The sequence below is a fragment of the Tauraco erythrolophus genome, chromosome 1 (genome assembly GCF_009769465.1).
Source record: "Tauraco erythrolophus isolate bTauEry1 chromosome 1, bTauEry1.pri, whole genome shotgun sequence".
Taxonomy (NCBI): domain Eukaryota; kingdom Metazoa; phylum Chordata; class Aves; order Musophagiformes; family Musophagidae; genus Tauraco; species Tauraco erythrolophus.
Genome location: NC_141465.1, coordinates 37,501,386 through 37,789,743, shown reverse-complemented (window position 1 = coordinate 37,789,743; position 288,358 = coordinate 37,501,386).

Below are 288,358 nucleotides of genomic sequence, written 5' to 3'. Positions count from 1 at the left end.
CATAACAGTATCTCCTGGCCTTGAAGGTTGACTGTTTCATAAAACTTCTGGGTGGAGGGATCATAACAGAATGTAACAGGGGATTTCAGAGATGCTTACAAAATCCTACCTCAGCATTCACTGAATGTGTCTGGAACAAGTACGATGCTGTCCCACGCATTCGGATTTGGCTCAAGAATGTTAAACTGAGCATAAAGCTAAATGACAACATAGCGGAGAATAGGAGGGATGGGTGGTGATGTGGCATGAGTATTTGAGATCTTTACAAGCGATTGTGAACAGAAGATAAACCACACACTTCTCAATCACAGTATGCCACACTCAGAGAGAAGGCAAATGTCACTGCAGAATAACGTGTCATTTGACAGCAGAAAATAACCCTCTTGTAATACTTTCAAAGGTTACTTCAAACATTGCAGTCAGAATGTTATCAGGACCTCCGGTTTCAATATTTGTGTTAAGCCACATTGTTCGAAAAACATTTTTAGGGTGGTTTGAGCAGGTTTTTGAAGATCCTTATAGGATATAGTCACCTGTGGTAGGAGTGGAATAGGAATGGTGATTGAAGAGATCTTTTCCCATTCCATACCTCTAAAATATAATAACTGGATAAAAAGAAGGATTGTTATGCAAGGGGACAGCGAGCAGAAACAAAGATGTGTCAAAATCCAAGCTTTTACAGCAGTTGCAGCTGATCTGTGTTCCTACGTTTTCTCCATGTCTGTATGAATTTGAGTTGCAACTTGTACACTGAGCAGCACTGTGATTTCACAGTGTCCCCTGGTTGAAAGGAGCTCAGAAGGAGGGACCTGTGAGCAGTGCAATGTCGTCGCCCCGTTGTGCCTATTGGCTACCCACGGAACACCACACAGATCCTTCTCTTTATCCCAAGATGACTGTAACATGCTTGCACTGAACTATCATAGAATCACAGAATAGCTTGGGTTGGAAGGGATCCTGTTTCAGAGGGATTGCTAGTGGTCCCTCGTCGTGACACTGACTAGTACTACTGCTGCCAGGCCTTTAATCAATAAAAAAGTGAAACCCCATGCTTTAAGATATAACAACATCTTAAATGAAGTCTCAGAATACCATACTAAATATTTTCTACTGCTGCTGGAGTTATGAAATTTCTGCTTTGTAGGAAATTGGAAAGTCTTTTCGTTTGAAATGTAAACAGTTTCAAATGGCAAAATTCCTTTCGGTTTCCTGCCAGCTCAACAGGGCAAGAGCGCTGGCTCAGAGAAAGGGGAAGGCATGTCACCTTGAGAGGTAAGACTGACCTTATGCTGCTCTTTCTCTCTCACTGGCATTTTCTAAGTTAGAACTGAGGATTTTTGCAAATGAAGAAGAGAAGGTCTTCACTGCAATGTCCCAGTTCCCCAGTTTTGCATTCATAAGTCCATGTGCTGCCCAGTCACTGCATGCAGTATTTCCCTCATCCCAGCAGAGAGACATCATTCGGGATCCTGCCAGTTTGTTTCCAGGACGATGCTGGTTTGACACTGATACTCAGAGACAAATATTTATTTGGGGCAATCCTGTTTATTTATCCTGCCTTGTTTTTCTTCCTGGACCAGTGGGAACAAACAACAAGTTCATTTCCTTGTTGGGAAATGATGGTTGGACTTTTCAGTAAGTTCTCTGTCCAAAAGAAGTTTTGGGTTCTGGTTTCTACCCAGAGCCACACTCTTTTTTGCTATATGATTGCTTTCTCCTTACTTTCACTTTCTGACTGATTTTTTACTAGAGCTGCAGGTGAGCAGCACTCCAATGTCTTGATCTGCAACTTATCTCTAAGGAAATTCCCAGGGGCACATCTCAACACATGCGGCTTGGGGATGGTTTTGATCGTGTCTGCCATGGTTAAATCGGAGAGATGCTGGGGAGTGCAAGGAAAGAAAATTGTTTCTTTATTGAATGTAGTGTGCTTAGTCCACCATCAGTTTCTACCATGTGATTTATAGCAGTTATTACCAGCCTCTCTTGGTGCATTATGTTTACATATTGCCTAACTTTTGTCTAACTTCTATGTACTTTTCAGTTACAAAGACTATTGGTCAAAATGGTCAAACTAATACCATAAAACATCAGATGCTTTATACTAGAAAGTTGTGATGCTCTTCAGTTTAGTCAGAGGCTCACATGTCTGCACAGGCAAAGGAAAAGGCTAAAGATTTTTTAATGTAAAGCCTGTATTATTCAAGAACTGCAGAGAAAATGTCCAGCAAAATAAAAGTTGCTATGTAAACAGAGTTGGGAGGGGAAAAAAAAGCCATCTTGAAAAAAGTGTGATGTTTACATGGCACATTTTAGAAAAGTCCTGTGCCATTTCCAGGTAGTTTTATTTCTAACAAGACACCTGCTTGTTAAACCGTATGGCTGCAAGATGCTTGCAAGGTAGAAAGATCACAGATTATGGCTTTGGCTACCATTCAGCATGTGAAATCAAGGAGAGGAGGAATTCAACAAGTATGAGAGTGTTGTCAAAGCTATCACCAAGCAGTGGTTGCACTAGTGTTGGGAGAACCAGTCTCACTGCTGCAGCTACGGCACTCGGTTTTGCTCCGTGTGTAGTCCCTGCAGTGGTCCCTCAATGAAAGCAGAAGTGACTGTTTGTGCTTGGCCTGTCTAGAGCCCATCAGCACAGCGGCGGTGGGAACAGCCACTGGAAGAAGTGGTATGCCTGTGGGTGAGTAGAGTATTACAAGCACCCAAAGGATTTTTGATTTAAGGGCTGCAGTGCCTCGGTGCTTTTGGGAGTGGGTTTGGCTGTAGACAGAGAGAAAAAGTAGCAAAAGAAGAGCTGAGAGAGGGCAAAACGGAATTTTTCAAAAACACTTTTACTCCACCTTTGCTAAAAATTCAAACAAATACCCACCAGCTGAAAAAGTATATAGAATAATTGGACTTCAGATACTGTGCCAACAAAACACACATGGGCCGTGGTGATAAAAGGTTTTCTCCCAGTGGAACAGATCACTTATCAGGCTATGATTCAAAGTAAGGAAACATTTCAGCAGAAGTGAACTTTAGCTTCACAATAGCTGCAATAAGGGAACGCTGACTTTCAACTGCCTTATTTGGAGGAGAACTATCCAGACCTACCCACAGCCTTTACTTATCTGCTATTGTGTAATTTTTAATGTCATATTTGCTTATACGTGCCCCATAATGAATATTTTCCACTAGAGACATGTACAGCTACTATTTTGCAGCCTCACATGTTTCCTTCAAAATTTCTTTCTCCCTCTTTTCTCGGCCACTTTGTCTCTCACCTTCTTTTCATATCTTGGCCACTTCCTCTCTTTCATTCATTTTCATACTATTTCTTCCCTTTCTTTTGTCTTTTTCTTTCCTTTCTCATCTTTCATATTCTGAGTCTGACACAAAGCCCACAGACTGTCATTTTCTCTTTCAGTCCCTATTTCCTCCTCGGTAATGTTTTCATCAAGCACTTGAGAACAGAGAGAAAAATTTGGAAAAGCTTTTTCATTTATCCTGAGATATTTATTCTTCTTTATGTCTTTTTTCCGCCAGAGACTAGCAGCTTGCCCAGGAGAGGTTATTAGAGCCACATCCGTGCTGTGGTTTGGGGTGCCGGGGACTGGACCAAGACATGAGTTTGCGATGTAGAGTAGTGGTCAACAATGGCACCTACATCTTTCATTATCCTAATATGAAAATGAAGTTGAGATTCCCCTAAGAATCACAGTTCAGCTGATCTGAAAAGAGTTACAAAAAAGGGAAGCTTGTAACAGCGACATAACAGGGAGGGAAAGAGAAATGTGGAGAATTTCTGTATCAAATTCCCGTGCCACCAATGATGGTGGATCCAGGCTGTGACCCAGGACTCAGTGCCCCGACCATCCCTGGTGCAGGGGCATCTGAGCTACTGGTGAGCCCAAGGGTTGGGCAGGCTGGACAGGGACAGCCACGCTGCCCAAGCACGAGCCAAGCTTGCCTTGAAGGCACCTCACTGCGGGTGCCGGCTGACCTGCCCCATCACTTGTTCTTCTTTCCATCTCACTGTGAGTTTGAGGCATTTATTCACAGTGTATTATTCCAAGAACCGTTTCTAGCAGCTGTTTCTGCCTGTTGCTGATAACACATTTTTTTTCCTCCAGCACGGATAGTCTTAAAATAATGGATATTTAAGTCTCGTGAAAGTGAAAAAAATGAAAGGAAAACCAAAAGAGCCCCCCAAGCCTAGCAGGTGATATCACTCTGGCATAGTTTAGAGTCTTTCCTCACTTTTAGTCTGGTTTTCTTTGTTTGTTTGTTTGATTGTTTTTACAAATACCAAAGAAATTAAGGGAATCTCCAAATTCCACCTGAGGAGGACATACTTTTGATGTTCAGCACATGTTTGGAAGACATCCACGACTTAACAGGAGGTAAAGTGATCCCAAATGCACCATCCTGCTCGTACATTAAAGAGACTAGGGAAAACTACCCAGCCTAATCCAAGACTGTTGCAGTTTTCTTCTTTCCTCCTCTTAGCAAAGAAAAGGGTTAATAAGGTACCTGGCTGCTCCTCCTTGTTGGAGGAAGCAAGTAGTGCCACGTATGACCTTTTGTTACTTTGAGATGCTACCTTGTAAGCTGGTAGCTTTAAGAAACGCAAGGCAGAAAAATTTAATCTCCTGGAATATGATGTAAAGTCATTTAATTATTTTTAAGACATTCTTTAAGAATGACTGGATTGCTGCTTAAGGTGGGGCACGTGCGTGTGAATAAAAGTTTGCACTTAACCAAAAAAGGCCTCCCGGGTGTCCCGTAGCCGTGAAGCAGGCTGTTTCCTGGGCTGGCCTGTAAACTCTGGGCACTTGGAGATCCTGGATGCTATCCAGCCAGGCTGCCAATTTTCAGACTAGCACGGGTAATTCTCAGGCTCACCCACTCCTCCTACCCACGAGCTGAAGTTTCTATTCCCCTGACAGCACTGTGCTTTTCTTTGGCTGTGCTCCCACCAAGCACCCACAGCACAACTCCAGCCCTCCCATTGCAAAAGATACAGACTCCTGAGTATTAGGGATGGGTAAGACCTGGATTTTTTCAGTCTACAGGGAAAGCAATGGGTTTGAAATATTTCTTCTTTCTCAGAATGGAACAAAGGCACTCCATTTTTCTCTAAAATTTCCTATGAGACCAAATTAACCTTCAAAAAAACACCCGTAAAAAAACCTTTTTGAACTGCTCTCAATGTTTCATTTTGATAAAAATGCAATGTCTCATTCTTACTCCACTGCGAAAATATTTTTTTTCATGCACTATAAAGTAAGAGTCAAACCCAGGTAAACTATCTTTTCAAACTGAAAAACTGCAACATTTGCTTCCAGAAAGATCAGGTGAGGCCCTCTTGGAAGACTTTCTCTAAAAACTTGTTTTTCAAAATGAGTTCTCTTTGAATTTGCCCCACTTAGATAAAATTCTTTGTTTTTAACAAACTAACTTTTTTTCTGGTGGGAAGCAAGGTACCATGGAAGATTTCCACGTGGCTCTGTAGTGGGCTGGCCTGTGGAGATACTATGGGTGATTTACCAATCAGCAGTAGCAAAAAGAAGTGTTTGGACCAAAACTTGAACAAAGGTCTCCCTTGGCCTTCTCCTCTCCCAGTGATGTACCTGCTTCTGCTCCTTGTCTCCTCATACAAGCCTGCCCTACCACTCCCCTAACCTGTAATATAGGCACAACTGGAGATCAGGGAATAAGGGTTTCAACCGTTGAAAGAAGCTGGAAAGCTATTCTAATCAAGTATGTAGGCCTCCATGGGAATGCAGTAAGATCTAATTCTGCTCTACAGTGGCTATGAGATTCAGTGCTCTTCTCTCTTGTTATTACATTTCGCTCTGGAAGTGGTATTGTCTCCAAGGACTGGATCCAAAGATTGTTGAAGCCAACTGAGAAAATCCCTCAGGCTGAATTTTCCTGTAATTTTGAAAATCCTGACATTTATCATTTTTTTTAATTGTGAAGGCGGAAAAACTACTAGCTTATTTATCCTCTTTTCTTTACCAATGCCATTTGTGGTAGTGCTGGGTTTTGAACTGAGCTCTAAACCTAAATTACAGCAGCAGAGCTGTAAAAAAGCTGTTCTAATTCTGGGAATGCAAACATTCTGTTGTCTCTCAAAGACTCAGCTAGAATAAAATGCCTAACCTGCACATCTTTTAAAACCAACTCCTCTGCTTTTCTTATCACCACCTTCTCCTAAGTCCTCTAAGAACCTCTAGTCCTAAGAGAAGGCTTCATCGCTTTCCTCCTTATACGAAACCTGACCTAAAAGAGAAACAAAGCAGGGTTGCAGGAACAGAGATGTTTCTCCTCCTGTGCTGGATGGAAGAGTACATAGTGCTGCTTTGTTAGTGAGAGAAAGGTTTTCCATCCGTCCTCAGCCAAAGGACTGTGTTCACATTTCAGCTGACCAGACAGGGCTATACGACTCTCAAAGAGTTTCTGTGGCAATGGATGAAAATATTTGTATCTGGATTTGTCTTCTGCTGTATTTGTCAACACCAGTAAAGGTCAATGTTTTTCCCTGGTCAGGGAAAGATGTTGTCTAGCTTTACAGCAGCATGAAAGCCGAAAGAAGAAAAAAAGCAAGTTTTGGCAAGTGGTAGATCCTTCCTTCAGGATCCAGAAACCATTAACCTATTAAAATGAAATAGTTTCTTTTTCTGTCCCCAGGACACTTCAGTCATTCCCATAAGTGCAGATCTTTCCAAGCAACTCAGAGAAAGAAGTGCCTTCTTGTCAAAAGAACGTGTTAGCAAAGCTCCCCAAAAACGTCCCTCCTCATCTCTTCAAGCAGACACTGCAGAGGGAAAGCAATAGCCTGATCAAGGCATAATATATAGAAATAAAAGGGATGAACTACAATAATTCTCTTTTCCTCTTGCTAGCCCTAGAATTTAATTTCTGGCTTTCAGACTCTGCTAAAGTCTAAACATAGCAACATGCATTGAAAGAGAGCCTTTCTAAATTTTAGGGAATCTCTAATCTTGCATTTAAAGTCTAAAGGAAATATAATGCCTATTCTGCCTATCTTCAAAATAAATCAACAACCAAGCATGACTCCCATCCTAGTGTTGTTGGAATGAGAAGCTAAATTCATAAAATGTTACACTATGGAAATTTGGAGTAAGAGTGCATTAAATCTGAGTCTTGCCCAGTACATGGATATTTTCCTGTCAGATCCCTGCCTTCGCAACCTTTTTTTTACAGTATTTTATTCAAATGTAGCTCCCCTACATCTTTTGACTAGAAAATGAATACATGCAAGACCCAGATTGCTTGATTCTGGCAGCATGAAGCAGCAGACATTTAAAAATGCATTTGTCATTTCAAGGAAGCCATTCCAGGTTGCTTTTTCAGAGTGTGATTGAAAGTAATTTTGAAAATGTAGAACACTAAAATAAGAGGAAGATGGATACATGACTATCTGAAGGCTCTAAGATTTGTTCAAGGAGATCAAGATACTTGACAGTATTTAAGTGTCATTTCTACTAAGAGTAGTTTCAAATAAAAATTCTTGGTTTTCCTCAACTTAGTGGAGAAAAAAGATGTCAAATGGCACATTTTAGGGTTAACAAAGCAATGGCTATTACTCATGCCCACTATTGCATATAAGTGAATACAGAAATAACTCGGCAATAGTTTGAATTGGCATTGGATTTTTAAATCTGGTGGTTCTGATTTTAATTTAACATATCCTGTGGTGCAGTGTGTGAAATATGTACTTAACCCAGATTGTTGTGAGATGAAAGCAGACTCGTGTTTATTTTACATTATTTGCTGTAGTTTGGTGAAAGCCAACATTCCTGGGCTGTGAATGCAGCGAGGATGAATCATTTGAACTAGGTGAGGGGTTAGCAGCTGGAAGAAAATGAAAGTTAAATAACTACATTAAATTTCAGCAAAATGGGTTAAAAATGTAACACTAGAGAAACCGATATCTTCGTTCTGAGACAAGGAATTATTGCACTTATTTCTATGGGTTATCTGCCATTACTTTTAAAGCCAGCAATGATTAGAGGTAACTAACATCAGACATTTCCTACTTTCAGAACGGAGGTGCTGAAGCACAGTTGAATATAAATTACTACCAGGAGCTGTAGCAAATGCCTGAAGTGACAGTGTAGCACCAGGGAATCAATCCTAATGATTTACTATTCATATCACCATAGTTTGTAGGAATCTTAATCAAGGACCAGGACATCACCAGATTGAGTATTGAATGGTTAAGGAAAAAAGATGGGCCCTGTGTTAGTGAGCTTAGCACCAAAGCAGAGGCAATGGGAAATGACAAAGTGGACGAAGAGAAGGAAAAGCAGAAGGAAGTAATGGAACGGCAGCGCTCGGCAGATCAGAAGCGAGCTCAGCACAGGGGCAGTCCACGTTAAAGATTTTCTGAGAGCATCCCAGAGACTTTTAATGATGATTTTGACAGAAGACAAGGGAGCGACTGCGCGGGTGTTTGTGATGTGCCCGTCTCACGCCTGAGGGGTGGTGGGAGTAAACGGGCAAAGGTGCTTGTCTGAAAATCTATCGAGTAGGCAAGCAAGGCTCGTATTAGGAGCTAGCTGAGGGCAGAAATTGTATCTGGTTAGTGAGTGATGCACTGGGGGACCCTGGGAGCAGAGGGAAGGGGCTTCTGCAGCACGTAGCAGAGAAGTGGAAGGCAGGTAGAGGCAGCAGCAGCAGAGCCAAAGCCACTCATGAGGAAAGGATGCTCGTAGCAGTGTTCAAACTGGGTACAATTGGATGAGACAGTGTTTGTTGAGGCCAGAAAGAAAAAGAGGTGGGAGTAGCTGAGATTTGAAATGCCAGAAGCCTTCACAGGATTTTGGTTGAAAGGAGACAAAAGGCCACAGCGTAAAGATGGTATCCAGAAAAAAATAAAATCGCTGAGGATGTGAGAAGAAGTCTGAGCCAAAGATGTCTCCTAGGGGTGCCTGTGGGACAGGCAGCATGCTCCTGAGGCCCTGTGTTACATCCCAGGGCTGTCAGCTGAGCAGCTCTGTTGCCAACACACTGGGCTTCAGCTGCGGGGGGGAGGCATCTTTTGGGTGGCATCAGAGGAACAGGCCTCCACTGGGATAGATGGAAAAGGGAAGCAGATCTGTACATCAACAGGGACGGGGCAAGGGAATTCGAATTTTTTGCTTGTAGGTGAGGTTGCACAGAGACAGCATGAAGATACGAGAGAAGCAGGAGAGATAAGCAGATGCAGAAGTCTCTGGAAAGTGGGATGGGTGAAGAGGAGCACCTGCAGAAGGAAGACTCAAGCAAGGAGGAAAAGTCAGTGGGCCACCAAGTGAGGATGATGGCTTCATGTGTGCCTGGCCAGTGAAAGACCCAGGTGCTTTCCCTAGGGCTGTGCACCACTTCTTGCAATTTCACAACCTGGTCTGCAAAGATCTCTTGTTGGTCCCTGACTTTCTTCCTCTGTCTTTAGCTGCTCTGCTCTCCTCGCTCAGGTGTGAACACCAAGGAGACTGAGGTCAGGCTGGGACATCTTGTGTCATCTTCCAGCATGTGGAAGATTAGCATCGCTGAAGCCCAGGTGCTGAGGTGCTGAAATCTGCCCAAGTCAGGAAATCAGTCAGGCAGATGCACTGTGGAGTACAAAGAGCTGGAACAGAGGAGACAGAATAGCAACAGAGGGTTTCCTAGGGCTAGCTAACATGTGAACTGCACAGACATAGGGTTCATCATCACCAAACTGCCCTATTTTGATTTTCAGAGACAGCATGGTTAGTTTTTCATCATCCTGTTGGTCTGGTCCAGATGGCAGAGACTCAGAGCAAAGCAGTTATTCACTATAAGATTGATGGGAAAAGGACAGTCCTTCTCTAAAAACAGTGAAGTTTTATTCAATGGAGACTGTATCATGTGTAAGAGCACTAAGGGCCGGACTCATGTAAGATGAAGACGGACCTATGATTTTGGGCTTTCTTACGTCTGCATTTAGCGTACAGCTTCCATAGCTGTAAATAATGCAATTTTTTGTTTACCATAGGTTTTTGTCCTTCAAAAAGCATGGGAATACCTTGTCTGGACAATGCCCTTGATAAGCCAAGTGTTTCCTGGTCACTCTTTGCATTACTTCTCTCAGTCTTCAGGCTGAGAGACAGCGAGATACGGCTGCTGAAATTCCTTAGACTCCTTTGGATATGCAAGCTTAAATTCAATGCACCAATATTCAATGTACCAACCCGAGTTTTGGCCTGACCCGTTTGAGCCGCAGAGGTTGTGGATGCAGGTACTGCTCCCGAAACCTTTGCCTCCGTGCTGCCTGGCTGCCTCCCCGCTGACACTGCTGGAGGCCATAACTCACGCCTTAAACTGCATTAGGACCTGCCGATGGACGGGCTTGGCTGGGAGAGACCAGCACGGCTGCGGCGGATGGGCTGCCGACCCCCAGCAGCTGCAGAGGGGCTCAGCCTGGGGCGGGGCGGGGGGTGGAATCAGGAGTTTCCTATTTCCAGCAGAGGCGTGCGGGGCCCGGGGCCGCCGGCCTTGGGGTGCACCCTCTGTGGGGATCCGGATGCTCGTCGGGGGAGCGAGGGGCAGCCGGGAGCCGTCGGCGCTCAGGGCTGCACCGCGGAGCGGCGGCCGCCCGGGGGAGCGCAGGCACCACCGCCGCCGCCGCCGCCGCCGCCGTCCGCACCGCAGCGCAGCGCGCCGCGCCTCGTCCGCACCGCCGCCGCGGTGGCCCCGCGGAAGGAAGCGTCCCGCTTCGCGGCCAGGAGTTTACAAGAGCTGGCAGCAAGCTGGAGCGTGTGCTTTCGAAGCCCATTCAGAATGAAACGTTTCCCCGTTTCCCCCCTGCGCGTTACATAAATTTAAACTTTTCCATTATCGAAGCTCTCAAATATTCTGAGAGAGGTTACAAAATGTGTTTACTTACAAATTTGGAAGTAGCGACAAGACGCAATGCAGTGAATTTGTCATCTGCTCATGACTAGCAGATGGTCCTCCTTCTTTGCAAGCAAACCGTGTGAGTCACATCTTGCCTGGTTCGTAGAATCGAACCGAGAAGCTCCCTGGCACCAGGGTGGACAGTGTCGCCCATCACTACTCGTGCCGCCTGCCCACACGGCGGATGGGCTCTCTTGCACTGGGCGGACATCGCTGTGCCTTTTGCAAAGGTTCCTTATTCCTCCTTCTTCCACGTTAGATTAATTTGAGCGCTGCTCCTATCTACAGAGACCGCTTCACGTGGCTCTTGCAGTGCGCAGGGATCTTTAAATGAGGACACATTGCATTAACATTTTACAGACGATCTGAAAGAGATAACTGTGAGATAAGCTCAAGCAGACTCGTTTTTTAGCACTGGATGAAGCCAAAGTGGGAGATGCGAAAAAGCATTTTGGGACCCTTTTGCTGCTGCAGACAGCACTGTGAAAATCCAGTTCCCTGCACCAAGGCACAGCATGTCAAAGGTGGCTCTGAGCTGTGCTGTTAGTAACAAAAGAAAATATAAAAGTAAAATCGTGCAACTCCGCATCAGTTCGGGGGTCTGTTTGCAGCTTGCAGGATCGGAGTTGCTTGTCCTGGTAAATAGATGAGAGTCAATTTTATTGCAGGTATGTTAGAGAGATGTTTTACAAGGGTGAAGTCATCTAACACCTTCTCCTATTTTCCCTCCCTGGTTCTTGAAACAATTATTTGATCAGCTATATTCATGTTGATTTCTCTTGTTAGTGTTTTCCTCAATCATGACACATTCCTTGTTTTGTCTTATCATGTGAATCTGCATAGATGATTGGTTTTCCTCTGTAGCTTTTTTTTTTTTTTGTGGATTCTTCACTACAGAACAAGAGGGAGCAAGTTTAAGTAACACAAAATGAGATGCTAGGACTGATGGGGAAAATTCAGGGAAGATATCAACCTGAAAATGTTTTGAAATGCTTTTTTGCAAAGTGGCTAGGTTTCAAGTTGACAGGCTCTTTTAAAATGAATTCATTTCCAAAGCTGTCACTTATTTATATGGCATAATACTTGTTGCTCTTTGCTGGATGCAAGAGTTCCACTCACTCATACCAGCGACGTGTAAGTTATGTTCTTCTGCTGAATGCTCACATGTTTGCACAATGTGAGACACTTGAGCTCAACTCTCTTTAGGTAGCAGAGTGCATGTGAATGATGTAAGGAAACAATTCTTTAAGGAAACAGTTGTGCAAGGAAACAGTTTCCTTCTGAAATGTTTTGTTGTGTGGCTTTCATACAAGAGTACTCCAGATCAAGGCACTTTTTCTTTTCATAGGTATGATCAGACAAAAATCTTCTTGTTTCTGAAAGAAATGCTAAAATCCATGGAAGACCATGAGGAAACTCTCATTTACTTAATAATAAATCATAGCCTGGCACCAGTAGCTGTGATTTGGAGAGCCAGGAGCTGGAACCAATCTGTGAACAGCATTACTACCTGCTGGCTTCCCACCATGCTTTAGACTCCTGCTACAGCAGAAAGAAGGTGCTTGGATGAATGCTAAGATCTCTTTCTCTGCTTCAGAAGAGGAGAGCTTGGAGGCGTGGGGGTGTGTCTCTGAAGTCCACAGAACCACAGACTCTCCCTGGGTTACTGTCCTACTCCAGCAAAGTCCCCCCGTACCTTTCAACTGGCTACAGAGGAAAGCGCTGGCAACTCCAGCTCATGGTTTTGCAGTCTCTAATACTACTTTGTACTAGAAAATGAGGGTTTATGGGGATCAGAGGAGTCCTAGAAATGAAGTCGGGGCTTTTTGGAAGCCCTTATTTGGGCTTTCTATCTCTGGCAGGTGGGACTTGCTGGTCCAGGCAGAGCGCAGCTGTAGCCCATCACTGCCATTTTTCCTGAAGTCTTCCTTTTGTGCTTCAGAGGTCAGATGCTGGCCGGGGAAATCCCATCCATGCAGGGAGACAGAGCTTGGGCTGATTGCTCTACCGGAGCTCCTCATCAGTGGCTGTGAGGGTGCTGGTGCTGAATCACCATTCAGTATGTGGGTATGAGAAAGGAAAGAAAAACTGAGGGCAGCGAGTTTTACTCGAAACATGGGGGGTTTGCTTGAAGAGGTGGAACATCTTCAGGTTTGGGAAGGGTGACATTCGTGGAAGCCTGTGGAGACTCCAGTGAGCTAACTACCAAGAGGAGAGTCCTCTAAAGTGCCGAGAATAGGCTTGTCCTCTTGGTTCCTGACAAGAGCCTCCTTTCTCCTTCTCGTTGCTGCCAGTAAATTCAGGATTAGGAAGCTGACAGCCGCCTACACACTCTGGAAGAGTACAGTGACCACATGCAAAATTTATAGCCTACAATATTGCCGTAGGTGGGGATATAAAATACTTTTGTGGGGTTTTTAGGCTTGGGATTCCCCATGGATACTGGCAGAGACATACATATCCTGATACATTATCCCCCTGCAGCCAGGCGCGCTGACAAGGCGGGCTGGCAGGCCACCACGCTCCATGCCACTGCAGAGTCCCAGGAATGGATGATGGCGTGATCTAAGTCCCAGGTGCTCTGGCAGGGTGCAGGTTACCTACGAATGGCACATTTGAGCCTGGCTTTTGGTCCAGTCAGATCAATTTGCCTCGGGTCAGTGCTGCGCTTCTTTTGCTCTGTCAAAATCCCAGTGCCCTGGCTGGTTACCCTTTCGAACAATCTTGTTCACCATTCAGGACCCTTCTCTTAGAGCCTCAGCAGCTTACTCTGTAGATGGTCCTGCAGAAAAAGGCTCAGCCCTGAGCTAAGCTTTCTCCACAGAGCCCTGTTTGCCTGATGAACCCTACACAATGCCTGTGAGACCAAGAGGAGCAAGATGTCAACAGTGAGAGACTGGGATCATCTTGTGGCTGCAGTTGTACCTCTGCCCCTGCTCCAGCATCCTCACTTGCCCACAAAACCTGGGAGTCTGGGTGAGAGCCCTGCCAACCCATATGTAGGTGCCACCAGGGACTCCACTCATGAGCATGGACAAGAGTTGAAAGTAATCACTGTTTTCCTCCTGTGATTCCACGCACTGACACAACTCCATGCTTTGCAGCTTTTGAGACCTCTACCCTGTGCACAGATCCCGTGGGCCATGCAGCCCCTCTCCTCCCTGCTCCACATGCTGTGCTGAAAAGTGAAGGACTTGAAGGAACTAAAAGTGCAAGAATTCAACAGGAGTGAAATGGCAGGGATCTGTAAAGAGGGTCCAGATGGGGAGCAGGACATGGGCTTGCTAAAACACGGGCACCACAGCCACCTGCCAGTTGCTGTCAGTGTTAGCCTGGTGGCTTGTGCCCTGCTAACAGCATACACTGCTTTCCACTGGTCACTGTTGCTTCACCAGGTTTGGTGATCCCATGCTCATGGAGGGGAAGGGGGTAAGAAGGGACCCTGGAATGGTCAGTGGGAGGCCCAAGAAAGCTAGCATGAAGTCTGCAGGGGGGAAATTAATTCAATGGAAGTTGTGGATAAGAAGAAGTGGTATAGTGAGCTCACGCAGGCTTGGCATTTTTTGGTTTCTACAGTGTCTGAGATCCAGGCCAGGGTTTCTCACTGTTTTTGAGTTCCCCTTTGAGTCTACTGGGATGAATAAAAAATATGATTAATTCCTGAAAAAGAACTGTGGCGTCTCCATTGGAGATATTATGGGTAAATGGGAAGCTCTGAGATATCTAGTCTGCAACTCACAATGATACTTTAAGTAAGATATCAGCAACCACTGGAAAACCCATCAGCTCAACTTTGGATATTTAGGAAAGGGCAGAAACTCAGCTTCAAAACCAATGCAGCTACCTTTCTTCTAAGCTATTTAGTTTAAAGCTAGCACAATGAGAGCCATACAAGCAGCTCACTGAAACCAGATAAGCCTATGGATGAAATATTAAAGAACAAATTTCTGTTGGACAACTATAATGAAAAAGACAGATATCCTGATTCTACTAATGTGTGACCGTAGTCAGTCTACATAGCTTCCCCATGCCCCAGATTACAGCATAAAAATATAAGTGGCAGTCATCTATTTCAAAAAGATCTTGCCAAGATCAGTTATTTCATGTCTAATGAGTGCTTCGTATATCTCAGGTGAAGAAAATAAAAGGGCGAATCTTATCAGAAACAGAATTGTATTTCTTGATTTCCAGACCTGTCTTAGCCTCAAGCAAGGGAGAAGTTTGTATAGCGTAGTTAACATGATTAACCATGAGCAAAGCCACATGTTTCCTAGACTGGAAGAACTGCTAACCCTCCAAATTTTGCCCGGTCATGTCACTGAAAGCGATACCATACACCTGAAGAAGATTGCTACACCCAAATGTTTATTTTTCCGATGATACTAGTTGACCTACTTTTGCCTACAAAGGGAGGTACAAGCTGTTCCTACCCAAATGTCCTGAGACCATCTCAGATGCATGAGCTCTCCTTCTTTCAAACCTGTTTGAAGTGAAGCTATATTCTGAGTCCAGCCTGGCATATAGCTGAGTTCAACTCCTCACACTCCCCTTTCCAGCAGTGTTTACGTGCCTGGCTGAGACTAAAGAAAGACAACCTCTCCCAACAAATAATCCAGGCATTTGACTTTCTCTGGGAAGAAGACGTGATAAGAACATGGATGTCATCCAGGGCACATAAGGGAGAGCAACTGGTCCTGCTGCATGACAGCCTAGCCGCTGAGAAGTCCTGCGGGAAGGAGTGTGAGTGTGTGGGACCAGCACTAAAGATGAATTCAGCACCCACCACTGCGCTCCAACTGCTAAACAGCTACCTGCAGCTGAATCTAGCTCTTCTCAGCATCCGAAAAAGAGAACTGAAGTTTTGCTGAAGAAAACCAAGCCTCCGTTCCCGAGAGATATGAGATATGCTTTTGTTGTTCATTTGTATATTTGCCTTGCTGCTGGTGTCATCTGAAGCTGCATGGGAGGAATGTAGCTGGAGGCTTTTTCCAAATTTATTTGGGGTAGACAGGCTCTGAAATAAACCTGACACTTCGGAGGAGTTGGGGGGATGAAGGCTGTGCTTGAGCCTTAAAGCCATGAACGTGCTTCCCAGCTGCTTGGGCTCAGGCTGTGCAACCCAAAAAACATACCCTGGGCTCCCCAGATTGTCTCATAGAGCAGCATCGTGTAGTTAACTCCCAGACACAGTGATACAGATCGATGGGGCTTGTAACTTGTTCCTTAATTTTCTGACTACTGGTGTTTTCTAACACGAAATCCAAACTGTGACAAGGCAAGCAGGCGAAGAAAGGCCTTGCGAAAGAAAAGCGAAATGGGAGCTGATTAAAGTGTCTACAATTAGCTAATGGCTGTGAACATTTATGAAATCTCCCAGCAGTGGTGGTGAAGTGCTGATTCTGGAGAAGTGGCCGCCCTCTTCCTTCATGTCTTTAATCCTTGCAGTCCCAGCTGCTGTGGCTCGAGTGTTGGAGAACTCCACCCTCTTTCTGGCCTCTGATCAAAATCAATATTTCAGAGAGAAACGCAGAAGAGCAAAGAAGTTAAACAAAAGTTCAGACAAGCATAACAAATACTGGAAAGATGAGATTCTCCAAGCAGAGTGCTCTAGAAAGCACTCACGTTAATCTGGGCAAGGCTCTCATCATTTGCTGTGTGCAGAAAGAGCTATTCTTGGACTCCTAAGGAGGTAGGGATTTATTTCCTCAGCTGCATGGAGTCGTGCTATGAGATATCATTAAGTAAGAATAATTAGGATTTGAACTTTCAACACACTAGATTTGTGTGTTTCCCTGTGTTTCCAATCCTTTCCAAAAAGACCTTTCCTAAGTGGTAGTCAGGACTTCTGTATCATTTAACTATATAATCCTTACAAGTAATCTCTTTATGTCTATGCGAAAAGTGACTGTGTTGCCTTCCATCTGAGCATCTCTAGTCGAGCTTGGCAATTAATACAGTGGTGCGATAACAGAATAAAACATCAAAGTGCATTTTAATTTGAGTGAGCAGTTCAGCAGTGACCCACCATTGTGAATTGAATTCACCTGGCAATACCTTGACTCCAGTTAAGACAAATCACAGGAAAAACGATCGTAAAAGCCAAGGTCACTTCAGGGTATTTGGTCTCATGGTTGCAATAGCAATATGAGGAGCTTGCACTAACATACCAAACTGATTTTTTTAGAGTGTGGGAAGCAAGTGTGCAAAAGGTTTGATGATTAACTTTCTGGCACCGGTTGCTTTCCTGTGACACTGCAATCATTACCTCAGGCAAAATCAAATTTCTCCGTGACGTTTTGTTGCTTCATCAGCAGAAAAAACTGTTCAGCTACGACTTCAGCCAAGCCTAATCCTTCCCTTCTGTGCATATGGAAGGTCCCCAGGAGGCACACGGAGGGTCTATGGTGGCATTGTGTAAGAGACCAGAATGAAAGTGGAGGAGCACAAAGAGATCCCTAGTGCCCAGCTAAGGTGGTTGGGACAGAGAAGAGCCCAGGGATGGCCCATTTTATTGAAGCATTTGAGATCTACTGAGATGTTTAGTTTTTCAGGGCAACAAATCAATTTTTGAGGGGGTTTCAGAGCCTCAGTCTTGATCTCTTGTAAAACTGAGTGTTATTCAGATCTGGACCACAGCCTATCACTGCTAATTCTGATACAGAATTTGACTTCCCCACCAGAAGAAAGGGTTTAAACTCAATGCTTTTCCTTAAAGGCAACACAGATGATTTATTGAGTGATCCAGTGTCAGAGATTCAAGGAAATTTAAATTGATAAAATGAAAAGTGAGTGCCAGGACTTAAAAAGACTGACTGACTCCTAGTAGGTAAAGCCAAGTTAGAACATGGGCATTGCCACAGTGACAGTGGGAACAAACTTGATTGAGATCCTACAGCTTCTAGCTATTCCCACCCACTTTTTTACCCAATAATGTCTGGGCTAACACTCGTTTAGGGCTATAGTTGATACTACTGCTACAAAACCTATTACGCTGTTGACAGAACAATTGTCATACACTTCACATCGAGGTTTCCTAATCAGGAAGACATAATCATTAGTGGGAATGATTTATACAAAGCTGCTTACTGATGATCTAGGAGAGCACAGAACTTCTTTCCTGAAGAGCAATGTCAAACAGATTATGCCAGAAAGGAGAAACAACCTCACTGTTGTGAGATAACTATTGGTTAAAAAACTTGGTTGCTTTACTATCGTTCTTGGGGAAGGCAGCTCCTGCTAATGTAGTTCCCTTAAATTCTAATTCCCCACCGTAGTTTGGGGTTTTGCTGCCGACTGTAATGGGACAGGAGTTTACATTGGACTGCTAATGAGCTGAACGTTTGCACATGCTTGAGCATAACTCACGATGGGGCTAGGATGTGCTCTGTTCCTGGCGTGCTGTGCTTCTCTGCTAAGTTCTCTTGCTGGCCATGCTCACAAGCCTCACCAGACACAGCAGAAGCTTTTTGTCTTTTTGTCTTTTTTGAGATCATGGGTTGCCCTGCTAATGTTCTCCATGGCACCTGGCAGGATGAGCCTACCTCTCCTGGGTGCAAACAGCAGAGATTAACATCATGCTTGGGAGCAAGAAGGGAGAACAGAGGGTATCTCCCTGAAAAGGTGCAAAGACTTGGCATGGTCCAGGGAGTGGGGAGTAAAAGAAAGGAGACCTATAGGAAGATAAACATGATAGAGTGTGACAGGCAAGGTCGTGGGGAGCAGTCCTGGAGGTCCAGGAAGCCACAGAAATGGGAAGCTCCAGGAAGAAAAGGGAGGGACAAATAGTCACTTTAAGCAGATGAAGGTGCTGAAGCAGACTGCCACAACACTACTCCAGCTATGCATCTTGGAGTGTGTTACATAAACTTAACTACACATTTTCCCCAAAAGCACTGTCCATGCAATGATTGCAAAGGTTCATGATAATTAACTGCAGCTATTATAAAAATAATACGATTCTGTAATACATCTGTGTTTCTTAAATTCAGGCCATTCCAAATTCTTGCTGTTTCATCAGTCACATACTCAGAAACACTTTCAATACACTAAGGAGAATGATAAAAACTATAAATCAGGTGTTTAAATCTCCACAACCATGCTAGCTAGAAAGAAATTCAACATCCCAGGCAGAGTGCCAGATTTTGTTATCATGAAAAAAAGGTTCTTCTGCATGTGCTAATGGATTAGATGTTCCTGATGTTCTAGGCAAGCACACTGTAGGTTTTACAGTGATGATAAAATGCAAATTTCGCCCATAAGTCTTCCTGTTGACATGGAGGATAACAACATACACATATGTGTGTGCATTTAAAAGCATTGGTTTGAAAATGCTGGGGAAGAGAGTGTAGAACAATATGACTTCTCCAGATTCTTTTTTTTTTGGAGATAAATATACTGAACTGTATTAAAAATATACCTAGTTGTTAACTTACTGAAAAGTGCAGTGTTTAATATGCAGTATGGATATGTAGCCCATAGCTCATCAAGGTATAGTGAACATATCAACATATTGAATGTTAGATAAAGAAATAAATTTTGCAGGATCAGAAAAAGAGGAATGACACAAAGGAAATAAAGAATGAAAGTCCAGTAACAGGAAAGGCGGAGCATCTGTAATAGTTACGATTGATTTTCCATTGCCCTACATCTTTGGTAGCAATTACATCAGAGGTCATGTGGAGGCAGCTATAAAATGCTGTTAAAAGAAAAGGCTACATGGAATAGGCACTTTATGCTGACTGTGGCTGAACCTGCTTCTGCTTTGAGTCGCTCGTGGTGGATTAAGCTCTGGAGATGCAGTTGAATAAAGTTGCAATGTGCAACCAAGAGCATTCAAAGCAAACTAACTTTTGTAAGCCAATATTCCAAAAGTATCCCAGCCCTAGGACACATGAAGTCCAGAAGTTCCCTGACATTAAATAATCTGCACCTGGATCATCTTTCACAGGACACAACACCGGTTTTGCAGCAGGGGTTTCATCATTGCTGACAAGTGCTTTTTGAAAACCTCAGTCCTGAATATCCTGAAAGGTGATGTGCAAACAAGATCAAACACCTTCCAGCAGAGTTGGTTGTCTGCCCTCACTCACAGCTTTACCAGCAGCTAACCAGAGGGTTTAAAAAGATGTTGTAAACTTGTGTCAGAGAAACTGGATGAGTACAAGAATTCTCAGAGAGCTCTGCCTATTTGCCTGCAACCAGAGTTAAGCCTCACATGGCAAACTCCACCTGTATGTGAATGGTTGAAACTCTATTGCCTCCATGAAATGGTGACCACTTGCTTCAGATTGAGATCTGTAACACTTCTAGTGAGAGGGTCCTTGCCATGATGCATGGTCCTTGCCATGATCCCCCCTTGTCTGGGGGGAAATCCGAAACAGAAGTGTTTCTCATAGATAGATGCTTCACTTTATGCAAAATGTGTTGTGACACATTCTCTCTTCAACATGTAGCAAAGTGTACTTCGCAGCGATTGAAGAAATTCAGTTAAATCTAGCCTGTACTTGTGTTCTGGTTCGTTATTTATAGCAAGTGTGGGAGTGTGTTGGCCTCTTCTGACAGCGTATCATGGCCATCTTAAATTCTGAAAGCACATTTTGGTTGCCACAGTAAATGTTTAAGAAGTTTAATCTTCAATTTGAGAGTGCTTTGGAGACCAGTCTGTTCATGACACATTAGCAAAATTAGACCAGGAAATGTGTGTGGAACGAACCTCCGTGATTTTGAAAGGAGCGAGGTTGTTGGGAGTCCGCAACCCCCTGTGCATGCTGCGAAGGCATGGTCTCCATGGTCCATGGTGATGAAGCACGGATGTGTTTGCCCGTGGCATTTGAAGGAAAAAACGTTTACTGAAACAGCTTAAGTGATCTAGGAAACCAGATCTCAAGCTGTTGTGGAGAGCACTTTGAACAGTATAAACTGGAGTTTCAACAGTGAGCATAGTCAGAGGCAAAAGAGTTAATTTAGTTTCAATAAGAAGACACGGCAAGAATTTTTTTCTCACTAATTAAATATGAAACTGACTAACTGTATGCAAGTGTAATTTTCTTATCTTATTAGCCATGTTCATTTCTGAAGTGAATAACTACCAGCACTAGTACAGTATATGGGCAGAATAATAGTCGTACTGATTTTTACTTTAATCTCTGAATACAATTAGCATAATTTAAACCATTATAAGCTACAGCAGATAGAAATCACATTATAGAGACTGTAGGTGGAGAAGTGGGTGGTCACATGCAGAGGGAAATCTGGAAAAGCACTTAAAATACAACCGAATAATAAGCATGCAGGGGAATGTAAAGCTACATGGAATTGAAAGGCACATTATTTCTAGTGAGGGGGGTGGGAAGTGGATAATCAAGAACAAGGTGGAAAGACTTCTGCTCCTGCAGGGCCTGATCCCACGAAATACTGTACACCCTGTTATGTATGCATCATGTTCGCTCCAGTCCTGTCTGTATGGAGGGGATTTTCAGGCAGGTGTCCCTCACCCTTCAGGCAATGCAGATCGCAGGAGCTGTTTAGGGTGGCAAGTGGCCAGCCAAGGGAATTGATTAAGTGAAGAGGCAGAGAATGTGGAGATGAGAATTACACGTAGGCAAAAGGAATGATGGCCTTACTCATGAGCGTTTTTAGTTATTTGTCTTTGGGAAATAACTCTGAGTCTTCTTTTTTAAGGCATTTTGTGAGGTGAGTGGTTTTGGTACAGGTAGTAGAGGGCAGGACCACCTCCCTTTCCCTTGCTAGCAGGTCATAGGTGCAATACTTAATACAACTATTTTATGGGGCATAAATCTCAAATTTGAGGACAGAAAGAGCAATGAATATGTTCAGATCACATCTTGTCTGACCAGGTGAAGAGCTGAAGAAGCAAAGACGTGATGGAGGAAGGAAAGAGGCAGGTCAGAGGAGGAACCAGAGAGAGGGAGCTGGGACCACAGATGTGAAGTGTATATTTGAGTGGGTTGTGTGTGAGAGGGGGAATGGAAAAAGGAAAAAGAAGAGCCAAAGGATGGGCTGGCTGAGGAGGATGGGGCTGCAAATCCTAAATTGTAGGCTAGGGCTGATCAAATAGGCAAAGGCAACAAGTGTGGGAAGAAAGTGCCAGAAATGAGGAGAAGAAACAGGGACAAGTCAGTGCAGAGAAGGCAAAGCCCGAAGGGAGTGGGAAGAAGCTGTTCCTGTCACAGCCTGAACCCGAGCCTGGGACACTCACAACGTCCTACCATCTCCTGTCAGCAAATACTGGTAAAAGCCACCGGCAAGCCATTAAATATCACCTGCCGCTGCAGCTGCTCCATGAAAAAGAAGAAGAGATTACAATTAAAAATCCGGGAAAAGAACGCCCTGAGATCTTTTTCCTTTTGAAGACATACTTGCCATCTTCATTTACATCCTGCACTAGTTTCTACAGTGTTTTCTGAGCACGTAACAAAATTAAGCTCAGGAATCTCACCTGTTTAACCAGTAATAATCTGAAGTTGGCCATAATTAAATTTCTTTCTGTGGCTCCTTTTTAATAGTTGAAAGGAATTCTATAGAATTTGATCTTTAGCACAGACCTGTCTGAAATGTTACCAAAGGCAACAACTGAAAAGCTGCACTAAGCTGGTATAGCATATATTAATCATTAGGTAAATCTAGTTTACGTCCTGACAATTTAGCCAGAGCATGATGTTTGACATTAACTAGAAATGTTCTTCATCATGTCATAACCGTGAGCATACTGTGGCCAGACTTCACTGCTGAAGACCACAACATGACTTTAACATATTTTCCACATCAAATTTATTGGTTTCCTATCATAAAGACACTTCTGACATACAGAACATGGACCTCACTCCTAAATGGGTCTTCGGTTATTACAGTGCTCTCTGCTCTTTAAAACGTCTTCCTGCAAAAAAATGATCTCCAAACTAAATTCTCTGCTACAAAATAGACTGCTGTCACAAAATGGCACTTGCAAAAGCAGCCTTCCAGCTGTGTGAATGTCAGGCTGGAAGTCCAGAGACTTGGATGGTGGCCCCAGGTTGCCTAGAGAGCTCCTACAGAGCTTTCAAATAGAGATGAAAATATCTTGCTTTTTGGATCAGCCCCACTTGCATTTTTATGATGAATTAAGCAAAGCTAGACTGAGATATGGAGTGTACTCTGCATGTGGGGGTGTGGAGACTGGCCAGAAGATCTTTAGAATCATGATTCAAATCAATGTATATCACCTCCAGAAATATGTGCTCTGTGCAGTGTTTGTAGATGAACAGTACATATAAAGTAAAGATAACACGCATGCTGTGCAGTTGTACTTTCGGCAAAGATACCAGATGATGAGATTCCATGAGAATATTTTCAAGATCTGATTTTTCTTTATTCAATTAACAATGAATGTTAATTCATGAATTCACAGATTCAATGCATTTAATGCACCAAGAAAAAGAGTTGCAATTGCACCAAAGCACTCTGTTGCAAAAATTTCAGCAAAGCCAGTTCAGTAATTAATGAGTAGACATTTTTCCATTTTCCTGTAAGTTTTGTGCTTCATAGAATTTTTAATGAGAATAACCTGTTTAATGCACATGGCTATAAAAGGAGTAGTGACATCTGTCTGAAAAAGAGACAGACAAATACAGAATGTTTATTTTTCTGAAGGTGAAAATTAAGGCAGTTAGTAAACCATGTTAATGTATGTTTAACACTCTCTAGTTCCCCTATTGGATTCAGAAAAAAAGTTATGAAAGAATATGAAATGATAACGAGGATACCCCTCACCCAGCCCAAACTCTTAAGAAATAGCATCAGTCCTGCAGCATCACATTTATCTCTCAGTGCCAGGGCTCTATACTTAACAAGCTTTCCCCGGCTCCCACACCCAGATGAATTCATTGGAATGCAGAAGGAAAGTAAGAGCTCATCTGACTCATTAGCAGGCTGACACGCAATTACCATCAATTAAAAATGCCTTCTAGAGCCACCGTGTGAATTTGGGTGTGCTGAAATAAATGAAACCATCAGGATCTCTGTAAGCAGGACTTAATCTTAGCATTGCGCTCAGGAAGAATACAGGCTTCATTAATCCGCAAAAATGAGTTGTTGATGTGCTGACTAAGATGGGAAGGGATCCTTAGAGAAGTCATGCCAAAGAAGTTTTGCTTCTTCCACTTCACTGTCTGTGACTGGCAAGCAATACAACCAAAGAAAAGCGTATCTATATAGGGAATGTATTGAAAAAAAAATGCCTGTTGTAACACAATACTTGTTGATGCCAAATGATTTTCCTTCTTTCTTTTCACCAGCCACTAGAAAGCAAAAAAGTTAAGAGGTCCAAGTGTGATGAAAAATGATTTACAGATGGTTCCAGTTTCACTATATCCCGATTGAGATCGGTTGTAAACGCTTTCCTTTCTTGTTCTGAAATCCTTCTCAGAATCTCTTCCATTTAAGCTTAACTTGTTAGATTTAGAATAAGGTATTCAAAAGACTCTGAGCAGCTTTTGAGTCAACGCAACAGAATCAACGTGCCTCTGTCAGAAATATTCTTTGAAAAATTTTACCTCTACATGAACTTTTCACATTCATCTAATGTTTTAACATACACTTTTGAACATTTAAGTACTGTTGATTAAGCTTTTTATTACAACTTTCAAAAAAATCAATAGATCAATTAAATGTACATGTATGCATAATTACACAAGCATTTTAAAAGCATATACAATAAAACAAGCAAGTGCCTAAGCTATACTTGTGTTCACTCATCAGAAGCAGCAGCCAATCCTACCTTTGTCTGTAATTACTGTATTGCTTCTTAAAAAAGAAACAACTAAACTTCAACTGTGGGCACTATAGAGCAGGAACTGTCATTTCTGTTACTATTTATATTCTGGTGGAGCCAAGAGGATCCTTATGTTCAGGCCTTTATAAGCTTATAATGAAAGAGAATTAGTCCCTCAGGTGGAAAGGACCTCAACCTCCACCAAAGCCTCTAGGAGCTGCCACCACACAAATAGTAAATAGCCCTAGAGTGCAGACATTGATCTTGGTATCTTGGTATAAAGTTTGACAGATACTTTTAGTTTTCACATGAGTGTATTTTAGGACAAATAAAAGTCCAAATAAATCCTTTTGGCTTTATGTGGGTTTTTTTATAAATGCAAAGTGGCTCAAAAACTTAGATCTGAGTTTTGCATGTTGGGGCTACTTCTCGTCGGAACATTGTGTAGAAATTGTAATGGAGAGCAAGAAAAAAATCTGCATATATATTCATTTTTTCAAACATTGTAATTTTTTTTTTTTTTATCTGCAGTAAGCAGTTATTCCATGGGGGCAAGCGTTGTCAGGATCCTCAAAAATCCCTAATGCTTAATGCGTTTTGCTGGTATTTTAGACATATGTGCATACTCAGTGTACTGAGGCCAAACAATCATGGTGAAGACCTCAAGGAAAATATTTGAAGTTAGCATCATATAGAAGCAAATATATTCTTATATGACCAAGGAAGCAATGCTTACAGTTGAAGAACACGTCAGGTCCCATGTAACTCAATTTTACCTGTACATATTCACCTTTTTCAGTTTATAGGGTTTTGTTCAATGAGTTATCAACAAATAAACAAATACTGATTTTGCTTTTACACAAAAATCCCTTCAGATTACAGGAGCAATCCAACTGAAAAGCAGAAGTCAGAAACCTTGTTTCACTTACATAAATTAAATGCAGACTCAGATTTTTTCCTAGTGTTTCCCTTTTTTATTGTTTCTCAAGGAAAGGGGTGCTATGCTAGGAAATGTGTCAGTGAAGTCTAGAGGTGGTTTTATTAACAGTATGGATGCTGCTTTTTTGGAGATATATCTAGAAGATTTACTGCCTGGTATCTCCCCTGAAGTTGTATGAATCACAGAAGAAGGTGGAGCTGAGGAGTGGAACAGGAGCTATTTATCAAGAATATTTGAGAACAGCTATCAGGCTGAAAGAAATAGAAGACAAAAGATCCATTTATTTAATTATCTTTGATCATTTGCAGGCTTTGTTTGAGTGTGTTTATATCTATACTTGCAAAACGAGAGAGTGCGCAAACTTGGTGCCAGGCAGAAAGGCTCTCTCCTCCCAGATCAATTTGATTGAATTCATACGAGGGAAAAAATAAGTGTTTGAAGCCAAAAGCAGTGTTGATGTTCCAGTGGAAACTGAAGTCTGTCCTGCTACATCCGTAAACTGAATGTGTCTTGGGTCATAACACCAACAAATGAGATATTTGCAGCCACTATAGAACAGACTTTTGGAGCATTGTGAGAAAGAGTAATTTCTATGAGGGCATCCAGTACCACCTGGAAGAACTAAATAGCAAATAATATCATTGCCATCAGTGCTTCAACAGGGAGTTTCAGAAGGCAGAAACCTCTAGAAACTTGGTTATTTCCTAGTAAACTCTGCAGGCTTCTGAGTAGCTTTTGTACAAAGCTCTTGGTTTAAATTATGTTAATCTTCTTCACAGGGCAGTGATAAGCAACTTTCTGATTACGAGAACAAAATAAGAAAATAATGGGACAAAGTCTCTGCGGACATAAATCAGTGCAATACCCTTGAAGCCAACACACAACAGACAATTTCGTTTGCTATGCAGCATGTTCTAAAACAAGGAAAGAATGTTAAAATTGTTTCTGTGCCGAGATTAAATCCTGCAAATTTGCCATGGAAACCATTTCTTTCTTCTTTTTTTTTTTTTTTCCTCCCCTCCTTTTTACAGCTGAGTTACAGTGATTCTTTCAGAGACAGGAGGTGCGAGCATTGCGTTTTGGGGTGGGGGTTTCAGGGAGGTGGGTTAAAGAGGGAAATGGGGAGCTGTGGCGGGGCAGAGGGAGGAATACATTCATTCTCAAAAATGAGTTCATGTCCCTGAGCTCCTGACGTTGAGAGCTAGCGAAGGGCAGATGCTTCTAACAGTTGGAGAATTGAAGTACGGAGGAGGCAGTCATTCTCCAGAAGCCAAGAAGCCACCCGCAAAGCAGGGAGGCCCGGGATGACCCACTTCAGTGTGGGTGCCGGTGGGAGGAGGAGGAGTGGGGCTGGCAGGGGATGGAGCTCCCCTGGCCGCGTGAGCTGACTCACCAGCCCGGTTTGGTCACACCGTTGCAACAGCGGCACAGAAAGGAATGCCGTGATGGCAGCCTTAAGCATAAATAAGGCTGATGTTGCATGATGGAGAGGGAGGGCTGGGACCAGGAGCACCCCAGGGTGCCCAGTGCTCCTATCACCCAGCCCCAGTGGCACCAGGCCAGAGGCATCACGGAGGAACAGCCGTCCCACAAGGACCCACTCACCTACCCGGCTTGGCCAGGCCACCAGAGTGGCTTGGACAGCCAGTGGGTTCTTCACAGGCATGGGTAGGGTCTGCCCACGCTTTCGTTTTGGAGGAAAAAACTGACTTTTGCAGCACATCTGGGTTATTCTTTCAAGAGCAAGCGTTTTTTTCCCTGTGTTTAAATTCACATGTTGCAGAGTATTTCAAGGCTAACACAAAGGTTATCTCAAACTTTTAACTTTAAAAGGCTAAGAGAAGAGCACAGGGAGGAAGCTAAAGGCAAGGTACACAGGGTGGACTTGGTTCCTCATTGCTTCACCCCATATGCAATTTTGCTTACGTTTCATCCGCAAATCAGGGTTCCATTTTGCATTGGATGCAAAATTTGAACTGATCCCTCCCTGTTTTAATTCAGTCAGGTATTGTAAATTTTATCTGACTGAGAAGATTGCCAGAATCAAACCAAGTCTGCCCCATACCAGCCCACCGAAGTGACCTTTGGGTCCATCTCTCTCTCTTCTCCATTTCTTGGTGAATTCAGTTTTTTATCTATTTCTCTCAGCTGGACTTTCCATGTCCTTTTCTACTGATGAAGCATTTCATCATCCTTCTGTTGGCATAATGTCATTTCTGTTTGCTTGTACTAAACATGAGGAATTTTTTATGGTGCCTCATCAAACACATTGGATTTTTAGAATGATTTGTTCCTTCCTACTTCTTTTACTCACTCATACAGTACACTTGTTCATGACAGAAATGAGACATTTCAAGGATGATTAGATGCTGTAGCAGCCTAGCACAAAATTACATCCTTCTGCCTTGCTGTGTTTTTAATATGGTACCTCACCAACTTCCACAGTCCTCAGCTGTTCACCCTTTTTTCCTGAGGATGTCCACAAAATAGAAATTTACAGCAAGTTCATACTCACAACCTCAGCAAAACTTCAGAGACTGAACAGTCTAATCAGGGTCTACAAGGTTTACAAAATTCAGGTTTTGCATGTTAGTAAGCCTGCATTTGTTTTTCACGTTATTTATTTGTAACCCTTTGGTGTCCTGCAGCCTGAGTCATAGGTCTGGATCTTGCTATGGATAGCCTCTGTACCCAGGCTTATTTATACCCCAGAGATCTAGTTTCATCTAGTTTCAGAGCACAAAATTTCTGTGTAGGAATGTGCGTCGCTCTCCACTGAGTAATATAGGTGCTTCTAGACCACATGCTGGGCACTGCACAGAGCCTTGATGCAAAAGATTTCAATTTTGCCAGTTTTCTTCATATATTTACTGTCTCAAAGCATTTATGCTCTTATGGCAAGCTGCATTTAACTGCTTTTTGTGTACTGCTTTGCATTTCTCATTCTTGCACAAGTGACTGTAAAATTCATAAACGAACGTGTTATTTTTCTGTAGTGAAATCCCAAACAAACAAAAGTCTCTACACAAACCTTCCAAAAAATCAGCTCTGAAGTTTCGGGCAGTTTTCCCACTTGCAAATGGACTGTCAGTATTCTTCCAACGAAGCTTTCGGGTTCATCAAAGTGTTTGTTCCAGTCCTTCATCGCTCTGATTGCTACTCATGTGCTTTGCGCTAGTGTTAAATTCTGTATATCTACTTGTGTGAGTTCTGCACAGCGTTGAAATGACTGCTGATTCAGAAGGTAATGGGGATTTTTTTTTTCCAGGTCAGTAAATATAAGCTTAGGATTCAGCATGTAGACTGGTGATGTTGAAAGACCAGCTTTATACTTTCAGCCCTGAATAGGAAAGTCAGACTGTTATCTAAAAGGGGCAGAAAACAGAGGACTGGGAGGTAAAGCAGTGGTCAGGCATACCTTCAGTAAACTTTTGAAGAACTCAATTGCTTTTGGAGTCTCATAATTGACATTTAGGAGGCTCAAGATTTCTGGTTTGTCAAGATTTTTATCATGTTGAAGTTTGGAACAAAAAATACTTCTGTTTCCCATAAAAAAGATGCATTCAAATAGTTTTCTTATCCTGACACTTTAAAAAAAAAAGAATTCGTGCACCCAGGCAGCTGCTGACTGTCAAGCCTTATAGGAAGATGCAATATATTTTCGTAGCTCAGCTGATAAAGGTGAATGCATACATATAGGTACACATATAAGTATATATGCACGCACATATATATAGCTATGTATTGCAGAAATACAAGCTTTCCTTCACATCTATGAATGGTTTAGGATTTGGCTTCATGGTCATAGATAGGGAGTTTGGAACATTTATTGTATTCATGCTGCCCTGGAGCCGCAGACCCAGGACCATGGGATCCCTGCTCACACCCACAGGAGGGAAAGAGCATGGAGATGTAAAGTCTGGTAGCCCACGTTCCAGAACTATTCAAAAGGCAGATCCTGCTCTCCGGGCAGTTTAAAGCTTGTCAAGCCCAAATACTCATGTGCAACACTTGGAAACCACTAAGTTAGTTGAACCCATCAAGAATTTTGTATCTTGGAAAGATTTCCAGTGAGTCCTCATGACAAGCTTGCAGCCTTGTCTCTCCACAGCACTTACCGTGACCACAAAACATCTCCCAGATATTTTGCACTCCCAGAACCAGGGTGAAGTATGAAAAGGCTCTTAAATTTCCTTGCACACGTAGAGGTGAGGCATGGTGATACTGCACTCTTCCAACTATGTGAGAAGCCTGGGGCAAACCAGAAGTACATGCACATCTCTAAAGGCCTAGACTGCAGCCCTAACAACAGGAGCATATTTCTCCTGCATAAGTAATGGGATCTTTTTGGAATAAATCTTCACGACAAACACAAACTTGTGAGAAACTGCCTGATTTCTGTGCTGCCGAGGCTTTCTGTGCGCTAGCACCAGATGCCAAAAAAGAAATCAGAAGAAAGAGTGAACCCAACCCTGCTTCTCAATGGCGAAAAAAGAGAGTGAGTCCGTTCCTGCCGTCATCCTGTGTGCAGGGGCAGCTGCCTCCCCAGGAACAGGAGTGAGGGAAAGGCTGTGCTGCTGCATGCAGGACACCCTCATGTTCTGTCTCACTCTCTAAATCTTCACAGAAACCATGAGAGCCCACTTACCGTTAACAAGCAGAGAAAAAGGATAACCCAAACCACTTTGGTTAATGTGGAAAGTAAAAGTGCCCGTGACTCCTTCTTCATTTCCATTTTGTTGTGAAGGACACCAGGAAAGACACAAACTACGGTAAGGAAGCTGAAGATCTCCAGGCTGATATATGTCCAGGGACATCAAGGGCAACAAGAAAAAGTTCTATAGATATGTCAGTGATAAAAAGAGATCTAGGGGAAATGTGGGCACTCTCCAGAAGGAAACAGGGGACCTGGCTACCCGGGACATGGAGAAGGCTGAGGATCTCAATGACTTCTTTGCCTAAGTCTTCACTGGCAGGAGCTCCAGCTGCACAGCCTGTCACAGAAGGCAAAGGCAGGGACTGGGAGAATGAAGAACCACCCACTGTAGGAGAATATCAGGTTCAAGACCATCTAAAGAACCCGAAGGTGGACAAGTCCATGGGACCTGATGAGGTGCATCTGCAGGTCCTGAGGGAACTGGCAGATGAAGTTGCTAAGCTGCTATCCATCATATTTCAGAAGTCATGGCAGTCTGGTGAAGTTCCCACCGACTGGAAAAAGGGAAACATAGCCCCCATCTTTAAAAAGGGGAAAAAAGAAGACCCAGGGAAATACAGGCCGGTCAGTCTCACCTCTCTGCCTGGCAAGATCATGGAGCAGATCCTCCTGGTGACTACACTAAGGCACATGGAAAATAAGGAGGTGATTGGTGACAGCCAACATGGCTTCACTAACAGCAAATCCTGCCTGACTAATTTGGTGGTGAGGTTACAGCATTAATGTAACCTATGATGAGGTTACATCAACCCATGATGGGGTTACAGCATTAATGGATAGGGGAAGAGCAACTGACATCGTCTACCTGGACTTATCCAAAGCATTTGATAGTGTCCCACACAACATCTTGTCTCTAAACTGGAAAGACATGGTTTTGATGGATGGACCACTTGGTGGACAAGGAATTGGTTGGATGGTCACACTCAAAGAGTTGTGGTCAATGGCTCGATGTCCAAATGGAGACCAGTGACGAGTGGTGTTCCTCAGGGGTCAGTACTGGGGCCAGTGCTATTTAACATCTTTGTTGGTGACATGGACAGTGGGATCGAGTGCACCCTCAGCAAGTTTGCTTATAACACCAAGTTGTTTGGTGTTGTGGACATGCTGGAAGGAAGGGATGCCATCCAGAGGGACCTTGACAGGCTGGAGAGGTGGGCCTGTGAGAACCTAATGAAGTTCAACAAGGCCAAGTGCAAGGTCCTGCACATGGGTCGGGGCAATCCCAAGCACAAGTACAGGCTGGGTGGAGAATGGATCGAGAGCAGCCCTGAGGAAAAGGACTTGGGAGTGCTGGTGGATGAGAAGCTCAACATGAGCCGGCAATGTGCTCTGGCAGCCCAGAAAGCCAACCGTATCCTGGGCTGCATCCAAAAAAGCATGGCCAGCAGGTCAACGGAGGTGATTCTGCCCCTCTACTCTGCTCTCATGAGACCTCACCTGGAATACTGCTTTCAACTCTGGAGTCGCTAACACAACAAGGACATGGAGTTGCTGGAGCGGGTCCAGAGGAGGGCCGCATAGATGATCTGAGGGCTGGAACACCTCTCCTATGAAGACAGGCTGAGAGAGTTGGGGCTGTTCAGCCTGGAGAAGAGAAGACTCTGCGGTGATCTTATTGCAGCCTTCCAGTACTTGAAGGGGGCATACAGGAAAGCTGGAGACGGACTTTTTACAAGGGTGTGTAGTGATAGGACGAGGGGCAATGGCTTTAAACTGAAAGAGGGCAGATTTAGATTAGATGTAAGGAAGAAATTTTTCACATTGAGGGTGGTGAGGCACTGGAACAGGTTGCCCAGAGAAGTTGTGGATGCCCCATCCCTGGAAGTCTTCAAGGCCAGGTTGTACGGGTCTTTGGGCAACCTGGTGTAGTGGAGGGTTTCTCTGCCCATGGCAGGAGGGTTGGAACTAGATGATCTTTGAGGTCCCTTCCAACCCAAACTATTCTATGATTCTATATTTTTTTAGGCAGCTCTTGCTGCTGCTCTTCTGAGTGGCCATTTCTAAACTGTTAGATGCCTAATCTGGCTCTTCCTTTTGTTGGCAGCGTGTGTGCCCGCGTACTTAGGCACAGCATGCTGTAACCCGTAAGGAACGGCACTGAGTCAGGAACAGGTGGACGAGATCGAGCAGAGTATGAACAGGGGAAGACATATAACAGCCTGGTGTCCTCTCCGATGATAACCACCATGTTATCATTAAACCACTCTGCATTGCGTTTGGAGGAGGAACAGCTACGGGGTTTTCAGACTTGGACAGCTTTGCTTTAATCATATGCGAGGATTGGCAGAGAAAAACGCACAAGGGCTCGCATCAGGCACAGGAGCCAGAGTGGAGGTGGGAACTGACCATGCTGCTGGGCTCCTGCCTGGGCGACAGGGCCAGAGCGGGACAGCAAAGCCTTGGGGAAGTAAGGACAGTAAGTTGGATGGGGAGGGTAAAGAGTAGACAAGAACATGGAAGGGTGAAGGAAAACAATACATTTCTCTTACTGGCTACCTTCTAAACTGGAGGAAGGGCAGCTTGCAAGCACTGAATGTGAAGAAGAGTAGTCCAGGCAGGAGGGGATCAGAAAATCCGTAATATCCAGTGTTACTGGAGAAAGGCTCTTGCTTCTTGGAAATTTCACACAATAAAAATACGATACTATTTCCATATAGATACAAAAGGAAAGTTTTTTTGTACCTCTGTCTGTCCTTATTATGATTGGTAATTGGCCACAATTTAAAATCAAAAAGCAGAGAAGAAAAAAAAGTGAGGTTTAGGTGTGCTTGAGAACACTTATTTTGAAACAGTTTGCTTAAAATCTTGTAAGAGTGTTTGTAAATTAGGTTTTCGTATTTCCAGGAGTGATCTTTTTCATATATTTTAACCAGACATTCTAATAAAACCTATGTGGACAGTATTGGTGCATGATACAGTATTTCTCGCCTACGATTAGTGGGATTTGAAACCGATAGCTTCAGGGCTCAAAGATGAGCACCTGCCACTTCAAACAAAGGAATAGCTCATGGAATTAGCTGCTGCAGAAAACATTCATGTTGGCCACTTCCTCGAGCATGATAAAGATCGATACAGTGCTAAGTAGGTTACAGCAGGGTAGCAGATATTTCCCTGATCGCTGTGTCTTGTGCAGTACCTGGCACAAGGCTGGCATCCATGCAAAACAAGATGCTTAAGATAATCATTAATGAATTATTAGTCATAATTTTTTATTATTATAGTCATTTATATGAATTAATACAGCCTCAGGGAGCATATGTGCTATAAGGAACTTTTCTGTGCTCCTCATCTAATAGGAACAGACTTTCCTGCAATAGGTAAAGATGTTTGATTACCTGAACTGCAGACTTCACTCTCTATTATGGCACAGACATGGCATCCATAATTAATTTCAGGACTGATATGAAGATATGAAACTTGTTAATGCCCCTTCCCTTGTGTAACCTTTTTCTTTAATTGTAGTCTAAAATCAGATTGGTAACTGCGGACTTTTTTTTTCTTTTTTTGTGCCTGATATGTGTAAGGGAAATCCTTTCCATTAATCTTTCTTTCCTGTATGATGGAAGTCTTGCAGCTCCGGGCTAACACAGCATCAAGTCCTCAACTTCCATGCACTAACATCATACCCATGAGCAGGTAGTGCTTTTGCTTAGCCTTGTGTACTGAAAGTGTATGATTTCCTGTAGGTTTTGAAACATTCTTAAGTTCTCATCAAGTCCTGTTTCATGCAGTATTCGTTTGGCATAGGGAATGCAGAATTGCCCCAACTTGCACGAGAGGCTGGGAACTGCTCCCACACAGCTGAGATAGGGGGAGGACCTCGTCAAAGTACAAGTAGCTTTTGATTTGAACCAATTTCAGATTACATTCAGACATTTTTTTCTATTTAAAGTATAAAGGAGAGAGCAGATCAAAGAACACGAGACACAGATCTGAAAATGGACATCCATTCACTCTAGGGAAAAAAAGGCTTACATTTCCCTTACATGCCCCTTCTTTCAGCCTATGTGGAACACCTTCTGATCCAGAAATTTCTGCTTTTTAAGAATGTTCATAATTCAGGTTTTTAAACACTGAAAATCACCTAAGATTGTTGGCAGTTTGCATGCCTTAAAGTTAGCTTTTTTTTCTGAAGGTTAGAAGGTACAAATAAAAAAAGGGGAAGTGTTACTGAGCATAAAGGGAAGGAGAAAGAAAAAAAGAAACAAATATAGTACTAATTTTGTAAAAGAAAAGTATGGAAAAATCCACGCTTATGTTGCAGAATTTGATTTTTTTCCCCAGAAGTAAGATTTTGAATTTCACTTTAAATTACTGAATTGTTTTTAATTTGAGTATCAAAAACATTTTGGGAAAATGATTCCATAATGAAATGTTATGATATGACAATGTATATGATAAAGTACATTATGATAAATTATTGTGCATTTACTGAGCATCTGACATTTTCCTTCTTTTAAAAATAATTATGTTTATACTTTCTCAGTTGCACAGAGATAATAAACATGCTAATTAAACACTCCTTTTTTCAAAGACTTACACAAATATTTTTTAATCTTCATACTGAATAGCCTGCATGATAGAATTATGATTTACATCAAAAGAAAAGCTGACCCTTAAAGATGTGTTGGCATCTTATGTAATCTGTTAAAATGTATCAAAAGTTGTTTAGACTGGAATAAAGCCTCTTGAAATATTATATATATCTTGGAAGAGATAAATGATTTAGCTAAACCAGAGAACTACATAAATTATCTTTCCATTTTATCATGTAGAGATGTTAAGTTCAATGCTTTCTTATCAATGTAGGAAACACTTATTTCTCCCTGTCAGTCATACAGTCATATCTTACTGCCTTGAAGGAGATAGAAATAAAGCTGTAATTCCAACAAGTTTATTAATGTATTTGCAGTCCTTTAAAAAGATGAAAGAATAATTATGTCTTTTTATTGGTAGGTTAAAGACTATTTTACATTTTGAAATCTTCTCAGTCAGCATTTCATTGTCCTATTTGCATGGATTTCACACGGTTTTACAAGCTATTAAGGAATCAAGGAATATATCTGAAGTCATAATTTCTTGAGGTTACATTCTAAAATATTTAAAATCATGTGGTAAGAACTGAACTTCTGTTTTATAAAGGTTCTGACAAAAATACTGTAGTATCAGAATTTTCAGCTAAAATTCTAAAAACAACTTTAACACTTGCAGCATTTTTGTTACGTGCTACAAAGAACAGCACACCTGAAAATTGTTCTGCAGTTGTAGTTCAGATGTATTTTCCTTACAGGTTACCAATTCATTCTGTTTCAGAACTATATTAAACTCCAATTCTGCAAACACTTAAACCAGTACTGCAAATAATTTCAGACTCGGGGTTTAAAATACTTCTGAACAAGAATTAATGGTTGTGTCTGATCTGCAAGCATAAATGTGAGGATGCAAAATCCAGGCTCAAAGATTTCAGTCTTTCATGATTGCAAATTGAATTCAGGTTCTATAGAGCTGACTGAAATTAGGGTTTCAGGTAGCTATTTTGATTCAAGTGTTATTAAAAAATGTTTTAGGAGAAATATGAAGGGTATGTCAATTCCATATTTTCGTTTTTTTAACAAGGCTATACTTAAGAAAACATACTGCAAAGGAGCAGGCAAAAACACTTTTTACAAATCCATCTTCTAATGGAAATTCTTCTAGAAATCCTGTTTAAGCATCTGTTCTCCATGGGACTTGTTGCATGGTCTTTTTCTGTGGTTTTGATTTTTTAAAAAATACAGTTCGTTACGCAACTTTTAAGGAAGAAGATTCTTTTATTCCCCAGATCTCCTTCAGATTTCGGGGTTGGGAGTTTTTGGATTTAATTTTTAGTTGTTTTTTTTTTAAAAAAAAGCTTCTGCCTGTTCTGAGGCCTTGGATCTTATGAGCATTTTTCACAGACAGAGAAAGCATACGAAAGCAGATCTGAAGTATTTCCTAACTTGTTCTTGAACCCTCAGCGAAGCTCTACTACTTTCAACAACAATACTAAAAATCCCATGCTCTTTACAGCACTTTCAGTCCAGGTCTCAGACCTCTTGCTCAAGCCAGTGGCACAAGCCGGGGCTGGTGCAGCTTGGCCAGGGCTGGGAACAGGGCTGGAGAGCCGGCCTGCCTTAGACTTTGTTGCTCCAGGGATATTTAATGTTTGCATTCTCAGCTTGGTGCAAATACAGTATTAATCTACACTTCTGCTTCGCCTCGGAATATGACTAGAATGACTTTCTTTTTCTTTTTTTTTCTTTTTTCTTTTTAATTGGAAAACGTCTAAAAGTTATTCCTGACCTTTTTATCTTGCTGGCAATGCCACTGCCTTTCTATTAATAACAGGCTTTGGGGAGCATTTCGTCTGCACTAGCCACAGAACTGCTATTTCTTACTCAGTTTGGTATCTGCAATTACAGTACTTTTCTGAAGTGCAAAAGGCATCTATAAAAATCAAACCCATTTCCCTGCCTAACATGAGATGCAGTACGGCAGCTCATCGCTGCTTCCAGCTTACATTACGTTTTCCATCTTTTTGTTGAAACTCTGTCTGCGGTGATTGTCGGCAAACATTTGCTATCAGTGAAGGTGAAGGACCCTTACTGAAGTGGTAGGAATAATGTACTTCAGCAAAGAGCATGTTAAGTTTGTTTTGCTTCGATGTGTATTGATGCTTTGGTTAAGACCTTCAGCTCCTAACAATGTCCCACATTGCCAAGACGTCCGTACAGAGGGCCATCGTCCTTGAAGGCAGTGCTAGCAAGAAGATGGAGAAGGGAAACACTGGTTTTCATTACCTAGGAAGCCTTAATTTCTTCCTTTTGGAGGGACAGTACCAGTGAGGATGCTTTCATGTATCTGCACTTCATGTGGTCTACAAGGCTTCTGAGAGGTCACTTGAAATCCCTGATTCTCCGATTAGCAGGGTGACCTAAAAAGGAAGAAGTTGGTGTTGATGCACCAGGGAGGACCAGAACATCTGTAATTTCAGGTGACTTCCTGGGATGGCTGGTGATATTGTCACTGTTCTCTCTTAATTCAGGCTGCTGCTGGTTACGACAGGCCAAATTTCTCAGCAGGCCCAGCAGTGAGTGACCTTGCAAGTGGAGTTTCAGGCTGTCAATAAATTACAAACTCATTTCATTCTTTTGCCTATACTCTCTGTCTTTCCAGAGGGTTTCCTTTTCCCATGCTAAGCCATCCATGGGAGACCTGTCTATTTATCCACACGCAAAACTTAGACCATGTCGTGCCAGTACAGGGTTATTTTGTACATGCAGGTCCACAGTGGTTTCCATGGGAGCACTGAGGTCCTGACCAGCCCTCTGGGGACAGACCACTGTGCCTCGTCTTCTTCTCCCGTTCACACAGTCCCCTGACAAGGAGCAGGGATGCATTAGTAGGTCCCCAATCATCTCTGGTCCTTCCTGGCCCAAAACTTGACCCAGGGGACACCAGCCACCCCAAGGTCCACAACCAGCCTCACAGTAATCCCCTCTGGCCAAGCCACGCAGCTGATGGACCTTTTCTCCCACCCCAAAGCTATTCCCAGCTCTAGCACCGCTGTAGCACCCCTTCCCCTCCCATTTGGGAGAGGCTGGCGTCTCCCAAGGGACCCAAGTGAGGTGGCAAGAATCAGACAGGCTGTCCAACCTGCCCAGTGCCGGTAGACAGCCCAAATCCCTTGTGAGGGAAGGGTTACAAACGCAGTCGCTGCAATAAGTGGTGAATTGACTGTGAATCTGCAGTCACAGCTCAGCGGCTGTTTTCCTCGGAGCACTCTGCCTGGTGATAATCTGCACAGATAGTTTGTTGTTTGTTGTTTGTTTGTTTGCTTGTTTTCCACCGGCCTCTTGTTTTCTTCCATAAATTCTACATCGCCTCTTGTGTTTTACCTTTCCTGGCAAAACTGTTTCTCCTCATGACACGTAACTCTCCCCCAGGGCCAGTTATGTAAGGTGTTGCTGCTCAGTGTTTGTACAGCCCTACATCTCCATCCCCTGTAGAGAGCACATTGTGTATCCTACTGGCAGCAAACAAAAGCAGCTTCCTATACAAAACACACAGGTTCTGCTTCTGTGCTTGCATGTTTAGGCAAACACCCTCCTGCGTTTAGGGACGCAAAGGAAGAACGCTATCAGTACCTACTTTCCCGGTGACGCGTGGCTCTGAAAGGCAACAAAAAAAAAAAAAAAGGAAAAAAAATCCTCCTGATACGGAGAAAACAGTCTGCTTCGCCAGTCTGCGTTGCATATACATCTTTCACACTTCACGCAGTCATACCGTTTTAAATGCAAACAGCTCTTCCAGCTTGCAGCATCACAGTTGTTCCAAAGACAAACACGTTTGGTTTTGTCTTTTTTTTTTTGTCTTTGTATTCTTACTGGGTGGCAGTGGAGGGGCTACCCCTTTCTCAGGAGGCTCCTTAGGTTTCAGCTAGTGAGATGGAGCAACACTTTCTTCAAAAGGGAAAAAATCGGACAAAAATCTTGCCTTCCAAAAACCCCGAGTTCTAGCTGGTATGAGTGTTCAGTGCTCCTGCTGTGGGTAAGGTGTAGGTGTTCTTGCAGGGAAAAAAAAATTATGAATACCTACTTTCCTTATTATCTCTTCCTCTCTGTGCCTGGATGATTTGTGTCTTCCCCTTTCCTGCCTCCAACCTTCCTCTACACACGAGCTATATTTTATGTAGCTGCACTGTAGTTTGTTCATTACAGGTGATGGACTAAGCTCCAGCAATTCAGAACTGCAGCTATCCAAACTCTGGGAATTGGGGTGGGCTGGTTTGGAGGGGGTTAACCTGCAAGCTGCAGTGTGCTCAAGGCTGGAGGACGACCAGCTCAGCAACCCACAAGGTCACTCTGCTTTGGGGCAACTTAGCTGCAACCTCCTGGGTAAGGGCATCCCCATGAGGTCTTGGGCTGCCCAAGCACAGAGTACATCATCTTCTGGCTACATCAGATTGACCTGGTAAAGGCTGGGTTTCCAGCTACTTCCTTCAATTTTCCAGGGCCAGCACAAGAAATAAAGGGGTTTCTGAATACAGGTGCAACAGATGGCGGAGATGTGAGGCTTTCTGGGTGACGTGGCTGTACGCGCTCTGTGTCAAGGTCAAGGGAGGGTCTGCCTCCAAGTTTGGGATGGTGGTTTACCCTGGGGGAGGGGAAGAAGAAATGGTCCCAGCTGGTTGAACAGAGGTTTGTTTGCTCGCAAATGGGGGATTTCTAAGTGAGCAGAAGCTCGGTTGTGCAGAGGTGAAGGAGTTTGGGAAAGCTCTGAGCATGGGGGGAAGGCCAGAGTTGGCAAGGATGAGTGTAAAGGAAATAATTAATCCTTAACAAACATGTGAGTGGGAGGCATAAGGGAATGGCTGAGGAGGGATGGAGCAATACCAGAGAGGGAGAGGTTGGGAGTGAATGAAACAGCAAGAGTTGCACAGAGTAAGAAGCAAACCAAAACCAAACCAACCAAACAAAACAAAACAAAACTTTCCCTTGCCATTGCTGCAGATTGCTCCATTTTTTTCCTGCCCTGTCAAACTAAAACACTCCCTGTAACAGCCTCCGGCTCCTCGCCTACCTTCCAGTTTCTATCCTGCAGCAATGTTTCCCAAACTGCAAGGTGCACCCCCTCCCGAGGAGGAAGGGGGAGCTGAGCACACAGAGAGAACAAGCCATCTAAGAAGCCTGTGAGTGCGCAACTGACTTCTGCAACCTCATTCAGGCTCCCTGTCCCTGAAATCAAGCCCCTCACAGGAAAAATTCTCCTCATTTTTATTCCCTAGCTCAAACTGAATGCATAACAAACCATATATATGGTTTTAATACAGGCAGTTAGGGACCCTTATGGCCAGCCCAGTCACTACACCTACTAACAGCTTGTGCTGTGTCGAGGACCATCTGACGCCGAGCTGTGAGTGCCTTTGAGCCGCACAGCCATGCCGGTGTTGTGGCTCCTTGAGCACAGATCTGTCAGCGGAGCACTGTCCCTTCCCATCTGTGGTCCCCGGCTGCTGGACACCCTCTCCTGAAGGTGACGTTGACTCTCCCAGCCATCCCCAAAGTTGGGGTTTTTTGCATGTCTAAATCACAATCCCCTCTCCAGCCTGTGTTACAAGATTAGTCTTTAGATCAGTAACCTTTTCTCCTTCATTTTTGTACCTTTATGTTACAGACGTGTTACAAATGTTTTATGTGTTTCATTGTGGTGGGACTATGGGTTTGCTAAACTTCTGCTATCCTCCTCTGCCTGAGAAAACTGGAAACTGTTAAATACATCAAAGGTATCAGACCCAGTTACTGCCAGGAGCAAGATCTGTGCCCTTTTTCACTAGCACTCATCGCTTACAGACACGGAGTGAAGTATGGTTTGCATTTCTCCCAGTCATCTCCCATATTTGTATAATGTCAGATCTGATAGAGCTTTTGGTCGCTCTGTTTTTCCACTTCTTGTTTTCCTCTTGTTTAATTTCTATGTAATTCTGGTACTGTGAGACCTTCAGTGGATTTCATGGCACCACAGAACTTCATTCTCTCCGTTCAGTGCTTTCTTCCAGCTGCCTCTGCTCGAAAGATAATGGATTTCCTCAGTCCCTCCGCACGTTGTCCACCTCCAGCACTACAGCCACGTGAAGGGATGGCACATCTTACCGTGGATGTCTCTCACTCTGGCCCCCATGGCCGGTGCCCCAGGACCAACAGTGACCTGCAGATCCGCAGCCTGAGGAAGGGGGTGGCTGCTGCTGTTTTGCAGAGCGCTCCAGGGTGAGTTGTGCTGCTTCATACAACCCAAATCTGCCTGGGGGAGGGACAAAACCCACAACTTTGCAGAAGTACTATTGGGAACAAACCCAGAATGGGAAATCGACTAGCTCTGTTTCATTGCTGATTTTTTTTTTTTTTTAAATACACATAAATTTTCCACAGAACCGTGTGTGATCTCCCACCTGCTAATTACAGATTTCTTACGTGGGTGGGATGCAGATTTCAGTTATATCAGCGTTAATCTGGAGCAACTGCATTGATGAGCTTACAGCAAAGGTTGATTTGTGTTTTTTTTTTTCCCATGTGTCTTAAATGTCATTTTAAACGGACAATTTCTTGGTGAATTTAGGACTTTTTCAATAATTTTGAGAGAATGCTGCCTTTTCATCTCCTCTTCCACTCAAATTCTAGTGGCTTCACTAGTGGTTTGTAATAATCTGTCTGTGAATTAATTCTCTAAAAGGCGATTTTGTCCTTTTTTTTTTTCCCAGGAGGGACACAGAGGTGAAGTTTTGGTCTAGAATGGCACTTGTAGCTGATCCTATGACCACTCACATTCAAACTCTGTGACTGAGTGGGAGATGAGACTCCTCCATGGTCATGGAAAGCTTGGATGTAGAACAGACCTCTAGATCCACCTCTAGATCCACCTCTAACAAGGCTTATTTATTCTGGTGGCCTAAAACACTGCCTCTGACAAAGAATACAGAAGTAGGACTTCGCAGCACAAGCTCCCTCACCTGCTCATCATTAGCACCAGTCACCACCGGCTGGACACCTCCCAGTTACACTCAGGTATCTGAGACATCTTCCTTCCACCATCTTTGCTTTTGGCCCACTTCTGCGCATCTCTGAGCATGAGTAAAAGCATCTTCAGAGACCTGGAGTAGTGGTGGCGGATGCGTGGAAGCTGGGTATCAGTTTTCCTTTCCCAGACACTGGCAACTTAGGTAGAGATCACAGCAGATCAAAAAAGAACTTTTCTCTCCTGTCACCATCCTAAATAGGCAGCAAGAAAAATACATGCTGCTTTCTCACCTCTGGCGTTGCTTAGTTTCTTGAAGTTTCTAACAGTTACTAGTTTCCTCTGCCAGTAGTGGTGGATGGGAGGCTGTGGACCCAGTGATGGACTGTGGGAGCATTTCACGGATGTTCTGGGAGAATCATAGAATCATAGAATGGTTAGGGTTAGAAGGGAGCTCAAAGATCACCTAGTTCCCCTAAGTTATGGTCCCATTTTTCAACTTTTCTTTTTTTCCCCCTTTCTGGAATGCACTAAAGAACAGCCAATGGAAGAAAAAGCCAAAACTGAAGGCATACATTTTCTTGCAGTCTTGAGTGTATCTTAGACAATTTGTGTGACTGTAGGAAGCTCCATGGGCTACAGATTCCCAGTTTTTAAAATGGGCATTATAATACTTAACCAGGCCAAAACACTGTCAGGAGCTTTGGTGGAAAGTGCTTTAAGGCATGCGCGATGGACAGCTGTTATATTTGCCTCAGGAAGAGGCCATATGTTGTCCTCTCTGCCTCCACACTGTGCAGCTCTGGCCTCAGGAAAAAATTGCAAGTGAAGATCTTGTTTCTGATTTTGATTGACCCAGGATTATTCCTGGTATTTTGAATGACCTTATGTGAAGTTCCAGTTCAAGTGACTTTATGAGCAAGGGATACTCTGAGATTGAGGCTTCAGAAGCATCAATAACACAAAAATAAAGTGGAAGAAAATAAATATAAAACAAAATGCCAGTGGAAATCCTTCTCTTCTCATCCGCCTGCAGAGATGTTATTGCTGTACTGCCACTTGTGCATAAGAAGTGAGGGCTGAGGATGCTCAGTGCTGGTACATGGTGTAGGTGGGCTGCCTAAAGCTGGAGGAGCAGTAGTGTTTGGGGCTGGCTGGGGCAAGGAGGGCAAGCAGGCACTGCTCTGGGCGACATGCCCAGCTTCCCGTGGGGAGGGAAAGAGAGGAAGGTTAAACTCCCATCCCACTATCCTGGATATTTGTGCTGGCCAGACAGTATAGTTTCCTTATAGGTGCTCTACTAAACTGTATTGAATGTCTATTTTACTTGTCAGCTGCAGAAATACAAATTCCAATTTCTGGGCTAAATTGTGGGCAGTACAGCTAACCTCAGGCATCCCAATATGCTGAGATAAACTCAGAATCACACACATAAAAAAAAATCCTATTGATTTCTGATTTTTTAAAGTAGAACTAGGCCACATTTTCTTTCTTTCTTTCTTTGTGTAAAAGCTAAATACTCAACTGTTTCAAAAGGGAGGTGTGGGGAAAGATACTCTCCAATCTTCAGGGCTGGGGCTATGAGACCGCCCCAGCGGTTGTAAGGTTCATGTTAAACCTGAGAGGTGGCAGGAACATCTCTTTGATGTGACATCCAGATGGAGGGAAAAGCAGTTGCCAGGGTGGCACTGAAAATAGAGCTTGGCTGACTCCGTTCCCATTGCAACAGAAGTCCTCGGGGATAGCTTCAATGGGAGAGGAATGGTGCATACAGAGGGAATTCGCATGCTGCTGTTGCAAACGTGCATTGGTGGCATCACGCATGGGAGAGCCCAAGCATGTAGGAGAATAATTTTTGGGGTTTTGATCCTAAATACAGAAGCCTGAATTTTGGCTTTGGGAAGTAAATGAGAGAGACCTTTCACCCAGCGCCCACTTGCATCCCATGCAAGCGGTCTCTGAGCAACTGAAATATTTGGGTTCAAAAATAAAAATGCATTTCAAACTTCAAATCTGCAGAAATATTTGGTTAATCATATGTAACCTTAAGCAATTTAGTTAGCTTAAATATATCTCATAAAGATTTTTTTGGAGTCTTTCTCTCAGGCAGTCATATTACCAAGACTTTTTACATTTTGAATTAAATTAAAATGAAGGCGTTCACCTTGTTATTTCCTGGGTTTAAAGTTTTTGTTGTGTTTTTTTTTAACTTGAAAAAACTTGAGGTATCTTTTCCTTTTAAAAGTTATTTCTCCACTCCTTGGCTTTTAACTCAGTATTTGTTGAAATTCCTTAGAAAAGGGGCTGCCTTGCCTCCAAGGTAATTTACACTGAAAAGAATATTAAAGAATTACAGATGACTGTTGGTAACATACCTGTATAACATTAAAATCAGGTTAATTGCTTACATTTCACTGGAAGTTATGGATTGCTGCAGAGCTTAGTACTTCAGCAGATACTGGTACAGCAGGGGGGTTTTATTGATAAGTTAAATAGCAGTAGAAGTTGTCTGTGTTCAGAAGGGACCTCTTTGAGGGAGGACAGAATATTTCTCAAAGCTTCATATTTTCCCAAAGGGATTTTTCTAGCAGAACATGCCTGCTGTTCAAAGGAAATATTCCCTGTATGAGCGAATGAATGAAAAAGTTAGCTTTACAATAGACACCCTATTAAACTTTAAGGGGGCTGAAGTGAAGGAGCCCAGCTCCATGTGTTTTCGGAAAGCTAATAAAAACCAGAAAATTATCTGCAGTGCTCTGCAAGGCAGCATGCGTATGGGAGGCTGTTGCAAAACCTGCAGAAGGAAGCAGGACAGAGGCACTGAAAGAACATAACGAGGGAGTGATACAGCAAAAATCTACGGTAGCGAATCTTTGCAGATTTAATTGACAAATTTAAATGCCAGTTTGTAATACTGTCTCTCTCCCTCTCTCCCACTCATTTTCTTTTCGAGTTTCAAGCGAGATTTCAAGTGATGAGCAGGAGTTTACCCCCTCCCAGTAGCGAACTAGGGGATGTGGGTACTATGTACATGCATGGAGAAGACATTGCTGCTATCGACAGCTCTTTGTGCAAGTCCTAAAGCGGTGCGGGGGGAACTCGGGCACGGGCGGCAGCCGCCTGCTCACAGCCCATGGCTGGTGCAGCCTCCTGGTCTCTGGCCCTGGAAGAAGCTAACAGAGGGTGTGGAGGAGAATTTGCTTCTCGAGTCCCCTTTCCATTTGTCCCACAAAACCAGCCATCTCCAGCCTTGTAGTGGGTGCTCAGTGAAAGCAAAGGGAGGGTGCTTTCAGCTGGAGCTTGGGGGTGCTATTTTGATGCATCCTCTTAGCCCCCATGGCTGCTCACATGTGCGTGCGTGTGTGGAGAAGGGTGTCTTTCTCGGCTTGATCTGTTAGCACTGCAGATATTCCTATAATGAAGACTCATGCTAATTACACAAGACATGTTGACTGGTTTATTGTACGGTAATTGCTGCTCTTGTAGGACATCCACCCACTCAACTGCGAGCAGAGGCTCCAGGCTTTTCTCAAAACATCTGAGTTTATAGGAAGTTTTAGAATCTGACTTTTACAATATTTGCTAGTGCAGACTAAGAGGGAGCATTTCAGACAGATTTCCCTGCCCTGCCCCAGATTCAGCCAGATTTTTTTTAGAAACTACAGAAAACAGTAAAGGAACTCATGAATACAAAATTGAACACTGCAATGAGAAAGAGGGGCCAGCTCTCCTAACGACACTTTATTTAACCAGCGACAATGTGTGGAGAAAACCAGAGGAAATAGGTCAGCTAAAAAACCTGGTACTACAAATGCCTGCTGTAATTTCCCCCACTGAAATGGATGTCCTTCTGAGAGGGCTGGTTCAGGAACCATCCCCTGAAGTCCTGCAGCTAATTTGTGAGCCATGGATGAAAAGCCTGGAGCGCTGGGACTCAAGACAGTTTATGTGACAGGTCCATGGTAAGATGGATTCACACAACAGAGTTAAACGAGGAAACACCTGAGCTGGCTCAGCAATTAGTGGGGTCAGTACCCTACCTGTTTCAGTACATGCAAGCTAGTTAACCCTTCCCTAATGCCACAATTTCACAATTCCCTTAAACCAGGAATTAGCCAGGGCTCCTCTCAGGAGAAGTGATGCTTTCCAGTCCCAGCTGTGAGTTTTTTGCCCAATATTGTCTCCTTCTCCTCCTCAAGCACAGGTGTTGAGCTGGAGCAGGGCACTGTGCAGGCTTAAAATGAAGTGTCTGTGTGAGTTAGTTTTGACTTTGTCACTTCTCCAAACTGCTTTGGTGCAAAGGTTTGTGCCAGCTCAATCAAAAGAAGAGCGTGGGGGGAGGAAGAGGAACTAGGGGACGGTGGGACTGCTTCATTAGAAGCAGTGCTAGTCTATGCAGTCTGAAAGCATTGGTGAAATCGTGACCTGAGGAAGGGCCTTTTACCTCTGTCCCAGGGCGATACAAGGACAGTGATGTACAGACATGGCTGTGCGCCTTCCAGAATCTCATCCTGGCATGTTCATGCAGAGGTATAGTAAATCTCTCTCAGAGGAAGACTTGTGGACCAGATTGCTTCAGGCTCAGTTACTGCCTCAAAATTATTAGTTACTCTTGTACCTGAGAAGGCAAAGCTGAATTATAAGCTTGCACCCATGATTCTATTTATACAAATGCATAAAGTATGGTTAACAATGTACATGTTCTTATACAGGGTACAGATTGCATTAAAGGAAGATTTTGCTCTGAGTTCACATAATACTTTCCAAGTACAGAGAGCATCTGCATCATCACAGAGTATAGCCAAGGACAAGATGGCACACCAATTATTTAATATCTGAGCCAATAAAAACTGCATCAGACCATCTCCAAGAAATACTTGTGTTGTTAAAATGGAGAGGACAAACAATGGTCTGGTAAAAGAAAGACCTAAACCTCCTTGATTAAAGATAAAGGAAGTCTTCCGGACAAAAGAAAAAATTGAATAAATCTCCAAAGAGGGATCTCAATTGCACAGGGAAAATAGAGTTCACAAGATCTAAACTTCCTGTAGTGGAGACAGGATGAAAGCCTGACAATCGTGTAAGAGGTCTTCAGCTATAAAGACGAGGAAAGAAAACCCCCAAAACTAATGGCAGACACAAAATCATATGTGTGCGTTTCCAGTGGCTTTGCATGGTGGGTCTGTCAGAGCTTTGATACTTTCCTTTATCATTTTACAAATATTTCATCGGCATTGTATCGCTCCCACATGTCCAAAGATAGTGAGGTTTGCCTCTCTTTGAGCAGAGTTCTTTCAGACGAAGAAGCGTCTTCTTGTGACCACTTGTCTGGCATATAGCAAAAGAAGTGGGCAGGATCTTGGGATTCACAGTGAGATTGAATGGAGCAGCCTGGCTTGGTGCATAGCTGAGGATCTTGTTTGTGGTATCCATCCATCCATGCCCAGTGGTCATGCCCTGAACAGCTGTATGCCTGGGCCTGTGGAAGAGGCACTGGCTGAGCCACCGAACCACAGCACGAGAGATTCCCTTCCTCTGAGGTATCACCAAAACAAGTTTAGCAACTGAGGAATTATGAAAAGACAAACTCACAATCTCTCTTGAAAAGTGCACCTGGCCCAAGTCACTCCACACTATGGAAGGCCAAGCTCAAGGATCTACTATTTATTTATTTCAGTCAATTATCTTCAGTACATCATAGACTAAAGTGTGCAGCCTCAGCAACAGATGCTTAGATACCATGGTGATGGGTGCTATAGAAAACCTTGCATAGCTATGGAAACCACAGTTGCATTTATCCATCGGAACTGAGTATCTGGCAGCCCATGTCTATCCTTCATGTTCTGGAAAATTTTGAAAAAAATACTTGTACACGGCATTATATTTCACAGCTTTCTTTTTACTTGGCAACGCACACTTATCTCTATTTGATAATAATAATGGTACATGTATTTTTAGACTAACATTATGTGATGGTAATTCTACTGTTATCCAATGTAATACAAGCTGAGAAAAAAGCCTTTACAGAGAAGAATTGAGGAAATCAAATCAGATTTAACCTGGTGGCAGACAGACAGGGTTTATCTCTGAGTTTAAATAAACACTTTTTTCATTAAAAAATAAAGAAAACAGCAGAAAGTACATGCCTAGATTATTCAGTCTTCAGTTTTCATGTTCAAAGAGTCTTCCTAATTGTTTGATTTTGCTATGCAATGTGTGAGAACAGAACATGTACTGTATCTTTCACATCTTTGTAACCCAGAGGAACGAGACCGAGACTAAGAGCAAGGCATTTCAGAGCCCCCCTCATGGGTCTGACAATGGCTATATCGTCAGGGACAAGTAACATTCCTTCTCTGTTCTCCTTTCTCATCTCCAGAATTAAGGCAATAACACAAAGCTGTAGATATCTGCATTAGAAGAAAAAAAAGTCAAACGGGGGCGATAAAGTTGCTTTTTACTAGCAGTAATTGGCTGCATTCAAAGCAATAGGTAGAAGTGAAATAAGCTGTGTTAGCATCATAGTAACTTTTGCTTTTACCTGTCCTATTTTTACACAGGCAAGCAGCTCAGCCTGCATTCTCAGGCAGCCGCTATGGCTGAGCTGGCAGCAGCATATTGTTGACTTGGTCACTCATGCTGGGCAAATGTGCTCCAGAATCCGGCAGTCCACAAGTTAGACAAGAGCTTCACAGACCATGGGTAAAATCCTGGCTCTGAGTGAAAACTGTGGCAAACTTTCTGTAGATATAGACATATTCCTTACTGCCCTACGGTCTTTCCGAGTTAGCACAGGATTACCAGGAAATACTTCTTCTACTCTTGTTCCTGCACTATCAGCTCTCAAGCTTGCCGGAGAAGCAAAAGTATATGAAGTGGAGACCTTGGATACTGCAGAGAAACTTGCAGAAATGTTGGCTCTTTGTATGGGTGCTGCAGACACACAGTGAGAAGGACTTCTACGTGAAATGTCTTTGTTAGTTAATTATCTGGAAATTCTCTGGAAATTAACTCCGATCTTAAATTCAGTAAAGATATTTTTAAAAATCTGCAATAGATAACAGGAATCGCAAAGGTTTGTAACGCCATGAGTGACAGACAAATGAAAGCAGATTACGCTTAGTTTTCTTTCAAGAAGATCAAAGTCATAGGGTCTCCTTGGTAAAACATGTTAACCTTTATTTACACCATGTTCCTTTGGTGCCTCCTACAGCTTTTTTTCCAAATTCAAATCTTCTTACTCCCTCCCCAAAGGCTGTTGATCTCTAATTTTATTTAAGAGGCAGTTTCAACACCCCTCTCCACAGATTATTGACAGCCCTGTTCCCAAAATGACAATGCCTCTTCAGTTAACCAGGTGCCCTCTGACGGACTGGGCTGGACAACTAGCAAATCATTCATGCAGTAAGGACTAAAGCTTCTCCTTTCCTCATCTCATCTACTTCTGATGAATCAGCAAATCTCAGCGTGAAGCTGTTCAGTACTTAAACTTCATTACTTATCAACATGAAAATGGACAGCAGCTTCTGCTACAGATGTGCAACAGAGATTTCCAGATACAGCTTGTTACTGGGCCCTGGCTGAGACCAAATATAGCAATAAGGGATTTGAGGTCACTAGACCTCAACCCCTAGTGTCAAGGGGTGCTGTGACAATGTGAATGGCAGAAGAGGAGTGAGAATTTGAGTTAATTGTATATTTCTCTAAAAGTGACCGTAGGCCAGATCAGTTCCTGAGGGTAAGGAGTAATGTATTCTTTTTGATAAATCCCATCTGAAGGTACTGCTTCCAAATGCAGGCCCTAATAACGATTTAACTCAGAACCTACTATGGCTTTTGGCAGATGCAGGGAAAAAAAAAAAAAAGTAAAATTGTACAGCTACCTATTCATCTTTGTTGGGGAAAATCCTCAGCTATAGGCTCCAGCAGTGGAGATCATGTGTCTTTCACAGCTTGAAATCCTGGCAAAAAGGAACTTGAGGAATTTCAGCTATTCCACATGACACCAGGCTTGCCTTGTTACTTCCTTCTGAGAAATCTGCCCTCTGAAAGGAAAATCTGAAGCAGCGCGGCATTTGTACAGAGGTGACTTTTTGCATCCGAGAGCTGCTCCCTATTTACGGGACGATGCCAGCTTTCCCAGCCATCGCTCCAGTCAAACAGGACAGTGCGCAGCATTGTAGCAAAAAGAGCATTACCTTGCATGGTTGTTTTCCCTGGGAAAGCAGCATGACCGGGATACGCGCTACTTTCCTTCTCCCTACAGACATATCTGCCTCCACAGAAGTGGCCGTTCTGGTCCAAATCCAAGAGGTTTGGCCTGCAATGTAAACAGAAAACGTCTCACAGCTTGAAGCACTTCACTTGGCTGCTCCCCCTGCTCACCCTCCCTCCCACCGCAGACTTGACGGGGATCGAGTGCAGCCAGAGGTGAGGGAGGTCCCTGGCGTGATGCCAGTGGCCGTTTTCTCCCAAAAGGTTCAGAAATTCACCTGCCTTGATTTGCTAGTACAAAGTAGCAGAAGAGGAAGGAACCGGCAGGGAAAACCAAGCTGGACACAGGAGCAGTGACCAGGGGAGAGGAAAGAGTTGAGGCAAAGAAGGGGGAAGAGATCTGTCAGAAATCAGGGAGGAACGAAGCACAGCATCCCCCTCTGCCTGCCCAACAGACCTCACCGCACAAAGGGGCTGGAGACAACCCTCTCTGGAATGACTTCCCCCAGGAAATGTATCTTTAAGCAATTTAAAACAGAACCGTTTTCAGCCAGCTTCACCTGATGCCAGAAACATCCGTTCAGGAAGCTACTCACTGCCCGGATCCTCTGCCTGGCTCAGCGCTCACCGTGGGATGGAGCCAACTTTTTTTGAAGGCTCGTGTCTGTCTCCCCACTACATTGCCAGGTGCTGTCTCAAAGCCACTGAACCAGACAAATCCACGCTTGTTCCCCGCTCCTTGACATTTCTCCCGCGGGGCCGGCGGAGGCAGAGGAGAAAGGGATCGGCGAGCAGGGACATTGCTGCAGCCATAGGACGACTGGACCTCTGAAGCACCTCACCTTTCCCATCAGTCACTGAGCGCTTGTGCTGTCCTCCCTCTTACTGGTTTTCAAAATAGAGAAGTGGAATATTACTTTGGCTGAAAAAATGGCCTTTCCTCTTTTTCCTGAAGGTTTTCTTCATCTTTATGGAAAGATTTTCTATTGCCTGTTCAACCTTCAGGGTGGATGGATACACCTATTTTGTCAAGGTGCAAACTAGAGTACCAACAGCAGTTGGAACTTTATTGCACTCTTTACCCACCACTGAACAAGCAGCCTTAGATGTGGCTGCTGCCAGGTCTGAGCTGCTCTCTGTGTGTAGGAAGGTGCCTGGGTAAATACAATGCAGCATAAAAATGAGCTCTTGAGAAGGAAAGAGATACTTGACTCCACAGCAGGACTGGTTCAAGGATTCTGATGCTGGAAAAGCTGTGTCCTCTGTCCCTTCCCTCTTCTCCCCTCCAAAGACCCAGAAGCTTTTTCCAGCCTTCTGATTTTCAAATGGAAGACACATGTCCAAAACCATGTGTCCAGGTGTAACGTGAGTGAAGCTTCCTATGGAGATGTTTTCAGTGGACATTTAAGGCAGATGAACACCTTAGCTTTCAGTGTCTAGGCTCCCTCTGTAGCCAGAGGAGGCTCCTCTGGAGGGTGAAGGGAAGTATGACCCAGCCTGGGTGCTCTGGTGGTCAGAGACACTTTCCCCAGACTGCTGAGGACATGCGGGACTAGACATGGAGTTATTCTGTCGTTCTCATCAGCACAGGGCAGAAAGCTTTTTCTCCTCTTTCTTCCCACCAGTTCCTCTGTTATATATAAGCCAAATGAATTCTTGTATGACACAACAGTTTGAAATAATTTTGAAAACACCATTCTTACTGCTTTTAATGATGCTCCTTCAGACACAGGAGGTTCTTTGTGTTTCCAGAAATGTCATCTACCTTAGTCCTGTTACGTTCACCTGTTGTTATCTAGAATACTGAATTAAGGGATTTTGTTCCATTTATTTGGTAATAGGAACAAAAAGCTCCATCCTGTCAATGCTTTGTGAAAGCAGGGTCCATAATTAGGACTAGATTTCAGCAATAACTAGGCCCTGCTTTGCTCTAGGTTTCAGAGCCTCTGTGATCTAGTTACCTTTCCAAGGATGATATCAACCTGTAGAAGCAATCTCAAGGAAAATTGCTTTATTCATCAAGACATAGTTACATACTTATCTCCAAAGGCATACACAGTGGTCTGCGGCATTCCTCACGTGCATGAAATGAAGAACCTACTTCAGTTCTTCGCCAAACCAATGTCAGGGTAGAGCTGCCACTCTTATTTCATAGATTTCATAGATTTCATAGATTTCTAGGTTGGAAAAGACCTTAGAGATCATCGAGTCCAACCGCCCCTAATCCCCATTAAACCATATCCCTAAGTAGTTCATCCACCCTATTCTTAAACACATCCAGGGATGGGGACTCGACCATCTCCCTGGGCAGCCTATTCCAGTGGCTGACAACCCTTTCAGAGAAGAAATACTTTCTAAATGCCATCAAAGTGAACATTGCCTGATCATCTCAAGTAATGATCATTTGAAACAGCCTTTCAGTCTGCTGAAAGGAAGAAAAAAATTCAGTAGAAAAAATATTCCCTCTTTTAGAAAGGTCAAACACATGAAAAATACACTTTTGAAGGAATGACAGATTACCCCTAAAGCCTCTCAATGGCAATTTTCCTGCCCCTGCACTGTTTAGAGTTTTAATTGCCTCTTTGGGGAGGTGCTAGAAGCTGCCTGAAAGTGCAGTCACAATTCCACAGTTTGGCACGCGTGACTCCTCCGAATATGGGAGCAATTAGCAAAAAGCGATACGGTGAATGGTAGCGTAAGCACCGGATTCTGGACAGCGTTCAGGCGAGAAGTCTAAACCAGAAGAGAGTGGAGCAGACGGAAATCCAAACAAGCTTTCACAGAAGTAAAACGTATCGGCTATACTTAGATAATGAGAGCCTAACATTAGAAGATTGAATTCAGATTCACCGTCGCACTCCTAAACCTCGCTGACTGAACGGGTTGTGGCAGACAGCGCAAGTTCACAACAGCAGTTTATGAGAAAAAAGTATCCAAAATGCTTCGTAGAAGAAGCTTTAAAGACTTCTGGGAGAATTAAGTGAGCTCGGATTGGACAAGGAGTACATCAGTTCTTAGTGGAGAAGAAAAAAATCTGAAGTCTAGGCATTAGTTATTTATTTAAGACTGTAAAGATCTGGGTCTACCCATAGGATCTAATTTCCTAGATAATTTTTGGTTATATTGTGCATACAGCATTGTTTTTGGCAACCTGCAGGATGCCACAAAACGTTCACAGCAGGTTTAAGGCATCAGCCAGTGAGCAGTTTCTGCCTTAGGGACAGCAAGTCCCTAAGTCACTAAATCCTTCCCATTTCAAACAACTGCAAGTTGCATTTGTCCTAAATCATGTCTCCCCAGTCCAGCTATGTTTGCCTTAATAACTGGAAACAAACTATTTGTAACCAGGACAGTACTGTCTCCTGACATCCTTACACTTCAAATAGCTTTTTGCCCTGTCACTGACGTCCCCGCTCCCTCTGACGCCTGAACGCGGTGTCCAGCCATGTCCCCTGTCTGGGGTGGCTGTTGTGCCCTGGCAGAGGCTGGGCTGGCCCACTGCTGAGGCAGGCGAGTGTATGACAGCGGAGAAAGGACAGGAAGAGGAATGGAAATTGGGAAGATACAGAAAAGGGAAGAGGGGCTGATACAACAGAGTAGAAGGTAAACATCGCGGCTAGAAAAGCAAGATGAGGCGCAAGCAGCTGATCGATGAATTAGCAAGGGGTAATTAATTAGTGAGCAAATCCAGAGGGCAATGAAATTAAATAGTTAATTATGCAATGGAGCAAACAAACAGCAAATTAATTAAATGTATGTGGATCTACCAGATGCTCTGATTATTTAAGGCCAAACATGGTTAGTAAAACTATTCTCTGGTATTTCAATTATTCATAGTATCTCTGGCCATGGAGGTTACAGCCTGTTTAAATGCAAGATCCAACCACGTGCATCTAAAAAGCATTTTATCTTGATAGTGCAAGTGAGATGAGCAGGGCACTGATGGAAGGTGGTAGGGACCACAGCAGTTCTGAATGAAATGCCTTAAAAGAAAATGCTATAACAAGATAATATTTAATATGTTGCTTTCTTTTTCTTTTCTCTTTTTTTTTTTTTGTTTTTTTTTTTTGAATAATTGGTTTGAATTGTCACAGCTGAGAATGGAAGTTGGAAATGTTAGGCTCTTGCTGCCCCTGACAATGGAAGCTCTACCGTGTCTGGAGCAAGGTAATTCAAATAAATACAATTGCTTATTCTTTGGTTAATTTTAAATTTCTGGAAGAAGCCAGGATTTTTAAAAATGAATGATTAACAGAGCTCCAATAATTTCTAATTCTTAAAACAATTCCTCTTCTGCTTACCTGTAGATTAAAATCTTGATAAATCCACTGTACCTTCTCTACCATCTGAAATGATTTTGGGTTACTTTGTAACTCCACTTTTCAAGTGTGGATATGTCCTCCCACAGTCTAATCTGCTTGCATTGCCTGCCTTTTTTTTTTTTTTTTTCCCCAGTTGGAGCTTCCTATTTATTTTTGCAATTTTTGTTCTGTAAATATTTTCCAGTTTACTCTCTGTTAAGTAGATTTTGATCTCAGGTGTGATGGCATTAAATTGAAATAATTCCTTTTCTCTCATTAAATGTTCCTGATGAACACAACCGGCCCATGTGATCATTCTTGGGAATATTTATCTATGGTATGAAAATTTTAGTTGCACAAATAGCTGCAGCACACACTCTGAATACTTGGAGGACTCAGCCAGGTGCTCCTCACTGCATTTAACTGCAGTTTTCTGAGTTAGGAGGTTGTGGGCAGCAGTTGTCTGTATTTGGAAATGAATAGGAAATGTAGCATTGCACGAATCATTCATTTATTCTCGTCACCTGCACATAAATGTCTCCCTCACCTAATACTTCACAGCTCTACAGGACACATTTATTGTCTTAAATGGGAGAACTACAGCAGGATAAGGGTTTAAATAAACCACAGGTGCAAAAAATTCCAACTGACAACTTCAAACTAAACACCATGAAACATAAAAAGACACTTGTCAGAGCTGGAAGGAGCAGTTTGATTAAGTCATTGCTTCAGCTCAGACACGTTGGGCCTAATTCTCCTCTCCCACCAGATGACTCACGTAAAGCGTGGGCAATTGCACTGCTGTAAGACTAGTGTGGTGGCACTTGGACTCTGGAGCTCTAATTACGCCTGTCTGACACCACAGAGCTAAAATGTGCAGCTGAACAGATTTATAATGCTACGCTCGTCTGAGGTGAATGACTGCTCCTACTCATGGTCTGGGATCACTAAACTAAGGCGGAGAGACTTTTAGTAGCCAACATTGCCGCAGTGTTGAGGGCAACAAAACCTGCCTGAACTGCTGGTGAAGCAGACAAGGAGAGATGGATCTTTTTTTAACTGTGTTTTTCTTGGTGCCATTTGCCAGGGAGGAGCCAGCATGACATGTATGTGAAGTACTGCAGTCGAAAGCTCTGCTGCCATCAAATTTCATGGCCCCAGCCTCTGCTCTCTGCCACCTTTGGAGTGCGTCCCCACCTAGAATCCCCTCCTGGCGATAGTCACTCACTGCTTGCAGCAGGGCAGGGTGAGGTAGTTTGCAGAGCAAACATCTCCTGCCCGCATCTCCCTCTCCTATTTTGGCTCTCTTAGGAAAGAGAAGGTACGGCAGCTGCACTAGGCATGCCAAGCATGTGCCTCCAGTGAATAGGCTGGAGAGCTGCATCCTCCTCAGAGACATCTTTTGAAGACCATGGCAGAAGAGGACAACCAGCACACCAGCACTTTCCAGCTCCAGCCCCAGTGCACAGTGGTGGCCAGCTGGAGAAGGCATTGCTGCCTACATGAACAGCATGCCCAGGAAATGTAAGAAAAGAGGGTTTTTTAAAGTGTGAAATGCACCAGTGCAATACTATTAACTTATCTGAAAAATGTCAGCATGAATAGTTAGCATTACATTACTTTAAGCACTACTGAGAAAAGTGTCAGCCATCGAGCCGATCTATGTTAGTGAAAGCCACACAATCCATTCTGTTCTTATGTTGATATTATCGCAGTTACAAGAGACAATTTGCAAATGCCTGGCTGTTTCATAAAAGCCAATGTACTTGGATTCACAGCAGGTACTAATTTTGCGTGCATCTGCTGAGCTGTGCATGGCATCAACCTGTTTTTAATTACACCTGCATGTCAGGCTCAAAATGCGTCTGTGAACAGGAAAGATGAAAGGTAGGCAGAACAAGATGTCATGTCTTTCCCATCACCTTTCACTGGCTGGCTGCCCACAGAAGTAAGAGGAAATTCCCTTCTTCCATAGTGAAAATGTAAAGATTTACTAAGCTTTGCACTGCCAACAACAAGATGTAATCACCACTTCCTTAAGGAAACATGCATGTGTTAACAGGGGTGAGAAGGGGAGTTCCAAATAGCTTTCCACACCTTCCCTACCACTGATGTGTAAAGGGCCACGAGTTAGCCCTTGCTTTGTTAGATTCTGCTTGCATTGAAGTGTGTAAGGTGGTTGATTTAATAGCCCAACTTCACTGTAAAATAAAATATGTGAAAGCAGGGGTGGCAAGGGTTTTCTGATGCCTGGAATAACAAAGAAAAAGTTAAACAACATTTCTCTCTTCTACTATTTCACCCAAGTACGGCCAAAACAAAAAAAAAGAAAAGTTTATATAGCGTAATACAAACATAATAATTGAAACCACAATTAGGGATGGCCAAGACACTCGAAACATTGGGCAGAGTGATTCAAAAGCTGCTAGACAGTAAGAAGAAATATTTTTCCTGAAGTACTTCCCTCTGAATGAAAAGTACTGAGCCATTTGTGATTGTACCTTCAAGCCATTCCTTTAATTTATTCCCGTCATTAGGAAATTGTTTCTTTTTCTAACTGCATTAAAAATTGTGCACTGCAAAAACTGTGGCGTGTGCCAAGAATGTGTTCACATAGTCAGTGTATAAAACACAAAAATGGGAAGAACAATTGCTTTTGTTATTCTGGAATCCACTAAGATTCCACGTGCTACCTCAGCCACTTCCCGTGGAAAGACAGCACTCACAAATCAGTAATGATATATACAATTTTGAAAGACAAAGAAGTAATTCATTAACCCCATCTATTTTAGTAAAAGCGAAAGTTGTTGAAACGCTTTGATCCTATTGCTTGTTCCTACTATATTTCTTGGGTCTTTCAGTAGAACCTGCACGAATTAACCAAGCAATAATCAAGTGATAAAAAGCACCCATGAAATCAGCCTTTCTGGCATCCCGGGGCTTGAATTTGCGTGCAAGTAACCTCAAGGCCCAAACTTTGGTAACCTGGTCTGTGCTCTGCATAGCCCAGGTTGATGCAGGAGAGCATCCCTGCCTTGCTCCCAGGGTGGTCACCCCTCTGGCAGCCCCAGGGCCAGGAACTGGTGTCTGCCAGATGTAGGGGAAGAGAGGGGATTGGGGCCAATGCATCTCACTGCTTAATATTGGTGTCCAAGTTTTAATGAGTTTAGTCAGGGACCTTGGAGACCGTAGTCCTGCATTCCTGCTTTCCAGAGTCAGGCACTGATCCAGTAGAAGCTGTGGTTGTAGCTGCCCTGGCACCATCTTTGCTCTCCTGGAGTGTGATATGAAAAAAAATTACCCTTTGCAGTAGAGGGAAGAGCCTTTCAGTATAGTTCAACCTTGAAGTGAGAGAAAACAAAATAAACGAGAAACGAAGTTGAGATCCAAAGACTCCTGAATGCCTCTGCCCCAAGGTTTCCCTCCTTTGTAGTCCCATGATCCAAATATTCCCTGGATTTTTTGCATGCCTTTCCAATTTATGCCACCAGCTGTAATTCCAGTTTCACGGCAACCAGGCAAAATCTCACCACTTTCAGCAGCGCTCTGCCAGGTTCTACTCTTTATGAGCCCTAAGGTTTACAGAGGTGATACCTTCACCTCTGTCTGTTGTTGCTGAGCAGATGTATTTGCTTCTGAAGGTTAAGAGCCTGTTACTGTTTTATAGTTTTATCCTATTTACTTATTTCATTTGTTAGTGGATGTGAGTCTCACACAACACTTTTTTTTTCTTTAGTTAAACCGTGATTTTCATACAGCACTTTCATTGTCACCCAAATACATTTTTGTGCACTTTTGCTCAAGCTGCAGGAACCCAGACAAACAAGTGTTAATTCCCCATGATGTTTTCCAGCTGACAGGCCTAATTGATTTGATTTCCACTGTTTTCACAAGTGACCCCCCTCAACCCGTCATCACTACTTCTTTTTGATACCTGAGCTTTACTTTCTACTCTCACATTCCACTTCAACAAGTAATAAAGAGCTTATTAGGACGGAAGAAACTCATTATTTGTTTTCTAAACTGTGCTCCATGTGCAGCAGATTCTGTGGGTTATAGCCCTGTATTATTAATCAATACAAAACATTTGCTTCTATTATGTTACCAGCATCTTTTATCATCAGATTGAAGTTAGGAACCTGTTTCTTTGTGTTCTGCTACCCACGCTCCTGCTAGACTAGACAGAGATAAAAGACAGCTGAGTAATATTTTCCTGAGATCCCTGATGATGCACACAGATGGCCTGTAACAAATGAAATATGCAAGGTGATGGCTGAAGTTCTCCTCACTCAGAGTTCGACTTTTATGGCTGAGACAGTGTTTCAGTCCTTATGCCACAGCTTCATGGTAGAGAGAGATATTTATTTTCTTATCTGTAACAGGATCTGTGAGTCTTTGCCTACCACGGCCATTAAGGGTTGCAATTGGAGGTAGCCTAGTACTCTCACTATACTTCTTCCTTCCTTCATTAAAAAACTGTTGAGAAAAAAAAATATATGAAAAAGAGCAAGAAGGCCATGTGGGGCTTGAGAATTTTAAAAAGCAACACTGGAGAAGTTTGTTATCTGCATGAAATGAATTACAAGACTGAAGAATCCCATTAAGGGTTTTAGCATATGTAAAAACAAGCAAACAAACAAAATCCAACACACTTTAAGTCAAGTGAAAGATTACATGTTGGTAGCACAGGAAAAAAAAAAGCCATTTGGAATACAGTAAACACAGATCTGTTTACAGTGCCCGAAAGAAACAAATATATTTGTTCTGGCCTGTTACTGCATCTTCTCTGAGACATCCTTATCAGATCACAGTCCAGCTGGTGACTGTGTCCATCAAATTCACTTTTGCTAATGTATTAAATAATCTGATCATAATGCTTGACTGTGGATCATAGTCTGGTGAGCTGGAATTCATCCAATTTGAAATGAACATAGGTTTAAACACGTAACTCCTAGCCTTCCTAACCCTCAGTCTCTTAGCCTAGTGGCAAATCATCTTAAAACAATCCGAATATCTTCTGCAAGAAGGTAGAGTCAAAAAAATATTTAGCTCTGTTAAACTGCAGAACAGTTCTGGTAAAGCAGAAGTTCTTTAACTGTTTACGTGATCTGGACTCCAGCAAGCTGAGAGCAGCTCACCACCATGCAACGTCCGTGTCCTCAGGAAACTGCAGGTGCAGAGAGAGAAAGATAAAAAAAAACCACTCAAAACCGAGTTGCTGCCTGGGAACTGTCATCCTCTCGTGAAAGTGGTTTCATGTGTCGCTCCACTGGGGAACGGGTGGCCACGGACAGTACGTGGCCCTGCAGAAGACTGCTCTGCTATGGAGATGCCCTAGTCCTAAGACATGCAGGGCACCTTCTCCAGATCTTAGGACTGAAGAGGACAGTGGACAGCCCCAGCCAAAAGAGGTGCCAGATAGTCAGGAGGAATGAGACTGAGAGCCCCACAGCCCTAAGACAAGTTGGGTCCTGGATCCAGCCCTGTTGGTTGCAGTGCCAGTATGAACAAAGAACTGGTACCCTGTTAGGAGTGGTGGGATGAAGAGGAGGTGAGAAGATACCCCTTTCAGAAGATATTGTGGGACCCAAGTAGGACCGTCAGTTACGACATGCAGATGCTGAACAGAGCAGATTTGGTGGCTCAGGGCGACTGCTGAACGTCATATGAACCTCGCACAGTGCACGTCACATCTTCAGAATCTGATGGGAAGGAATCTCTCTTAAAGTTTCCAGATTTGTCTTTTCTGGGCTGTACTAAAGTATTTACATAGGTATACATCAATTTCGCAGCTTCAGCCAGTTACACAGTGATAGTTTTTAAATAAATCAATACATTATGTATGCATATAAAATATATTGTATTTCTATATATAAACCTAAACCATTTCCTGTCTATATGGAAAGTATGGGTATTGTCTGCAGTGTGAAAAAAGAAATAAAAAGGATATGTTCCACTTTTTCCTTTTATTGTCCAGAACATATCCTCATATCAAATGGTTTCTGATTGAAAACAGCCTCTTAATGCATTACAAGTAAAAATAACCCATTATTGTGTAATATATGATATACCCTTTCCTCTTTAAGGCAAAGCAGTGCTTGCAAATATGTCTAGACAGCGTGATGGAAAAGCACAAATTGGCCTTTAACTATTGCCACCCACTTATCAGACAAACCTGGAATAAAATTTAAGATATTCCAGTCTCATTCTTTGCACGACATCTATAAGGGGGAGTGTCTCTCTGAGACACAAAGGCTTCACTGCTTATTGCAAAGCCAAAAGATCAGAAACTTTGCTAATAAGAGCATGACTAACATACCTTCTTGTCCTGATGGGAATTGCCAAGTGACTAAAGTATGCCAGTGTTTCCTCTAAGTAGTGGTATGTCCTTTGTATGGACAGTGTTAAAAAGTCTTCTTTCCATGCTGCAGATGAATTAGTCACCTGCTGATGCTCCAGACATGATAAAAATTCAGAATCTATCCACCACATTTTGGAGGAATGCTTTTAAGTCCTGACTTCGTCTTTCTACCCTGTATCTGACCGTTTTTAAAAAAAGGATTTTTAGCTCCCTCTGTTTGTCTCTGGTAATAAAGTTGACCTTGACAAGGTTCTCTTTGTAAAAAGATCATTTTCCTCCTCTGGCACACCTCCTTGCTACCTTGTCATGGCAGGAAATCAACTTTGTTTGTACTTGTGCTGAGGAGTCTCAGGATGCAAAGTACATCTTGGATAACAGCATTTGGTTTTTGTCATTCTTCTGTTCTTCTGCTCACCTTTAGACTATAATGACAGGGTAAAAATGGTAATTGGAAGAAAGAGCAGCAGAAGGACAAGAGAAATCAGTTGTTCAACCAAGACTTTTTATCTGATGCCATTTATTTCCCACTGCAAAACACTTTGTATTTACTATTCAGAAAAAGTCAGTCTTCCCTGTGATGAAAAGAGAAATGGTGGATCAACAAAGAAGTGGGTGATTTTTGTAAAAAGGGTGTGCTAGATTGTGTTTATACAGTGTGCAAGCACTTGCATGTTTTCGTCTGTGTGTGTATGGGGTGTCGGTGTGTAGGAAAAGTGATTGACCCTGGTCCTAAAGGAGTTGCAGAAGCCTTGTCACATTTTCGTGCATGCATGCTCAGGCATTGTGGTGGTGAAGACCACACGTGGGTTGGGATGTACAAGCCCTAGTCAGGAATGAGATATTGGAATGACATACTGCCACCTGCTTTAGACTCTTTGCTTTAGTGTTTTGGCTTCTTCTAGTCCCTAGGTAGACTGATGGACAGGTAGCGACGTTAAACTATGTTTTATCTAAACACCTACCAACGAAGGAGTCAAACAGTTGGGAAGCTGGATTTGTTTGGGTCAAAGGAGAATCTAATAACTTTGCAGTCATCTGCAGCCTATGAGTCAGCACAGACTAAACTCCTGTTCACCACTGAAGGAAAGTCTTTCCTATACACATATATGTGCAACCACAGCCACACACATGTATGCATACATATACACGGCTGAGAGGTAACCCAAGCAGGAACTTTTTTCCTTTTGTTTTGCTTTGCAAAGCCATTGTCAAGTTTCTTTGAGTGGAGGAACAAGGGAAATGGCACATACAAAACTATCTCTCCCCATACAACCAAATCGCTGACAGACTTTGCAAACATTACAGTAGTTTTGACACAGATGCCCCTGTAAATTGAGCCAAGAAGCTGTTCGCTATGCACCAGAAATGCACTCGTGTTTGAGCTCTGAATTCACCCATTTGTGAAAGTGAGCTTGCAGCTGTGGCTCTGCTGCTGGGACAGGCAGAAAATCAACCCGGGCAATAGTGTACAAGACAATCATCAGGACGAGGCACTTTCCAGTTGAGTTTTGAAGCTACATGCTGTCTGCCAATGTGCTTTGGATTTGCTCTGCTATTTTTAAAGCTATGAGAAATGCCCAAGCCTCTGCCCAGCCCTCACCCTTATGTTTGGTGCATTTATCGTGGTTGGCCTCCTGTCTGAGGCAGGAGATCAGTCAGTAAGTTAACCAGGGGTCCAGATGCTTCTCTTGCAAATGCTCATGCCAGAGCCAGGCTTCCACGCATTTCAGCTGCCAAATTCCCTCCACACAAATGTCCACGGTTTCTGGCTCTCGCACTGAGGTAGTTAGAGGAAAAGCCTGAAGAAGAACGTTTTCTACTCTACAATTAACAGGGAGAAGCAGTGCCAAGGGAGTAATACTGCTGACATACGCTGGCATGCTTTGCAATACAAGTTATTGCTTTCCAACCAGAGAAAGTTCTTGTTTGACAATGAGGATTTGCATGCATGATGGGACAGGCAGTACACTTGGCAAGCTCTGCCCTGAGGAAGGGTATTTGGTTAGGCTGCTTTCTGCTGACAGGTAACACTGAGATATAGATGCCATACACATGTATCATATTGCAAGATAAATTTTGCTATCCCTATCCCCCCTTCCTAACAAAGACACTTATCTTACAATAACTGCTTACGATGTAGACCGCGGTTGCTACCAATCTAGCAATTTATTTTCCTTCAGGCTTCTGAAATTCTTTCCCTTGAAAAGCTAGGGCTGTATTTCAGGCTCTGTATGATATCAGAAAATTTCACATTCTAGGAATGATTTTTTTCTAAATGGGGCATAGACTCAGCTGCGAGGCTCTCACTGATGCCTCTGCCAGGCGGAGGATACCTGCCCTTTGCTGAAAGTCCAGCTCTGCAGATACTGAAGGGGCTTTTCTTCAGACACAGTGCTTGAAGGCTAGGGCTCCTTTTGGTGAGCATAGACTATATTACTCACTGAAAAAAACAAATCTAAACAGATGTACCTTCCTCCATTGTGATTTCCAGCCACGTTTAATTATCATGCTTCAAATGACTTGTCCCCTGAATCCCCTGACATGAAGGTATCTGTGACTGCAGGATCTATGAACACCATCAGAACGGGCCTTCATTTCTTTGGATCAAACCTAAAGGTGACCAGAGCACACACATGCATATGGCCTTCTGGGACAAGAAAGCATGAAACTCCAAATCCACTGTCTCATTAGCACTTTCCAGGACGTCAGTGCTCTTAACATTCTGAACCATGGAGGGTTTTTCTTCCAGTTTTAGACTACTCACTGAGATCTCTATTGCAACCGTGGACCTAGTGCCCAAAAAAGGTGATATGTGTAGTGGACCCTTACAGATCCAGTTGTCATCTGAGGCCTGATTTTGTTTCACAGGTCTCTTTCAAATCCCTCTGGGGTATCTAGTTTGTTAGCTCTGAACTGTGCCAGGGCTGCATTTCAAATTACAGCTAATGGATATACAAATAATTAAAAAAGAAAAAAGTTATTCAATCCAACAAGTATTCTTTTATCATATAAGTGCTAACAGCAAACGTGACAATTGTAATCACAAAAGGGATCGCTTCCAAAAGTTTTGAACAGCTAAAAATGTCACATAGAGGAGAAGGAGGTAGAATTTAGGACAAAAGATGGAAGTCAACCTTAAGTATAACAATAAGTGTCTACATTTACTGTCATAAATATCTTCTCGTCAAAACTATGTGCTAAAACCCCCAAGTGCACACAGCAAATACTGCACTACTTCAACTGGTCTATTTAGGGCCCGTTTCATTCAGTTTGCCTATTGGTAAGACCTGGTGGCAGGATTCACTTTTTGCTCATATCTCTATATCCTGTGGCAGCACTTCTCACAAACACCAGTAAAGGCCAGGACATTTCATCCAAGATTTTATCTTTTGTTTAGTGGCATTTTGGCTTCAGTTTCACTACCCTGCTGACAAAGACATTTGAGGATTCTCATTGATTCAGAAATCTGGGCAATAAGACTCATCTTTACAGTTCACCAAAAAGAAAATGTTTCAAAATGTAGAACTCCTTGTACAGCTTTTAAACTTTATAGGCTGAACACTGAGTGCTGTAAAGTGATTTTTTTTCAGTAATGGAAACTCTGTTTTATAGAAAACAGTAACCATTAATTCTGCTTGCTAAGAGCAAATGAACAAAATCAGACCTGCTCTCTGAAAAAGGAGGATTTGGTCATCATAATAAAAGCACGAGTTTTTCGCACCCTCTGTTTTCACAAGGTCTACTCTTTCCTAACTCATGGGTTTTACTATACGGTCATATGTTAACAGAGGAATGATTTTGTGCATTTTAATGCAGTTGGAATGAAAAGTGGTACATGCAGGAACAGGAAACAATGAGGGACAATTTGGAAAACAGTTTTTTCTCTTCTTCACTTTAGTGCTTGCGTACTACTCGGAAAGATCTCCGGAGGTTATCTGTGGTAGCATCATCTACGTCCTTGTCCTTCCTAGCTGCAGTTTTCCTACTCTTAAAGGCATCCAGTGCTGGAGACTCAAAAATTTCTCCAGGCAATTCGTTACAAAGGCTTCCTAATCTTACTATCACAAAGGTCGGGTTTCTTTCCCTTGGTGTCTAGTAATAATATTCCCTATTCCAGTTTACTCCTTTCCTTACCTCTCCAGCTCACCCCAAGCTAACATAGAAGAATTCACCTGCTGAAACCCTTTAGTTATTTAAAGGCATTCTCACTATCCTCTCCATCTCCTTTTCTTTACACTAAGCAAATACAGTTTGTCCAGCGTTCCCCTCACAGGTAATGTTTGCTGTAGCTGTAGCAACAGCTACAATGCTCTGGACCCTCCCCAGATTATCTGCATCTTTCTTATGTGCTGTGACTGAACTGAAGATAATGGGGCCAGATTCATGGAGAGTCAAAATATCAGTGTCACCTAGAGTCTTCTGGCTCTTGAATTACTTTTCTAGCACTGCTACTGGGCACACCACAGCCTCCAAACTGTATGACCTGCATGTAGCATCTGCATGACCCCAGACATGCTTCAGCAGTCTCCAGCACATACATAGCATCTCTTCCAAGGGAACTATAGTCCTCTTGCCTCCACTTCTTACAACTACGGTGTTTCAGTGAGAACCTGGCCCTGAACTAATCTTGCTTTCATCTCAGCTAGACAATTCAGCTTCCTCTTTTTGCTCTTCACAGCCACACAGGACAAGACGATGTGCCGCAGAACTCCTTGAGCTCTTCTTGTCTGCAGAGCAAAATCCTTCGCATGAGGGAACTGCATGTGGGAAAGATTGAGAATTCAGCCAGTTTTCCTTCCATAAATTATCTAACCTCTCTCACAGTGTCTTTCAGCTTCTTGAGAGCTTATTACCCTCCATCTTGCTATACTGCATGCTAATCCTGTGGCTTTCTTGAGAATCTTATCTGTACTGAACATCTATGGAGCAGCTACTTGGTCATCTGTTCCTTTCTTTCTTTTCTAGCAGCTTTTTAACAGACTTGAGCCTCATCACCTAAGAGAACAGCTTCAAAATTGCATGGGGGTTATCAGGCATGTGTAGGCACTAGAGGAAAGGAAAACAGTTTTGCACTCTCCCCTAATGACTGCTTTTCACAGGTATCTGACCCACGATCCATGTTCACTCTCTCTCTGGGTGTAAAGTCTGGCTCCAGGAGCTGGATATGAAGGGTTAAAAGGGGGTTTGTGGCGTCTGGATGGACGCGGCTACAGAAAGCTCATGGTCCAGGACTTCAGGTGAAGGTGGGCTAGGTACACATACAACTTCTTAGGGGGCAAGGTATAGAAAAAGGCAAATATCTGCCTTTGGACCATCTAGGAACAGTTGCACTTGTGTGGACCTGGAGTGAAGGCAGGGCAAGCAGGGTCTCAGGCTGCTCATTCACAAGGTGCCCTGGAATGCTTCCACCTCCACACAGGGTTAGCATTTTTGTAGCTGTACCTGCTGCTGACCATTGAATGGCCTGGATTCAGCCTCTGTCAGACAATCAGGCTAATCCTCAGCATGGACATGGCCTAAAAGCATCTCTTATTGGTTCAAACATCCTTTAATTTTGCTCAGTCTTGAAGGTTAAAGTAGCAAGATGGCCAGAGAGCAGCCCATGGGTGTGCTGACCACACAAGTAGACATATGCAAATAGGCTAGAGAGCCATTAGCAGCACAGAGCTGGCATGAGATGGGTTGCCGAAGTACTTACCCAACACGCTGGCAGGATTTTTCAGCCCTTGCTGATGTTACTGATGCTCATGCAGACGAGTTTAATGCTAGCTTAGAAATTTCTTCCTGAGCAGTACTCACACCCATGAAGCATGGACGTCTTTTGGGAGGGAGTAAGATACTTTGAGAGGTTCCTCCCTCTTTTTCCCTTGGACTGTGCTAGCAGCCTTCCAGATCATCCTAGCCCTCCCCCAGACAACAGTCCACATTCCTGCCACGCAAACCCACCGGTAGTCCCCCACCAAGCCCCAACTCTGCCGTAGGAAGGGAAGTCAAAGCCAATATTTTCCTCCCAGGATAACAGGGAAAAAAAGAGCACTTTACCTTATTTTTAAATTGCTCAAAATAAGGGCTAAATAAGCTTGAAAGAGACTGTCTGCTGCATGTGTGTCCATCTGGAAGTGGGCAGCCGGCAGGGGAGGTCTGATGGACACAAGTGCGCACCTCCCTTCCTCGTCTGACCTGGCGAGTCACTCCAGGGGATCACCCTGTACCACACTCCCCCGCGGGATGGCATTCTCCCGCGGAGTGATCACATCACCCGGGCCCCTTGTGTAATTCTGGTTCCCAGCAATTGTTTTCTGGTGACCTTTTATTGTTAACAATTAGCACTGGAGCTGGAGCACAACTGGTGTAAGCATATTTTACATCCTCCTCAAGCAAACAAAAAAGCTGGGTGGGCACGGGCTTGTTTCCTGGTTCACACCCATGACTCCTTTGTGTCTCAGATCTCCTCCCACCGTGTGTCATAGTCAGCAAACCCACTCCCTTACCTTTTGGCTCCCAGACAGAGTGACGTCTTTGAGGGATGCGTAGGCATGCTCCATGTATCCCATTCGCCTCTCACATCCTATAGGAACTCTGCCTCTCCCTCATACTCAGTCTTTCCTTATCCATGAGGCCAGAAAAGTAAATCCCTGTGCAGCAGAGTGCAAAGAGCAAGTATGAAGGATGGTTTCTATTTGTTTAAATGTACAGGACATAAACATTGCCCTCCAGCACTGTGCTTTGGATGCTTGTAGATACTTCCGTACAGTAAATGTACGGTTTCCTCAGCTGGTTCCCTCTGCTCGACCCTGGTGATACACACATGCCCCTGGAGACACAAACAAATCAACAGTCTGTAATCATCACGTATAACAACTCAGATTTTCTTCTTCTCCTCCACTTTAGCAAACTACACCTAGGGAGAAAAAACATTGTTGGCCCCCTGCTCCAAAACAAACAGTGCCTCAGACCTGTGGTAGACCGAGTGTCCACTGAGTTCCTGAACTGAGGACCCTTCCCAGATGTACAGCACTTTGCCAGTAAGTTCTTTGTCTTTCCTGGGGGGCAGAAAGGAAGGTGGGGAGGCCAAAGAGCCAGGGAAAACTCTCCAGTCTAATCTTGTCTCCTGCAAAACGGCATGTGTGTGTGAGGGGGTGTGTGCGAGGGGTGGAGCGGGGCTGGGACACTACATTCATCAAATCGTGATCCTTTTAGGGTACAATAGGCGATTAAAAACAACAACTTGAATTCATCCCGCAGCCTGTTGGCAGCTAACGCGTAACTTGTTCTTTCTGTGGATAGCTTTACTTAGCACGTCGGTGCCATGACTAATGAAGCCATCTCTCCGCTAGTGCGCTAATTCCAGACCTTTTGGGAAGGAGCCCGGCTGCAGCTCCCTGCAGGGCCCTCCCCTCGCAGGTTCCTTATGGCCACCCCACAGGTCCATCCCACTGCCTGCACTGTACTCAGGAGAAGTGTGAGGAAAATATTTCTCCCTTAAATCTGCTTCAGGAGGGCTCTGCTTCGCAATGGCGCTTAAGGACAGGTTTTTCTGGGGCACTTCTAATTTTATCTGAAACATTTGAAAGCCACTTCCTTGGCAATCTTCTTGCCTCCTCCTCGGTGGCATGTAATCTGATCTTGTCATACCCACTGGCTGTGGGGAGAGGCACACGTTTCACCGGTAAAGTCATAGTTAAACTAAACATTAAACTGTCCAAGAACTGACTTCCTCGACAGCTCTGATTCAGGCTCCCAAAAATGCTCTGCACGGTGAATCATGCTTCCTTCTGGAAATGACAGAACTTCCTCATCATGGTGTTCTAACTTGCCCTCTCCTCGTCTCCGGTGCTATCAGGAAAGGATTGAATTGCATGCCACATTTTTTCCGTGGTCAGCAGGGAGATGCATCCTTTTTGAAGAGGAAGAATTTCTGAGTCAAAGCATGACAAACTGAAAATTAGTACCAGCCACAGAAACAAACGACAAACAACAACATAAAGCCCCACAGGGGTGGCCAGTGGGTGTATATTGGCTATTTGCCTTTCTGGCAACTTGAGTTGCCTAACTGTTGCAAAGTGAACTTGCTTTTCACCACTGAAAGTAGCAACAAAGTCGAAAATGCTAGTATTATCTCTGTGTGCCTGCTTTGATGGGTCTTGTCTGCTCACAAATCAGATAAGGTGGTGCCGTGCACCAAAGGTCCCAGGGTCCAGCCCAGCTTTGAAGGACGATCGCATTTGCCATCCGTACAGCGAGGGTGTGAGGAGGGGGAGGAAAAAGGGCAGTGCTTCTGGAGGCTCGTTCCAACCAGTCTAACACAGCAGACTGGTTCACAGCCACTGCGACGACAGCAATTTGCAGGGACAGTTTGCCGCACAGAACTTTAAAATCAAAACAACAACCCCCTTCCTGTCCCCCCACCCCCCGCAAAGCCCTATGATTTACTGAACAACATGTAGCTGGGATAAATACTTTACCATATGGTAAATGATGATTTGCACTTTAAATCAAATTTCAAGCAGCTCTTTTTGTTTCTTCGTAGACAAATTTTTAACTCCCTCAGAGCCAGCGTAGGTGAAAGCCCCAGATGCACAGACTGTTTAGTCATTACCAGTTGCCAGGCTGTGGGCATTCCTGGGATGAAATCCTGTTCCAACCCAAATCAGTAGCAAAATCTCATAGGAATAGATTTTCAACCTCATTTAGCCATAATATGGGGGTCCTGGTAGACAGCAGGATAACCATGAGCCAGCCATGTGCCCTTGTGGCCAAGAAGGCCAAAGGCATCCTGGGGTGTATTAGAAGGGGTGTGGTTAGTAGGTCGAGAGAGGTTCTCTTCCCCTCTACTCTGCCCTGGTGAGGCCGCATCTGGAATATTGTGTCCAGTTCTGGGCCCCTCAGTTCAAGAAGGACAAGGAACTGCTTGAGAGAGTCCAGCGCAGGGCCACAAAGATGATTAAGGGTGTGGAGCATCTGCCTTATGAGGAAAGGCTGAGGGAGCTGGGTCTCTTTAGCTTGGAGAAGAGGAGACTGAGGGGGGACCTCATTAATAGTTATAAATATGGAAAGGGTGACTGTCATGAGGATGGAGCCAGTCTCTTCTCACTGGCATCCAATGATAGGACAAGGGGAAATGGATATAAGCTGGAACATAGGAGGTTCCGCTTAAACATGAGGAAGAACTTCTGCACAGTAAGGGTAACAGAACACTGGAACAGGCTGCCCAGAGAGGTTGTGGAGTCTCCTTCTCTGGAGATGTTCAAAACCTGCCTGGACACGTTCTTGTGTGATTTAATCTAGGTGGTCCTGCTCCGGCAGGGGGATTGGACTAGATGATCCTTTGAGGTCCCTTCCAATCCCTAACATTCTGTGATTCTGTGATAATATAATGGGAGGGGTTGGACATCAAAAACTGGAGAGTGTTTGAATGGAAATATAGGGGCAATTACTATGACTTCCTTAGAGCAAACTTACCTTCCCTACCTAGCCATATTCCGTAGTCAGTAAAGCAGTACGTACTTGGCAGGGGAGAGGAATAAATAATACTAAAATCTGTAACTTTTCATGTATTTTATCTAGATGAAATGCACTTTTTCAAGACTGATTTAGGAACACTCATCACTGTTGAGGCTGAAGTTTGTATTACTGCTCTTTACGTTGTCTCTGAGAAATGATGATATTTCCATATTGACATTTTGTTTTTTCAACATCATAGTTCACACTTGCTGCCCATTAGCAGATGAAGAGCCTTGGAGGTGAGCACGAAGAAAAGCAGCAAAATAAATGTTTAGTCCATCTGAGCCTGTTTTGGGTTCCTTGCTGCACAAAGCAGGCTTAAGGCACACCTAAGGTGGAAGTCAGGGAACACAGAAGTAGAAGAAAACTCCTGAACCATTGAGTCCAGCCACAGGCAGTGCAAATCCATAAATTGGTCAAGTTCTATCCTGAAAAGGAGTAAGATGATTTGCTTCTTTTCGAAAGACTATCCCAAATCTTACTCTTCCAAGTTACCTTGTTCTGATTTCCTCCACAAGCCCCTCTGTGGCCAGGACAATCTTTGTGGTGTCTGTTGTAATTCAAAAACCGTTAGTAACATCAATCCACTACATAAAATTCATGCTTCTGGGCAGCAGCTGATTCAATCACAGCAGTAATAAGTATTCCTAATGATACTAACAGTCAGTCCTTAAAATGCATATATGGGCCATGCAAAATCCCTATGCGTGAGTAGCCTACATGATACAAGTTACCTGCTTACTCATGACGCTGAAACCATGAATGTTTTGCAGACTGATATGGAGCTGTAAGGCACGCAGATAGATATTGAATTCCAAGGACTGACAATGCTCAGCAGTTTTGCAATAAGACAGGACCTTGCCAATTTGCTGACTCATTTCCTTTGGTCCCTCAGATGTAAAAACGAGAGGTCTAATCCCACTGCCATTGTACAGGGTATGCTTCATCAATGGTGTCCAAACCAAAGTAATCTGAATCTAATGGGAAAATTCACACATCAAAAGTGTGTACACTCATGGAAACGTAATTGAAACAACACTCAGAAAGAACATTTGGCTTTTTAATTTTGTTGGTTTGAAAACTGTAGTCTTAATGCAGAAAGGCTTATTTTAAACCACAAAGAGAGGGCTATGGGAATTAGAAATTATCTGTTTTCAGCAGCAATGTCAGTTGAATTTTTTATTCATCTGTCTTTCAGATGAGGGTTTGAGCCCGATTTTTGTACAGCTCTTGGCAAAACTCCCCTTGACTGCAGTGGAAGAGGCTAATTGTTCATCTTTGGAAGATACTTCAGATGTCTTCTGTCACACGATAAGCACATGCAAAAAGAACTTGTTCAAGTCAGATGGGCTGCAACACAAGACCAAGGGCTCATTCCCAGGAGAGGGAAGACTCAATTTACAGGAGAGTGCAAGGCTTGCAGGGACAGAAGAGGCAGAGCAGAGTGAAAGGGGCACTCTAAACTGGGGAAAATGCAACAGACCAGTAGCAGCTCTTGCTGCTGTGGTTGCAACCTGAGATGAGGACCTGCAGGCAGCAGTGGTGGCCAGAAGGAGCTTTGGACTTTGGAAAGTGCTGGCTGGAGTGGGGAGTGGAGGACATACTCCTCGCACCAAAATGTGTCCTTATAGCTCTGATGGGTCATATAAAAATGCTCTGTGTTTGGTTAATGCTTGGTTGGTTATATAACATACTGTACTTATCAATGGTGACATTCATTAATGTAACTGCATACAGTGATTATGGATTTAAAGGGCCTGTTCACTCCCACCTCCCTTAACATCTGTGAATACCACAGCAAGTAGAAAAATACCATAAAAATTCACAGAAAGATTTTTCTCGAAGTGCTGCCCTGGAAAAGAAATAATTCAGCTACTCTGTGAACTGCTAAAGGAGCAGCAAGCTATCTTCAGAAAAAACATCAGAATCAAAATCGCAAAACTTTTCTATCACTTCTAGCGAACAAGCTGGTCGCTCTTTTCTCCTACACATCCACATGTGCGCAAACACATAACCGTGGTTATGAGCTCTTTTTTCCCCTGGAAACAACTCCTCCCCATACACACCCCCTTCTCCTCCTGCCCTCTCCACATGCGTGCATTCAGGGTCGTTGCTCTTCTGCTCACAGACAGACTGACTCTGCCCTTGCACACGCAGATGCAAAATGAGGTGCAAACCCGGGGCCAGTGGGGCTGTTCAGTGCCCAGCCAGCTGGTGACACCCAAGGAGCCCCAGGGAAGAAGGTCCCATCAAACCACGGCTCCTCCTAGCTATCAGTGTGCTGCTGACTCCTTGGCTGTGGACTGATCCGCTGCAGTCCTGTGAGACTTCACCAGCTACACAGGGCTGGAGCAGGTCAGCACGTGGCTAAGATGTCTTCAGAGGGTTGCAACATGTACTCCTGGTGACTCACTAGGAGTTCACCAAATGAACTAGATCTCAAGCACTAAGCAACTCTGCCAATCGTGCGCAAATGGAAGAAAAGGGATGGAGAAAGTTTTATTGTTGCTCTTTTTTCATAGTGATTAATGCTTAGTTCAAAAAAGGGCTCCGGGATAAAAAGTAGGGAACTAAGATGATTAGAGAAATTGAATTAGAAAAAGATAAAGGCAGCTGGATGGGAGCTGGAGCAACACAAGACACTGTGTTCTTCTCACTGTAGAAAGATAGTTGTGAGAAAATGAGAGAAGAGAGTGACAAGTGGGTGGTGACAGTCTTCACTGCAAGAGTAAGGATGTCCAAACAGCAGTGCAGAGAGACACGAAGAGAATGGAGTTGTGCAGAGAGGTACAGTAAGAACGGATGTACAGTTTTGGAAGAACTAGGCAGCATAAGAGGGACCACCAGCACCCACCATGTTATTCATTATGCTACTGGAGAGGAAAGCAGGGACCTAAGCCAGGAGCCATGTCTCAGAACCTTTGGTGTTCCCCTTGGCCGTACATCAATTGTCTTATCCTGTTCTATGACATGAGAAGAGTAGCTGGGCCAGGGATTGGCAGAGCAGGGTATGATCTGCTTTTCTTCCACATTGGCCTTTCACTAATCCATCCCACTGTTCACTGTGGGGAGACAGAGGGAGAAGGTAACATTGGGCAGGCCTGGTCAAGCCTGCTCTCCGTAAGGAATGCCTCTGAAGCAAGGAGGTTGATTGCTGCTGGCCTTCAGTGAGCTGTCCACAGTCATTTGTACTGACATGATGCTGGTGGAAACCACAGAGGCCCAAGGTGCTGACGAGGGTGTTCCCCACATTAAACAGAGCTAAAGCTCAGCTAGACTGAAGGCTTTGGTGAACCTGTGGTCCTTCGCTGAGGTAAAGTTGCCAGGTTTTACAGGTTAGAATCCAGGAAAAATAAGTCGAGCATAGCACAGTAGCACTTCCAATAGTGCATGCTAACAACTGCTTTACTGGAAAAGTGAGCAGTTGTTGTAAAAGAACCAGAAAGTTTCAGGCTACATGGGTTTTCACATAGGATGCAGGATATGCTCATACTGTATAGGATGTTCAGCAATTCTAATAATACATCAAATATGTGCCCAGAGACATTCACGTTTTGGGCAAGAATCCTTTCAAAATATTTCCTCAGGCAACCAGTAGCTCAGGAGTGAAGAGTTTATCTTGGTTAATTCTGACTGTTTTAAATGGAAAAAGTAGTGAGAATCAGACCCTTAGCTGTTGTAAACTGGCACTGCTCCACCAAGCTAAACAAACTTTGGAGTTCATACACTGGCTAGAGACTATCTGGCCCTATTCTTCAACTACTTAATCCCACAGATTTTCACTGCATTGGCAAGAACCAGTTTGGTTTGAATGAAGAAAGACTAGATGTTTTTCGGCTCGATCTTGTTGTCAAGTTGCTAGCACCAATGCTTGAGTCCAAGCACTACTTGTGATCCTCTGTACGAGCATTTGATATCTGAGTGCCAGAATAGATTTCTCAAGCAGGTAGCTGAACATGACGTAGAAATGTTAATTTTTGTGTCTAAAGAAGCCGGTCACAAATACCTATTAAATAAGTGAACCACTTCTGGGCAACAGCTGGCGGGGAGTGATGTCTTTTGTTTGGCACTAAGTATCTTATGTATGTGTATTTTTTTTCTGCACAGTTTTCAAATCCATTAATAAAGTGGAAACTATATAAGATCTCTGGTGCCAAATGTGTTGCTTAGACTGTGTTTCCTCTAGTTGCCAAGGAAAGGAAAAGTGGGATAAAGAGCTGCTAGTAAAACAATTTCCAAGATTGCCTGTTTTTCTTGCTTGTAAAAAGATTCACTTCAATTTAATGTTAGTTACTAATGAATGCTTGGCGTAGGGCACTAGTGCCTTGATTTATGCTTCCTTGTGATGTACTTTTGGCAATTGTCCAGACTGTTTTTTCTTAGTGCTTCATTGATTAGTGCAAGGATGCAAATTGGTAAACCTTAGTTTCGAGAAGTCAGAAATGTTGGCTTTAGTGTATCTAGTTTGTGTATGTAAATTTGTATTCCTGAAATGTATCATTCTTTTGAAAGGCAGCCTTGCTAAGTTTATATTTATGAATGTTAATTACCATGGAGGCAAAGCTCGCGACTTTATAGCCTGATGTGAATTCGATGCTTAAACCAGGAATTAAACCATTTAATTATTTTGAAGCATTTAAAGAAACCTTCCAAAATTTACAGCATTTACTCTTTCTGTACAGAATGACTTTTCTGGAAATTAACATAGCAAAGAATTAGTGTGATTTTTTAAAAAACAATTAAAGACATGCTTTAAGAATTTTTTTCCACCTTTGACAGTCTATGAGATCCTGACTTGTATAATTCAGCTTAGAATTATCAAGCAGCTATAACTCTCCAAAAATTCATTCTTTTTTTTACCTGAACGTTCCTCTTCCAAAATAGTTGAATAATACTATATTCCAGAGATTGCCATAAATAACTTTCCTCTTTGCAAATAGCTGTTGCTGCTATTATTACCAATGCCAGGACAGTGTAGGAAAAGATACCCTCTGTCACAATGATCCCTACTCCCCGTCCAGTGGGAATGAAACCAAGACTGCCCTGGGATGACACTGCCATTAGGGTGAAAAGACAAAACCAGTATGTTCTTCAGGAGTTATGTGAAATGAAGAAGTTGTAGACATTCTATGTACAGACATATATGTATGTATGTGCAGCCGAGGGGCTGGCTGGCTAGGGGTATGCCTGCTGGCATGGAAAGGAATTCTGAAACTAATGTTACCAAAAAAACGACAGCACAACCAGGGCAACACTAAAGTTACAGGACAATGTTGCATGACCACTTCCTTGGCAATCAGGACCGGGCACAGAGCAGTCTGTGTTTGTGGATGCAGAAGTAGGGCATGTACTCTTAGATGTCTTGACTCCTCACAGTTTTGTTTTTGTTTTCAGTTTTTATGCTAACTGTAGCACATATAGAATGATTTTAACATACAACATAAGAATTTTTATTTGTCTGAATTATAATACACCATATGTGAATGCATCTGTTCTTTGCTGTGTTACATTTATTATTTGTACTATGGTGGGGCCTCAAGTTTCCACCTCAGATCAGGGTTCCAACTTGCTAGGCAATGCGCAAACACGTAATGGGAAACACTCCCTGCCTTGAGAAAAAGTACTCTAAATTGACAAAACCAACTCGGGGTGGGAAAGGAAAATGGAGCCAGGGTGCCGTTCCATGGTAGCTTAACCTCATCTAAACTGAAGTCGCCACGGTCCTACACCTCCAATCCAGAGCACCGGTTGCCTATTTGGTAGTTTAAACTGGCTTACAGCTTGAGTAACTGCATCCTGGCAAGGAGAAGAGTAGGATCTGTTCGATCTGAAACTGATCATCTGTTTTAGATAAGGTTAGCTTAGCAGAATTAGCTCCCTGAAGCCACTCACAGTACAGCAATACGAGCCCCAATGCTGGCATGAGGGAAGGACCATGGCGGAGCAGTGGAAGAGCAACAGCCCTGCCTTAGGTTGGTGTAAGCTGCCGTGGAAGCTCACATGTGGGGAGGCTCCATCTGTCCCACCTCTACAAGCTCAGTGCTGAGTAGGAGAAAGTAGTGTGCAGCATCACAGCTCCGTGACACCACATCACTCTCTGCACCCTTGATCTGGAGTGCTGCAAACCTCACGTGCACACACACACACACACGCACATACATATGTGCCCCTGTGATGGTACACAGGCCAAAGAGTGACAAAGGATAGTCAGCATTTCTGGATCTCCAGAGCAGAGGCACTCAAAGCTCCTGGGGCTAGGCTGAGTTCACCAGGCCACGGTCAGTAGATACCATTTATGAGCACTTCGATGTTAAGTGCTATGTTACTTTACAAAAGGTGTGCATTACATACATCCATACCACAAAACCCGACCAGAATGGTTTCCATCCTCAGATCTATGTGTGCTTTCTGCTCCTTTCATTTTCAATTTGCGCTCTTGTTTTTAAAAGTCCACTGGGGCTTGCTCTATCTCAGCATTTGGTTTCTTTTTTTGTCCTCCTACTGCAATCTGTTACCTCTTGTTATCTAGCATTATTCCTTTCTTTATTCCTTTATGCAGTCTCGCATGGTGGCTGCTGCCACTAGGAACAGCCTGCCTGCCTCCGAGGGCATATCCTTTTTTTATTTTTAATTCTCTTTTTAAAACACATGCTTTTCCTGTATTTATGATGCAAAATTGTTCTGTCCTTCTCTGCTATGGGCCATGAAGAATGCTTGCTTTAAGTTACCCTACATGCTGTGCTGTTGCATTCTTCTTGTCTGTAATTTATGCCACATACTGTGTGCTCCCTTGTATTATACAACATAAAGTTGCCAGATGGGTGAGTGCAACGCATGCTTTAAAATGAAGGCTTTAAGGCAACTGCTTAATCCGGAGCTACAGAACAAGCCAACACCAAAAAGGAAAGAGCATTTGAAAATATACCCAAACGGGTCAGTAATGATTAGGTGGGGCTAACACTCTCAGTAACACTTGCTAATTAGCATATCATACAATTAGCATTTCCTTGAGATTTATTTTTTTCTGTTTCTTGTGGTGTATGATGGCAGAAGATGGAGCCAACAACAAGGCATCAGTGGGAAAGAAGGATATTTGGTCCTAAACAAGGAGCAGTCACTTTTCTGAACAAATTGGTGCCCAGCACTTGGAGATGTGTTTGGCTGTAGTTAGCAGGTCAGTTTGGCACTGCACTTTGCCAGGCTGTGGGGGAATCTGTAGAAGACATTTAGCATGTGGCGGCTTTGTTGTTCTTGACCTTCTACTTTTCTTTCCTGGAAAAGGCCATGTCATATGTCCCTAGGGTTTATTTTATGCTGCGTGGGTCAAATAACTGAGGAGCCCTTACTCTCAGGTAGCACTACTCTACGCATCGCATGCTTCTGGAGGCACATGTTGTCGTAGCAGCTGCATAGCCCTCATCTGCCATCCCCTGTCCCATTAATGGGAGGGCTACATCCAGCTGCTGATCTGCAAAATTTGCTCTGCTATTGCTGCCCTAGACCACGCTACGCAAGTCTTGGCCACATTACTGCAGTGCATGCAGTCTGGCTTGGGCCTGAAGAAAGCTGGTGTGGCCATAGAGGATTCCTGCACTAACCAGTCGTGTCATCCACCTTGGGTGCTTATGCAGTACTTCATGGGGGAAGCAAGGATATCCTGGGTGAAATCTCGGCTCTGTAGAAGTTGACAGAAACTCTGCAAGCGTTGGTTGTGAAACAAGGCTTTCTCCCTACTAATGTGCTCAGGGAGGCCGTGGTTGCTGACACCAGCAAGAAGCAAGGTGGCTTGCTCAACCAGTGCTCCAGTAGGAGGAAAGGCTGAGAGTAACCATGCATTTCAGGTGGGCTATTGGAAACCAGGCTGGGATTGCTAAACAGATGGTGTCACACTAAGCTTCAGCACCACCACTCCCTGCTATGAGAGTTTTCAAAGAAAAATGTGAGGATGGGGAGAAAAATATGTTAGAGTGTGACAAAATCCTACTGCGCTATGGAAAGGCCAGTGAGAGGAAGGGAGATGTGGAAAGAATCTATATACATAATAAAATGGAGGGATAGCACATCTATGCTAGCTAGCACTGGTAGCAGCAGTGAAGATGTACTAGTATGGGCTTTTAATACACTGTTCACAATAAAAATGCCAGTTCTCATCATTATACTCTGGTGGCAGGCTGTGCTGAAGACTGCATGGCCACATTTTGATGCCCTTGCTTGGGTTAGCTAGCTCAAGCTAAGATGGCCATGCTAGCGCATAGTGCAGTGACACCTTAGCAGGCAAGGTGTGGGATGGAGCGAGAATGAGAAATTGCCAAGATTCACACAGACAAGAATTCAGCTGTGAGCTCACAGCTGGAAAGTGAAGATGCAGGACCATGATTTCTCTTCTGCCTTATCTGTCCCCTTTGATACCGAGGCTGAAGCGGATAAATGGACCTATTGCACCACCCATAGCTAGGCTGTTTTTCAAATGGTCCCTGCTGTCCCACCTGGTGTAGCTTTAATTGCTTTAACTATGAAATTGGCACCAGAAAGACGAGGAATGAAAAACAATCATATTGCTCATATTAAGAGAACAAGTCTAGAGGAACGGGGTAAGGTTGGTGCCATAAACACCTTTTGTGCTGTCCTACACTGAGTGGCATATACACTGTATCTTCGAAGGACACAGAGGTGCTTGGAGATATTTCAAGACCGTTTCATTACTATTTACATTCAGATGTTTTAATTCTAAGTCATAGACCAGAGCTTGTTAACATAGATATTTGGCCTTTCAAGTTTCCTTCTAATTTTTTTTTAAAATGTCCTCACCACTCTGAGTGATGATGGATTATGCTTTTGCTGCAGATTATTCTAAAAAAAAAAGATCTTGTCTCTGATACAATGAATTTCCTATTGACACTAAATTGGCAATGTAATGGAACTGGTAAATACGTTTCACACTTAGTTTAACATGCCTTTAAACAACCAGGTTAGAGGACTGAGAGTAAGAACATTTAAAATAGCTGTTCATATTTTTTCTTTACCTTCTATAAGGCTTGACTTTTTAATAATCAACCCATTTCTCTCATGCATTCTCATGTACTTGAGTAAGTTGGACACAATCCAGGCATTGATTGACTGTGCTTTGCAGCACTTGCAAAGTTTCGTTTTCTTCTAGAGAAAAAAGAAACTCAAGAAAGAGAAACTTAGTGCGATAGTGCCTGAAAAAAGTATTACACCACGGAGCCTGAAAATAACTAATATGTGCCTGTTTGTCATGGGTATATTTCCCCTTTCTATATGACATTAGATGGGATGTCTCTGTGCAGCCAGTACAGTAGCTCTTCTCTAAAGATATAGATGCATGTGTATACACACATATTTAACTTCTATTCAGGGCTTAGTCTCCATCAGTACCTAACTTTCAGTTGCAACTCAATTCTGCTACTTGGGAATGAGAGTCCACTGGACTGATTTATTGGCGAACCTCTGATGCTAGTCACACAGTACAGTGTTTCACGAGTAAGAAATCAGAGCAGTGTTTGCCAAATCCCAAATTTAAAATCTTATTTTCTGAACTTCTCTAAACACCTTTCTTTACTGTCATTCACAGTCAAAAGTTCTGCACTGCGTCAGACGCTCCTAAATTGCTCGTTCCCAGGGGAAAGCACGTTGGATGATGCCAGACACTCAAGGAACAGAGAGGACAGCACCTTCTCTTTGGAACTCTTAGCTCCCTTCACGGGGCCTGCTCTGACATCATGCAATGTTTTGCTTCACTGTTGTAGTGGTCTGAGAACAATGTGTCTCCTTCAAGATTTTCATTCTTTTGGTTTGCGTGTTTGCAGTGTCACTTGAGAAGGATTGAGGCTGATATGTTAATTTTCATACCACTAAGATATCGTTTTAAGAGAGAAATTTGTCCTCTGGAGAGAGAAGGAAGGACACATACTGGCTTATTCAAGATTAAAAACTTCTGTTTGCATGACTAAGACTTAGTCACATACCTGGGACAGGGTTCTGTATTGGCCTTAAAATTGATGTGAAGGGAACATCCTTAGTTTTGGCAGGGGTGGGAGTTCAGTGCATTTTTCAGGGATGAAACTCAGAAGAACAGAGAAGGTCAGTTCAACCTTGTGGTTGTGGTTACGAATGAGCAAGGAAGTTTAAATTACACTGGAGGACAGCTCCTTTAGTCACAGGAGCCCGTAGTGCACTCTGGATCCTTTATAAATAAATACGAGCACTTTGTGTTTTCACAGCAATAAGCAAACTGCTAAGATGCAATGACTTGGTTGATCTTATTTAGCTTTGCTGATGGTAAAGTTCCTTATTGGTTGCTCAGGATTACAGCAATGGAGCAGTCTATAAACAGGATAACCATGCATTTTTCACCAGTGTAATACAGTAGTTTTTCAGTAGAGCTCTCTCCTGCTTCCTCATCATTTTAAATGATAAGCATCAAGCAAAAGAGAAAGAACTAATTACATTTGTGTTTAATCAATCCAACAGCTCATTCCAAACCTGATGGATTGTTTCACATGTCTGGCTGAATTCAGCAAGAGAATTGGTTTCCTTCATAAGCAACTCATACATCACGCACAGGATTGCTTGGACGTTGATCCCTGCAATTATTCCTGAGAACTTTTCTGTTTCAAACGTGTGAACACTGATGGCTGAGGTGTCTTGCTGCACTGCTCCTGGTTCACCCTGGGATCAGCTGCACTTTTGGTTATTCCTGCTCCTTTCAAAACCCGTCTCTTGTACCACAGTCGACACTGCAGTTCTGTCTCATGAAGCACCTGTTCGCAGAAATCTCCAGATGTGGTTCAGAGCTCCTCCCTGCCACTCGTGTGCCCCGGCGTTCTGCTGGCTGATGCTGGTTGGCTGTACATGCTTGCTCAGTGACATTGGGTTCATCCAAACCTCCCCAGGTTCTTCTGTCAACTTTTTCTAAATTGTTCCAGGAGCGGCAGCCTTTGACTGACTCACTGAAGCCCTATTAACTGAATAATAGGACATTTCCCATTGCTTTACCTGGCATCTGCTTTCATTAAGCAATACTAAAGTTTTCATTAGTAATATAATCGGAAGTAAATAAAAGCCTGAAGTCAGTAATGCTCCTACCGATTTATGTCACTAGTTGTAACAAAGATCTGATTCAGACCTTTAATCTTTATTAGCCTGGTGATTAAATACAAAATGACTTTCTGGAAGTGAGAGCAGATGCCCAAGATATGTTTACCAAAACTTAGGTAGAAAATGCACTTGCACTTCAAATGACACCTCGTATTAGGTGGCATTTACAAAAACATGTAACTGCACAATATTGAAATGATGGGGCAACCTTTTAATAAATCAGGTGCAAAAAAGGCCTTTTGTGAAGCGAAGCTGCACTTCAGGCATATTCTTACTATTACTTAAACCTGGAGTCAACCGAAAGGGAAAACTCTCATTGCCAACTGTGACAGACTGCAGCACTGCTCTAACAGGAAGGCTATTTTAGTTCTGAATTGGGAACTGGATTACTTATTCAAACAGTAGTTTTCAAAACTGCAAAACTATGTTCTTGTTCCCTTTGCAGCAAGTTCCTCACTGTATCCTTTTCACTGCACAATTTCAAAAGATTGTGCCTTTGCTATGTACACACACAGCACCTTGGTTTCTGAAATTGGTTTCCCCCAATTTCTGGCTGGTTTGAACAACTATGACTTGTTTCCTGTACACCTATTTCAATAACACCCCAGCAGCTGAAAGCAGGCAGCTTGGACCAGGCTTCACACCAGGCTTCACATCAGCCTTCAGCAGAGCTGCGGCGAGAAGGACAGTATTTCTGAGCTACAGATGGATACGCTTGTGGTGGATGTTACAGTTTAGGTTCATGCTACTGCACTTACAGACACCTGCAGTGATTTGCATGTGCTTTGGGTTTTGTTCCCAGGTGTGCTGAAGTCACTGGGAGTTGTGCTACCAACTTCCTAATAAGTGATGTGTCTTCAATTGCCAGTACAGATATCCCTCTTTTTGTGGAGAATGACAGCATTCCGTTGCTGAAGAAAATCATTTTACTAAAGGTAATACAAAAAAATATATTGCAATATCACGTAAGATAATCAATAGACAAATAATTTAGATGATGCTTTGAAAGGCAAATGTTAAGTGCACTTTTCCCATTTGAGTTGCAGTCGCTGGAGCAGAAAGTCTCCAGAGGTATCTTGGTGTGAAAGTAGGGAGACTGAATCTTTAAACCTCTCAAATGGGAAGGGCAGCCAGCCAGTTCTTCCTAACTGCTGGAGAGCTGTAGGTGCTTTCTCTCTGTAGGGAGGATGTATTTCCCACATCAGAAGAAATATGATCGCGTCCTTGAAGAGCAATAGAAAAATTCCACCCCATGTTTCACAACCCACTTCAGTGACGGCTACTGCCACGAGAATTTCAGTATCACTCAGACAATCAGTGCTGAACCTGGACAGTCTTGGTATCATGAAAACAGTTTTTTGAAGGGTCCACAGACACTGATCCAGAGCCCTCACCAGCCTCTCACTGCCCTGCCTTATGAACGAAATCCTTGGGGGAAAGTTCTGCTGCACTTAAGTGAAACTTGACTTGCATATTACTTGTTCAGACAAGCTATGAGTACATATGACTCATCATTTCCCTACTTTGTTTTGCCTGTTAAGCAGCCATCAGCATTTACATCACAATTGATCATAAAAGAGCAAAAACGATGTAGCAGTTCCAGCCTCACCCCTTGTGAGTTACTACAGGAAATTTGCAGTCCTCCCCCAAACTCTCCACCTTAATGTCCCCACTTGAATGTTCAGTGGAGAAAATATTCTCAGAGCTCTACATTTCTCTACATTTCTTGCCTGTGACATTTCTTGCCTGTGACTTTTTCTCTGTTTAGTGGTATCTTTTGGCTTCCCAGTACTTACTCTCACAGTCTTGGGGTTACAATGAACGTGATGATGGGCAGACTAGCACTAAGAGATTATAAAACTTGAAACAACCCAAAGAGAAACCTGAATGTACAGGCACAAGGCTGTTTCTTGCTCCTTCAGGTTGATCCAAAAGCTCCAACTGCAGCATCACTCTGTGCACAGGTAGCACTGTCGTACAAAGATGGCACAGTGAAATGCCACATCACATTAGCTCTAATTGCAGCAGTTTACCTAGGTCAGCTATGTAACCCTGAGTGCATTTCACCTTGGTTTTGTCCTGTCTGCTAGAACCATCCTGAGCAGTGAACAGCAGCCACAGCGCGAGGCCACAATAAGGCTGAGGTATGAGAGCCTGACGTAGCTTTGGAGTGGGGCTGGACCTGGCCCTGCAAAATGCTCTACCTGCCTTGGTGAGTACAGGCTGCCAATGGTCTCCTCTCTTTTGGGGAAAAAAGTTTCACTGGCAAACACAATTTGAAACGGCAGGAGGTAGAGTACGAGGGACTGACTTGGAGCCACAGCCACAAGAAGCCCGGTATGCATTTCACATTGTATAGCACAAATGGTCTTGACTGTAGCCCTTCAACATTGCAGGGATCTTTGCAAAAATCTTGTCTCATTTCTTTGCCTTCCCATGCTTCTCAATACATTTTTAAATACGTTGTTATAGTTTGAAGAGTTTTTTTTTGTTTCATGTCACTGAAGGAAAAAAGGCTTGTTTGTGCTTTGCAGTCCCAACAGCTCAAAGAATGGTTTTCTTTGAAAGTTTCACTTGAGAGAAGATCTTAATGTTAAGAGGACTACAGGTCCTGGGATTTTAAGGCACGTACTACACAGAACTCAAGTGCTAGCTATCCTGGGCAGATGTTCCTGAGCTTCATCCTGTCACATAGTACACGTGCCTTAGTGATAGCTGGGTGGATAAATATGTGTACACCCTCACCCACACAATTGGAGCCCTGCACTTGATTTTTCTGAAAGCACACAATTTGTCAAGGAACCTAGGAGAAGCAGACAGAAAATGCCAGCATCTTGCTATAAACAGCAGCTGGGGAGGGAAAGAGAAAATCCAGTCATGAATGAGAAATCCCAGTAGCAGCTTAACTTTCTGTCTGACGAGAGTAAGTTCCTTAAGAATATCCCAGTATGGGGAAGGCAAAAGAGAAAGATTTAGAAGGGGCAGAAAGCGTCAGACCTAAAAGTAGAGAAATAGATGTCATGGAAACTGGAAATGTCTGGAAAGCATGTGATTTATTAATGATGCCAATTAGAGTCAGATCTGAAACAGGGTTTAGTTGGACTACAAGTCCCTGACGTGTTATGGATTGTGTTGTAGTCCATGCCTATGTTAAAACTGCGACTTAGTAAGCCTCGCTTGGTGGTTACCTATTTTTGGAGGCACCTGTCTCCATAGGCTCTTACAGTTCCAGGTCTGTCCATGCTCACCTCCTTCCTTCCTTCCACTCCAGCCATGATCCAGCGTCTCTCTATCCCGGAGCAGCAGGTGGGTGGGTATCCCCCCAGAGTGCACTCACTACATCTCTCTCTGGGGCAGCAGCAAAGCGTTAGGGCACTTCTGAACAAAACCGAGGTGCAAATAAGAGCCTGCCCTTGACTTAAGTGACTATGAGCTGTAGAATACTATAACGCTACCAGTGACAATGCATTTCTGCAGATGTGCTACTCTAATTTTTCCTAATGAAACTAATCATGTTAATTAAATACGTAGAAAAAGCAATTCACTCATTTTCCATCTCAAATTATGACTGGCTGTACCATATATCTTTTGGATAAAAGCCACAAAAGAAAAAAATGTTTATGTGTGGGCAATGCTTTAATGTTCCATCCCTGGTTTGCTTCCTTCTTCTCTCTCTGAACAGCCAAAATTTAGCACTTGCTTTTTCTTTAAATAATCCTTCTTGCTGTTGGGACGACTCCCTTTTAAGGCCAGTTTTTTGCTCAGAGGGAATGTTGACTGCACTTATAAACACCCACTTCCTAGGGTTTATAATAGTAACAGCAACATAACCTGAAATGTAGTTTCAGCAACGTGCAGGAAACACATTCAGACTAAGGCTGGCCTACCAGCTCTTTCAGAAATGCTTCGGAGGTGTTGGCAATGCCACCGTGGTTTTATTTTCTGTCCTCACCAAGTCACATCTTTGAAAATCTGCTTTCTTCCTCCTTTCCTCTTTGAAAGCAGAAGCCTGTGCTTCTCCAGCTCCAAAACGCACAGTGAGTGGATTTGGATGGGGCAGTAAACATCGAGGCAGGAAAAATGACACTCTCTTTATAACTTGGGAATTTTAGGTGGGTGCAAGCTGTGATCATGAAGAGAGTTTCCAAGAACTACAGTGAAGACCAGATTTCACCGTATGCATTATTCTGCTCAGAATATCCACTTTAACTCCAGGGAAGGTTGAAAAAAAGCCTAATGACTTTTCAGCTGTTAGAGTGCCATCCCTAGCGTAACTTACTGTGATCTGGCTAATTAGCTTGGTATTTTGGAAAAAGATCTGGCATAATAGGGTAAAAATAATTTCCACTTCAAAAGTATGCACTGTAGTTAAAAAAGTCCAAAAAGATTAGACATAGAAACTGCAACCTCCAGAAGTACCACGGGCTTCCAAATATACCCTGCGCTAACATGTCATCAGCACCGAGCCAGGAAACAGTACAGGTGTCTGATCTTTGCTGGCCTCACTGGTGCCCACAGATACATCAACCTTTCCAGTTATGCAGGTTTGAAATTGTTAGCTCATATTGAAGCAATTGCCTATGTGTTTGTGTCACCTCTCAGTATTTCACACCGTGACCCCCCCTTCGCCTGGAGCGGGATGTGTAACTTCAGCGCAGTACCGACTGAGCAGATCCCGAGGGCCTGACGCTGAACTTGTTCACGCGGTCATAAATTAGGAGCAACTCCACGGTGACACCGAAACACACAAGCCTGGACTCGGGTTCTTCATACATATTGCACGGTTTCTAAGGGGATGGCCAGAAGGATAAATGTAAAATGATCCACCCCCACCCTCCTGGAAAAAAAAAAAAAAAGGGGGGGAGGGGGGAAATCAAAACAAAACCCCAACACATGGAAACACACCAAAAATGTGTAGGGATGGATGGGAGGGGGAATCCTTACTGAAAACAAAACAATCTTGTGCCAAATGAGTTGTCATGGCTTTACTATAACATTCCCACAAAGAGGAACAGAATTTTCTTTATTGTGAAATCTTCGTTGTGAGCCTTGCTGCTCCTGGGAAAAGTCATATGTCAGAATGCAACAGTGTTTCCAAATATGACTAGTCTGAGCAGATAAACAATGAATGTCAACACAGCATTCAAGGAAGTCTCTATCTATGATTAAATCGCTTTCTGAGGGAGCTTATGTTCTTGTTCTGGTAGTACTACACATCATGAATACCCATATAGGTGCTTGCCTTTGTACGGCAGACCCCATTAACCTCCAGGAAGAGTTCCCAGGGTCCCGTTTATGGGCAGCCAAAGCATCATCTGTGTCTGAGAACATCCTGCAGTGTTATCTGCTGAATTCAAAACTTATTACATTTTCTTGAGACTCCACAGTGTATAAGAAACTCACAAAATTAAAGTTCTAGTTCACTTAGGTTTTTTAAATGACTAAAAACCTCATGAATTTTCAGGTTCAGTCTCTTGTACCTCCCAAATTCTGGAGGGGGCAGGTCATAGTCGCACTTTGGTTGTTCTGGGTCAGGGAGCAGCAAAGTTCAGAGGACAGCAAGGAAGCAGAAGGAGAGAAAGATTCCAGCCCTGTGCCCTCTCATTCCAAACACTGGGATCAAGCTCATCTCGTCTTTCAACAGAGGTGAAAACAAAACATACTGTTAGGAGGAGGTCCTTGAGAAACAAAACACTATTGCAACAATCCTGCTCTTAAGGTTGCTGCATCCAATAGCTCTTTAACGCAACATGCCTAGCAGCCTCAAGGAGCAGGTTTCCTATCTTAAGCCACTCTCTATTTCTGTCACATATGCTGTGACCACCAAATCATAGTTGTGCTTTTACTCTTTGGATGTATGAACTTCCATATCTTTATAGCAGAGAAATGTTACTTTATGAAAGGAATGCATCCTGCTGCTGCCAAGCAGTCTAACAGCTACGGGACAGGGCAATCTGCAGGTAATGAATTTGGGTCTCCTATTTCCTTGGGTTGTAGACTCATTTATATAGGCTGTGGCATTAAAGGTAAAAACTCTCTCTTCTGATCAGCCTTTCAAAACTCATATCTTAGCCTCTGCCTTCCAATTTCTCTTAAATATAGACAAAAAACTCACTTTCAGTTCTCTGCAAGTTTTGTAGATGTGCCTGCCTTCCCTCAGGTCTGAGAAGCCACTCAAGAGACACAGCATTTGAGGCTTCCATTCAAACCTGATCTTCACCTGGGGAGAGAGAAGAGGGGAAAGGCTGGACCTTAATTTCCCTGTGCCTCAACACTCCATCTGCAAAACAGGGACATTACAGGGCAGATGAAGATTCCCCACACTTAGAACATGTATTCTGGACAGCAACTTTCTTTTGTGGCCCTGCAACACAGCAGAAGCTTGGATCCAAGAGAGCACATTAAATTACACTGTCCTCGTTGTTAGGGGAGAACTGAAGGGAGTTTGGCCACTAGAAGGGTTTTGTTTTTCCTAACACTATTAAATACAAAGAAACCCAGAAGCTTGGCAGCCTATTCCACCATGTAAATCTATGTCTTTCTAAATTACCAGAAAGTTCACTTGAGGTGAAAATCCTCTGTGAAAATTTGGCTTCTGAAGTATCTTCTAACTACTAACCCATATCCTTTTTTTTTCATCATTACTCAATGTAGGTGAAGAAAAAAAAAAGGGTAGTGCTAGCCTTTGAGAGCAGGATAAAACTTTCAGAGGACTGCTAACAAGACCAGTGGGATATACAGTGTGCAATGAACATCCTTTATTGCTCAGGAAGCTCCGATGACTGCTGTCACATACAGCGACCATCCCAAGACTTCAGTTATATTTCTCTTATTGCATCAGGTAAGCCACAGGCATTTAACCAAGCATGATTAGACGCCTATGCTCGTTTAGTTTAACAATTTAACGTGCTTTAGCCTAAAAGCTGATAGCTCCATTTAGTGAGCGAGCAAGCTCTGTACAAGAGCACCCAAAACGCTTGATGCGGCACACTGGCATAAGCTGTACCGATAGCAGAGAGCAGCTAAACATCCATCAGCAGCAGAGTTGCATCCCTCGGGAAGCTGACAGACCCAGGACTAACCGTGTGGCAGAACAGATCGAGAATATATTCTCTTCTGCAAAGCATGCAGATAGGCCATTCAACAACTTACTTTCACATCATTAGCTAGCTAATCTACCAGTAAACGGAGGGAGACATTACGAAGGGTTGCCACAATTCCTAGTCCTACAGCTCATGAGTTAGTTCTGTAGTAACCACGACAAACAAGGCCACCATGCTTTGCAGCAACTGCCTAGGCTATAGAAGTGGACAAAAGGCAGTGGCAGGCTTGTTTACTTTTACATTCATTCATTTTTTTTTGCGTATTAGAAAAGTTGCAGCTACAAAGCTGAGGTATCCTTAGCCATGCTGCTAGTGTTTTAATGTCATTTATGGGGATGTTTTGGAAAGACTGCAATTATCCAGAGTTTTCTCAGTGCTCCATGTAAGTCTACAAGACAGATTCGTGTGTGCATATGGCCCAAATGAACTTCACAAAATAGAGAAGAAGGCACGCTCAAGGAAATTAACAGCAGCTCCTGGTCTCAGCATACATGATACCCTGTTCAGCTGCTGGTATTCTTCTAAAAACAGGCACAGCTCACCTGCCCACATTATACAAACAACTAGGGAACAAGCACAGGTGAACAAAGGAAGAAAAATACCCAAAGTGTCTGGTATAGCACATCTGTCTAGCAAAACAGTACACTGAATTTCTAGAGGTGGGGGAAGGAAAGGTACAGGTCTTTCCTTCTGTTAGATAAAACAGATCAAAAGAAAAGCAAAATTTTTCATAGTCTTCACCAACCCTTCCTCTCACGTCTTTCCAATGCTTGTCCCTCACCAAAATCCTCAGCACCTATCTGTTCAGGTATTGGTTGGCCAGCCTTGAGACACAGGAGAACTATCTACCTAACCACTCCGCCCAGCTCCCTTCAGAACTCCACATTTTAAACAAAACTAAGCTTTAAAGAGATGATATCTCCATGATGAACAAATAGATATTATAAGTGCGCCCCTGTAATTTACTTCTCTTTCCAGAATTAACACGTGTTTCAGAAGATACTGTTTTCTTGTAGCTAAAAAGAATCAGAGATTCACCATATTAGTGATTCTGCAAGTGTCTTTAGATGGAAGAATTAACACCTACTGCAGGCAACATGATTGACTTGAATCACAGCATCACTACCTTTCAGGAGCTTGACAGACACTAATTTTGGAAAGGTGTTTTGCATGGAAGACTGGCATTCAGAGCACATGGAAGATCGACTATGTGCGGGTGTTACTTAGCAACCTACAGAACAAAACTTTAAGAGTAGCTAGAAAAATCTCAACTTAAAAGGATAAAGTTTGTTAATGTGTAGGAGCAGCAACTGTTCTTCAAAGCCTTCCAGCTAGAACCAACATATACATGGACAGCAACTATCGTATTAGCCAAGCAATGGTGTGTCACTTGCTTAATTTTAAGAGCAATCCTATAATCTCCTGAAACAATTCAGCATCTTCTTTGAGCTACTGCTAGAAGCTGTAAGCCACACAGCAAGAGAAAAATGTTAAGATTAAACTGGATCTCAAGCCTTTTTTAGAATTTTGGTTAAGCGCTTTTATGAGTAGCTGGCTAGCCACAAACAGGATAGATTCAGAAGTTGTAGAGCTTGTAGAGCTCTCCAATGCCAAGGACCACTTAAGCTCAACGCCTCTTTAGTGTAGCTTTGTTTTGCATACACCCACAACCAAGGTCTAGTTTTCCACTTTATTGTAAAAAACAGCATGTCCCAGTACAAACAACCCTGTGGCAGACAGGCACTACCAATGCTGTAGCACCATGTGTAAGCACTTCTATGCTACAGGACTTGTGTTTGGACCTTACGCAAAAGGCTCAGAGACACACAATAGAGACATCCCAGGGCTGTCCATCTTGCCTGTAACACCACTTCAGAAGATAAATTTTCACTGTTACCTCAGAGGTGTATTTATGGAGTAAAAGTGCACAAGCACACCAGCATCAAAGTCAGACACCAGAGTATACTATTAAGAGGGTACTTCTGATGAAGAGTCCCAGGTGTGTTTATGCCTTCAGAAAACCTCTTGATCATACTGAGGGAAAGAAAAAGGTGCCTGTTGGAAGGTTTCCAAAGACTGCTCCAAAACCCTCAGAGTGCCTTCCTTCTGCCTTGACCTTCCGCAGGTAGCTTCTCAGGGAAGTCCTTTGTGTTGAGCAGAGCTGGGAAGACAGCCACAGCCCCATAAACCTCCATCAATGCAAAGGCCTCAGAAATCAGTTGTGCACAAGACAGAATGCGCTCAGTTACTCAGGACAGGAAGCAACCCTCCAAACTACAGAGGGTTTCCTTAGGAATGGCTAGTCACACTTTTGAGCACTTAAAGCAACCCCTTTGCTATTCTGTTCTAAAGCAGGGGTTTGTTTTTTGTTGCCCCTTCACCTCAGGTTTTAAATTTGTTACAGCAGTTTAAGAAACTTAATGACTACAGGTGGTTCCAGTTTTGGTGTTTTTTTTTTTTTTTAAAGAAACTTACAGAACATATTTGTCACTAGCATGTACCCATATGGCAGCACATGCTTAAATGCATCAAGGTCAGACTAGGTGTGTTCTTTCATTTCTTTGAATCTTGATTTGCACAGAAAGAATAACCATAACCAAGAAAATACAGCTCAGTTCACAGAGATGTACTTCACAAAATAGAGAAATAGTAGGCAGTGAGGCTTTCTTAGTAGTTATCTGAAGCCAGAAAGTAAAAATATTGTTCTTCCTGGTATTAAGATTTAAATTGATATTCAAGTCAGTTCTAAAGAAGAGGTAGAGGACTAGAAGAAGTATCAGTGTGGGAAGGCGTTACATGAACTGAGACAACAGAAAATACAAGATTATGGAAGTGCTATGATATTCTTCAATCTTAGTCCAAACAGATCCAACTACCACTGTTGTCTTAGCTCCCACTATGTGCTTAGTGAATTGTGAAGAAGAATCAAGCCCGAGTGCCAAACTCCAAGCTCTGCCTTTTGGAGAAGAAATACAGCTGCGTAATTTAGTAGTTGTCTTCTCACCATTTACCACCTTGACCTGGCTTCAGAGATGCTGTGATGAGAGGGGCAGCTCTGGCCAGGCAAGAGGCTTGGTCTCACTTTCCCTTCTGAGAAACAGCATGAACCCTAGTCAGTCCTCACACTTGTGAGCATCACAGTGTAGACGCATGAAAAACATGGCCAAGGTTACTGTTGGGGTGAAAGCTCAAAGGAAATGGAAACTGAGGACTCCTCTAAAGTTGGACACATGAAAAACAGTCTGTCACAGGATCCAGTTGCTTCTGTTGAAGCTGAAGGAGGACTCAGGCTGCTGGTAGCAGCAGTTTAGTCAGGAGTAGTAATGGTATCCAGGAAGGAATAGGCATTTATTTATGTCAGTTTCAATGAATCCATACAGAAGAAATACAGAACTAACACATAAATATCACAGTAGGAAGAATAAACATTTTTACATGCTTCCATTAGCTACACTAGACACTGAAAATAAAGCAAGAACCTCAGAATAAGGCAGAGGAGGGTGTATGGGTTTTTAATTTAAGGTGTCTGTATACAAAAGCAAGTAGCATGACAGAAAAATAAGAGGAACCAGAAGTACCTGCCCACAAAGGGGATTTCAACATCGTAAGTTTAACTGAAACACAGCAGAGAAGTGAAACTGAATAGGAGAGGGGCTTGATGCTAACCATTAGGTTGATCTGCTTTTGAATTGCTTTATGGTGCTCGCCGTATAAACAGTTGGGGTAGACATACCTTATTCTGACATGAATCCTTAAAAGCTGAGCTGAACAACCATAAACATATGAACAAAGCAATACTACAAAAACTGCTGATATCTTAATACTGTTGAAGCTAAATGACCCACAGAAATATTGCAGAGAGTAATACATTGCCATTTTTAGGACTATGGTGCATATGCTGATCAAGACTCTACATGGAACGAAACCTATATATACAGCAAAGGACCAACAGTCATTCAACCTAAACAAGCAGTTTTTGAAGCTATATAGACAATCCACTCTTATTTCAATGGGGAGTGATTATTTATGTCAAATATAGTGCAAATAATGTCTGTAAATTTTTACTTAGTGTAGAAATGCACAAGTGAATGCGTATTTCTTGAGCAGTCAGGCTGATGCAAGTATTGAAGGGCTGTCTACACTAGACATCAAGCAACTTTATATTCCCCAAGTACTAAAAGACTTGGTGCAAATCTGGTTTGACACAGTAAACAGGAAAAGACACACAGTTCTTTGCACTAGAAGTTTTATTTGTTTTAACAAAAGGAGAGTTTTTAAAAGCAGCACTCACTTAGGAACCCTTCTGCCTCCTGAAGTATTGCCCTTCAAGAGGAAGAGTTCTGGATGCCTGCTGATCTAGAACCACCCACATACAGTCCAATAGACAGACAAGCTTAGCCAAATCATACGTTCCTTAGCTATTTTTCACAGCCATCACAATTCTCCTGATTTCCACAGTGAAAGTGCTAAAGGCACAGAGTTTGCCCATGAAGGGTTAACAGTACAGACATGCTGTACAAGCTTCCCCATTTACTACTGTGACTGTAGTCCAGGTCTGAAAGGACAACAGTCCCCTGCTATTCCAGGCCTAATCTTCTCAAATTGAAACTGCTGGGTTTGTCCCTGCATGGCTGGATACAGTGCACAAATTAAGCCAACTAGTTTTGGTGCTGCTCAATAAACAAGAGATCTAGCTGGTATCAGCACTCAAGACATTATCTTATTCCTCCCCAATTATTTCTAGGCACTTTCTGTGTATAAGCCACGCTATGTACAGCATGTTTTTTTTTAAAAAATGTCAGACCTATAAATAACTCCCTGCTACTCCCTTCTCCAAAAAGAATTCCTTAACTGTATAGCACACACATATAGAGCTCTAAATCTGAAGTAAAAAAAGTGTGAAGCATCATTACCAAGTGTCCTGGTTTCAGCTGGGACAGTGTTAGCTCTTTTTAACAGCTAGAAGAGCTCTGTGTTTTGGTTTTAGTCTGAGACTTGCTCTGAGAAGAATGCTGATAGCACACTGAGGTCTCAAGGACTTTTCAGCTTCCCATGTTGTTGCCAGTGTGCAGGAGCAAAACAGGATAGTGGGGAGCATAGCCAGGACAGAGGGTCCACAACTCCCCTTAGGATTTGTACTTAGACTTAGGACTGAGGGCCGAACTGGCCAATTAGTATTCCATATCATGCAGCATCATGCCCAGGATAAAAGTGAGGGTCAGCCAGAAAGAAGGGCCTTTGCTCTTCTGGGGCTTTCACTCTCGGACTCTCAGAGTGCTCTCTCTGTCTCGGGACTTATCTGTTTTGGGATTGTTAATTCAGGACAAGATGGGCCTCAGTCAAGGGGTGGTGAGCAATTACACTGTACATCACTCATTCGTATATATTTATCATTGTACATATATGTATATATTCATATATTAATAGTAGTAGTATTAAATTGTTCTTATCTCAACCCACAGGTGTCTCTTCCTTTTCTCCTTTAATTCCCTTCCTCATCCCTGGGGGGGTGGGGGAGGGTGAGTGAGCAGCCTAAACCACAACACCAAGGCAAACTAATGGTTACACAGGCAGCAGGCATTAACTTCTGCCTGACAGCTACTCATGCTCAGGTGTATGAACACTTCAATCCCTTGAACTTATTTTTTTAACTAGTTTCAGATCTATCCTGGCTCTGAGCTCTAGTTGACATCAGCTGGATCCCTTGTGTGAGAACAGAGGGGGAGGCAGCAATTAATCATCAATTGCATTGTCTTCCTCAGAGACACAAAGGAGATAACTTGACCAAAAAAGTGTAGATAACCCTCCACTTTGTATTTCCAGGCAGCTGGAAACCCAGCAGACAATGTAGCTGTTGCTTAACAAACACAGAAATCTACATTGTATGCCAGGTTCATGCCCCAAACCTGGACAGTCTTCCCATACAACTGAAAAAACAGCAGTGCACATCACAGTTCATGGTATGTTTCCTCTCCTAATGTGTAGTAGTCATGTGATTAGCCAAGGTACCTTTTTCAATACCTATCTTTTGTGAGAGAGGTTAAAGATTCTTCTTTGGAAAAGAGTGAAGTCCAACTATCTTCTTAGCTGAAATCTGCAAAAATTCTCATCAGTTTTGACTACTACAAGCCCCAAGACTAGGCTATATAAAAGACTGGTGCTTTCCAATACATAACATCCAGGTATTTAGTCGTATTCCCACTGTGAAGTAGATCCAACAGATATCCAATCCTTTATTTGGGGCCACACCTCAGAAGTTAACTTGTTAGTGCTGTAAACTTGCTCTGCACCCAGGAGAGAAGATAAAAATCCAACAAGAAGTCCAGATAGACGATATGAGATGTCATCAGAGACCCAGTAGCCAGATGTAGCTGCTGATTATAAAGACAGAATCTACACTGACTACTGAGCGATTGATGGGCAACTACAGTTTCTGAGTTGACAGATCCACAGCATCAATCCGACATGACCTGCAAAACCAATCAGAAAAGAGACATCAGCATATGAAGCAGCTCTGTAGATAAGCCTTCTTAAAGAAGAAATTTTCTACAGTTAGCATTACACAGATTTCTTGTGGACCACAAACAAAAGAGTGTTGCCAACAGTCACCTCAGGTATGCAGTCATTAGCTTTTATAATTAACAAGCACACAGGTGTTTCTATATCTTTATTCTGAAATAACCTGTTTCATCCCCTTCTATTAGTAAAGACCTGTTCACAAAAGCAGATAAAAGTGTGAAGTAGACTCATAACAAAACCAAAGGCACCTGAAGTTTCTCCTTAATCCTCAAACAATATTGTACAAGAAGCTGTGAATTATTCAAAGATAGGCTGTTCTTATGCTGTCATAAAGGGCATTCAGGTAAGTAAACTTAAAGGTACAGAGGTGATCCTGAAATGGGGAAAGCTAACCCACATTGCAGTGAGAAGTACAATTCTTACATAATTTAGCAGAGAGGAGGAGGGGAGCTGCTTAGAGTTAACTTCTATTAGAAATCAGTGCAGCATTTTGAGTCTTTGCATAATAACTCTCGTTTTACAGTGATTTGAAATCCTTTCATCTCTGGTGTCAAATGAAGGAATACCAGCTCCTCTCTACAAGCTCAGGAACTGCTGAAGCATAGTGCAGCACATCTGAGAAAAATCCCAGTGGATACATGCCTAGCTTGGCCTTCTGATGGTGACTGAAATATGCTCTAGGTAGCTCCTTGAAGTCTTTGAGTAAGGATTAAGATTTTACATTCCAAGAAATAAGTCATTATCTATAAAGACAAACAAAAACAGCCATGAAGTTAGAACTGCTCTTAAAGTATTTCAACTATTTGTTTAAATAAAACATTTATTTGGGAACTGGTGAGACTTTCAACTTTAGTGACAGTATTTTAACACTGTCACTGGCCTGACAAGTGGGTTTTTTTAAACCACAGATCTGTAACTGACTGCAAGAGCAATACTATCTGTTTTTAATAATTTTGTTTTTTAGAGCAGTTTTACCACTAATGTTTGACTAGATTATAACAATAATAGCAGTGACTAAAGACTTGTCTATTGGAAAGGAAATAACTGGAACACCTTGCTATCAAATACTTCTGGAAAAGAGTGGTTGCTGTTACACCTCCATTGTAAGAGAAGCATAAGAAGTACACGAATGCCCTGCTGAACTTTTCCACAATACAGTTTCACAAACAGCATTTATTAAGCGTGAATCAACACTATTTAATCCCTATACAGTACCTACACTAACCTCCGGAGCTTGCACAACTGACAGAAGTTACCAGGAATAAGTACGTAAGGTTGAAGAACGAGAGCGGCAGCACTGAAGCTGGGGAGATGAATACTGACATTTCTGTGCTGGAAAAATCACCCCAGCAACTTGAACAATTCGTTTACTACAACCTGTCTGCTTCTCCCTCTTTTTGTAGGCAACACTTTTACACTTCCCTGGCTTCATCCCTCCTCAATACAAACCGATATAACCCTCTACTGTATTGCCACCATGCTCCAGTCTAGTGCTAGCCATCCCCAGCCTTGGAGCAAGCCACGCTCCCAGCTTCCCTCTCAGTCAGGGCACAGCAGCATGCCGGAGCCATGGTCCATCCTACCCTACCCTATACAGCCACAGACCTTTTCCACCACAGGTAGAAGCAGCAGGTGTGTGCACATGCCCCCACTAGAGGAACAGGTTTGACCCCCCCCCAGAAGACACAAGGTTAGTCACTTCAAGTCCAGAGCTCTTGCAGGAAAGGAAAGGGAGGTGGTTTGTGAACACCTCAGAGGTGCAGGAGCTCTCTGCATGTCAGTAACATGAAATCTCAAGCTGTACCATAAGCCAGCCATGGATTCTCTGATCCAGTTAAGCAGTACTTGGATTTGATATTCATGCAGATAGGAGTTTTACTGCTTCACAAAAGCAAGAAATACCGAGTTACCAATAAAAACCCCACCATCTGTCATCTACAAAACCAACAAGTGAAGCTTCTGACTCTGGTGAACTGTACTAATATGAAGGTTTATTGCCAAAAATGCAAGAGGCAACTGAGCTCATCATCAGATCAAGTAAAAATTAGAAAAAACCTGCTGGATGTGCATTGTGCATCGAATAAAGGCAGGTGACTAGAACATTCATGAATTGTCTCCTAACAGACTTCTACCTTTACTTGCTGAATCAAGATACATTTAATACAATTGCATGATCTTTACATAGATCGATCAAGGCAAGAAAGGTAACTGATACATACATCACTGTACTTCTTCCAGTTAGAATAAAGCAAATAACTTTTTAAATCAAAGGCCTAGCTGCTGAATCGACAGGAAAGAGAACAAACAGGTCCTCGTCAACCAGCTTTGCTGTGGGCAAGAGTCACAGCATCAGCTAGTACATTGTAAGGATAGGGAATGCACTGACAAGCATTAAAATCAGCAATGAAAAGAGGGAAAAGCTATTCACTACAAATACCTAGGAAGGTGAGGAAGGAAGAAGGGAAATACCAGTTACTTGGATTTGAACAATAGTTCTTCCCATGAAGCTACTGATTTTGGTAAAACCTTTTGCTCTGGACAGCACTGCCACAGTTGTCAAGTGAGCTGAACACAAATAGATGCCATGTTACTACTTTGCTTAGAATCCATATTGTGATATTTATAGGTGGGACAAGGGGATGCCTTCAATAAAAAGGTCATTACTTGAATGTTGGCTTCAATAACTTCCCAAACAGAAAGCAAGCCAGCATCTCTGCAAGTACAGAACTGAGCGTTTCAGAAATTTAATAAAGCCATCACTGGAGACAGCCAAACGCTTATATTTCAGTGCACTGGCACTGCAATTGAAATATTTCTCCATGCTTAATGCACAATACAATGGAATTTCAGTATTTACCAAGCATGCCAAGAACTTCTAATTACCTAATATGAACTTAGGCAAAGAGCCATTATGTCTTAAGTTCTGAATTCAGTAAGACAGATCAGTGCATTGTTTCAACCGAGTAGGCATTCACTTTATAAAGGAAATGCGTAACCGTGGAGTCCAACTATGCATTGCAGTATGCACTACTTAATGAAACAGGAAAGTTAACCAGGGCAGTAACTTTTCTTTTTTCAAAAGCCCACAGTAATGATACAGAAGGTAAAACCAACATTAAATACAGGTGTCTAATTAAAACACGTTCTTACGCACATGAATTCCTCTGCAGTTACATAATTATGCCAGAGCCAGGATATCTCTGCAGCAAAGCGTGTTTTCAGTGATCCCAGCTCTTGCATACCTCAGACCCTGTGACTGTAGTGGTCAAACCCATTCAGACCAGCTGATGGTCACTTGACTTTCCGCACTATTTATACATTGCTCCATTAAGTGAAGCTTCTGATTGGGCTGAATAGATTTATAAAAATCCTGCCCAAGACATTTTTTGAATTGCTTTGCCAGAGAACACTAGTATGAACAAGCCTAGGGAGGTATAGAGTTGGCACAGCCTTCTACATCAACTTCCTAAAGGCAAAACCACTTGCATTCTCAGAGGCCAACTAACTAGCTTGTTTTAAAAACTTAATTGCTGATAAATGCAAACACAGTTACCTTTAACCAGGACCTATTTTTGAGTTGACTTCATAGACAGTCTTCGAAAGATTTCATACTAACCAGTAAGAAACTGGCTTAGTTGTAAAAACTCAAAAAGGATGCTGTAAATAATTATTTATTCTAATATGCAAAAAAAACCCCTACAGATCAACTCAAAATAAGTTATATAGGCATAAAAAATAGGTTTGATATGGAGTTCAGCAACTGTTTACTGAAATTAATGGACTAATGAATACCTAAGCCTACAACTTTGAAGAGTGGCACAAAGCTTCTAGAGAAGAGTGAAAGCATGAGCTAAGGTTCCTAAGCTAGAGGCTTCTGTATGCTGAGAAGTAAGGAATTCCCTTTCTATAATGCATGCATCAGGACCACACTGTTCTGCAAGCACGTAGCATTCAGTTGTCAGCTATTGTTAGTAACTGCTCATACCCCAGTGTGTTGTAACTGTCCACTGCATGGTAAAACTGAATTAACTTATTCACCAAATCAATTTTATGAGCAGTAAGGTAATTTTATATAAAGACAGCAAACAGTGCCAGTGAAGTTTCTGTTTAGGTTCACGGTGTTAAACAAACACCTTACCTTGCCAGAAGATTCCAGCTCACTTCTTTACAAGACATATGGAAGGTGGCTTTCAGTATGCTAACGGTATTACAGAAACACCTACAGCTCGATCTGCATGTGTGGACACAAAACCAGTGTTTCTAAGTGTAAGGCAGGGTTACAGTAGAGAAGATTCCCTTTCCACCTCTCTTCTGCTTTAGTAAAGTGAAAAAACACACCCACAGCCTCAGGTTCCTCTCTTTAACCCAGACCTATGCAGAGCATGAGGTCACAGACTGCCAGCAGCCCCTGTGCCTGTGCCATAAGTTTGCCGAATTTGCGGAGCGCAGGTATTATGGGCATACGTCAAGGTATAGTACACACATTGAAGAGGCCCACCCAGCCATTTAAGGGGCAAATAGCTGGTGCTCACAGCACATTGGTGCTCTAGTTGGTGCTTTACTACACACATTATTGAAATAGAGATGGTAAGCAAGATTCAGTAAGCGTCAAAGAATTATTTTATCAGATCTTTAGCTAGCTTAGTTTTCTTTTTCTAAAGAGCATGCAGGCACCTTGCAACAGCACACCCCTAGTAAGCCAAATATTAACAATTTTGCTAGAAATCCAACTGAAACTTGAGTAGAAACTCAATGGGTTAAGCACAGTACTGTATTTTGAACTGCAGATATGATTCAGCTGAGATTAAGACTAAATGCTACTAAATTCTGATGCTTGCTGAAGTCACTCAACAAGCCTCTCAATACCCCTACAGCACAATCTTTGATGACTGGGCTCTGAAAGCCCTACTACGTCCTTACTATGCAATTCGATTCAAGCTACCATGCAGCTCAACCTTGCATAGTACCCAGTCTGTGTGGAAAATAGGGGCCCTCATCTTTAGCAAGACTGTCATTTATTCATGCTGGATACCTATGTGCAGAGAATATCAGGGAAAGAAAATATGAATGCGAAATGGCAACCCAGTGAGTAAGTGAAAGCACACCAGGGATGAGACAAGTTTGATCCAGAAGTCAGATAACAAGCCGAGTGGCAACAATTCCTAAGACTAATTCCCAGCACTGACAGTGTGATCCTTCTGCATACTCCTCAAGGACCTACTTTAAAGATAATTACTCTTCCAAGTGCAGTTAGTACTTACTTCAGAGGAGAACAGCATTCACATTACTTGAACTTTGCAATATAAGGCACTTGATTATTCAATTACGGAGATGATGCTACAAAGCCACCTGGTCCTGTATCACACCTTAATTCGCAATAGGAGGGTAGTGAATATAAATTAGTTTACTGTCCTGCTCCCCACCCTCTCCTCCTAATTGCCTTCCTGTGAAGTAAACTCAACTGGGGGAGGTAAATATCCCCCACACACACCCCCCTCACTTTCAACCAAGCGCAATATGAAGTTTACTACATTTATGCTGTAAACTTAAACTGTTTCTGATCACCTTACTATTCTATAAGGAAAATAAACTCTGCCCTCCAAGCAGACCTGGGAAAGCTAGGGAAAGAAGATACAATGACTACCTAGATACAAGTTTCAAACAAATCACTAGCAAGCCTGTAGGATGGGGAACCTGGACTACAAGTATGGTTTGGGCATTGTTTTGCCTTATGATTCAGAGGGACTTGCTCGCTCCCTCCGAGACATGCAGTAAGATGACAAGTCACCTTCCTTCCCTGGTAGATACTAGAGCCATCCCAACAAAAGGGCAGCAAATCCACCCAAGGTGTCACACCTGTTATCTTATACAGCAGCAAGCTTCACTCTGGAAACACAAGGGACAAGTTACACGTTAGGAAGGTCTGAGTGTTACATTAGCCACATATAAATTAAGAAAACCCAGAGTCTACAACTTCAACAAAAGCATACATCTGAAGTAGTGTTAAGGTGGACATCTGAAAAAATATCACTAGGGAACATTAAAGCCCTCAAGCCTGGAAATCCAAACTTAACTCCCAGATTAAAGTACAGCTGTAGTTAAGGTCTTCAGAAAACTTTAAATTAAACTAGAATTCGTATTCTAGATAAGTGTTCTTAGAATGATTATTTAGAAGATAAGTGCCTCACAAGAACAAAAAAATATGGATTACAATTCTTTAAGTATTTAGAAATCTTTGCAGGAGAAATCTGAAAGCCAAGGACACATTTTTATCTTGCCTGAAGATTATCACATGACAACAGCATGCAACTATGTCACAGAGACAAACCCATATGTTTATCCCACAGCTCACATGACTTTGCTTCCTTTAGACCATAAATGGTGAAGAGAAATATGCCCAGCAGAACAGCAACAGGTACAACATACTAAGAAGCTTCCCAAATTAGACATCTATTCCACAGAACCAGGGCTAATCTTTACCGATACTACATCTGCATGAAGTAATACACACCAGCAAGTCACACAGGTTACAAACACCAATTCACACAGCTCTAGATAGGCAATATTCTATATTTAACTAAAGAGAAAGCAGAAATAGTGATGTGCAAGAGACATTGGCATCAGTGATGATAAATACTTTTAAAGGTACTAAATTTCTTACTCTAAATTGGTACTGCCAGGCATATTGTGGAAGAAGTCACACAGATCTAGTTTTACCAGTTAACCAGTAGAGGAGATTTAAAATACAGAGAGGACAGGGGGTCCACAGGGAAATGAGAAGATTGTGTCTTACTGAAACGACCATTTAAATGAAGATCCCCTGCACCCTCCTCATAGAGAGATATACAGACACATAGACTTGCACTGGAGTGATGAGATTAGGTAAACATGGACAAACGAGTGCATTGACAGGGGAGAAAGATGGCTTTCAGTACTACTTTTTCTTCAAGCATTTAAGCAGAAAGATCTTTTTGAATCTGGGACTGTACTACATGGGCCATCAGCTGATTTGTTTAATAAGGTTATTAACATTTGAGCAACACGTGCAAGTAAAAGCTAGGCCACCCTCTCACGTTTGTCATCATACAGATAATTAAGAGGTAGGCAAATGAAGTGGCTGCATCAATCAGTGCAAAAGCACTCTGTGTACCAATCACTAATCATTAAGTTTTAAGAAAATGTCACAAAACCCAAGGTAAAAGGCACAGAAGTCCAGGGTAAGTCTCAAGGACGCAAGAGATGCTGACAATCCTACTACTGCTGATAAATTAAAGCTACTTGTAACATACAAAGATGACTTTGATGTAGTCTAGAAACCTAACACTAGAAGAGGGAGATAAATAGGATACTGAAGAAAAACAATAAAGCCACAAAGTTAATAGGTCAAAAAGTATGTGACCACATTGTAGTAAAAGCATTTAACTTTTACTTTATCTCTTTCTCAAAAAGAGAAACATGGAACCTGGAAGAAAAGAGTGAACTTTTGGAAATACTTTGTGCAAGTGATATGAGTACCATGAAATAGAATAGAGGAGGCACCAGCTGGAGAAGCATCTCCTGCCACCATAGATACAATCTCCAGGCTGTTTTACCCACTCAGAATCTTGCCAGTGTTACCTTCTAGTTTCTCTAGATCATGAACTGCTTTTAGACCACCTCCAAGAAAAAGACAAAAGTTAGTCAAGAACCATTGTTGTGCAAAACATAACTGGAAATAACCAAAAAGTAGCTCACTGAAGTATCCAATTCATTGGTATGAGATATCTCAAGAATCTCAGGAATATTCAGAGATTCACAACAGACAAATGGGAAGCAATATTGTCCTTTGCTAAGGTGATCTTGGAATGAAGGTGGCAAATTTATTCAGGGCAAGCAGAGACTATGGTGACAGGAATTCACAATACTGAGAAAAGAATAAGTACTAGCATATCAGTGGGTCTGAAAAAGGACCCTTGAAGGGAAATTCTGACTAGTACAAAATATCAGTAATATTTAATCTTATATGGATTGCTAATAGGTTCAGATTATGACAGAACAGTAGAGTACACCAATCACAAGGTGGTCTCAGTTTTGAGCTGTATATTAAGCAATACTTGCTACCAAGACTTTGAGATTAACACTTCACTACTACAGTGTGTAGCAGTGGACAGTGATTAAACTCATTCTGCAATTTGAGAAGCTCTTCTTGGAAGGTCAGGAACACTGCATTACAACAGCAGATCTTAGGGGGAGCTTCTCTTGAAGACTCCCAATCTGATCCAAACAAGCACTACTTCAAGGGTACATGGACTGCCCATGATATACATAGAAAGGATTTCAGTCTCCAAGTGGACAAGTCAACCAAAAAGCCATTCTTCCTGGTTCCTAATACATGCTTAAAAAAAACCCTCAAAACAGACTGTGACCACACAGGCTATGTTAAAGAAACATAGGCTATACCTGATTTATTCCATCCAGCTTGATTTACCACAACGCTCGCTCATTAGTCATTGTTAAATTCAGCTGCTTGATAGGACATCTTCTCTTAAATGCAAGTATTATCTATTCCTACTTCTAAGACTAACCACTGCAGAGCATAAGCAAGTCCTTGGTATGCCTCTGGAAAATTTTGAGTTCTGTGGGATTATTTGCTTTTCTATTCCAAGTATTTCTAAGGTATTCAACTAGCTGCATTATCCACAGTACATTAGAGTAAACAACAAAGCTTTTTTTGAGTCAGGTCTACTCCAATTCAGTAACTGTCTACCCAAAAGGTTTTTTTATTACCAAAGATACAGCCTGAATAAATGATGGCAGAGTATACTCTAAAGGTAGAGTTTTAAAGACTAAGCATCCAAGCACGACAATGAGGGCGACCAACCAAACCAAAAACCTATTGTACATCTGAACACTATAAACATTTCAAAAGCACAAAACTCAAAATCAGCTTCAGATTAAATATGAATTAGCAAGCAGAGGATACAGACTAACCATTTCACATGTGTATTTGCATCAGCATTGTGAAGGAAGACTGCACTTCAGAACAAAGATGGCTTAATGAGTGAGGTGGTCTCCATCTCTCTACAGCTCCAAGACATACTGACATAAGTATGTCAGTACACATTTTATTTGTTTAAAAAAGAAATCAGTTGCAATCTCTAAGCACAGAAGACAAGCAGCAGAGTAAAATAACTTATCTAAAAGCAAGGTTACCTGAAGAAGGAAAGTTACATTCACTAAAAAATAAACTGCACAAGTCAGGAATGTGTCAGATCCATTACTGCAATTAAATTTAATCTTTGAAGCAAAACCATTATAAAACTAGAGTCCTATTACAGGTCGAGATGACATTAAGAAAACTTAAACATGGCCATACTAAATTCACATCTCACACTGTATGCTTTCATTCTTATTGTCAGATAAAGGGAAGCAAACAGAAAGATGTCTTTGTAGTCTAATAGCAGTTTAAGATTCTAACTATTATTAAAGCATATTTTAAAAACACCAGGTACATTTGTCCCAATAAACCATTTAGTAAAGCCTAGATACACCTTATATTTTGTAATGCACAGCAGTAACACAGGAACTGCTATCAAATAGTCAGTCTCATCAACCCTCACTCTTCTGAAGGTGAGGGGGAAAGCTCAAAACAGAAACACATGAACACTTCTGATAGGCAGCAAGGGCAATTCTTGAGTTTCCATTCTATGTCTGCTAATGGCATGATCAACTCCAGACTAAGTCTTCTTTTTATCTCTCTGCCTGTAAGAGATTCACAGCTACTGCTGTGATCATGTCAAGTAAGGCACAAAACAACTCCTTTTTCCTGTCAAAAGCTGTTAAGGAAGGCTGAACGCATTACTAATAAAGCAAAGTCACTCATTTACAACCTTTAGAGTCATGGATAACATAGCTTTTCCACTCTAGTTGTTTTCTATCTATACAGCACACTTCGCACTGTATATTATACACAGGTTTCCATTAAGAGACCTGGGAGTTACGTTTTCCAACACACATTCAAAACATTTTCATCATCTGCATAGCAGCATTTTCTTCTAAATGAAGTGTATGCTGCCATTTGGGGACTTGCTTTACCGTCCCATTGCAGTAGCCTTCTAAAGGCTCCCAGGGGAAACATTTCCCTTTTGTTGGCAGAATGCCTCATGCAGCACCACTGGGTAACCGATAGGGAAATCCAGCGAGCTATACGAATATAAACATCAGCACAAGATAACAGTTAGATGGCAGAGTTGCACATATCAATAACTAAGGGAAGCATATTAAAACAGTCATTTCAGAGATAACACCATTCCAAGCCTAGATCCTGGTATACTTGTAGCTCGTATAATGTATGCATAATCACAAGTACAATCATATGTACAAAAAAATCCACTGTGGATTAGGCTACGGTGAAGTTGTTTAAAAATAAGCCATTGTAAATAGGCAAAGATTCAGAGTCAAAGATAAACATTTTCAGTGAAAGTAATCCATCTGACATCTCAAAAAAAAAACCCACAGACCTTCTTTTAATAATTGATGCCTTCAAGACAACTTAGCCAAAGCTATACATTAAATCCTAGGAGGTGTAGTACAAGTGTTTTGTGTCACATCTTACCATAACAATTGGGAAATAACACTACAGGTTCTAGTGGGTTTAACTGCTTTCAGTATTACTTAAGTGTGCTGAACAATTAAATGTGGCCTAAAATTTGTCAGAAGCTGTTTTTAACTACCTGTCTAGCTGACATACCACTAGTGCAGAAGTGAATCACTTGTACATATATGCATCATTGGAAATTCTCCTGAAAAGTAACTGAGCACTTAATCTCAAGAGCAAGTGCAAACTGTGAGGGAAGACAGACCCCAGTAAACAAGTATTCCCATCCAGCACCACTCAAGTTCTGTTAGTGGCAGGACAGAGGAGTTCAAAGTTCACTTTCACAGTTGATGTGGGTTTCCTTTAAGATGCCTGGAAAATGACTATGTTGACCACATCCACATTCTGAAATACTTTTTTGAGAACTCCTAACGAAGCTTCAGCCAAAGGAACAGGAACTGACTCATTTGTACAGTACCCATCCACTGCACAGTCACTCTCAGATGTGTGCCCAAGATGCACGCGGCAGGGATAAAGCAGTCAAAACTCACATTGTATTTGAGCAACTTCAGTTAGGGATCTTGTATCCACATCCCAGTGCTCTGCTGAAGGTGTGCTCTCAACACATCTTTATTATTACAGGCTGCCACTCACTGTTGGTGTCAGCTCTACTATTCCTGTTTCTGAACACGAATTTATGCACAGAACTGAAGACTGGAAGCTGAGCTCAAGACCATGAGCTCTCCACAGTGCATTCTACTATTTGCAACTCAAACTGGCCACGAACAAAGAGATAAAGATAAATGAGCTAGCATGCCATTACAATCTGTGTGTAGCGCGCAAAAAGCCCGAGTGTCTCATTTCAAATGGACTTGACTGTACACACTACGCGTGAATCAACTCATTCCTAGTTATGTTTTACTGAAAGATAAAACAGTTCTGAAGGTGAAGCTTGAAGGATCCAACAAATCATTCCAATATTTCCAATTCACTTGGCAATCTTCAGTGCATGAGAAAATATGCAGTGCAGGAGGCTCTCTACAGAAGGACATGTATACTAACAAGTATCACCTTGTGGCTGTTAGCTATGTATAGACTTGCAGAAAACAGGCATCCTATTTAAAAGTCAGCTTTCTACAAAATAGGTGTGCCACTAAGCCATTGTTTAAACCCACTGAAACTGCACTGAATCATTTCCCTGAATAGCATCACAATGAAGTGGGTGTGTTGTTTTTAAATCAAGGTGTCTGCTAAGCAAGTTTTTAACAATTTTTGATTATCAGCACATCCCAAAAGCATAAAACATATCTCCTAAATTCCCTAAAAATTGCACTTACAAGGACAAGATGCCAAAGAAGCAACTCTGCACCAAACAAATTAGGGAAATACCGAGCTACACTGCTCAGGATATCCATTAGCAGGTCATACTTAACTCGACTTCTGAACGCAACTCATTAAAAAAACGTTAGCTTGACATCCCAGGAATAGTTTCCCCAATTATTTTAGCTCTCCAGGCTGTCATGAAGAAGCAGCTTCATCTACAAGTGTTTTGGCTCCCCCGCCCCCCCAAAGGAATATTTGACTAAGCTTCCCTGCCCATATCTAGGCACTTTTTAATTGATGTGTACTTATGTGGTATGGAATTGCATACTGCTCCTCCACCACAGAATTACATGCTCTTAACCTCAGCCAAGAAGCTAGAAAGTTCCAGTAGGCCAATTTATCAGGCTGCAAAAGTGTATCAAAAGCACAGAAACTAAACCAGTCAATCTCTGAAGTTACACATTATTGAGGGGCATTCTGGCTACAACATGCATCTCTTTGTGCAGAAACTCCTGGGGAAGATAAAGCACTCAGCTTGTCAATACAGCTTTTTTCCTCCCCTCTCTATCAGATCAGATAATGTAGCAGATGTGTTCTGTGCCTAACAGGAGGAGCAAGACACACCATAGTACTTCACAGTTGAGAGGCAATCAGAGCTTTCTTATTCAAATATAATGCTACCTTCTGTACTCATTTTCTACTATATGATCCATTTATCTTTTTCAGATGAATTTTTGCTATATAACAGTGCTACTAAAATACATTCCCAAGCAAGAGACATCTAGGTAGGGCAACAGTCTTAAGAGGTGTTTTTTCTGGTGTAAGAAACGTGGTAAATTTGATTTTATTACATAAAGGTCTCTCCTACAGTAACTTTGCTGCTATTAACGTAACTACTAGAAAACAAGACATCACCTTTCACATTCAAAAGGGAGCTATTCCTCCCCATCACTTTGCCTACCGAAAACGGCTGAACAAAAGCAGCAAGGCAGTTGCAACTTTGAGCATCATCCCGGCATCCGTGTCCTTTCACTAAGATTACACATGGATTTCAGACAGAATCCCAGAGGTTCATTCTTCCCACAGCCATAAACCAGTTGTGAGAAAGCACTTTGGTTTTCTGAACATGACATGAGATTTTTACCTTCTCCAGCTTCTGTATTACAGAAGGTCTTAATGAGACCTGTTTGATATTCCTCAACTAACAGTTTCTAAGCAGTTCCAGAGGGGTAAGTGATCATCCAGCTAAAGCAGAGCTACTATTAAGAGTCTCGCTCACATTCCACCTGTTTGACCAAGGATAGCATTTTTACATTCTATATGTGAAGGTGAGGAGCTTGGGTATCATCAGCCATTTCAACCTCTCAGACATCCGAGCACCACGAAACAGAGCTAGACTCCTGGAGCTGACAACAGTGGAGGAGACAAGACAACTAGGAGCATTAAAGTGAGCAACTCCTTTTAAAGGAAGGGACAAAAAAAAAATCACAGACAACTTCCACCAAAAGATTGCCTATGCTAGGCAACAGACTGGAAACAAGCCAGTCACTTGACTTCCAGTTCTTCACCCCAGCCACAGGGCACATCCTCTTGTCTACTTACACTAACAGTTACTCCAGAGCGTTAACAATGCTGTACTGCAGCATGGTTTAGCTGGCACCTACTAACCAAAGGTCAAAAACCTTTTAAGGATGCTGAGAAACTAGAATAAAAATTCCCTTAAGCAAGGATCAGAGTAGTTCCCCAATAAAGCAGTTTAATGTTTTCATAGCCCGTACCACAGCTTCTTCTCTTCAAGAAGAGTTTAACACCTCACTCTCCTCACACCCTACTCAGGCTCTCCCTATCACAACTGCAAATACTATTATGCAACTTACATGAGCACTACGTTTCCTATAGTTTCCGGAAGAAAGAATAAACATTGGATTTCATTCTCATTCCACAGCTGCTTGTGGGGAGGGAGGCCTCCCGGTCCACTCCTTCCTCCCCTGAGGAATTTCAGCAGACAGGCAGAGCTCTCCCAGCCAGGGCTCCATTCAGCTCAGCTGCAGCAGCCCAAGTCACAGCATGCCTACTTCAGTGGCCACCCACCAAACCCCACAGGGCACTTCACCCACGTGTCATTTCGTATGACAACATACCTGCCCATTTAGGGAGCTGGCATCCTGAAGGCTGGTCTTGCTATTGTTAGAGGTAAGTTGGAAATGCCAATTATTGATAATAATTTTTTCATTCACTAGGGAGCAGACTTCATTTTTGAAGCTCATTAGTAACCACAGTGCAAATTGATTACTACTAGCACACGTACTCAAAGCACAAACAGTGTTCAGCAGAACACTATTACTCATTTACTTACTGAGAAGTCAGTGCTTTATCAAGCACCTAAATAACCTCAAGCTTTTGAAGACACATATTCAATTGATTTAGAAAGAATTATGCATCGATAAGTGATTCATGGTACTACAAATGCAGCCATTAATGATAAATATTATTGTATTATACCTCTCATGAATTAATTCAGAAGCTCAACTAATGCTATAGGTCTAAAGAGTTAAATATCTGTTGATGCTACATGAGGCTCTCCCCCATGCAAAGGTTGTCATCTTACTAACTAGTGAATTTGGTTAGAACTTTTCCAACTTGCAAGACTTGCCTGGAAGTTTAATCTTCCCATAAAGGTATTAACTCAAAAAAAGACTAAATTCTCAATTCTTTAAGTTTCTTTAGATGTCTCCTGAAACAATTAGGATGGTCAAGTATCCCATCTCATCAAATTCCCAAGTTTTCCACCCTTTTTTCTTTGCCAACTTGAAAGCACAAAGGGCAAGTTTGTGTACTAGCAGGTGGATACTACCAAATATGTCCTGTGTTTATACAAAACCAGGAATGTTATCATATGTTCATATTCACATGATCATCTCCAATTCAAAGCATTCAAATCCCATTCTGTAAAGCACATCCCCAAATGCCAAACCTTCCTTATCACAATGTCATACCTTGTAGCTAAGCCTGAAATTTAAAGTGAGATCGTGTACAAACATTATAAAAGCGTAGGTCTGTTCTTTTAAATATTTGCAACAATGTTATTCAGGGCTTTGTTTAACATCTGGTTCCCCCCACCCCAATACAAATTAAAAAGACAAAGGAAAACAGGCCCCTCAAAACCACAGCCACTCCAAGTATTTTCAGTGAAGATACAGACCACATTTGCTAATAGAAACAATTTCATGTTCATTGCCCAACCACACACTTGTTAGGCAAGGGCACCAAAAGATTAGTAAAATACAAATATTTAATTATTCACAAGTCATCCAGACCTGTGACATTTTCCTTAAGGTGTGAACAGCTGGCTGCAAAATTTAGACCAGATGTTGCTCTTAAAATGAGCAGATTTATAAACACAGTTTCACCATGACCAAGACAGCTACAAAACTGCACAGCGCTATGCATCTAAATATAGTGGATATTTCTGATGGTGAAAAGTGAAACATATGGTTCAAGATGATTATGAAGCAGTTAAGTCTCATCTCATAATAACTACAGAGCAAAACTTTTCAATAGCACAAGTCAATGGGCAAGAAGGAACCCGAAAGTCTGCAGAAAGATACTCACAGATGCATTGGCATAGTTATTGCCAAAGATGTAGTTTAGAATCACCATTTAGAAGGCAAACATAATTTTTTTTCAAGCTGTTGACTTTAACTTATTATGTAGAGAACAACTCCAGTCCACAGGTTCACTGAGAGAGTTGCATCACTGTCTGGTACTAAAAGCAATCATATATTGTTGAAACAAATAAGCATTCACACATTCAGAACTGAGTGGTTTTTTTTTTCCCCTTCCTCATCTACAAAGATCTTTAGAGACATCAAGAAATTATCTACATGAATGCAGGCACTAATAAGAGTTTGGCATGACTGGATGTCATGCAAAAATATTTTAAGCTATGCACATATGACACTAGGGTGAAAGCATGGTTTCTGAGAGTAATTAGTACAATAATAGCAAAAATCTGCAACAGAACTACTCCGGCTAGACAACTTTTTATTTCTTGAGTGAATGTTAGAACAGATCAGCCATAATGTGCTCTAACAGAAATAAAGCATGTTTTAGGAGTAGGTAAGAATCTGAACATGGGTATACAAAAAGTAGGCAAGTATTTCCACTTGAGAAAAATACTGCCTGTTCAGTGTTTCTAGGCAATAATTCCGCCAGATCATCAGTTTCCCTCGTTCAATGCCCCATCTTATAATACATAGTATGAGCTGTGCCAATACAGTATACTTTTTAAAAGAACAGCTACAGCTTCTTCCCTAAACTTAAATGCGTGTTATCCAGCTGTTGTACACTATAGTCAAAGATGAAAATTTTGACCTTTAAAAAGAAATTAGGCTCTCTACAAACAGTATTTCTAGGAGACTACAGACAGTGCTCTTCCATGAACCATACCCAGCCCCACCCTTCCCAAGCTCTATTTAGGCAACAAGATGATCCAATCCTTTGAGACAGTGAGGGGAATATAACAGCACACAAGTATATCAGCTTGAAAAGGAGGTATAAACTGTTCTTCTTGGGCAAATAGCTGCAGTTCAAAATTATCACTAGGAGTAGTCAGGTTCAGCAGTAATCTTTATTGCTTAGAAGGTAAGCTTTCCTGCATGGAATTGCACAACATGCCCCTGTCATATATCTTCAAGAACAGGTCAGAAATACAGCCACCAGGATTTGCTTAAAAACAGGTAGCCTGACCCTTTGGGGGCAGGATGATGGTCCAGAGAACCTCTCATGTGCCACACAGTTCTTTCATTTTCACGCCTTCTATTTGTAGGTCATCACTCCTGTCATCAGCTTCAAAGCCATGCAGCAACTCTGTACAGTTTCTTCGAGTCAGTTCATTCTTAAGCTTTGCTTCATCCATCTGAGCCATAAAAGCAGATTTTCTGTCCTGTGACTGTTGAACTTCTAAGATACTGCTATTTGTACCAGTAAATCACTTGATTTAAGTCTTTACTGCTCATCAGCCTTTATGAGCAACACAAGATATTCACAGAAAAGAGTTGATGTTTTGGCATTAGGAACTGAAGCCACTGTAGTTACATTTATCATGTTTGCAGGAGATAGATGTATTTAGACACACACTCTCCTTCAATATACCCATCTAGTAGCTTAGGTTTAACTTTTTTTGGTGCTGAGAATTTTCAGTAAGATATTTAAAGCAATATTAACAGTCTATTGCAAGTTCATATATGTGCCACATCTCTTGCACGCGTCTTTTGAAAGGTGTTTTCTCTTTCTCAGAAAACCCAAGGAAACAAGTAACATCAGTTCAACTTTTCAGCTCTTGCTGTGAAAAGTAATTTGTAAGAACAAATCAAATCAGACATAACAGCCTGATCACCCCCCGGGAAAACTACTTCAGTCATATTACACTGCATTTCTAACAGGTATAGGTGCAGAAGAACTCTCTGCAGTACTAAAGTTACACATGGGTGAACAAAACATTTCTGCATTTATATAGAATGGCTTCCATGTAAAGAATCCAGTTTTCAAACCTCAGCATAGGAAAAGCAAAGGTGAAAAAATATCTTGCTGCTCAAAGAACTGCAGGCAAGACAAGTAAACTAAGGGCAACCCCTTCCCTTTACTACATAATAAGTGTAACACATCTTCAGAGACTGGAAACAAGTATCCTTGCCTATTAAAAACCTTCCCTAAATTAAAGCTATCTAGAGGTGTAACAGTTAACCAAAAAACAATTCAAGGTGCTGGGGGAAGTAAGGTTCTAAGATGAGGTGAACCATACTACTATCAAAAGCTTAAAAGGAAAAAAATATCTACTTAAACATCGAAATGACCTCCGTAATCTAACCAGTTCAAGATGCTATGGGGTGGGGGAGCACACACCATGCATTGGAAGCTTCCATAGGTCATTGTAGCTATTATAACAATTTCTGATCTCCCTCACTCAAAAAACTGATTTGAGTAGAAAAAGCTATCTGTATCTAGGAGGTGGGTGCATGTGCATGTATATACACACATATACATGTGTGTGAAACAGGAGAGAAATGTGTCACGCATTCATCACCTTGTCTAAGAATATCAAAATTAATAAGAAGTCCAGAATTTGCTGTTGTCTGACAATTCAGAGTAACACTGTTCAGCACTGTTGTATCACACAGGCAAGCATCTCCACATGCAAGTGCTGTCTTGCCATCCACACAATCAAAATATTTTACAGAATCCATCCCCACTGAAGTGCTACAAAACAACTGAATAAACCAGGGACAGAAGTGAGCCAGCCACATAACCCTTTCAGCTTCTAAGACGCCAGCTGACGCAGACTACGACTGTCACCATAAAAAAAAAGCTGGTTTTATGCATTTCTCATGTCTGCCCTTCTCTACATCAGTTATCAAGCACCATCACTTGCAATAATTAATAAAAACAGTCAGTATGATACATCACAAAACTTCCTTAGGTCAGTTTTAATTTCAGAATTTTCCCCCTCCCAGCATTTTGTAGTTCCAAGTGTTTTCTTTTTAGAACAAATATTTTCATTACATATGCTTACAAAAAATCAGACAGTAAAAACATACTAACAGAATGAGCATAAAATGTGGTTTTGCGTGAGATCATATACTACGAAACGTAAGGGTTTTTTTTAATGAACAAACTGGAACAGCCAACAGTATGACACAAACCAAAATACAAGTAACAGACATGATCTAAACAGAATGAGACTGGAACATGTTTATTTAATTCCCGAAATCTCCGTTTCTGCTTAAATCAGTCAGCCTTCACCTCATACAATATCTCAAAACAGGTGAGTGAAACCCAGTGGGAGGTGGCTGATCATTTTATTAATAGACAACAAATTGACGACAGTTACATTTTTTCAAGCTTTGACTATTTAAGCAGAGTCGTATGTGCTTTTTATTTTCAGGAGAGTTGGGGGAAGGGAGCGGGGGGACCTCTGGCAAGAATGCTAACCTTATGAATTCTTCCTCTGGAATTTTAATTGGTAAATCTATAAGTAAAAACGTACCCAGCTGCAGAGAGCTGCTCCCCAGCCCCACCACAATCCCAGAACCTTCAAGCCATTTGCTCAAACCTGAAAACATGGCATTTTGTTCAGCTGGTGCCCAGTCACACCTGAACGAAAAAGGAGACTCCGACAGCACAAGTCGGGTTACACTCTCCCCGATTTGCAAAGGCATAGTGCCTCATGCCTCTAGAAGACATGCTTATCTCGAAATCTATTCTTTTTATTGCTTCTCTTATTAGACATTTCCTACTCGTTTTTGTAATAAATTTAGCTACATAACAACCTTGAGCTCTATTTTTATATACAGCATTGTTCAAAGAGCTTCCGAAAATTGTATTAAGAAAGAGAGAAAGGCCTTTGAACAATTAAGACAAGCTTCGTAACAGAAACATAGTCTCAACACTAGCTAGTTTCTTCCTTTCCTTTTTGAAAAAAATCTTCATACAGGGAATTAAGACAGACGAAAGTAAGAGATTTAAAAATGAGAAAACCAGTATTTTATGCATCAGAACCAACCAAGATGAGCATACTTTGGATAACACCTTTTAACCTGTAACCAAAGCACTTTCTAAATGCCTCTTGAAGAAGTTACAGCTCAAAAAGAAAGTAAAAATAAAGCTCACAAAGTTAACAGCAGTTCTGAAATGTAAGTTACAATTTCCACGATATATCCACTCTTTGATCAATATGCAAGATCTATAACATATATACAGGCACTACTGTTTCCCATCTGACTTGCAGGCAGTTTTCACAGTCACAACTAATATGCCATATTTACAAACAATTGAAAGAAACATTTTCATCTGCAGTCACACAGTAACTTGGTTTCTTTAGAGCTTCTAGTATCACACTATATTCAAGAGTCCAGTAAAAACTAACATTCTGAATATCACTATACTTCTACCTTGAAGAGAGTAAGGTCTCTGAACTATATTACTCCCCCCCCAAAAACACTTAAGAGGAAATTAAGTAACAGGCACGTGGGAAGTTATATCTCGTTTTAACACGCAGAAAGCGAGCGATTTTGCCACGAATGTGCCTAGCTAGCGACTTCAAGTCACTTCAGTTTCCACATCGAAAAACAATAGCTAAGCAAACCTTGCCCAGCCTGCCGCCCCTGCCTTCCCCCCCTCGGCGCAAGCCCCGACCTCTGCGCACCGGGGACGTTTCGCTCCTCGCGATTCACACCTGAACACCACGATCCACGCTCGCACCTTCCCGGGAAGAAGAAAGAAGCTCACCGCGACAAGAAAGTCGCAACCACACGCGCTGGAGTTACTTCCATCCAGACGGGGTTCCGAGAAACTTCCCCCTCCCCGGAAAGAGAAGAAAAGCGGGGGGAAGAGCTGGGAGATCCCCGGCACTCACCCCACCCCCTCCCCCAGGTGCCCTCGCTTCCCACCCGGCGCTCACCAGGAGCGCACGGCCGCGGTACAGAGCCCAGTCACGCCGCCCCGGCCACCCGAGCGCGGGCCAGACGATCCCCCCTGAACGGGAGAAGCCGCTTCTCACTCACCCGTGCCGTGCCGGGCCGAGCCGGGCGGCGCTTCCTGATGACAGGCGGCTCCAGAGCGCCCCGAGCCCCGCCGGGCCAGCCCCACCGAGGGGCGGCCGCACTACCGCGGCGGCGACAAGGGAGGGCGGGCGGGGCGGACGCTAGCACCGCCGAGCAGAGCCCCACGGAGCCCACAACCCGCCGCAGAACCGGCAGTAGGAGCGGGACGGCAGGGCCGAGCCGGGAGCGAAGCAGCGCGGCGCGCCCGCCGCCGCCGCACGCCGCTCTTATAGCGGACCCGCCAATTAAGGGCGGCCAATGGGCGGGCGGCAGCCACGTGACGGGGCAGTTCCAATTACCGCGGAGAATTTTCTGAATTAGCGGGGTTACACAAAGGACACTCATTGAGGGGAAGGAAAAAAGGGCAGCGAGCGGGAGCGGGAACGCCCAGCCGGAGCCTGCTGGTGATTTAAAGCAGGAAACTCCCTCGCCTCACACAGACACGGCCGCATTCAGCACCGGCCAGCAGCTCCGCGGGAGGAATGTCTGGCGCACATTACGCTAATCCTCGCCCCCGAGGTTGGGTTTACACAGCCATCGCGGCCATCGCCTCGCTCTCTTCCCGCTGCCAAGGCGCTGGACGGTGGGAAGAAGGAGGAGGAGATGGGGGGGGAGGGAGGGGGGAGCAGCGAAAACCAGCAGCTCCCGCCTCACGGCAGAAAGAAGCCCCTGTTTGTTAAATATATGTTTCTAACGCGTGAGCTGGAAATGGTTTGCGAAGCAAAGGCTGGTGGTGACCGGTGTGCCAGCACCGCTCCCTAAAAACTTTTGCGAGCGGCGAGTCGCGCGTGTTAAAAAAAAAAAAAAAAAAAAAAAAAAAGGAATTATTATTGAAAGGGTTTGAACAATTAGCAATTACCGGCTCTCCGTGCCAGAAAAGACTGCCGCAAGAAGAACGCGCCCATGCCAACTAATGCTTTACGTTTTTATTTTGAGGAATCGCTGTGAGAAGAGACGAATAGTATACAAGAAACAGCCCCTCACTTAAAAGCGACACTGAAAGGCTCACCTGGCCGCAAACCCTCAAGGAACACAGGCCAACACCTCCGAGCGTCTTCAGTGCTTGCCACCCAGCCGCTCTTCGTCTCCATTTTCCTACCCTAAAGAAACACGTGCGGCCACGAACATCGCACGGGAGCAGCAAACGCCGGCCGAGGCACAAGCGGAACGCCGGCGAGGCTGCCGGCCGCTGACAAGCCTTGCCAATCCCAATTTATGGGCAGGAAACGTATGCCAGGACAAACCAGTCGAGATGACTCAAATCGCCTCTCCCCCACCCTCCTGCTCCACAGAACAACAGCCCTCTTTAGCAACGGGGAGTAGGACCTCTTGGAGGAATGACTCAAAGCTGCTCTCGGGGGTAGGGGAAAAATAGCTAACAGAATAGAAAACACCCAATTCCACCCCCCCCCCCCCCCCCGCCCCTCCTTTTCACGTTACATTAATTAAACGCACAACAACTGTCTTGAGATATTAAGCACAATAAAGACAAAGAAATCTAATTTTACCGCGAGTTAAGTTTACTGAGGTCAAACCCAAGGGAAAACTAATCTAACCACATTTTCAAATTGTTTGGAATATTCCACAGCCCAATGAAACCATAAAACGACAAAAACATCCTATCCTAGCATGAGGAAAACAAAAAAATGTTATGTTTAATTAAAGGCAGATGACCTAATAACAATTTCACACTCACAATGTGTGCATATAAAACTCAGTATCGTTTTTTCATCTATAGCACTTTTTTTTTAAGAAAGTTATCATATGTTTTAACCTTTAGGTGGTATTTTTTTTATCTTTGCTTAAAGTGATTTGATTAGAATAAAGATATTAGAATACTTCAAAATTTTAGTCTTTATTCTGTCACGAGCGCTAAGCTGGCAAGTGCTTTTAAGTAATGGATAGTCAGATTAGTTTACGGAGTTACATCTTCTTGACGGACAGCAAATAAATCTCTCTCAAAATAGCCATGGGTGTTCTATTAACATAAAAAATGGGAGATGAACTGCCCACTCTTACTGGAAGTTTAATGATAGATAACAGAATTGAAGAAGAGACCAAGGACGACAAGTGTAACTGAAGAAATTAGGGACTGGAAAGCAAACCAGCCAACAGAAACCAACACTTTGATGATTTTTTTGAATGTGAGCATATCTCCATCTTGAAAAGAAAAACCTGCAGCTTCTCCTCAGCGCCGGCAATTGGAAGGTTGTTCCAGAAGTCGCTTCTGATGGCTTGGAACTTTTTTTTCAAAATTTCCATCCTAAACCTATTCAGGGCCAGCTGTTGGCACAACATCAAATGATCAGCATTGTCCCCTCTTTGCTAAAACGGTTCTTTTCCTTTTCCCATGCTATATTACAAATGTCGTCCGTCTGCCATTCTGCAGCTCGTTGCTAGACAGGAGTTGTATCTGCCTTCGACCCCGGTGAGATATTTGAGCCTAATGATTTTATCACGCTTCATCTCAGAGTTCTTCCCGAATCATTTATTATGAGGTTCTTCATGAAAATATTGTAGATTAAAACAATCAAATTATTTTACCGTTCTTTTTGAATGGAAACCGTGACTCAGATGAGCCAAGCACAAAATATTCCACCAAAGTATTCTATGTATAGCATTTGTGTGAATTCGTGTGGCTGAAGCCAGCCAAATAACATAAGTACTCCATAATGGAAAAGCTGATTAACCATTACAAATACCTCAGAAGTACATTTTAAGGTAAATCCTCATAATATCCCTGTGAAATGGTAGACTTTAGTCTCCTTCAGAAAATGAGAAAACAGAGGCCAGGAATACTTAAAATTACTTGATCAACATCACAGAAGTTTCCATCAGGAACTGAGTTGCACCTAAGGAGCTCTCAGCTCCCTGTCCTACACCGCATCTCCTGGAGCATGCTGTGCATCTCTTTTCAACCTAGTGTTGAGCTGGATGATCTGCAGTCACCTTCTACATGGCTAAAACATAATGTTCCAAAATTATAGCAGCTGGTGAAATGTGCTTGCATTGTTGACTTCATTGTTGAGAAAGATTTTTTGGGTAAAGTCAGTACGTTTTATGGTGACAACATTTTAGCTTTCATTAGAGGGATTCGGGTCAGATGCTGAGACTTTTGTCCTGCTCCAGAAAAGGAACGCAGAAAGGTGCATCACTGAATTGCTGGCAGTGATGGCCTGATTTCAACAACTTGGCTACGCAAGCATGACTGACATTCAGCTGTATTCTGTCTGTTGTACTTTTTGGGAGAGAGGTACTTCATTTTAACACAGAAACTCAATCAGACCAGGAAGGGGGAGAATGAGGAATGTGAGAGGGCAGGCACTGTTCTCTTCTTCCTACTCCGTGCACCCTCGCAGACAAAAGCACCCACCTATTCTACGTTTTTCTCTGTTGACTATTTCCTCAGTAGACCTGTTTTCCTTTATTGTTCCAGCAGAGCCTGCTTCCTGCCATACTCAGCAATTCTCCTCTCCCAATAGGGAAGTTTCCTTATTTTTCCCTTTTCACTTTCTCACCTTTGTGTCTTGGTCCAAACATGAGGTGTGAATTGCCTGATTCCTTTCAAGATGCTTGTCATTGGCATCAGACCCAGAGGCCATCCAGTTGATGGCACAGTCAAGAGAGCCTGATCTAGCCGAGGTTTCTGAGCCCCAGCAAGGGAGTGAGCTCCACAGTAAACTGACAACACCCGAATAGCTAATTGCACTGAAGGCCCTCCTCTGCCTGAGGGAAGAGCCCAGCCCACAGGGAAGCACCCAGCATCACTGGGACATGTGAACCAGGTACGTAGGCACAGATCATGGATGTGTGTGTATATCCATAGTTACCTATACAGAAGCAGAGGATGTTAGGGAGAGGAGGAAGAAATTAATTTTCTCTTTTTTCCCTTATAAATCTCCTTTTCTTTCCTTGGGATGTCTCATACCCTTATTGAAAAAGTAAAGCCTGAAAGCAGAGAGCTAATGAAATATGCATCATTTAACTAGCAAGTTAGTAAGTTCATCTTTTCTGGATAAACAAGTGATTTTTTTTTTTTTTAATTTCCTTTGATATACCCTTAAGCTACAACCTATTTGTCTCTTTTAGTAAGAGTGCAAGGGCTGCATTAGTGCGCTTGGTTAAAAATACACTTTCCCACCAACTTATGCAAGTTTTGGTACCTACTGTGACTGATTCATAGCATCACTGTGCATGAAGTTCTCTTTGCTCAGTGTCATATACATAAACACACGTGACAGCCTTCAGAGGCTCTGAGCTGCTTCTAATTTCCACTGGGATTGTTGGACTGCATCACCTCTACATACCAGATCTCTGTAAACATCTCTTATTCATGTATAAAACGTCTCCTTTGAATGCTTCTAGTGTCTGATCACAGAGCTGGTGCTGTGTTCTGCCTTCAGCTCTTAGGAACCATGGCTCATCAGATACAATGGTGAGCAGAACCGTAACATTCATACTTCCAGTGGTAGGTGAAGACAGAAGATTGCCATCACCCATACAGAGAGGTATCTGACACAAGCTGTAGGAAACGGGATACTGCTACACATTTGTTTAATGAAAGCAGCGCAGCTTTTATCTCTTCTTGAGAAAAAGCTTGTTAAGGTCTAAAAATGAACTCATTAAGACTAACTAAGAAAAAAAAACCCAAAATAACATTAAAGTAAGCTCTCCTGGTACTCCATTTCAACAAGAATCCCTATACACGATTTCCTCAAAAATATTTTTTTTTCCAAAAGACAGACTCACAAATACAAGAACTTGAGCAACTTTAGCATCGTTTGCTGTAGCTTTGCTAAACTGCTAAAAGCAAGCACGTCTCAAGACCAATGCAGTATCGTTGTCTGCTGAAGTAACATGAAAAACAGAGTACTGCTGCTGTCTCCATACCACTTGTGAAAAGGAAGTCTTATTACACTCGTATCAACATAAGTAATACAGCAGCTTGAAGAAAGATTTCATTTGCTCTGTTTTTAAAGAGCTATTCAAGTTTTTCAGACTACAGTGACATAAATATACAGTGGGTGAGAGTGGGGGTGGTTTGGGTGGGAGAAGGGGAGGATGGAGGAGGACAAGGTTTTATGCCAAGAACTGAATCATAACCATGTGAGTAATTTTGCGTGTTTTTTTTTTCTTAAGGGTATGAATCAAATTAAATTTGTTTTGCTGTGGGTGAAGGAAGAGAGAATATAATAGCATGAATCAGAGCTATCATCGAATATGTGGCACAGACTAAAAATTAATTACAATTACTGCCTTCTTCTAAAAAGTTTCTGCCATAAGATGCAGCAATTTTGTTAATCAATATAATCCATTTAAAAAATTCTCAGGAATTAAAACCTTTCAATTACGTTCCTCTTCCTTGTAATTTTTTCCTATTGTAACAGGAAAAGATTAGCATCTTTACACAAAATCTTGGCTAATCTGTTAGATGCCTTTTTGATCCAGTGGCAATAATGAAAAGTAGATATTAGACCACATGTAATCCCATCAGTCAGGGCTGGCTTGCGGATGAAAATCCATGGAGTACATGCTTCACCACGTTAGCAAAGATGCTTTATTAGGTATTCTAATAAAGACAACTTATTTAATGAAGAATGCAAACAGAAAACCCCTCAATATCCCTTTGTCTTTTTCTGTAAGAGTGAGATAAAAGTCACGGAAAAGTGTGTGTCAGACACTGGGTTTTTTGCACTTTGGAATAGCCAGTTAAGTGGCAATACTGGGAAAACCATAAGGAGCTCAGAACACTAAGCCTCTTTCTAAAGAGGCCAACATAGATACTTGGAAACAAAACCATGCATTATTAACTATTAGCTAGATAGATAACTAAGGACATACATTTTTTTGTACTAGGTAAGAAACCACCAATTTTGATAACTAAGAAGGTAGAGAGTCTTTGCTTCCAAGTTCCTAGTATGGAGAAAACAGTATTTAATTCATTGTCTAAAAAACACAATAAAACTAAAGCAAGACATCATTTGGAATCAATTCCTCCCCCTAAATAACTCCAGACCTTTCCCATAGTAATTCTCTTGCACGTGCCCAGCAAAAATCTCTGTAGAAAGGACTGGTATACAGCGTGCTTGGGAAGTCAGCTGAACCACGAGCCTTAAAGACGCAATTCCCAGACAGAGAGAAAACTTGTGCAGAGACCTCCGCAGCTGCTGTGACTTTCCAATGGCATATGTGAGGTGGAAGATCTCTTGGGTAACCTGAGCCAAGGTCCAAGAGGAATAACGTGCGTGCATGTATTTTACGATCCCCATTCAAACTGGCCTGTGAACAGGAAGCTGACACCTGCTCTAGAGCAAGGTCTTACTCTCATCCTGCTCTTACATCAGCCGAAGGTCACAAGCTCTGGCAGAAGCAGTGGCCGGGGCTCCTGCCTGCTGCCAGCTGACGCCACCCCATTGACGTTCATGCCAACGTCATGGGGCATGAACAAGCAAGCCAGCTTCATTCCTGTCGATGTCTCCCAGTGGTCTTCAAGAACAGCCTATCTACCACTTAAAAAACAAAACTAAATGGGCACTTTAGACACCTGGCAGACAGACAGTCTGCCCACAGGTGATCAAAATGTTTCATGGCCAACGGCACGTGAGAATTTTCTCGACCCTCCTACTGGAAGGCCACTTTTGACTGTGGCAAACACTACATTTGCCGGCCAGCCAGCCTCCTTTCTACCTTGCAGAAGTCGTCGCTCCCTATTTTCAATATCACTCAGCACCTGGTTTCATCCAAGCCTCAGTCAGTTGCCAGGTAGTAGGAAAGCCAGCCAACTTATCAGTGCTTGGTGAGAGACATATTCAAACGCGTCTCACGCGGATCATCACAGCCTTAAAAGCGTCTCACAGTCTTACCTCACACACAGGACATATGCAAGAGGGAACAAAATAACTCAGAAGACCACTTTTCAATAAAACACCCAGGACTCAAGACTTATTAGACAACAGCATCCACTGGAATCACTCTGTAAAACACAGCAACGGAAAATCTCCAACAAACTTTCAAAGCCCCTCAAAACATAGCGGTAGAAACTCTCCTGCAAAGAGATCAGTGCTACTCTGTAGCCACCAGTATTTTGAGATGGCTTACAGGTGTGGTGGTATAATAAGAACGTAAGAAAAATTCTCTTTATTCACAATCTTAAGGAAGCTCAATTCTCCCCCACTTTTGCCAAGACAAAAATCACTGGTATTCCCTAATTATAGCTTTTAATTGCAATGAAGAATAAGTTCCAAGTAGCAACAAAATGCAAGCTGTCAGAAGTTTGCCGGAGAAGACACTGAATCTCTTAGTCAAGGATAAACCAGTAACTTTACCACTATCTGCACTTCACCAGTGGTCATCGTTCTTTATAACACAACAGTATAGATTACCACAGGTGGGTTTCTTTTACATTTCTGGTTAAAGTATTTCTCAGCTACCATGCATAAACTAAACTCCTCAAATGCTCCCGCTCCTTATTTTGGCATACAACAGCAGAGCCTAGCAGGACTGCTAACCTTCCTCCAGAAGATATATGCCACTTGATAAAGTTAATTCCCAGCTTTCCATAGCAAATAGCTGCCATTTCTTGCAGGTGTTAGACAGATAGCTTCAGAAAGGAAAAGAACACTTTTCTTTAGCAAAAATCACTCCATATCAATATAGCTCAGAGCAGTAACATTCCCAGCCACTAAGCAGAAAGCTCTCACACGCCGGTCCCAGATACTAATAATGTTTTGAATATTATTATTAAATATAATATAATATAATATAATATAATATAATATAATATAATATAATATAATATAATATAATATAATATAATATAATATAATTTTGTATATTTTAGCTATGAGGCTTTAAACTAGTTGCTAGAAAGTATCTTTGCTACCTGCTCAATTGTCTCAGTGTCAAATTCAAAAGGGAGCCTGCTATCTAGCCACTTTGGCTACAAAAACAGATTAAGGGTAGAGAGTAATTTTTATCCAAGTACAGAAAAAAATTATTTATGTGCGTGGCAAAATCATTAGGGATTTATCTAAACACCACAGATTTTGGTAGAAAACCTCCTGTAAACTTGATGGCTTTAAATGAATACATACATTACTAATACTTATTTACTTCAATGGCTTAAGAAATGTTTCTGAAAGTAATTATTGAAAACTGAAATTCTGCTTTTCTTTCGGAAGTCACACATTCTGTACATTTCTAGAATTGTTGAAACAGTTCAAGAAAAACTGATGGGAAATTCCATTTGAAAATTCCAACACTTGCAAATACGATCTGAAGCATAGGACAAGAGCATGATCAAAAACAAAGCGCAAACAGTTCCCCATGATTATATATTTTGTTTCTCCAGTCCTATGAAGGAAAACTATAGGAAGGTTGGGGAGAGTGTGTGAACAACTGTGAGGAAATTCAAGTTGCAGTCAAGAACACAATACACCACAAAACTCATAATAAAATACAGAGCTTTATCCCTTCAAAACTCATAGGCAGGGTACAGCTTTGGGTATACACTATTGCTTGCCCTCCCCAGCAAGTTTTTTTTCCTGCCCTGTTAAATTTAAAAGGGAGTCCAAGACTATGATTTTTTGGTGATTTAGGAATGGATGCACATGTGTGTATTTAAATTAGCCCCTGATTCCTGAAACCTGTTATTGGAAAATTGTTTTAAGGCATGTTCCAGGAGAGGTCTTGAAATGGAAGAGCAGCAATTCTGATCTTGCATCTTATACACAGCTAACACGAGGTGTTTGGTTTGCCTGGATAAGTGAAGCCACTGCAGGCTAATTCACACACATACAATGGTTTCTGTAACCCAGAATTACATCCAGAGGAGGGTCACAACACTAATAAACACAAAATTAATTTCATATCTCCTAAATTACAAAGCAAGTCTTATCAGTGTTAGATTGTAAGCTTCTTGGGGCTGAGACAGCCTTGTCTGTCTCTCTCGCAGAGCATTAATCTTGTTGTGGGTGCTGACGGCTAATAAGATGCATGTAAACCTATTCTGATGTGGTTTTTTGCCACTTCAGACTAGGGAAGAGTCATACACACAGGGTACTCTTACCTCTCTACCTAACGATACGCTAATGTGCCTCATTGAAAAAACAAGTCTTGATAGGAACAGAAAGATTTGTTTGTGTTTATGCCACCCAGACAGAGTCTGTGGCTATACATTGTAAATAGCTGGCAAAACCTAAACCGCAAGAATGCAGCAGCACTGTGAGTAATAAAGATAATGTTTGTATTTTGTTTATGAAGAGCCCTAACCAACACACTAAAATAAGTGTACTGAAACCAAACAATACTCAGATCTTTAGAAAAACTTCAGAGGATCCAAATAATGAAATGTAATGACTTTGTTTTTTAACAATCTAAACATCACTTAACATTTACAAGCAGTAATTCCATATAAGTTCTCTAAGCCGAAAAATGGGATGTAGCCAGTTGTCCTTGTCTATTCCAAATATTAAAGTTCAAACAAATCAAGCTCTATTACTGAGGGAAAAAGAAAAAAAAACCCTTACAAAACTCCCTTGCCCCAAAGGTTGAGAAATGTTATATTGCTCAGCCAACATGGAATTCCTCCATATCTCGAGTCATGTGAAATGTATAGGTATCTCATAGTTACTTCATTGTGACTCTAACAAAACACCAGTACTTTTGCATGAAGTGCAAGGGTAAGAAATGTATTTTATACTTCTCAAAAACTAGAATTCAAAAGATTTTCACACTGAAAAAAAAAAAAAAGCGCAACACAAAAGGGAGAGCTGCTTCTTCCTAAAAGATAAATTTCCAATTTGGCGCAATATTGGATGCTAGATCAAAATGTTATTATTGACAAACACATTGTTTTTATTTAGGAAAATTTAAATAAATTTTATTTCCAGATTTACACAGTGCTCTTACTTGCCAAAAGCTGGTGAGAAAGAGCTTCATGTCACATCCAAAATAATAGCAGCTTTCCCATCCTTGTCTTCATCCATCCTTCTACTTACTGCAGCAGGTCACTCTGGAGCCCCTTTGAGAATGGGGGCATATTCAAGTCTTGGGGACCAGCACTCTTGCCACTTGTATGGGGCTCAGCTCACAGGGACTTCAGAAGGGGATCCCCTTCCTCTATGCAGAATTCGCAGGGTTAGGAGGCAAGGTTATAGCTCCCGCAAAGTAATTCATCAGTTCACCCATCTAACAGTGTATTTTGGACCACTGAAGCAAATTGCACTGAAGAGTCAGGGCAGGGCAGCAGAGTTTTTTTCACTATGACCAGTGCACTAACAACAGCCACGTCCTGCTAAGCAGGGCTGCATTTTTCACTACCTTTTTAACAGGCTCCCAGCAACTTTGTCACGGCTGAATTACTTGGCCAAACAAAATCAGAGACACTTTGAGAGTGTCTCAGCTGGAAGACAGGTGGAAAGTCAAGGATTCAACCAGTTCCTCCCCACAGGGCACACCAGGGGCAGTCTGGACAGTTGCACATCACAGACTGTTGCTGAAAAATGTTGTTCGAAACTGCCAACACATACCTTACAAGGCAGTGAAACAGAGCCTGGTCTATAATACTGCTCTCTTCAATCCCTATGTGTCATGTAAGTGTTCAAAAGAGCCACCATAATGATCTCTTCAAAAAGTTGCCCAACAAAATGTGAGCAGCTTGGCTCGGAGAACTCCCAACCAGACTTCACCTAGAAGAAGAAGTACAGCCTTAATCCAAGCCACAGCCAGCCTCCTTCAGCACAGAGCTGAGATGCTTAGTTTCCCAATCCATGGTCCTTAGCTTCCACAAGCAGCCCAGTCTCCTCTGCAGATGCTGCCAACCAAGAATCAAAACCAGGGTTGCCAGGTGACCCAGACCTGCCTAGCAATCAGGTGCTTAATCAGGGACAATACCAGCCTACTGCTATCTGCCCAAACAACCAGCTTGGGGTACATCTCACCATTTTATGCCTTGACCACTATGACACAGGACTATGGCTAAAAATCTGCTCTGGTAGAACCTCTTCACTAGCAAAAAATGACCACGAATGACATCTTGAAGAGCTACTCTGCATGTTTGTGGAAAAGCTCAACAGAAATCTTTGCTCCCAAACAAAAAACACTCCAGCAATACTAAATCTCCTGCTCTAAGCCAGCTATCTTGTCCTAAGGAAAATCTTCTGGAGATCTGGCTGGGTTGGCTAGGTCCTTGCTTACTGGTTTTCTCAGGGAGAGCCTTGGCAAATACAGCACTGGAAGATAACATCCCTTGTCTGATTATCACCCACATACAGAGGGACAATTGTGAAACGCTCCTATGGAAATCCTATCGACCTGTAGCTGGAGAGGAAGGACCAGCATGGGATGTGTGAGTGTGTAAGAGAGAGCACAAACAGCAGAGCAGCAAATAAAGATAAAAAAAGAAAGATCCTGAAGGAATTAACAGGCTTGCAAGGATGACTTCCCTGCTTCCATACCCCTGACTTTTCCTTTCTCTTATGCGCTCACCCCCGTTTTAAAGGGAACCATGCCACAACCATTACTGCAATTAAATCGACAAACCTAAATAATTTCTTAAGCCACTGGGAACTCCGTACAATCTCTGAAGAGTTTATCTGGCTGGTACCCCCAGAAGCACCACCTTGGTAACTTCTCATCCAAGGTCTTTAAGCTCCTCGTTTCCTCAAATGACTGAAGGTCTCATTCGCAGACCTTCAGGAGAAAACCTGTGTGGTGACTAAACGCTCCAAAAGCAGATGAAGAGCAACCAGCGTATCTTCTTTCCTTCATGTTAAGGACATCATCCGTTCTGTTATTGAATGCCCTTTGTCCCTAATGCCCAAATCACTCTCTTCCACAGGGGAAATCCTTCAGTTAAATCCCTCCCAAAGCCAGCTCCAGATGTCACTGTGCATGCAGTATCAGCATTGGTGGCTCATCCATGCCGGTGGCCACGAAGGGTGGCTACAGATTCAAAACCTGCACATAAAGAAAGGTTGCATGTTTAAATAGACCAAGAGTTCTGCTTCTACCTTTCTGCCTCGCAGCAGTCCTCCTGTGATACAGATGCAGTGAAGTTTGGCAAGAGTATACCCTACGCCCAGGAATCTCTTGATTTCCTGCACACTCTGACTGTCCAGCAATTAAGTCCAGGACAGCTGACCACTTACACGCCTCCACAAATAAACGTTCTTGGAAGTGGATTAGATTAAAAATACACTATAACAAACTCATTTTAAAACATGCCTGTTCAGTCAGGTCTGAAAGACAAGTGGTGCTGGTACATTAAAGTATTCCTGTTCATGCAGTAGCTGAAAAATATCTGATATATTGCTATTTTGCAATATTGTGTCTAGAGTCAATGCTGATTACTCTTACCTCTCAGACACTGAATGGACTGCACGATACTGTTCTCAGAGAAATACTATTTCATTTTTAGATTTATCTTTTTTTAGTCTCATTCAAAGTATGAACGATTAGGTTATTTTCTTTTCTTAATAAATGACGTAAAACCTCTGGACATATGGTAGCGTTCATATACTTCCAGGCAAGTGGTGAGAACTTTCAAATGTTACTTCCCCTCCTCCTCCACTAGATGAAACAAATACTGGAGCCCATTTAAATCTTAGCAACAAATGTGTTTAAGAGAGACTAATTTCAGTTAAAGTTTCCAAATGTTAGATGTACGTGTTAAACTATATTAAAAAATAAAGAGCAGATGAATTCTCACTATCATCATTGGTTGATAAAGTGCCTATGTTTTTCCAATAAGGACTAAACAATTTTATGAGACAATGCTCGTGCTTAAATTAGCAAGGAATAAACAAATGTCAGCTCATACTTATAGGGACATATGACAAGTATCATTCATACTAACTCAACAGCTACAAGATTAGAGGATTGCTGCTGCCTTGTTCAGATTTGAAAGTATCAATCTACAACTACTTCACTTTTGTTTTTCTAGTTTAAGATCCATAGGAGGGCTCAATTTTTGAATAAGGTAATGGTTACAAAATGGCTGAAGACTAAGGGTAAGATTTTTTCAGAAGCAGAAAGCCGACAAATCTCAAAAATGAGAGTATAGTAGTATCACATATATCGAGGCACTTAATTAGGAGGAGAAGCCATCTCTTAAGACTTTGCCTGTTGTTTTCCTTGGAAAAATAAAGCTGCATTCCCCGAGCAGCTTTTTGCATTTACCAGATTCTTTCCTATTTTTGAGAAACGCATGTGTCCTCCCCAAAAGTACATAGCAGAGTCTTACTGGAATGGTTGAAGTATCCTCTCTGATTAACCGTTATACTATCATCCATTATTACTCAAGGCTGGTCATAATGTGCAATAACATTTATATAAAGTTGGAATCTATTCAGCCTGTCCACCCAGTAGCTAGCTAACTGGACATTGTTACTTGAAGAATAAGCCTAATAAAAAGGGAAAGCAAAATAACCTGAGTACTGTAACCCCTGTATTTTCCTCAAACCCAGCAGTACTAATACTGAACAGACAAGTATTTAATCCAGAACAGCTTCTAAGCTTTTTACAGGAAAAAAAAAAAAAAACCAAAACCAAAACAAACCACCACGAAGAATAGGCAATTAATATTATTTTGCACTTCTATAACTGAGAGGAGACCTTTAAATGGGCAAAGGTTTTCTACTAGTTAGAGGCAAATTCTTGTTATTCCTTTACATTAAAAAAAATGCTATGTGCTTCAGGGGGAAACAGGCACCAGTAACAACAAGCTGTTCACTTTTAAGCCAAATGCTTGCAAAAAGACTGAACACAGCACGAGCTGCAGCGAGACAGAAGAAGAACTTAGAAAACCAAAAGGGATGGAAGCGCATCTTTCTCCACCGTGGCCGACATCGAAGAGAACAATTCTTACCCCGAGATGTCACTTACAAGGCTCTGCTTCCAGAAAGCACTTTTACATAAATTTCCACGGAGTTAATGGGAAATCAAAAGCATCTGACCAAAGAAACGCTCCGCTTCTGCATGGGAGCTGGGGGGGAAGATTTCGCCCAGAATTACTGCTATTTTTACAGTGGGGCGAGCTGACTCCGGCAGCGCTGGGCACGAAGGCGGGACGAGCGCCGTGGGCTGAGTCTTTAAAAGGTGTCCGAGGAGAAGCGGATGACCCGCTCTAATCTCCACCCACCGCCTTCTCCCGGCCGCCGCCCGCGCACCCCACGCCCCCGGCGGCCCCAAACCCGACCCATCGGCCGACCCGCCGCCTTCGGCGACGGAAGCCGGGGCTGCGCTTCGGGGCTGCCCTTCGGCCGCAGCCCAGCCCTGGCCGGGCTCTCCCCGGCCCCCCGCCCCGCCCGGTCAGCGCTTCCCGGCCTGGCCGCGGCCCCGCTGCCGGTGCGAGGCGCGGCCCCCGCGCCGGGGCGGCCCCGCTGCCAGGGGGCTGGCGGGGGCAGCGTGGAAGTTCCCTTCCCGTGGGCTTGGCAGGCGGCGAGGGCCCGCGTTAAAGCCTTTCGCAGAACAGACCAAAACCAAATAAACCCCAGAAGAGACAGCAGCCACCGCCCCCAGCCAGTGAATTCCCATGTTAACGTGCTGGGCTAAACTCTTCTTTTCAGCCGGGTGGGTTTTTTTTTTTTTTTTTTTTGGGGGGGGAGGTGGAATTCCCCCTCCATTCTCGGGAAACATTTACATCAGTATCAACAAAGCGTTTTTTGGAGACTGATGAGAAGTTCTGAAAAGAGCTTTGTCTTGAATTCAGGAGAACGTGCAGCTTCGGCATGTAACCTACATCTCCTATCAGGCCACGGTTTGCACGGCAGCTACCCACAGCACAGAGTGTTTGGGGGAAAAAGCTTTTAACTCCATGGCTCGTTTTTCTTCAAGAGGAAGAGGAATTCAGTGAGAAGGTGCACAGGCTGGGCTGTGGGGAAGACTCTTTCAATCCCATCTTCAGAGTTCTCAGAACAGCACTCAGTAAAGAATTCATCCCATAGGACACGTTTTAAATCTAGTGAACTGCTGAAATTAATTTCTTCAGTATTCTTTGGAAAAATACACAGTCCTGTACACTTTACATACAGGGCAGTGAAACACAGGCACAGGTGTGCCCTGAGGAGTTGTGGGTGCCTCATCCCTGGAGGTGTTCAAGGTCAGGTTGGATGAGGCTTTGAGCAACCTGCTGTAGTGGAAGGTGTCCCTGCCCATGGCAGAGGGGTTGGAACTAGATGATCTTTGAGGTCCTTTCCAACCCAAACCATTCTGTGATTCTATGATTTTTCACACGAAGCGTAGAATGAGAGATCCCATGTAGCCATTGCTCAAACCAAGTGTACAGTTTGAGCACGCATGGATTCAAATACAATTAAATGTGTAATTGCCTATTTGCAAGATTTATTACAGCTCTTCAGATCTGGCCTCTCCTCATAAGCAAACTTCCTGCAGATTTAGAAAGAACAGGACTGTATACCCTGCTCCGAAGAGCAGCAATTCCTACCCAGTAGCTCCTAAGCAGTGGGCAGTCTTATTTGGAAAAGAGCAATGAATCTGTGTCATGGATAAAATGTAGAGGTTGGAGGATTAAAGCTTTTTTATCATGCAGTGCATGGTCAGATATTTAATAATTACATAAACAAGGAGAAAACATTTGGAAAAGTGAGTCTTGAGCTTCTATTACTATGACAGAAGAGAAGATGTGCAATACAATCAGGCCTCCATATTTTTAAGGAAAAAAAAATCTTAGGAAAACAACATCTTGAGCAGTGGCACTGCACAGTACAAACTGTATTAACTTGTCATAATATGTTGCTTCTGTTGGTATGAATTTTGATTGAATAACAAACCAAGTATGAGCTTCAGAATATACAGTAATACTAAAGAGCTTGGAATACAGCCCTCGGAAAAGCACTCCTAATGTGGATTTTCTGATTACTCTTGGTAAGACGTAAACGATTGCCAATCTCACTTGTAGGTCTCCATTTTGGGCCTTACCCATATTCTCCTCTTAAAAATGACAAATCATAACAGTATTTTAAAAGAGGCACCCACACAAATAAACTCCTCAGAAAAGGATTCACTGTAAAGCTAGCTGTGATCTGAACAAATGGGAAAAAAGAAAAAAACAAAAGACTTATCCAGATCCATTTTGCTTCATTTAAATTGCAGCATTTGTTTCTTCATTTCAGTCTTATTTTGCTCTCCATGAGCAAGTACTGAGCCCTGATTTTGCTGAAGAATTTTGCACATCATTAGCATCCGCTCACTAACTCTTTTCGTACTTCCTCGTCTTTAGTAATTTTATAATATGGGACATCTATGATGCTTGCTATGGCACCTTCTGTGTTCAGGCTCAGAAAATCCTTCTCACCAGCTTCCACAGAGTGCAATCTGCTATGGCTGGTCGAAGTGGTCCATGCAGTGGCAGGGGGGAAAGTGAGAAGGTGCCAGTGGCAAGTCCCATGCAAGCAGTTCCCTACATCCAGCTCTTGCATTTTATAGAGCAGCTACGTTAATCTTAGGATGCTCCAAAAGTACAGAGGTATTTTAATATCAAATAAGAGTTCCTTGCTTATTCCTTTCCCATGTTGGACTTACCGGATATTCAGTCCATGTAACTGAGGTTTAGAGCATGTGCTGCAATGATATCTTTCAATTGAAATATAAGCATGTTGCATATTCATCAGAAACAGTGATTAAGTGTCAGAGCTCATGGCTGTTTCAGAAGCTGGTTACTTCTATCGATGCATATAGTCATAAGAGAATTTTTTTTTCCTCTCAGTTGCTAAGAGGGGAAGCAAAATTGATTTGGGAAACAGCTAATACTAACATGAAACACTTGATTTAGGAAGCTTTAGGTATTTCTAACGTTTTATTATAGTCCAGCAGATGCTGGGAACTTTACAAACAGCATTTCCTGGTTATCCAGCCATACTAAAAATGATTCTGCTGGTTTGCTTTTGCAAACTTTGGTTTGCTAACAGTTACGTCACATTTCAGTAAATATAGAGATTTCTTAAGGGTTTTCTCTCATTGTTTTGGAAAAACATCCGTTTTCATTGAGGTGGATTTTTTTTTTTTTAGCAAGACTTTGCACACAATTAACGGCCACTTGCAGTATATTATATCATGTCACCTGCACTAATAGAGCAAACGCACATAAAATACCAGGGAAAAGCAAGAAACTAGAGAAGGAAGTGCTCAAGGCCAGGTTGGATGAGGCTTTGGGCAACCTGGTGTAGTGGAAGGTGTCCTTGCCCATGACAGGGGGTTTGGAACTAGATGATCTTTGAGGTCCCTTCCTACCCAAACCATTCCATGATTCTATAATGTTGAACTCTCTAGAGCTGCCTCTAACAGCCTCTTTTTTGCATTTTCTGGTGGGGAAGCGGTGGGGGGGGGGGGGGGGGGGGGGGGGCAAAAAAGACACGAAGCCCAGCACACGACCCTCTCGGTGTAAAGCCACCACCGTGGGGAAGCTGCCGGCTGGGGGGGGAGGGGGGTGCCGAGGCCGAGCCCGTGGGGCCGGGGGTGGGGGGGGGCGGTGCAGTACTGCCGGCCCTCCGCCGGGTGGCGACCCCCCCCCGGCCCCGCCGCCAGCCCCGGGGCAGGGCGAGTGCGGCGGGAGGCTCCGGGCCATTGGGGAAAGCCGGTCACTGCGCTACTCGGTTTGCTGTTAATAACGCCGGCTTAAAGCAGCAAGCCTTCGGACTATTGTAAAATTAAACCAGCGCAATAAACTATCAAATAATACGTCTAAGAGGATCTTAAAGACACGAGAAGGATTTTGCCCGGCCATAGTAAAATTTGACGAGGTTATTTGAGTTTTAGCATGCAACTGAAGTCTTAAGAGATTCATGTGAGTAATACCAAAAGGGTCTAAGCTGCTTAGTTCCTCAGAAGTGGAAAATCCTATTCCAGATTTCTGATGCCTGCGCTCGTAAGTCTGCTCGTAACTAGAAAAGAAGAGTTTTGGTTTTAAACAACACTGTCCAACTGAAATAGAAGTGGGCTATAACACTTAAGTAATGACTGTTTTGGTGTCAGTTTAAGCCCTGAAATACATGTGTAGAGATCTTACTAAAATGAGTAACAGCAGGGTCTGCCCTTTATCTAGTAATAAAAAACAGAACAAAACAATCTGTGGTCTTCACTCTCCGAAGTTAATAAAAACAAACTATGAGAAAATGTAGAGTAAAACACTTCATTACAATAAATATTTCATTAAAATAATGCGATTCAGCTCTTCTTTCTTGAGATTTTTCTTGACATTCTTGAACTGATCGTATTTATGAAAGTAAACATCTCTGTCTTTAAAGGTGTTAAGAGCTCATGTTCTTGCAAGTTTACTCAGTACAGCTGTTGCACTCTTAATTCTTCTTCCACTACTCTAAGGAAAATTAAATACTGCAGATGTTATCCTTTATAACACCATATACACAGAATCAGTTCCTCATTTGCAGGCAAGTTATTTATTTTTTCCCACTTAGCTGCAAAGCAATCATGATCATTAGGCAATGCCAGGGTTAAATAAACACGACCTAAAGTGATCACAAGTCAGAAGGTATTTGAAAGAGATATTCTCACATCAATAAGTGGAAATCTAGGAACTGCTCGTGAAATATTTCAAACCAACCTCTCTCTTTAGATGCAAACATATTAAAAACACAAACAAAAAGGCAGAAATATACCTGAAATTAAAATATTTCCTATCTTTGAGACATATTTGAACTAGACAGGCTACCTGGCCAGGACTTCAAAGATACTAGTGCTCATAGATAGTCAATAAATCAAAGAAACTCCATAGATTAAAAACAACACCACCACTAGATGAAAAAAAAAAAAAAAAAAAAGGAAAAGAAATCAGTACTCTCTGAAATAGTTTTATATTTACCCCTTCCAGTTTTACACGTCCGATCTCCCCTCACGCCTCAGCAGCACCCATATGTGAGAAAACGAACTGTCTAGTTTATGCACGAGCACCGACAGCATTTCTGCAGCGTGCAGCCCGGACAAGCCCACCTGCCAGGAATTCCCCTAAGGACAACTGCATGAAACTTCAGAAGATTTGCCTCCATTCATAAAAGATCACTTTGGTTAAGATGAAGCCAATGTGGAACGGCTTACAGGAACCTGGGGTACTTTCAGACTTGATACCTAATTTCTCCAGAGCCTCAAGTCTATGCAATTGCCAATTCTCAGATAGAAGAGCAAGTGCCTCGTTGTTGGCCCTCATGACTTTATTATTTATTATAGACTTCCCAGCCTATGCCATTCTATGATTCTATGATTCTATGACAAGCAGACCAGTCTCTTCAGAGCAATCGCTGCTAACAGTCATTATTGCCTGACACTGTTTTACTTCACTAATCTTTCCTCACCTCATGAAACCTCTCTTCCTCCCATCCCATAAAAAGGAAAAAATATGTTTTGAGATCCTTTAGTAGAGAATTATTGCCAAAGACTATTTGAAACCTAAGAATGCTCTCTGTGCCATGATCTAGTACAAAAGCCAACTTCACAGCTCTTATCCCTTTCTGTAAATACACTGTTACCACTATCAACCTCTTTCATGCTTCCTATGCTTCTTGCAATTACCCTTCCAATCTGTCACTCAAAGCTTCCTCAGGCTTGCATGTGATAAAGGTCCACTGAAATCAACAGAAACAGTCCTCCACCTATCCCATTACCTTTATCCCACTACCCCTATCCCAGGGTCTCCTTCCCTCAGATTAAATCTAAGTTCATCTGAGGATCTCAGCATCAGCTGTTGTTAGAAGAAAATACCAGCATCCCACTGCCAGCTTGTCACAAGCAGAGATGTTCTTAAGAACGAGAAAAGGGAAACATCATTAAATGAAAAGTAATACATCTTTAACCCTCTTGCGGACAGCACCAGCATCTTATGAGACTCTGCATATGCTGATAGGGAAAAGCATGTCTCAAATAGCTTTTCTTTAAATATTAAAAAATAGTAGACAGAAATAAGGGTACCAGTAAAATACGGAAATTTTTATGACAGCTTTTCAAAATAAAATCTTCCTCAACCCTAGACCACGAGGAGTTTTTCAGAGCTACAGGTGGGAGCTGGGAACACTTGCCTGTCTTTTTTGTCTTAAAAACTCTTGAACACATCTTTCAGTATGAGTCATTCAAAATTTCAGAGAGTATCTGAGATCTTTTAGTAGAGAAATAATGGTAAGGAAGAACACATTACATAGTTACGTCTAAAAAGAAGGCAGCCAGGCATACAACCATCTGGAAACCACTTTTATCTGTCACACTCACTAAGTATTTTTATTTGTAATTTTTCACTTACAGTAAGAGTACTTATTACTGGTTTCATTTTGTTTTCTAAGACATTATACAAAAGGAATTAGGAGTCGGAGCCCTTTGAAGCACCCTCAGCACGTGAGAAGACTCTTTCACCAGGTTCTTAGATACAAACAATCAAAGAAAAGATGCATGAAACCGAGAGCGCTCAAACAATCCTCCCCCCACTCATCTGTTTAGCCTCTGCTACGTATGTTTTGGGTTCTGGTCAGCAGAGTTGTAACTGCTTCAGCTTTTGCACATTGTTGTGTTTTAAAGACATGTTTAACTACCAAAACATACAAAAGCCTCCACCCAAGGCTGAACAGAGTTTTTATCCTGAACTGTTGTACTGGTCCTTTAACTTTTTATGACTCATACTTTAAGTATTTGGGAATTCCCCTCTAAATATGAATTTGACACACTCGCATTATGGAAAGTTATTTTATTCAAAAAGTAACAGAATGCAACATTCATGCAATACCCGGGACTATATATAGCAACACACAATTGGTCTTTTTTTTCCAATAAAGCTTCTAATTAAAGACAGATTTATAAATAAATAAATAAATAAATAAATGAAATGCGAGAACAAGACTGATAGCAAAAGTAGCAGCATTGAAAGAGACAATCATAGTGTTACAGATCCAAGCAAGGCAGGAGTATTTTTTTTCAAACAATGTTAGGGCTGTTTACCTCCCCCTCTACCCCCGGACCCCCCAGTTGCATGTAAGAGTATACCACTTCTCTCTTACCTGTGTGCTGAAGTCCCTTCTTGGTGGGCTGACTAGCCATCAGCAATCACCTGACTAAAGCCTGGAAAAAGAAATAATAAAATAAAATAAAATCAGCTGACCACCCTTGCTCGCTGGCTTCCAGCTTAAATACTCCTTTCCACAGCATTTTGTCATGTGAGGCAGGACAGAACCAGCTGTCATTGCTTCAGAAAAAGGGAAACGGGCCCCTCCGTTTCCACCTCCTTCCTTCCTCCTCTCTCACTCTTTCCTATCTGTCCCTGCCTCCAACCTCCTCCCTTTCTCATTCTTCCACTTTGCTCATTCACCGCCCGCCTGGCCGGGGTCTCCCAGGGGAAGCCACATTCCACAACGTACAAGTATTTCCCCCTGCATCTCGAGGTTTCTCAACAAGCTGCCTACACACTCCTACCGAGAGGGTTAAAAAAAAAAGAGAAAAAAAAATAAAAAAAGAGGAGGGGGAAAAAAAAACCGGAGAGAAACAGAGAAAAGGCACCACATTCCACAACCCTCAGTCAGCCCTGGCAGACTACGAGGCATTTTCAGTCACACAGCACAAAATGCATTAGTCAGAGCTGAAAGACCACACACTTTGTACCACTACCATGCTCACGGAGAATGGTCTGAGCAGAGCTACAGGAAAAAGGAAAGGAGGGGTTCCTATCGGTGCTGCCATTTTACATGGGGCAGCCACCTAAATACGTGAAAAATTCACAGGAAAAGGCCCAAAGTTGACGTTCCCAGAAGAAACAACGTGAACGTGGGCAGCGCGGAGAGCTCTCCGCTCATGGAGCGCGACCTTTGCCGACAGGACTCCCCCTCCAGCAGAATGTGTCATTCCAAAGACTGCAAGACATTATCTAAATCAGAACTTCTATCTCCCCGATGGTTTGTTCGTAGGAAATACAAGCCTAGAAAAAGTGAAAGTAATACTGCATGATTCAGATTCCCCGAAACCACATATACTTTCAATTCAAACTTTTCTCTTCTTCGATGCTCCTTGTAGTTCTGCAACTATATCCATCTATGGAGTTTTCTCTTCCCTACTTAGGCAGTTTCAACCCGCCGTGTATGCACAGAATCTGATCAGCAAGGAATGAGAAAAGAGTTCAGTGCAAAAAACCCTCCGTCCTAATCCAAATGACCTAATCGCTCATCTATCTGCTCACCGCTTCCGTCCCCCACATGCATTTGTCTATCACTTGAAGGCATTTTAGGAGCACGTATATGGCTGAGGAGAAAACACCCCTTTTTAAATCACATCAGAGAGAGATCAGAGAGAGAGAGAGAGAGAGAAAAAGCACACACTGTACCAGAGCACATGCTTCTGTCCACTGAAACCAGTACCGTGGAGTCCCCAGCCCCGAATTCCCCGCTCTGCACAGGGACCGTCCCTAATGCACCCTGCTAGGCTCAGGGGCTTAAGTCAGCGTCAGAAAGGGTAGGGAGGCGGAGGGGAAGCAGGGGGAGAACCCTTGACTGTCTGCACTGGAATTTCTCTTTAGGAAAGTCCACGCTTTAATGAAAGACTGATACTAGATACCACAAAGAAACTTTTATTTCTGTACGCGCATGACTCAGATACGTTTTCTGTGTGGGTTATGTGGTTATGTTATGTTTCATCTTAAAAAACTGTTTCAAAGAGACCTTTAAACATTAGTTTTAAGAAAAGCTTGATGTGTTTATCTACAATGAGTGTTTTTGTACTGTCTTTTATTACACGATGCTGTACAGAGCCGAGACACTAATGTGTTTTCATTATAGATACAATTTGCATCTAATACTAAACACAATAATCTGTAAAAATATTTATTTTAAATGATCTCCCTAAATAGTTCCCAGAAAAGTAAACAAACTGAACCCTTCAGCAAAACAGACCCTCCTAGTTATAAAATATTGTTATTCTTCCCCTTTTCTCATTTTCTTGATTGTGAAAATAGGTTTACTCACTATGTTATTGACTTAGATGCATTAGTTTATAAAACAAACGGTAGCTGCTGCGGTGGGGTATTTCAGCAGAGGAAGGCTGTCCAGAACTGCCTGAGAAACTGAACACTGTTGCCATTATAACAAAAGCATTAAAATGAATAATTCATGAGCAGAGGGAGTACCCTACCATTAAAAGGCACCGACTATTTCATGAATTGTCCAAAAGCTACCCCTTTTACTGCCCAGTTCCTCTAACTACTTAATTATTCTTCATTTTCCTAAAACGGCATAGAGCAGTAATTAGCAGAAACACACGGACCAGTTTTAGGAGATTTTCCTGAGGAGTAAGAAATGAAAGCTGAAAAGTGAGCCAGAGAAAAAAAAAAAAAGGCATTTATGTTTGATGATGGATATATTAAGGAAACAGGAATTCAAACTTCAAGAGGCTTTTCCAAATCGCGCTTTCAGATCTTGAAAAGCTAGAACATAGCAATCTGTCCTTTGCCTTTATCCGGTACCTTCCTTTTCAGGATCCCAAAGCATCACGACGACGCTCAAGAATTAAAAGGCCTCATTAGCGAGTACTTGCAGAACTTTTCTCCTGTTTATAGGTGCAGAACATAAGGTCTCAAGAAGACTAAGTGATTTTCTACAGGTCATACAGGAAGGCTTGGAGACCGAGGCAAGAACAGAGCTTTATCCTCTGGTTACCAGTCTTGTGCCTAACAAAAAGACTAACTTCCTTGCTTTATACGAGCAAGCATCACAAGGTTCAACAGTCCTGCAAGTTTTAACCTAATAAAGTGAACTGTGGGGTACAGGTATTTTCTGCAGGGATAGGGAAACACTGACCCAACTTTACACCCGAATAATTTACAAACTTAGGTTTTGAATAACATTTTAAAAGGAATTCAGGTTAGAATAGCGAAGTACATCTGTTCATGTTTCACTGCTGCAGGAAAAGCACTGTGCCTGGAAAGAGATTTTTTTATAACATACATTTTCAAACTTTTCGAGACATTAAAATTTGATACACTAACATCAATAAAGTTGTCAGATTTCATTTGAAGCAACATCTAGTTCTTAAAAGAGCAAAATTCAAGAAATTCTCTCTCTAAGTCATTTTGCCAAAGGGATCGCATTCTATAATGGCTGTCCTAAATATCTTTATAGACACAAGTTCCTTTTAGGTGATCTGCTGTCTTGCACTATTGGGATGAACTCAAATGCAATTCTTATTCCAAGGCTCTTGCTGCAACAAGTTACTGATTATGTGGTAGCAAACCTATTAATACTGAGATACAAAACCATGTCCCCAAGGTAGAACATTAGCGGTGAAATCATAACATTAGTGTAATTTTGCAAGACCAGACACTGTCACAGGTCAACTTACTGATGGTCCTGAGTTTTTTATTTTTAAATCAGTCAGCTTGTTTGCAGAGCCTCGGTAGCCACTTTTCTGATTGTGACTTTCAAACTTCTAATTCTCAAAAGGACATTTTTTGATTACAGTAGCATCTATCCAAGAAAGATGCTCTCCTGATCTGGTATTAGATGAAAGACTTCTGTTCTGCCAAAATTTGCCCTTCAGTCAACTCAGAGCTGCTCCCACAGCAAATCCTTACAGGAATAAGGAAATGCTCTTTAGCAACTAGAACAATCTGTACAGTTAAACATATTTTTAGTTTACAGTCCCCAAGGAACTGTGAGGAGAACTGAACTATAAAACAAATATAAAAAACCCCACACTTGGCTGTTAGATATAATTAATATAGCCCAGCTCACAGCAAGCAGGTCTACTGTAACTAATAGACTGTTTCAGCACAAATGACCATTAATGGTTTGATAACTTGTAGCAGGAAGAGAGAAGGAAAAACACAAAATACTTATGAAAACTCTTCCAAAGATGGCATGAGAGTTCTTTTTTTTAGAAAAAAAATGCACCCAAAAAAAACATTGAGAGAAAGAAAAATGTTATGAATATTTGGAAGTTTATCTTCTTCAAAATAGCTGTCTTGAATCAACATACTCTGTTGGTGTAAATCAGCATAAATACATCCACTAAACTAGCAACCTCCACCAGGACATCCAGACTACCGAGTCACTATCTAAACAGGGGTGTTGTGGAGAAAAAGTAGTATCAAATAATTTCGGAAAAAAAAACAATGTCAGAAGAGAAAGATTACCACTACTTCTGCCTGAAAGTAGGTAAAAATATAAAGAGAGTAAAAAGTCTTAATGGCCATGAACAGGATTCATTCAAATTTCCAAGCATAGGGAACTTAATCAGCGTGTTGCTATTTAGACAAGCAAGGAAAGCTGGATGGGAAGAAAGGGAAGTAGCATTGTATCGAAGGAGACTTTGGTACAGTATTAATGATCAGATTGCTACATTGTTCAGTATACATGACTGTCTCGAAAGTACATTATGGCCCTAAGCAAGAATGAATGGAATTATATATGAAGGTACATCAAAGTAATGGTAAGGTAACAATCAAGTGCAAAAGAAAAAATCAAAGACGACAGACGGAAAAGAACTGTCCAGCTATCCAAGAATAATTCATCTGATCACAGTATGCCAAAGGTCTGGTCAGACAACGTATAGAAATTTATATCTAGGAGCTAAGATACGTTTAGAGAGTTTTGGTATTTGTTTTGCCTTCAATCATAGCTGTTTTCTAAGAGTCTATAATTTGAGTAGACTTACGTTCTACAGAGCAGTGGTGTTCTGCCATACTAGCTGTTGTTTACTTGTATCAGCAAGCATCAGAGTCATGTAGACTGTGCAATGCAGCACAAGCATGGGAACTATTCACAGACCTTCCAGTACTGCAGAGGAACAGTAAAACAATTAACTATGGCTTTTAAAAGAAATAATAACTTTCAGACATTAATATAAATTAATGTTATAAATTAAAAGCAACTTTCAGAAGACATTTTGAGGACTAGACAAACATAGGGAGACACAACAGAAGTGAAGGAGAGCAGAATGGTTATTTCCACCTTCTTTGTTGTTAAAGAAATACAGCAGAAGAGGCATCTCACCACAATTACAAGATCACAGAATGGATGAGGTTGGACAGGACATCTGGAGGCCATCTTATCCAACCCCCTGGATGAGGTTGGACAGGACGTCTGGAGGCCATCTTATCCAACCCCCGTGCTCAAGCAGGACCACCTAGTGCGCACTGCCTAGGATCGGGTCCAGACAGCTTTTGAATATCTCCAAGGACAGAGACAGTCTTTTGGCCACCTGCGCCAGTGCTCAGTCAGTCTTACAGTGAAAAAGTGATTCCTCATGTTCAGACAGAGCCTCCTGTGCTTCAGTTTGTGCCCATTGCCTCTTGTTCTGTCACTGGGCATCACTGAAGAGAGCCTGGCTCTGTCCTTTTTGCACCTTCTCTTGAGGTATTTATATACACTGATGAGATCCCACCTGAGCCTTCTCTTCTCCAGACTGAACAGTCTCAGCTCTCTCACCCTTTCCTCACAGAAGATACTCCAGTCTCTTCATCATCTTTGTGGCCCTTCATTGCACTCTCTTCAGTAGATTCTTCTCTCTCTTGTACGGGGGAGCACAGACCTGGACCCAGTGCCCCAGGTGTGGCCTCGCCAGTGCTGAGTAGAGGAAAAGGATCACCTTCTTCAACCTGCTGGCAGTACTCCTAATGCAGCCCAGGATACCGTTAGCCTTTTTCAAGGCAAGGACACATTGCTGGCTCATATTCAACTTGGTGTCCACCAGGACCCCTGGGCCTTTTCTACCAAGCTACTTTCCAGCTGGACAGCCCTCAGCATATAATAGTGCATGGGGTTGTTCCTCCCTCAGTGCAGGACTTGGAACTTGACCATGTAGCCTTTCAGATGTACAGATCTTTCAAGAGGTTATGAAAAGTTGCATACAAGGTGCACACTGCTTTCATCAACACCATTATTTCTACTGTCAACTACAGTCCGGACTTTATGAAGAGGTTTTACTTTCCTTCAAGGAAAGTAAAAGGAAAAAGACAAGGAATCCCTCAGGCTCATTAGTCTCTCCTTCTCTCTCTCAAATACCAGAGTTATTCGCTGGAGCAGAAAAGGTAAGATTTTAGTGACAGGTCAGTTTTGATACCTTGATGTGTTCTGCCTTACTTCCACAGTTTTTCGGCATTGTGGGAGAGTGGGCTTAGAACAGAAAACTTAGAAGGAAAAAAAAAATATGTAAAACATTTACATAATTAGAAGTAGTAAAGTTGTTCGGATATTTGCTTGTAGGATGTTCTCATGGTGCTTTTAAACACAATGGAACCAGCAAGAGCACTCTCTTTGAGTTTGACTGATGAACTAGTAGCGTCCCACTGCAGTCTCTATGGAGTCAAACTGTCATAAAAAATTAAGGAGTGTAGAAAATGTGTTCTTTTGGGCCTTATTATCAGATTATCTACTGCCAAATGGATTAGCTAGTTACAAAACAAGCAACTTCACTGTTACAAAAATAATAACAACTAATTCTCTTCAGATTTTGTGGGTGTGATTCAGTTCCTCCAGTCTAGGTCTCCAGTGCTGTTCCTCCCCTGGCCTCCTGCAGCCAGTCCTCCAAATTCCAAAGGGCTCAAGGTCTGCACCAGACCTGCACACCCCATGCAAAGGCCTGGGATGTGCTGCAGCACATTGAAGAGCAGTAGTCAATGATGTGTAGGCAACCGAAACCCACCCTAAGCACCCAAATGATAATGTGACTCTTGTTCATGCACATGGTTGAACAAGTTGGGTGAGACGTGTGTGTAAAGTGACACTCAGTCCTCTGTGCTGTTAATCAACAACAAAACAGCCCAGAGAAGACAGAAGTCGAGAGCGATAGGGGAGAAGAATTAGTTCACTCAAGATTTGTGCTCCAATTTGCAACCAGCTTCCTCCTTACTGGAGTAATCCTTCCCTTCACAAAAGACAACAAAATTTCTTTATTCACACAAGTGTAGATTGTCTGTCCCAAAGCAAGAGCAATTATGTTCAGAAATAAACTAGAAACTACTCATAATTCAACAAGGAATGGGGGCAAATCTCAGCCATTTTACAACTACATAAAAAGGGAAGTAAACTAGGAGACCTCATGTCTTTTCTTATAGCACAAAGTTCCCAAAGAATCCTTCAGACACTGGCAGCACAAGTAAATCAGCAGAAACATAATAGTGTCCTGCACCTGTGCCTCATATCACCAATGAAATTTTGTAGAATCTGTCACACAAAAATAATTACAGAGCCAGTACTTGGATTTTCCTCACATCTTTTCCAGTGTCCTCCATATTTTCAATTCCTGTTTTATACTCTGAAATATTTACAGACCTATGACTTTTTCAATTTAAAAATAGAGGGAAAGAGATCTTCAAATACTTTTTTCTTTACCATCAATACACAAATGAAAAATACAATACAAAACCAATGAAAAGCAGCTCCAGATCAACATGTCTAAGGAAAAGAGGAACTCGATCACTTAGCTCAGAGAGGCACAGGGATATTGGAGCTTTAAACTGACTCCTGGGGACTAGCAGCAGTGCAAGTATATTGGCATGTACTCTGCTTCCTCAGAAAAGCCAATCAAGGGACATAGTACCAATGATTACTCTCATTTCTTCTGCAGTGCTATCACGGCATGCTGTAGTTTCAGGCTTTTGGTGTTGTCATCTTCTGTTTGATATACAATACTAATTTTATGATTGTGGCATGAATGGATATCCTTAAAGCCTCTTTTTGGGGCTTAATGAATGAATAATTTCCTTCTGCGGTACGTAAGCACGCGGACAGAAGGACAAGATTATCTCTCTCATACCTGAACTGTTCCTAGGCAAGTGAATATTTGTTCCATGTATGCAAAAAAATAAGAAGAATATTTGTCTTGTATTTGTGTGTAGGAACATCTGCTCAGTATTTTTCAACATTCTAGCATTGTGTTATGAAATCTCAAGCAATGATTATATTCAAAATGAAAAGTCCTGCAGTGATTCCCAGTAGAATAGAAGGTGAAGGATTTCAGGGGCTTCCTATCTATTGTTGTTGTTCAGTGTTATTTCACCAGGATTATTCAAGACATCAAAAACTTAAGACCATAAACACAGACTGATGATTAGTAATCTAGCACCCTAGTCTCTGGACTTGCTAAACCAAGCTGTCTTAGAGCTAGTCAATGCTATAATTAATAAGCAGTGATGTTCTGCACAAGAACTACAATTGCTTTTACTGGTACCATAGCAAAAAATTAAAGCATGTTACAAAATATAAAAAAGTTGTCTTTAAAAAAAAAAAAAAAGAAATGAGAGTTGACGTTCTCTGGTCTTTGAGAAACTGCCATTAATGTCTTCTCTCTAAAAAGTTTCAACAGCTTATTTCAAAAACTTACTCTCTACAAATGTGAGGTATGAATTAAAATCCAAATATCTTGTTCACAGTTTCCAGGGCTAGAAGCCTAACATTTTCAATAGCATGTCACTACTTAAATAGAGTCCTTTTTTAACTTGAGAATCACAGGAAAACAAAAGAAAGGGGGGGACCTAGGCAAACAGAATGAAAGCCAGCTTACAAGCAAGGGTGTAGAGGAAGAACAGGATAGAGAGAAGGAAGAGGAGTTTTCAGTCCTATCAAATGTAAAGTTTGCTTATGTTAGTCTTCCATTGTACCTAACAATAGGATTGAAACTCATTGTTTTTACAGATATTACCTCAATTACTTTCTAAATCTGTGTTTCAGATTGTTAGCCAGATGGAGGTACACATGGACTGGCCTGGTGACCAGGTTTAAGAATTCTTTTTAATAAGTTATATCAGGTAAACTTTATCACTGAATTAGTATTCCTAGTTACTTAATGTTTTTATGGAATCATTAACAAAGTAAAAAGGCATACAGGTCTGTAAAGTACTAGTACTTCTAAAACATGTATGATGCACAAAAAGCTATCTTAAACAGTGGGAAGCTGAGCACTCAAAAGGCAGATGAGGCCAGACTGAAGGACATTCGTGCAACCTTAAGTCCACCTTCCTTTATGCGTGCACACACCATGATAACAGTCTTCAGTTATTGATCGAAACCTGAGGTTATTTTTCTTGTACAGGTCCATCCCATTCAGTGAACAAGATCATTAGCTGTTTCTTCAATGAGGAAAACAATATTATCGATTTAGTCTGCCATTCACTGCATGGCCATAGGCTTTCCTGCTGTATCCTATTCAACTCCAGCTTTGAGAGAGCGAGCACAAACTTCCCCACAGGCTTATCACCACTATATGTACATCGTGAAAATGACTTCCATAACATTTATAAGCACCATCTCCCTATGAAAACAGGAACAAGAATTATCTTCATTTCACACTTGGGGAATTGAGGTGTAAAGAGAGTAAGGCTTAAAGTATCACTAACGGTGGTTGTCCAATTTAAGCTATAGCAAAGAAAATGAGAAATGGTGCCAGGTGACTTTAACAGGCTGAGCTGTAAACTGCAATGGTTCAGCAGCTACTTCAAAACCACCTCAACCATCCCCACAGCAAGGCTTTCTGATGGCCCTTGGTTAGGAGGCAATCATCTCTGAGTAAGATGTCTCCAGACAAGAGTCAGAGACCTTCAAAATGAAGCTACCACTGACCTCACTGAAGGAAAAGACTGCTCAGCACTGCCAACAATCAAGCACAGCCAGATGGTCTGAAAATGGCATAAATGAGCAGGGAAACCAGCTTTTCAACAGCGGTGAACAACTCGATGGAGCATGTCTCTCAGACCTCTGTAACAGGGGCAAGAACAGCGTCCCAGGGCAGCACTTTGTTGCCCATCCCTTAAGTAATTATTTCTTTGTAAACTTTTCACATTCACCACACATCTTTCAGGGTCTGTAGCTATCAAATTTGATGCATCCCCATGCAAATCCATCTGACGTAGTGAGTGGAGGAGAAAGTCCCTCCAAAAAATAAAGGTAAAACAAATACTTTCATACGAAAGTAGCCTGATCACAACATCAAACAGTTGGATCCACACTACAGACCTCTATCATTTGTACTAATGGAGAGAGTAACCAAAGCAGTAAGATGCCCTCTTCTATATTAGACATTACTTTGACAGTGGGTCAGCTACAAATGGTATCTGACAAATAAGAAGAGACGGTAGGCCATGCTCAGAAATCTCTAGCTCTTCACAGCAGAAAGCAGTGTACTTGAGTTTTACACAAATTTTGACCCATTTCCTCAGCCTTGATGTCTTCTGCTTTTACACCCTTTGTTTTTTCCTTACAAAAATTGTTCTTCATTCACTCTTAACCTTTCAAGCACTGGCCCTCATCACTATTATGCTCTTCCACTGTCTCTGGTTCCTCATTTCATCCCAGCCTTGAGTCCATCAGGTTTCCAAAATCCCAGTTCCCATATCCGTCTCAGGACTTCTTGCTTAAATTCCCTATTTTCCTGTCCAGGTGGACACCTTTGCCCTCCCCAGTTGATCTCAGTTCCCTTGCGTCTCCCTCATCTCAGGTTTTTGTCCTAGACTTCTCTTCTCAGGACCCTTGTCTCAGTGTTCTTACACAGATGAACTCCAGCCCCAGTAGACTCAGTCCTCATGAGGACCGTTCTTTCCCCAATTTGTACTTCACAGTCCATCTTATGGGCATAAAATGCATAAAACTCATGATTCCTCTGGCAAAGCTATAAGATTATCTTAAACAGGTTCTTGATTTCCATTGAAATAGCCAGGGTCTGCCCTACTAGGTACAGCAGGTTATTTCCATGTTTAGGTATACTTGTCAAGAGCGAAGTAAAACAGCAGTGCTTTACCTCCAAGTTTCAAATGCCTATCTCATAGTACAGGCAAAAGAGCAATCAAACTGTGGAAACAATCACAAGTAGCTGAACATATTTCACTTGACAATTTAAATCCTGTCCCTTCTTACCTTCAACAAAATGTGCCCAAGGCAGAGATGTGACATGGACAATTTATGTGGTGTGGTAGAATCATGCTCTAAAGCAGAGCAGGCTCCTGTGAGCAGAGGTTTTGTCCGTCTCTGCCTCTTTCCGTCTGTTACTCCCCATCATGATCAATTCTGCTCCATGCCCTCCAGCACAGACAAAGAATGAAGTTGGCACGTTAGCCACGGTCAAGCTTAGACCTTCAGTACAGTTACACAGCTCAAGAGCTTCGGCTTGTATGTCCGTCCAGTTCCACCAACCAGACTCAAGTGAACTGCAGCAATGGCCCTCAAAGTGCAGTTGAACAACGCAGCAATCAGAGGCATGGCTATTAAGAGAGTGACAGATAAGTGTAGTACAGTAGCCATGAGAAAAAAAATTAGACACTTCTTAAAAGTTTCTTTTTTCTTGGTCCTAGAGCACAGATCTGTCCTGTCCCTCCCATCGGACTGCTCGGTCCCCCACCGCAATCTTTCCCAGCAGACCGTTTCTCAATGGCTGGTGGGGCAGAGTGAGCTGGGCATGGTCCAGCCATCGCCATCTGGACGCTTTGTGCCATACCTCTCGATAAACATGGTGGGGGAGAGGAACTTCTCAAATATCAAAATGGAAACTCTGAGCTGTACAGTGGTCTTCTACTGTCTGATTTGCAGGATCAAACCAACAGAGGTGTTTACAACTAAATCCTAGAGAATATCTATAAGTGAACAAGGATGTTACCTAGATGAATGCTACAGCTCAGATTTACAGCACCACTTAAAGCAGGCTTTTACTATTTATTACAATTTTTATTGTATTTGTAATTGTAATCATTTGTATATTGTAATCATTTTGTATTATGTGTATTTTTGCAAAATGCAGTTATTTTATAGTTTTTAATGTACTGAAAAGCTGACTTAAAAGTTTACATGAATTAAATAATTTGGGTACAATTACACTTTCATTCTTTTTAAAAGAACTCTTAATCCACTTGACAAAAAAAAATAATCTTTTTGTTTTTAAAAAAACAAAGAGACGGAGCCAAAATATGCAAGATATTGTGCTAGCATTCCCTTTTTAAAAAATAAAAGCTAAGTATATTTTTCTAAGCAAAGCTTTCACAAATTATTCCTACTTTAATTAAATCCCTCTTTGCTGGAAACTAACAAAATGTCATTAAGAGCACAAGACAGTTATTATATTTCAGTCTTTTTGCTTTTGTATAACAATATTACCTAAGTTTCAGCGATTCTTGCTGTGTTATCCACCTCTCCTTTAAAGAAAATACTCTGTAACCATAGCAATACTTTCCCACCCTGGTATTATTTCCCGCTGGCTTGTTCTAGGCTTTTGCACATAGCAACCACAGCAACCCTTGGTCCAAACTGTCAACTTCTTCTTGGAAACTCTTAGCAGAATTAACCTATTTGTAAACTACCAAGTATGCAGCTTTACTTTTTCAAAACAAGATTAATACATGTATTCTGAATAATATCATACTGTGTATGATATTCTAATTTCACAAACACTGGATGTTGATATTCTAGATGGCATCTTCTAACTTTATCATTTTCTACAGAGCAATGCATCAATCTCTCCTTAGATAAAAAGCGATAAGCAGCTTTGTAGCATCTCGCTATTATTCACTGAACTCACAAAAATACATTAGGTTCACACTTCAAACCTACCCCGTTTTTAACTGAAGTCATGTAGAAGAACACCAGTTATACCTCCTATGCATGACCAGCTGGACTTCAGGTTTACAAACACAGCACTGATTCTGCAAGGCCTGAGACATGTTCTTATTTTTGACATCGAAACTCTCACATAGCTCCTAGAAGTCAAAGTACACACTGAAGGATTTAATGACTACGCTAGAGAGGCTGATCTTAGCCATGTGCATAACTTGTTAACACTACGCACGTAAGCAGCCGTACTAACGTGACTTACATGTGTAGTTATTTGTAGAAGGACGTGCATCAGGAGTACAGCGAGTCCAGGTCAAACGGCCCCAGATTCCTTATATTATTTCACTACTCTTCATCATGTAATGCCACTAAATTTCTCAAGTCCGAGTTGACTATCCATGCTCTTCTTGCTTGCTACTTTACTGTAGAATCTATAACTGAAGAGAATTCTTTTTTTTTGCCAAAAAAGTAAAAGCATGTGACAGAACAAGATCCTAAGAAAACACTTTAAACTAACAGGTTGATTTTGTTGAACATCTTTTTAATAGTATTTTAACTTGTTGCATAACAACCACGATGAAAGCACTAACATACTTTCAGATTTATCTGAATTTTGCTAATTGAATTAGTTTTCATAAGCTGAATGGTAATGTCAGTGAATCATGGTGAAGCAGCACGAAGTACATTTAGAGACAACAGTATTTAATATGATCTTGTATTCCTGTGCATCCTCTCACCACACATTCTCATCCCACTAGAGTCAATAGGGCTTTTGCCATTGCCTTCTGTGTCAAAATTTTATCCCCACTCTTTATTTGTTCACGTGAATCACCCAGGGATATTCGCTTAGTATGCTCTCCGTAGGGGTAGTTCCACAAGAGGAATTAGATACACAGGACAACTACACTTAGAAATCACCTACTGAGAGAGACATTACCACTGAAGAAAAAACATTTTGTCTAAGTCATAATGACAGAAATAACCAGAGGAAGTTGGATAGATATTGTGTATATATATGTGTGTGTGTGCATATATGTATTCACACACTCTCCAAATATTTTTGTATATATACACACACCCATATATACATATATGTACACACACAAAAAACATACAGGATATATATCAAACAAATATTCAAATGGCCTAATATATATGCAAGAGCCAGCAAAAAATAAAAATAAAAAAGAAAGGTTACTCACTAAGCCAATATGAGCTACCTAGGGTTTTTCTGAGTCTGAAATGCTACAAAAGAAAACAATAGTGAAAACCAATTTTTTATAGAATGATTATTCCAGGAAAGAAAGGTAAGACTACAGACTACTCTTCCATACCTACTGTTTTAAATGTTGTGGGGTTAAAGCATATTCCAGTTTATGGACACATCACCTATCCATACACATGCAATTCCTCTACAACTACGAGCCAGCTGTGGCTACACACTAGAGGAATATACCCTAGCCAGATGGGCCAATATAGAAATATAGGATCACATATTTGATGGGAAAAGAAAATACATATATATAATTGTTGCCTGTTTGTTTTTTAAAACAGGAGTTGGGTCATTCTGTGTACAGAAAATAAAACGAGTCTAGATTTGGAAAAGGAAGGGAAATAAAGTGATATAATTACTTTTACTTGTCTACGAAAAAAAAAAAAAAGGAAGTTATACTTTGTTATTTTGGTACTTTGCCTAGCAGAGACATGTATTTATGAGTAATCTTCATAAAATTTACTTAGGCTTCCTTTTTGAGTAAAAAGGTGAAAAATTGAAATTAGCATTTCCTATGATTTAGCTATGATCGCTAAAAGATTAGCAGGAATACAGAAAAGAAACGGTAATTTTGTCCCTAGAGAGCCTCAAAATTAAGACTGTTATAACTAGCTGAGTAGAAAAGTGCCCTATCACTGTACAGTAAAATACTACTTTGTTCTTTATCAGTTGTTATGCTCAATTTGTGGGAGGATTTCCAGACAGAATCCTTCAACTGAAAATCACAAGGTATAAGTGAGAAAGAAGACAACTCCATTTTCTTTTTCCATAAACAAAGAAGGTAATAGATTTATTAAATTCTAATTCAAACCATGTTTTTTTAATATGTTGATCATGTGCATCACAAAACCCAAACATTACCTGCTTTATTCAGTTCTAAGAAGATACAGTGGGAAACACCATTCTATCCTATCAAGGATTTTCTGAACGTATCAACCTAATTGGTCTAGTAACAACAGATGCAATTACATTTTCTTCTAAAATAATCAAATTAATCTTCCTTGCTATAAAAGCTATTTTGTTTTGAATGTACACATTTTGGTTAAGTTTTCTCATATCCTAAAGACGCTTTTTTCTAGAAGTCACCATCCTCATTTAGAAAAGTGCAGCATTTTCTTGACTCTTCATTTGATTTACAGAGAGACTTAAAAGGAATGGAGCCACTGAGATTAACTTTAAATTTCAAAATTATATCTCAATTCACAAGGCTAAAGAAAATATATTTTTTTAATATATTATTATTTCCTATACACTTATGAAGGATTTACAATATTTTGAAATAATAACATTTGGCTAAGCCGCTCTTGCCCCAGCCACAAGAAATAACTTTGAAAACTTTTGCAAGAATTAAAAAAAAAAATCAAAACACCACCACATGAAGTCAATACTTTTCCACTGGAAAGTCAGGTGAAAACAATGTATCTTTTCATTTTGTTTCTGTTGATGATAGTTCAGGTTGACATGAGGTTAGCAAGACTTGAAAAATTTTGTTAATATTTTAGGTACATCTTGTGCCTCTTCTAAAGACAGGTCCTTAATTACACTTTTCACTCTTTGTGTGAAGTTTTCCTTTCTTGTTCTTCACTCATGTGTTTTAAAGACCTTTAATATTTACCCCTTCTTTTAAGGGGATAACTGGCCAGAGGTCTATCTTTTGGAAGTTGTGAAGTCTTATCTTTAATGTTTTTGTGGTTTTTAACACTAGCAAATAGTCTCTTACTTTTAATTGTAAAGGCTTCGATACAGAGACCTTTCAGACAATTTAAATGCTTCCTCATAAATTTAACACTAGTCTACTTAAAGGATGTTTTTTCCTTTCCAGTTTTCTGAAGTCTTGGAACATTCTTTCAGAAAATCTACTGTAACTGGATCTTGTACAGAGAGCAAATGATCCAATAACCACTGGAAAAAATAAAAAAGTGCTAAAGGAATCAAAACAAGAGTGAACTCTGTGACAGATAGCAGGTATTTGGGGAAATCAGTGAATATTCTTTGCTTATAAATCCATTACTTCCAAAAAAATTCTTTTGTATCCCGTTTTTACTGGGAATGTGAACCAAACAGACAAATAAACCAGCTTTGAAACTTGCGACCCCAAATCTCAGCAGAAGAAAGATACAGCCCTGTTTGGGACATACACATTAACCATTGTGGATGCAGGGTTCCTATGAGAATGTATTATCATACAGTATCCAAGTTTATCAATCCTGGCCTCGATTCAAATATGCAGTTAGATGCCTTACTAAGTGCTTCGCTAAACTGAGCCTTTAATGCTATTTCAACCAACTTAATATAGAAAAGAGCTATAGATTACCTGACACATCTATTGTCCTTTTGGTTTCAATCCCTTCTACTTAAGCACATCGCTCTCTGGGGAATACAAAAATTGGGGGGATGATGGCATGGAGGAGAAATCCCAGTAAGTTGCATTTGACCCTGAAATTGCATATTCAAACACTGGACCATTCCAGACCTCAGGCTGTCTGGTTCTTCCAGCCTCACATAATCTATTCAATAGTTAAGTCTCACTCCCTGTTACTCTTAGTAGTTGCTGTGCCTTTTATTGAATTCCTTATAGCAAATAATCTAAAACTGGTTTTGAATGACCACATGGCTCCTGCAGTTGATTTGGAAACCCATAAAACAAGACACACACCAGTATTTGAGCAGTTGGTCACAAAATGACAGCTTCAGGCAGGAGCTCTGTGGTACAGGCAGCAGTGCCAGAATTCAGCGTGCTCTCATACCATCTGATGTCTTAGCTGTGAGACCCTCCTCTGTCCTTGTCCAATGCCCTATGTCATTCACACTTTCCCGCTCTTGTGACAAGAAAAATAAATTTAGAGATGAGATGTTCCCAAAGTACAGCACATGCACCATTAGTGGGACACCGGCTACTTCAAAATGATAAATGAAGGCTGCCTGCACAGCCCGGCAGCTCCTTTGAAGCACATGGGAAGCTTGTATGAAGCCAAGAACTGCTGGCTCACTGCAAGTATGTAAAAAAGGTAAACCCTCTACACCTCCAGAGATTTTCTAAGGATGGGCACTAAACATATGTAAGGCCTAGAGGTGGTTGTTGCCATGAGTGCTGTTGCCCAGAAGAGAGAGATGCAAATCAAGGCAGCTGGCAGGAACTCCTGAGAGGACAAGGTTGCCTAAAGAGTGTCTGCTACAGCTTTGCGCAAGCAAATCACCTCAGGAACACCTGTGATCATCTCATCCACTACATATTCCCGATTCATCCCATAAAGACCATCATTTCATCACAGGTGTGTTTCTTCTGGAAAAAAAAAAAACAACAAGCAATACTTACCATTTATTAGAAGACTTTGCACCAACACACTTATCCAAGGAAGCAGAATTGAACTAACATGTGCAACCTTGATTTCAGCATTTCCCAGTTCTAGCTGCCTGGCTTTGCTTCCTCAACATGTCTTTTAAAGTTCATTCTGTACATGTAGAGTTTTCTTCAACTTTAGAGGTAAAAAAATAATCAAACCAGGCAGTCAATTTCCTTTTTTTGGCAACCTATTGGCAATTGCACACCCGAGAGACATTAACACTCAGCTTTGTTGCTTGAGTCAATCAAGAAACCAAACGACAGCATGGGAGTGTCATGATTTGCAATGCCCCAGACTAGGAGAGAAAGAGGAACCCAGGAATCTTGTGTTCCAGGTAGCATGCTGGAAACTAGTAGCATCTAGCAGCTAATGACCTCTCCCTGGCTGTCCCTCACCTACTGCTATCTTGTCCTCATTACCAGATTGTCTTAACGTTTCCCTTTCTTGTGTTAACAGCAAGCTTGGCCTTATTTCTTGACTGTTTTGCTGCTTCTACTCAACACGTGAATTGGAACTGCAGCCAACCCTCACGCATCCATCTTCCTTTGCTGCATGGTGCTTCGGAGCCTGCCAGGGGCTTACCTGGGCATTCCATCCTCCAGTTGAAATCAATGGGACACACTGGTGGCATTTAAGATTGGATGTGCTAATACACAGTAGTATTCAAAATACACTCACATACCTACTCTTTCTTCAACCTCATGTTTTATACCTTTAAAGAGGCTTATCTCTCTTTATTTTTGCCCTATTTTCTGCCCCTCTCTGGCAATCAGAAGACACTTTCACAATCTAGTAACTTTATATTCCCCAATATACAGATTGGGTTTTTCTGAGGCAGAACAAAAGAAATAACTTCTTCCAAGTGGTGCACAGTACAGTTCTGGAGTGAGGGCAATTAGGTCTACAGCTGACAAAAGAAAACGACTTCACGTCCCAACTGAAGAGAGCAAATGGAACAAAATGTAATACAAGAATAACACAGCTGAAAACAAAACAAAGACATGCCATTTTTCATAACAATGCAGATGTCAAGATATTGAAAATATTTTTAGCATGTACTAGCGAACACAGAAAAGAAAAAAAAAAACCTATTGGGAATAGCAGTCCAGATCTACATTGTTCCCCTATTTTTCATGTTGTATACAATAGTATGATTCCCCTTTTCTATGAATTTAAACACTTAGCTCTGAAACAAACTCTTTTTTTTTTTTCCAGAAAAATATCAACATGTTCACTATTTTTAAATACAGAAGTATACAGGATTTTACCTGAAGCAATCCATTCAACTCTCTTCAACTGGTTTTCTGCTTTCAGAGGCCTGAATAGTCTGTAGAGGGACCTCACCTCTGTCACAATGTTTGAGCTTTCACACTTCCACACTATTTTTAGCTTCAATTTCTAGTATGCTGCGCACTTAAAGCTCGAAAACTCAAAGTAACATACCATAATTCATAGAATCATAGAATTGTCTGGTTGAAGGAGACCTTCAAGATCATCGAGTCCAACCATTCACCCTGCACTGTCAGGGTCCCTAAACCATGTTGCTCAACACCAAATCCACACGGTTTTTAAACACTTCCAGGGATGGGGACTCCACCACCTCCCTGGGCAGCCTGTTCCAATACTTCACAACCCTCTCTGTAAAGAAATTCTTCCTGATATCTAACCTAAATTTCCCCTGGTGTAACTTGAGGCCATTCCTAACATAACATTCTAACACAACATAATTCTAGCATATCTTTTATTTTGAAGTTGATTTATCACTGTAGGAGCTGATCAGGCATGCTCACTCCAGAGTTCATTATCATCTTTTTCCCACTGCCATCTCCTCTGGAAATTGAGTTTATGTATAGCTGGGCAATCTACGCATCCTTCAGTTATAGACAAAGGCAACTGCTCCTTTTCTTTTGCATGTGGCCCGGTCTTCTGCATACACATCGATAAACAATACAGTAAAAGGGGAAGACCCACTACACCACAACAGTATGTTGCAGCCCCAAGGAGTACCAGATTGTAAGACCTTGTGCCTTGTTTAGTATCACTCTGGGCCATCTCACTTGAATGCACCTTGCACGATGGACCCCTGCTGTGCATTTGTCTTTGTCCCTTCCCAGCTCCCAATGACAAGATCAGTTTCTTGCTTTGCAACTCTGCTCCCTTTCCCCAAAGGGGCAAAAAAAAGCACAAATGCAGCATGTAGGGGGTTTCTGAATTCCCCTACCCATCCAATAAAAATGGTTTGCTAGGGTAAGCAACTTGACATCCCAGGGGGGCAGATAAGGGAGTATTCCCACTATAACTCGATTCTCCAGTTTCCAGCACTTCCTCAAGAACTGGTGTTCATGGCCACCTGACAAACTGGACTAGTGAGGAGCACAGATAATGTCCCCAGCATCTCAAAACTCCACTTCACACTCAAAGAGATGTAATGGTATGGCAGTGCCAAACACCACGATGCTATACCTCCTGCCCTAGCCCTGCGTACATCTTGTGAGACGTGAACAGCATCACCTTTCATTCACACATGGGGCTTTGAACATCTTAGCAGCACAAATTCACATGGGCACAACAGAGTCTGCGAAAATCCTGGATGCTCCCTCAAAGCATCAGAATTCCTGAACATACATTACACAACAAAGTCTGTATCCTCATCTACCCTCTGGGATGGGAAGACAATGGCAATAATTCCTTAGATAATTCACACCGCTTATAAGCAGCCTCAGTTATCCCCAGCAACAGCTCACACACAGCTTCATAGAATGGTTTGAGTTGGAAGGGACCTTAAAGATCATCTAGTTCCAACTCCCTGACATGGGCAGGAACAACCTCCACTACATCAGGTTGCTCAAAGCCTCATCCAACCTGGCTTTCAACACTTCCAGGGATGGGGCATCCACAACTTCTCTGGGCAACCTGTTCCAGTACCTCACCACCATCTGCCTTAGATCTAATTGAAATATACCCTCTTTCAGTTCAAAGCCATTATCCCTTGTCCTATCACTACATACCCTTGTAAAAAGTCCCTCTCCAGCTTTACTGTAGACTCCCTTTAGGTACTGGAAGCCTTCTCTTCTCCAGGCTGCACAACTCCAACTCTCTCAGCCTGTCTTCATAGGAGAGGTGCTCCAGTCCTCTGATCATCTTCGTGGCCCTCCTCTGGACCGACTCCAACAGCTCCATGTCCTTCTTCTATTGGAGGCCCCAGAGCTGAATGCAGTACTGCAGGTGGGGTCTCACGAGAGCAGAGTAGAGGGACAGAATCACCTCCCTCGACCTGCTGGCCACGCTTCTTTGGATGCAGCCCAGGATACGGTTGGCTTTCTGGGCTGCCAGCACACATTGCTGGCTCATGTTGAGCTTCTCATCAACCAGCACCCCCAAGTCCTTCTCCTCAGGGCTGCTCTCAACCCAATCTCAATCCATACATAGGGAAAGGAATCCCACAAACGGAATTTTGCTGGTGATGACAACCCTTATGCAGGCATAGTGTTTCCTGAGGAGTAATATGTAGAGTGACAGCAGAGGGGCTGCAGGGAAAACAGTGGCAGTAACAGGCTGCTATCTCCAAATGCACAGTCTGCATTGACGAAGCCTTTGGGAAAGAGGATTACATGACCAGTCCTGTTAAGCCACATATAGACTTCAGCAGCTCAGTAGCCCTAGTCTAGTTTGTATTGGATAAGAATACGGAATGCATTTTTGTATTAAAAAAGTCTTTAGGCTGAAGCTCCACAGTCCTTTTACTGGGAGAACAACATGTTACAGGGAACCGCCACACACCAGAAATACTTTGTGGCTCCCAAAGCCGATCATTATTGCAACATGAAAGGGGCTGGAAAAAAGAGTTTTAAGGGGACAGAAAGTGAAGGCATGGAGGAAGCTGAACAGCTCTGTGATGATCCCAATTTGTCAGTTGTCCAAAACAGATCAACAGTTCCAACTTTATTCATGCAAAAGCCAATGTTTCATATTGCATTGTAAGGGAAGAAATGCTGTTTGCATCTCCTCCCAAATTTGTCAGGCAGCTCTGCTAGAACTTCTAGGATACTGAACAGCTAAGAGTCTCTGGTACCTATTTATCTACCATTGCCATCATCCACGACACAGAGTCAGGGGGACATACCAGACTACTTATATGAAAGAAGGAGCGTTGGAAGGCCTAGTTTAGTTTGCCTGTGTTTAGCTACAAACTAACAGACATTGGTTTCAGAAAGATCTGCCAAGATCAACCAGGAGGCGAAGGACCTGCAGAAGAGATGAACGCTTATTTTAATTTAAGATGACATTACATTTCCAAAGTCATTTCAATAAACTAGAACTTTAGAAGAGAGTTATTTGACTTGTAAGGAGCTCTGATCAGGTTTTGAAAGGCTCCAGAAAGTGATTCTATAAATACAGAGCATAAGCTTGGTTTAGTACAAGGCGCTGGACACCATGGAGTTACTTTGTAAGACAGCATTCCAAAACATAGCTTACATATCAGATATGAAAAGAAGGCATGAAATGTCAAACAGGCATTTTAACTCTCCCCTTCCCACAGTCAGGAGACTGACGACTGCAAGCCATCAGGCAAAAGGGGGCCTGGATGCCAAGCACTGCAATTCTCATCCCTTCACGTTCTCTAGGTAAACCTGCTTTTGCAGTCAACCAGCTAGGCTAGTACCCATACCCTCTAACAAAGGCACCCCAGATACGTGATTGCAGGTGGTCAAGATCATAGAAGAAAGTGACAGTAGCCTGTATGGGTGTGCTCTAGCTTAAGGGAAGGGGTGGTGGGAGGAGTGGTGGAAATGTAACTTAACAGAAAGTCAGAAACAGATTGCAAAGGGGCAAGCTGGGAACAGGGGAGTTCCCAAGAGCTCCTAGAGTTCGTAGAAAAAGAAAAAGAAAAATTTTCTAGTTTTTTCTTGTGTAAGAGGAAAGTACAAGTTGACTTAATTACAAAGTGTAATGTCAAATATGAGTTAAGCATACATGCAGACGAGTCATTTTTAAATAATTACAAAACACATGGAGTTAGACAAGACGCAGTTTAGGACTGCTCTCCCACTCTTAAGGCTCACATAATAGAATCAGGTCTAAAGGAGTGCTAAAAGACTCAGATACCCTATATAAGCAGACTTATCTCAAAGCAAGCCTGATATTTCCCCAAATTTCCAGCTGCACACACAAATAACACACAATGAAGGCAAATTGTAAAGCAAATGGAAGATCATACTCCTCTAAGAACACAGAAATTCGGTGCATGTTTGACATCTGGGACCGTAACCTGGATGGCAGCTGCTTTCATGAAGGCGTTAGATTACTGAAGAAATCATTTCACATGTGCTTTGCAGGCAGTGTTATGGCAAAAAAAGGATTAGGGCAATCCCTAGACATCCAACAGAAATGAGCTTGCCGATCTTGCTTTTTCTGTGTATGGCAAGATCAATACTAGAATACACAGACATCGGAACTGTATGCAGAAGGTGCTAAAAAAAAGTGGAGAAGAAACAGAAGAAGCCCCAAGTGATTTAAGGGATAAAAATGAAGTGTCTTCAAGTGAGACTTAAGGATTTAAGTCTGTATAAATTACCAGTGAGGATAATTTGTTTGAACAGAGCACCAGGCCAAGTGATGGATTCTCTGTCATCCCCTTAAGTTTTTGGAAGATATTGAACACAGCAGAATCATTACTGAGCATATTGCTGTGTCCTTTGGCGTGCAGGAGGTTTTAAAAGATAGCATAAGGATCTTTCTGGCCTTGAAAACAAGATTCTGAGGGCTGTGCTAAAGCTGAAGACTGAAATCTTAAGAAAATATTTAACATTTTAAACAAATAACGTATTTCAGATTTAAAGAAAACAATTTTTAAAGACTGAGCATTGAGAATGGGAAAGCACAAGCATTTCCAAATGCCAGGTTAGCATGACAGAAACTTTAAGAAAATAATTTAATTTTGATAAACTATTTTGTGCTCATTCTGTAATTGGGGAAAATTCATGTGAATGTCAGTCTCGCCTCCTACCAATTATGATCAAAATATTGCCTTTTACTTCCCATCAATGACACATGAGCACTGGCATTTTTATTTCAAAATTTGTATGTGAGGACAAAGTGAACATATTAGCAAAAGGTTGTGGTTAGCTAGGTAAACTCCCCGTGGTAAATTTAGTTATTTCCTGATCTCACAACTTAGTAAGACAGGAAAGTCTTCTACCAGTCTCTACCTTCTCAACACACAGCAACTCATTTCAAACCAAGAAGAGAGACAAAAAGCTCCCCTTTTGCAATAAAGTAATTAATCACTGTCTGTTAACATTCTTTCCTGCTTTTGTGTCACTTTTTCAAGGAATTCCCCACGTTCTTCTTCCAAACATAGACTTTAGGTATGGTATTAAGCAAATTATTAACAAATACACAATTTAATTCTATGCTTCACAAGGCCATAGTTCTCCACACATCTTCGCATAGTTCTGCCACCCTCAATCCCTTCCCAATATTTGCAGAACAATTAATATAGAAAATGAAAACATTAAAAAGAAAACGAATACACATGTAGAAGTGTGGGGGGAAAAAAAATCTGTAAAAGAATAGCAAGGTCAAGAAGTGTAAATATTAAACTCATTCACATTACAAACTGAGAAATGCAATTAAGTTAATCAACCTATCATTCAGGCTTCCACAATAAATTTCTACAGGAATTATATGAGGTACAAATAACATAAGTATTACAAATGTGAGTTTGGAATTTAGCTTTAGAATACACAAGTATACACACTTGAGATAAACTTTGTGAATGAGATTCGATAGACTTATTACTGATATGATGGGAAAGAGAAAATAATGAATTGAGAGACCAAAAAAGTACACAGCAAAGGCTTCATCTGTTGTCTAGTGTCTGTCTTATTCTACAAAAAGCTATTTTAGAGCAGAGACACTATTTTCTTCTAGAAGTCTCAAATCTATGCATTGTGAAGCATCATGTATATACTTAGCAGCAAAAAATAATTATTGTTTTAATAATAGCCTGGAAGCAGACCTTATGCAACCACACATAAAGGATAAGGAGGAAGGCCTCTGAGGTCTCAAAGATAGCCTTGTCTCCGTAGAGGTTTCAACTTTTTCCAGAACAAGAACAAAGAAGGGGACATACTACAAGAACTAAATTTCTTGAGTTAAAGTAAATCCATTAGTGGCAAGTTTGTAACTTAATATTTAAGCACCACATAATATTTTAGCCATATACCAGCTTCAAAAGTCTGTTCAATTCAGATAAGACACAAATACAGTTTTCTACGTGGCAAAACCGGACAGATTTTTTAGAACTATGATAAAAAGTAATTCCAATATTATGAACCCAATGACACCAGCCACCGAGTATTTGCAGCCCAATTATATGCAAGGCACCCTGAGAAAATCCCAGCTAAAATGCTAGTTTGGATTCTTCAATTTCCAACAGCTATTAAAACCAGAAACACAACTCAAGCACTGAAACACTTGCAGGGTATATTTTGTATCAAGTGTACACAGCTTAAGCCAACATAAACACCCAGGCCCTGTAACCTAACATAAAAGGTGTAATTCTCAATCATTCATCTTATTTCTCCTCTTTCAATACATCCAGCTACCACGGGCAGGGAGATAGAGCTCTTCACCAGTGGCCATCAAATACAGCCTCGCTCCAGCTACAGGGGTCAGGAAGGAGCCTCTGCCCTTTGCTCACGGAGCTGCAGAAACAGCAGAAGGGATACGTCAGCTGGCACCATCTGCAAAAATGGTGGCTTTCTCTGGAGGGCTATTCAGGAAAAAAGCCTAACTTGGAAACTCAGAATTGCCCTAGAAACCCCAATCACTTTCCATTAGCCAAGGAGGGAACACAGTCAGTATTCCCACTAGGCTAAAGATAGCCTTTGTGAATGTCCGACCAAAGTCATCAAAGATAATGCCCTTCAACTAATACTCTGGCAGAAAATAACACTGCCTAAAAGAGAGGAAAAAAGATCTAGCCTGACAAAGTGGGAGCATAAAACGGACTTATTAGAGGGGGACAAAAAGGATGATAATAGTAAACATTTCAGTAAAACCAGCTTGTGAGAGATTAACATTCAGTGCGAAAAAAAAATACAGTAAAGTGACTGCCTTGAAAGAGAAGGAAAGCGCTAGATTTTTAAGGCGTCATACAGGCCAAATGTCTTTATCAGTAAACTTGGTGGAAAACTTGAGTGACTCTAAATGATAACTGTGTAACCAGCTTCTTAAAATAAGAGAAGACAAGCTTTCTCAGAGTAATACAGGCTGGTGATGGAAAAGGTAAAAGAACATTTGAGACAACTGTTGTCTCTAGTTTGAGACAACAACAAAAACATCTATAAACTTTAATAACAAGACAGTAGCACTTCCTTCATCAATAACCAAGAAAACAGGCAACTGTCACTCAAGAAAAGTCCTGTGCTGTTAAGAAATATTTGGTCTAGGAGATGAAACTTTTTATCAGTTCTGATACATCTCCGTATAAAATAACAGATTTGAGGGTTGAAGATCCATAGCATTTTCTGAATACAATAATCCCCAGTTCAAATGTGTAGAATTAGATGGACATATTTTGACAAAGCATGACCACTAAGGAATAATAGGAAAAAAAGTCATGGAGCATGCAGCAATCAAAATTCAGATCAAAAACAGGAATCGTGTAACAAGACTCATTTGACAACATGACTGTTAAATGAGCCTCTCTAATAATATATGTTTAGGTATTCAGTCATTATGTCTCTTACCTGGGCTACCTTTTCCCTTTCCTTTTTATTCCCTAGGCCTTTTGATAAATTTTTGTCACAATCTCTGATTTCATTAAATGTAAGAACGGACATGATGGACATGAAATCTAGACACATATTCCTCTTTGCCACCACACTACTTAAACCTCTACTGCTAGTGTCAAAATTCTTGCCCAAGTACCACTGCCCACGAAGTTACTTAATGTCTGTGCTTTTGATAACTGCTACATGTTTTTCTTTCTAAAACTTCGGGTTTTTTTTACACCATACTACCCCCAAAATTCTCACAGCTAAGTTTGATTTAATTCTAACTCCCTAAAAATTTTCCAGTTTGCCAGCTTTGTATCATTCATAGGTTTGATCAGCTCTTCACTATGTTCCAAGACACTACTTTATGAGAAGTAAAACATAAGGAAATTTCTGTGGGACAAAGCCTTCGTCTAACTTGAATCATTAAATGAAATCAAAGTAATTATTGAACCAGTCACAGTTTATGAACAGCTCAGCAAAGTATTTAAGCAAGTAGTTCATCTGGCTTCAAATTTTTATGAGCTTTCTAAGTTTTGCTGAATCAAAGGGCTTAAAGCAGACTTCTTGGAAGGACTGCTATTTTCTGAAGGTTTCAAAATTCATTACAAGCACTACTACCACTCTGCCTCATGTCCCAGCCCCACAAATGCAAAGCAATGCTTTTTTTAGGTTGAAATTTGCCAGGTTCTGTCTATGTAAAAAAAAAAAAAAAAAAAAAAAAAAAGTTCAAATTAAAAAAAAAACCAAACGTGTTTCACTGAAAGACTTTGTGAAAGATTCACAAGATCTTTTGGCAACAAATTCTTGCAATTATTTTTTGGCTCTGTAGGACAACACTGGGCCTCAAACTTGGAAGTTACTATTTTTAATAGAAGATTCTCTCAATAATAGAACTGCGTATTTCATCCAAAAGAAACTGGTCCTGATTTAACAATTTTAAGAGCACTGGGGGGGAAAAAATATGAAATATATATACAGAGAGTAAATGTCACAAAACGCTTTACAGAAATCACCAAGACTTCAAGCCCTGAAAGGTCTTATTTACATATCTATCTACATCCACCTTGGTCATAATGTCTCATTTAACTTCATGTGAAAACTCAATGGCTCTGTGCTGGAATGGGTCAACTTTTGCATGTCGGTGACTAAATGTATAGCTAAAAAGTGACATTCTATGATTGGCAGAATTGTGAAATACATCTCAGATTTTACCAGATTCTTTCCCTTTAATTGTCCAGTATTTCAAAAGATTTTCTTGAATGCACAAGATTACATCTAACCAGTACTTCTTCCTTTTGTAACATTTACATGTAGACCAGGTTCGAATTGAAAGGAGGTTACAGTTTTGTTCTAAGTCTTTCCAGTCTCAGTTGCCATCTACAAGTTGTAATATGTAGTGACAAAGTAAATTAAAAAAAGGAAAACAAACAAACAAAAAAAACAACCACAAACATGATGACTGATGCAGTAGTGGAGGCAGCAACAGACAAGGATTTACACAGATCATTTGGATAATGTTCAGCAGATCTCAAGTTTAACTAGACATAGCACAGAGATGTGAATACTGGTTGTCTTTGGGAGTTAAAAGTTAAGAAACATAAGGCTGATGAATAAGGACAAGGAAATATATTGCCTCAGAACAGCTACTGTCTCGGGATGCTGCAGCTCCTTGAATCCTACCTTGCCAGTACCGATCCAAACACTAGATGAAATAGAAGGTTCCAATACAAGCCATGCACCACTGCTCCTAGCTGATAGCAGACTGGTCCCCAAAGCAGCAGTCAGAGCCCTGCAGTAGATAGATGGGCTCCTTCTCTAGGCAGTGGGAAAGCTAGGTCTCCAAAGGACAATCCAGAGTGCGTGGCCAAAGCTGGAAACAACCCAAGCCTAACCAAGAGTAGACACTGATCTTAAATCCTACCAAGCCTTGTCCTTGCACTGTAGGCGAGGGCCTTACTTCCACCTGCCATCCAGAATCATCTCCCAAGGTCAGGTACCTCTGCTCATTCTCTCGGCAGAAGAGCGGGATTCTTTCCAAATGTTCTGAAGGGAAAGACAGGTGGGTAGCTCAGGTACTTCCCTGACAGGACAGCCTTGTGACTACAGCACAGTCGCAGTCCTGTCCCGCATCTCTAACGATGCCAACCTAACCCTCAGGCCAGCGGCTCTGTGGGGTGAGCAGCCTCACTTTTCACTCGCAGCAGAAGCTGTACAGCAAAGAAATGGACCGCAGAAAGTGAGAGTGGAGCCACGACTGACCTTTCAGTGAGTGCACTAACACGGAGAAATTGAATGCTCTTGAGTTCTTTGGTCTTTGGCTTTTTCCAACAAACCTGTTTCTAGGAACGTTTTACATTAAATCGGGCATACAACAGAGTTATTGGCTACTCATGCTACAGTTTTAGAGCTCCGCAACCATTCAACAGAACTCCCCTGTTCAAAAGCGTCTTCGCCGTACTCGACAGGAGCTTACACCTTTTCAGGTTCCTAACTCAACATGCAAATGCCCACATCAGCAAGCAATTGAGATAACATGGCTTTAGAAGTTGCCAGTACTGGCTTGGTCTCTATAATTGATCGTATGCCTGTTTACCTGGTGAGGTAAAACATATTAAACTGAATAACCCTCACAAGGCATTTGCCATCAGAAAACTGATGCAGCACACTACCACTTAGGGTAGCCCAGTTTGTTCTGACTGAACAAGCACAATACAAACTTCTTTAAGCTTCATAAAATGACCAGTTTGAGTCAATGGAGACAGCACTGTTGTCTATGTCTTTAATAGGGTGTTAGATGTTCATTCCAATTAGAAATTACTTGTGCATGGAGTAAAGGAACAAGGGAGACGATGTTTACAAGTTTCAGAAAACACCGAGATAGGTCAAAAGTTAAAAAAAAAAAAAACACCAAACTATACACTTGTGTAATCGGATAATGATTAAAGGTAAAACCACACACAAGCAAAGAAAAAGTAGAGAAACGAAAACAGAAAAGAAGGTGTATCTAAAAGGAGGAAAAATCAATCAGCAACAATTGTAGTCTCTGAATTAGAGGGCTTGCAATTTCTGTGCATTCTCAGGAGCCAGCGGGATGCAAATCTGTAGGAGGTGATGTCAGAAGTACATCTGTCCTGGCCGCTGGGCTCAGCAGAGACCTGATAAGCAGTTTTTTGTTTTGCTTTGGCTTCCATTTTATCAAAGGTTTCGTAAGAATTTACAACTTATTTTTGAGCAACACAGACTCCATATAACTGAAATCTGAGTCAAGGACAGCATACGGCTTTCATTTTGACTTCAGAATTATTATTATTATTTTTATTATAGAGTGCACAACCACCTCAATTATCAGGAAAATTAAGAACCATGCAGATAAAAACTAACAAGTACAATCAACTATCCATAAGGCGTTAGAGAATAACTACAGAGCCAACCACCCTCCCCAAAACAAAAAAAAAGAAATACACAAAGCCTAGATGATATTCAAAAGGAAAAAAAGAAAAAAAAAGGAACATATGCAGAAGTTTCATAATACTGAAATACACAACCTGTCTTCTCAGAGGATTTTGAATTAGAAAAGTATGACTGAAATAGTTTCCAAAGAACTGATTTCATTCATTTAAAAAAAAATGTACAGCTGTGTCCACTTCCTGAGATAACACTGGAATAATATTCCTTGAGATGTGTGCCATGGCTGGTGCATTCTCTTATCTATTTAAGACCAAGTATTATGGTTTAAAGTCTGGTTTTAAATAGGTGTGGAAGTCTAACCTTCTGAGTGCATTACTAGTGAAGTTGTGTTCCATGGTGTCTGGTACCAAATATACTTTTAGAGTGCTGACTAAAATCTCCTTTAATGTCAGACTGCCAGGGGTTCAGCAGTTGCCTAACTACATTATTTATGAAATAAAGAGGACATCAGCATTTTTCTTACACTTTTTTTTTTTCCTTCCCCCTTTGGTATCATATTCCGTTATAGGAAATCAAAATGAAAAAAATAACTCTTAAAAGCATGTCTTGCTACTGTTGAACAAATATGAAACCCTCTGAAGAGCATTCAAGGAGATCATCAAAATAACTGAGCTAACAAGAGGAGGACTGATCCTTTTCCATTCTTGAAAAAGAAAAGTGTGTGGGGGTGTTTGGTGGAGTACATAATCAACTCCTATGCCATATGATCTCTTTTTGTACGATTTATCTTATTTGAGAAAAATGTTTGATTTTACTTTTGTTTTTCTTAAACAGAAAAGTATTTTAGTCTCATTTACAATACAGCTCTTAGCTTTTTCAGGCAGCATAGAAAACTTTGTGGGACAATCCAAACTTTAAGAAGTATGACATATCACTTCTTCATGAAACCTTTAAAATTGGGTTAGCCAGTGTTGCCTTGCAATATATTTTTATCTTAAGTACTACGGGGAAAAAAAAAATTGACCTACTAAAACCTCTAGAAAAATCAGGTCTGACACTAACATATAGAATGGGCATATCAAAGGCCAACTTTGACTTAGAGAGGCCAGTCATCTTGTCACCTTTGTCAGTCTGAAGCCAGTGTAGACAGAAAAAGCCTCATCTAGAGGGCAATTCAGAGCAGAAACCGGCTTGGTGTGCTCCCACTGGAGAAGCCGGTTTATTGTCACCGACCACAGGAACCCAGAAGACTAATTTTCCTGGGTTAGAGTTAACCTTTGCACATACTCCAATGTCCATTCCTGTAGCTCTTTGCAGAGTGTAGCACTGTGTTGCACTGATTCTGTACCTCACAGCTGTTTGCATTAACATAGCTTATCGGCCTTATCACTGGGAGACTTTTTTTTATTTCATTTGTTTCTGGATTGGATGACTACATAATTCTTTTTCCATAACTTCTACATCCTTTTAATGTTTAAATGCCATTTTCATGTCTAATGGTCAAGTCATACTTTACTCTTCATAACCTATTTTCTCCCAGTCCTTATACAGTCCAAGTCTAATACAGCTTAGTCCTTGTATGTTTGGATAAGGAAGAACCTAGGTGTAATCTCACCATATTTATAGGAAGAGAGATTTCATCTTCGATGTTCATGACTCAAAACCTATATTTTCACTTTATTATATAGGCAAGCAATTCATTATGTGACTAAGCCTGTTCCCCACTTTTCCAGTTATTTTTGCAATTTAGGTTCTTAATTCAGTCCCTCAGAAGATAAACTGCAAAAAATAACAAATGCCCGACTTACTTTGAGCAAGCACAGAATTAAAGCTGAATACTGACACTCCAGAACAAAGAATCTCAACTCCCTTGTATAGGCACTAAATTTCATATATCAATGTGGTATAACAAGGACTGATAGAGTCTTCAAAGAAAACTGATTTTTTTTTTTCCCTTCAGGAAGTTATTAGGCTTAAGAAAAAAATTTGTCCTTCTCAACATGTTTTCATCACCCAATAATTCTGTTATGCATCTGGAGTGGCATATGGTCAGCATTTTCTTTAGGGGACTGCAATTTGTCTTCATTTTACATACTAATAGCCATATTCAGCTGGACTAAAGATACATCTATCTCCTATATTGTGTCTTTAGCAAAGGTTGAGAGCAGAGGTCTGGGTAAGAGCACTAGGACAGAGAAAGCTTGCAGGGATGCATCTTCAGGATCCTTCCCAGCCTTCAAGAACTGGGCTTTGTGTTCTTTTAAGCAAGAGGTGATGCTTTTGCACTGAAAGCCCGAACCAGATAAACTTTTAGTACGCACGGTGTCTCACAGTTAAACTATGCACTAGGAAGAAAATATACAACTTCTTACTTGCTCTGGATCTGTCACTGGATTAATTTTATTTGATCAGCTCTGGGTCTTGTACTACAAGAAACAGTTAATGAGCATTCCCGTCCATTTGTTTCCATTACACTGCTATATAGATTTTTATTGTTTCATCTTTAGCTCTTTCTTGCCAGGCTGAAGATTCTTAATCTTTTTAATTGCTCTTTATCATCACTGCCACCCATTTCTAGTTCTATTATCTCTGCTTTTTTTGCCCTCACCCTTCCTTTAAATACAGGGATCAGAACTGCACCCAGAGGTCAAGACAAAGGCACAGGCGGTTTATAGACCAGCATAGCAGACTTCTGTTCTGTTGGCCATTCTTCTCAAATAATTTATTTTTTTTTTATGGGCCAGTCCTGAACATTAAACCAATGCTTGGATTTACCATAGTAAGCTCTCTACAACATCGCTTTCTTTAGTGCTAATACTTTACAGTCTCTATAATAGCCGGGTTGTTCTCCCCTGCACGCATTGCCTCATAATATCAGCAGCAAGCTTCATTTCCAGTTACTAAGCATCACAAGATCCCTCTTTGGCTCTTCATAATTAGCTTTAATTTTTGCTGCCCTCATTAACTTCAAATCACTCTACACTCACTCTTCCACATCACCAATGCATACGCTAACTGGTGTTAAACATATGATAGATCCATACACAACACTATCAGTGACCTCCGTCCCCTCTATGAAAACAGGTCATTTATTCCTACCCCACCTTTTAACCAACTATCAGTCTAGAAGAAAACTTTCCTCTTATGTCAGAGCAGTTTCATTTTGCTCAGCAACTTTGGTGATTCGTTCTCAAGAGGGTTTCTGAAACCCAAACGCACTGCATCAGCTAGATCACACTTATTCACAATCTCAACAGTGTCCTCAAAGAACTCTACCGGACCTGTGAGGCTGCTCTGACTCTTTTCTAGTATATCACATTTGTCTATTAATTCACTAGTTTTCTTCTTCACCGTATTTACCAGCAATTGGCTGGTATGAATGACAGTCATACTCATCCTGTTCTTTTCTATGGGCTTTCTAAAAGCCTTTTTAAAAACTGGCATCACCTTTGGCACTCTCAACTTCACTGCTACCACAGCAGTATTGTGCTGTTAAACATCATCATTATCAGTTCAGCAACTTTATACTGAGATCTTCTAGAGGTCTTGAGCACATCCAGAGTGACTATTTGCTGTAACTCATTTTTTACCATTATCTTTCTTCCAAAAAAATATTGTCCCCGTAACACTTTAATTTGGAACAGGTGCCTCAATAGGACCTCATGCTTCTCTCCCACAGAGAAGAGATTTGGTTTGGGAATCTAAGCTACTGCACAGTGAACATGAGTATCTCATACTCTTTCAGCGACAGTGCAATCTTCTTTGAGCTCTTTTAGATCTTAGTTATATCTGTTGGCCCAATGGCCTTCTTGTTTCTGCTGGTTTTGAAAGAGTACTTCTGACAAGCTTCTCTGCCTTTTACAAATCACATATCAGGCTTTAACTTGTTTACTGTATATTTTATGTTTAATTTGCCTGATTTTAATGTGGGGTTTTGACATAAGTTTTTGAAGGATATCTTTTTTGTTCCTTACAGCCTGCTCAACACGCTAATTGTTTTTTAAATCTTCTTAAAGAGTCAGAGAAACAGCTGTTAGGGCACATGCATTTGTTCTGAGACTCTCCACACTGGCTGCAACCATTTACTCATTTGACAGTTCCTCTTACAGGCTTTCCACAGAAACCCTAATGAGTGTCCCTGCTACTACCTATCTTCTCTATGGGAGACCAATACTGTCAATAACTTTAGAACTAAGCATTCAGTCCCTTCATCTTATCATCCAGTTCTCTAGCATTTGCATAGAAACATTTCTATTTTGGTCTGACTGCCTATTCTGTGCTCCTGTCTAAACTGGACCTAAGTTATCCAGGCAGTTCTTCATTGTTTTCAATATGACCTTCATCAGCTTGCATCCTACATACAGCAACATTAAGGACTTCAGCCAAAGAGGATGGTCATCTAGACCTGTGTGCCCTTTCTGCTTGTCCTCATGCAGAGTATTGAGATTATAGTACAGAGGTCCTTATTTTTAACCTTCTATCTAGCAACTCAGATGTTGCTTCCGCACTATTTTGCTGGCATTTCTACATCACCAGCGCTTCTCCACTAGTTTCTCCGTGCTAAAGATAGTCGAGACTCCTTTTGTTGTAAGCCACTTTGGCTTGTTGTTGGAAGGTTACTATATGCTCCCTTCTAGCATCATAAACGTCCAAGTGGAGACCAGTGACAAGTGGCGTTCCTCAGGGGTCAGTATTGGGCAGGCGCTGTTTAACATCTTTGTCAGTGACATGGACAGTGGGATTCAGTGCACCCTCAGCAAGTTTGCTGACGACACCAAGTGGTGTGTCGATACTCTGGAGGGCAGGGATGTCATCCAGAGGCACCTTGACAGGTTTGAGAGGTGGGCCTGTGAGAACCTCATGAAGTTCAGCAAGGCCAAGTGCAAGGTCCTGCACATGGGTTGGGACAATCTCAAACACAAATAGAGGCTAGGCGGAGATTGGATTGAGAGCAGCCCTGAGGAGAAGGACTTGGGGGAGTTGGCCAATGAGAAGCTCAACATAAGCCAGCAATGTGCACTTGCAGCCCAGAAAGCCAACTGTATCCTGGGCTGCATCCAAGGAAGCATGGCCAGCAGGTCCAGGGAGGTGATTTTTTGTCTTCTACTCTGCTCTCATGAGACCCCACCTGCAGTACTGCATTCAGCTCTGGGGTCCCCAACAGAAGGAGGACATGGAACTGTTGAAACAAGTCCAGAGGAGGGCCACAATGATTACTGGAGGGCTGGAGCACTTCTCCTACGAAGACAGGCTGAAAGAGTTGGGGTTGTTCAGCCTGGAGAAGAGAAGGCTTTGGGGCAACATTCTAGGCATCCTTCCAGTACCTAAAGGGGGCCTCTAAGAAAACTGGAGAGGGACTTTTACAAGGACAAGTGATAGGACAAGCAGTAATGGCTTTAAACTGAAGAGGGCAGATTTCAATTAGAACTAAGCCAGAAATTCTTCCCTCTGAGGATGGTGAGGCACTGGAACAGGTTTGCCCAGAGAAGTTGTGGATGCCCCATCCCTGGAGGTGCTGAAGGCAAGTTGGATCAGGCTTTGAGCAACCTGATCTGGGGGAAGGCGTCCCTGCCCACAGCAGGGGAGAAGAAACTAGATGGTCTTCAAGGTCTCTTTCAACTCAAACCATTCTATAATGTCTTCCTACACTAGGACTCACTTCTCATAGAAGCCCAGTGGCAGCCTGCTCAAGATAGCAGTGGGACTACCTGACTGGAGGTTTACTTTAACTTTTTGCTAATTAAGGATACTTTCCTTACACATATGCTTAGCATGTTGTGACTTTCACAAGAGACCACTTCAGTTTAGTAATCTACAATGGGCATCTGGCAGTCATAACTACCCTTTGGTTTAACCACTGTATTAACACTGTTGAGATTAAGAAATGCTGCTCTCTTCTAACTGGAGATCTGGTAGCAACCTCTAGCCTGAGAAGCCAAAGCATGAAGCTAAATGGCCTCAGACATACTGCTTGTATTTTAGGCTTAGTCTCAGTGTATTCCATCCCAGTAATACATTCCATCCATGTATTTGTGCTTCTCCCTCCAGAGACTTAGATTCAGACCATCCTCATCCCCTGATAGATGATCATTAGTTTGCTAAAAATATGCCTTTGATTCTGTACTGGATGATGCCTACTAATCTATGAGCTTAGTATGTTTCTCCAGGTTCCCACAAACCATTTCCAAGACAATCAGTACAACAACTTAAGCAGTGAGAAAGTTTAATTTTTCTTGTTTAAACCCTGGTATCATTAACAGACATTTCCAATAACTGCCAGGCAATCATGCTTTATAATCTAACAGATTACAGCACCATCTTTATGACAGTGTGAAATGACTGATTGTGGCAAGCCCTCAAACATAGTTTCTTAAGGCAACAAGAACACATAACCAGGCACAACTTTCAGTTCAAATCAGAAGCTAAGACAGTTTTCTAACATGCAGCATCTGTTGCACTGTTAATAGGAGCTGTACTTACAAACACATCCTGCATCAAATCAAATAACATTCTATATAACTAAGACTTGCTGATTCAAAATGCGACCCTACACATCTAGATTCCAAATTTAGACTTCTTAGTATTAATTCTACCTTCAGTTACAGCAAGTCTGCTATATTCTATTAGTTAGAGCACACACAACTTTCAACACAGAAGTCTTGAGGGTGTCCCACTGTCACTGCTGTATTTATAGGCAAGATGATTAAACTTTTGTATTTTATTGTAAAGAATAAATTGTACTATACAGTAAAGAGAAATTCAATACTGACTAACTGATTCATAAAACAGGCCTGATTTTTCATTTGATAGAAAATGGTTCTCCTTTCCTTTCCACCATCAAATCTAATTTAAAGCAAACCAGTGCAGTGCAAATACTAAGTATCTAATGTAAGGGCAGGGAAATTCATCACAAATTGCTGAATGTTATGAATCATCTCATGAACACATAACGCTATACACTGCAAAAGGCACTTTAATAAGTAATTTCATTCATTTATGTCAATACTTCATAATTAGCAGAGAAGTGTCTGTAAATTGAACTCTTGAGCATCAACGCGCTTAGCGACCGGTTTTCTTTTATTTAATATTTTGAATACTTGATGTAATGGAAGACCTCATTAAAATTTGTGCCAATGACAAATGACATTTCATTTTCTGTTCTAAATGTGTTACAACAAGCTAATGAACTCAACAATGTTCAACAAAGCCGTAAGCATATGCTGACCTGTACTACATACAGTTCAATTGACTTTATCAAGGCTGTTAATGTAAGTTTTTAAGTACACTTAACTATTTTGCTCAATAAGAGATACTAATAAAAAAACTACAGGGCTATATAGAAATTAGTGCTGATGCTTTTTTCCTCCTCAACTACACCTGAGTGGGTTTCCACTCAGAAGTAACAGGTGACAAGCAATAACATGACAGCCAGGCAAAGATGGTTAGAAGAGCTCTCTCCTGCAGAACAGCCTGAAGACTGAGATTTATTCACTTTAAAAAAAAAAAAAAATTGAAGTTAAGAACTGTGATAGCTCTTCAGGGTACTCTATCCAAGGCACACTGTATTTTGAAAGCATTATGATGGCACCCAGAAACCCCACTCAGAGATCAGGGTCTTACTGTTCACCACAGAGATACAGCTCTGTACAGGGAGCTTACAGCTTCAGGGCTTGGGTCCCCACAAAGCTATACCTGAAGTAGTTTCCTGGATGTTTTTTTTGACAGTGGGGTAGAAAAAAATAATTTTGATTGGATTCCAGAATCTCAAGCTGTCAAGCTACCATAATTTAACAGTTTGTTGGTGACAGGTGGTTAGTTACACCTAATGGGATGTACACTCTTAGCCCATTCTAACAGTGAAATACATCATTCTGTCTGCAACCGATTTTGCAACTGGAGATAGCCAAAACTGTGCCCAAGGCCAGTTACTGCAGGGTAGCTGACACAAGGTGACTTGGTCATCTGTGGACATTTGTGGTATAACCATGTTCTCTCAAAAGTAATTTAAAGGTTTACACAAAAAGCTTTCTTAAGACTAGAATAAGAACAGCGAAATGCAAAAGTATAAATATGTTTAATATAAACACAGTGATGGTTGCACTTTGGCATTTCTTACCAGGATAACTTCCTACTCATCAGTTCTAAGAAATCCTCCAGCTCTGAGTTTGTGCCATCCTCCATGGCTTCCCAGGAATCCTGGAATGCAGATCCATGGACTAATTTCTACAGGCTGTGCACACCAATGTAAACATACAAGAAAAGCTTTGCCTCGCTCTAACATTGCTAATTAATGAGTAAAATTAATTACTAAGGTAATCTAGTATTTCCCTTTGCTTTGAAATATGAGTGCTAATCATGAGCTCTTATTATGCACCGCTTATTTTTCCTTTTTTTAAATAGAAAACTGTTGTAAATTAAAAAAAAAAATCTTACAAGACTTAACTCTTCACAACACATACGCATCACCATTGACAGTTATTTGAAATTACATCTCTCCAGTTCTCCTCATGCTTTCAATTCTTCAGTGCTCATAAAAATAGTACTGATAAGACATAGACTCACAGAATGGTTGGGTTGGAAGGGACCTCAAAGATCATCTAGTTTCAACCCCACTGCCATGGGAAGGGAAACCTTCCATTACACCACGTTGCCCAAAGCCTCATCCAACCTGGCCTTGAACACTTCCAGGGATGGGGCATCCACAACCTCTCCTCTCCACCCTGTTCCTCAGAGTGAAGAATTTCTTCCTTATATCTAATCTGAATCTCCCCTCTTTCATTTTAAACCCATTACCCCTTGTCCTATCACTATATACCCTTGTAAAAAGTCCCTCTCCAGCTTTCCTGTAGGCCCCCTTCAAGTACTGGAAGGCTGCAATAAGATCACCGCAGAGCCTTCTGTTTTCCAGGCTGAACAACCCCAACTCTCTCAGCCTGTCTTCATAGCAGAGGTGCTCCAGCCCTCGGATCATCTTCATGGCCCTCCTCTGGACTCGCTCCAGCAGCTCCATGTCCTTCTTGTGTTGGGGACTCCAGAGCTGAATACAGTATTCCAGGTGGGGTCTCACAAGAGCAGAGTAGAGGGGCAGAATTCCCTCCCTCTACCTGCTAGCCATGCTTTTTTGGATGCAGCCCAGGATACAGTTGGCTTTCTGGGCTGCCAGCACACATTGCCGGCTTATGTTGAGATTCTCATCCACCAGAACTCCCAAGTCTTTTTCCTCAGGGCTGCTCTCAATCCATTCTCTGCCCAGCCTGTACTTGTGCTTGGGATTGCCCCGACCCACATGCAGGACCTTGCACTTGGCCTTGTTGAACTTCATGAGGTTCTCACAGGCCCACCTCTCCAGCCTGTCAAGGTCCCTCTGGATGGCATCCCTTCCCTCCAGCGTGTCCACAACACCACACAACTCGGTGTCATCTGCAAACTTGCTGAGGGTGCACTCAATCACACTGTCCATGTCACGACCAAGATGTTAAATAGCACTGGCCCCAGTACTGACCCCTGAGGAACACCACTCATGACTGGCCTCCACTTGGACATTGAGCTGTTGACCACAATTCTCTGAGTGAGACCATCCAGCCAATTCCTTATTTCCTAAGTGGTCCATCCGTCAAATCCATGTCTCTCCAGTTTAGAGACAAGGATGTTGTGTGGGACAGTATCAAATGCTTTGGATAAGTCCAGGTAGACGATATCTGTTTCCCCTATCCATCAATGCTGGAACCTCATCATAGAAGGCCACCAAATTAGTCAGACAGGATTTGTCCTTAGTGAAGCTATGTTGGCTGTCACCAATCACCTCCTTATTTTCCATGTGCCTTAGCATAGTCACCAGGAGGATCTGCTCCATGATCTGTGGATCTAGTCACTGGGAACTTCACCAGACTGTCACGACTCCTCAAATATGATGGATAGTGGCTTAGCAACTCCATCCGCCAGTTTCCTCAGACTCGTGGATGCACTTCGTCAGGTCCCATGGACTTGTCCACCTTCAGTTCTTTAGATGGTCTCGAACCTGATCTTCTCCTACAGTCGGTGTTCTTCATTCTCCCAGTCCCTGCCTTTGCCTTCTGTGACTTGGCAGTGCAGCTGGAGCTCTTGCCAGTGAATACTGAGGCAAAGAAGTTACTGAGTACCTCAGCCTTCTCCATACCCCAGGTACCAGGTCCCCCGTTTCCTTCCGGAGAGGCCTACGTTTTCCCTAGATCTGCTTTTATCACTGACATATCTATAGAAGTTTTTCTTTTGCCCTTGATGTCCCTGGCCAGATTTAACTCTGTCAGGTTTAGCTTTCCTAACTTGGATCTGTGGTTGCTCGGACAATTTCTCTGTATTCCTCCCAGGCTACCTGTCCTTGTTTCCACCCTCCATAGACTTCCTTTTTGTGTTCAAGTTGGTCCAGGAGCTCCTTGTTCATCCATGCAGGCCTCCTGGTGTTCCTACCTGACTTCCACTTTGTTGGTATGCACTGCTCCTGAGATTGGAGGCGATCCTTGAATATTGACCAGCTTTCTTGGGCCCCTCTTCCCTCCAGGGCTTCATCCCATTGTACTCTACCAAGGAGATCCCTGAAGAGGCCGAAGTCTGCTCTCCTGAAATCCAGGGTAGTAACCTTGCTGATCACCCTCCTTGGCTCCCTAAGAATCTTGAACTCCACCATTTCATGGACACTGCAGCCAAGGCTGTCCTTGAGCATCATGTTCCCCACCAGCCCCTCTTTGTTGGTGAGAACAAGGTCCAGCAAAGCACCTCTCCTCCAAAGCACATTCAGACATGTAAATACTTCTACTGTATCTAAAGCTTCTCCATTTCAAGTACATTCAGACAGATAACTGCTGCTAAGTTTATCAATGTGAAATCTATTTATTTAAAGGAAAAAAAAAAAATCTTTATGCAACTTAGTGCTCCGATTCTTTATAGTTAAACCAGAAAAAAGTGGGAAAAATCTCACCTCTCCTTGCATACTGCCTTAAAGTATTTTTGCTTTTTGGTAATCAAATATAGATTATTTTTTTTCCATGACATTTGATTAGGGTCTTACTATGAATACATTAAGCGATAATTGGTCCAAAAATACCTATTGAGCCAGGAACATCAGAATACAGTAAATACTGGGAGCACCATAGGCATTGTATGAATCACTTCACATACCTGTGGTTTTCCAGGTTCCTGTGCTTAGTCATGAGTACTCTTCATTTTCTCGTACACAGAATATAATTTCTGCCAATTTTTGTTCTTGGCTTCTACACTGCCACCTGTAGTCATACAAGAGAAATTAGCCATATTTTATGCTGCAAATCCTATGTATTTCAGCTCACTTGTCTTTCTATACAACCATTCTAACTCTTTGTAAAGGTGTGTTGAGATACTCAAACTGAGTTATTTGTAATTTTCTCTTTAATAAATTTCAGGAAGGAAGAAGAACCCCAATTCCAAATCAATTTAACCTGAGAGAACACTAAAAACCCTCAAAGACAGATACAGGCTTTACAGATTTTTCTGTTTTCCTTGTTGCTTAGTGGACATATCACAACCTTGACAGAACAAGGTGACTTCTGAAGTGGGAATACAAAAAACATCGGCACTTAATTGCTTGGTAAATACAAAAACTGAACTGTTTTTCCGTCTGAAAAATGAGCATAGTTTTACAGAAAAATAATTTCCATGCTCAGCTTAGTTACCTTATATAGGCTGTAAAAAAATGCATACAGAAAAAAAAAACCCAAACACAAAATTAGTATTTGTAACAACATCTCGTAGAACTAAAAGTGATCTTGAACTTTTTATGCCACAAAAGCCACTCGATTTCTTCCAGGCTTACTGCACTTTGAGCAATATGCCACAGATTCTGCCGAATTAACTGTTTCCATCAAAATAAGACCTAAACACACAGTACCCAGAGCCCTCACATTAATCCTTTCCTGAAAATACGAAATAAAAAAAATTCAAGCCTTCCTGGAAAAAAAGCAAAGCTTTCTGGTGTTCAGAACAGGGTTTTCGCAGAATAACGAAGTTTCAGAGTATAAGCTCTGGGGGAACGCTGGTTTTCGCATGTGCACGCAACTCCTCCTTCTTCCAGTTAAGAATTGCTCATATCGTCCCTGGAAGCAGCCGCCCGAATGCTCCCCACTAGGTCTCTATCTGGAAAATCGCTCTCGAGTCATTAACGGACAGAAACTAACTCATTTCAGCACGCCACGGCGAGCGCACGGATGACTACGGCCGCCCGGGTACCCGCGCCCCTGCGCTACCCTACGTCAACAGTAATCGCAGTCTCGACCGCAAATCTCAAACTGGAATAGAAACCGAAATTAATGCGGTTTTCCAAGAACAAGTTGCTCTTGGGGGAAAAAAAAAAAAAAAAAAAAAAAAAAAATGAAATCCCAAGCGGCGGTGAGGCTGCCTGCGTCCCGAAGCACACGGCCAGGTAACCCTGTCGCCCTGCCACGCCGCCGCCGGCCACCCCCGGACGGGAAGGCACCCACGGCCGCGGGGATCCCCCGGGGATCCCACCACCCTCCCGGCCCGGCCCAGCCCAGCTGCGGCCGCTCAGGTGCGCGCCAGGCGCCGCCCGACTAGCGGCATCCACGGGCACCCGCCGCCGCCCCCCACAGCCGCCACCGCCCCCCACGGTCCTACGCGCCCGCAGCCCCGACCTCGCCGCGGCGCCCCCACACCCCGCCACCTCGCAGCCCTACAGCCAGCCGCCCCCAGCGCCGAAGCCCCTCACCGCGACGCCCCCCTCACCCCAACGGCACACGCACGGAGCCGCGGGCGAGCTGCCTCCCGCCGGGACGGTGCCGGAGGCAGGAAGTCACCGCTAAACCCGAGGGCCGAGGCTCCGGCGCCGCCGCCGCTGCGGGGACCGGGCGCTGCCCACCCACCTGCGCTCGCCGGGCTCCTCGCGCCGCCGGCCGGTGCCGCAGGATGAGGCGGCGGCTCCTCCTCACCAGCACGGCTCCCTCCTTCCCTCCCCCCCTCTCTCCCGCCGCCGCGCAGCCAGGGGGAGCCGCGCGTCCCGGGTGCCGCCGCGCTGCCCGCCGGGATTCCTGCGGGAGGGCGGGCAGGCGAGGAGAGGCGGCTCGTCGCTCAGGCACAGCCTCTCCCGCTCCTTCTCCGGCTCCCTCCCTCCCAGGCACGTTTCTGCCGATGCCGCCGCAAGGCGCCCCGGCGGCCCCGCAGCGTGCGCCTCCCGGCCCCTTCCCTTTTTATCGCGGGGCCGGGGCTCCCGCTGCCGCCACTGCTGCTGCCGCGCGGGAGGCAGCGCCGCTCGACAGCCGCGCGGCTGCCTACCCACGGCCGGCCCGCCTCCGCCCCCGCCGCCGCGCTCGCACCGCCCGCCCGCCCCCGCCAGCCCACCTGTCCGCGCCCCGCCGCGGCCCACGCAGCCGCCCGCCCACGCGCCGCCCACGCGCCCCGCACCCGTCCCCGTCCCCTCACCGCAGCGGCCCCGGGGGTGGCCGGGGGGAAGGGGGGCTGTGAGCGGCGCGGCGAGGCCTCCGGCAGCGCGGGGCTCTGCGGCTCCCGCCGAAATCGGCGGCGGGCGCGGGCTCCGCAAGCCCGCGGGGGCCGCCCCGAGCCGCGGGGCGAGGAAGGGAGGCGGCAGGCGCCCGCTCCGCTTCGGGGCGAGAGCGGCAGCGCAGCCCCCGCGGTGGCCGGCGTGGGCTGCGCTGCGAAACCGGGGCCGTCTCCCACCCGCGTTCTTTCTAGCCCCCGAGCGCCGGAGGTGCTCCGGCGGGGAGGCGTCTGTAAGGCACCTGAGGGGCTCCCGGTGCCGCCTTTGCGCTGACTCCGAAATAAACGCGTCGTCTTGGCCCGTTACAAATAATCTACGTGTTCGGGAATATGCTGGAAGCCCGGTTCTTGATGGCTCTCTGACAGCTGATGGTGAGAGGTGACCCAGCTGGGGGTGGTCGGCTCTTCAAAATTCGTTTCGCAACGCTTCCAGATTTTGCAAAAGCAGCAGGTAAACAGGTAATAAAAGTAAACGTGAGGAAAATGTTCGTCTCGTAACTAAAACACCAGCGAAACTTCAGGTTGCACAAGCTGTCCCAGCTCCCGCACTAATGGAAGAACAGCCCAGCCCTCATCAATAGTTCTCTTGTTCTCTGACTTTTACCTGATGTATTTGCGTTTTGGAAACAAACGATGTACTTAAATTACTGGGTTTGTATCTTTTGTCGTTCAAGCGCGTTTCACTGTGATGTTGACGTTAAAAGAATATGCCAGCACGATCCAGTAGCCCAAGCAAGTGAAGAGAGAGTTGGGAGGAGTTGAGTGCGTTGATGCAGTCACACTGACTGATACTGTTTTCAAACTTGTGTAATAAAATCTGTTACATTTATTCTTTTCACAGCAATCGATCCTCCTTTGGCTAAGACAATCTTCACCTTTCCCAAACATTTTATTCTATCTTTTGGGACCCAGTCTTTTTCAAGGTAAGCCAGAAATCCGTGCAGTCATGTTCCAAACTATGATATCACGCTGTGGTCTAGTGATATTAAGAAGTAAGCTACGAAAATAAAATCTCTCGCCTTTGTGTAGTCTTCTGCAGAATTAATGCTATTTTCAGTTCCTCTTCTTACATCTCATAAGCGAGACACCAGACTACCTGAATATTTAATGAGTAGTAAACCAGAAGTCTGTATGTAGTAAAAGTAGCCAGAATAACACATTTTTTAATAGCAACGTAGACAGGTACTTATCTGAAAGAAGTTTAAACAATTTAATTTCACAAAATTAATAAACATTAATTATATATAAGCACATCTGCAAGTTATTCATAATGTAAAAAGATCAAAATTAAACAAAGCTACCAAAAAAGCACAAATAAACCTGTAGAAATGAGGACAAAAATTGGTACAGGCATTTAGAAAAAACATTTTGACTCTACTTCAACCGAGAAAATAGTTCTGGTCTTTCACTCAAAAACCTAACAACCTCCTGGCACGCTAGTGCAACAGTTCAGAAGACAACACAAACATCAAAAATTTGGGTGCCATAACTCTGATTATAAAGGCAGTTGTTCAACGTACAGAACAGCTTTTACATCTAATAAGTAATAAAGAATATTTTATCTCTAGATCGAGTATTTTATTTCTAGATTTAATATTTTAGAATTGAATGTTTATCCTCTTTAAGCTTATAATGCATGAGACATACTAAAAAATATGATGGGCGTTCCACTTTTGCCTCTTCAACTAAATTTTGATTAAACGTAACCAGCAGTTTCCAAGACTTACTGACCAGTAAATATCACTCTGTAATTCCATAGTTCCCTACAGTAGGTCCGCCAGTGACTTCAAGGGCTGGCTTGTCCAGCTGTGTCTCTTCAAACAGTGCATCGGCAATAGAGACCAGACCGACGTGCCCCCGGTCTAGAAGACTTCAGTTATTTTCCACTACATCCTCCATAACCACATCATTTTGTCTGCAGGTGTCTCTCCTGTAACTGTTACTAATGTTCTAGCAGAAAGTTCTTGGTTTTTTCACTGAAGCATGTCCACTGCATAGGCTGTTCCCCTTACAAAAAAAGTCATCATTCCTGTCAGGTCTTACACAAAGCTGCTCTTAAATCTAACTCGTCACAGGAGAAACGCTGTCTTTATTCTGATTTTCCAACCAAGAAAACAAGCATTTGGTCACTTTACAATGAATATTGATCAAATGCTATTGTATTTGCCTTGAGTTTGTGAGATGCAGAAAATTAGATCAGTCAGGCACAGACTCTCTTTCTTTCCCCCCCGTCTCCTCTTTCCCACCCACCTCCCAAACAGCTCTGCCTTTTTTTCTTCAACAGTTGAGGTTTGGAAGAATAAATTCCATCGTTACAATCATTCAGAGACAGACTGAAAGCCAGTGAAATATAGTTCTCCCAAATCTGACAGGAAAACTTATAGGATGGAAACACCCAGAAGATAAAACCTGCTTCTTTTATAATATGCTCCAAAAAGCATTACTTGTCACTTTTCCCTTGCTCCCAGAATATATACAGCAACTGCTGGGTTGCTGTAGTACTGAAAATTTCCAGTTTTCCAGATGATGAGCTGTGACTCAGTACTCCTACTGATATACCCAATGCACCATCCATTTACTTTATGTGGTGGTAAATCATCTCTCACTTTCCTTCCACTTACTAAACGCCATCTTGTATTTGCGGGTCTAACCTACCACACCATGTTCTACCTCATCCCTCTGAGACCAGATCCAGTAAAAGCTTTTCTGCTCTAGCATTTTTCTAGACCAGCTGCTTATTTCACTTGCTACCCAAGTGCACTTAAACCTCTGAGAGCATGGGCTGTGTGGGTCATCACCTTGAATCCTGCTTTCTCCACTGTCCAACCTGGACCATACTCCTGTTTATTGGCTAAACAAGCCTGAACAGTTGGCACAGAACTCTTTCGCTTTGTGTCTAGGTAGTTTCTAGAAACCACTTCTGGGAAAAGTATGTTTTTTCCTCTACATGCAAAATCCCTTTAAAGAGTCAGTGAGGTGACGAAGCAAATTTTGATCCATTTATAATCAAAAGAATGACTTCAGTCTATGCTACGGAAACCAGAATTTGGCATAATAAAAGCCAACAGCTGGTTGAGGAAGCATAACAGTGTGGGCTCTTTGATGTTCGCAGATGAACACGCACAATGAAAGACAAAGTTAAGATAGCACATGATGATTCCGAGTAGTAGTAAGGAGTTAAAACACTTTCATAAGTACATTTACCAAGAAAATATTTTCTTATAGGAAAGCCATTTATTGCCCATCGTAGCTGAAAAAAAGTCATCAAAAACATTTCTCAGTAGCATAGTATTCTTGCATGTTAAATCTGTGTTAAACAGCCCTTATGAACTATGCATTGTAAAATGTATCGCAAGCATCTGGAAAGTTATCCTAACTTCAGGCACTCCCCTTGCTCCTATTTGCTATGTATGGTGAAAATCAACACAGTGCAGTGAGAGCACTTTAATAACTTGAACCGCTGTGAAAGCTCTGCAACATTCCTGAATGGACATCAGAGACAAAAGAAAAATGGGCAGAGCTATGGCAGTCAAGAGTAAAAATGCTGTTCTAGTTAGAACTACTAATTTAGTATTAACATCTTCTTAGAGACATTCATTTGACAGTAAGTGCTGAAACTCACCCTAGAGAACTGCAGAGTTGGAGAAGAGATTAAGTTCCCTGACACAGGATTCAGGAGAGCAAAGGAATGAGCCAGCAGTGGGAAGGAACGGTTCATGGTGGTGGCGAGAGAAGCATGGCCAGACCTCTGCAAAGGTAAGAGGATGTTATAATCCTGCATACTACATCTAAGCAAATGACACTACAAAGGCTCTGTCTCTAGCCAGGGCTAGAAAACCCAGAAGGCAGCAGCTGATCAGCTCCCCTAGAACAAGTTCTCCCTCCAACAATCTGCTTTATCTGAAATCACTGAGAATGAATAACAGCTGCCTATAAAAACAACCAATATCCTCACGTTTATTCTTTCCTCCCAGGTTAAATTATCATCCTTCTATTAATAGGACCCTCAAAAGCCTTTTTCTCCTTTTTGGCAAAAAATACCTGAGAGTTATGTTCAGTCATAAAATATTTTAAAAAACTGGACAATATTTTAAGAAATTAGGCATTAGTGAAATTGGCTGTTTCAATTTGATGTTGTTACAATTTTTCCAAACTCATTGTTTCAGAAACACAAACTCTCCAATTATCAGTTCAAGAAAAAGAGAGATTTTCCTTCATACTTGTTTCTTCATTACTGACTGTTTCTGGACTCTTCGCAATGAATATGGTCACGCTAGCAACCATCCATTTCCAGCAAAGTAAGGCTGGAGTGTCAGTTCCATGGAAACACAATCATTTAGTAAAACTCTTCTATTTCATCTGCTGTCCGTTAAAGCGTTTCCTTCGCAGTTTGTGTAGCAGGTTCATAATCAGTGTAGCTTGTAAATTAAACACGTATAGTAGAATCAATATTATTTCTTAGAATGGTCCTCACCATAGGTCTGCTCAAGCCCTTACATGCTCTTCTTCAGTAGATTCGGTAGATCTCAAGTAACTTTTTTTCACAGGAAAATACACGGGTTTTGCTGGAACCATCTCTAAGAGGAAGCCAAAAAGCAACACGTTTGCATGTAGCTTCCAACACAGTTTTCAAAAACGTATTTTCATCTAAAATAGAAGAGCTCAGTTCTAGCAAACTGGGAAATTATTAGAGTTTTTCATCTGTTTTGCAACTGAGAGTAGCTAACTATGGATTTACAAATTGGACAGTCAGGTGCACGTAACTCCCTTGGAAATATATCCATTTTTGTCCACGTGAACAGTTGAAGTCATATTTATCTCTGCAGTTATTAACCTGTTCTCTAATGCAACCATTTCCCTGGACCGGACCTAGTTAGAGACACCATTGCTTATTAAAAGCTGTGGCAATAAAATTGACATGTATTTCTAAAAACCACTGTGCAGATCAATATAACTTCTAATTGGTTAACCAAATAGCTGCCACACTAATGAGTCGCTGCAATTCTCTGTAAACATCTCTTCTGCCTGGTTACACTCCTTTAGCAACTCCATAGCCAGATGGAAGAGGAGTTAAAGGGCCCCTCTTTCTACTCTCTGCAGTCACTACAACTCAGAACACTGCAATTCATGGACGGCTTGTCTTCCAGTGGTTTGGATCTCTTTACAAGCCTTTAGAATATTTCCTTAAAAATTACTGCTAATGACTCTGCCTCTAACTCTCCATGCAATATAGACATTTATAAAGTGAGTATTTTATAATGGCAATGAACAGGATAATCACATGATTAACTGCCTAAGGAAGAATTGTAGAACATCTTGGAGGGAAAGCACTAGAGAAATCCCAAATTTTATACAAGCAAGTGCCAACTTAATTATGGGTCCTTTGGATATAAATAAACCCACAGCTCTTTCCGTGATAATGCTCTGAACTCTCAGGTTGTGAAACTGAGTTAACTTCAGTGCAGTGATATCACTTGTTGTATGAGCACCAAACACTTATCACCATTCAATAGACATCTTCCAAGATACGAGTATCTGATGCTCTTAAATGATAAGAATAAATATCAAACACTGAGCCAAGACAATCTAATAGAACTCTTACAACTGGGGTGGCATCTCAAATGATAAAATACAGCCTCCTCACTGGCAATTGTTTTGGGTAGTGAAATAGTTTTGTCATATATATGATGTTTTGCCAAAAAGAAAAGGCACTGATAGAGGTTGTTACAGTTTCATACTGGATAATTTGCCACTGCTTGAGCAACACAGTATATATCTGAATTGTCTTTTCCTCTCTGTCTATTCAGTCTCATTTGCTGGGTTTTAGATTTTATTTTAGCCCGTTAAGAGGAAAGCATCAGCCACAGAGTTCAGATTGTGACTTGGGTCACTGTTGCTCACCAGCCTGAGCTGCAGTACCAAGGACGCTGTTGCATCTTCCGCAGCCAGGAGGAAATGGCCTGCCTCTTGTAGGCAGGGTCAGTACCTTGAGTTGATTAGTAATTAGTAGTTCATTATCTTCAACTCAATCCAGCTAGGTAATAATGACTGGTTGCCATAATTCCCCCTTTTTGTTTTACAATTTTTGTTTTCACGAAGGCTTTATGGGTGAGCAGAGACCCAGCCCATCATCCAACTCCAGCACGCTTCCCTCCCGCAAATACCACGTCGGGGCTTGCGGCTTTACCTTCTTCTCCGAAGGACTCTCGCTCGGGCTCCCGGCTCCGCTCTTTGGCTCAGGCTCTCGGCTCCGGCGAGGGAGTCGGGGCTTCCCAGGGTCTCATGGATGTATCAAGTCGGAGTCACCAGTTGTTGATCACCAGCCTGGGCTGCGGTACCAAGACACTGTTGCATCTTCCGCAGCCAGGAGGAAATGGCCTGCCTCTTGTAGGCAGGGTTTGTACCTTGAGTTGATTAGTAATTAGTAGTTCATTATCTTCAACTCAATCCAGCTGGGTAACAATGACTGGTTGCCATAGGTCACAACTTCCCCAGAGTCTGCTGAATGCCTGTATTGGTGCTTTTGGTTTAGGACCCTCTTTAGACTTCCTCTTTCCTATTCACAGTCAGACCTGGACAGAGAGAGAGAGGTGGTATCTCATATTTTGCTTCTGCTCAGGTTGAGTCGGGGTTGCATTCCATTTCCTTGCCTCCTTGTGAGGGCTGCATCCATGATGAAAATCAGCAGAGCTATGGAAAAACATGTCCTAATGCTACCTAAACAGAAGTTGGGCTTCAGATTTAGGAGTGGCCTTTTCCTAATCATGGATTTATTTTTTTACTTCTCCATGCTGAAGGATTGTATCTTAAATATGTTAATATAGAGGATATTCCTCATGTGAAGTAATTTCATCACTAGGGCTCATGCAAGGTTGAAATGTTTTTGCCACCTACATTTAATCATGGACTCATATGCCCCAATTACTTCGTAAGTGTACAAAAATATCAAGATGAATAAAATTCCCTACACGTGGTTCAACATCTTTTTCCAACACTTCCACATGCTGAGTTTTCATTTGTTGTTAGCAGTGACTGATTTTTAAACAAGCTACAGTAGGAGATGGAACATTTTATTGCCAATTATAAGATGAATGCATGACTCCTGAAAACAGGTTGGCCAAGTTACAAGGCACTAGCTGGTAACCACTTTGTCAAATAAGAAAATCAATCCACACACACAAAAATAATAAAGAAAAACCCAAAACAGAACAACAAACAAGCAAACAAAACAAAACCCACAAACCAACAAACAGACAAAAAACAACCAGGAAGAGCAACTTGCAATTGCTCTTGGAAATTGCAAGTCTTAAAAGTAAAATCTTCAGGCTCTGTTCCTCTCCTGAGATTAATTTTCATAAAGGTTAAATCAATACCATCAAGGGCAAAAAATGAAAGCTGGACAAAGAATGTCATCACCATTTCTGTTCCTTAGAGTTGCTACGAATCATCTATTTATGTTTCAACCACTGTAGGAAAAGTAAGATTGTGAAAGTCATAGGAATGTCTGGTAATCTGTTCTATCCCCTCAACACCACAGAGTGCCATTCCCCAATGGCCCTGAGATACTACTGCAATGAACTTCATTAATAACAACTAATAATGCGCAACGATGATGTGTCAAGCTACATATGTAGGAACATAATGTCATATGTCAGAATAGAGGATCACAACTGTTCTCCTTGGTTTTAAAATCAGTGGGATAGCTTAGGATCTGATTCCATGAGTCTGTCACCATGTAGATGACTAGAATATGTTGGAAATAAGGCATTTACTCATCAGGATTTCCTGAGGAGCCCAGAGAAAGAAACTTTTCTGTAGTCAAGCCTCTCAATTTTCCCAGAGTCGCACCATGGTTGAGGTTGGAAGAGATGTCTAGAGGTCATCTCGTCCAACTTCCTACTCAAGTGGGACCACCTAGCCTATTGCCCAGTACCATCTCAAGACAGCTTTTGAATATCTCCAAGGATGGAGACTCTACAACCTCTCTGGGCAACCTGTGCCAGTGCTCCATCACCCTCACAATGAAAACATGTTTCCTGGTGTTCTGATGGAGCTTCTCGTGTTTCGCTTTGTGCCCGTTGCCTCTGGCCCTGTCACTGGACGTCACCAAAAAGAGCCTGGGTCTGTTCTGTTCCCTTCAGCTATTTATATACATTTATGAGATCCCCTGAACCTTCTTGTCTGCAGGCTGAGCAGTCCTAGCTCTGTCAATGTTTGGTCATAGAGGAGATACTCCAGTCCCTTGAACATCTTCGTGGCCCTTTGATGGACTCTCTTCAGTATGTCTGTGTTTCTCATGTACTGAGGCCCAGAACTGGACCCAGCACTCCAGGTGTGGCCTCACCAGTGATGAGTAGAGGGGGAAGGATCACCTTCTTCAACCTGCTGGTTCTTGGTGAATGGTGATTTTGTATCAACATTTTCTGTTCCAAGTGTTAACATTAATTTGGAGGGGTCTTCTCTGTTACTCTTCTAGAATGCAGGTAGAGACACATCAGACCTGACTTTGCAGAACCTCTGGAAGAAAGAGAGGCACATTTCTGCCAGCTCCGTCACAGCCGTCCAAGTGCCGCTGACTGCAGAAGATGACGGTCTGCCTCACTCCCTGCGCATGATTGTACTAGAGTTCTCAAGCAATCCTTGCAGAGTTCATTTGGGGAATTCATATTTTGCTTCCAAAATGGTTTGGGTTTGTTTCTTTTTCAATTTTGCGATTCTTTTTTTATTTATCAAGAAAGCCAAGGGAATCAGCGTTATTGCCTAAACGTCTCCTTCCTATGGTATCTTTCTTTAAAATTACTTGGACAGGAGGGCAAATATTTATATATACTTAATATATAAGAAGATTATAAAAGGCACTAACAACTTCAGCGCAGGGAATTTCAGGGAAATTAATGACTAGCCAAGGTTAATGGCCCTCGGCTTCACATTGGCCCATCAACTCTCCCAGTCAGTCATTAATTCCCAGGAAATGCCTTGTGCCTTGATTGTTATTGCTTTAATATATTAAATTCAAGTTAAAGACTTGACTTAATGTTTAGCCACTTTAAAGTAAAACACAAGGAAGTGTTCCCTGGACATATTAACTGTCAAATATCTTTTTATTTACCTTATTTTCTATAGGTATTTAAATAAAGGAATTGAATACTCTTTTATCAATTTGCTTTGGTTTTACCACTCATAGTAGTACTCAAAAAATACTCCATATACCTTCGTCATGTATTTAATTTTCACTAAAATGTCTTATGTGAGTTCAAATGACCAAATTTCAAAATACAAACATGACTGTATTTAATGATAAGATGAAGAAATCAAAAATTGATCAGAATTAATTGTGTTGTATTAATTAGTATCATACTAGTTTTATTATCACAGAAAAAAAGACACTATGATTACTTACAAGCTCCAGCAGAAAGTGAAAAAATCAATGACTGTTTTGGCCCCAAACCAACTGAAAGGTGGAAATCTGATGATGTGGATTGTTCTTGTGAAATTTCTGCCATCGCGACCTTCCTCACAGAAAAAAATTCTCTGGACAGGATTTGTTTTTCTGCCGTTTTGATAAACCTGAGTTGGATTTCATAAAAACACCAAATCCAACAAAAAAAACCCAACCTACCTGAATTTAGAGTGAACTCTGGTCTAAAAGCATGGTTACCAGCAACGCTGAAAATGCCCTAGTTTTTTTTCTTGAGTCATTTTATGTTACTTAATTGCTTTTCAGATGTGCTTGACCACATTTTTAAACACAGCCAGTTCACTTTCCTTCAACACGTGAAGAGAAAAGATGAAGAAAAACCTTACTTGCTTCAGTGTTACACTCAAACTGTTGGTGTTCTATTTCATTCAATGGCCAAATAACGTACTCTTTCCACTGAGGAAAATAGTTGCACATGGGCTGAAAAATGTGTTTCTGAAACTTACTTTAACATTTCAGAGACAAACCTAGTTTCTGGTACCACTTCATTAAAGCCAACAGAGCTATGATGGGAATAAATCTGACTTAACTGTGATGTGACTGTATACTAAAGTGAGGTTTGATCCGATGTGTACAAAAAACATCAGAATCACTACGAGATTTCTGCATTAAGTTTTCAGGGGTCTGGGAAATGTCACACAGCCAGTCATGCATTGTTCAAGACAGTATATTCTCAAAAGTCCTTGGGATTTGAGATGATGCTAAATCAGGCCGAAACATGAGACAAAACTGCTTACAAAGGGATTCAGACAACTTAGTCTATATTTTGACCAATACTCTCCTGATGATGACTTTGTATAAGTCACCTGAACTATCTCTGCATCAGTTTTGCCAGACTGTAAAATGAGAAAAATGCTCATAAGGTATAGATAGGGAGGAAAAAAAAAATGCTATTGTCACTTTGAATTTGATACTCCACGCTGGCAGTCCTGCCGATGCAATGCTTGTAGTGCAATTCTGCGCTACAGTCAGTTCCCCCTCTCCAGGATCAGGGACTGGGAGCAGTTGTGCACTGGGGTGGTGCAGGTGTTGGAAGCACAGTGCAGAGACACTCTGTTCATCCATAGTTGGCTTTGAGTTGGAGCCAAGGAGGCTAGCTAGAACCCAAGTGGTTTGTGCGGAGCTGCTGACCATCTCTTCACTCAGCTATAGATGACATTGATTACTCACCTCACATAAGAGGTAGCTGGCTGCAGGGATAAGGTAAAATCTCCCAAATGGCCCAGTCCTGCACTGTTAAAACGTACACAAAGTAGTCAGCCTATGCTCATCCCACCCCTGAAGGAGGGGAACTATGAAACAAAGCAGAGAGAAAGAAGAAGAGAAAAGTAGCAGGCATCCTGAACGAAGACGGTTTGCAGAGCACTGAGCCCCCCCGCACAGGTCTGCCTGGAGGCTCGGGCAGATGTCAGTGCATTGGCCCACCATCAGGATCTCATGTAGATGGCACCTTAACAGCTGGGAAGAACATTTGGGCTGTATGTGAGCCAAGTGGTAGTTCAGATATAATGCATAAATGTGAGGTACCTTATAAAAACCTGCAATTTTGCATCTGCTTTCCTGACTAAATAATCTCATACAGGACAAAACTAATCTAAATTCTCCATTCTTGAAACCAGTGTTTCTTGCCTTTTCCTGATGAAAACTTTGAGATGTATTGGGTAATTTGTCTTGACATCTACATTACTGATGTCAGTTGTGCCTCTTTACAAAGCTGCCAACTCTGCTTTGGATGTGCCACCTTCCACTTTCTCAGTTGGCTGTTCTTCCCCCACCTTCAGTACCATACTTATCACCATGTCTTTGCTTGGCTGGGGGACATGATCATGGACATTCATCAACCGTGGCACCAGAGTAGGGGAGAGGTGATGGCTTTGGGCCACATTGTGAGCCACAGGCTGTCCTGCAGGACCCAGGTAAGCATCTCTCAGGAGACAGGCGTTCCTGGTTCCATCTGTCGCATCCTCGCTCTGCTCAGCAGGTGCCCCAGGTCCTGTGTCAGAGCCAGCAGCTGGCCCTCGCACAGCGCTCTGAAGCAAGGATGGGGGCCTGGTGTTGCAGGTGCTCAACAAGACATGGAAGCAAAGAAGGTTTGGGACTAGAGGGTCCAGGAGAGGCACAGAGGACAAAGTTTATAGTGGAAGTGGGAAGAAGTTAACAACTGGGACGTGGGTCCAGTTTGAAGAAAAGCAGTGAATGCAACCGGTCATCACAGCTCTGAGCACCTGAAATTTTTGGAGTTGGTTCGCAGCAGGAAAAAGTGGGACTGTGCTGGGAACTAAACCATTGTCTCCGTCCTATTTCAGATGTGCCTTTTGCAGTGATGGAAGTAAACTTCCAGACATTAGCTGTACAGGAGCCTAGCATGGGGAGTTATGCTCAGCTCTTCAGACAGCCTGAAGCGAGGGCTCTCTGCGTGGTTGTAAGCTGATCCCATTCATCCCAGTAGGGTGTTCAAGCTGAAGGCTAATGGTGATAATTGAAATGCCAACATTAGCTATTTAATTGCACAGTGAATAGTGATCATTCATCTCTATAGCTTTTTTTACATTTCTAAAAAAAGTGTTTTATCTACTGTGGTAGGTAGATGCAGAGTCAACTAATTGCTAGAACTGCTACAGATCTTCACCTCAAAACTGTGTCGAATCAAGGTATTGCTTAGTTTGTATTAAAAAAATTCTTAGTTTTTCTATAGATACCACAAATGCAAACATTTTATACCTGCTAAAATTGCTTGCTCTCCTCCTAGCCAGCTGCAAAAGTATTCACATTTAATATTTTTCAACAATTGGTTATTATTTATGAAAAGATTATATAAAACATTTTAAGAATTTATCCTATAATAATTTACTCTGTGATCATTTCTACAATATCTTGAACTTTTCCTCAGTGCAAATAATGGTGTCAAACCAGAAATTGAAAAACAGAGGGCACTCTGAGGTAGGTTGCGTTCGATCTAATAAAAGCTAATAACAATAATAAACAAACAAAACAAACAGCACAGCTACTCTCTGAAGGCACTGGGTTGCATAGGGAGCCATAAAAAAAAGCCATATGTGAGAGCCTGTCTCGTAATTCTCTAGTTTCTGTTAACATCAGCCATGGCCAACGTGTTGCAGGGTTTTTCAAACAATACTACTGTGCCTCATTAAAACAGTCCTGGCTGATCCGGAATGAGGAGATTATTTCTCAGGAGCCACAGAGCACCATGGCCATCTGATCTTCCTTCTTAGAGAGAGCAAACCCCAGGCCAGAGGGGTGAAACAAGAGCAGGGCTAGCAGTGAGCTGAAGGGCCATGCACCAGCAGCATGTCCCTGCCATCGCCTGGGGGTCTGTTTCAGCACAGTGAGATGCTGCATCTTACCTCCTGTTTTGAAGCCAGGCTGCTCTTATGCCTCCTGGAGTCTCATCTTCAGCATCTCACCGGGGACTGCGACCTTGTATCCCATCAATGCTGACAGACGTGATGGGAGCTGACGGGCTGCAGGTGGGACTGGCTCTCCTCCTTCCTTTTAACTCAGGAAGGAGATCGCTGCCATGTGAATCATGCTTGCAACCGTTTTATTAATACAATTTAAAAACAACACCACCACAACCCACTCACCCCCACTCCATTCAGTAACATGCCATCAGACACCTTTCGCACCCTCCCTCTCATTTCATCCATTCTAAGTTTTTCCAAAAGATCAAAAGTTGCCAACTCTGCTGGCACAGTCACATTTTCCTCTTGTCAGCTAGGTACTATTTACTTTGTAGACATACAGGATTATGTCTGCTCTTCTTTTCTTGTTTCAAATGAAACTTTGCTAAATACAGCCTGAAATTACACATAACTTTCTGTGAATCTATAGTAAGCAGTTCAAAAGAGCGTTCTGGCAGTAAATTATTTTTAGCCAATTATGTTCTCTATCTCTGTCTCGCTCATCACTGCCACCACTCTTCAAGTAAGCTGTTTGTTAACATTTTAGAAGCAGCTCACAGAGGCCTGGATGTGGTTTAATGTGCTCTTTGCCTTCTAAGGACTCTACCTGCAAGTTTTGTTTGCATGCACCTCTCGTTAGACTAGGTCACGCAACACCAGGGTGCTGCGCAACTTCCCCAGTAGCCTAATATACATTGTTATATAGTTTTGAATAATGGGTTTTAGCCTGTGTCCTGCAGCCCATTACTGGGTGCCCACCTTTTTTAAATATTAACAATTAACCAACATCCAGGCAAGGACTTTCTGAGGAGGCCAGCATGGCACGGTTGAAATTTACTCTAACAGATTATCTTGAATGGAGAGTTTGTCTTCTAGGATCTATGAAATGAAAAAAAAATTATAATGTATGCTCTTTCTAGGTGTCTAATACCCTCTTAGTTTATCTGGCCTCCTGAGTTGCTCCTCTGTACCACAACTCTGCCTGATACTTCCTCACGCTGTGCTGCATTTTGGCAAAATCCAAGTCTGACAGTGAAGCTCAGTCCACGGTGACTACTCATGGGAGACCACTTCCCTGGTGAAATTCAGTTCCATCCACAATCTCTTTTCATATGTTCGTATTTACGTAAAGGCAGCCTTCATGCTCCGAACTCCCTTTGATCTTCTATGTTGTCTCTCCACACAGGATAGCTCCTTTTCATTCAAATCCTCCCAGATTCACTTCCATTGTGCATTGTAGATGCAATCCCTTGACATAATGAACTCTCTCACAGCCGTAGAAATTATGGTTGACTTGTCAGTTCTGTTTAAAATGTCAGGATTAACTGTTACCCAGCTGGTCATCTGAGCAGGAAGAACTACCTAAGGGGCTCATTTGCTGCTGCCTGGTGCATGGGAGACATCAGAGATTTCTGCTGGGCAGCCAGGCAGCACCATAGCTTGGAAGGCCGAGAAAGAAAAACTCTGGTCACTTCCTTTCCTGATTAAATGCCACCTCTGCCCTACAAATATAAATGAGAAAATGTGAATTTGAGGCTAATTACAATTTTTCATTAATAAGTCGAGCCCACGTTTTGTACAGGAAAAAAAAAGTTAGCGCTTTAGTGCTAGAAATAATTTGTTAACCAAAAAGTGGCTGAGACTTTCCAGCTTCAGGATCTGTGTCTTTTCAAAACAAATATTTCAGTTTCACAATACTTGCAACACAACCTGATCAATGCTAGCACGCAGCTTCACGTGTGGGTCATTGGTACTGAAACTGCTCTCGCTGGAATTTTTGATCCAGTTCTAATCAAAGTCCCTAAAATACATAGAGAGGCAGCATTTTGAAACCAAACATTTTTGAAACTCGGGAAGCACTGATTGCTGGTTTGGATCCATACTCAGTCTAGAAAGAAAATACTAGCTTGAAATGGATTGACTAATGCTGTTAAAGATATTATGGGATTTCAGTACAAATAAATTCTATGAATCTTATAAAGTTTCACCCACTGCCAGTCTTACTGTAGCATTTCCCCTCCTAGAAAAGAGATCATGGTTTCCTCTCCTAGAAAAGAGATCATGGCTTTCAGAAATTTGTCTCAATCAATTTGCTTGCCAGTTAAGCATTTTCCCCAGTTTAAGGTTAGTTATCATTTAAAAATAAATTTACAGAAATTAAGTCCTATAAAATGTTTGCAATCAATTTTAATAATCAGCCATAGCTATTATAACATGTTAGATTGATCGTATCTGCAGATGATATTGATTTATCATTTGTTGGTCACGATTCACAACATGGGTAAAATCCCAAGAAATTACAATCCAACATTGAGAGTATAAAATTGTATTATTACAACTGAACTGAAGAGGAGTGCTGGCGTTTGACTGCCTGAATTTATTCCTGGGAAAAGTATCAGCCAGAAATCATAGTTGGAAGACCCAGAAGGCATTGCTTGTGGTCATTTTAGCTAACACAAGGACATAGCAAGAGATCAGCCTGATATAAATGCAGGAGAGCGTTAAGGAGAGAAGCCTCCTTCACTTCCCAGAGAAAACATTATTTATGATCCACTGGGAAGAGCTACGCTGTGTTCCACTGAATAAACCGTCCCATGAGGAACGATGAGCTCAGACACCTATGCAATTTACTAGAGCCAGTCTTTATATTTTGTAGGGCCAGGAGGGCTTTTGCTGATGCATTGTCTCTATCCAGGAATAGAAATATTAGACTAAAAAATAAACTAAAGGCTGAAATGGAAGTTCATACAGTCCATTATTGTTTCTAGAACGTAAGTATAGTTCCTTTCTCTATGCATCCCTAAATAGATTTCTGTTCCATCTAATCAGCCTGAGAAGTGAAACAGAGTTTCTTGCTAGAATACCTATTTTCATATATGTATTAATCTATAGGTAATTCCATTTAATCTTTCCCTGTTTGTAAGACTTTACAGACTGGATACAAATTGTAACTTTAAAGTGTGTGCTCCTTTTAATGCCACACCAGCATCTCGTTCTACTCACTATGAACTGAGGCGCTTCACGATGATGCTGAGGGAGCAGCGATTTCCATCGTTGTACGCGGTATTGGAAGAGCACAGCGTGTCCTGTGGTTTAGGGTACTTAAGTGTTTGTCTCCAAAAGATCTTTTCCAAATGTTTATTCCTTTTAAAACTTTTGACTTTAAAATCCAGCTTTCCAAGCTTTCTCTTGGGTGTCTTTTGTTTTGTTTTGTTTTGTTTTTAATGAGAGCAAAAGTTGTCAAATACGTTCTCTTAATCTCAGGTGTGGGAAAGCTCTGGTAAATCTTGCCAGTAAGGTACGTATAAATTATCATTGATCTTAATTTCCTACCTCTCTGGAATGCCAGGAAATCAGTGAAATAGCCACTGATTTTTGTTTCATCATTTCCTTTCCTGGTTCATTCTGTGATCTTCTGGGCCAAGAGCAGGTCCCTGACACTAAAAAATGCAAAACTCCTGCAGTTCTGTACCCAGGTATTAATTTGGGTTCCTAACTTCTCTTCTTGAGAAAGAGGTTAAACTCCGTTTCATTGCAGCCAGTTGCAAAACACCTGCCAACCTCAACAGGCCAGAATTTCACTCAGAAATTTCACGTCATGCTACCTGTGAAGCTTCTGTCCCAGGATACTTAGCATTTCCCATGCTGGATCTATGAGTGCTGCGCTGCTAGTGCTCTGCGGGATCCCAGTGGGAGGACTCCCAAGGTAAGGGCAGGGCATGCCCTTGAGTCATTTTAGTTTTCTAACCACTATATTGATGTAAGTCAGGGAGGTTGCTACAGCAATACCGCTTGCGACTTCTTTCTTCTCTTTTTTTAATAAGCTAGACCTCAGTATGGATTTTTTTTTTTTTTGCTTAAAAATGTATCTTCTATCTAGTTTTCCAAGTATAAAAAAGGTACAAATACTTGCATATTCCCCAAGATTTAATCTGCTGTGTCATATGATTAAGTCTTTTACTATTCTTTAAGGAAAAAAAAAGGAGAGGGACTTGTGTTGGTTTTGTGGGGTTTTTTACTATAAGAAAATGGAATTAAAATATAGCTATATTAAATAATACACTACTGGTGTGAATATATATTTGTTTGTGTGTATGCCTACATATATGTGTATATATATATAAAAATGCATACACATGTGATTTGAGTTTGCATGGCCAAGCATTAAATCACAGGCTACCTCTCTTGAGATAAAGCTATTTTTTGACCTTTTTTAGCCCAGGATGATACAGCTCTCACACGGTTGTTGAACTGAAGGAATGTAGCAGCAGTGTCAAGTCTGTGTCATGCATACATCATGGGACTTTGAGTGTCGTTCAGTCCACAAGAATAGCTCACTATATGCTCTGCACTGAAGAAAAAATAAAATCTAAATGTGACTGTACTGAAGCAGTGATTTTAGAAATCTTTGTGTATCCAAAACTTGCTTCTTTTGATGTCAGTCCAGCCAAGTATAGTCTCATGGTCATATGCCTCTCACAGCTAACTTCCTCTCTGAAAGAGTCATGAAACTCAGCAGAAAACAAGACATTCTGTGCTTCAAGAACTCGTTCAAAATTTAGGCTACACATTGTCAAAGCCGCATTTTAAATAAAGAATTTTTGAATTCTGAGAAAGCATCAGCTCCTGCGCGCCTTCGCTCATGCTTTCTCTAGGGACAGCAAGGTCCTTTCCAGGAGCATCGCTGAAGTCCGGAGAGATCTGGGCAGTGGTGCGGGGGCAGCACCCAGGTGCAGACGTGCTGAGGCACTCCAGCCACTATCCTCTTTTTGCTCTCCCTCTGTCCACCAAGACTGCAAGCGAAATGTTATTTACAAACAACAGAATTAGCTGTACCGTGCGATTAGTTAAACACTCTTTTAAAAACATGTGGGCTGGCCCCCTCTCCACCACAAGCGTTATAAATAACTTGCTTCCTGGCTGTCGTGTTGACAAACTGAACTCCTTCCACCACCTCCGCCACCCCCACCTTCTCCCTTCACAAACATGTGCTACTTCTCCCAGGACTTCAAAGTTTATTTCTCAAACAATTTATTTTTTTTGGGGGGGAAGGGGGGTGGGCAGGAGGGAGGAAAGAGGAATAAGTGCGTTCACATAGGTCAAAAACATCGGTTAAAACCAAATCCTTTCTTGTTGTATGCTGGGACACGCAGGCACTAAGCCCCAACCTGTTTTGAAAGTAACACAAAGTATTAGCACAGAGATGCTCTGCAAAGATTAGAAACCTTGAACTTCAGAAATCCTGCAGTACTTTTTAGGTGACACTGAAGTGGACTGAAATCGCCCAGGTGTTGCACAGAGGTAGACGCTTCCAGCCTGTGTCTTATGGAGCTGTCGCAGTGCTGCTCATTGAAGCCCCTATTCCAAGGCTTTATGCTCTTACTCGAAGGCCCACTAGTGACTGACCTTGTGAAAATCCCCTTTCGTTGCCCGTGGTTCGATCAGCGGCATATTGGAAAGTAAAATATCCCCCAATTTAAATGCAAAAGCCTTACTGTAAACTGCGTACACAGAAAACACCTTCTAGCAAGTGCTGCACGTCCAGTGCTTTGCATACGGGGCTGGAGGGTTCTCCTTCTGCCTCGAAGTCACGAAGATCCAGAAATAACTACCGAGAAGTTTCAAGTGACCCACTGTAAGCACATAGCAAGGTAAGGGAAGAGTGGCAAGGAGGTCTCTCTGCCTCTTGTTTGGGAGTCTCCCAAATGCTGACTTGTTTTTTACCTAAGCGAAGCATCTGATGTCACTTTTCTGTGTGGGTGGAAAACGCTGTACAAAGGTTAAATGAGTTCTTTCATCCTTGCTCATGAAAGTAAGCTCGTATTGCATTTCCAGTAACTAAGTGCATTACGACGACAGGTTGGGGATTTACTTTATGCATACGTGTGTACCTCTGGTGACTAACTGGCCCTATGTTCTCTCCTTTCCTCTTATCTTGCTCAAATTATTGCTCAAGCTGAACGCTCTTTCGGCCCAAATTTACAAAGATGGTGCAGCCAACACTTCCAGCGATTGGTAAGCAGGCTTCGTAGCACAGGACCACGGAAACTGTACCTGCTCTGCGTACTACAGAAAGGACCTTTTTAGAAATTAAAGTGTGAAGACTTACATGCCATGAAATAGCCCATTTCTTCAGCCAAGCACTTAAACAGAGAGCCTGCTCTGACTGCAGCACAGGAGCACATTTGCAGTTGAGCATAGGAAAAACCCCACCGGCAGCAGCTTAGTACTAAGCAACTGCTTATGAGTTTTGTGAGATGGAGGCGTATAAAAAGCTGGAATCGGTGGGGTTATCTCAGTGGATATAACCACTAGAACTGCTAAAAAGCCTTTGATAAAGTTGTTAGGTTTTTTTTCCAGAAAGACTGTTTAACACACATGGCAGACAGGGATGCTGGAGAAGCCTTCCTCACGGCTGAGATACGAAGGCCAGGAACAAGTTGCACTCGAAGGTGCGGCTGAAGGTTGAGAAGCTTTACACAAGTCATTTTCTGCCAGCGCAGTTCCCGTACCGCAGGAGGGTAGGTGTATCAGCACAGAGATCATCACAGATACCCAACGGAGGCTCTGCAGACCAGGAGGGCACAGCCTCCCACACTGCCTACGGCTGCCAGCTTCACCTGAGCTGACAAGTTCAAAGGCAGCTGAGATGTGCCTGCATGAGCTCCGGTACCAGCTCTGCGCTAACAGCTGGAGCACAGAATAGAGGTGTGAGATGAAGAGTGAAACAATCAACCAAGTGGCCTGGCAGAAACTGAGGCAGGGTGTCGCATGTCTTCTAGCAGGGCTGTTGATGGGAATGAACCCAAGAAAGGGCTATGTGGTTATGTGGGAGCATCTTCAGAACACATACACACAGATGTAAAGTATTGGCCAATATTGATGAAAAACATGGAGAGGACCCTGGAAAGGCCAAGTGAACGGCAGCCCAGTACATACTGATAAATAAAAAGCAGTGACCACTGGTAGAAGCGATTGGAAAGTCACAAACACTTTATTGACTTACAAACTGCGATGCTCTGGAAAAGGGCTGGATAACTCCTGGTGACAGCTCTGCAGGAAAGATTCTGTAGAGTATGTCATCTGTGCCAAAAAACCAAAAGGCAAATGATGTATTATGAGGCGTAAGAAACAGGGTGGAAAATACATTATAAACAGCATAATGTGATAGGTAAATGAATAACACGCTGCCAACTGGGATGCTGCGTTCAGTTTTGGTCAGTGCTTTTATAGGAGATAATACAGTAACAGGGGAATTCAAATAAAAAATAATTAAAATACAGAGGAATGAAGAATTTTCTATATGCAAAGATAAAAAGGATTAGGTCCATTTAATTTAAAGACAAAATAAGAAGGAATACATTAGAAGTTGCAATATGATGACTAATACAAATGAATATCCTGTGCTTCTATTCAACATTTCTCTCATTCAAAAGTGGAAACATTACATGATAAAAATCCGTAAGGAGAGATTAAAGACTGCGTTTTTTCACGCAACACAAATGCAAAATTACTCTCTGGAACTCTTTGTTCTACCAGGATTAAAATGGACTGAACATTTATAAAGAAAATTAGAATATGCAAATTCGTGAAGTTCATTAAGTTCAATAAATATTTTTCAAGAAGTTATATACACCATCTTAGATTAAGCAGATCTTGGTCTGATATCATATGCCAATTCCAGCATACAGTCAGCAGAGGGAAAAGGAAGTACAGGAGGGAGGGTGGCATGAAAATAGTTTTTCTATAACTAACGACATTGCTACTTCAAATATATATTTCATGCCCTATTGATATTAGATGCAAGAGTCACAAGCTGTTCATGAAGGTAAGATTCACCCTTTTCTAATGACAAAGCTTCTGGCCCTACTCTTGCATTGCTGTAAGCCAGTGAACTTTAAACTCTGCATGTTTGCATGTGGAGAACCTACTGCTGATGCAGATGTGAATCGTGCCGGCCCTACGCCTCAGGCCAGAATAACACCGAGGAGAAAATCCACTTCTGGTGTGGAGAGGAGAAAACATTTTCCTGACAAATGATTTAAAAGAAAATAATATTACTGAGAGCTACTTGTAACTGTTTGAAAAACACTGAACAACTCCCAGTAGAGACAGACTGGCAGGCAGAGAGTGGAGGAAACACTGCAGAGCTAATTAGTTTATTAAATAAAACCATGGCTTATCGAGTGATTATCGCTCCCTATAAATGCCATGAGCAAAGAAGGAACATTAGAGCTTTCAGGAGCATCGACCAGCAACCTTTTGAGAGGGAAGGACCAGTGTAGCGTCGAACCTTCAGGAAGAAATGACTCATGACATGCTGCATGTGTTGGCCAGATTTTTCCAAAACCAGAAGCTCTTCCTTCCCCCGACCTTAAAAAGAGAACAAAACAAAACCAAACCCCTGAAAGTCCCCAAGCCCACAAACAGTACAATGAGAGAGAGGGAAAAAATATTTTAAAACCCTGGTCTTCATAACCCAGTTCCTCCTACATGCATTTCCCACAAACTGTCAACATCCCACAGGAATCTACCCACGTTACACATCACAGCACAATGCTCCCGACAAAGGCATCTCAACCCATGATGTTTCAGGCAGCCTTTCAAACCGCCTTCAGTGTATCTAGGTTCACCAGCTCTGTAATTAGGTATTAAGCTTAAGCAATCCAGGAATTTATGCAGGGAGATAACTTCTTTGGCTGTTCAGCATGATTTATGCCTGCATGGTCTAGCTGGAATGAACAAAGGTTCGTCCCATGAAGAAATGAGACCTTCCATATGTCTAGTAAGCTCCAATTCAGTGAAGCACTTAAACGTATGTTCAGGTTCATCCCTATTAAGAATAGCATTTAAATAAGCATGGGTCGCTCAGCGGCCCTTTCAGTTCCACGGGACTAAAGCACACATGTAACTGCTCTCCTAAACAGGCTTTAATTTATAAACACATCAATAATAATGTTAATCATCATCATCATAACAACATCTGCTCTGTTTGGCTTTACATGACACCACCAGACTTCAGAAGTGAACTATGATAAATTATAAGCATACGTTCTTGCCATAAACAAAGCAGGACAGATAACATTGTGAATAACATCGATCCTTGCCAACGCAGTTTTCTTTGGTACATGCCAGCGTGTTGCAGGGTTAAAATGACCATTCGAAATGCCTCTTTGATGGGTGATTAACTCTCAGCAAGTGAATATTCCTACTGACCCAGTGAACTGAAGGCTCCATCATATATTTCATTTTACTCCCTAACGTCGAGGATTAGGACAAAAAAGGTGGAAAAAAATCATTCTAGGAGACCAAGAGGCAAAAGGCAAAATATGAAGAAACATAAGACAAAATTATTGGGTCATGTCAGCAGTCAGTTCTACAAAGATCTGCACAGCATGTTTTCAGATGTTTTGCTAATTGTTACACTGGTACGTGTTGAGAGAAGGGATGTTAATGACTCTTCTCATATTCCCAAACATTTGCCCGGAATGGGAATAACAACAAATTTGGCAATCGATTCTTGAAGTTTCAGCACCTATCATACCTAGCGTAACTCACTAATCTAAACATGCATCTGCCTCTGTTTTCACCACACATACCTTAATTGCCACAAAAACTGATTTACATTGTTATCTCTTAGGTGTATTAGATGACTTCCTGCGGCCCCTTCCAACTTTCAGATGAACTTCAGATACACTACAAGCTAGACAACACACTGTAGCTCTGCGCTTCCAACACGCTATTAGGACTGGTACTCTGCTATTCCCTTTATTTTATTTAATTTACCTTCCTATGTATTAACCATTTTGAGAAAAGGAAGAGCCATTAGCATGCAGACCTCAGTAGTGTTCAAGGACATCTGCCACACTGTCACAGCTGTAGGTGACTATCCAACCGTGCAACAAAGAACATAGTTAGTGCTACTGTGTGCATGTTTTTTCCAGGTGACTTTTTGTTTTTCTAAATGTTATCTTTATTCATGCTTTCTTGTCTTTCAAGGAAAAATGACAACATTTTATTACTTGTTATTTTTCTGAAGTAACTTACTTTTGCAGTTGCATCTGAAAAAAAACAGCATCTTTGCGCTTACTGTATACATAGGTATGTATATGAACACACATATATGCATAATAACATGCGTAGAGTTATCTTAATTATGTTCTTTTGCCAGGAAATATTCAAAACTACAAAAAAGCAAATTTAGTAGTCAAAAGACTCACATATCTCAAATGGTACACGATGCAATTTTTCCATTTGATCTTTACAGTGACTTTATGCAAACCACAACATTTCAGGAAATATTCTGATCTTTATAGTCAGTGATTGTGAAGAAACATTTTAAAAGAGGGTTTTCAGGCATATTACCAGTTTCTTATTCCATGGAAATGCAGGGGAGGACAAAAAGCACTCTTATCTTACTTAGTCATTCAACGCTGGTATTAATGGTATGCTCATATAGCTACTAACTTTCTGGTTTTTATTTGCATATTAACATTAATGTAAACCAAATTAAAAGAAAAATCATAAAAGTGAGGCTTTTTGTGTCTGAGTCGTTACTGAAAGGACAGAGTGACAACATATGGATGGTCTACCAGATGGTCGCAAACCTCTAAGCCTTAAGATCTGCCCGAGTGCAGCACCAGACCTCAAGGTTCATGATGTGATTAAAAATGAAACATCTGGGTTTTTTATACAACTACCTCTAAAGAAGCAAGCCTGCAACCTCTACAAATATAAACACTTATTTCTGAAAAAACTGCCATAATTTTTAATTGCTTAAAATACTTTTGCAGTATCTTGAAATGAGAGAGGTTACAATGGACCTTTTACCCAGAGACATGCTTCGGGAAGAGGATTTGAGGTCAAACATCTTTGTGTTGGCTTCTTGTAGCTCAACAACACACTTAGCATTGTGGGTTCCCATCCACTGGTTTCTCTGACTTTGCCAGGTCAGTTATTACACTCTTGCGAGTTGCTGAGCAGAAACACAGGGCTTCTCCTCCCCTTGGCCAGAGCTCTCTCCCTTTCTATATGTGGAAGTCAGCCCAGCTCATTTGCACCTTTCAGCCTTACTTTAAAATGGTTATTTTAAAAGCTTCATTCATTTGTTTTTAGGTTTTTCTCCTTATACGAGGAAAGAGAAAAAAAAGCAAAGAACTCAGTGTAGTTCCTGCCCATGTTACTCTCTGGAAAGATGCAGCAACACCTGATAGACAGATATGCTCAGCCCACAGCTTTCCCATAGCATGGCCACAGCTCACAGAAACCAGGAGGGGAGGGGACAGGTTTGGCAAAAGCGAAGCACAGGGTTGTCGACCTGTTTTTTTTTGTTTGCTTTTTGTAAAACTCATGGTGACATAAAAAGCCCAAATAAATCACAATTACTCATCGTATCTGCAATTATTAGGAAGAGCTGTTCCCAGTATCAGTCCTAATTACAGTGTTAGTAATTTCAGATTCTTTTTTAACATGGTTTAAGGGACGTCACAAAATCTGCCCATGAAAACAAGCAATGACCACAAAGGTGTAAAATGAGATGATTACAGTCTGAAACAAAAGAAAAAATGTTGATACTCAGTTCACTCAATCATAATTAAAACTTACATGTGATGGCCATAACTTAAGCATCTACTTAGGAATAGAAGCCATTTTGTTCCTTGTTAGTCTAATTTACATCCCTACAGCAGCACTGGAATAAAAAGACAGACCAGTGACCAAATGGAAAAAAAGTCTGCATAGTCTTGAAGCAAAACATGCTTAGGATTTAAATTCCCTTTGCTGCAATACCAGCTTCATTAGGAGTGATCGGCTTTCATTCAAAACAGGCGCAGAGGCAACCAAGTTCAGGTTCAAGAGTCTCTTGAAAGGCTCTCCAAGCCCACGTGCCTTTCTCTGTCTCTGTGGTGTGGGAGTAGTGGACTCTTCAAGCTCTCCTGTGCTGCTGCGACACACCTGCTATTGAAAAGCTCCAGTGGGAAAGACGAATACCAAAGCCGCTTCCATTTTCAGGTGGAGAAAAGTCTATTGTCAACAAAGTCCTGCACAGAAAGCAGAGGAAGGACGACCACCACCAGCCCGGCGCTGTAGGGTGACGAAGCCCTTGCCTGCAGCAGGTACGGCATCTCTCTTTGGTTAACACTGACAACTTGCTCCTGACAAAGCGTGTTTGGAGGGTTCTCCAGGAAGGCTGGAGCCCTTTGAGCACATTGGGGTGGGACCAGCCTGTTCGGGCTGTGGGTGAGCAGCAGCCAGCTCCCAGGTCTCTGCACTGGCTCCTCAGCCAGCCCTGCTTTACAGGAGGAAGAAAATCAGGGCTGCGCAATGGGGGAGAATAAAGGCAAAATGAGGGGAAAGAGGAACCACGAGAAGCAATCTCTGAATGATCACATCTTGACATATTTATTTACACTTCTTTTCCTAAATTCCACCGGCCGCGTTCCTAATCCCAAAGATTCTGAAATATGCTGCAAAACAGTTATTTTCCCCTGACTGGGATACGTTCACCAGCCACAAGTCATTACTTGGAAACCCCTTCACCATTAAGCTTTTTAAAACTTTTCAGGATAAATAGCAGATAAATTTAGACCAGGTTCCCTCCAGTTTTTGCCAGTAGAAACGCAAGTGTTGTGTGTCCTGAGGGACAAGTGATTTGTTGCCAATAAGCTAAGAGAGGGCTCCTGACAAAATATTCTCCCTTAATCTGTAATAAACTCCATGTCCCAAGTGTCTGTGTTTGTGCACATTCCTAAAGTGGACAGGTGAGAGAACGGGCAACCTGTTTGGTTGGGTTTTTTTCCCCTTTTAAACAAAAACACTTTTAAAATGAATTTGTCCTAAAAAGACGGTAATACCTTCTTTAATACTGTTAACTCTGCAGGAAAACAAATGGCTCCACAGAACATTAGCAGCAATCAAAGGGTGAACAATCTATAGTCAATCAAAATAAACGTAAGAGATGACACAAATCTGCTTTCATTTACAGTAAATGAGTGTATGTAGGTATCTGCATGGGTAAATAGGCTTCTCAGAAGTTTCTTCTGGGGAAAATTCATAAAACTTGGAAATGCCAAATAGATATCTTTATGCCCCACTGTGCAGTTACTCATAAACTTCATGTACATTTACTGTAAAAGTAACATTGCCGCTGATTGTTACCGACTGAATGCAAGCCAAGTATTTCTTTGAAACAATCACATAAGGAATACATTTGCAATATTTTAAATAGCTGAAAGTAACTGATCATAGATGTAATTAAACCAAGTCATTTGTTACTGCATTATTCGAACGTCCTGCTACCATGCAAGGTGTACTTTTCTCACAATACGCTAATCCCAGCTACGCTGGCCCCTTTTTTGCAAGTTCTTTTCCTGCATTGTTCTAGCCTAGCAATCACTCTGCGTATTGACGTTTCTGTTCAAATAAACGCTTAGAAACGAAGTTCCTTGGCATTTCCAGAACTTCAGAGTGTTTTCAAGTGCACTTCCTAATGCCTTTTGCTCTTGAGAAAGCCTCATGTGTAATTTTAAAGAAGCAATATGAATTCTCACGACATGAAACTTATGCCTTGTGAAGAATATAAATTTTGCAACATGCAGCATAATATTCACTCAGAATGTGTGTCTGTTATAGAGAGGGTCACGTGCTTGTTTCTCTTGAATAGAATATTACTCTGCGAGTAAGTCACTATGAATCAAAGAGTCTCCTAAATCAACAAAGCACTGTACAACAAGCTCAATAATAATAGAGCAGAGTTTGAAGAACTGCAAGCATTAAACAACGTGGTAAGATGGAGACGGTCAAACACATAAGGTGTATATACTTAGAGTATTTAAGAAACTTTCAGCCTGGTTTAATTATTTATCAAAGACATTTTAATGCTGCTTCGCAAGAGGTCTTTACCTTACTGAAAATTATATTTTCAATAAATTCCTGTTGCCCCTCAGGCCGGATCGTTGCAGTAAAACTGCATTGATCAAGGAGTATAATGATTGTCTTTCCTTGCACCTGACATTTCAACCATTTCATTTTAGTAGGTTTTTCTTTGATTTGTCAATTATTAGCTGTTTTTATGCCTGTGAGAGTGTATCACAGAACTGAAGGGATGCATACTTACTGATATTCAGCCCGCCTCTATCATCCTGTTTTTACACCAGCATAAAACTGGTATCATACAGTGATAAATCAGGCCTGCAACTGCTAATCCTTTGTGTCCCAAGAAGACATAGTTGCCTTCTTTTTTTAGGTACTCTTAGTTACTGTCATAGCTGCTCTCATAGTTGCTTTACTTTTTTTAATGAAACTTAACTGTTCTGTTTTGCCAGTCCCACGCATCTTGTGAAAGCCTGTGTCATACCCAGTGTACAGAAGGCTGAATTGGCTTAGTTCTGACAATATTCATCAGACTGGAGGGCTTGGTTTTGCAGATTCCCTGTCAGAGGTATCTCACAGCTTTGTCTTACTAAACCCGGATGCTCACATTTGTTCATCATATAGAAGAAACCAAAACTGAATCAATATGCGTAGCATGAGAAGTAAGTTTTGATAAGCCAGATGCAGAAAGACAGTTCTGGCTTCTGGGGTGCATGTGTGTACGTACAGAAAGAATCCTTCCCAGCACGTCAGGCTTTGACGGCTGCTGCAGCAGTGTGTCTGACTTTCAGCAGTGTTTCGACATCTAGGCTGCCATCACTGTTAAAGATGCAGTTTTGTGATAGCTGTCACATACTTTTTTTTTTTTTTTCAGTCATCTTCATATGGTTTAAAATCAATCCACAGCTCTTGCCATAAGATTTTGTTTCTTAAGAGGAGAATGATGAGGGAAAAGAGACAGTGTGAACACTTCCAGGGAGGCTCTCAAGGATGCGATCGCACAACTAGAGCTCATGATTACCTCTAGATATCTCAGAGGCACTTCCAAATTAGCTCATGCCCGCCTTCATCCTGTCTTATTTGCTGTGATTCCATACTCCTTCCCTGCCTGCTCCCTTCCACTGTGGTAGGTGGGCTCTTGCCCACAGATGTGGCAAGGAGGGAAATGCATTTCTGCCAATGCAGCTGAAAAAAGGACTGCAAGGAAGTACTGGGCTTTTTGCAAAGTCAGCTCCTGCAGCCATCTCACCGCGCATGCTGCTGAGCCCCGGAGCTGGTGCAGGGACGGGACAGGAGTGCAGGACAAGAGTGAGGGAACAGGCAGGACGGCAGCAGCACCAGCTGGGGATGGCTTAACCTGCCATGCAGCTTCATCTTCTGGTTGTGACTTCACATCTCTCTGAGTCCTTCCAAGGAAGAGGGAAGAGGTCCTGCTCCTCATCCTCCCTCTTCCCCAGCCACACCGTCCCACCCCATTCCCCTTGGGATGGCTCTAGCAATCAGATAGCCCTGGGGCAAATCAATTCAGAGAATTGACTCAGTGGAAATCTAACGCTGCACATAAATAAATACACAAATAAAAGAACAGGATATGTTAACCTGTCAACTGAGCCAACTTGCCCTAAGGCTACACAATTGCCAAAGCCAATACAAGGAGGGAGGAGGGTACCTGCAGCTGAGGAAAAGGGGCAGAGGAGAGGGAGCAGGACCTTCTTTTTTTCAGAGGAATGTAGTCACTGGCTTGGCAGATCTGCTTTTAATGTGAAGGCACTCCCTCTGGTTCTATGACACCTGTGGTTTGGATGGAAGAGGGGCTTAATAGGGAGTAAAATTCATAAAGGCAAGTTTTAGCTCCTGGAGGTTCATCCACCAGGGTTGATCCTCTAATCAGTGAATGGAGATGAACTTCTTTGGGCAAGTGACTGAGGATGCCCTATCTCAGCTGAGTGAGCCCAGAGATATTACTTCTTTTAGGGGCAAGGCGACCTTTGTGAAATCTGTAATAGCAATGATTTTCAGTTTGTCTCATCACAGATCCCAACAGTTTTCCCGTGGAGGGCTGAAGGCTGGTGAGGCTTTACCCCACTCAGCAGAGTCTTTCCTGGCTGGTCGGCCTCCTGGCAGCCCCTGCAGACGTCATCTGCAAGCTCAGGAGCCTGCAGACCACAGACAGAAACCCCCAACCCAACAAAATTACGTGCTCAATTCCGTCCGCACTGGCAGGACAGGAGAAAAGAAGAGGGAGCAAGAATGGTTCTGCGCTATGGATGCCACTGAATTAAATATCAATAGTTAACAAAATTATTCTTTTTTTTTTTCAGTATGCATGTTGAAAAATAAAGAATATCTATATTTAAAGAAAATAGTCCATATTTTTTTACTACACAGTCATTATGCTTGCCTTGCACTTTCCCCATGACAACTTGTATGATTTATTATGACAAACCACTAGCCCTAGTAACAGCAGACACAGATCTTTGGCAGGAAAACACACTACGTATTTTAAAGCTGTTTTACTAAACATGTATATTTTCAGTCTGATGCAAGGTAGAGAGAAAGACCCCAATGATTTTCTAGATAGATAGAGTCTTGTTAAGAAAACCCAAAATCAAATTTCTGGGCCTTTCATGCTAAAAAATAAACTGAAAAAACTTTTTTAAAAAAAACCCCCAAACCCTTCTCAAAGAAATTGTGTGTTCTGCTATCACAGAATTTCACCAGACTTACTGAGTCTTGTTCAATTCTTGTTTTTCACATAACCAGTCTTTTGTCCTCTAGTTTGCACTGGGCTGTATTTGCAGGGTCAGCTACCACCTTTTCCTGTTACTAAATTCAGAAAGATACCTCTTCAAGCCATCTTGCCTGTTATAAACATATTCTGAAATCATTTAACTGGCTATTAATTTAACTATAGATCTTAGTATTGCTTTGCATGTGCAGTATGTCTATAGGTTCAATTCTCTACACTTAATAAAATGCTGAAAATTTTGTGTGTGTGTATGCATTAGAGCAAATGAGCAGTGGCTCCTAAATTGGTAACATTTGGAGAGAAAAAATGGGGTATGTTTGTTTCTGCTTTCTGAAATTCTTAGGTTTCAATAGTCCTATCTCAGACGCATATGATCTGTCAGTATAGTTTATCTTAGCTGACTCACCATTTTAATCAGTGAAAGCTCATCACCTGTGCTACGTGCTAAAATCTTGATAAATATTATACAGAAAATTAGTTACTTTTAATGTATAAGACATTGCTAGAATATAAGTTCCCATTATAAAAATTTACATAAGTTCATTTATCTGTAAAAACAACGAGTGCTAGAAGTTGCCCATGATACGTATCACACAACATCATAAAAAATGATAAAAAGACCCACACTGAACACCGTCCTCCCTCAAAAAAAAAAAAAGGATACATTCCCTACACAGGCAAGATAACAGAACTTTGGAGCTTTTGAGTATTCTTAAATGCTAGACTGAAACAAATGTTTTATTTATTCACGATTTATTATCTAACATTATTATGAAGACAGACTGAGAGTGTTATGTGAGCAATTCAGTGAAACTTGCAGGACAGAGCATCATCCTATTTGCTTTATTTTAAATGCCGGCTCAAGGCCATGAGCCCACAAGACCTGTGCTTTATTTCAAGTTCTGCTGGATAATTCAGGGCAAGTAATTTTCATTTTCTCATCTCTTCATTTTCTCCTGGCAATAATACACTGATCTTTGTGTTAAAGGGCACTGGGACATAGTATTGAAACTATTAAGTGTTTGATTATCCCTTCTTGAGCATCACTGCTTTTGCCTCAAGACAGCACAGAAGAGAAATGACAAATACATACTGTTGTCCAGCTTTCTGTGGCCCTGTTAAGGAAAAAACTTTTCTTAGTTAAAAGGTGTTGCCCACTGACACACCAAACACTAGGAGTGAAATTCAGTTTCATTAAAGACAATGTGTTTAAACGTTTCATTAAAGACAATGTTTAATGTCATGGACATTATTACAACTCTAAAATGTGCATCTTTGTTCTACGCCTGGGTTTCCATTGAGGTATCAAATTTTTAAAATATTGCCAAGAAGAACAGGCAGTTTATTGCTATCCCCTGCTTCTGTTTTTCCCAGGCGGCAGCAATCAAATGAACAAGAAAAGTCATTTGCACAAGGTGGAGTAGATATCTGTTAACGTGCACACTGATTTTATGGTGGAGTAGAAGGCACATAGCTTTAACTGCTCACTGAAGAACACTCTTGAACTTGCATTTATTTACATAGAATCTATGGCATTTAGCTGACTGAAGAGAATTGATTAGCAAGAAGGCTGTTAAACAGCAGTCCTATAGCAGGCACTGCCCTGAGGATTAGAAGTTTATTTCACTAATTGGTGCCCTCCTGTAGTCTTTATGAGTCAATTCTGAAAAATAAAGGAGCACTCAAACTGTGTTTAGAATAAAAGTGATGTTTTTCACTGCATAGAAATCCTATAGTTGAGCTCTTTTAGAAATAAGTTTAGGATTTTCCAGCTAACTTATTCTTCTCCAGTGAATTCTTGCTTGCAGCACCGTATCCTTACTGCGCGGCACTGACAAACCCCAGATAGCATGGCATGCTGAAAACCAGACCTGTGGCTGCCATGGTAGGCATGGTGTCGCCTTAATTGTCCACCACCGCTGTCTGGGATGTAGGAGCCACACACCTTCGTCAGAGCAGAGCCCTTGCATGGTCCTGGCTCACAAGCCCACTGGCAGCAGCACCACACACAAGACAGGCAGGCATGGCTTCCACCCCACAGAGATGTAGAGGCTTATTATAATGTCACCTCTGGAGGAGCACAGAGTGTGAGCCTACAGGTTTGAACAACACCATGGGAGCATGGCGACGGCTGTGAGTTGGAAGCTGGGGAGCTTCAGGGCACTCTCGGAGGATCAGGCACCTCTTGCAGATGAATGAACGTGGTACAAGGAGGACTAAAGAGGGAAAAGAGGTTCCAACAAGTTCCTCCTTGGATGCTTTATCATGAGTAGGTAGAAATAAGGGTCTCATCTTTGTATTCTTAACAGTAAATGGAAACAAGGAGATCCTCATGGTGAACCTTGAAGCGCAGTGCTGGTACTAACGTGACAGGCAAAAGGGCCCCCTGGTTCCTGCTGACTCCTGGAGGTGTCCAGGGCCCGGAGAGCACCGCTAGGGGGCTCGCGAGGCCCCGGAGGGGTTCCCACACGCCCCACCTGCAACTGGCACTCCTTGTACTGTCCCTTCCTCCATTCCTGCATGCCACGTATTGCAGAGCTGAACCTGCAAAAGGGTGCCTTTACTTTAAAGCTAGCTTCACGGACTCTCGCAGGCTCATAGAATCACAGAATGGTTTGGGTTGGAAGGGACCTCAAAGATCATTTAGTTCCAACCCCCCCCGCCACGGGCAGGGACACCTTCCACTACATCAGGTTGCTCAAAGCCCCATCCAACCTGGCCTTGAACACCTCCAGGGATGGGGCATCCACAATTTCTCTGGACAACCTGTTCCGGTGCCTCACCACCCTCAGGGAGAAGAATTTCTGCCTTAGTTCTAATCTAAATCTGCCCTCTTTCAGTTTAAATCCGTTGCCCCTTGTCCTATCACTACACACCCTTGTAAAAAGTCCCTCTCCAGCTTTCTTGTAGGCCCACTTCAATCACTAGAAAACTGCTATAAGATCTCCCCAGAGCCTTCTGTTTTCCAGGCTGAACAACCCCAACTCTCTCAGCCTGTCTTCATAGGAGAGGTGCTCCAGCCCTTGAATCATCTTCGTGGTCCTCCTCTGGACACGCTCCAACAGCTCCATGTCCTTCTTGTGTCACGGACTCCAGAGCTGAACTCAGTACTCCAGATGAGGTCTCACGAGAGCAGAGTGGAGGGGTAGAATCACGTGTGTACGGGGACACCACCACCCTCTGACCTCTCCTGTGTAACAAGTCTTTCATGTAAAACAACTGTTGCCTGATCATGCTGCTCATTACCCAGTAGTCACTAACCAGAGGCAGCCATTCAGCAAAACAACAACTGCCATTACCAGCGCTTCCAGAAGAGTGAACGAGTTCAGTGCATCAGCTATAGCAGTATCAGTGTATCACATATATCAGTGCTTCAGAAAGAAATAAAAACCCACAACTTTCTTTCCCTTCCTCTTTCCCTACAGAAACCAATCAAAAAAAAGCTTTAGCCAAGTTAACTGGAAAGAAGACAGACACGACACTAATATTTGTACCTTCCCCAATTAGGGGATTCATATAATTCTGGGACAACAGGCAGTCAGACATATGAAGATTTTGGTATATTGCTCATAGGGTCAGGGAGGCTGGCCATCCCTCCACTAGGAGATGAAAGATATTTGTGACAACTAGCAAATAATACTAACTACCCCTAAAACACACTTCCTCTTAAGAATCAAGATTTACCTTTTACCTACAATGCAAAACTAGTAAAACGGGTTTTCTTTTTCCTCTCTTACCGCTCATTAGCCCTGAGGACCTTGTTACAACATTGGTGTTGAGAGTAGAAATGTTCTAATATATAACCCCAAACTAAAAAATGTGAAGGCAATAATCACAGGAGTATTTCAATGCTAACTAAAATGAATTTCCTTCTTTTTTCTACTCTTTCTTTTCCCTTTCCTCCCTGAAAGAGGCTGCCAGGGAATTATTATGATTACTCTGCATGTTTTGCAGATGGTTGGCTGCTGCACGGGGTTCTCGAGAGAGGTCAACATCCTATAGCATCCAGCTTGGATGCTGCCCTCCACACCAGCTGAGCTATGGAAGTCCTTAGTCAGCAAAGCTTTTGCTGACATGCCTAATTGAAGTCTCTGGGACAAGTCACCTCCGCAAAGCTTGGACTGAAGCACTTTCCTGGACTGCGACTTAATTCTACTCTCCTATTAACCCAATGGAATTATTCCACTTTCCAGGAATGGAAGTTGAAGGGGACTTTTATTTTTTTTAAATGTTTATACATACATAAATATGTACACGGACACCCATGTACACATAAAAGCTGCAACTTTGAGGTGTCAGAAGCCACATTCAAGGATATTCTTGGGAATTTCAGCTAAACCTCCTAAGCTTTCTTCTCAAGGATACTAGAGACATGGACATGGGCTGTATCACATCAATAGTGTGAGGACAGGAAGCTTTCCTGCCTTTTGTCTTTGCTATACGGCATGCCGACAAGCAGTTTGGACAGCCCATGGTCACAGACTGGTGGGAGCAAGGAGGCTGAATGTTTATTTAATCTGTAGCCTTTTGGTAAATAATCAATAAATTCACCTTTCTGATACTGCTCCACAGTGAAGTGGAAGAGAAAAAGGGGCAATACGGACATAATGCTGTAACATGCACTTGTAGGGTCCCCTGCTTTCCATATATCTGCTGGCAATGTGGAACAAACTGTATTTAGACTCTCTCCAGGATTGGACTGATTAAGGATCAAAATAAGAATAGCAACTGCCCCAAAGGCTCTGTTTGCTAGGAGGTTAAGATACTCACCTCCTCTCCTGCTTTTAAAGAATGAAGATGATACAACAAACCCAGACTTTAAACAGCAAAGAAGGGTAGAGGGTCAGTTGCTGCAGGTTGTCTTGAGGCCAACAAGCCCACGTGGGACTTGGGTCAGGAACAAGCATTGCTGCTTGTACTAAGACTTTGCTCCTGCCCAGGCAGAGGTGCTGGGATGGCATCAACTCCAGATGCCCAGAGTTTCAGAGGAGACAGAGACAAACAGTGCTCTACCCTTCAAGGACCACAGAAGACCTGAGCATCATTCCATTCTCCCCCACACGCATCCTGAAAGAAAACTCTGGAAAATCTGTCTTCGTCACAGCAGTATCACCCTTCAGGACAGGAACATGTTTTCCTGACACATCTGTTTCACAGGGACAAATGCATGGAGGTGAATATGTTGAATAAAAAGGCTGAGATTTGCAAAGCCACCTTGAGTAAAAAATGGATTTTCACATCCTTTAGGTACTTAAGAGTCTCTGCCCTCATTACCTGAACTCACCCACACAGACAGTCCCAGCAAAGGTAGCAGTTTAGAAGTTTGGGTTTCAGATTCATTGTTTAAAGTTATTTTGAAACCAATGACTTATAACACAGATATATCTGCTCGTCTACATCAACAAGTCATAGTTCTTATAATCTGGGGTTGTATCAATCTAAGATTTCTAAAATGCAAATTACATGTTTATGCTAGAAATTGAGGGATCCACTCTAGTTTATTTCGAGGTGGACTTTTTCATTTCAAACATTTTTCACAAAGATGCATACCACTATTTAAATATGATAAGGTTAGCATAAACCAACAAAAGCAAAGAAATTGTAAGCTAAGATTGATGATACATTCCTAACTCATGCTGTTTTGCCTAATTATTGCAGGACTGCCAACCAGCTCATGATAATTACATACTGCAAACAGAGCTGTGGGGGGGAAAAAAAAAATCATTGTTTTGGGTTCATATTACTTTCACTGAACTTTACTGGCATGTTTGATTCATATCTCCTTTTTATGTTTTGAGCTCATAGAGCCTGCAAACTCCAATGCAAACCTCCTGATAGATCAGGAAGAACAATGCTAGTTTTGCTTTCAGACTCTTGTCTAAAGCACAAAGACAATCTTGTTCCATTTGTTACCACGAAAACATGCTGTTCTTGCTTCTCTTCACGAACCACTCTTGGCCAGCCTCATTATTTCCAGAAGAGACACCAACCAGTCTCGTTTCTGCTTGTAGACAGCATATGAGAAAAGGAGGGGGCTTTGAAGAGTGTGGGGAAAGAGCTGTGTTATGTGCAGTGACCGCAGGTCTCTTTTTTGCTGTTTCCTAGAGTTCAAAAGCAGACACTTCTTTCCATTCTCTTACTGGATATGAGTATAGTTTCAATCCCACAGTGGCAGTATCTAGAGAGGAGTTTAATCATTTTTACTCTCTCATTTTACACTCATATGTCCTTAACCCAATTTACATGGTCAAAGCACTCTGGGATAGCGATTTTCATTCACTCAGTATGTACACAGTCCCCAACCCTACAGAGTTCCACTCCAACGGAAAACATTAAGTGCTTCTCTGATATAAATGCTAAATAATTGATCACAAATCTCTAAATGATACAATGCAATGTAATTTCTTCTCCTTGATTTGGTTATGCTATTATTTATATCAGCCTACGGTATTGATATAAGAAATTTGTAATGAAGTCCCAGAGACACTTTGATTTAATGTGGTTACAGGGACTATCATTGCAAGTGGCAACAAATAGCTCTAATGGATTTTCTAGTACCTTGTTTTCATCATCCATAATAGACTCCCATCTGTGCTGGTCGGAACTGTAGGATGCCTATGTCTTCTGCACCCAGACTTTAACAGATCTATATTTTATGGCCCTATAGTAAAAGTAATTGCAGGTTTTATAATGTCTGTGTACTGCTCCGACTGAAAGCAATCCATTTAGAGACTTCCGGAAAGTTGAGGTGTTTCGGTTACAAATGCATGAGCCAAGACAGGCTCCAGTCTCGCAGCTGGATGGTTACCAGCCTCCTTTTAATGAAGGTGCATTCCAGAGATCTAACTATCTTTTCCTTTGTAGTAATACCAAAACAGAATAAATTTTGGAACACGAGGGGTTTAAGATGGAAGGACCCTGCCCCTGAGTTTTGTCAGTTCAGAGGAAGCACAGAAACTCGGAGGCCGGTTGAGAAGATGCTAAGAGCTGGAATCGCCAGCGAGGGCAGCACGCCAGCACGGCCACTCACCTTCTTCCCAAATCAGACCCTCCAGCTGCAGCTCACAGCTGACAAAAATCAAGAATCGATTTTGACTCACTGTCTGACCTCAAATTAGCTTTCAAAAGCCATGCAACAGATCTTGACGATCTCACCGTAGGAAAGCAGGAACTAAGGCAATTGGAGAAAACCAAAACCACTTTTTTTTTTTTTTTTTGTACTGAATGATGGAGTAACTATACCATCTACCTAAATTCGAGGGTTCTGCCAAAAGTTCATACCTACACAACCCTCCGCAGGGCTGCTTCCTGCCCACATGGTAACAGCCAGCCCTGCAGCAAGAATTTGGCCTAAGGAGCAGGAGAAGGTAACAGGAGAACAGGGCTTTTTAAAGGCACAAATGCCCTCTAAATGCCAGGTCTGCCATTTGCACCTTTCAAGACTGGGAATAACTTGTTCCAAATGTTAACAGTGTCGTTTTACTGTATGTGATGAATGAACTAATCCTGCTATTATCAAAATAATTAATCCCGCTTGACACTCCAGGCAAAAAATCCAGTATGCTGGATTCCACGAAAGTAGCAGTGCTTCCTAAGATTTTGTTATATTTTCAATGTATAGTTAACAGGAGAGTAGGGAAACCAGAAGAATCAGCCAGCATTAAAATAAGCAGAAAACCAAAAGTTAAGACATCTGGAGTTGAGTCTCAGCTATTTCAACGACAGTATCAATTGAAAGGAACATCCCCATCTGGGAGGCGGACAAGATCCAGTCACAGCTGGCAATGACACAGATGCCACTTGCTAAATTATCCGAAACCATTTTTTGAAGTAACATGAATTATATGCACTTAGTGATGCATCTAATTTTTAAATGTTATTGTTTTCACAGTGTAGTCCTTGACTGGACTGCTCCAGGTGTATGAACTGGAGAGAAAAAGATAGCCAGCTTAGACTCTTGGCATTGTCAGGCTCCTGAAAGCAGCTGTTCAGCATGAAAATCTATGCATGGCTAAGTAGGGAAAAAGTATGCTTGAGTCTCATGGGTAGGCAGTTAGAGAATCCCGGTACTAACAGTGTTTTATTTTCAGAATTGCATCCCAAATTACAAACTTTCTCTGACTCAAACAACAAACATTCTTCCTCTAACTCTAGAAAACCATGTGAATCAAACAGTTATTTCCAAACACTGTGTTTCTTGGCGTGAAAATACTTACCTTTTCTCCCAACACACACACTGTCCTCTTATGTCCTTTTTTCCCCAGGTGAAATACTTATTCTGAGGCTGCACAGCTGACCACACAAAATTTGCTGCATGCTTGGTTCAGCCTGCTACTTGGAAAATAAGTAGTGATGTTCTGCTTGGAGCTCCTACACAGACCAGTGGAGGCTGCCTCTCCGCTGCAACCTTCACTTGGCCTGGAAACCACCATCACATGCTGCAGCTCAGAAGATGTCCCCAGCAGGGCAGGCACCAGCTCATACTTTGTTGAGTGATAGCAAAACTTTTATTCATATTTTCAAAAAAAAGAACTGTGGCACTTCAGGAAGAGTTGCTAAATTACATCTTCGTTTTGCAACATCCCCAGGTGAATGTACCATAGAGTGGTTCTGTGTCGCTTCAAATTGCTCATGAGGAGCTGGTGTGCTGGTACATAGACCTGATATGGGACTTTGGGGGATTAGCTCCCAAATAAACATGTGAACTCATCCTGATGAGGAGGAGTATTCTGTTTCTACAGCTTTTCCAGCTGGAACACGGAGGGAACAAATCAAAACAGCTCCAGAAAGTAAGCAGTGTGTGCTTGCGAGTACTAGGTTAAATTCAATCTCCTGAAGCAGACAGTCAGGATAGGGAAAAGTGTGATGCCCCAGCTTATCAGACCTTGCTCATTAGCTCATACCATAAATAGCAAAAAAAGAGTGACAGAAGTTACACAAACTAACATGGGGGCTGGGGGCGGGGAGGAGGACCACAGGGCCATTGGGCTAGATGTCCCAAGGAGCTGCGTGTGCCCCTGACTGGGCTGCAGGCACGTGGCAGCAAAGCTTCCCCATCTACATCTAGCCTTGCTTCCAGGCTATGCAGATCCCAGCGTCAGAGGAGAAAGAAATGTGTTTGGCATTTTATACAGGAGGGGGAAAGATGCAAAAAAGAGCTTCATGCTTTTTTAAAGGACTTGCAAGGTTACATAGCAGCGTGATTTCTTTCCAGTGGAGCTCACCACTGTGGTAGCCACCTACCAGACACCGGAGTAGGCCAGCCCTGGCCAAGTTTCTGCTTGCCTGGCTTGCACGCACAGGCAGGTCTCTTAGCTTCCCAGGAACTACATAATGGACTATGGGGAGAAGTATTTGACCAGGCTGTTAATCAGAGAAAAAACAATCTGTGAGACAGATACTCAGTTGTGGTTACTTGGCATGGCCTCATAGATTTCAGCTGAACAGCTTTATGCAGCAGCAGCAGGGTCTGGTCCCTTGAACACCTGAAGGGAGGTGGGAGGAGGACTGCAAAGGAGAAAGCCATAATCACAGGGCAAAATTTGTCTGCTGGGAAGCTCTGTGTGTTCTCAGATCAATGTGAAAAGGGGTAATGCTATGCAGAGATGTAAAAATGACATACTCAAGCACCTCCTTTTGCCTATTAACCAAAACTCTAATGAATTGTTTCTGTTTCTCGTGAATAGCTGATGGTGGTATGTCTCACTTTACCCAGTTTCAGGTGCCACTGACATTAGCAGCTCCTACAACTGTCTCTCACACAGAACCCCCAACCCAGATATCACCAGTAAGAAACGTGCCCGATTCACTTTGTGAATCACCTGTCCATTCACTTCGTGAAAGCAGACATTGTTAGGAGGTTTTCATGAGCTTGTGGTTGTTCTCAGGTGTTCAAAACACGTTGTGCAACCCATCAGGCCATTTTCCTGTGCTCTTTTATTTCTTCTATTCCCTCCACTGCATTTATTTTTGTAATGTCCATTTCATGTCCCCTTCTCTTTCTGAGCTCTACTCAGATTCCAAGGTTTGGATTAAATGCATTCAAAGTCTAAGCTGTTGCCCAGCAGCCATTTAATGATAAAATTAACCTTACAGCTTGAAAAAGGCACTCCTGCTTCCCCCTCCTAACCATGATAGCTGCAGTTTTTCTTGCGTTGGCTCTTGAGCCTTGTGTAGCCCCTGAGAAAGGTAGCTCAGCTCAGCAAGCTGTCAGGAAAGAGAACCAGTAGAAGCAAGGAGGTGGAGAAGAGGGTGCTGTTCATGGAGGCCGCTGGTGCCCAGAGGGGACCCAGATGTCCAGGCTGGCTGGGGGCTTTGGCCTGCCACCCTCCTGCCATGACCCAATCCCTCATCCCTCAGCTGGCAAAACCCCCTTGCTTATGGCCCACAAGACCAACTTAAACTGGAAAAGGACTAGTAAAAACGGTTGATTTAGAGTTTCACACCTTCTCATGGACCCTGCTATGCTCCTCCCCACGGCTTAACTCCACCTGCTATAAGCAATCCCCTTTTACTCGGAGGTTTTCCATATGTAGATTACTGCAGTGGCCTTGCCATTCCCTGTGGGTTTTCAGATGATCTTTTATTTTTAATTCTACCTTGATTTGTTAATTTCTTATTGTGAACTATTTTATCTAAATGTCACTTCAATGCTTACTTTGCTTAATCTCACCATTGCTGTTCAAACCCAACCTTTTCAACAAGGATTTGGAGAGAGAAGAGATTCAGGAGAAGAGGGGGGTTACTATTTTACTTTGCTTTTTCCATTATCTCCATTCCTTTTCTTTTCCTTGACCCTAAGAAAGGATATGAGATTTCTCACTCCCAGTGAAATATCTTCTACCTCTATATTTTCTGTACTATGTGATATTTATTTGCCAAGTATGCTTCCCATATATCTCAATCTGAAGATTCAAAAATCATTATGCTTTGTTTTCCAAATCCTACATGTCCTCAATTCCCAGTGATCTCACAATGTAAATACTAATTGCTACAAAAAAATAAAGTTAGAGAATGTCGGTATGCTTACATCAGGTATACCTTTCTGCAGCAGGACCAAAGTGGACTTTTTTTAATGTTGTTTTTTTTTTTGTTGTTCCTCAGTGCTGACTTGGGAAATTAAGCCTTTTAGCTTTCTGGAGTTTGACAAAGGGAACCAGTGACAAGAGGGACAATACAATCACTCCTGGACATCTACCACCTACTTCTTCCACAGAGATAACCAAACATTTCAAATATGAGCGGACTAAAAGAACATGGTAGTTAATGGAAATCTGTCAGCTGACATTAATACTCGGACCTTTAATTATTTCCTTTCAAGCTAAGACAAAAAGAAAAAATTCCACAATCCATATAGCAGGTCATAAATCATTAGGTGAATGGCAGGATCTTGAAAAGGGTTCTCACGATCACTGTGGCACCCAGCTGCTGATGCTCACATCAACTCATCTTCTCGACCCAACAATGTAACTTCCCCTCAGCCACCATGCCTCTGTCATCAAAGATGGCCCTTAGGTCTGAATGGAGCTCTCATGAAAATATACAAAGCAGGATCACTGCTGTCTTTTCAAAGCTTCCCTAAAATCAAATGTATTTTGCAGCCACAAGATCTGTCAAACACCTGGCAGGCGTTAGACACTTAGACATTACAATTAGAGATCATCAGAGTTTTCCTAGAGGAAAACTTCGTCAACAGCAAGAGATGAACAGGACCCCCAGATAGTGTATATTCAGTGAATATTGAAGACACGGTTTACAGGAACTCTGCCTGGACCCTTGGCCCACCTCCAGGGACTCTTTGCTCACAGGATCCAATGTTTCTAATGCTTTCAAGACATGCTGCTTGGAGATAGTCATCCATGGAGCTGAAGGGAAGGTCCTGGAGCTCTTAATCTAACTGAACTCAAGCTCCGCAGCAGAGAGCTTGGAAATTTCTGAAATCTTTATTTTAATGGGGTCTCTTTGGGTGGTCATGTGCTTCCCCATGGGAGCAGGGCTGAATTCTGGGAGTCCTCTTCAGAGCAGTGGACATGTTGGCTGAGCCAGCTGGTCTGAGGCTCAGCACACTCTCAGTCCCACCATGAAGTAGTCTGCAGAAGCGTATTGTCAGAGAAGGACAAGACTGGGAGCACAAGCACCAGCCACAGAAACTAACCTGTTCTTCAGCAGAAAGGATCATGCGATGGAAGTCCAAATTTGCTAGTATCCTATTTCAAGAATTCTGAAACCATTTTTTCAACTGGTTGACAACTTCAAAACTTTTGTTTCTGTTTGACTCAAATATGGTGTAAAATTTATGTTTGGGTTTTTTTAAGGAGCTTTTTGCAAACTAGAAATCTGTGTTTTGAGCTGTGGCAGTTGCAAACTAACCCAACCACTGATGGCTACAATATTGTCTTGTTTTTCTGCACTCATTTCATAGTCTCTAACTGGTATTTCTCATCGTACTGTCCAATTTGTAACAGGACTACCCTTCAGCTTATTTGTCTACAGGACTAGCCACAATAGGGCCCTGTTTCATAATTGTGCCGAGGTAATGCCCAAGGCTCTCAGCAAGAAATAATAATAAACAACATGACACAACCGTGCTGAGTCACACCTTTTTAAAGCCCAGCTCTCTTTGAGGGACACAAGAGCATAGATAAAAACAGCCACAGACGGCAAAGAGCCCTTTCTGAAAACAGGTCCTGGTAACTCATTCAAGTCACTGGTCATAAAGAACAATAGCACAGCTGTTATATAAATAGGATGCTTACAACTGCACACAGAAAACCCAAAAATTTCAGCAACAAACCCATTAGCCTTTACTACATGAGTGGTACAGAGCCTGCTGTTTCAGTAATGCTCTGCTGGGTCACATAAAACCTGTAGAGAAAACGCAGAGAATTCTGGCATCCATCCATTCCTCCATCTGTCCGAGGGCAGCTGGGAAACTGCCCCCACCAGCCCTCACACTCAGAGATGCTCTAATGCTGCAGCCAGTGCCAGTGCATGAGAACTGTGACATGACCAATGTGTTCACAAGCCTCACTTTGCAATGAATGCCTTATATCATCTCTCATTAACAATTAAAATAAAAGCTCTGTTTTTTACAGTGCTTTCAATCAGCTCTGCTCCTAGCATATATGTTCCCAAAATAGGGAAATCACAGATCATCAGCACCACTTCTATATCATCCCATCAGCCTATGACCATATCCAACGCAATCCTTTTTACCAGGTATTTTAAAACTGTTTTCTACTACATTTCAGTGGCATCAGTAACCTATAGCTCCATGCAAGACAGTGGAGAATATGTTCTGAAAAATACATGGTGTATATTGTAATCACTTCAGTAGGGATGCAGCAGAACATAAGGCAAAGACATCATGAGCCTGGAACTACCGTTTTTTTCCTAGGGTTTTGTTTTGGGTAAGTTTTTTTTCCCCTACGCTAGATAGTCCTCCTGATTTATTATGACTTTAAAAAAAACAACCTAGGAATGAAGGAATTAGATTAAGTTCTTCCACTTAACTAATTTCCATGATCTAATATTCCCCTCATGTTCCAACACAGCTCTGTTCTCTGCTGCTAACAACGTCGGGGCTGAGGAAGTCTCTTAGAAGGCGGTTTCAATTCAAGGGCAAGGCAGACCAGAGACCACTTAATTCCCCAGACAAAGTATATCTGGTTTAGTGTGCTTGTAGGTGAGCCAGAAGCTGTAATGAGAACGCTTAGGAAACCAGCTCCCCTTGGATATAGATGATCAATAACGTTCTCATCAAAGTTGAAAACAGTTCAGAACCTGGTGTCTCACCAACTTGTACTGTAATGTTTTAGTGTAGTTTTCACGGAACTAGTTTCTGGCAATATCTTGAAAGAGCAATCAATACTTGCCTGGAGTATGCTTTTCCTGCCATTTATTCTGTTATCCAGCCAATGGCAACAACAACCATTTAAGACAAGGGGCAATGGCTTTTGTTGCTCACCAGCCTGGGCTGCAGCACTAAGGATGCTGTTGCATCTTCCGCAGCCAGGAGGAAATGGCCTGCCTCTTGTAGGCAGGGTCAGTACCTTGAGTTGATTAGTTAATTAGTTTCATTACATTCAACTTTCATTTCATTACAACTCAACTCAATTAGCCAGCTGGCTAATAATGATCTGATGCCATAATTCCCCCTTTTTGTTTTACCATTTTTTGTTTTCATGAAGGCTTTAAGGTGAGCAGAGACCCAGTCCATTCATCCAACTCCAGCACACTTCCCTCCTGCAAATACCACATCGAGGCTTGCAGCTTTACCTTCTTCTCCAAAGGACTCTCGCTCAGGCTCCCGGCTCCAGCTCTTTTGGCTCAGCTCAGGCTCTCGGCTCCGGCAAGGGAGTCGGGGCTTCCCAGGGTCTCATGGATGTATCACGTCGGGGTCACCAGTTGTTGCTCACCAGCCTGGGCTGCAGCACCAAGGATGCTGTTGCATCTTCCACAGCCAGGAGGAAATGGCCTGCCTCTAGTAGGCAGGGTCGGTACCTTGAGTTGATTAGTTAATTAGTTTCATTACATTCAACTCAGTCCAGCTGGCTAATAATGATCTGATGCCATAGCTTTAAACTGAAAGAGGGTAGATGTCAATTAGATATAAGGAAGGAATTTCTTACATTGAGGGTGGTGAGGCACTGGAACAGGTTGCCCTGAGAAGTTGTAGATGCCCCATCCCTGGAAGTGTTCAAGGCTAGGTTGGATAGGGCTTTGAGCAACCTGGTGTAGTGTCAAGAGGTGTCCATGCCCATGGCAGTGGGGTTGAAGCTAGATGATCTTTGAGGTCCCTTCAAAATGCAAGGTCCTTCACCTGGGTCGGGCCAATCCTAGGCACAAATAAAAAGTGGGCACAGAGTGGGTTGAGAGTAGCCCTGAAGTGAAGGATTTGGGGGTGTTTATAGATGAGAAGCTCAACATGAGCCGGCAGTGCGCTCATGCGACCCAGAAGGCCAACCGCATCCTGGGATGTACCAAGAGAAGCGTGGTCAGCAGGTCAAGACAGGTGATTCTCCCCCTTTACTCTGCTCTTGTGAGACTCCACCTCGAATACTGCATCCAGTTCTGGTGTCCCCACCATAAGAGAGACATAGATTTGTTGAAGCGTGTTCAGAGGAGGGCCACAAAGATGATCCAGGGGCTGGAGCACCTCTGCTACGAGGACAGGTTGCGGGAGCTGGGATTGTTCAGCCTTGAAAAGAGAAGACTTCAGGGGACCTAATAGCTGCCTTCCAATACCTGAAGGGATCCTACAGGAGGGCTGGGGAGGGGCTTTTTACAAGAGTGTCCACTGATAGGACAAGGGGAAATGGGTTTAAGTTGAAGAAGAACAGATTTAGATTGTATCTTAGGAAGAAATTCTTCAGTACGAGGGTGGTAAGACTTTGGAATAAATTGCCCAGAGAAGTTGTGGATGCCCCCTCCCTGGAGGTGTTCAAGGCCAGGTTGGATGGAGCCTTGAGTAGCCTGATCTAGTTGAGAGGCGTCCCTGCCCATGACAAGGAGGTTGGATTAGATGATCTCTAAGGTCCCTTCCAGCCTATGCCATTCTACGATTCTATGATTCTATAAACTAAGCACTGGTATGTTGCTAATGAGTATCCACCATATGGCTAACAAGGATCAATACCCTTCCATGCTGGATACTACGGAAGAAAAGATGCCCAGATACCCATCACTATAGCATCTGAGGAAATTTTGCATAAAATGAGTAGCAACAGGAAAGTGACCAGTGGACTTCCTCCCCTCTCATCCTGCAAATAAAAACGTTACCACAAAGACAGTAGACACTAAAAAGAAATGGACTATCTATCAAGTGGGCTGAGCCTGTATGGAGGAAAGAAGAGAAACAAATATTTTAACAATATGGGGATTAGGGTTTTGTGGCAGCAAGGTAAAAAAATGTTGATTTTGTGAGACTGACTCCTGGTATGTGCTCCTGTTGTTTTTCTGTTGGCCATTGTTTTATGTTGCCAAAAATGTCAAAGCGCGAGATGTAAGATTTTGTTTTATGTCTATGTCGTGGTTTTAGGCTGATCCAGCAACTAAAACTCACACAGTCTCTCCTTCTCCAGTAAAGTAGAGAGGAGAGAAAAAAAAAACAAAGGGACTGAGGGTTGAGATAAGAACAGAGGGAGCACCCACCAACCATGGTCCTGGGCAAAACAGGCAGAGCTTTTCTCAAAGCAAAACAGTTTATTAATGATTACTTAGAAGGACAAAGGGAAACAAAAACGGATTACTTGAGAGGACAGAGAGAAACAAAACCAGATCTTAAAACCGACACCTTCCCCCCCCCTTCCTTTTCCTCCCGGCTCTACCTCCTCCCCCCAGCAGCACAGGGGGCAGGGACTGGGGGAGTGCAGGTCAGTTCATTCCGTGCTGTTACTGCTGCTTCTTTCTTAAAGGAGAAGGAGTCCTTACACCCTTTTCCCCTGCTCCAATGGATCCCCTACCCACGAAGAAAAATCCACAAACTTCTCCAGCATGAGTCCAGCCCACTGGAAACAATCCTTCCCCGCAGATTGCTCCGGTGTGGGCTTTACCACAGTCTCGGGTACTTAGGGAGCTGTAGCCACTCGCTCCGGCGTGGGTCGTCACGCAGACTCCAGATGCCTCTCTGCCTTGCCGTGCACCCCAACACGACCATCCTCAGGCTCAGACATCTTCTCCCCACGGGCTGCGAGTGGGTCTCTGCTCCACCGAGGCTGTCCTGGTTGCAGGGGAGCCGCCTGCTATCTCACCATCAGCCGCAGGGGAAACTCGGCTCCGGCACACCTCCTCCCACTCCATCCTCACTGACCTGCTGTCGATGCGGCTGTTTCTCTCAGATCTCAGTCCTCTCCAGGTGAACTCAGCCCAGTGGGCACCCTGGGAGTGGGGTGCCCCCGAGTTCCCCAACTGGCTCCGTCGCCGCCATCCTCCTTGGGCGGCGCCAGTCCGACGCAGGAGCTGCCCGGCCGGGAGCCAGGGAGCGGGGCCAGTGCCCTCCTCCCTTCTCTGCTCGATCCTGGGCGAAGCACCTTTTCCGGTTCCTTTGTCCTGACTTAAATAGGGCAATTCGCAGAGGCGCCCTATTGGCTCAACCCCGAGGGGGATGGCAGTCTGATCTGGTGGCCAGAACTAAGCCTAACCCGGTTCCAAAACCGGGGAGGTCGCAGGGAGCAAAACCCCTCTCCTGCCACCAGAACCACCCCCCCTCCACATCAAACCATGACAGTCTATATGTTATGAAGGAAGTAAAACAAAGCAATACATCAATCCAGTGGCTGATGTTTAATCTCCTTTCTCCCTCAGACTTATGTATGTCTGCTTCTCCTGCACTTCCGAGAAACTGTGAACTGTCTCATCCCCAGGAAATACAACAAACCTTAAATTGCAGAAACAAAGAGTCTTATTGAGCATTTGGGAACTGCTCTGAACAACGCTGCCCATCTCCTGCGGCAAAACGTTGCAGCAGAGACAGATGCAGTACTGGTGGAAACAACTGGCAGAGGGATATTGCAAAATACATGCCACTGTAGAACCCCATACGACTATTTCTCTGACTGGGGGAGCTGAACACAGGAACACACTGAGAAAAGCACTACAGTGTGCTGGATGTGCCGGCATTACTGAGTAGCAGCAAGAACAGGGCAAATGCAGCAAGAGGAAAATAAACGTTATTAGCTGAAATAATGAAGCTAAGTTATATGTTCAGTGCTTTCAGGTAACTGCTAGACATGAGTAAAGAGCAATGCTATCCTTGTGCCCAAAACCAGCCCATGTTTTTGGTTTTCAGATCCTTCCTTATGGAGTTCTCAAAAGAACTTTAAAAGAAAAACGACATCTGTATGGTTGTGCTGGTTTTGGCTGGGACAGAGTTGATTTTCTTCATAGTAGCTATTATAGGGCTATGTTTTGGATTTGTGCTGGAAACAGTATCGGTGACACAGGGATGTTTTAGTTATTGGCGAGCAGTGCTTATACAGTGTCCAGGTCTTTTCTTCTTCTTGCACCACACCACCAGTGAGTAGGCTGGGGGTGCACAAGAAGTTAAGAGGAGGCACAGCTGAAACAGCGGACCCCAACTGATCAAACGGATATTCCACACCATATGATGTCACGCTTACCAATAAAACTAGGGGAAGGGTGTGGGGAGGGGGCACTGCTTGAGGACTGTCTGGGCATTGGTCATTTCATAGTGAGCAATTGCTTTCATTTGCATAATTTGTCTTTCTTGGATTTTATTTCTCTCTCATTTTCATTTTCATTACAATTTATTATTATTATTACTATTATTACTATTATTATTATTACTACTATTTTATTTCAATAATTAAACTGTTCTTATCTCAACCCATGAGTTTTCTCACTTTTACCCTTCCAATTCTGTTCCCCCCGTCCTGCTTGGAGATAGCGAGTGAGCAGCTGTGTGGTGCTTAGTTTCCAGCTGGGGTTAATTCACAACAATGGTGAATGATAGAAGATGCTGGACTGAACAGAGCAGCTTTGCCCAGTAGCTAAGGGCAAGGAAAGGACACAGAGAGACAGACTATCATCACTTAAATTGGAATTAGCCAGGACACGGCAATAATGCTTAGCCGGAGCCTGGATTTGTATATCTTTTAAGAGGGTAACTTTTTACACTATGATTCCTCTAGGTAGTGAACTCATTTGTAAATGAACTCTAGACATTGCCTAAACTTGATTTCTTGGCCCCAGGTTTCCCATCTCAGCGGTTCGGCTCCACCAGTGGGAGCAGCACTGGCAGAAAGAACACAGATAAGGCCCCTAGGATGGTGACACCTTCATCAAGCTACCGCTGATACCAGCCAGGAAGAGGACAAGGCACTTCCTTCGCAGCGGCTGGTCGGACACTCCTCAGCCTTCGCACCCTGCGAGCTGGGTAGCGCTGCACAGGGTGCTGTGGGTGCACTCGGAAGGAGCTCTGAGAGACCCTCCTGCCGTCCTTCCTGCCTTCTCCCTGGCTTTACCACGAAGCATGAAAGGGAGAATGGAGCCGCATGACAGCTGCCCAGGGGGCCTCCCATGCCATCCCCCGCCTCGGGAGCAGCAGCCCGAGGGCTGCTTCTCACTTCCCCACAGGAGACGGAGTGACTGCCAGGTGTGGGGTTCTCCCTCCCTTCCCTCCCCTTGCACTCCCACAGGCACCCTACCAGAAGGCACAGTCTGCAAAGTCCATGTACAAACTCCATGCACCCTCTCAGTCTCCAAAGCCGAGCTGCCGCAGACTCGCCCACAGAAAAAGGGTGCAAACCCTCTTGCCCGTCCTGCCCGTGCCCGGGCCCCCAGCAGAAGGCAAAGCCGAAGGCTGCTGTTGCAGCAGCACCGAGGCATTGCTCTCTGCACCAACGTGGTCTGCGCCATGTGAACTTCGTCTGTGTGATTTCCTCCAGCTTATCGTCTGATCTCCAGCCCGCAGTCAAACTGAGCCGTAGGGGTTACAGGTAAGGCAGCAAGAAGCACTTTTGTTCTCCCTTTGCATCCCTCCTTCTTCCCATCTCCCAGCCTCCTCCCTCACCTGAATCAAACCAAAGTGGCAGAAGTAGAATTGCAAGTTAAAGAGCAAAAAATAGGGAATATGGAAAAAGCCTGTCACAAAATGAGGTTACTCATACCATCATGAGGAAGCAGGGTGATTATACAAACTTTACACAGAACGAGAGAAACAATAGGATTACTCACACAATCTCAAATTCTAATGAGGCGCATCAGTTACACTCCCACAGCAACCTGGAGATAGGAGGAGAGTAAAATCTGCTGGTTTAGCCTAATAAGGACTTTGTGAGAGAGTCACAGTTAACATGTCCTACTTCCTTATGGTATGCCACAAGCCTGCCAGGGACTGCAGTCTAGGGTTTCTGTATGTGCTCACCAACCCAACGGAGAGGGGGAGGGAGCATAGATGTGGGTATTCTTCTAGCCATCTCCAACTCCAGTACCATCCTTAACGTAATCAATACAGGATGAGAAAGTAGGTACAAAATCAAAAGAGGAAGCTCACCAGCAGTTATATTGAAACTTTGAAGAATACACCTTATATTTCATTTTTAATCATTGGTGACGCACTAAAAAGCCATTTACATAAAGACAGAGGAACAAGACAGACCTTAAACGCACTTCTACAACCAGACCTCTCGAAAAGAGCAAGCGCTGGATCGACTTTACGTGTTTGTGACTGTGAAGGCAGTATCTCTAAATGGTACCAATGAAAGGAAACATGCCACCTGAACTCATAGATCTGTAAAATTTTGTAAGACCTGTTTTTGTAAACATATTAGGTACTACTTGCCAGATTTCCCTCCTGGATGGATTTTTTTTTTGTGTGAAATTTAGAAAACAGCTGGGAATCTCCCAGGCACAATTCATCTCACTCTATCATGGAGGTTTCAGCCAAGTGAACTGTCCACTCCTTGACCAACAGGCACCCAGGAGCTCTTGGCAGCTGCACTGCAGGTGCCCACAGCAGCTTGAGATGGTTCCATCCCACTTTTCTCAGGAGCTGAGCTTCCTTCACAACTTCTTTTACACACTTGTTTGAACCTTCGGACAACCACAGCACTTGAATACATGCTTAAACTCTCCTGCTCCCGGACAAGGAATAAAGCATGTGTTTAAAAGCTTTCCAGCGTAGAGATGATTTCCCACCTGAGACTCACGTCATGGGAAAGTCCAAGGCTTCAAAATCTGTAATCCTTAATTTTGTGTGAGATGTTGAAATAATTTAAAATCAATGGTTCACTTCAGACTTACAAAATTGCTTCACTGTAGCTTCATATCATTTTCACCTTTCCATTCTAATGTCAAAACCCCCTCCATAAATCTAAAATGTAAGCATAAAAATAAAACATAAAGTGAACATCATGTATCTTAATTGTGTTGAAATAACACAAAATTTTTCATGAAGATGTTGATGAAATCATTGTGTTCTGTCAAATTTATCAGTTTGCATTGAATCAGTGTTTTCTGAGTGTTCATCCAGTTCAAGATTTTGTATGCTCTTTATATTTATTCCTTTTCAGCAGAAAAGCTTTCCCAATGCTTTTGATGGCACCGTGATAACTTCTTTATAGCATTTCTATTTAAAATTCCCTTTACTTACATTGAAAAACTAATCACGTAGTTTAATTTTTTTGCTCCTTGCTATTAGAACACCATCATCTTCATAAGAAAGCTGCTTTTTATCTGCTTGGAGCTCTTCATTATGAATAATCTCAAGGAAAATTATGCAGAAGTCTCCTCAGTTTGCGTTTTCCCTCCCTTGAGTGCCTCAGCTCTCCAAACACATAGCTGGAACACAGACATCAACCCAAACTTTTTGCAACAACCCCATTAATGTTTCTGGTTATTATCATGCCTGATGTTACAATACACCCTCTTTTAGGAAAATCAGTGTTTAATTGACCAAACAAGAAAAACAAATGCTTCCCTAAGGCAAAAATTCCATGAACTGTTTGGATGTTTTCTCTGAAGTTAACAAGCACTTCTGTCAGTATTTGGAAGACTTAGACACTGTTTTTTGAATGGACTGAAGCAAAGAAGAGACAGCTTGAATAGGATTTTACAGTTTCAGCATGCTTAAGGACATTCCAGGCTGAAATGTTTCTTGTTTTATAACATTACTCATAAATAAACGAATTTTTAAGATAGACAATACTCAAATCTTAAGTTATAACAGTACAGCTATAATAATAGAAGAATATCGTTATCTTCTAAACTTACAGGGAAGAGTGACAGGACATGCTCTTGAAACCTTTTTAATATATTTACGTTTAATGTGACCCTGCAATCAGACTACATGTGGAAACACTAAGTGCAGCTTTAGGGACTTTTGGGGGCACAGTGCAGCTGCAGGGATATAATCCACAAATGATCCAAATAACACAAAAAGGATTCAATTTTTTAATACCAACATAATTTACTGACTTCATGCTGGCTGACATAGTGTAGGTGAATATAAGACTATCGAGCTGAGGACTAATTCTTGTTCTTCTCAACCAAATGAAAAACACCAACCCAGCATTTCCACTGCCAGAAAAAAGTGGGGGGTAAAAAAAAAAAAAAAAAAAAAAAAAAACCAAGAAAAAAAACTCTTCAACTTTCCATGTTTTTGGGATAGCAAAACCACTGACAAGCTAGCTGAAACTCAGATTCCAAAGCCATTGAGTTCTTTCGGACCGTCTCAGCACTGTCCTTAGGACCAATGAATCAAAGACATACCACTGTCTCACAATCAAGTTCCCTGTTTTGTTTTTTTTTTCTTGCTGTTCCCCCTAAGGGGGAGCATTCCAGGAAGGATGTTGTTCTTTATGTAGAAACATGATACAGTGAGCCTGGAAGGAAGAGTTACCTGAGTGGGACAGGTTTTGGTTTCCCAGGAGCTGATGTGTTTTTCCTGTCATATCTGAGATGATCTATAAGTGTTCTGATGTGCATGATTATCTGAAAACTGGATGCTTAATACACCCAGTCAAAATATGAGGCATATACGTACGATTTTAATCTGATCAGAAACAGAGAATATCGTTCCTAACTCAGGAGTTTACTGTGGAAATCCAGATCATATTCAGACCACATTCAGAAAACAAATATGGAATCGAAATCCATGTTGCTCTATCTATACAGTGCCAGGCAAAGTTAATCCTAATGAAATGAATTCTTTTGAATCCTGATTTCCCTGGCACGTTTTAATTATCTCAGTTTATCTATTACATCTAAGGTTCAAGATTTTAAAATATCAGTTTCTACCAAGACGTAGTTATGGCATGAGATTGACATAAACTTCTTGATACTTTGGATGTCTGCAATGCAACCAGCTGTGATTATAGTTTTTAATAACATGGGAACTGCTGTTACTCAAGCCTCTTGTGAACAGCCCCAAGGTGACCACCTCCAGTTCAACCAAAGCACAAGCCTTTCAGTCCTTTCCTACTGTCAATATGCCCTATTTGCCTAAATTGTAGGCTGAGAAAAGAACTTTACATCTTGGTCTGTAGATAGACATCTACTGGAGAATCTGATAAACCAGTTGAATCTTCATTTTGAAGAAGCTGCTGAGCATATTTCCTTAGAAGATCATCAGTTTAATCAACATTCCTTTAAATTGCCTGGGTTTAAACCTACAGACTCGTCAACATTATCTTTCCTGAATGCATTGTGAACTTCTCAAATGCATCTGAGTAAAGCAGATTTCTCAATACTGCTCAGTTTTGATGGAGAGCTAGAAAATCTCATGTTCTCATTTGGGTTTTGGTTTTGAGCAAAATCAAAATTTGAGGTCAGATTTTGCCCTCATTATTCACATGCAATCGAGTCCATGCTTCTACATGGATTCAGCTTGGAAGAATAAATGGTCTTCAGAAATTTGAGGGGTAAATCTTCAGAATTTGAGGGGTAAAAAACCACTCACATTAAATCCAAGAAAATTTTCCTGCACAGCTCCTAAGGAATGAACTCATAATAAACATCTTGAATATAGAAAAAAGCAACCTTGAATAATTAGGATTTCCGATTACTGATCACTAACTAGAAATCAGCAACACTACCAAAGTGCCATTTAGTTTTCCATGAATGATTAGGATATTTGGAAAAAACATTTACATTTAATTTGGACTAAGGCTAATGACAGGATTGTGTTATTTACTACCCCAAATATTCAAAAGTGCAACGTGTTTTTTAAGTATTCACAGAACCCCTAGAGTGTTACAAATTTTAGTTCAAAGGATTGTATATCAGAAAATTCAAAGCCAAAAGTGTTTTGGTTACAATTTTCCTGTTTTAAAAGCACCAGGCAATCCAAATGAAGAAACTTAATCCCATGCAATCTGTATGACCAGTTATATAACCTGAGCTGGCACAGGTATGCAAACAAATGATAAACAGAAAACAAAAGCTAATAATTTGAACCAAATGTAATTAATTATTGAATAATTAACCCTGATACCAACAATACCAATACCAAGAGACTCTTCTGCTCTCTTTGTAATAGATTGTAAATTCTAGGTTTTGATTAGTGACGGGTTTGTCCCACATGATTTGTAGTGTTCTCAAGGTGAGTGTGTTTGGCTTCAGAGTTTTATGGTATGAAGACAAGAAACCTTTGCAAAATTCGCCATCTGATCCAATCTGAGTTCAGAGCACATCTTCCAGAAGCTGTATGCGTTCAGACCTATAGATCAAGTTTTCATCTGTGATTTATATACAATTAGAAAATAGGTAAGTGAAAAAAATGTTCTGTAAACCAGCTGTGTGAGGTTTCCCAACACAGTTTGCAGGCTTTTAAGGGCAAATCCACTTAATCGATATAGCAAATCTTTTCAAAAGCATTTTCAAAGGACAAGAAAACAGGCAATGTCACTGTGTCATGGGCAGGATGTTGAACAAAGATGTTTTAGTGGTGATAGTGGTATACATCTCTCACCATATCTATTTAGTAGTTATGCTTAGGTAGCAATAAAGATGAAGGATAGATGATTATTGATTATGGGATGAAGCCCAGACTGGTGTCTGAACAGTTAGCAATCTGAACTATGTAGACTGCTGGACGCTCATCTGTGGTACAGAGTACAAGCTAAGAGTTTAATGGAAGGAGTTATTATAAATAACATCTCTTCTGCTTTTTCTCAGGCTGAGTAAGTGCAGCCACCACAGTAAACCAGTATTATATCCCAACAGAAAATGCTGCTAAGATTACACCTAGGTAAATATTGTGAGTTACTTGTGTTACCTTTTAAAGAGTTCTTAGTTCATGCAGTTCCATCTTATTTGGTATTGACAATAAAAATTGGCACCAAAAAAAAAAAAAAAGGTTATAATTCATTCTCATATCTTATTTTATTAGAAAATAATTGTCATTGAATCTGCATTCTGTTCTTACCCAAATGCTCTCTGCATCGCTTTCCACTGCATCAGGAAGATTTCACATTTGCTTCCATCAGATTCAAAGATACTCACTACACACTTTTGAGAAGTACCTTGCTTAGTTTTGCTATATCATCTACTACACAAATCAGTTCCAAGGCATTCTTCTTTACTTAATTAAATCATGTATGTATCACTATCAAAGGATTTCTTAGGTCTATGAGCAAATTCTAACTAGGGCATCTCTACACTTCTGCAGTTCCACTAACACCACGAGAGACATATGAAGGAAAAACAGATAGTTCTCCAGGTATGCAGAAACCTAACTATGTCTCTTAAATAATATCTGGAGGTTTTTTTAACACAATTTAAACTGTATATTGTTCAGAGTGTAGCCTACAAAAAAATATTATGAATTTAAGAAAAAAAGTCATGATTTCTAAATCCTGAAACGTCTAGGGAAATCTCTCACCATGTCTCCCTTTTTTACTTGAGCATTGAGTATATAAAAAGGAGGTTTTAAAGGCTCAGCAACAGACTTGTTTATTAATAATACAGACTTCTTAAGCTTATGGAGAAAGTTGAAGGAATTAAGTTAACTACAGCATTATAAGTAAGCACTCAGAAGATGAAAGCATAAGTGCAGTCTTTATGTAACAGTGCTACTGGCTTAAGACTGGATATTCATCCAAGGCATTTTACTTGCCAAGGGCCAAAATCATGTCTAAAGACACACTTCAACCTCATCCAACAGCAAGACACAAATAAATAATGTGTCTCTGAGTCATATAAAGTGAAGCTGAATACCTTAACTGACTGCATGTTCCTTCCCCTTTCATGCTTTAATTGTACAATCAATAGTAAAATGTTTAAATCAATAATTTTGAAGTTGTGAGCTCAAAGCCAACACCAGCAGAGGAGGTTTTGCAGGCTGTGCAGTGCCAGAGCTGCATTTTCATAATAGTTTTGTCTTGCCTTGAGTGCAGCAATCTATAGATCAGCACATCCGAAGAGAAAATCCACAGGATTTTCCCACGAAACTATATCCCTTTACTGCTCCTTTGGACTCAATCTGCTTTTCTGTCTTAATTCCTTTACAGGAGATGAATTTGCTGAAGGAAAAACCCTCCAAACTTCAAAAAAGGTACTTGAATCTAGAAATGATTCAGAGAGAGCAGGGCTCTCAGAGCTTTTCCAGCACAGCGCTCTCACCTTTCCCTATGCTAAAATTGTTTCCAAACGTGAAACATTGAAATGGCTTGTAAATAAACGCTGTTGTGAGGGAGAGAATCAGAGTCTGTATAAACTGAGCTAGGTGAGGTCAGTCCCCGTCCTAGCAGCATCCCCTGGCTGGCTGCAGGCCCAGCCTGGGCTCCATGGTCCACACGAGGGGAGAGGCTGCAGCCCCCACGCAGCCTTCGCGCCAGCCCTGATCGGTGCAAGAAGCTCTTCTGTCAAGTACGACGTGAGTCACACTGCTGCCGAAGGAAATCATTTTGTTTATAGCAATGGGAAGGGAATTGCTAGAGCAATTAAAATAATTTCTTGTTTCATAATACAAGCCATACCAAGAATGGCTGTTAGCTGCATTTCAGTCTCAGGTACTTAAAAACAAACAATCAATCAATCAGAGAAAATAAGTTCTAATTTCACACAGGATTGCTAGTAAAAAGCAATCTTTATTTAATGCCCTCAAATCTCTGATGCTGCTGTGCCTGGCAGGCACCCAGTCCGCATTCTTGTTACTGAGGAGCGGTCTCTTCCTGGCTAGCTGGAGGCAGTGGGTGGACCAGGATATCTACAGGGGTTGCTGTCCTGTGCTGCCTACCGGAGTTTTTACCAGTTGCTGAAGGCTGTGAAGCTAAGGGGTGTGCATGTATACATGGAGAATAAGAAGAGAGGTGAAACGTGAACCTGTCATTCACTTCTCCTTACAAGGCAGTTGGTATCAAGACCTCCAGTGGGACACATGGAAACGTGCTAGAGGCCCCCAGCACTGGCCTGACTCAAGTAAGGTGCATCGTTTCATGGTCTCTTCACCAGTTTCACCAGTAAACTCAAGATTTTTAATAATGATATCTTAGATAAGGCCTGACTAGCCCAGGAAGGGGAGATTTGTTTTATTTTGTTTACATTTTTTTAATTTTGTAACCATGTGTCTGCATGGCAGAGTCAAAGTCCGAATACATTCGAGCTGCTAATAGTACCTGTCAAGTCCAGAAATAATACTGAGATACCGATACCATCCATCACAGTTAATATTTCTCAAAACCCAAATGTTTACAGGGAACTTTCCAAGCAATTGGTTGGGAAAGAATAATAATCTCTCTCTTTCTCGCACACACACACAAATGTACAGTTCTGTAGAGTAATTCTGAAGAGCCACGTTAAATAATGTATGAGCTGCTCATGGACATTTTGCAGCAGGAAAAAGTGAAATCCACACTGTTTCATATTTCACTGTGAGTTGTTTGTTCAGTCCTATTGTTTGCTAAATGTTTAGAGAAGTAAAGTAATCTCTCCAAAGACCCTTTGATGCATTCTGGGGTTAAATAAGGAGAAATATGATATCTTTTGGAACGGAGAGGCATAGCATGAAGGTATCTTCATCCTTGCAGATTACTAAACTGAACAAATCTTTTTCACCTGCAATTCTGATCAAACATACAGGTAGCTTTTGTTGTGGTTGTTTTAAAGTAACTGACAACAGTTGATAGAGGTGCTGATAATTAGCATTTATCAGTTGCAGAGGATTGTGATGGATTCTTCATCACTGAAAATAGTTAAATCACAACCGGATACTTTTTTTCCCAAAAGATTCATTGTAATTCAAACAAGAATCAGTTCAAAGAAGTCTTGAGACCTATGTTACTACAGGAAACCCAAATATATGATCACAATGGCCTTTTGCTGTGAATATTTGTACCATCAAGGCTTCATGGGGCAAGATTACACTACCGTGGGCACAATGTCAGAAGCAAAAGTTGGTCTGTGCCTAAAGGGTTTTCAGTGTAAGACTGAGATAAGAAGCAACAGAGGGATATGGGGAAATAGGGTAAACTGAACTACACAACGATATTAGGACAGATTCTGAATCTGTAAATGCATTTAAGATACCCTGATCTTCTGAAGGCTCAGGAAGTTTAAAATACTCTGTGAATACAATATATTAATATCAACTTCCTAATGTTTTCTTTCTGAGGAAGAAAAAAAAAGTTAACTGAGACAATGCAAAACTATTAAATAGTAACTTTCCAATTACTATGTTGCAGGAAGGTAAATCCAGTAAATCCTATGAAGGCTTTCTTTCAGATTATGCTGGTTATATCAACCAAACATTTCAGACATCAGCAGAAGAAAAAGAACTGCTGTTTTCTTTTGAAGCAATGCAACCTGGTGCCAGAATTGTGTTAGATCTCACAGTCTAGGCAGGGCCAGGTCTGGATAACACTTGCAAGAAATGTACATGGCCTTCAGAATAAATGTACATAAATGTCAGTGGTGGGATTGCACCGGTTAGAGCAGGGAGAGGTCTCTGCAAGATATAATACCAAAGACCTGTCTCATTGATCTTCTTAGGGAATACATGTCATTCTTGATCTCTTTTCAAGAAGACTTTAGCCATGACGGAGGATTACTAATGACTACCATACATACGTTTCTTATACCTTGTCAGGTTAATTATAACAAATCCCACAAATACCATGTTCCTATGAATCTGCAGAATAAATTTTATATCTATCCTAAAGAAGACAAAATTAAATTAGATGTTAGTTTATGTTCTCAGATGTAAATTATGTAGCAGGATTTCAATTTAACTACCAAAATATTAGATATAACTGAATTAAAAAAATAGTTTAAATTAAACATATCCTCCAGTATTATTTTTTATTTATAAATCATTATGCAACTATGAATCCCTGAAACTAGTTTTAATTGATAAATATTGCATAAGAACTGTATTAAATCTCTTTTCTGGAGATGATCTGCATTTTAAAATGGACTATAACTCTATAATGCAGGCTTATTTATAATAAATATTTAAGCAGACACATATCTTCAGGAATCAAGTATTATCAACAGTAGAGGAAAGGACACAGCTCGTGAAATGTATTTGGAAATCTCTGCTCCATGTGTTAAAAACATCAGGCAGAAGAAAGATGGCAATGATATCCAGTCTAGAACACTGCAGTCTGAATTCCCAGCATTTGAGGAAGAAGGTTAACAGCATTATTGTCTTTAGGTAGTTTTTTAGAGATCAGCAGGAGTGGTGTTCCATTTGTTACCTTGCAACAGAGGCAAATCCAGGAGTTATGCAGAGTTGTCCCAGACCTAACTAGCTGTCCTATCTAGCTCCCCACTTGTTAAAAGACAACTGGAGGTGTTTGTTGCTTCACCTCTGAGTCTGGCACGCGCATCTCTCATGTACGAGAGCCTGGATTTCCTCAGCTCTGGATGCAGTCTGAGGTTTACCTATTTGACGGCATGGATGTGTTTAGGGAGAAGTTAACCTGGGAGAAGACACATCCACAGCTTGTGTTGCAGGCTGGGAAAGCATTTGGGGATCATTTAATTCATCTGTCTATTTCCTGTTGCAGATCCGACTGTGTTTAAAAGTGCTGTTGGAACCTTATGCCCTTTTGTAGCTTTCTGAATACAAATTCATTTCATAATAAAAAAGGCAATTAACAAATTGCGAAAGAAATATTTCATCATGGGAAATATAATTCTACATGTACATTACAGTAAAAAAGGAATAGAAATCTGATCTTGACTGTGGTCACTTAAGTTAATAACACTATTTCCATACTTAGCATTAATTACTTGCTTCATATAGTTGCTGGATTGGTGCCTACAACCAAAGGAAAGATTTAAATTGGAAGGAGTGGTGAGAAGAAAGAATAGGGAGAAAAAGAAACAGTGTGTTCTTTCTTCAAACATTTTTGCTTTCCTGTATTTCTTCTTCTGTTTTTCTTTCCTTCCTTCTGTGTTTAGGTTTTCCTCCTATAGTCACCAATTTAATCCACTATTTTAGCAACTCCTATCTTTAAAGTATAGAATTTTATTTCTACTTACACTCACCAACTGCAACAAGAGGGAAAGAAAAAAGGTTTCTTTTGCCTCAAAGGGCAGCATTGCTCTGAAAAAAAGAGTGTGTAGAAGTGAAATCCTCTCACTGAACAAAACTGTTGCTTTTTGCATGAAGGGATATTTGATTATTTTTTTGGGGAGGGGGGAGAGCAGCAAACTGCTTCGCTTGGTGTTTGCAGGGGAGAGCTAGCGCGGCTGAAGGAATGAGCTCAGACCTCCGCTCCGTCTTGTGACTCATTAACAGGGCCACCCGCCCAGCTTCACGGGGTGACGTTCACTGCCGATCCAACGAAGGGCATTGACGGCGTTGCTGTCACATGGGATAGCTGAGGGCATAGCATGACCGGGAGAAGACGCTGGAGCGGGCACGGCTCCTGCTGGCAGGGCGCAAAGGAGGGACCCAGGGGAGGAGGACACTGAGCAACCTCTGAGTCACATCGTATGACACAAGCCAGCGTGATCTCACCAGGCATGTGATCCCTTCCCTCTAAGGGGAGAGGGAGGCAGGACATGGACCTCGACACCAGTCTTCAAGGCCTGCTCAGATTTAATCTGCGTTTATTGCTCGTGATGACGGACAGGATGCAAAAATCTCAACTTCCCTTGGAGGCTATGACAGAACTGAAAGGTCTGGCAGCCAGTCACGCTGCATTTTAACTGGTAAGCTGAAGCTCTTTATATAGAAACCATTAAAGTCATAAACATGAAACTCCGCAGTACTGTTTTTACAGTCACCTTTCAGAGGGAGCGACAACCTAAAGTTAAAGCTTTTTGTGAGGAGGGATTTTATGAGTCCTGGACTTCAGTCTGTTTAGTTTATCCCGACAAAGGTAAAAAGTGATCTGAGCATGGTCTGTAAATACCTCTGATAGCAGAGGGCTTTTTAAACTAATGGAAAAGGGTAGAGCAAGACCTAACATCTGGCAACTACGCTAACTACATTCAAGAGCAAAGGCATGCATTCCTGACAGTCAGGATCTCCAACCAAATTACTTGCTCAAGGGTACGTTGGATTCTTTCTCAGGTGAAGCCTTGAAATTGAACCTGTGTTCCCTACTAACAGAAGTTAAAGGCTTAGTGAAGAAACCAGTTGATAAAACTCTATGGCTTTTGTCAGGCGAGATGGACAAAAATAGCCCTTTCAGGCATTAAAACTATATGCTGAACATTCAATTCCAGTGTCATGAAGGGAGGAGTATTTAATTCGGAAATTCTTCAGTGAAGTGTCTCTTTCTCACTCTTTCTCAAAACATGCCTGTTCAGGAAGAAATGTGATATGGCCACAGTGTTCATAGAAGAAAGGTTTAGTGTTCGCTAGGTGCAAACTCCTATTCTTCTGTGCTCCAGAACAGTTAGACTTCATTGAAGCTCCACACTTTTACCAGAATATTCAAGTCAGAGAAAAAAAAAAAAAGAATTGCTAATTAGACAAGATTTGTGAAAACATCTGATGTTGGGTAAAAATAGCTCAGGTCACTAGTGAAGTGTTCATTTTTAACCTGTCCTCTCACCAGTAAACTCATTGACTTTTGAGGTCATGTGCAAATACCTGTGGTCTGAACCTCAGACTCTCATAAACGAGTTCTACAATTTGTGTGGAAATGTCATTCCTGAGATATTTCAAACTCCTGGGAGTACTCTGAAAAGTCCTGGTATTAAAACTGTTTTCATAGAACGCCATTAGAAATGGCCACATTTTCTTAATGTCAGACATGCAGTGCAGAATACAGTTTAATTTTTCTCCAGGTTGCTACATCTGTTTGCACCTCCATAACCAACAACACACCAGCCTTTTCAATATTTTAGGTTTGCGTACTGGATGCACTATACAAGAGTCCCCATGCTCTAGTCCAACATTATCAGTATCTCACGCATGAGTTACGTGCATGTTGGGGTAAATCATTTATGTTATAATTAATCATCTATAAAGATATCTAGGCTGTATTATATAGATTACAGCAAGCAACTGATATTCTCACATCATTATGACAGACTAATTCGGAAAACAGATGTAATAAAGTGTTAGTCAGGATAAAAAGAAGCTGCTGTAAGTGTGACCAGAAATTCTCTAACATGCGGATTGGCTACCTGGAAAGCACGGCATACAAACAAAATCTGCCTTGCCCTGCTCTTCTGCATCAGCCTTTTACCATTTTAGGATCTGACCTCTTTGAGAATGGATAAAACTTGCAGCGACACTGCTACCAACTAGAGGACTTTGGGTGAGTGCCTGCGGTCTAGTTGCATTAGAGGCTGTAATCCTCCACATGGCAAGGAATTACACACCAGCCATTTTCACTTTCGCAATCTGCTCTTCCTGCAATGTACCTGATGCTGGGGAGGACAAGCATCCATACGCACAAAAAGGCTTCCATCGGCTTTCTTCCAGAGAGCACTCATTCAGCAAGCAGCCCATATACCCAGGTACAGTGTTTCAGCCAGTTCAAGCCCATAGTTTATTCCACTTTGGACTGCAAATTATGAAAACCACAGTCAGCATTCCTAGCAGCAGCTCAGCACTAAGCCTCACATTCACCGTCCTGCAGGATGGAGTGCTAATTATTCATATAGAATAATAGCTTTCATATGAAGTAATACATTGACTCTCCTCCAAAATCTGGCTTGGAATTTAAAAGATTATGAACAGTGCCAAGAAAACTACTCCAGGGCAAAACAACCCTGAATCTTCAAGTTTAGACAAGAGCCTCACTATAAACAAACAAAAGTGTGATATTGTTTAAATTGGTCTTTGAAATTGTCAGTGGGAGATCCATTTTTTTTCATGAAACCCTCCAAAGAAGAGGGGAACTTTTACCTCCATATCGCAAAGTTAACTTCCACATATCACGCCGGGAGCATTTCACAAAACATGGTGTGATACATACTTTCTGCTGTACAGGTATTGAAACAAACACTGCAAGCTCTTTTCTGTAATTACCACTTCAGGATGTCCTTAGGACCCAAGAGACTTGGCCACAGGGAACTCTGAATTTGGTTTATCTTTCACTAGATTGCCTTTAAACAAACCATTTCTTTGGCCACCAAAGCCAAGTTCTCACTTTGTGAGGACAAATAATTTTAACACAGAGTGTATTCTTCCCTCATACTCTCTGGCTTCATAGAAAGGATTTGCATAGCAGTTACTTCATAGTAAAAGCTCATGAAAACTCTCCACGCACAAGTCTGACATGCAGAAGACTTCTCATGCTCACACCTGAGATTCTCAAGCACATGGTACTACAGTCTTCAAAACAAACCGCGAGAGATATATATTTTTATATATGTAAGATACCAAGGTTGATGAATTTCCTGGTTGTGCATAGCTAAAAATCAGACTGAGAAAATGCTAAACTGAGTTGACTTTGAACTCATATGTTCATGACATAATGCCATTTTCTCTAAAGGCATGCGTCAAGAGACATCATAACCGGTTTCCAGTTCAGACCTTCTTGCAATCTATTGTTTTGCACTCATAAAGTTGTGAGAATTTCAGATAAGCTTGCACAATCAGAATGATTTGCAATCACTGCTCGGTTCCTTCGAAAAGACAAATTTTTCAGTGGTACTCCTGTGTCTTTCTGACTCAGACTGCCTCAGCTATGGGCATCTGCAAATAACGAGCAAGTGAAATGATGCTACAGTCTGGAAAATATCACCTCCTTGTCACAGAAGGATTCTCCACGTTGCCACTATTTCCAGCTTCAGCTGGTTTTCTGATGAAGTTGTAGCAATTCATAAGTTCTAAGATGCTGAACTTGACAATTATGAATCATAGTCCGGCTATGGCATTTGGTTGCTTTAAGATGTGCATGTTTTCTTAGGATAGAGAGGCACAAGTAGTTAGATTTCCAAATACGTTCAATGCATGTAACTCTCACTGACTCCATCATCTCTGTCTCTTAGCGTCTGTAGCCATGGGACTACTTGTGTAGGTGTCAATCTGAAAATTTGAAAGCCTGGACCAAAAAAGTTAAGCGAATTTTAAGCTAAAGCTGGGATTTTGCATGATAGTGGCACCTCAATATACTGCTACACTGACCTGGAAAGGTAGCATTCTGTGCTGTGGAAGCAAATATGCCCTCCTGCTCTACCTCTCTTTGTTTAGTAGAAATTAGAAATTAGTGATGGGGAAATACCTCCCACCTCATCATTATCTCTCACTTGGGAGCTGCCTCCTGCTGTGAGCGAACTCGGAGTTCAGTAACAACTGGCTGCTGACTTTCCAAAAAGAAAAAGTAAGCATTCTCTAAATTATTCCCTTCAGTCAGATGCACTATATCATTGGAGATACAGAAGCTTAACACAAAGAATTTATTACTATCCCTCTACGTTTACCACTGATGTTGACACAGTCAAAGAAACAATGATTCCCTTTCCTTGTCTCCCTTAGTTACAACCACTGGGAAAGGAACATTTCTACTTATATGTATCATGATTCACCTTGAATGTCAATACAATCACATGCCCAATGTGTATGTGTGTGTGTGCATGTACGTGTGCACATGTGGGTGTAAACTACATTACCTTGCAGAAAAGGTGTGGAGAGTTTTTCTGTTTCTAAAAAATTAATAGTAATAATAATTGCCAAAAAGTCTCCTTCACCAATAGGACGAAGCTTTCCAAATAAGGGGTAGTTTGCATACAGAAGCACACAGGTCAGCTGGTGCCTGTTCCTACAAGGTGAGTTACCAGGGAAGAGACAAGGTCTGATTCCAGCCGCAGGATACAGAAGAATGTCAGAAGATGACCAAAACCCATCAGATCTTCCTGGCATTGAAAGCGCATGGCTAAGTCTCGTGTCAGATACTATACTAGCAGGAATATGCCATTATTGTAGCTCAGAAAAATATAAAAGGAAAAATGGGAAGCTAAAGTCTGACGGTTGGAATGGAGCACTTCCACCGTTACATTATTCTTCTGAAAGAATATTAAAAAGTGATTTGGTCCACTAGGTATTTTCTTTAACCATGAGGTTTTCTAAGGGAAAAAATATTTCTGTCCATGCTTACTCAAAAAGTATGTACGTAAACACTTCTCATGGCAGGCAAGCAGGACCTATGTGTTGTATGTATGAAATCCTGGACTTGCTGGGCTTTCCTACTTACTCTGTTGGAAGTGAATAACAGTTTATCAGCTTCATTGCATGTTTTCAAAACTATCATGAAACAATATCATCTCAACTTATTGGTAAAGTATCTTATGGGAAAGTCTTTTAAATGGAACATATCATACCCAGATACCTATGTCCAAGATTTCTCTACTTCTCAGTGACTGCAAGTGCAATTTTTTGCTTTATGAATCTCCAACCCTTTTCAATCTTCCACAATATTCATGTGTATGGGTCACTCTAGAGCATATATGAACCTCCTTTACTTATTCAGCTTATTCTGAACCCTAAAAATACTTTCTGGACATTGAAGTGTTCATAGATAAAGAGCTGAAAACCATAGAACTAGAGGAAAGAGTCATAGCTTAGGAAATCTTCAATAAAAAAAGTGATAAAACCAGAGAGATTTTTCAGGAATGAAAGTGGAGATTTTCCATATTCAAGTTCTACGGTTTAAGAAAATTGCCTCCTTTATTATTATTTACGTTAGATTAGCACCTACTTTCCAACTGACATTGGCAGAGCCAAAGAGATGATGAATTTTTCTCCTTATTTAATATAGGAGTAAATATAACCACTGTCTTGAGCATTTTACCATCTGAAAACTGGACTTACCTCACCTTTATCTTATCCATTCTCACCACCAGAATCCAATTCATTAAGAAAATCCTCCCTCAGGAGAGCATCGCAGATAAACACAAAGTGACTTTTCACAGACAAAAAAAGAATCAGCATCTCCAGACTCCTGACTTGGCTTTGGAAGGCAGAAACTGATCACTTGTAGATAACTTTTGGCTTCTCCCAGTGATGGTGCAAATGGGAAGATAATAGATAAGTTGCATTTCAGCCCTCTGGCCTTGCTTAGTGTGACTCGTCAGGAAAATATCTAAAATTTACAACTATGTATTTTTAATGACCCACTGTCTTGTCATGGAGCATTTGAGAGGAAAGAGCAGTCTGTAGCAGACAGCTAACATGTTATATTTACACTGTTAAAGGAAGACTGGGTTGTATCTTTCTTATTTCCTTCCTTGTTTTTCTTTTTCTTTCTTTTTCTCTTTCCCTCCCTCCTTTCCTTCCCTCCTTCCTTCCTCCCTTTCTCCCTTCCTCTCTTCCTTCTCTCATTTTCACTTGCTTGTTTGTTATAGTCCTTTTTGCAAGATCACAACTGGCGGCTGTGGAAAATGATGACAAGATCGCTAGCAAATTATTGGGACATCCTAAAGGGAATACTTTGGGTAGCCAGTTTTTCCCCTTCCCCTCATCCTAAAGAATTTGTATACAAACAAAACTAGAAGGACATTCAAAACACATTAACTAAAATTGTCTCCACATTTATCATTTTTCAAAGTTGCCCATAGATAGGCATTTTTAGATGTTGCCTTTAAAACACAGCAGTGCTTGTAGAACAATGACCATTTTTCAAAAATGCTGTTTTGTAGGAAAATGCAGAATGAAAAATTTGCAATTTCTGAATTTTCTGTGGAATTGCAATTCCAAGTTTGGACAAGTATATCTGCTTCATCTAGGAAGGATAGACTGATGCTATCAGGGATCCCTGGTAAACGAAGTTGGCTTTGAACTGATGACATAGTAATGAAGGTTTTAAATTCCTGAGCCATCCAACTGTCTATTAACAGCTCTTTAAACTTACTACATACACACTGATACTGATCTGCTTGTTACTGCAGAAATTCTAAACATAAACATTATTATGAAATCTTGTTTTAGCCACCAAGAAGGGTGAGAGTTTTAAACACTAGACAGCTTTTCTTTGTCTTGTATTCCAAGTGTGAGATTAGAGTTAGACATAACAGCCCTGTAACCTGCTCTGGGGGAGAAATAAGCCCTTATAGGACAAAATGGACAGCAATTATTCAAATAATTTAGACTGAAAGGGCTTAGGAAAAGGTAGCTGAGAAAGAGAGAGGGAGAAACATCACAGTTGAGGAAAATAAAGCATAGAAAAGTGTGGTAAGGACACAGATGTATGCTTTTGTCAAGAAATGGTTTCATTCTTAGGAGGTTAATTAACAGGATAATGGTTTTTTTTAATACATGTTGGCACTATCAGCCAGAAAAGGGTTGCCAAAATGGACAACCCCTTCATACTATGGGAAAGAAGACAAACCTCTCTGACTATAAGCAATTTTGTACCATTAGGTTTTCCTATCAGGCTCTTTTTCCTACCTTGTCTGAAGCAAAGAACAATTACACAGCTTATGAGGAATATATGCCCACTTTCCATGGTTTGTTTAGATGACTAAATGTGACTGCCTTCCCTCTTTCAGTTTTTGTTTCTGGACTGATTGTTCGCTGTAGCCTGATTTCCACTTGAGTCCACTCAGGAATAGGATGCTGAGACCTGATTGTTTCCACTATTGGAGGCTGCCGTTTTTTAATGCCACACACTGCCTTAATGAGCTTCACCCCGAGCACACGACTCAGCTGGCAGTGAAAAACAGGAAGCATTTTGGCACACATTTTCCCTTTGTGGGGTGAGAGAGGAAGCAGACGCGAGCCCTGGCTCAACAGTGACACAATTAAAATGGAAACAGGGAGCTGCCTTGCCCTTGGTGTGGCGTGAGATCAAATCTGGGTCACCTCTATAGGCTGCCTTGCTGCTGAGACCTCTAATTTGGATTGGAGATGTATGAGAAACATTCATGTTAAAACTCACTTGTACATGGTCTCCAGGGGCCTGAGCCAGCAAAGTCAAGGGAAGTCTGACTGACGATTTCCACAAAGTCTGGATCGAGCCCTACCTCTTCCCTTCTAGTCAGCAAGGATCCTTTTAACGAAGGGGGTAGGAACATTTATCAGGTGAAGATTGCTCCTGCATTTGGTGCTACAAGAATCTTTAAATATCTATAGCATTAAAAAAAATAGTGGCATCTGTACCATGTAATTTGCAAGTGCAGATAATGTGGACTTGAAAAGCAAGGAATCTTTTGGTGGTAATTCCTGTAATTGGGTCCATTTCAGCTGTTGCCAAACATGGGAGTTAATTCTCCCAGCTGTCTAGGTACTTTCCAAGTCCTCTTCACAGTTGTGCTTGAAAGCCACAATCATTGATTCATCTTCATCATTCACCTCTGATAGGCAATCAGGCTAAGCTGTACCTAGTGGTGATTTGATACATAAAACTGAATGTATCCATGAGGAGAAGGGGGTCTGACTTTCTTTTTCTTTCATTTGGGAAAATATCCAGGAAAATGCTATTTAAGTGGACCACTGGACTTAAAAAGTTCCTTTCCAAGGTTGTATTCCACTAGAGACCACCATAAAGAAGAAGAGATAGGTCCCACAGGGTTGCATATTGTTTTCGCTGACTGTCCTCATCTACACAGTCACATGCAGCATGTTGGAAAGCCATGCCCCTTTTTCCAAATGGGACACCTTAGGTATGTATACATGTACAAAAGCCTCTCCAGCACTGCCTAAGTACACACAAGAAAGAACATGCTTCCTCTGTGACCTACTCTATTAACTGATAGCAAAATCTCACCCTCCTTTATCACAGATACCATGTACCCTTTGGTCTGCTTGCCTCTCCAAAGAAGGAAAACTTGATGCTCAGTGTTGGAAACTCTTTAGCACCAGGAACGGAAGCTTTTGCATATGTCTGCTTCTGTCTATGCTGCTGCGTCCTGTCTGCTGCAGGCAGCCTAAGGATGGCTGCCTTTTCTTCTTCTTGTCTTAGGACAGGCTAACGCTTTCCCCTCTGTAGCTGCTAAGTGCCTAGATGGCTGTTCAGAATTTTTGGATGTTTGATTTTTTTCTTCATTTGAGATATTTTGTAATAGGAGTAAACACAGGCTGGGGAAAAAAAAGTGACATTTCTGAAAGACAGCAGGGTGAAATTTTGGTCATCTTCTTTAAAAGCCAAGTCCTACAGTTTTTACCAGTGGCCAAACAAATTTTCCAAGCTGGTGCTAGAGGGGCACTTTAGATAACGAAATGCAAACTGATATTGGTGTTAAGCACAGCCAGGATGTCATCTCTTTCTAACAAAGCAATACCCTTTCTGTCATAGCGTCATGGACAGTGTCTAAGGCAGTGTCATTCCAATAACCAATTATTCCCACTTAGTGAGCAGAAACTGCATAACAAGATATGATGGAGTTTCCTGAGATGCAGAGGAAGAAGTAATTAAAAAAAAAACAAACCACTGGGTAACGCTCAGCAGCTTCTGCACATTGTTCAGATGAACTGTTAAATCTTACAGAAAACTCTTCACCTCTCTCACCATAGTGGTCAGCCTTTGACTACTCTACATACAAGAACTGAGCACTCATCAAGAACTGTTTGGTGTTTTCTCGGTGTAAATAAACGAAGAAAGTATATTTACAATAAAGACCTTTGTCATTTGTAGATCTCCAAGTAATTTAAAAAGAAGTCAATATCTCCATCTTACAGATAGGAAAGCAGAAGACCAAAGATGAACTGATCGACCTGTGGTGGCCCAGCAGCAAAGCCCGGAGAGCCCTAAAGTCAAGACTCCTAACAGAGGGCTCCATTCACAAACCCAGATATAGAAAGAACATTTCAGGGAACAAATTCCGGCTCTGCTTTCCATTTCACAGCAACTATCTCCTTAAAAAGAAAAGTACTGGTCGATACAAAATAAGACAGGTGGATGAATGGTGGAAAGATGACATTTGATCCCCTTAAATGGAAAATACAAGCAATGTAGACAATCTGCTCATATGTCATTCACAGGTATGAGTCTATACAAGCCAGTTTTGCAAGAGTTTGTAGATCTTTTTTATGATTGTGTTTCAGCTTCAAATATTATTGGCTTCTGCCCACAGACTTGTCATCTCTGGAAACCGCAGCTTATGCTAAGTGTAGGCCTTTTGAGGTCTCTGAAAACACATGGAATACAAAAAAGGCAGAAAAGAACTGGGAAGGGAGAGTGAGCAGAAGACAAAGCAGAAAAAGTAAGGAAAGAAAAAGAAATCTCAGAGAAAGGAAACAGGAGAATGAAGAAGATTAAAAGAAGGGAAGAGTCATGAGAAGAAAAATAGGAGGCGAGAGAGGGAAATTTGGTTTTAATTATGTTTATTGTAGTTCTTCATGCACAAAATTACAAAGTGAAAACAACATAAACAGCTCTGCTGCAGGCGTGCTAGGATACAATCCATAAAGCAAGAAAACGTTATACAGGAGCTTGTAGTGACTTACTGCATTATTCACTATGTAATAATTGCCCAAAAGAAATTAATGAGTCTTTTCTCAGTTAGTTTGGCTAATAACTGGAAAGACTTATAGGCTTCTTTGCTGTAGATTCTTTACCTAAATAAGAGATAAAAGACAAGCAAGACTTCAGAAACTGGTTGTAAAAATGAAAAGTTAGGTGTGATCTGTGCAAGAGAGGCACTCCTGCCCCAGAGCAGGACCCATCATAGCAGGGAGGATCTATTATTATAGCAGGAGACAATCCCTGCTCAGAGAACTTGCAGAAAACAGTGGAAAGAAAAAATAATCTGTGCTGAAAAATAGGAGAATAAAATACATAAAAAGTTGAAACTGTGAACCCCAACAAATTCACAAATTCACCTAGAAAGCTGGCCCAGTTTTTGGCTATTCAGATAGTACAAGGGGCAAGGATAACAGGAATAGTCAAGCAATTTAGGTATGACATGTTTTAACAGGGTAAAGTCATGCTGCCCAGAGGACTGCATTCTCCTCCCTGCTGATTAAGGCCCCAAACACCACAACCTTTCCAGATCTTCCCATTTCCATTCCACGTTTAGGGCTTCCCCCCACCGTCCTAAACCCATGCTTATTTTATTTTCTCTCTTGAAAGAAGGAAACTTCAGAAAACCCTCTGACCTGAAAGGCTGAATGAAGAGTACCTCTTTCCACACCAGATTTCTGTATTTCCCCCTAGAGTTTGGATGAGGATCACAAAGATTTTTCTTTTCATTTCCTTATTACCCGTTTCTACCTTTGAACTTTTCTGATTTAGAAATCCATGATTCTTCATTGTCTTCATCTCAGATTTCTAGCTGCTGGATCTTCTCTGATAGCAGCTAACAACGTTGGGATCATTAACCAAACAATCGAGGAGAAAATCTAGATGCATGTTAATAGGAGGATATTCTTTCTCCGTATAGCACTGACAGCATATCTTAAAGATTCCTGTCAAAATGTCCTTGAAATCTGCTGAGTGTTATCCTCGCCAAACACATTGTCACAAAACTTCTGCTTGTTTCTAACAAAAGCCTCTGAACTGGTTGGTACAATTTCTGGCTAAAAAAAAAAAAAGAAAAAAATCAGCGAACTATCAATACCCAGGAATAATGTAAAATTATAACGAAGCGTCTACACTTCCAAAGGATTTATGAGTGTACAGTTCTGTCTCTGTGTGCCCATGTCCTGCACAGCGTGACTTGGCACCTGAGCTCTGAGCAGCTGGCACACCTGCAACGCTGAGAGTGCAGTGCATGTCACGGGAGGAGTTTTACGAGTCATCACACCGGTAGCGATTAATTGGCACAGCACGTCAGTAAAGCTCGGACCAGCCCACGGCTGTAGGATTTGGCGTACTGCACATCTTTTATACCACCAACTGCCGCCAACGCTCATTAAACACGCCTGCCCGACTGACCAGTCAAATATGATTGATGCACGCTACTTTCTGGAACAGTCTGTCTTCTCTTACACCCTTAATCTGCTACGCTAATACTGTATTTCTCTCTTAAAACCACCTATCAGAGCAAAAGGGTGACCATGGAAACCTTTCTTGCTTTACACTAGCTATGCAGTCTGTTGCTACACTTTCACGTCAGATTTGTTACTGGTGCTTATTCACTTGGAATGAAACAGTAAACTTGTCTGGAAACGTCCTGAATTATTCATAGACAACATGTACAAAGATAAGTCAGGGCATGAGACGCACGTCGGTGTTGAAGCCAACATGGTATGTAAGAGTGAATGATGTTTGCGTGGCTTTGTGGGAGAGCTGCGTCTCAACCGCTGCGAACGACTAGCAATTGGGTAACGGTCGTTAAGACCTGCAAGCCAATTTGCCTTGGACAATGAAAGTCAGGGCAAGTTTTGATACAGCAGCTGTCTTTGCCTCACTTGGACTGTGAACACAGCGTTAAGGCCTGAAGTCACCCCCAGGTTTGTGTTTAGACCTTCGAAGGAGCAGTTTTGTGGGCACACAGAGGCAAGCGTATCTGATAGTGCTTAGACCACTAATTACTTCATTATGCCTATCAAGGAAGTAGTTAGATGACTAAATATCAATGACTATTGCTCTGGAGCTGCAGATGGAAAACTATATATAGAAGTTGGATAAATCAGTCAATTTCTGATTTGTTTTCCAGCATCACCTTTAAGCTCATTTTGTACACACCATACATATATTTGTGCCTTATAAACAATTTCTGCCTTCCTCTGAAGTCTCTACCAAAAGAGCTGGAAGCTAATATTTGTGAACGATTAGTGGATCTGCTTTGAAAATGATGGGTTCAGTTCTGGTTGTACATCTCTCCAATATATATCATGTGACTTTGATTTCTAGTCTGAGTCCGCAGGATCAGAAACAGGCCCACTTATAAAGCCATCACCTAATCAGGTAGTCATGCTTTTCTAAAAAAACATGTACCTCTACTACTCTGAGAAAAATAAGGTGAATTCTCCCTTAGTGATCTGCATCTGAGAGTATGCAGACCGGATGGCACAGAAAGCTAACACCAGCCTTCACAAGCCTCCAAGAGCTTGTCTGTTGGTGTTTCATCAGCACTGCAAGGACAGGCACTCCAGGTCTGAACAGTGGAAAAACGTTATATTTTCATGGTAGCTAAAATGGGAGATGAAGTGATTCCATACTGAAAACACTTCCGTAAGCATTGGATGAAACAGTCAATTAAGCTTTCATGTTCATCCTTGTCCAAAATGGGAATTTTTTTTTAAATCAGAAAATCTTTGTGAGAAGAGAAATTTGATTCTGACCCAGCTATTGCCATTAGCAGTCTTAGGGAAGCATCTTGATTAGAAGACATTAGCCACTAAAGCAAGGTTCCACGTGCCACAGCAGAAGCTAATGGATTTAAAATTAAGAGATCTACCTTCCTAAACCACCGTTAGTTGACTAGTTTGACCACGGAAAAGCGACTTCTGCTTATAAATGACATGTTCCTATTTAAATTAACTCAAATTTCCCTCTGTGCTATCTTTATTTTAAAATCAGATTTATAGCAGTTAGTAATTTTTCCCTGAAGCAGCTTACAGATCTATGCCATCACAGTTGGTGTCTGACTTTAAGCTGTCAGTAATGTAGTATTGCAAGATGTTTTTAACTTGAATTATATGTATGTCTTATATTTAAATGACTTTAGAATTGTGTATAAAGCCTTGTTTTTAAACACTTGTTCTCTTTCTGGAGATTGTGTACACGTGCACAGTTTGTTAGGAATCCAAGAATTTTATGATTCTAATACTCCCACGGAACATGACTAAATATTCAGCAATGCTTCAAATTAAGTTAGTGCCCCACCCCAGCAGATCAGCTCTTCAAACAGCCTACATTCCTTCACCTGGGAGTGGAAGGAAATCACGAAAAAAAAGTAAATAAAGGAGTGAGATGGAAAGCATTTTTGCTGTGCGATTGTCCTGATTCTCAACTTGTGCTCCCTGAGAAACAAGAGGGAAGAGCAATTCTTGAAATGTCTCTCGCTCATGGTAGGGAAAAATTGCTTAGGGATCAGTACTACCATCCATACTCACCTCAACCAGTATCTAACTCTGTGTATAACACTGAAACCTGACAGAGATCCCAATGCCTCGTGTTTTAGAAGCGTAACAGATAAGAATGAGATGCCTCTTAGAGCACCACTTCTGACAAGCTCTCACTGTGGGCTGTAGCAGAGGGGAGGAAGAGTTTTCAGGGCATCTTCTCTCCCATTTTGCAGAAGAGCATTCTTTTCACTCAGCTGGTTCCCCCAGACTACTCCATAAGGTAGCACTAAGCTTGAGTTCCTGGCTCCCAATGTAATCCTCACACATAACCTACCTATTTGGGGTGGAGGGTTGGGGGGGGAGCATGTTTGCACACCTGTGCGTATTTGAGAGTATACTCATCCACCTGAATTGACCATTTCACGTTTATTAGATAAATATCATGATGACATCAGGCCTTCCTTCCAAGCTATCCAGAGGGAATAACTCAGAAATCTTGCAAGACTTTTCCTTTCTTCCCACTGTAATGATTTCATTACCATAAACCATCCTGCTAGCAGACAAACCAGTGAATTTTGCCCCATGCTGAGTAAAGCCTTGGTGCAGGGTCCATGTTTTGCCATTTAGCTCAAGACAAAACTCACATGTTTATCAGTCATACTTGGGAGCGCTACTGCTTTTCAGCAGAGATTTTTGCCTTCTGAGGAGGTGGTTTGTGTTCCATACACCCTCTGAATCACATTCTGCTTTTTAGATTTTGGTATGCAATGATGACACAGCAAATTACACCCTTGTAACATAAAAGGATAATATTTTTCTAGCAACAGTTCATAAGGCTGTGACCAGCTGGTCCAAATGGTTAGCAACAGTACATTCTCAAAGGGTTGCCGGTACCGCAGCTCCTCAGAGTCTCTAATTCCCAGTTTTTAGGCTTGAAAAGAAACGAGCATCTTGCATGAAGGCATTCCACTCTGGATCATACAGTAGTGGGAGTTTCAGAAGAGCATAAATTTTCTTGACTATAAGAAGCTAATCTTATATCTTGTGTCATGTTCTCATGATAAGACAACATCTTTGACGACATCTGTGTATGTATGCTGATAATACAGGGAGATAGGGCCACCCCTAAATTCTCTGCACCTCCAAAAAACAAACGTGAGCGAGGGAAACTCCATTGCACAGCACATGCTGCTACTTACTTACTTTGACTTAACATTGATGGATGCATTCAAGTATTTACAAGCTGCCTGATGAGATGACTCAGAGAAAGTTTGAAAGAAACAGCACGGCTGACACCCCTGCTTGAAGGGGGAGGAAGTGGGAGGGAAAGATTGCCTTGAGATCAGAGTTTGTGGTTTTTTAAAATGCTGCTGCTTCACAAGCCCACTCTTTGTGCTGGAGTAATTATGTGGGTGTACTAGGAAAAAAAGCTAAGCAGCTTGAGAAAGGTCTGGCTGTGGGGAAACCCAACTTTAAAAAGCTCCAAGAAGTAGAGCAGTTTGGTAGTCCTGGAGGAGGACATGCAAGCCATCTTTGCAAGAGCCTAGGGCAGTTACTGGGACAGTCCGGGCTGCAGGTCAGTCAACCATGGGCAGCGAGCTCACCTTTCCATCATCCTGCCTGTACAACTCCTCCCTGCCAGGGACATTGCCCATCCCGTGGCATTGCACGGGATGTAGATCAGTATGTTTCTCCTGTAACTGGAAGACTGCTTTAGTGACCATATGAAGATGTGAACAGGAGTAGGGACTAGAGAGTCAAAAAGCCATCCAGACCTCTTCCTTTCTCCCCTGCAACACATGTGGCTGAGCACCAGGGATGCACCCTGGCACTCACCAACACCAAGCCCTCTCCCTTGGAGGCAGGCTAGACTCATGGCAAGGCAGAGTAGCTGCCCTGGAGACGGTGTCTGTCATCACTGACATTTTAAGGAGCAGAAAGCAGATATAAGTGTGCATCCTGTTCTGAGAATTACCGTTTTTGAGCTGTCAGGCAGGAAATACCTGCATCAAGCTGGGAAGGTGCTCCCATAAGCCATTGCATTTAACTGTTTCCCTCCATTTTCCTGACAGCTCATGCAGGTCACAGAGCCAGAGAAGCTGCCTTTCTCCACAGATCCATAGGGCAGTGATGCAACTCCACCTGTCCTTACACCACCTGCCCATGTCACAGCAGAAAGAGGGGAGGTGCCTTTACGAAGCCAGCGGTGCAAGGGAAGAGTGTGGTTAAAACTTGGACTTCATCCCCATCCTCAAGACAGCAATCCTCATGCTGTAACCAGCACGGTAAGAAGAACAAGCCCCCTGGGCAAACGGTCGGCACAGTTCCCCAGCATGGAGGAAAAGGAGGAAAAAGATTGTTTCGGCTACAGAGTGAACGCTACCCCTTACCGAGTCCTAACAGGAATTTTGTTAATGTACCCCTGTACAATGACAAACTGAGGATACGAGCTATTTCTTGTACGCATTGCTGTTTTAATTAACGAGATAAGCTCCCTTCAGAGTCCATTTCGGGCAGCTCAAGAAACAATCTGGGAATGTCTAGAGCATCCTCTGTCTGCAGCTCACACTGGCGTGCCCAGGCGAGCTCCGCGCCAGCTGTGGGGGCCTGGGTAGAGGTGCTGTTGTGGAACTGGGAGCTTGGCCTGGGTTAACCACCCCAGGACTTACCCAGGCGCTGTAGCAGAGGCATACTCTAACTTGCAAAAGGAATGTGATGTATAAGAACTATTCTCCACCCAAGGAATATCACATGCTACTATTTATATTCTTTTATACCCTCTAGGGGATTGAATATTTCTGGATGTTTCCTGTTCCTTAAAAAAAAAAAAAAAAAAAGAGAGGGACAAATTGAGAAACTATTGGGAAATTCTAAGATGGCTGTCTTGTTCTGAAGAACTGAGAGTATTTATCTCTCTCAAAAGTTTTTTGTAAAAATCTCTATTTGCATTACAAGATATTTTATTTCCTTGGAATTTCATTTTTCTGTCAGACTTCACTGAAAGGGATATTTTTCTTGTCAAATCTTGTGCAACTACAAAACAAGGGCACATTTTCCTGAAAAACTATGGTAGTGAAATTTCATTTGGAATGAAAGACATTACAGAATAGTAGGTGTACTGTTGCCATTGAAAATAATTTTATGTAACAGAAAGTTGATGGACTTGTAGCTCTTTTTCGGACATGAGATGTCGTTATTACTCATTTCCCAGTGCTCACAGAACTAGCTGCCTCTGGCAACACCAATGGGAGAACTTCAGTGGGCTGCAGAGGGAACTGGTTCGGGCCACTGGTACCTCAACTTAATTCCTCCTTTCTTTTAGGAATACAAAAGAGCAACACTCTGACTGGCAGAGTGCAGTGAGGAAATTAGCTTAATTGCTAAAGCGATAATGCTTAATACAAAGCATGACACATGAATAAAAACCAGGAGAAAGGAGCCTCTAGCTGCAAAAGAAAAGCTATATGAGGTTTTAAAATGTTCCCTTGTGTGCATATATGCAGTGTTTTGTACAGTAACCATAAAAATGACATGGTTGTTTTATACCTTTCAAGCACAAGGAACCTGTTTTGACTCTGTAGCATTTGGTGAGTCATTAGAGAAACTGATCTTACTAAAAGCTTTGCCATTTCTCTTGTTCTTACTGTGATCACTAAAAAAAAGGCTCGGGTAAGACACGTGCTGCAAAAAAACAAAATAATGTGCGCGTTCACTGCCTCCCGATCCCTGCCACGTGCCGGCTTGGGTAGTGGGCTTGCTCCTTCTTTGCCATCATCAGGCTAGGCACTTGCTCTGGAGGCACTTGCCTGAGACAAAGCCTCACGATATGCTTCCTCCCTGCCTGTGAGTGCATGGGAAGGGGAAATGAGGGTATCTTTTTTGCTCGTAAATCAGCTCAGACGCTACGTGATCTGGTGTAGCTGGCGGCTGCGATGGCACCTGGCTGAGCTCAGTCCAGCTGGCCATCCATCAGGTCCCAGCCGGGGCACGCCTGGATACGCTAAGCCTCTTGAGTCGGAGCTGCGGATCCAGGCACCGCGCCTGTCGCAGATCCCTGGGCTCATCCCCTGCCCAGGACCTGCCCACTGAGCCCTTCTGCCCTGCAAACCCCTGGCTCTGTGTCATTTTGGCAACAAAGAGATTATCAACTCATGAGTGGGAAAGGAGGGGTCTGACGTGAGCATGAAGAGGTTATGCTACAGATGACATACTGCAGAAGAAAGCGTTCCTCACATCCACCTCTCCCAAAAGATATGGCACGTCGAATTCGAAAAATGGGAGAGGGCCTTGCACTATGGGATCATCTTATCTCTGAATCCAAACATCTGTGTGCTTTATTTACTTGTTTTTGAAGGCTGGATAAGCAGCTATGTGTGCAGAGAGGCAGCAGGGTATTCATGTGCTTTGTTGTTCGTACCTTCAATCTTACTCTGACTGGTTGCGTATGGTATTTTGTCGCTGTGTACTGGTGGACTCTTTCACAGTGTCTGAAAGCTCGTCAATAAAAATAACTGCAACAAGAAAGGAACAGCTTTCCTATCGCGCGGCACTTTCAAGTTATCTCTTGATAGCAAGTGGTCAGATGTCACCACTATAAAACCACAGTATTCTGGGATAATGTATAACCTGAACAATAAATCCAGTATTGTATTCCAGGTCTTTCACATCAGTGATGCAAGACCCAGTGTCTTGCTTTTCCCTTCAGTTTAACCAGGGTTGGTCTGTCTGCTTAAGCTAAACGTTCTTCTGACTCCTACTCCTTTCTAAAACTAACCCACTTCATCTGCTGCCTGAATAAAAAGCTTCACGTTAGTCACGACGTCTTCCTGCACTGTTTTATTCACAAAGTTTGACAGAAAAATACATGTTATGAAACCAACTTTTAATGCTTGATGGAAATAGGTCTGAACCTGCCTGGGCAGCTGTCCTCCTGTGAAACTGAAGGCAGCATTAAGAGCTCAAATGCATTTTACCCCTGCTTGATGTGTTTCCAGGCTTAGGTACCCACTGGTCAGACCAAAGACAATCATGCTGCGTGGACCGAAGTCCTGTCGAAGACAGTACTTCACCTCTGACAGTGGTCAGTAGTAGGTGCCCTGGGCGAGAAGAGGACAAGTAAACTGTGGTGATTCCCCACACAGTATGTTCCCACCTTTCCTCAGTCTATTGCTTACAGGGTTCTCAAGCCAGATGTTTTAATAGCTCACAGTTTTAATAGCTCTGGAAGTGCTTTTCTTCTAGGGTTTTGTTCATTTTATGAAGCAATTCAGACTTTCCACCCCATAGCATCCTATGTAGTGAGTTAAACATATCCAATGGTCATACGATGCATAAAACATTTTCTTTGTTTGCTTCAGATCTTCTGTCTGATAGCACTGGAATAGGTTTCCTGGAAAGGCTGTAGGATTTGCATCCTTGGAGGTATTCAAAATCAGGCAAGACAAAGCCATGACCTAAGCTGGCCCTGCTTAGAGAGACAGATGGACCAGATTACCTCCAGGAGGCCCTTTCAACCTAAATTGTTCTGTCTTTATAACTTCTCAGGGTATTGACCACCTTTCTCAGCATGAAATAGTGAAGCACTGCTTTCTTTTCACTTCTTATCCACTCGCCATGTCATTTGTGATCCCATGAAGCACTGCAAACCAACAACCCCTCTCTGCCTTTGCCAGGTCCTTCTTTTCCAAACTCAAGGAATTATGATAATTAGCTTCTTCCCACAGAGGAGGTGCTCTGTACCTTTGCTCATCCTTGCCACCCTTCCCTGAACATTTTTTAATTCTACTTCATCCCTTCTGAGGCAGGAAGGAGGGACCAAAACTCCCTGCAGTTTAAGAGGTGAGCAAATCAGGCACTTTTTGCTACAGGAAAGTGTTATTTTCAGACTCTTAGCTAGACTGCTTCTAATAATCCCAGTCTGGTCAACTTTTTGACAGCTGCTGAGCCATGAGCCAACATTTTCTCTGTAATGACTCCTACTTCTCTCTCTTGAACTTGTTCTTGACTGTAGTCTCACCTTACAGCATCCTCACTCCTCTTCTTTCCCTGTGACTCCTCTTCACCCTTGCACTTCCCCATCAATTGGGGTAACACTGGTGTCTGTGGGGCTGTATGCTGAGCCAGGCAGTCTCAGCAGCAGCTATCACCACACCAGAAAACTCTAGCTTGGAGAGGAAGGCTGTGGCTCCTTGGCAGCCTCAGTCAGTGTGGCTGCTGGCCACTGCAGCCACCTCTGCTACCCTGTCCTCTGCCCCACAGCCCTGTCTCTCCTGCAGCACCTCCAGGGACCCCTGACAGTGTCCTACCATGCTTCAGAGCACTCCCCAAGCAGAAACTATCCTCACAAAAAAAAAAAAAAAAGTAACAGGTAGATTTCTTCAAAATAGCTCTGCGAAGGAGCAGAGAACACCCAAGCCAATATAGGGGATGGAGTGGGGCTGTGGGAGATGGGCAGGCGGTGGGACCGCACTGCAGCAGAGCCATTACATCAGCTTAGGCTGCCGTGGGACTGCAGCTGTGTACAGGCTTATGGGAGAGGAGCCCGTGGAAGCTCATAGCCTGAGGAAGGAAGCTGCTAATGAGCATCTTTCCTCCTTCCCTTTCTCACATGCAAAAGTACAATTCTTTTAATGGTAGCTGATAATAGCTATAATATGTCATGATTACACCACATTTTTTCCCAGCAGATCCTTGTCGGCTTTACATAAAGTCTATCCTCACAAAGCTGTGTAAGGTGCATAACATAGAAGGCTGTCTTACAGATAAATAAGAATTCCTCCATTTAATACTGCTGGAGAGGAGAGAGAGAATAAGCCTGATGCAGCTGTATGTATTAGATACCTAATTCCTTTTTGTGCTTTTCGGGTACCTTATCAATATAGCTGAGATGGGTGTTGTGTCTTGTAGCATCTGGAGCCTTTCTTCTAGTTTCTCTTCCCTAAGTAGGATAGCTCAGGTTAGATGCCTCACACACATGAGGAAAACAGTTTTCTGTCTGGGACAGACTACTCCCGTTTTTCAGATTTCTCTTCAGAAAAAAATGCTCTATTTTTCTCTTCAGAAATAAGCCCTGCTCTTCTAATAGGTAAGGAAACGTCCTCCTCCCAGCCGAGGGTCTCCGCTCTCCAGCTATGGCCTCTGCTAGTAATCTTCACGGGCCTGAGTCAGGAAAGCATTTCAACATCTTCTTACATGTATGCTTGTTCATGAAAGCACTACAGTCAGAAACATTTGCACTCACTTGCAGAGCTCCTGTACTGTCAGTGAACTCTTGTAGAAAATTAGTATCATACCCACAAGACAGTAAAAATAAAGTGGACCACTCTGACAATAAAGCAGCTTAAGTGTAATATAATTGGTGGGACTTCCATGTTTGTCTAAGGTTTTAAATAGTCTGTATTTTTATATCATATGACTTTGAAAACGATATTTGTTCATGTAATTAGAGACTGTACTGTCATAAGGGAGCCAAATTCAGACTGTGTGCAACCTGAACATTGGCCCTTCCTGGCATCTGCTTAAAACACATCCTTAGTGCACTCTTTTATAGGTTTTTCCCTTTCTCCTATTCAGTATTCTAAGGTATTTTAGAAGTAAAAAAAAATGCAGACGGGGGGCGGGGGGGGGGGGGGGGGAAGAAAACTATTCTCCTAACAACTATGGCAGTGCCAATCCTACATACCTCTAAACGTCGGCAGGAGAGAACGTCTTTTTCTTCACACTCTGAGAGCTATAAGCACACCTAAGACACCACCGGCAACAACCATTTCTAGCTTTGCAGAACCTGATCGTAACCTGAACTGCCATCAGGAACTTATACTAGCCCACCAAATGCTTTCCACCAGTAGATCCCAAAATGAGTTAGGAAGAAAGGCAAGTGCTACTGTCACCATTTCACACTCACACAAGGCTACTGGTTTCCAGAGCAGCAGAGGGAGAAATCTTGAGAAGAGAGGTCAGGAGCAGTGAAGTCATGGAAAAGCACAAGGCTCACTTAAATCCCGAACCAGAGCGTGACCATTCCCTGGAGTATACTGCCTCCTATGGAGTTTTCCATCATGAAAGGACACCCTAACACTCTGTTAAAGCACCTCACTCCATTCCAGTAAAAACAAGAATACAATGGAGACCCTTCCCATTCTTAATCTTTTTCTGCTCTGTAGTTGACTTCCACGTAAATGACAGCCTGCTTATGCACCAAATGTTACTAAAAAGGAATAGTGCCACTTGTATGCTGAGCACCATAGCTCTGACTCAGCCCAGGTCCACTGGACCTTTAGACCACAACTGCTACCTAAGGCAGCAACGGGGCCTCCAATGGACACCCAAACCAGGTCTCCAACTACACTGCAGCACCTCTTTTCCCATGTATTGAGCATGGAGGACATGACAATGGCTCTCACTGCTCCTCCAAAGCAACCAGGTAAAGACAAATCGGGTTTCAATTTAATTTTGGTTTCAGGCTGTCCTGCATGTGACTGCATATTGTACCTCCCATAAGAGAAAGTGAGAGCTTTCCCTAGCCTCCCCCAGGAAGGTCTTGTCCTGAAATTGTTGCAGAGAAGAGAGTTGTACAAATGCTTTTTCTATTAATGAAAACATGATGTGCAGAGCAACATGCTTGGCTCCAGAACCCGAAGATAAGGCAGGATGCGGGAATTGCCTCCCACTCTGGCCATGAACCCAGAACCACATCCTCTCTCACAGGAATGACCCACTGTTTTTTCCTCTGTTGCCTACTACAGACCACGAGTACAGTGGACATCCCACTCCAGCCTGAAAGAAATTGTTTACCCTGTTATGAATACCGTGTCTCGGCAAAGTGGGATTTTTCAGCTGCCCACAACTAGTCAAATCACAGCCTCTGTAACCAGAGTGCAGAGATGCACTCCTGCTCTGCGAGTGCTCCCTTCCCATCCCGCAGCAGTTTTCTGCTTCTGATAGTTCAACAATGTGCTCTTCAAAACAAAGAAATACAAATGCAACCATTTTTCTGCCCCTCTTGTTTTTAACTAGACAATGGTCTTTTCATAGCCCTCAGATTAAAATACAATGAGATGGCTTCACTTAAACCTACACACTAATATATGTATTTTCATGCTGAGACAATGTTTAATGAGCTCAGTCCTGCCTAAATGAACAACTTCTACCCAACAGGCATTGCTTAGGTAGGTTGGTAGTGATTAAAACCATAGAATCATAGAATCGTCTGGTTGGAAGAGACCTTCAAGATCATCGAGTCCAAACATTCACCCTGCACTGTCAGGGTCCCTAAACCATGTTGCTCAACACCAAATCCACATGATTTTTAAACACCTCCAGGGATGGGGACTCTACCACCTCCCTGGGCAGCCTGTTCCAATACCTCACAACCCTCTCTGTAAAGAAATTTTTCCTGATATCTAACCTAAAACCCAAGCTTGAAAAGAATTACCTGGATACCCTTTGTTATTTATGGCAGCATCCCTAGTAAATAGGGAATCATGGCTGGAGTTGTAACGACACCATGTTTATTCCCATCTTCCTGTGTCAGAACCCTCCACTAAAGCTCAGGACAAGTCTACCCTTAGGTGAGCAACTAGTGAGCATTCAGTACCACTGGCATTCAGTTAGCAGCTCTTGTGCAAGCTCTGGAGGGCCTCAATATCTGCAGTGATATTATTCGTCCTAAAATAGGACAAAAATCCATGAAGAGCAAGCCTTTTTACAACTGTGATGGAGTCATACTCTCATCTATTCTAACAAAAGGATGAAGCCCAGAACAGAGTTGACAGTATAAATTAATCCCTCTTAATATTTGTCTTGCAGTTTAATCTCAAATGCCGCTAACCTACATTTGTTTAAAAACAATCAACTGGTCTCTATTTCAACGATGGGTTTGTATGCTCTAGAATCAATTTTCCCTATTTGTACTCTCTTCCATCCCTTCACGAGTTTAATCACCTTATTTAAAGATGTGCAAGAACTATAAATATCAGAAAAAGCAAACCTTTCAGCCATGAGGCTGAGTAGTGATGTGCATATCAGTAAACACATTTCCTGAGTAACAGCACACTACGCAGTTTGTAAAATGCAATTACGCGGTAGCAGCTCTTATCAGGAAACGTATTTACACTGATTCCTTGTAGCAATAGATCAAAGAACTTATTTTACTGACCTATATCTGTACTTAATTGTACAACAATTTCTTACATAAATAAGCAAATAGACTTCCTTTTTCTAAATAATTTCCTATTAATGGACAGCACTTCTCCTGACATAGACGCTTTGCAGAGATTAATTTTTGAAAACTAAAACTGGTGTCTGAATTTAATATAAGTCATTATTGGAAAATCGCAGATATCTGAAACATTGGCTGTCTGCGAAGGAAAAGAAGAGCAGTATACACAATGAGGCCACCATCCCAAGAAAAGACTAGCAGGTAGTTGAATCTCAGAAATAGCAAGATTTTTTTCCTCTTGTCTATTTTCTATCTTGTCTCTACCCACCTATAGAACTGTCTAGAAAAGTGTAAGTAATATCCATCCAACAGAGAAACACTGAGGAGCATGGAAGGCCCCCAGATCCTGGCTCCCACTCCTTTAGCAGCCAGGGCCACACACGGTTTCTCTACTTCCCAGCCATTCAACCAGACAGGACTTCTATTAGAGCTGAGCAGCCAATGGCCACTCCTTTACGAGGGATTTAAAACTTTTTGCTTCCACTCTGCTTTAAAAAATCCCTACAAACAGTGTAAGGGCTCCTCACATAGGATACATCACCTCTGGATTGCTGCCTTCCATGCAGCCCTACGCATTTAAGGGCTTTGAATAATTTGGCTGGTTCAGCACAGTCAGGAATACCTGCAAGTGCATTTGCAGCATGCTCCAGACAGCATCAGCTGTGGCTTTCTGTGATTAGTTGTGCCAAGAGCAGCTGCGCTGAGAAGAAAAGCCACAGGGATGAAGCTCTGTTGAAGACCGAGTGAGAAGGTTCAAGTTTGCAGGCCAGCCCAAGGAAGCGGTCCTTCTCCTTATTCTCTAGAGCTGCTATGGAAATTTCTACAAAATAGTTTTTGTTGCAAAATGCTGACTTGTTAAAATGAGAGGTTCGTATGGAAATACAGCTGTTACAGAGAAACTTTCAGTAAAAATAACAGCTTCTGTTGCTCGAGGAGCCGACATATCTACTTTGCTGGAATTGGACTAGGGGTTTCAGCTTTAGGACCAAGTGTGCTCCTGACCAGCATCATTTGGTGGGAAGAAGAGGGCATCTTCTCAAGCACACCCACTGGCATAGTTTCTACTTTTTATAAATAAAAAAACACTTGGAGCAGGAGCATGCATCCTAGTCTCCCTTACCCCAGAGGAGTGCTCAAAGTCCTACCCACCCGGGCAACATCTCTTAGAGAAGCAAGAGCAGCTTATATGACCAGAGATATTTATGGAGGCCCATCACAGAGTGGCTGATGGACTGGTGTCAGGAGAATCCTTGTTGGCATGTGAGAAACTGAGCTCAAGCGAAAGAAGGGTTTAAACCCATTTCTCCCAGAGTCCCAGTGTGAAGCACCAGCAACAGTCTACCACCTAGGCCAGAACAAACCTGCTCTTTTCCCTATCTAGAGAATATTTCTAGAAGTCTGCTTCATCCCAGAGCAGCATGGGAACATTTCTCACCTGGCTCTATTGTCTAAATTTGTTCTTGAAAATGGCAGAACCAGTTACGCTAACGTTTCGTTTGACGAATTTATAAGCAGAGTGGCAAAATGATAAGTCCTGGATTATATCAATAATTACTGCCCTTACAGCTAATAAAAAAATGCAGGACGTTCTCTTGTGTTAACTCATCTTTCAAGCAAGGATTGGTTTATGTCTGGCACAGGCTTCATTTAGGCGGAAAAAGAAGTCATCTAACTTGTTAAAGTTAATAACATCAGAGGAAGAAAATAATCAATGCAAGTCCAAACTGTCGAGGAATTTTGTGGATTTGAAATAGTTTTACATGCCAGCAAAACCAAAATATCATCTGCAAGCTTCACAAAACCCTAAACTCAACCATCCCTAGTCTGCGGTTATTATGGGAAAAGACAGGGTACATTTATTAGTTGAATTGCGTGTGGAGGTTGATCTGTGTCAGCAGACACTGCCATATGTGGCTGGCTTTCCTGTCATTTCTTCCATAGATGCTCTGAAGTCTCTGAGTGACATTTACCAAGCTGTGCAGGAGAGTGTCACGCATGTCCCATTAATTCTAAGAGGAGATGTTGTCGCTGCACTTTTTTTGAAAATTTCCATCATAACTTACGTTGTCTAAGCATTTTGCATTTTCAGCGAGTGATGACATAGAAGAAAATAAGAATTGATTATCGGTAATATCCAATCTTGCAGAACGTCTGAAGAAGTTATTTTTGCTTGAAAGAAGGAAAGAAGCTGTCAGTCAACAAAGACAACCATGGTTTCGAGTGCTGAAGAATATTGTATATCTGTATCTACCTATATCAAGTAAAGAACCGTTTTAGTGTTGTTCTGGGAGCAAGGCTGGTTTGGGAGGCTGGTTGGTTGGTTGGTTGTTTTCCCTAACTGGGGTTATTCCAGTGTTTGCGTTATGGAACCAGAAACATACGCCTTGAAGGGACTTCAGCAATTTCCTAGTTCAGAGGTTGTGCAGTCACACAGGAAAAGCATTCAAGAACTGAGAACGAATGTCACCAAATGCGTGGTACTCCTCCCTGCCCTTGCAGGTGCCTCCTGAAAGACAAGCAGCCTCGCCTCAAGTACTACACTGGTTTTGTTCCAGGGGTCACGCGCTATTGATGAACAACAGTTTCCAAGGATATAAAAACTTTTGGACTCAATTTCCCTGAGAATAAGGAAGGGCACATGAGCTAGAAAATATGGATCAGTAGTTTTAAGTATGTGGAAAATGATTAAAATATTTTAGATGCAGTTTAAAAGCACCTACCCAATTGTTTTGGTTTAAAAACAGAAAGGCTGCCACTGTACCTCGTTACCTTCTACAGGCCAGGCTGTCGGGCCATGCTCCCTTCATGCAACACCTCACAATAGTCTTTACTATTGTTATTACTAAGTAAAGACTCTTTTTTCATGGTAAAAAAAATAAATACCCAGCTACCAGAACATTTAAAAAAGTATTAGTTACCACTGTTCACCAAAAAAAGTTATGTTTAAAATGATCTGTTAATCCATATGTGCTAAACTGTGCTTTGAAATGTGTTAACATGAGTTAACTAACACATCTTGAAAACACCACTATTTATTTTCTCAGACCGTATATGTACTGCAGAAGTTAACAACAAAGAAAGGAGAAAGCCCAAGATATTAAAAAAAAATCCAACAGATGCTGATGGATACAGTGGTCCCAAAGAGGCCACTGTTGTCCACACTGGCTACATATGGCTGTAGCTTCCTTTTACGTAGGGATCGTAAGGAAGGAGAGGGTCTGTGATGTGCCATGTAATCTAATGTCAGGTGAACTGTAGCCTATTTTTGAGACCAGAGCCTAGCGTTTGTAATGACCAGGTTGTTCATTTAACATGTACTGGCTTACTAAGTAAAGTAAATTAAAAACTGAGGTGGCAACAATGATAAGCAGTAAATTTGTTTGTTCAGTAGGGAGCTGAAACGTGTCGGCTCATGCTTTGATCAAGTTAAATTGAGAGGTTTCAAAGTACACACAGGAAATGCTCCAACAGATAAACTTTGTCCCTGGAGGTTTGCCCTGGCCACTTTTCAGCCTTCTGCACTCTGTTATCTGTTTCAACAATTCTGTAACTTTAAACTCAGAGAATCCATGGAGAAAAGTGACAGTGATAAAGGTCAAGAGTTGACTTCTAGGGTGATGGACAACATAGTCTTGGTTTTAAGAGACAGGCTATTGGGCAGTTGTTGGTCCTTTAAAAAAAAAAAAAAAGAGAAAAGGAAAAGAAATGGAAAATGAAGTGTTTTTTTAAAAAAAATTGCTTTAAATGTAGTTAAGGTGGTAAATCATTGCTGCAAAGCATTATCTCTACGTGCTGTGGAGATCAGTAGCGTGAAGCCTGGCTCCTGAAAGACCTAAGCCTTAGACTCGATTGACTTCAGATCACAGGAGGAATGAGCTTTCCCTGAAATGCTCCCCACGGACAGGCATTTATAAATAAACTCTTTCTTACAAGCAGGTCCTCCACTGCCTGAAACACTGCCTGTTCGCACTGCAGCCTACCCCTCTGTGAAAGCACTATCTGGCGGTTATTTTTGCAAAGCTTGTAGGAACTTGATTTTCTTTGAGAGATCAATTAGTTGAAATTTGTCAATGCTTCAAAAGATTTCGGGGGTGTGGAAGTGACGGATATAAAAGCGCATGCAGCAGGATTGCATAAGCCCCGTTTCTGCAGGAATCAGGATTAAAAGTTACGGCAATATAAAAATAAATAACTGAACAGGCATAATTCCTACAAAATACCAGTAGCTAGCCAAAACTTCATTTCTGCTGAGGGCAAAAGGAAAGGAGAGAGCTGTCATTTTCCTTAGCGTTTAGATATTTTAGCCTGTGACATCTACTTTGTGAGAAGTGAGGACATTTCACACATAAAAACATTTCTCTCTGAAATAAGGAACATAGTATCTTTTTATCCTACGAGGGAATAATGAAATCTCCAGAAACTGTCAGAGGAAATAGCATTTTTCCATTGTTAATCATTTGTTTAATTCATGGCAGCAATACAGATCTATTCATGGAACTCAATGCTACTAACACTGACTTTTGTCCATCGTACGCGGCGTTTAAGGCTGACAAGTTATTTCACTGTTAGGGATATCGACGCAAATGCAACTACACAGATCAGAGAGAGGTACCTACCTCTGTATGATGAAATAGTCTCCATGGCCATAATACTTCAGAGCGTCCCAGTCTGACCTTAAAGGGAGCTAACTGGCAAAATCACACTCTAGTTATTAAATCTGAATTAACTACCAGAACGGTTAGTAGGCAGTATCTCATATGTAATTCAGAAGCTACCTTCTATAAAATCCCTTGCAAAAATACGTTGCTGAGGTGGTTTTAATACATTTGAAAAAGATCTAATCTATTTTAAAAATATTCTAATATTCTAAGACTAATAAAGGCAGCAATTTTGCCGTATTGAAGAACACAATCATTTCTCATTTTATTGATGACCTATGGCACCATAAAACCAGAGAATTATTTTCTCGTCAGTATAGGACTAGCTAAAAAATCCTTCTGTTTGGCAGAGCACAACCCCTAACCCAGGGAAGTGACCTATTGACTGAAAAGCAACGGCAAAGCTAACTGGTCTGCTGCCCCAGTTAATTTCTCTTATATACTTCCTTTTGAAGGAGTTAAATATTAGAAACTTCAAGTACAATCCCAGAATCCCAGAAATACCTGCTTCTCTCCATTTTCAGTTCGGCTTTGTTTTTAAACAGTATTGTCTTCCCATGTACCTTGCAGTCTTTAAATCCTGTCACATGTAAAATATTTCCTTTTAAAGAAGAACACGTGTACAAATAAGAAATTTTCATTCTCTCTGATAACTTGGGAGGGTGACCATGACTGCTGCTGATTACTATGCCCAAGGTAATATACTGTGGTGGATACAGTAGGCTAAAATTCACATGGTTGCTGCATGTTTCTTTTCTTATTTACTATCTTTATTTGCACTCTTATCTCTATACAGTCTTCTCGACAATCCCTTTGTGCTTACGGTTTTCCTGACCCCTTTATTATCCTACATTAACTTCTTGTTAAAGACTTTCCTGCTGTGAAGCCTAGAAACTTTCTTCCTTCCCCCGGTGAGATCTTAACTTAGAAAGAACAGTTATAGCAATAAATCAATTGAGGGAAGAAAAAAGTAACACAGTTGCTTAACACTACTCACTACTCTTTTTTTTTTTTTTTTTTTCCAGCCTTCTTACTTAAATTTTTCACTTTTTTTAGGAATGGAAGCTGTGTGGAGGAGAAAATTTGTTCTCATCTTTGTTGAAAACACATAACACTAATTATTCATGCAAAAGTAGCTCTAAATTGAAACTAAAAGTAAACCTTAACCTGAGATCATTTGTATTTAGAACTAACAGTCACTCCAGATAATTCATAACAGTTTTGACTGTAAGTTCACAAGCTTAATGACTAGATTGAGATAGATCAAAAATAGCCCCAAAATAAACTTTCCTACAGTATTTCCCTCAAAGCCATACAAAGAGCTGGAGAAGAAAAATCTTCGAAGTCTCTTGCGCCAAGACAAGAGGTCAAAGTGCTTGTACAAATTGGTAAAGAAGTCATGTTTTATCAGTGACACTGCAATTACGGAGGTTTGATTTCTGTTTGTAGGACAAGGTCCTCTCATTGATGGAGAACCCACCAGGCATGGAAAGAAAGGGATCTTTGTCTGAGCAGTAGCACATGACAGACATCCTTGTGACTGGCCGACTGACGCAGCCCAGGCTGCTGTCGCTTGGGCTCCCCCAGCTCTTGCTATGCACTGCTCCGGTGAGCTGGAGCCTCCTCAGCTCTTCACCAAAAAAAAAAAAACAAAACACAAAAAACCTCAACCCACGACAGCAGCCTTTGAAAGACGTGGCTGTGTTCAGGGTCAAAATTAATAAAGAAAGAAAGAAAGAACAAACTACAGCCCGCTGGGCAGTGCTTGGTCGGGCTGTTCCCAGAACAAGCCTGTTTCTAGATTGCAGCAGGTATCTTTCTCCGATCTGAAGGGCTCTCCAAGGAAGCAATTTTTTTTTTTTTTTCCCCTCAGGCATTTCAATGGGAAAGTCAAAAATAAATTAAATGAATCAAAGCCTTTTGGCTGCTGCTGTTTCAGTGATGCCTCCTCTAGCAAAACACAAGCTCGATGGGGCGCCTGAGAGCTCTTCAAGAGAGAAAATGGGCTTCTCCACACAAGATTTTACAAATGCAGCCTTCCTCCCTTATGACTTTGAGTAATGTTTTGCTTCTGAATGTTTATGTTTCCCAGCTATCAGGGAATATGTGAGCAACTTAACAAGCCTGAGCTCCATGAGGCCGGTGGGAGAGAGTTTACAAATCCTTGAAGAGCATGTGCAAGAGCAACCCAGGCGGACAGTACCACTCAAGGTAGTCCTTTGCCAGTGCCTGGGACAGCACAGTGCCTGGAGAGGAACAGACTACCCAACCTTGGCAAAAGGGGCACTTTAACTTCCAGCTGGATATAGGTGCCCAAACCTGTGATTTTGTTTGAGGTCTTGCTAGACCTGAGGGAAAACCTATAGGCAAAAGAAGGTAAGATGGAGTGATCTGGGATTTACAGAGACCGTCTTACCCTAATTAGGCACTAGAGAAAGTGGATGAATGGAGGAATAATAACATGTTGAAACAATAGAGAGTTGGGGAAGAAAATAATCTCCTTGGGGTAAAAATTGTATACAATTCTTGGTTTTATCTGGAGAGAGAGGCACAGAACTTATTGGCTGGGAACAAAACAATGTTGGAGGATACTAAAAGGATTGAAGATGACTTTCCAGGAGGGAGAGAAGTGCCAGCAGGCAGGGAACAGAGGTAAAAGAGTCCAACCTCAACAGAATCTCCTCAGAGAAATTCAGTTCAGTTCTCACAGGGAGTGGAAGTTTAGCTCTTCCTCCAAGACAGAAGCTAAAAAAGAGGCTGGAGAGGTGCATTGCTCTGTTAGGTACAGAGCCAGCAGAAAAAGCTACCGTGTGGATGAACTTCCCAGCCACTATAGAGTGACGGGGTGAACACAACATTTGTAAGCGGTCCAAAAAGAAGCAAATAATTGTGTGAAGGAAGCAAATGGCAGCGTAGCGTTCTGAAAGTTGTCTCATACTAGACATTTTCCTGTGTTTTTGCAAGAATGGAGTGGCACAAGTGCCGCTAATAAAAAGCCCCCTGCGATCAGAGATCATATAAGGATGGGTTCAATACTGCCCTTAGGCATCTCACAAGAAACCAGACGTGTTTTTGATGGTGTAACAGGTAAGGGGATTTACATACAGGATATTTTAATAAAAAGAGAAACAGAAGAAGAGTACAGACAAAAGCTGCTGCCTTATTGGTCAAGACAAGGGTACAAAGTTCATCATTCCACAAAATCTGTCTCGCTGTTCAAAATTTTAGTCTGAGTACTCAAGAGCAATCTGTGAGCAAACTGTGCAGGGATAGTCCACAAAGGATGCAGCTCTTAACAGTCTGCCTGAGAAACAGAAGTAGTTGACAAGTACTTGAAGATCAGCAGTGAGATGACAAAATGGACAAAATTGATTTGTCCACAGACATCCCCCAATGATCAATCCTGTCTTCCCACAATTTCACAGCTCAATTTAAGAGGTGACATCATCTACATCATGCACACTAAAACAACCCAGGAAACAGCATGGTCAAGGAGAAGAGCGGGCATTGGCTCTAGTCTATAGACTGCCCATATGCAACTTCTTGCCATTGCCAAAATGCCCTGAGCAAACTATCTTTCTCATACGTTATATTCTCCTACAGCTACAATGGAGGAACCAGGAACAGAATAAGAGCTCAGAAAAAGCCTGGTCACTTTCTTCAAAGCACACAGTTCCCAAATGCACAATTTTGAAGCCATCTCAAAATCACGTAATAAGAGAAAAAATACTTGCCCAGATTTGATTTCTCTGGAGGCAAAGGGACTGCAGGCACCGTTCCGTTTTTGCATATGAATGGACCTGTATCTGCATCACCATGGGGATGGGATGTGCATCCTTCTTTGGCTATGGAGGAAGTCTTTAAGCAAACTACATTTGGGAAACTGCTTTGTCAAAAGCAAAGCAAACTTTGCAACTCAAACTATATACACACCGGTTCAAAAGGGAGGAAAGAAAAAGGTTGTTCAGTCTCAGAATGAAACATAGACAACATTTATCACAGAGCCAGCTGAGGACAGGACCGTGTAGAAAGTCTTCCAGGCTACAAGCACAGAGGCTGTGACAGCATGCTCCTGGCACTGCTACCCAGGTAAGGGAGAGCACTCAGTACTAGATAGAGCTGTGCCCAAAGACATAGGATGGTGATTAGGAGAAAAATCGGTTGAATAGTAGTCACAATGGTTAGAGATTGAAAAATCAATAAGGTCCAGAGGTGTTTTAGAGTAGACTTGTGTGAAGATCAGCACTGAAGGCGCTAATAAGGTTCACAGCAGATACCAAAATGCCAATTGAGATGAGCAAGAGAGGCCATGGGAAATTTTCTAGGCCTTCAACTCTCCTTTCCCCATCCCCAAGCAAGACAGAAGTACTCCTCATTTACCCTGAGAGATTCACTCGCATCATTTTGCAAGGCAGTGTTATCACCAGTGGCAACTCCCTGTCCTGGACGGCACACCTCTGGGAAATGGCTTCTTTATGAACTCTTGCCCTCAATTCTCTGAGATAGCCTTGCTACTGCTACCCTCATAGTTATACATAGCAAATCTATTTCTGCCAGATGCAGTCAGTCTGACAGAGCGAGGCAGATGGCCACAGCTCAGCACGCAAGACATCAAGCAGTTCACAACGCGATACGGGACGTGACAGGTAACGACTCTGCCCGAGTGCCCCTGTGTCCAGTGCATCAGAGAAATGGTGCCAGCACAAGACAGCACCACTGCACATGGAGGCAAAAGCAGACTGGCCTACGCTTCCCAGGGGGGGATCACAGAATTGGCTCCAAGGAGGGGGGACTCAGCCACTGCTCTGCCAGGAAGACCTAGGGCAGGCAGGGGTCATAGGTGAAGGCAGCTGAGCCTGGTGAGGGCATGCACCAGAACTAATGCCAAAAGGGCTCTAGGTCACCGTGAACGCCCTCCAGAGACTCGATGTCCTTCAAAGGCTTTTCATTTCCCTTCAGAATTATACCTTGGGTTCATGCGTCTTGGCCAGAGGGGGAACGGAGATCTGCCCAGCGGTACCCTGTGAAGGCCATGCTGGTCAGAGAAGAGTGCTGGGCTTCTCGCATGGCACTCAAACTCACTGGGCACAGGGGGACCAACGACTCACTCCTCACCAGGACGCTCTGCTTGACCATCCTGCAGTGGCCACTGGCTCCTCCTGCTTCATCATCGCCTGCCCAGCTTCCCAACCACGGGACTCAGCCGGGCTGCGCCCAGTGCATGGGGCCAGCCCATCTTCTTCCCTGATCACCCCCGAGCTGTAGGATATTCCTCCACCTCCCTCGCAGTGGTCTAGCAGACAGGGAGAGCAGCATGGGGCTGGCTAGCCCCAGGCTTCCTGGCCCTTCAAGAGGAAGGCGGCAGGCCCTCTTACACCATCCTTCAATAATTTACTAGACAGGCACTAACAGCTTCCCCCTCTGTTGCAACAAGCCAGTCAAACACAGTACAGACAGAAGCATCCATCTCTGACATTCTTGCAGGTTTTCTGTAATGGATCACTTTTGATTAATTAGAGAAACAAGTTTGAAACAGCCTACAGGATACCTGGTGTGTGCTCGTGTCTCAAAGTGGAACAGGAAACTGATTTTCTCTCTCTAAGACATGAACACAAAAACTTCGCGCTTATTGTTTCTGCTTTCACAGGAGTCTTCTTTTCTCTGCTATCCACATAGAAAAGAAAAAAAACATCTAATGTTTATTATCATGCTAGACATAAAAACGCAAAAAAAAAAATTGGTTCATCGTTCCCTCCCTGACCTGTGAGCGCAGAGCCATTGCTTGGCAAAACGTAGCACAAACACACAGCATACAATTTCTCCTCTAAGTTTACTGTCTGGAGTTTTGTCAGTTAAAAATTGAGCCAGGGACTAGCTTCCTACAGCCCGCCACCATTTCGACAGACTGCTTGTAAGCACAGATTATCTTTGACAAAGTCCCACAATGCTGAATGTGGTACCAATCTCAGCCTGTACTTGCAACACCAATTCTGGAGTCTCATGAAAAGCAGCATGCACAGCGAAGAAAACATCTTAAGATGCTCACTTGGAGACTTTTTGTTAATTTTATTATATGTTGCCCCAATCACAGAAAACTCAAAAACCTGTTAAAGACAGCAACTTTCTCCATTTTTTTTCTTTCTCAGGAATTAGTCTAAGTCCTCGAACACTTTCCCACGCTTGCAGATCGCAGGTTATAAATGCGTGGGAGTAATGCAGTTTCGATCAGTCAGGTAGGCTGGGTTTCTGTTAGCTGGCTGCATACCTTTGAGCCCTATCAGCACACAGTGATCAGTGGAATTCCTGGCATTTTTGTCATAGCATCAGAGGCAGTTCTTTACAGAGTAAATACCAATGACCCGCTGTTCTGTCAGGGCTCTGTACTTACCTTTTATTTTCAAGTCAAAGGTTAGGCCTATTTATGTAAATCCTCAGCCATGGGCCAAGTAATCTGACCTCCTGGTTTTCATTCTCCTAATTGTTTCAGGTATTTTTCTTGAAAAGTTTGGTCAGTTAAAGCTAGGGATCTTTTTTAAGGCGTCTTTGAAGGGCTCTAGGGGCTTTCATAGCCCACCCAGTTTGCAAAGTGGAAACATCAGTGACCTGATGCCCTGGGCACTTATTTAAAATTCATTACCAGGAAATAAGGTTTTGATATATAGCCCCTCCATTCTGAAAAATATCTTAAGGAACACATGCACACCATTTTTTACTTCAGATTATGTGATCTCTGAAGCCGCATAGAGAGGCAATAATCAATTATACTCCAGTTGGCCCTTCATTTCTAATAAGACTGTTATTCAGTTGTAGATAGTTTTGACTTTCCACATGCTGGCCACTACTTATAATTCCTTTGTTACTTCACACTTAGCTGTGTCATTTTATTCATCAAAGGGTGTCAGAAGCTGTATACCATGAAAAAGAATCTTACTGGTTTTCACCCTTTTCTCTGAGATTCAGCACTTGTTATATTCTAAGATTAAAAAGCAAGATGAATCTTTTCTGAATAAGAGAGAAATACAGTCGGTTTACTCATATATAAAGGAGTTCAGCTACTCTAGATTTCGCCCTATCACCCATGGGCATAGAAGCTACGTATTTCCCATATGACCAAAAACAGCCATAGATAACTCTATTGTGTGAGTTATCTCCCTTTTTCAGGTATATTAGAACTTGAAACCCTTATCAGATCATTACTTCCTCTTCTGACCATGGATAATCTACATAAAATGCATGCTATCACATTTCAGCATTTATTTCTCCCTGATTCTTGCTCCCATTAAACGTCACTTTAAGGTATGCACTGGAAAAGGATAATTAATATAAGAAGAATGCGTTCTTTATGTGGTGCTGGTACCAGAGCTCATGCAGCCATTCGAAAGTAGCAGCTCTAAACTGGAATTTGGCTTCTACATTTTAGGCCTGTGGGGACTGAATGCACAATCAGAGCGCTGAAGTTTCAACTTCTGGGCCATTCATTATACGGCTAATTCTCCAGATATATTCCTTTTAATTATTGGAATAGTAATTTTTCTGCTGCTGGTGAAAAAAGGATTGCAAGAAACCAGGTTAAGTGAAAAGCATCATTTACATTCTTCACTGCTATGTGCTATCGTCTCGAATTGCAATGTTCATTTTTTTCAACCCTCAGGTAACTATAGCCTCATTCTGAAAAAAAAAAAATAAAAATAAATATTTCCTGCATCCCATACCCAGCAACAAAGGAACACTGAGAAAATATAAAGGAAGGAATGTCACATCCCTCCATCTGAAACCGTTAGTAGCTAAAACATGCAGGCTGGGCTAGAGTTAACAGAAATTGCTAAGGCAAATAGAGGAGAGACAGAGACTTGAAATAATGACAATGGTCAGCAAGTGGAAATAGAAGTCAAACTGTCAGAAAAGGTGAAATTACAGGCAGACTCTCAGGCCTTCACAAAACGTGGAACCCACACTTAGGAGAGAAATTGTTTCTTGGAACTTCTCCCCACCTTTCACGATTTCACAGGCCACTTCCCACGCTTGGCTACAGTTGCTCAATGTCTCTGCAGCAACTACAACAAGGACTTACAGGCCAAATTTTGAAAATACTTCAACTTTCTTTGAACTGAAGGAGTCGACATCATTGGTAAGGCAAGTTCCCAAGGTACACCGTTTGAGACCATGCTCTGAAGCACGGCTTGCTACTAGTAATCCCAAAGTGCACATTTTTATTGATACTTCTGGACCACTTAAAGGAGAAGACAGGACCAAATCATTACCACATTGAGCTCTACTGCTTTTTTTCACACAGCCATCTTCCTAACATAAAACAAAAGTGACCGCATAGCCTGCCTATGCCCAGCAGATGAGTGATTTTATTAGGATTCACAGCAAACTCTTTTAGCACACCTGGTCAAACTCTCCATGCCTCTGTCAGCCTTGCCTCCACCAACATCAAATGTGTAGCATACGTTAGGCTACAAAACAGCTAAGGTCAGGGCATAGCAGAAAGCCCATGAGGCTGGGGATGGTGAGACCTTCTGTCCTCGGGATCAGCCAGCGTAGGATAAGGCTGAGACATTGACGCCAACACATTTGACTTCCCAAGATATGTCCAAACTAAGCTAGCACCAGCCCAGCTGCACACCATAGTGCCTTTGCCCCTCTCTATATGCCTTCATTGCCTTGACCTGAATGGAAGTCATTGGGGCGGTGGGATTTAAGTCTTCCAAGCTGGGATCCACAACATTTCACAAACCCAAGTGGACACATTCTGCTGCTGAGTTCAAAGTTCATCCTTTCAGAGTACAGTTTGACTGTAAAGGAGAAGGCAGGACCAGTAATATACCGAAGCACTACAAAATAGTTTCAGTTAGAGTCCATACTCAAATAAGCTTGCATATAAAATACATCAGGGGACTGAAGGTCTATAAGTAGATGCAGTGGAGCCGGAGAAAGGGTACACTGCTGTAGGCTGAGGTTTTCCAAGAACTCGACTAATCCAAGTCCTGCTATTTCCTTCTCACTCCAGCCACAAATTCCAGCTAGCTCTTGCGTGACAGCACTGGGCCTTATCATGACCCTGCAGTGAGCTGGTTAAGGGAGTTAAACCAGGTAAAAAGTAATGCTGCAGGAAAAAGCAGCACTCTTCAACCAGTTGCGTTCCCTGAACTGGCTCATGACAAGATCAGACAAACATCAGTGCTGGCAAGGAGAGAGGGAGCAAGGTGCAGGACCAAACTGTGATAACTCCGACTTAGGTAGACCTAAAGCACCTTGGACGTGTGCCCCTAGACAAAGAGCTAAGCTAGTCTGCATAACGTCACAAGCATGAAATAATTCTCCAAGCTTCTGCTCACATTTCTATTTACACAGAAAGCCCCTGCTTAAGAAAAGAAGAGTGCATGAGGACACATCTTTCTGAGGCAACAAACATTTTTCTTCCATGCAGGAAAAAACCATCTTATTCCGCACACCTCTCAAACACAGCCACCAGCTAAGCCTACAACCTGCTTGACCCTTAATTTTTCTGCTGGGCCCCTAACCAGATATAAGAGCTGAACTCCAAGGGCTGTTCAGCAGGGCTTGAACAGCTGATCAGATGTCTGCCAACTTCTACAGGCTTGTTGAAAGCCAAAAAGAGCATTCCAGTTCAGCTCAGTTGGGCTAGCTAAACCACAGCATTCCCAACTGAGTCCAGCAGGTTTTGACTCAGAGCTATTGTTCTTCAGCAAATGGTAGACACAACTCTTACTTGCTTCTTTATTTGTTGTTTTGTTTTGTTTTAAAGCATTGCCTCTCATTCCTCTGTCATTCCTGGCACTGTTTCATGGGATTTTGTTTTTTAAACACGCAGCTCTTAGAACCAACAATTCTTCTACGATATTTCCACTTCCCTTCAGAGACATCCCTTTTCTCTCCAGAGGCAGTGAGATCTTATATCACTTTTGACTAAAAGATAGATGATCCCTGACAGCATCTTGGCCTTATTTCAGAAAAGCACACTGGTTTTTTTAAAGTCCATGTAAGTCTGTCTGGAAGTCATAGATAGAGAGGTAAGCCATATTCCGTTGATATTTCTAATACCAGTAAAAAGTTCTTAATGTACCTACCTCAAATGTCCACCGCCATTATACAAGTTAACTCAAGTTTTCCTACTTACTCTTTCACGAGGCTTTTGATTTGGTTATATACAAAGCTAGTCGTGCACCCAGTAGTCTAATTATTGACTTCATTATCTTGTTTAAAACACCATCATGATCCTCAGTGCTTTATGTGGTGTTTACTAGTGCAACACCACCAATTTTGTCTTCTTGTTCAAAGGCACAGAAAACGTATCTCATGCCCTTCTGCAGACGTAACACTTTGTACCCTTCCCGAACACAGCCCAGGTCGCACAGTTACAGATTGTAGCCTCAGGAGCCCCATTTGTGCAGCCATAAGAGTGCTGCCTACAACCCATGTTCACTGGACACTGATGCACTCGTGGCCCTGATTCCCCAGCGTGACCTCTGGCTGTGTGCTGCCTACAGGATGGCTGCATCTCAGCTCCTTCCCTGTCCATGTGCACCCATGTTTCCTTCTCAAGGAAAGGGGGGTACACACTAACATGGTGCAAACCAGCATGTCCAAACAAGCAGACGTGTGGCCAGAAGCTGTGCCTGTGTGGTGCACTGCAACGTATCCTGCCACGTACAAACAGTCCTTGTGTTTGGGACAAAAATCTTCCCTCAGAGAAGGTGTGAGGACAGCACAAGTGGAAATACCTGTGCAAGCTTGCATAGCTGCCTTAATCCTTTGACACAGCCTCTCCTAGTTCTTGATCTAAACACCCTCCTTACATCCACATGCCTTTCCTCTCTTTCACTCTCTGCCAGTGGTCTGAAAAACCAATCTAGGCTTTAACCAGAAGTTCACACACAGGAGGAATGGAAGGGTTTCCAGCCCTGTCTTCACGCTGTTTGGCTAGGGTGTGAAACAAGGCTTCATTCTTAGGCAAGGTATTTGGATCACAGTTGGTGATGGAGATGACCTACTTCAGGATTCTCGGGAATTACTTTTACTCTCCATTTCTTACTCAAGAGCCAGGCCCAGGCAGATGTATTACCGCAATATTGCAACTGTCCCAGTAAAACCTGCCAGCCCTGACTGATTTTGGCACCCCTCCTAATACCCCTGGAACCATTCACCCCTTCTGGCTGGGCTTCTGGCATGGGAATAGACAGAGCATCTCAGCGAGCCGCACCAGGCCATCCTTGCCCTTTGGTATATGCACAGGATCAGCCCATTACAGAGGGCCTTTTCAGCATATGCAACGTAATTATGTCAATATCAAGATACAGTGGGTTTCTTTCCAACATAATTTCATCAAATCAAGAAAAATGTCCTACTTCCTACAGCAGTAAGTTGACTCCCTTCCCCCCTAGATACAGCATTAACCTTCTCCACTCCAGCAACCCACTCACTGAATTGCTGATAGCTACTAATTAAAAAGGTTTCTAACTGACTGTAAAACTGGACTGAGTGAAATGATGAGCATCACTGCTACAGACATGAATTTTAATTTGGATTTCTGAAGTAGGCAATCACAGCTTTTATATATATATATATGTGTATACACACAGCTTTACTTACATGTTTTTGTATATTACAAAGAGCATGGCCTTCCTGCATGAGGGTATGGAGAGAACGACACAGACTGTGAATTCAAAATTCAGATGCCAAGTGGAAGCTGTGGAAGCTGAAGAATTTTTAATCCCTTAAAAATGCTCCTTCCACAAACTAGAAAGAAGTCCATTTTGCAGGATTCCCCCAAAGAGGACAGAGTGCCTAAGGCAGATTTCTTGTACCCCAGCCTCTGTTAACAAGAGCACGGCTCTGGACCCTGTCAGCTGAGACGTCATAGTTGAAAGTAGCTATAGTTTTGAAGCTCAGAGCCAGAGGTAGAAGACTTTGAGAAGAAGAGCTAGTGTCAACTCTTACTGGATGACTCAGGACATTTCAGTTTTCTCCTGAAGAGCTTTGGATTTAATCTGTTCATCTTTTCACATCTGAAAATGAAGCAGATTCAGAAGCTGAAGTCCGGTCTGGATGGTAGAAATGCAACTTGAGTGAACCCTAGAGGCTCAATCTATGGAAGGTGCCTTCTTCAGTAGCAACTGAAAATACTGTGATTATGGTACAGAAAAGATGTGGTCCTTGTTCTTTGAAGACAATTTCAAAACCAATTTTCACACAAGAAATAAATGAGAAATTTTGTGAAAAGAAAAGAAACTGTAATTTGCTGGGACCTGGCAGAACTGACTGCTGCACTGCACAGATGTATTCTGTCCTATTTATAAAGAGATAAAACATCTCTCAAAAAAATCTTCCTCCATTCATTTCTACACAAGCATGGCTTACATCCCCTTTCTAAGGACACAGCTTCATTTCCCACAGATGTCGTTCTGCCTCCTCACAAGTGAAGTTCTTCCCCATTTACCTCCTCCTTAAACAAATAAATAAACAAATCAAAGGGAGATACTTTTTCTACATTTGTTTTCTATTTGGTTATGAATTAATTGGTTTAACCTGATGGGCCAGAGGCAGATTTTTGGTTTTCTAAGATCTTATCATCCAAATCTTAGTTTATACAAAATGAGCAATAGAAGTCAACTATGCCTCAGCCATCAGTGTTTTTAGAGGGAAGGGAGAAATAGAGATAGTTTTCTGAAATCTGAGTTTAATTCATCTCGGAGGAAAACTAGTTTTCTTTCACTCTAGCACAGTAAAGCGTAGAACCATTCCATCACTAGTCTCTTCTTAAAAGGATTTCAACAAGAGATATGAACTGTACCTTCATTTTCAATCTACAGAAGAGGTACAGAAGTGTTTCTTTAAAGGAAAGAGGCATTAAGAAATGTTATTGAAATGTGGGAAAATAAATAACTTTTATCCCTTGTGATCAATATCACTAAAGGCAAGGATACTGTCAGAAGCATAAATTTGAGACAGAGCTGAAACTCCCCCTGTTGGCATCTGGTAGGCAAGCAAGGGTAATACCTGAAAACCATGCTTTCTACATCTTCACGAATCTTTAGGGATTTATTTCAAACGAACAGGTACTAATCTTCAGTTATTTGCTCCTTCGTGCCAGTCAGAGAGGCAAGAGAAAATAGTCAGGTCCTCTAAAATCTGTGTCACTGCTTCTCGCTGCACCGCGTGCTTGGCAAACTGTGAAGTCTGAAAGTGGAATATGCCCACATAAAAACAGAATCATAGAATGGTTTAGGTTGGAAGGGACCTTTAAAGATCATCTAGTTCCAACCCCCCTGCCATGGGCAGGGACACCTTCCTCTAGATCGGTTTGCTCAAAGCCTCATCCAACATGGCCTTGAATAACTCCAGGGATGGGGCACCCACATAATGGTGCAGGCTGGTGAGGAGAAGCTGCAGAGTAGGAAGGAAAATTAACCATAGGGTGCAGTTCAGTGGAAAACAACACATTAAAGGAAAAGGAGCCTCAAGTCATCCTGAGAGCTTGAGGAGCATGGAGCAATGCAGGCAGCACTTTTGCTAACCGCCTGTTAATTTACCCTTGGGTTCACAAGGCATTGATGACACTATCAGTCAATTCACCCATCATTAAAAAAAAACACAAGTAAAAAAATTGATCTATGGAGCTGGTCTCTATCCAATGGCAGAAAAAAAATTACAAAGAGGAAGAATAACAGGTGTTAGTATGGCTATGGGTAGAAAATTACTTTAAAGCCATTGAATCCACCTAATACGCCCACTCACTTTGTGTCAGGGAAGCTACATATCCTGGAGGGATTCTTCAAGGACTGAGTTCCAGTCATTCTGCCAACTACATTTGCTATCATTTGGAGAAAATTCCTACAGTCCTTTCTTTTCTTTTTTTTTTTTTCACTTGTCATAATTAGCTTTCCAGACCATCTTTATACACATGGATTAGGGTTAGCACAGGCAGTACTGTTCGCCTGCAGACTGAACATATGCTGTGGGTCTTCTTGTTCCTTCCTTGTATCTAATGGTTCTTCTAGTTCTCAAAATTCAGAGGAATGCATCTGAGGATGCCAAAGACAAGAACTAACAAGACTGTTAGCACTGCAGAGCCAATACAACTGTGAAAAAACAGATCAGTGCCTATTCTGCCATGCAGACCACCAACACTTACATCTGTTAACCTGCTAACTGTGGAAACATTACTTTTGCCATGTCAAAACCATATGATGGTCAAGTGTTTCTAGCATTGTTTGCCATATAGAAATGTAGGCAGATTGATGTTCCAAACATAGAATCATTGCATCATAGAAACTTTTAGGTTGGAAGGGACCTTAAAGATCACCTAGTTCCAACCCCCCTGCCATGAGCAGAGACAACTTTCACATGTTGTGGGAATTAATGTATAAAAGTCCCCTTCATATAACATAATATCACTATGACGTGGTTGAGTGAGCAGTTTGTGTGCCTGTGGAAAGGGTTGGACAGCACAGCCTTGTGACACATGAGATCTGGGAAGAGACATCCCACCCCTTTCTCATAAAATGCAGGAGATACACAGGATTGCCTTAAACCATGTCCAGTTTACTCTTACCAAGGGAGGGAGCATTTTGCAGTCAGGGTCAAACTCTGTGCCTCAATGTGTGCTGAATATGCCCTTTCCTCTACAGTAGTCCTACTGACCCAAGCGCAAACCCTTGGGGAGCGAGGTGCTATCCACGATGAGTACAGATGGCAGAATCTCATTTTGCCAGATTAACCCTGCATTTCTGCAGTTGCTGCTGTAACTGTGCTACATTAGCAGGAGGTCTGCTCTGATCTTTCTCTTCTTGTGAAATCATTATCCCAGGAAAAGCTAGCTAGTCATTAAATATTAAATAAAATTAAACTCAGTACATGCAGTTGTTCTGACAATTCATTTTACTGACAGCAGAATTTTGTTCCTACAAAAAGTAGGAACAAAATGTGCATAAAAATGTGAAGAGACTACTAACGTATTTTAGCACTACACTGAGAAGCAAATGTCATTTCTATCTGTTCACCCAGAGGAGAAAGAGTTAATTACAAGTGCACTACCCCACAAGGTACCACATCATGAGCAGGAAGCCAAGTTCAAACATCCTTCATACTGTCATAGTACCCACCAGCCCAGAATGTCTCACCTCCATGCAACACCCCTTTGGCCTCCTCTCTTCTCAGTCCATGTTTGTGACCAAAGGAGAGTGCACACGCACTACGGGCACATGACACAGCCCTAAGGAGCTCACCCATCGCTCCCCACGTTGTGGCATTTCTGAACTGGAACAAACCCCATATGGACCTTGTCCATGATGGAAATTGTATTTAAAACAGCCGTTTCAGGATGAGCCATTCAGAGGGTGCTTGGAGGTCCTATCAAGTCCCTGGGGTGACAAAGGCCTTGGAAAAAAAAGCCGGCAGATGGCAGCAGGCCGCTAACATGGGAAGTGAGACCACCTGCAGGCGCCCGGGACAGGAAAGTCCCTGCAGAGCAGCCCCTCGCAGGAGGATGTCTTGAGTAGGATATCCATCCTAACTGTCTTGTGTAGGAGCCACTATATGTAGATGCACTATGCAACATCTGTAGAAGCATTTGTTAGTCACCTTATTTCAATTTGGAGGCATTAGGAGTGGTTGTCTCGAGATGTTGATGTGCCAGAAGAACATGTCCTGGACAGTGAAATTGAGAGGAACCAGCGGTATCAGCTGAATGTTCACAAGTCCATGAGGCCTGATGAGATTCATCCCACAGTACCAAAGGAGCTAGCAGATGTTATGGCAGGACTCCTCTTGATCAGCTATCAAAGGTCTTGGAAGTTTGGGGAGGTTCCTACTAACTGGAAGCTAGCCAATGTTATTCCAATCTACAAAAAGGGTGTGAGGCAAGACCCAGGGAACTGCAGACCTGTTAAGTTTAACCTCAGTTCCTGGGGAAATTTTGGAGAAGATTATACTGGGTACAATTGAAAAACGTTTAAAGAATAATGTAATCATCTGGCACAGTAGACATGGGATCACAAAGAGAAAGTCCTGTTTGACTAATTTGATATCCTTCTATGATGAGGTCACCCACCTAGCTGGTGAAGGAAAGGCAGTGGATGTAGTTTTTCTGGTGTTTAGTAGGGCTTTTGATACTGTCCCTCACAGCATCCTTCTGGACAAATTGTCCGTTTGTGGGATGAACAGGTTCGTGGTGCACTGGGTGAAGAACTGGCTGAAGGGCAGAGCTCAAAGGGTTGTAGTGCATGGGGCTACTTCTGGCTGATGACCAGTCACCAGCAGCGTTCCCTAGGAGGATTCAATTCTAGGGCCAGTTTTGCTCCATAGATTTATCAATGATCTGGTTGCAGGAGTTGAATGCACCATTAGCAAGTTTGCTGGTGATACCAAACTGAGAGGTGCTGTTGACTCTCTTGAGGGAAAAGAGGCCTTGCAAAGGGATCTAGATAGATTGGAGCATTGGGCAATGATTAATGGGAAGTCCAAATGCCAAATTCCGCACCTAGGATGGAGTAACCCCAGGCACAAGTATAAACTGGGAGAGGAGTGGCTGAAAAGCAGCCCTGCAGAAATGGATCTGGGGATGCTGGTCAGCACAAGCTTAACAGGAGCCAATAGCGTGCCCTGGCAACCCAGAGGGCAAATCCCATCCTGGGGTGCATCAAACACAGCCACAAACCAGGCAGTCAAAGAGGGGATTATCCCACTGTGTCCAGCATTGGTGCAGCCTCAGCCGGAGTGCTGTGAGTAGTTATGGGCCCCACAACTTAAGAAGGATGTGAAGGTCCTTGAATGCGTCCAGAGGAGGGCAACGAAGTTGGTGAAAGGGCTGGAAGGAATGTCCTGGGAGGAGTGGCAGAGGACTCTGGGCTTGTCTAGTTTGGGGAAAAGGAGGCTGAGGAGTGACCTCATTGCTCTCTACAGCTTCCTGAGGAGGGGAAGTGGGGAGGGAAGTACTGAGCTCTTCTCCCTGGTATCCAGTGATAGGACACATAGGAATGGTGCAAAGCTGCACCAGGGGAGGTTTAGACAGGGCATTAAGAAGCATTTATTTACTGAGAGGGTTGTCAAACAGTGGAATGGGCTTCCTGGAGAGGTGGTTGATGCCTCAAGACTGTCAGTGCCTTTTTTTAAGAGGCATTTGGACAATGCCCTTAACAACATACTTTAACTTTTGGTCAGCCCTGAATTGGTCAGGCAGTTGGACTAGATGATCATTGTAGGTCCCTTTTAGCTGAGCTATTCTATTCTATTCTATTCTATTCTATTCTATTCTATTCTATTCTATTCTATTCTATTGCACCTGCAGTACTGTGTGTCCCCAGTGCCACACAGAAAAAGACACAGAGAGCCCACTGAGGAGAGCAAGGATGTGGACAACACTTACAGCAGGCCCTGTATCTACATGAAGGCTGTTGGTCAGGAGTTTCCTTCCTGGGTGTCAGCTGCAGCTCAGCAAGGTGACCTAGCACTTTACCCAGATGGGAGGTTCTCACACAGCCCCATGATGCTGCTCCTGAGAGCAACAGTGAAGAGCTGAGAGTGGTAGCTTCAGCAGTTTTGCTCTGGTCATGAAGCTCTGCTCTGAGCAACAGAACTTAATCCCAGGAGAAGAATAGCCATAAAAAGTTTGAACATCGTTTCACACTCATTCATGAGCTGCACGCAATGAGGAAATTTCCTTTGAGCATCTCTTACGTTCCTGCACAGGAGTCCTAAAGTTATCACTGGTCTGGCTTTAAAAGCACTCGAGCATCTACTCTCATTTCTCAAAGTTCACAACCAAATGCCTAATTTTACTTTAGGATTGCTTCAGATGCTAAAGCGTTCATCTCTATTCCTTTAGAACAAACTGTTCGCAGTTTCATAGGTTTTGTTCTTTTCTGAAGGTGCTATCTGTAAATGGATTAACTTTACTTTCAGCCTCAAGTGCTTCTGTGGAAGCATTTCAAAGCAAAGGAACTTTGGAAAAATAATGTTCTGGAGTGCTTCAAGAAAACCGAATATCACGTTAAGTGACTTTGAATTATTGCAATGTATTAAATGACTTAAATACTTAAAGCTGGAATTTTTCATGGTTCTTCTAAGTGTTCAGAGAGAGAAATACATAACATAATATACTTTAATGCTTTCACTAGTTCTTTAGTCTCAAATCCAGTGTTTTAAATGATTACAATGCTATGCTTTATTCATAAAATGTGAAATTCACTCATTCTGCATAAATCCTGACTCATCAGTCAGGGTAGCAAGTAGGAAATGGAGGGAAGATAAACCGCATTGTTCAAAACAAGCAGACTAGCAGAGTGATTCAGAGCACTTAAAATTAGGCTCCTGTTCTGAATCATCCTCTAGAGAAGTCTCTCCTTCCCCAATAACTTCAAGGGGAGTTTAGGAGGCAAGTCTCCTTTGGCTGAAATAAGCCATTTTGAATTAGCCCTTTCGCTCGGGCCGTTGGTTCCCTCACAGATCGAGTATTCTGCTTGTGGATCCTCTAGCTACACAGCTCACCATGGGGTTAAGAGAAACAGAGGGCTTTTTGCCAGTCATCCTCATCTAGAGCGAATTCTCATTTTCCTGAATGTTGCAGTCATCCTTGAAAAATGTAGAACACAATCAGCAGGAAAAAACTTGCAAACAAAGGAAAAAGAGAGAAGAGTTGAATAAACAATAAAAATATCAGTGCCAAAGGACATCGGTCTTTATTGTCTGTGGCAGCACAACACATGAGATCTTTCCCTCGTTCTTACTGCAATAAGTGATGAAGAAAAACCTACCTGCAAACATTTATTCATATTTGAAATACATCAGTTTGACCATATTTACAGTCAGTATGTATCCACTTTATTTGATCATTTAAGCACCCACATTCTACCAAGCTGTATATTTAACAGTAAAATTCGCAATTTGCACTGCTTGGTGTGCTACAGAAGCCATTCAATCAGAGAATAGAAATGATTTGACCACAAATTTGCAACTGTAAATATTTATATCTAAGCATTTGTAAATGATGTGCAATACAAGAATAATTGCCAAATCAATTCAAAAGGCAAAACTGAATAAATTAATGGCTATGAATTATTCATGAATTTTACCTTCTCATATAGCAAGTTCATTATTTCTCTGTGTAACCAGTAAGCAGCTAATATGTCGGAGTGCATTTAAAATATCGATTAGTCTTCTGGATACACTATTTAGAGCATTTAATCAACAGAAGATTTCAGTAAATATTAAACTTGCATTTGGGGAAAATATAAGAAATCTCCGGTTTAGGGATAATGCATGCTTATTCCAGAGTATAAGGAAAAAGTATTTGCAATTTATCCAAAATACCGAGAGAATTTTCCGTAGCTACTGAGCTCAGACGAGTGTAATAATAAAGTGCTCAAGAATTAATTGGCCAGGAATCTTGCAGACTGGAAGAATTGAATTCCAGAGAAGAAATTTGATTGATCTTGGGAAGATCAATCCAAAAGACAGACTCTAAGAATATTCCAACCAACTACACTCTGTGGAGAAGCCATAATTTTTTCCAAAGGTCAGAGAAATCTCACATTTCTCTTGTAAGGAAGAAAAGCCACAAGACACACTTCTTATACCTTGGCAAGCCTGGAAAACCCTGGGAACAGCGTGGAGGCAGGAAATGGCAGCAGCTCCTGGCGGGTTTGCTGTTCCATTGTGAGATGGGGCTCAAGAACAGACCAGAGACATCAGCCTCAGCTGCTCCACTTGGCTCACTTACGCCCACAGCTGGGCATGGGTTTCACCTCGTAGCCCTCCAAAGCAGGACAGCCTTGCTGCCGGTCATGTCCTGCAGCCCAGGTGTGAGATTTGTGTTGGAACTGCCCATGAACCCAACGCATCTCAAGATCTACCCACTCCTGCCTTTGACTTTCCTTGGGGACTGCACATGAAATCCTGTTTCTGACTTCAGGCAAGGGTTTAGAACAGAACTGCTATAGGTCCATGTCACTTGTGCACTACTGGTAAGAAAAAGAAGGGCGATAGTCTCTCTGGGAGACATCTTCCTGGTTACTAAGGTAAAAATACCAGGAACAAGACTTGGAGTGATGGTGGTTTGCCAGCTAAGTCAGTGAGAAATGCTTTTAAAGCTTTGCAGACGCCAAGGCTGTTGATAATGATTTCATATGAGATTGTTTTATCTCAATAATTTCCACTTGTTTTCTCATGTGTTGTTCAGCTCCGTATGTGTTTGTATAAAAGAGAAGAGGAAAAAAAGTTAAAAGCCTTGCCTGTCGCATTTAACTACAGCTGCAGAGAAGGTCCAGTCTCAGATCTTATCTTCAGAGGGAGATATCATTCTACAGGTAACCCATGCAGCAACTTCAAAAAGCAGATTGTTGATGACAGCTTCTGGTTTATGAGACCAAATAGTCCAACCTTACTAAGTACTTTATAGTATGAGGAGGTGTGTACATCTGCTCTGCTTATAAACTTTAAGTATGTAGGTACTTCCAGATGAGACAGGCTTATCTGTGCAAGCAAAGCAGTGAGCAGAGGCTGCAACACAGAGGGTGTCCACGGACAGACAAAATATAGTAGCTACTAGATTTTGAATGTTTCACTCAGCTAGCCTGCTTCTCCATGCTGTCCTTAATTTTGATGATGCATTCAGATTAGCAAAGGAATGTTTTTCAGAGTGTAGAAATCTACAAGGAGTTTGAAGGTATACAGTGATACTGCAAACAACAGAAATGAAGTAAAATCATAGAAATGAAAGGCTGTAAGAGACTTTGAGGATGTCATCTAGCCCAGTTCTCCTTTGACGAGTCAGGACTAAATATTATAGGTTATACCTAAAAGAAGTTTTTGAAACTCCGAAAGGAAGA